We start from the raw sequence: 267,830 nt of genomic DNA on the forward strand, positions 1-267,830 counted from the left end.
CTATCCTTGATGCGTATTGCTGGGTCACGATGAATACAAAACAGTTCAATATGCTTTCATCCTGTAGGGGTCAGGGCTGTTCTTTACGGTCTGAACTGGGCAGTTTTGGTAGCTGTGGTTGTGGTCATCACCATAGAGTTATCATTGTTTCTCTCTGTAAACATGTAACCGTCAAAGTATTACTAAGTGGTTGTTTTTTTTGTTTTTTTTGTTTGTTTGTTTGTTTTAATGCTGAAAGAAGGCATAATTTGGCAAAGAAGGCCAGGGAATGAATTTTAGCCCAAACTCACTTGCTTAGAGACCATACCATAGTGTCTTTTCCTTGTTAAAAGAGTGACCATAATGTCTGCCTCAGCTCTGCTTGACGCAATGGTGTGTGAATGGATGGGAGACTCTACCAAGGGCTGTGTGTGTTTGACTCAAGGGACGGTGCTAGGAACCATGAGGCCCTGAAGTCCTTGCTGTTGCTATTCAAATTGCCCACAAATGTCCCCAGAGACAGGGATGGCTATCAAATAAAGGACAGTGAAATTGACCTGGAGGAAAATGAAATGGCTGTTTTACTTAGATGACCAGATTGGGTCTCTTGGGAAAGGGAACCCAGCTTATATAATGAAGACATGCTGTCATAGTACTTCATCTGTCTGGTTTCCCGAGGGTTAAAATAGGCCAAGCCGTCAATCAATACTGCCTTTCCATCTTTTCTAATTGCCATAGGCTAGAGATCATCAGTCCCTTGGCTCTGTTAATGTAATGTATTGATTTCAGGTAAGTGAGATTGAACATAGATGAAGTAAGAAATCTGCCTTAATGGTAATGAAGTCTCTCTGTTGTTTATCATCTGCCACCAGGTGGCGCCAGCAAGCTCAAATCTCCCCACAGTATTAGGTAATAGGCCAGTTTTCTCAAAAGTAACAGGCCTACCTGCAAGTGGGAATCTTTGGCCTGGGTTTAGCATTCTAAAACTGTGGACATGACCGATATGGCTTGTGCAGAATTAGACCCGGCACAAGGGCAGGGTGATATTACCATTCAATGCTACCAACTATTATGGCAGAATTCTGTGTAAGATGTGAGCTGTGTCTGATGTCACTCCAGGTACGTGTTAGAGAGGGTCCAAAATTGTACCCAGTGAGATTATTAGCAGCTGGTGGAACCAAGGCACCTACATCTGCAGGGGAGTAGAGGACAGTGAGGGAGAGGAGAGAGGACTTTGAAGCAACATGGCATGGCCTTCCAGCCGCTTAGCTGGTAGAAACCAAGAAGGGAGAAGACCAGCAAGAACCCTGAGGTTGGCTGGTCCTGGTGGCATACGCCTTTAATCCCAGCACTCAAGCAGAGACAAGCAAATCTGCGTTCAAGGCCAGCCTGGTCTGTGTTGTGAGTTCAATGCCTGCTAAAGATGCACATCGAGACCCTGTTTAAAAGCAAATGAAACATCCACACTGAAGTTATGAAGGACCCTGGAACCAGTTCCCTCACTGGACATATAACAGTGTTCAGAATCATCTTTCCTGTACTGCCTCCCAGATGCGTGCATGTTCTAGTAAAAGTGGTGTGTTTAATGCCATGCTGCCAATCATAGGTTCCAGTGGTGCGCTGAAGCTGGCTCTCAAGGACTCGTCATGTGCTGCTTTGCTTGGAAATCATTCCTGGGGGTGCACTTCCATCCTTAGGATCTGCAACTGTGGTTGCTAATCAGTGGCCAGAGTACTGCCCGTGAGGTTTCAGCCTGAGGTTATGGCCAAGGATCCCAGGTGTTGAAAACAGAAACATTGATACCATCTGTAAGATGGGTAGAGAGATACATCAAGTATCTTACTAGCCTAGAAGTTAGCAGAAACAGGTTCAAAGCCAGTTTGGGGTACATGAAACAAACTACACAAATACCCAGCCATGGTGGCACATGACTTTAATCCCATCACTCACAAGGCAGCAGCAGATGAATCTCTGAGATCGAGGCCAGCCTGGTCTATAGAGAGAGTTCCAGGACGGCCAGGGCTACACAGAGAAACCTTCTCTCAAAAAACCAAAACAAACAAAAAACCCACAAATGAAACAGAATAACAAGAGAATGGACCTGGTGCACGCCTTTATTACCAGAACTCAGGAGGGCAGAGGCTGGTAGATTTCTGTAAATTCAAGGTCAGCCTGCTTTATATAGTGAGTTCCAGGCCAACCAAGGTTGCACAGGGAGACCCTTTCTCCAAGAACACAACGTAGAACAAGAAAAAAAAAAAAACACAACCGGAGCCCACAGTGACCAGGCTCCTAGATTTAACTGTTCCCATTCTGCCCATTGAGAAGGCTAGAAAGCTCCAGAGGGCAGCCACATGAGTTATGTCGATGAAACAGGATTAAGCCAGTTAACTAGCCAATCCTGTTCCCATAGCCCATACCTGTAAAGTACACCAAGTTTAAAAAAAAAAAAAAAACCATAAAGAGGGAAGTTTTATTGTGAGGCGCCTGGTCGGACTAATGGCGACATAAAATGATGAGGGCCTCATCAGTCTGGAGAAATCAGTTAATTAGCAGCACAAGGTAGGACTCGTCCTCTATGACAAGGGAACATTTTCAGGTACATTTTCTGGGCTGGGGGTGTAGTTCAGTTGCTAGCATAGGAGACCAAGCATGAGGATTAAGAAGGATGCAGTGGTGGTGGTGGCGGCGGTGGCGGCGGCGGCGGCGGCGGCGGCGGCGGCGGCGGCGGCGGCGGCGGCGGCGGCGGCGGCGGCGGCGGCGGCGGCGGCGGCGGCGCACACCTTTAGTCCCAGCACTCGGGAGGGAGAGGCCAGCCTGGTCTACAGAGCACGTTTCAGGATAGCCAGGGCTACACTTTCAAAACAAAACAAAAAAGGACTGTATTAGACCTTTTCTCAAAACACAGAAATAGCTGAAGCGCAGGAACTTGCTGCAAAGAGCTGTTGGCATTTCTTATTTCTGATCCCAGGCTGTGCTCCCATCTAACTTTCAGTGTCACAGTAAGCAACCCTAAGTCTGTCGTGCAAAGGCAGCAATACTTTCCCCTTCCTCTCTCCACAGCCAAAGGAACACGCTCTTGACTGGCTGATTGTCGAAGGAAAACACTAAGCATAACTATCCGGCTTACTGCTTGTTACCAAGTAGCGAAGGGATTGTATCAGAGCTTACTACCAACCTCTGTGACTGTGGCCGGGTGACCAGCACAAATGGTTAAGATTAGTGATGAGCTAGGATAGTGACCGCCTCCCAGACTCCTGCAGCCTCTAGACACAGGATGGGGATGTCAGTCTTTTTCCTTTTTTGTTTGTTTTTTCGAGATAGGGTCTTACTATGTAGCTCTGGCTGCCCTGGAACTCTGTAGACCAAGCTGGCTTCACTCCAGGAAGCTGTTAGCCTCTGCTTCCCGAGTACTGGGATTAAAAGTGTGTGCCACCACTGCCTGACGAGCTAATCTTTTTTCAAGATTTACTTTTAGGAGTGTTTCACATGCGTGACTGGTACCCGTGGAGTTCAGAAGAGGGTGCTGGGAACAGAACCCTGATCCTCTGCAAGATCAAATGGTCTTAACCACTGAAGGACTAGTCCCTCGGGCACCACGAATCTGTTTTAACTCCCTTTTCTTCCAAGAAAGTATATCCCTACTGGGAAGTATATCCAACCTGGCCCCCAGGTACTTAGGACACTGTTCCACCGAGGAGCCTCTCTGCAAAGGTTTGCCAGGTGCTCTTAAAAATGGTCTCCATGTTCTGACTAGGGCTTCCACGCCATAGGAGCCAGAGGTATCCAAGGTGCCCAGCTGACTCCATGTGGAATACATTTCCTCTTCAAAGCTCTGAACCAAATGGGCTGTAATCCCAGCTCCTTGGGAGATGGGGGAGTGGGGTTTTAAATTCAAGGCGAGCTTGGGCAATTTAGATCTTAACCTCAAAATTAAAAAAAGGAAAAGGGCGAGGGATACAGTCCAGTGATAGAGTACTTGCCTAGAAACCATGGGGCCCACAGCTCCCTCCCCCACACTGCCCCCGCCAAGAGCACACAAACAGGAAGCCATTCCGAAACAACACGGGAGTGGGCTTTATGTAGAGTTTAGCTGGACAACTCAATGATACAGCAGAAACAGACTGCAATTAAGCTTCTCTAAGTGGCCTGAACATGGTGTCACCGCTCGAGTCTCTGCAGTGGTCACGAGACCTCCAAGGACTTAATGACTGATCCTTTATCTCAAGCCAGCCAGTCTTAGCTAGCATTCCTTCATGGATGTCACTGCTGAGGGGACAGTGACTGGAGAGAGTGAGCTCCATCTTCAAGGGGTCCTTAGGCTCCTTTGGAATTCGCCTTGCTGTTCTGGGAGGTCTTCTGGGATTTGGCCTGGAGGATCTAGGTACAAAGCAAGACTTTAACCAGTGTAAATTCTTCAGGCATCCCATCCCCTTTGACCTTCTTAGCCAAACGAATGGCCAGAAGCCAGGCTCAATGTGTGTAGCCTGAGTGTAATCCCTGCCCCCAGGGGGGTGAGGTAGGAGAACGGGCTTCAATTCCAGGAAAACCTGGACTAGCGTGAGCTTCCTCCACCTGCTCCCTCCCCCAAGGAAAAGCAACTAGACAGTAGCCATGACGTCATTGTGTCCATTGCTCTGGTCATAAAGGTGAAGGCACAAACAAGCACGGGCCTTGGGACCAGTAGCCATGACGTCATTGTGTCCTTTGCTCTGGTCATAAAGGTGAAGACACAAACAAGCATGGGCCTTGGGACCATTTCCTGAATGCCTACCCAGCTACAAGGTTCACAGACTGTCCCATCCCACAGTGGAACTGCCACACAGAGTCAGTTCATCTGCCCCCCAACCAACCCCCTCCACCGAGTGACCTTCCTAACTGTTCACTTGGGTCGTGCTTTCTGCCGGTCCCCACATTCCTTCACCCGAATGGGAGAAGTGGGCACGGAAATTTCTTATTTACGTGCATTTTCCTAAAAACTTTAATTGCTTTCCTGCTAGTATTTCCTGACATCAGAAGCCTGTGGAAACTGTATAACATATGGAAACTATTTTGCATTTAGCACATAAAAAAATAAGGTTCTGCCTATAGTGTAATTAGCTCCTAGACTTTACCTGCTTAGGTCCTGCTCCACCATTGCATTGGTGGGGGTTGGTTGCTTTTTTTTTTTTTTTTCTCTACTTTTGGATAACTGAGGTAAAAAACAACTAGGACATGGCTGGAGTCCAGCCTACAGCTTCCTGTTTGGATGACGGGAAGACTGTGCAGTGTTTTGTGGTACCATGCATGGTTCTGGAGTCTCTGTGCCCTTACAGATGACTAGGGGAGAGTACTTTCTCCGTAGATTACTTACTGCTTCTTTGGAAACAGTTGCTGATGGTGTGATGAGTGGGGATGGTCCTGGGGACAGTTGTATAAATTCTTCATCCTTGAACATCAGAACTGAGAGGTTAGTGATGTAATACAACATGAGGATCCACCATGAATACCAGGGACTCTTAACTACTGTCTATCCTGTAGGTTTTGACAGGCAAACAAATCTGAAAATTACATGTAATTAAAATGTTGATTTAAAGCCGGGCAGTGGTGGCGCACGCCTTTAGTCCCAGCACTCGGGAGGCAGAGCCAGGCGGATCTCTGTGAGTTCGAGGCCAGCCTGGTCTACAGAGTGAGATCCAGGACAGGCACCAAAACTACACAGAGAAACCCTGTCTTGGAAAAAAAAAAATTATTTTTGGCACAGCCAGGGGTGGAAGCCATGGTTTCACATTTTCCCACAAGCCCTTTACCAATGAGCTACATGTTGAATTTTTTAAAGAAAGATTAAACAGCATAATAGAGGTTCTCTATTACCAAGTAGTAATGTATTGAATACACTGAATCTGTTTTGTTGGGAGGATTAAAAATGCGGAGAATTGGCTGGGTGTGCACGCCTGTCATCTCAGCACTTGGGAGGCTGAGGCAAAGAACCAGGAGTTTGACTCCAGCTTGAGCTACACAGTCAGATCTTGTTTGGAGGAAAAGAAAATTAACAGAGAAAAATTTTTCCAGCTTAATCAAGTAGAAAGAAAGTAGCTAACCTTAGTTCCCTTTAGCTGAGGTGCAGGATCGACAACATCTTCTTTTGGCTCACGGGGTGTAGACGACGCTATGACAGGGCTTGTCTTTGGAACCTGGGGAAAACATTACGTCAGTGTAGACTGCTCCAGTAAAGGAATCCGTGCCTTGAAGTGAAGTCATTTGCCTTCCTCTGACTCTGTGTGTGTGTGTGTGTGTGTGTGTGTGTGTGTGTGTGTGTGTGTGTGTGTCAGGGACACAGACAGAGATAAGAGACAGACAGGGTCTCACTATGTAGATCTAGCTGACTTAGAACTCACCTCTGCTGGGATTAAAGGCATATGCCTGACTACATCTTTCTCTATTTTGTTGTTTCGAGATGCACCTTACTGTGAAGGTTAACTTGAAACTCACTGTATAGACCAGGCTGGTCTTGAATTCACAGAGTCCTCTGCCTTTGCCTCTTGAGTGCTGGGATTAAAGGTGTGCACTACCATGCCTGGTAGACTAAGTCAAACTCATTTCTCTTTATCAGACTAAGCCCTTCTTGAGTTTCATGGAATATGCACCTACAATAGCAAGTTAGCATTTGAATTTTGAGCACCCTATATATAAAGTTCCACATTATTTAGAATCTGGGATTTAAAATACTTGGTTCTAGGCCAGCCAGGGCTACACAGAGAAACCCTGTCTCAAAAAACAAAAACAGAAAGACCAGCCTGGTATACATAGTGACCTCCAGGCTAATCAAGGCTTCACAGTAAGATGCCTCCCAAAACACACAAACAAAACCCTCAAAACACAAAACAATTTGGCAATTATGGTCTTGCTCCCAGTCTTAAAAAAAGTAAATAAAAGCAGGGCAGTGGTGATGCACGCCTTAAATCCCAGCACTCAGGAGGCAGGCAGAGGCAGGTAGATATCTGAGTTAGAGGCCAGCCTGGTCTACAGAGGGAATTCAAGGACAGACAGGGCTACACAGAGAAACCCTGTCTTGAAAAACAGAAACAATTTAAAAACTACAAGTGAAAAAACAAATGATTAATGAGTTGACGGATGGGAGACAAAACGTTAACATTCTAAGTTAGTCCTTATTGGCTTGAAAATGTATAGACATCTGGACAAATGAAACAAGAGAGAAAAGGAGCCATGGTTTAAAGGAGGCGGGTATAGGGGTTGCTAATGAAGACCACATGATGGCCGCCCAGGATCGGCGCCCCCACTGACCTCTATACTCGGTGGCAGCTCGATAGGCTTGGGCTTCACGTCTATCAGGTAGAAGGTTCGAGACAGGAGCAGAAGAGAAGGGGGCACATTCTCCTTCAGGTGGAGGTCCAGCCACTGGAGTGGAATGCAATAAGACATGAGTCAGAGGCTGCTGCAGCCAGGAAGGAGGTCTGCTCATCTACTGCTTCCCGAGCACACTGAGAACCTGTGGCACAAGGATGGAAGAACCAGCCTCCTAGCCTCTGCCCCTGGGCAAGTACCTGGCAACCACTCCCACTGGTCACTTAAACTCTCCAGCCAGTTCCGGATCCTCTCTAAGCAAAAAGTAGACGGTGTGACGGAATACACCAGAAGCCAGGGCTTCCTGGAATCTAGACTTGGGAGGCTGAGGCCAGCCTGAGCTATATAGTAAGAGCCTGTTTCAAAATAATAACCAACCTTATTAACCAAAGAAATCATCGTTAGAACAAAGGTTTAAAGCATCAAAAGGACCACGTTTTTATTTGTTGTTATTTTATTTTTGCTATGCAGCCTGGCCTCTCACTTGTGATCCTCTTGTCCCAAGACTCCTAAGTGCTGGGATTATAGGCATGGGCCACTACGTCACATTGTTTTGTAAAATCTCTACAGAACGAGTGACACACACTGTTTTGTTTGTGTGTGTGCGTGCGTGCGTGTGCGTGTGCGTGTGCGTGTGTGTGTGTATAAAATGCATAAGTGTGGGCCCGAGTGTGAAGGTCAGAGGACTACTTTTCGAAGGGATTCTGTCTTTCTGCCACTGGTTCTGGAAACTGAACTCAGGTGTCAGGCTTTACCAGATGAGCCTTCTTGCTAGCCTTTTTTGCCCTCTGCTTTTTATCCCCACTGAAACACCTTGAAGTTGATTCATGTCAGTTGATGCAGTAACGCCCCCTTAAATATTTGGACAGGTTTCCATTGTATGGAAGTGCTGTGTTTTATCTGATAATCCTGCTAATGACCTCTGGGGTAATTCTAGGAGTTAAAAACGGTGCTGCAAAGATGCGCGCGGCAGGAAGCACCTGTAATCCCAGCACTCGGAAGTAGAGGCAGGGAGATCTCTGAGCCCAAGGGCAACCAGGTCTACATAGTTCTGGGCTAGCCAGGGCTCCATAGTGAGGCCCTGTCTCTAAACACACCAAACGTCTTGCAGAGGACCTCCGTTTGGGTCCCACACCCACACCAGACAGCTCACAGCTGACTCTGCCTGCAACTTCAGCTGACCATCAGATGCTTCTGGCCTCCAGGTTTTCTGTTGTTTTTCAGGACAGGGTTTCATGCCCTCTACCACCCAGGCTGGCCTGGAACTCTTGATGATCCTCTGTCCAGCTTCCTAAATGCTAGGATTACAGGTACCAGCTACCAAAGCCAGGCAGGGTATGTGAAGGTTTTTACATTTTGAAAGATGATGTGGTTTGTCTTCCTGGTGTTTCCATTTTCAACTAGCAATGCATAAGTGCCCTTCTATCCAAGATCTGAGCAAGTCTGAACTTGGCTGATATGTGGATGTGACATGTCTTTGTTAAAAGATAGCTCACGTTTATCATTTTAACTATCTTTTATTTTCTTGAGACAAGGTCTCCCTCTGAAGCCCATGCTGTCATGAAACTTACCACAGAGTCCAAGTTTGTCTCATGGCACTCCTCCTGCCTCAGCCTCCCTCCCATGCGCTGGGATTACTCTCTATAAATGTTCATCTTCCAATTATAGCTAGTGTGCTGTGTATGAGGAGAACAGCCACCTAACGTGGTTTCCAAGCGACAACCCTGGCTCCTGTCCCCAAATAACCTTTACATGTTATAGTAGCTTTCACACTGCTAACACTGAGGACTCAACAGGAGCTGTTCCTTGGTTTTCAAATTCACTGCTGCTGTTAGAACCCAAGTGTGCTCTCTGATGGGAGCTACAGACATCTACTCCCAAAGCCAACACTGTATACTGATTTGGAGCACAAGAGGAAAAGCAGCCCAAGTGGGCTCCGGACACAGTCTGGACCCTGCACAGACTGACAGTGAGAGTCCTTTTATGAGATTTTGCAGATGGAGGAGGGGCCCCTTGGAGCTGAGAGTAGGTGGGCTGGCAGTGAGGAAGTGAGAACTTCCTCCTCCCTACAGCTGCAGGGCACACGGTTGAGCCAACCATCTGAAGGAGTTTGGAGTGGGTTATTCCCCAGACTCCAGGAGGGAACACAGCCTGCACTTGTGACCTCTGGGCTGCCGTTGTGATCATTTTAACTGTGGTAGTTTATGGTACCACTATAACTACACGGTTCCCTGTCCCTATCCGAGGGGGAAACAGAGGGACCTCCTGAGGGTATGCTTAATGGTTCCATGAAATAAAGCCAATGAGGCATGGTGGCTTAGCTGTTTGAACCTTCAATGTTCCTCCAAGTTCTGTGTTGAAAGCTTGTTCACCAGACTATGGCACTACTAGGGAGCGTGGAACTTTTACAGGGTGAGGGGCCTCATGGGAAGTACTTAGACCACTGAAGGGAACTGTGGGACCTTGTCTCCTTTTTCTTTGCCTTTTTTAAAAACAAAACAACAACAAAACAGGATCTCATTTCCTAGCCCTGGCCGTCCTAGAACTCACTCTGTGGGCCAGGGTGGCCTCAAACTCACAGAGATCTGCCTGCCACTGTCTCCCAAGTGCTGGGATTAAAGCCGTGCATGTCTTTCTTTGCTTCTGGACCACCATAAAATGAACAAGACTTCTCTGCTGTGGAGTTTTGTAAGATAAACTGTGCTGGCAGAGAACCAGAGAAATGGGACCAAGCAACTGCCAACTGCCGGCTGAAGGCTTGGAAGCCATGAGCCAAAATAAATCTCCCTTCCACCAGATGCCTGTTGCCAAGGCAACAGAGAGCTGACTACTGCAACTCGCGAAGGGGGCTGGAGTGCGGCTTGCCTCTGTGAGTTGCTGCCTCAGTTGCTCCTCTGTGAGGCCCAGCGATCTCATCCCTCGGGCCCGGCAGGCAGCCTGTAGTTCTGACACACTCAAAGCCTTCACCCCTTCATTGGCAATTATCTGCAAGAAGTGGAAGGAACAGTGTTGGATCTTTGGTTTTCCATTTTACTCCACGCCTCCAGTCCAGCAAAACCGACAGAAACCCAAATCCGATGCTTTGGCCCTCTGCCCCTTACCCGGACTGCTGCAGACCAGCAGCTCTGGAAGGTGGTTAGTGAGATGTAAGGATGCTGCTAACGGACGGACAGCAATAAAAGGTAGTCACAGACCGCCCCCGACATTCTATCAGAGTATTTCCTGTCTTGGTTGGGATTTTGCCTGTAACCTCTCCTTTTCCTTTTCCTTTTTAGGGCTTGTTAGAAAAACAAACAAACAAACAAACAAACAAAAAACCCTGTCGTGAAAAGCTTTCCAATACCATTAGTTGTGTGTCTCAGTACTGTTTTCCTATCACTCCCTCAGAATGGCCTGACTTTTCTGGTCCACAAGACTCCTGATAAATAACAATTTCTGCGTGTGACCCAAAACTACAGCTCTGGGACCGGTATTGTTTATACCGATCCCAAAATCTAAATAGGGCAATGTGCTCATCATGTCTTCTCTGTTTGGGGAAACCTGCTCCCCAAGTAGAGTATTACAGGAGCTGATTCTGATTCAGGAAACATTCTTTCCAGGTTTTAAAGGAGCCTAATTAGTAGTTATACTCCAAAGGTGTCCTTCGCAAGATGGCTAGCCTTGTGCTCTGCTGCCCTCTTGTTTTAGTAACTCACCCAGTAGAAGATTAACTTTGACATGAGTGCCTCTGTGAAACAGAGGCAGAGGTGCGTGCGTGTGTGTGTGTGTGTGTGTGTGTGTGTGTGTGTGTGTGTGTGTGTGTGTGTGTGATGGGGAGTGCTGCCAAGAAATCCCTGAGCCAATATTTCCTTCCCAGCGGGTCCTAACTACTTTAGATTAGTCCCAGCTAATACATCCAGATTAGTGGCTGCTTACAATGGCCTTCTCAGGAAAATAGATTCTGAGACAACAAACAAATATTGAAATGGGTAGCGAAAGTTGAAGTTGTCATAGTAATGGACTTTTAAACCATTCATTTTGCCAGAATCAGTCTATGGCAGACCCAACAGAAAATAATGCACTTCACAAAGGTACCCTCACATGCCTCCCGGACCCCCTATTGCTGGGGTTTGAATCTTACTTGGTCATCTGCTTTTATGGACTTCAGCGTCATGAGGAGCTGGAAGCGGAGCAAATTGTTTGTTCCAAAGGACTGCAATTCCAGCAGCTTGCACAGGGCAACCAGCTGGGGTCGATCTAAGTGTTCCAGGGCTAACTGATCCTCGAAGAGTTTAGAGAAGCGAACTATCTCCTTAGTGCTGGGCCTGTGGCCTGTTTGGACCTAGGCAACGGGACAAAGGCCAGTTAAAAGGAGTTTCCTACTTTACATAGACCTCCTAACAGACTATTTGAGAGAGATGTCAAAGCAGTTGGAGACTGGATTGTATGGGAATGGATCCTGTGGTTCACTGGGAATAAACAACAGGTCTACTGTGGAACTGTGGCTCACTGGGAGACTGGGTATTTGTGCTGAATGCATGCCAGGTTCAATGCCTAGTCTAACATCCCCTGCCCCACCCCCCAACACAAATCTTTCTAGAATCAAACTTGGGCACTAGAAAAATTAGGAGTATTTTTTTTCTTTTCTTTTTTTCTGGTCTTTCTAGACAGGGTTTCTCTGTGTATCAGCCCTGGGTGTCCTGAAACTTGCTTTGTAGACCAGGCTGGCCTCGAACTCACAGAGATCCACCTGCCTCTGCCTCCCGAGTGCTGGGATTAAAGGTATGTGCCACCACCGCCCAGCTTTTTTTTTTTTTTTTTTTTTTGAGTATTTCTAAAGTTTGTACTGAGCTTTCTTTCCAAGATGATCACTTTAAGGTAGCTTTGTTGTGTTTTTTTGTTTGTTTTTTTCCCAAACTAAATGTTTAAAATGCTGTGTATTTATAATGTATCTATGTGGCATATCGAAGATTCTGAACACTCTGGATGATCATGATGACGTGCTTCTTCTATAACTCCAGCAGAAGTCGCTGGCCTAGCGTGAGCCCGAGACCTGTTTGACATAGGAGGAAAGCTGTGAGGAGTCGTCTCCCAGCTTGGCTCGGTTTCTCCTCGCCATTTCTGTCATTGTCTCCTGAAGGAATTTTGCTATTTCCAGTTTTGCAGCCATCTTCTTTTTCTGTTTTTCTTCCTTAATAGAAAAGGAAAAAAGTGAATCCCAGCTGCAGGTTGGTGATGATGAGAGAAATAACTACCTCCTTGCTACTGTGCATCCCCACCACACACATTATAATAACACTATTAGCAAGTTCCAACCATGGGGCTGGAGAGACAGCTCTGAGGTTAAGAGCACTGGCTGCTCTTCCAGAGGTCCTGAGTTCAATTCCCAGCAACCACATGGTGGCTCCCAACCATCTGTAATTAGATCTGGTGCCCTCTTCTGGCCTGCAGGCAGACATGCAGGCAGAACACTGTATACATAATAAATAAATCTTAAAAAACAAAAAACAAAAAACAAAACCCAACCATTGTAAAGGGACATCTACTTAACTTGTCTCCTTAATCTTGCATTTATTTCTCAACACACTGATGATAAGACCCAATGAAAAGCTCTCTTATCAGATGAGTCACTACCTCCTAACCTCATCTAGGCTGCTACTTAAGTCAAACTCTGGTAGATAGCCCCAGATTTTGCTCTACAAAGAAACTAACTCTATGCTAATCAACTTTACAGTTTAAATAGAAAATATCTAATCATAATATAGTGTGTTATGTGCTGTAATAGATTTGGGGGGGAAGCACTATGCAGAAGAGAATTAAATATACATTCTTTTTTTTTGTTGTTTGTTTTGTTTGAGACAGGGTCTCTCTATAGATCCCTGGCTGTCCTAGAACTCACTATGTAGACCAGGCTGGCCTTGAACTCGTAAAGCTCCACCTGCCTCTGCCACCTGAGTGCTGAAATTAAAGGTGTGCACCACTATGCCTGACTTAATGTACATTCTTAAGACACTGTTGACTAGTAGTTGTAAATCCTCACTCATCGTCAGAAATGCAGTGGTAGAATTTTTGAAATAACCATGCTCAAAATGCTGGGCACAGGATAGACAGAAGTGGATACAGTTAAGTCACTTATTCAAGAACATTTTCATTAGAATGCTGTGGGTTGTTTCTAGATCCTGATTATTTTAAATGTAAGTAAATTAAGGCCTGCAATTCTAGCAGCTTGCAGAGGGCATCCAGCTAGAGCTTAAGTGAATTAAACCATCTCCAGGCAGTTAAACACTATAGTTTGATTTTCCACTTTAATCTCAAATTAAGGTCTAGGGGTATAGCTCAGTGGCAGGGCTTGCCAAGCATGCACAAGGCCCTGGATTCTATTCCTCACATCACTAAAAGAAAAAAAAAAGGGGGGGGGAGCCAAATGTGCTGGCCCCCGCCTTTAATCCCAGCACTCAGAAGGCAGAGGCAGGTGGATCCCTGTGAGCTCAAGGCCAGCGTGTTCTACATAAGGAGTTCCAGGCCAGCCAGGGCTGCATAGAGAGACCCTGTCTCCAACAAAACAAAACACAAGCACAGGATGGAAAAGAAAAAAGGAACTATCTCAGACCTATCTTCAAGTCAGCCTCACGGTGTAGGTCCTGCTTATTTCCTTCTCTTGGCTCCGTCCTTCTGCCAGGAGAATTATTTTCCTAAAATAATTTTCTAATCATGTCACCCATTACTGCTTCACGTTTTAGCTTCTATTCACCATAGTCAGAGGTGAAGTTGTTCAAATTCCTGTGAGTGGCGATGCCTTCCAACCTGACATCCCTTTTGTCTGCCTCCTGCTTCCGAGTCCTTGACCAGCCTTCTCCCAGACTTACGGACTGTGGTAAAACTTCACCCATTCTCTGAACCTCAGCTCCCAAATTCCTTCCCTGAAACAGTGTGTTTTTTAAAAGGCATTTTCCAGGCTTACTGATGGACAGATTTCATTGTCCATGAGAAGAGCTTTGCTTCCACCTCTAGGACACTGTCTAGTAGAGACACGGCGGGGGTGGGGGTGGGGGGGTTGTTCTTTTCTAGCCCAACCCCTTTCTGGTCACTAAGGCACCTTCCCTGGTACACGTCACAGACACTGAGGATAAACCATACCTAATACTCATTAACCAACTAACAGTAGATGTTTTCATTATTATTTTAAATAAACCTTTTAAAAATCTTTATTTTTATGGGTATTTTGCCTGCATGTGTGTCTGTCCACAGAGGCCAGAAGGCATTGGACCCCTTGGAATTGGAGTTACGGATGGTTGTGAGCCATGATGTGGTGCTGGGAATTGAACCTGGGTCCTCTGCAAGAACAGCTCTTAAACTCTGAGCCATCACGTTAGCGCTTTTATTATTTTCTATTTTTTGGAACTTACTAGGCAAACCAGGTTGACCTTGAACTTATAGCTCCCTTCTTTCTTCCTTCCATCTCTTTCTCCTTCCTCTCTTTCAAGCAGTTAAAATAACAGTAGAGAGGCTGGGCATAATGGCACACACCTATAATCCCAGCATTTGGGAGGCGGAAGCAGACAGATCTCTGTGAATCACAGGCCAGCCTGGTCTACATAGTGAGACCTTGTCTCAAAAATACCAAAAACAGAGACGGCGGTGATGGCACACGCCTTTAATCCCAGCACTCAGGATGCAGAGCCAGGCAGATCTCTGTGAGTTCAAGGCTAGCCTGGGCTACAGGGTGAGTTCCAGGAAAGGCACCAAAACTACACAGAGAAACCCTGTCTCGAAAAACAACAAAACAAATAAATAATAAAATATAGTAGAAATAGAACATTCAATAAACAATAATAGAAAAACTAGATATTTACATATAAAAAACCCTGATACTGTTATTACAAACTTTCATAAAAATGAACCGAATTGTACATGCAAAGACAAATTATAAAACTATAAAAATTCTAGGAAAAAATATCAGAAAAATTTAACTTGGGGCTGATGAAATGGCTCAGGAGTTAAAAGCACTGACTTCCAGAGGACTCAGGTTCAGTTCCTAGCACCTACATTACCCTCTGTAACTCCAGTTCCAGGAGGTCCAATGTCCTCTTCTGGCCTCCTCAGGTACCAGGCATGCATGTGATTGATGCACAGATATACATGCAGACCAACACTCATACACATAAGATCTAAGTGACTTTGAGTTTGCTAACCAGCTTTTAGCTGTAACTCCAAAGGCATGGTCATTTAAAGTGTTTGTCCTCTGAAAAGAGAACAAGTATGGGGTGTGGCTTACTCAATCATTTGCCTATCACTGGCAAAGACCTGGGATCCATTCACAGCAATGGAAAGGAAAAAAAAAGTTAGCGCCATTTCCAGGACTGGGGGGAAATATAAGGCAAAGATTTTGAGAAAATATTTACAAAGTCTATATTTGAGAAAGGACTTGTATACAGATACACCGAGAACTCAAAACAACAGTAAGAACCAAAACACCCAATTGCAAAGTGGGCGAAAGAGGCTTTGGAGATGGTTCTGCGGGAAAGCACTTGCTCACACGGGCACAGGAACCTGAGTTCCGCCTGCCTGTGGTCCTGCTCTGTGGACACAAGAGCAAACCGGCTAGCTACACGAGCCATATCAGTGAGCTGTGGGCTTAAGTCAGAGGCCCTGACTACTCAATATACAAAGTGGAGAGCTGATTATCTATCTATCTATCTATCTATCTATCTATCTATATCAGAACTCTATATAAGGTAAACATGCTTGCATCCACACGCATGGCCATCCACACACATGTACACCATACACATATTTTCACACACACACACATCCCAATGGTGGGAAAAATAAACACACATTCCCTCAAAGAAGTTACAGAGATGCCACAGGAGCTAGCCACTCCACACCTATTGGAACGGTTACTATCCAAAGCACAGCAGCAGTGCTGGGGAAGACGGGGAGCAGCATTCTTGGGTGGAATGCGGCATGCATGGCTGCTCTGGAAAACAGTTTAGCAAATTTTTACAATGCTAGATATAGTCTTACTGTGTGCAATCACTGTTGCTCAAGTTAAAAAAAAAAACAAAAACAAAAAACCCTGAACACACATATTCATTGCATGTTTATTTATACCTGCCCAAGTTAGAAGCAGTCAAATTCCAAAAGGTGAATGGATTTAGAAAACACTTATATATTCATAAATAGAATTATGAAAATCATGTCTGTTCATAGAAGGACTTCAGTATCCATTTTTTTATGCGTTGGATCCCTGAAAATGGGAGTTACAGGTGGCTGTTAGCCGCCACATGGGTGCTGGGAACTGAAACAGGGTCCCCTGCCAAGAGCAGAGAGTGCTCTTAACCACCGAGCCATGTCTCTAGTCCCTTGTGGAAGAACGGTAAATGCATATTGCTAAGTGGAAGAATCCGGTCTGAAAAGGCCGCAGAGTGTGTGATTCAAACTGCACGGCACTCTGGAAAAGGCACAACTAGAGTGAGGATGTCTAGAGTGGCCAGACGGAAGAAGAAACACAGTGGTCCAAACAGGGAGAGGACACGTGGGTTTCGGAACAGTGAGACTGCTCCTCAGGACGCTGGGATGGTGGACAGGGCAGTGCTGTGGAGCTGCCAAAACTGCACACCACAGTGAGGCCCAATGTCACACGTGGGCTTTCGTTAATAATAGTGTATAATATGTTAACATTAGTTACTCGGTTATAACATGGACCATGCTGATGCAAGTTGTTACTAACGGGAAACGGGTGGGGGATGAGTGGCATATGGCAAGTCTGTACTTTCTGCCCAATTTGCCTGTAAACCTACAAAACTGCTCTAAAAACCAAAGCATATTAATTTTTTTTTAAAAAAAATTTTAAAATCCTGTATACCTTTTTGGATTCACTTTCAAAAGTTGATGGCAACATGTCTGGGAAGAGCTTCAGAAACACTGGTATCAGGAATTCCATAAAAGGTACAATTATGAACACCATAAATGGAACCAAGCGGAAGACATCAGCGCAAGTTCTCAACAGCTGAAGAGATAAATGCATAAGCAATATTATACATCCAGGACGTGCCTCAAACCAAGCAAGAACCACCACCAAAACAGCCTGCTTTGGTACTCAAAGTGTATAAAAAAAAAAAAAATAAGGCTTTTTTTGGTTTTTCGAGACAGGGTTTCTCTGTGTAGTTTTGCACCTTTCCTGGATCTTGCTCTGTAGACCAGGCTGGCCTCGAACTCATAAAGATCCACCTGGCTCTGCCTCCTGAGTGCTGGGATTAAAGGCGTGCACCACCACCGCCCGGCTAAAAATAAGGTTTTCTATAGCTGGAAAGGTGAAGTTTTCTCTTCAACGTAGCTCTGAAAGCAGCATTTATGGGCTATTTATTTATTCGCAAAAAAACCTATGATAATCAGTATGCATTAGTGGCATCTCTTAAGGGTCCACATTTTGATAACACAGTATTAGTTAAAACTAACTTTTCCTTTTTGAGAGGAGGAGTCTGCGATGTTGCCCAGGCTGATCCTCCTGCCTCAGTTTTCCCAGTACCTGTGATTAACAGTATGGTCCATTGCATTTGGTTCTAAAATTGGTTTTTAAAATGCACACACATATATTTAATATTAAGAGCACTTGCTGTTCTTCCAGAGGGCAAGAGTTCGGTTCCCAGCACCCACGTCAGGTGGCTTACAATAATAACTGTAACTGCAGCGCCAGGGGATCAGATGCCTGTGGCTTCTGCAGACACCTGCCCTCACATTCACGTGCCCACTAGCAGACACATACACAATTTCAAACAATAAAAATAAACCCGAAAAACTGTAGGCAGACATTCCAGCCAGTTGAAGGCATGTAAGGCTGAGAAGGGAACGGGTCCTCTGGGGCTGGCTGCGTCCTTGCTTCGCTGCTCAAGGAAGGCCCTCGCATGGCAGGAAGCTTTGCTTTCTGATCAGTAGTTAGAATTTCCCCCTCAGGGTGGGGGGCACTCTACATCAGACCCAGGGCCTCGTGTGTGATCAGGGAGTTACCTAAGGAGTTTTAAGGCGAAGTTTTACTTCGTTTTAATTTTACATTTTCCACGTCAAACACGACTCTTGCCTACCCTTCGCCTCTCTCGCCTCGTTAGCGTCTGTCCATGCAGTAGCCTCCAAACTATTCTGGCAGCGACTTTGGTGTCAATCCAAAGTAAAGAGAATCCATTGTAATAATGTTTAAATTCGTCCATGATTTTTTGTCCGAAAGATCGCTTTTCTTCTGCAATCTCTGTCTTCGCTTCTTTGGGAGGCTGAGGGATCGTTGGCTTAGGCTTCCCTGGGATTTGCTCCGGCTGAGGTTTATTGGGGACATTTTGTAGCCAGCAAGCCGATGTGTGCAGTTTTTGTGTGAGTCTGGTTCGCAAAGGATGGACCTTGTTGCCTGGCAGACTGGGATAGGAGTACTTCCTGCTTCCATAGTTTTTCACATAGGTCACACGTAAATGAGAATCTGGCAAGTGGAGAGATGCAAGTGATGGGGAGTGAGAGCAGGAAGGATAGACAAAATGGCTAGGCAATCTGGAAAAAAAGAATAACGTTCTTTCAGTGAGATGTATTAGTACAAACAAAAAAAGATACTTTATTTGGTTAAAACAAAGCAATAAGCTTGTAAGCAACTGATGTTTATTAATAAATGAAATACAATTGTGTGTGTGTGTGTGTGTGTGTGTGTGTGTGTTTGTGTGTGTGTATTTGTGTGTTGCTGGGCATCAACCCAGGACTAACACATCCTAAGAATGTGCTCTACCATTGAGCTCCAACCCCCTAGCCAGAAATACAACTTTCATATATATATATGTGTGTGTATATATATATATATATATATATATATATATATATATATATATATATATATATATAAGACAGGGTTTCCCTGTGTAGCCCTGGCTGTCCTGGAACTCTCTCTGCACACCAGGTTGGCCTGGAATTCAGAGATCCGCCTGCCTCTGCCTCCCGAGTGCTAGGATTAAAAGTGTGTGTCATTGAGAAGACAGTGCTGGGAACTGAAGGCAAAAGTAGTCCACACATGGTAGGCAAGTGTTCAATCATTGAGCTATACCTCTACCCACAAAAATATAACTTCTTAAACAGCTGAATTGCAGCCATCATTGAACATATCCTTATGAAAAGTATTAATAAGCTAATTCTGAAGGGTAATTTGCTATAGCAACATAGAAGTATGGCAGCTATTAATGTAAACATCTAGAGGCCAGTGAGATAGTTCAAGAGCGGAAAGGCGCTTGCTGTCAAACCCTGGCTAAATCCTTGGGACCCAGATGATAGAAGGACAGAACTGACTCCTACAAGTTGTCCTGTGATCTCCAAAAGCATACAAAAAACCTGAAAACATCTTATTAGTAACAAAATATCTATTTGAAAACATGTTTCTGCCAGGGGTGAGGTTTGATAGTACTGTCTCTATCTACTCTCATAAAGTAGATGAAGATTTGACTTTTGCCATTAACTACTCTAGTGATAACAAAGAATGTTTTAATGAAGCAACTTCATAGTCCCTGTGAGGACTAACTAATTATGTAATATTGCTTTGTGTCTATGGACTCCCTCAAAGTGATGAGGCATAATTTCCCTAAAATTCCTCAAGAGCATTTAAAAATAAGAATTAGAATTAAACACTCCAACCAATGATTTTTATATTCTAATACTATAAACTAGAACATAAGATCTTAAAAATAAAACACATTCAAGTAACCAGGCAGTAGAGGCACATGCCTATAATCCCAGCTCTCAGGCAGCAGAGGCAGGAAGATCACTGTGAGTTCGAGGCCAGCCTGGTCTACAAAGTGAATTCCAGGACAGCCATGGCGGTTACACAGAGAAACCTTGTCTCAAGAAACTAAAACAAACAAACAAACAAACAAAAAACAAACAAACAAAACCCTGTCCAAGCAAAGAAAGCTACAGGCCACCAGCCAGTCACAGAGTAGCACACGCCTTTAAACCCAGAACTCAGGAGACAGAAGCAGGTGGATCTCTTCGAGGCCACCCTGTTCTACACAGTGAGTTCCAGGACAGCCAGAGTTACAAAGTGAGACCCTGTCTAGCAAAACAACAACAAACAAATAAACACACCCCACCAAAAAAAAAGAAGAGAGGAGAAAAAGGAAAGAAAGCTATTGACAAGGCATTGGTTGGTTTTTGTTTTTGGCTAAAAGATATTTTTTCCCTATGCTTTAATCATATTTTTGAAACATATCAATATAAATACTCTTTAAATGGCCAAAAGGGCAAATATACAATGAATGTGGCACATGGTGAGTTTTCAGTAATATTCTGAAGACATATGTAAGTGACAAGAGATGTTAGATAGGAACATGCCCTGGACTGAGCATGTTCATGAACCATTTTACCTCTTTTTACAACTGAGGACCTCATGTATATTCAATAACAGAAAAGGCACTCTAAAACTATTTTATCTATTTTCCCTCTATCACACACCTACAAAATTACTCAGCCTGTATTCTGAAGCAGTTTAAATATGCTCTTCCTAAGGATGTATTTAAAGTTCTGCAAGGTTTTGCATACTATGACAATCCTTTTGTTTTGTTGGTATCTTTGTTTCTTTTTCTTTTTTCGAGACAGGGTCTCAGTATATAGCCCAAGCTGGCCTCAATCTCACAGAGATCAGCCTGCCTCTGCCTCCTGGGTGCTGGGACTAAAGGCAGGTGTTGCTACATCCGGCCAGAAGCCAATCCTCTTACATATTTTCCATATAGATGAACAAATTCATATACATATTCGTGGGAAATTCCAAACCTTACCTTGTCCACAAAATAGCTAAGAATGAATTATAACTGTGGAAGGCCATATTTATTTTTTGTTTCAACTAGCCAACACAGAGACCTAGGCAAAAGAAGTAAATAATTTAGTATTTTAAAAAGGCATCAATTAAATAGCAGAATTTAGTTATTTTTAAAAAACTAATGCAAGGGCAGAGTTTTGCATAGTCAAGGTGTAAAATTTCCTTCAAGTTCATTTCCAACAGTCACAGTGTTTTCTTAGCTCTGGATGTGAAAATGGTACTTTTGCGATCCCAAAACACAGAAATGGGTTCTAAGAAGGTGCTCGTGAAGACGATATGGCCTCCAAAGGCTTTTTTATTTCTGGTCAATAGTGTCTAGTAATCTGCTGCGACGGTTAAAAGGAGAAAGACATCTTTATCTGTAATCAGAAAATACAAGTAGAAAGTAAACATCCTGGATTCATTTTCAGTCCGTTTCCCATAACTGTTTGGCCAAGCTACCGTCAACCCAAAAGCCTAAAAATATTCAACTCATTTCATGTGTGTAACAGCGAAGATACAATGATACCTCTCTCATGGTTCAGATGCAGATGAAAACGGACCCCATCCCAGTGTGACTGAATCTCCGGAGCCCGAACTAAGTAAGCTCTGTACCTTTAACTAAAACCGTTCTCCACCCCGAGCCGCTCGCTTTTCAGCTAGGGGCAGCAACTCTGCTAGCTGGCAATCGCGCCGGAAGGAGGTTCCCCGTCTAGTTCCCCACCCCATCCCCTGGAAACCTCAACCACCAAGCTAACATCGCGAACGGGGCTCAGCACCTCGGAAACCAGCCCCACCGTGGTTGACGCTCCTCCGGAGGGGGGCCGGGCCTGCTTGCAGAGGCTTCCCGGCCGTCGGCCGCGGGCTACGGGCCACACTGCCCCGCGGTCGACCCGGCGTTTCGGGGGAACCCCACGCCCGGCGCTGCGGGGTCACCTCTGCACCCCGCGATCGCCGCCCCGGTGCAAAAGGCGCCCTTGGCTCTCGGCCGGCGGCCTCAGGGGATGGAGGGCGGACTGGCCTGGGTCTGGGGATTGCTGGAGTGGGGTTGGGTACACCGAAGGGGCGAATGTCGGCTGGGCGCCAAAGTTTAGGGGCCAGGTCGGGGGAGCTGCCGGGGAGACGCGGGAGGGAGTGCGCGCCGCCGGCGGGACGACGGGGCCCCAAACCCTACCTTCCCAATTCCTCCCCGCCCCCAAGCTGGAGGGGCCGGAAGCCCAGTCTCCATGGTCCCGCCTCCTGCGCCTCGCCCTGTGACGTCACTCCGAGTGACGACACTACCATCCAATGAGCTCTCAAGTTCTGGGAACCGCTCGCGTCCTTCACGGTAGCAACGCGGAAGGCAGTCAGGTCCCCCTTAGGAGCCCGCGAAGTGACTTCTAGGTGGAGTTAGTTTAGGGGGCGTCTGTACTATGGGGACCAAAGCTGCGGTTCCCCTGTCTACTAATGTCTGATAGTCGCCTTGGCAACCCATCTTGGAGTCACTAATGACATCGCTTTGATGGTCTGTCCCTCTGTCCCTTCAAACTCTGAAACTGCCTGGAGGTCTCTGGTTGGCGGAGGAGGTTGTGAAGTCGGGGTGGCAGAAGGGTCAGCATTGGGAAGGAAAACATCCCTCTTCTGCAGGGTCGAAGGCTGGAATGCGGCCGCAATCTTCATATGGAATTTGAATTTCACTAAAGAAACTGGTTTCTTAATGTTGTCGCTTGGTACTAGTTTGTGTAGAAATCTCAATATTTAAAATACATTCTAAAGTAGCTGTTATACAAGATAGGCATTGCAGGGAGACTTCAGTTCCTAGGGTAGGCAACTAAACCAGCTTTGGAAAGTGAAAGTTTTGAAAGCATTCTTGTTCCCATTCATTTATCCGGCTTTTAATTTTTTTCAAATTTTATTTCATTTATTTTTTAGAATCGTATGTAGTACAGGTTGGTCTGGAACTTAACAGGTAGCAGAAAGTGATCTTGAACCCCTGAACCTTCTGCCTGCCTTCTGAGTGCTTGGACTACAAGTGTGCACCACTACGACCGACTTGGGCTCTTTTATTTATTTTTGTTTAAATTTTTTTGAGGCAGGGTTTCACTGTGTAGCTCTGGCTGGACTGGAACACGTTATGCAGACCCACTTGCCTCTGCCACTGGACTGCTTGGATTTAAAGGTATGTACCACCATGCCCGGCTCAAATTTTTCTCAATCTTTCTCTCTCTGAGAACTCTGATGAAAAAATTATGAACTGTACAAAATAGAATAGTTTCTGAGGGCCGGGTGCGATAGCACATGCCTTTTATCCCAGTACATGAGAGGCAGACAGGCGGATCTCTCTGAGTTCGGTCAGCATGGTCTACAAAGTGAGTTCCAAGACAGCCAGGGCTACACAGTGGGATCCTGTTTCAAAAGAACCACAAAAGAGAAAAGAAAAAAGAAATGCAGGCTGCTTTGAATCCACAAAAGTGTATTTCAACTAAACCTCCGACGACTTAAAATAAGCAAAACTTCTCGGTTTGGCCGCTAGGGGTCCCTTTGTGCATGCCCGACAACTTTCCACATTGGGGTTTCGTTTCAAAATCGCTCTTCAAGAAGAATTAAAATTTACGAAACTTACGTCCTTTTCCCGCCTTCAGACAGGGTCTCACTGTGCAGCCCTGGCTGGCCTGGAACTCACTATGTAAACCCGGCTAGCCTTGAACTCACTGAGATCCTCTTGCCTCCTGATCACCACCACACCAAGCTAAAGCTTTCTTTCTTTTCTCTCCCTGAAAATTCTGATGGTAAAATTATAAGGTCTACAATAATAATTTTAATATTGATTTCATAAGTGAATCATTGCATTATTATCATAAACTTTTCTGGAAAAGATTAGTAAAGGATGCAAAAGCATTTCTCTCATTTCATAATGAGATATTTTATACTGGAAAAATTCTTATCCGTGTATTATATTCACTTACAAACAGGCACAGTAAAATTTATTCAGTATGTATAAGCAGATGAACTATCCCATACACAATATTTGAAATGTAGATTTTTCTAGCATGGTCACAAGTCAGCAATCTAATTCTTTAAAAAAAAAAAGGGGTGGGGGTGGGGAGATAAGAACCCTTCTTATGAAACATTTAAAGCAATGAATACTTTCTCCAGGCTTGTATATTTTATCAGACTTGACATTTGGTTTTTAGGATAAATGTAAATTATATCTATGTATCTAAACTTTTTTTCAGAAGAGAAGCCCCCAAAAGTTTTTACTGCCATAACTCTGACAAACCTATTCTGTTTCTGTCTTGATGAGTTGTTTGCTCATTTGCTATGAAGAGTTAGCATGTTTTGAACCTCCGAATATGTTAGATGATGAAAACATAAAGTGTTATGTGTGCCTGTTTCCCAAAATGAAATCTTTAAGGACATTTATGAGATCCTTAAATGGGAAATCCAAATGCCTGATCAAAAAAGCAAGAGCGGGCTGGAGAGATGGCTCAGCCGTTAAAGGCTAGGCTCACAACCAAAAATATAAAAGTTCGGTTCCCAGCACCCACGGCTGTCTCTCCAGCCATTAAAAAAAAAAAAAAAAAAAAAAGCAAGAGCATTATAGGAGTTGGAAAGTGGAAAGGACTGGGAGAGGATCAAGCTAGGTTCATATCACTCACCTTGTTCACCTTTTTTATTTTATTTCTCTCCCCCCGACACACACAGGGTTTCTCTGTAGCTTTTGGAGCCTGTCCTGGAACTTGCTCTATAGACCAGGCTGGCCTCGAACTCACAGAGATCCACCTGGCTCTGCATCCCGAGTGCTGGGATTAAAGGCATGCGCCACCACCGCCCAGCACCTTTTTTATTTTATAAATCTGCCTATTTATAAATGAAATTTTGATTTTTTTTTTTTTTCGAGACAGGGTTTCTCTGTGTAGCTTTGCGCCTTTCCTGAAACTCACTTGGTAGCCCAGGCTGGCCTCGAACTCACAGAGATCCGCCGGCCTCTGCCTCCCGAGTGCTGGGATTAAAGGCGTGCGCCACCACCGCCCGGCGAAATTTTGATTTCTTAAGTGGTAGTAATACACAAAGGATAGGTTTAAAACAGTGAAACGCCTGGCCCCGTAGTCCTAGCCTGTAATCTCAGTTGCTGGGTAGGTTGGGGAAGGAGGAATGCTTCAGTCCAGTTGGACACTAGCCTGGGCAACACAGCAAGCCCTATCTCAAAATAAATGAATCCGATTAAACAGAAAATGGTTACAGATTAACTGAGAATGGTGGTTTGTGTTTATAATCCCAGTACTCTGGAGGCTGAGGCTGGAAGATTGCCATGAGTTCAAGGCCAGTTTGGGTTAAACAAAATTTTACAGATTAACTGTAAAGTAGGCTAGGGAGCTGGTTCAGTACAAAAGGTGCTTGCCACTATGTCTATAACTTACATGGTGAAAGTCTGGAACCAACTCCCACAAGTGTCCTCTGATACTAACACACAAAAAATAATTTATATATATATATATATATATATATATATATATAAATTTTTTTTTTTGAGACAAGGTTTCTCTGTGTAACAGCTTTGGCTGTCCTGGAACTTGCTCTGTAGACCAGACTGGCCTCTATATCCACCTGCCTCTGCCTCCCGAGTGCTGGGATTAAAGGCGTGCGCCACAATGCCTGGCATAATTAATAATATTAATTTTAATAATAAATAATTAAAATAGCAAAAACAATAGTAATGCCCCCCTCAATGGTGGCACACACCTTAATTCCAGCACCTGGCACTTAGGAAGCGGAGGCAGGAGAACTATATCAGTTCGAGGCCATCCTAGCCTCCATAGAGAGTTCCAGGACAGCCAGGGACCCTGTCTCAAAAATCTAAATAAATAAATAAAATCAATTGAATTGTTTTCAGTATTACCCTTAGTATTAATAGTCATGTTAACAAACATATATTTAGTACCCATTAAAATCACTGAACTGGCCGGGCGGTGGTGGCACACACCTTTAATTTCAGCACTCAGGAGGCAGAGGCAGGTGGATCTCTGTGAGTCTGAGTCCAGCATGGTCTACAGAGCGAGTTTTAGGACAGCCAAGGCTACACAGAAAAACCCTGTCTCAACAAAACAAAACAAACCTCAAAAATTAAAAAATGGAAAAAAAAATCACTGAAATGTAGAAATTTTATAAAATTCTGAGGTGGTGGGCTGGAGAGAGATGGCTCAGTAGTTAAAAGCACTTGTTCTTTCAGATGGCTCAGCAGTAAAGAGCACTTGTTAATTCAGAGGATCAGGGTTCGGTTCCCAGCACCCACGTGGTTGCTCACAACCATCCATAAAGACAGTTCCAGCAGGCCTGACACCCCTTCTGATCTCCTCCGGGGACCTGGCACGCACAAGATGTACATATATACATGTGAGCAAAACACTCCTAAATATAATTATAAAATCTCTAAAATTAATTCTGAGGTGGTATTTGAAAAGAGAAACACATCAGAAATCTCTCGAAATGGTGACAAATAGTTCGAGCACTGGTCGTGTCCACGGAGAGTATGACTCTTCGTAGTGATCGGGTTCTGCAATTCTCAGAACAGACAGCAAGAGTGGGTATCGGTTTCCTCATCTGATCGCTACGTATGTTTCTTCGGTAAGCTCAGGTCCCTGGGTTGAATGTTCTAAGTAATTACCACCAGGCCCCAGGAAAACTCCCATCTGCACGCCCCGCTTCGAGACTGTTTCCCGGGCCCTGTCGTTGTTTTTACTCGTATTTCCTAGAATGGGGAGGGCTGGAGGTTTGCAGAGCACTGCCTCCTTCCCCTCACTCTCGGGTGATCGCTCTGGGACAAATACCCCCACGTCACTCGGTGCGGAGGTCTGGCCCCGAGCAGCAGCGCAGGGCTGGGGCACGTGACCCGCCCGCAGTCCTCGCTGTGGCCCGCGGCCTGGGATGCAGTCGCGCTGACGTCCTCCTGGTTACCCACAAGCCTCTGTGCCCTGGTGCGGGCAGGAAGAGGGCAGCCGGGTCCAGTGCCTGCCCGGGAGGTCGGGGGTGCCTTTCCGAGCCGAACGCGGACGCAGCCCGGCATCCCCCCCGGCAGTGCTTGCAAACTGGCAGCCTTCCGTCTCTCCCCGGGGCGGAAAGGGAGACAGCCCAGGTTCAGGCTCTGGTCCTTTAAAGTGCAGCCCCGGGTCGGGACGCCGGGGGAGCCAGGGCGCTCTGCTGACAGCTGTCAAGAGTGACAGCGACTCCCCGAACCTGAGCACTGGCCCCGGTCTGCGTAATCGCGCACGGGTCATTAGGTTCTTCCTAACATCTAGGAATCGTAGAGCAGGGCCGCTCGAGTACCATATGGCGTCTAGTACGTGCTGCCGTTTAGTAAGTATTAGCCTCGCAGGCCCGACCCGGCCGCCCCTCCGCACCAGCCCTTCCTGTCCCTCTGCCTCATCGCCTGCGGTCTCGCGTCCGCTCCAGACTCTCGCGCGCCCCTCCTCTCCGCAGCCGACGAGCCCTCTTCCTCCTTCGCTCCCGGCGCCCCGGCCCCAGGACTGCATTTCCCGGCAGGCACCGCGGCCTGTGGCCAATGGGAGGCCTAGGATTTGGCGGCGGCGGCGCCGAACGGGGCGGGGGGGCTTTGTGCGCGGAGGCGGCGGCAGCGGCGGCGGTGGCGGCGGCGGCGGCGGCGGCGGCGACGGCGGCGGGAGCTGGCGGCGCGGAGATCCGGACGGAGGCCGAGGCCGGGGCTGTGTGCCGGGCGCCTAGGAGAGGTGTGCAGTTTTCGATCGAAGCCCCGGGACCCCGCTGCCCTTCGGGGCCGCCAGCCTCCGGCTCCTCTCCGGCACCAGCAGCTACTCGGCGACCCCCGTCCGGCCGCCTCCCCTTCGCTCCGCGTCGCCCGCAGCCTTCCGTCTGCCCGCAAACGAGCCCGGCCGGCCGGGCCGTGGCCCTCCTCAGTGCCGGCCGCCATGGCAGGGGCGCTCGGCGCGAGGGAAATCTAGTCCGAGGATTTCATGCGGCCTAGCTCGGTTCCGTCTCTTGCGCCCGCGGTCCCGGCAGCTGCCGGCAACCCAGCCCCACTTCGGGCCTCCGTGTCTCTCCTGTGATCGTACTGACACGGCCGGGGGGGTTAGAATGGAACAAACTGAAGGTAAAGTGCTTGTGCGTGCGTGTGTGTGTGTGTGTGTGTGTGTGTGTGTGTGTGTGTGTGTGTGTGTGGTGTGTTGCGCGTCAGGGGCTGAGGAGGCTCCTTGGGGTGGGGGCGACCTAAGACCTAGACACCGGTAAGGAGTGAGACCCTGGAAGGGGAGTTGCCGCGGGTGGTCTGAAAAGGGTTCGAGGAAATAAGAGCAGATGGTAAGGTGGGTGTGGAAGGAACTGGGAGGTGGGGCAGGTAGGCTTGGGATGTGATGTAGTGGTGCTGAGCTGGGAATTGGGAGTAGAGGTGGGATGGGGGCGGGGACAAGGATGCAAACGGGGGAGGGGGAGGGAAGAGAAGAGTTAGATTTGGACGTTAGAGACCTCGGTAGACTGCAAATGAGGGAGGTCTGGAATGGAGTGTGGAAACTAGAAGAGTTGGGGAAAAGGGATAGGAGAGGATTGATGGAGAACGAGGCATCTTCTGGGAATCCAGGGAGAAACTAGTGAATCAAAGTGGAGGAAAAGATAAGATTAGGAAATGGGGATGAAAAATGATGGTGTCAGGATGCAATAGCAGGGTAGGAAATAGACGCAGGAAACTGAAAGACATACGATTAGGCTAGGGAAGGACATTAGCTGAGTGTTGGAAGGGATGAGAATTATCGACCAGGCGTCACAGAGTGTGAGGAAAAGAGGGATGGGGATTATTGAAGTGGTTAGAAAGGAAAGCCTTTTGTTCCTATATTTGTGTGTATTCTGTCTTGTATTTCAAGGCTAGAGAAATAGAGAAGCTAGTGGTTATGGGTTGTGATTGTTGTGAAATGAGGGAGGTGTGGGTGTTACTGTTCTGAGAGAAGAGGAGATGTGTTTGTGTTATGGTAGGGAGACAGGGAGAGACATGGCCATAATTTGATGGTTTTGGTGAGGGAGTGAAGACTATTCAGATTTAAAGGGGGCAGGGGCAGCCATGTTTGCTACCAGGCACTGCAGTGTAAATAAATTCCTTTTCCTCTCCGACATCTGCGTGAATCTGGAACGGACCAGTTCACATTGTTACACCCTCCCCCCCCCTGCTATTCATGAACTTCTCTTACCTCTTGGGTCATTTACAATTACTCATAACCACCAAAGGAGGTAGCGATGTTTTCCGTCTTGTGTGTTTTGCTGCTGCTTCTCCCTTTCTTTCCCCTCTTCCTTCTGGTTGAAAAAAAAAAAAGCATACTGATAAATTGCAGTGTAAAATTCAGCCCTTTTTATAAATTTAAAATTAGATTTCTTTTTACTAACTGAAGAAATCATTACTGTCGTATTTCAAACATGACTGTGAAAAGTCTTAAATATTGATCGGTTTCAGACACCTCAGAAGCAAGTCAACATTTTTTTTTTCAATTCTTTAAGTAAACAAGGAAATTGCCTCGGTTATTTTACTTGGGGCACTCTTAGTAAGGGGTGGGGAAGATCAGCCTGTGGTAGATGATCCGCTTGCCTAATTTTGAATATTGGAAAATTAGAAACGTTCCTGGTGATAGGTGATATGCATGTTATGAGTGATGTTTTTTTTAATTAGCTTTCTATCAGCTCTTCGCTTTGCTTTCATGTAGCTGGCTCAGTGCAGTCTGGAAATGCCAGTTCAGCACAGCACTGTGATCTGTGAAGTGGGCATGTAAGCGTTAGGTCCTCATGGAGTCGCCAGCCTTTAGGGGTGGGTGGATGGGAAGTTCTGTCACTCTCAGGAAAGCTACATGTTCTTTCATGTATTCTGATATAACTGCTTGTATGATTCTGAATAGTTCCTAAGGGTCTAAATCTTGGTAAAGTAGATAAATTGGTACTGGGTGAAATCTGTTTTCTTTTCATATTGAAAAGGATTCAATATGCGCCTTACTTAAAAAAATGATTGTAATTGTGGTAATCCAAACTTTAGCCCATGTGTTAGTATTGAAACTGTTTTCTAATACCAGCAAGCCCTGTTAACTATATAATGGGTGTAATCCATTTGTACCACAGACTGATTCAACAAATCTTAGTAGTAATGTTCTCTCAGTTTTTGTGGGGTTTGGTGGAAAACTTAAATTTAATATTGTTGGAGTAGGACTTTCTGAGATTAGACTTGGCATAAATGTTGGATTTATAACGGGGTATTTTGATTTGACAATATATAGCCTGAACTTTTTTTTTTTTCCCTGGGGACAAATTCTGTTCAAAAAAGCCATTCAGCATGTACTTGGAATTTATTTTGATACAGGTATTTTATTTGTATTTCTTTCTTGATTGACATATTATTTGTAATTAGTAAACTTATGTGCATGAACTATTAGTGCCACTATTTTTAGGAAAATGAGCAATTGTATATTACAATAGAAAACATCTATTTGGAAGCTTGAATGAACCGTCTTAGAATGTTCTGTTCTGGGTTCCTTGGAAGAAAGCTACTGTAGTTATTAAACACCCAAAATCTAAATCTGCGCTGACCACTGCTCTGCTCATCATTAGCCTAGTTGGTACTTACAATTTTTTTTTTTTCTCGAAACCGAGTTTCTCTGTGTAAAAGCTCTAGCTGTTCTGGAACTTGCTTTGTAGCCCAGGCTGGCCTCGAACTCACAGAGATCCACTTGCCTCTGCCTCCCAAGTGCTGGAATTAAAGGCGTTCGCCACCATGCCTGGCTACAATTTTTTTAAATTATTTTTTTGTGTATGAATGTTTTGCCTGTATGTATGTCTGGGTCCATGGAGGCCAGAAGAGGTTGCTTGAAATTGGAACTATGGATGGTTGTGAGCTGCTTTGTGGGTGCTGGGAATTGAACCTGGGTCTTCTGGAAGAACAGCTAGTGCTTTTAACCACTGAGCATCTCTCTGACTCTAATTTTTTTTTTTTTTTTTTTTTTTTTTTTTTTTTTTTGGTTTTTTGTGACAGGGTTTTTCTGTAGCTTTCTAGCCTGTCCTGTCCTGGAACTCACTCTGTAGAGCAGGCTGGCCTGGAATCCACAGAGTGAATGCTGGGGTTACAGGCATGCGCCACCACTGCCCGACAACCCTAATACCTTTTCACTTGTTTATTGAGACAGAGTCTCATATGTTCCAGGCTGGCCTCAAGCTTTCAATATAGCTGAGACTGACCTTGAACTTCTGATCTTCTTCCATCTGACATGATAGCATGCCTGGTTTGTGGAGTGCTGGGGGTCCCACCTAGGGCTTTAAAAGCACTTTGCCAACTAAACTACATCCCTCTTCCCTTTTGTTCTGAGTGGCACATTCACAGATGGTCTTATAATGATTAAAGGAATCTTGAATGAAGGAAGCTAATTGCCCACAAAACTTTTTTTTTTTTTTTTTTTTTTTTTTTTTGGCCCAACTGTCCGGAGTCACTCTAAAGACAGTAGTTTCTGGAATTTTAAAGTAATAGTCTATATAATATACAGTAATAGCTATAGTAATAGTGTCCTCTTGCAGTGTGCTATGCTGTGTCCTTAGGAATGGTTTCCTTTATCTTCCCTGTGGTTTTCTGAGACTCGACTTCTAACTGCTTTTTGCACATGGAGAAACAGGTTAGATAACAACATTACAAGTGTTAGTGAATATTTAAATCACCAGGCTGGTATTTGAGTATAGGTCTTTTGGATTATAGAACCCAGAGCAGCAAACTGTTTCTGTTAGTTTCTTCTTTAAAGTCATAAGAACAACACATGCTTGTTATTTACAATATTTCAAAAGAATAGTGCCCCAAGTTCTCACTGTAACTACTTGGAAGTGTTTTGAGTGCCTGGACAGTTTCTGTGGATTTACTTAACATACATACAAAGGGCTCACACTCTAATTCTAGAACCCAGGCCTCTGAGCTACCCCTTGGCCTTTTCTTCTTTTACTTTGAGTTGCTCAGGCTGACCTCAAACTCTGTCTTCCTGCTTCAGTCTTCCATGTAGCTGAGATCCTGTGCAGCACAGTGCTGGCTGCTGTTTTCCTTAACTCGGTTAGCAGGCATGTGGACCTGCAACTTTCGTTAGAGTCCGGTAGTGGTCCACTATTTGGAATACTACCACTTAAGTTAACCCGTTCGTTTGTTTGTTTTCATTTTCTTTTTTTGAGGCAGGGTCTCACTATGTAGCTCTGGCTGTCCTGGAACTCCCTATGTAGACCATGCTAGCCTCAAACTCCTAGAGATCTGCCTCTACCTCTGCCTCCTGAGTGCTGGGATTAAAGGCATTCCCCATTAGGTCCAGCTAAGTTAATCATTCTCTTGTTATTATAAGAGTATAGTTGATTTTGACTACATTTGTGACAGTCTGTTTGAATGGAAGATAAATGGTACAACCTAACTTATTTTATAGGAGAAAAAAATTGAGGCCTGTAGAAAAGTCCAAGGCTTTGGTGACAAACCGGTGACTTGGATCTCAAGACCACATTACTTTGCTTCCTTACTATGAAAGTCTTTGAGCTGTTCTTTAAAGCTCAAGCTGAGAGCTGAGGTCAGGCAGTGTCAGTCAGTATGAGTTCCAGGGAATTGCAGTGAGGCATGGGTTCATGCTTACGTTTTTTTCACACTTCGACAGGTAGCATATGGACAAAATGTTTTTATGTGTAAATTCATTTTATCCAGGCTATCTTGAAGTTTGTGTTTTGTGTAATGAAATAGGTTTTGACAGAATTTTCCTTGTTGTAATAAAATTGTCAATGAAATAGTTAGCAATGAAGGAAAAAAAATCAGAAGCCTAGTCTTGGTCCTAAAGTAAAATTGAGATGCTGGTCAAGTTTTCTTTTCTTTCTTTTTTTTTTTTTTTTTTTTTTTTTTTTTTTTAATGAGCTGAAAATACTTAATTAAAAACAATAGTTTTAAAAACATCACAGGTCTGACATGGTGGTGCATGGTTTTATTCCCAGCACTTGGGAGGCAGAGGTGGGTGGATCTCTGAGTTCGAGGCCAGCCTGGTCTACATAGTGAGTTCCAGGATAGCCAGAGCAACATAGTGAGACCCTGTCTCAATTAAAAAAAAAAAAATCTTAGGAGATTTATTTATTTATTTATTTATTTATTTATTTGGTTTTTTCGAGACAGGGTTTCTCTGTGTAGCTTTGCGCCTTTCCTGGAACTCGCTTTGGAGACCAGGCTGGCCTCGAACTCACAGAGATCCGCCTGGCTCTGCCTCCCAAGTGCTGGGATTAAAGGCGTGCGCCACCACCGCCCGGCCAGGAGATTTATTTTTTAAATTACTTTTTCCTATCACAAAAATAGGTTCCCATGAATTCATATTAAATGAATTCACTCAAACTTACTGTGTATAGCTCAGGCCAGCATACCTAATTCATGCCTTTTTCTACCTTGTCTCTCAACTGCTAGAATTATAGTTTTGTGCCACTGTGCCCCACTTACTGAATCTCTTAAAGCAAAAATTCTTACCTGTTGTGGATATTAAAGACTGGAGTTACAGACAGTTGTTAGTTGCCATGTGGTTGCTGGGAACTGAACCTGGGTCCTCTGGATGAGCAGCCAGTGCTCTTAACCACTGAGCCATCTCTCCAGCCCAGACTTACGCTACCCTTTGCTACCCTTTTTCAAGGTTTATAAAGCCAGAGATTGTGTTTTATTGGCATAAAGATAGATGAGTGGACTAGAGTCCAGAAATACATAATTATCAAAAATAGTTGTCAAAGCTGGGTGGTGGTGATGCATGTCTTTAATCCCAGCACTTGGGAGACAGAGGCAAGCGGATCTCTGTGAGTTCGAGGCCAGCCTCGTCTGCAGAATGAGTTCCAGGACAGCCAGGGCTACAAAGAGAAATTCTGTGTCAAAAAACCACACACACACACACACACACACACACACACACACACACACACACACACAGAGTTAAATTGTGTTACATACATCTTTACTGATCATTTATAAAAAGGAATAAATGATAAACACAGCATGGATGAAGCTTGAGTTAATTCTGTTAAGCTGGACCAAAAAAGAAAATATATTCTGATTCCAAACAAAAGTCATACGCATACTGTTCCACAGTGACAAGCAGATCAGTCCCAAGAAATTAAAACTGTTAAAGCTGTAAAAAGATTTAGAACTTGGTATTCATAAAAATCTGTTTTTCAATGCAATGCTGTTTTTAGTTTTACTTCAGAGGGGAAAAAAAAACAGTATTAGCTTTTGAAGAAGCAATTCAAATGATTTTTTTGTTAATAAACAACACATCTATCACTTGTGTTTTTAAATAAGTAATGAGCTTTATTTCTTTAGACTAATCTTTTCGTAAATATTAACAAGAAGGGGCCTCTGGGTGAGACGGCTCAGCAGGTGAAGGACTCGCCACCACACCTGACGGCCTGAGGTGGACCCCAGGGCCTTCCTGGTGGAGAACGAGAGCCGACTCCTGCGGATCACCCTGACCCACAGACACTCACACAGTGTATTTCATCTTCCAGAATTAAAGAGTGACTTAGGAACTAGATACATAAAGTGACCTCACTTCAAAGTCTATCTTATTTCACTGTGTGTGTCTAGATGGGTGAGTGCGGGCGTATGTCCTTCCACTCTGAGGTCCAGGGATCAAACTCAGGAAGTCAGGCTGTCCAGGCAAGTCTGTGACCCCCTCAACAGCCTGCCTGTCCTATCTTGTATTCTGTAAAAGCGTCCAGTTTCATTTTCATTTTTACTGCTAATCTTAGGAAGTATATAGTTCTTTGAACACTACTGGCGCGTGCATAGCACCTCTATAGTGGGACATGAAAAGGTAAAAGACGTAGTTTGAGTTTTGTGAGTTAGGAAACGCTGGAATTTTGGATGAATGTGTGTTGTTTCTCCTGTAGCACATCTGCCATTAACAAGATTTCAAATTTGAGAAGCATCCCCGAAGGAGGATTCTTAGTGTATTTAAAATTATAGGCGTGGCGTTTGTTTGTTTTGTTTTAAGATGGGGGGGTGTCTCCAGTAGCACGGGCTGGCTACCCACCACTGAACCCCCCATGTAACTGGAGGCCTTGAACAGTATGGGCATGTGCTACTACATGAACCAGATAGGAATCCTTTTTTTTTTTTCCTCTTTGAGATGGACTGGCTTCAACCTGTTATGTGGAGGAGGCTAGCCTTGAACTCCTGTTTGTACTGCCTACATCTTCCAAGTGCTGGGGTTTACAGGCATGTATCACCAAGCTGGGGTAGATAGGGGTCTCAATCAAGACTAATATTGAGGAGAAAACAAATGGGAAAACGAAAAAGAATTATATACATTATAGTTTTCATGTAAGCTATATAATAACATTTTATGTGGTGCCCTCTTAGGTTGTTTTATAAATACCCATACAATAACTCCAGTTTTTTAAAAATGAATTTGAAAACACAATACTTATTTAACTCAGGAACGGGAGAATTTGAAATTTTCTAGACACCTCAGACCAAAAAGAGTGCCATCTAATATAGAATAAGTTTTCAGATTTCAGTATACTTCAAAATTACTACTTTTTCAAAATTTATTTATCTTATGTGCATTGATGTTTTGCCTGCATATATGTCTGTGTGAGTGATACAGTTGCGAGGTGCCATATGGATACTGGGAATTGAACCCCAGTCCTCTGGAAGAGCAACTGAGCCATCTTTCCAGTCCCCCAAAATTATTTTTTAATAAGCCAATTTTTATTTATTCATGTCTTGCGTTTAGAATGTTCTTTGCCTTAATTGGCTTGCTGTAGCCCTTCAAAGAAAATGACATTGGATTTACTTTTTCAAGATGAAGTTCTTAGAACTAGTGAACTTTTAATTTGAAGTCTTAACAGCTTTTCAACATTGCAGTGTTGAGGACCTTAAAGACTTGCCCTTAAGACTGGTAACGTGGTATCAGCACTGGCAGCTTTTTCTAAATGTCCATAGAAACGAATTCGGATAAGTCGATCAGTTGGCTGGCTCTTATTTATTTATCTATTTAGTTAGTTAGTTAGTTAGTTTTCACAACAGGGTTTCTCTGTGTAGGCCTGGCTGTCCTGGAACTTGTTCTATAGACCAGGCTGGCCTCAAATTCAGAGATCCACCTGCCTCTGCCTCCTGAGTGCTGGGACTAAAGGTGTGAGCAGCCACCACCTAGCTTTTATTGATTGGTTGGTTGGTTGGTTGATTGATTAATTGATTGTTGATTGAGACAGGATTTCTTTGTGTAACCCTGGCTGCCTTGGAACTCTCTCTGCTCTCAAGTGCATGTGAGGTAGTGCCTGCCAGAGTTCTAGATACTTTGAAGTCAAAGACAGGAGGATCCCTTGACTACTGGAGTGTGAGACCAGCTTGAGCATCCTGGGAAGAGCACATCTTAAAAACAAACAAATGCAATGCTGGCAGGGCAGAGTGGTGCACACTTAATCCCAGCACTTGGGAGGCAGAGGCCAGCAGATCTCTGTGAGTTGGTGGCCAGCAGTTTGGTCTACACTATGAACTCAAGCCAGCAAGGACTAGACAGTGAGACCCGGTCTCAAGGGGAAAGAAGCCTGAGTAGGTGGCTCATCTGGTAAAGGTATTTTCCACCAAGCTTGACAAATTGAGTTTAATGGCTGGAATCCACATGGTGAAAAGGCGAGAACTGGTTTTCCTGAGTTGTCCTGTGACTTCTACATAAGCACTGTGGTCCATGCATGTTTCTGCCTCTGTCACACACATAAATACATGTAACTAAATGAACAAAGTAAAACATTCTGATTCCAATTTGATTTATAAATACCATCTTTAAAAATGTACACTGGCTCGGGGGAGGTGGTACACACCTTCAATCCCAGCACTCCAGAGGCAGAGGCAGGCGGATCTCTGTGAGTTCGAGGTCAGCCTGGTCTACAGAGCTGTTCCAGGAGACAGCAAAGGCTACACAGAGAAACCCTGTCGGGGGCTAGGGGGAGTACATGGACAGTGTGTTCTACCCATCCATTTCACTGTAAGAGATTTGCTTTGATCTAACTGACCTTTATCCCAGTAGTTGTTCTCCACTTGTGTTTGCTTTAAGCCAGTTAGCAGAACTGTGTGTGTGTTGGGGGCATGGTATACGAACACGTTTATATGCACCTGTGTGCATAAGCACAGAGTTGTTGCGCTTCCTTCCCCCTCCCTCCCTGCCTGTTTCCTCTGAAGCAGGGTCTCTCCCTGTACCTGGACTTGTATTCTTTTTCCTGCTAGGCTGTTAGCCAGCAAGCCTCCAGACCTTCTGTTTCTGCCCCCACAGTACTGGGGTTACAAACGTGCATTTGTGAGATCATGCCTAGCTTGTTATGTGGGTGCTGTGATCTAAACTCAGATCCTCATGGCTATGCAGCAAGTGCTCTCAACCACAGAGCCATCTCTCCGACTCCCTCCCCTCTTGGCTCGGCAGTGGAGTTGAAGGGCCCAAGTTGAGATGTGAGTTCCTACCCCACTTCACCTTTTCACCAAGGATTAATATTCTTGTCGTTGAATAGAGATGACTACTTCTTAGTTGTAGAGCTGCAGATTGAAAGTGCTAAGTACCTAGACTGGAGCAGGCATGTAGTTGGTAATACGTACTTAAAAACAGAAGTAACGTATTGGAGGCTGAGAGTGTGGCTCAGCAGTAGAGTGTTTCTCTGTGCATCAGGAGGCCCTGGGTTTGATTTCTGGCATTAAAAAGGAAAGAAGGAAGAAAGGAAACGCTGTTTGCAGAGGAGGTTGTCTGTAATTATGTGTCTAGTGGATGAAGAAATGAACTCACTTGGTTGCCTTAGTAGATGTTAAAATATGTTGGAGTGGCATCTTTGCATAGGTTGTGTGGGTGTTCTCAGAAAGAGAGTTCGTGCTGGTACAAGTATGAACAAGAAGTTAACTTTCCAGTCCAAATTGACTTCCACTGTTGTTATTGTGACACGATTCGTCTGTAACTGAACCAATGCTTAGTGTTCTGATGAGACCAGTAAGTGGTGTAAAGTCTGAATATAATTGAGCCTAAAATCCTGAAGTGATAAAACTAGTAAAACAAAACAGGAAACACCAGACATTGTTATAAGAATTAAAACTTAGGCTTTTTAGTTTTATGTATTGCTTAGTACTTTAAAACATGGATTACTTTTGTCTTTTTTTTTTTGGCAGAGTTTCTCTGTGTAACAACCTGGCTGACCTGGATTCACTCTGTAGACCAAGCTGGCCTCAGACTCATAGAGATCCATCTTCCTCTGTCTCCTGAGTGCTGGGTTTAAAGGCACGTGCCACCACCACCCAGCTTTATATATATTTGACTTTAGGATAGTAGAGAATCCAAGGTATGAAAAAGTAAAATGAACATTTGTAAAACTCTAAGAGCCAACTGGCTGTGGTGACTCACGCCTTTAATTCCCAGCACTCAGGAGGAAGAGGCAGGCGGATCTCTGTGAGTTTAAGGCCAGCCTGGTCTACAAAGTGAGTTCCAGGATAGCCGGGGCTGTTGCACTAAAAAACCCTGTCTTGAAAAAAAAAAAAGAGTGCTTACTGCTCTTACAGAGGACCTAGGTTTGTTTTTAACTCCCATGTGGCTCACAACTGCTTGTAACTCAGTTCTAGGGGACCCTGTGCCCCCTTCTGACCTCCATGGTCTCCTGTACCCATGTGTTACACATACAGTATATATACATACGCTCAGGCACATGCACATACACATAAAATAAATACTTTCTAAAAAAGAAGTTGCCTAGTTTGTAGTAACTTTCAGTACTCTGGGGTAAGAACCTGGACAAAACTTTAAAGCATACATTCAGTGGTAACCATGTTTGTTGTGTGGTGTGGTCGAGACCAAAGTGAGACTGTGGAGGTGGAACTGAACGTAGATCAAGGAGACAGTTCTACAGTAAGCTTTGTGTTGCCATAAGGTCATTAAGTAGTAATGTGCTTTAGTCCGAAAAAACTGATCTATGATCTGAAATGTGGAATAATTCAATGGAATCATATCAAGTGAAAACGGATTGAATTTAATAACAGGGTTTATGGTTAAGTGAAATAAGATGTAGGTTTAAATTTTTTCTCATTAAGTAATTATGTTCCACGTCATGCAGGTCACTTCCTGATACAGGATATTTTACTTTCTTTGAAAATTAGTTTTCTTCTAACACTTTGGTTTGTTTGAGATGTGTGTGTGTGTGTGTGTGTGTGTGTGTGGGGGGGGGGGTGTCACCATGTAGTCCAGGCTAGCCTCTAAATCCTGAGCTACATTACAGGACTGTAGCACACTGTAAGTGGGGAATTTCAAGTGAAAGTTTCAGGAAATATTTAAGGTGATAGCAACAACTAACCAGATTGTGGGTGGAGTAGCATAGTTATACTTAAATTTTTTTTTTTGTTCTGTCAAAATTTTTTTAAATGTAAAGAGAAAAATTAGAGGAAAATGTATAGCTTTGGACATGTTTCGATTACTTAGAAAATGTTATGAAGACAGTATGATAGTCATGCTGATTTTTGTACCTCTAAAATCTTACTTATGTAGCTAAGCATTGGAGGCAAATTTCATTTAATGTTTGATATTGCAAATAAAAGTCATTAAATAATTGAGACTTAAAGTTAATTTAAAAGCCATATATGTCCATGTCCAAATAAAAACCCAAGCTATACATTTATCTGTGGATATCTAGGAGGAATGGCATCTCTTCCCATTGTTTGGAGTCATTTCAGATACTTCATCATGTGGTTTAACGTCCACTTACATTGTTTGTGAGAGCCCAGAGGGGTTAGATCTCCAGATTGACACACTGAGTTAGAAGTTTCTTTCTTCCCCTCCCTCCCTCCCTCCCTCCCTCCCTCCCTCCCTCCCTCCTTCCCTCTCTCCTTTCTTTCTTCCTACAGTCTCACTATGTAGCTCTGGCTCTCTTTGAACTCTCTATGTCGACAAGGCTGGCCTTGAACTCACAGAGACTCTTCTGCCTCTGTCTCCTAAATTATAGGACTAAAGGGGTGAGCCACTATGCCCGGCTCTTAGAAGTTTCATGACAAAGCTGGAGAGATAGCTGCTCCATGGTTAAGAGCACTGGTGCTTTTCCAGAGGACCTGGGTTTAATCCCCAGCACCAACATAGTAGCCCAGCTGCCTGTAACTCTAGCTCCAGGGAATCCAACACCTTCTTCTGGGCTCTGAGGGCTCCAGGCATAGACATGATGCAAGACATCCATGCAGGCAAATCACCCATACGAGTAAAATAAAATTTTTTTTTTCAAAAGTTTCCTGACTACGATTCAAGTCACATGACTTTTAAGACCAGTATTAATAGTACATGCTTTTTTACTCTGTGAACATTCTGCTTGTCCCTGGGTTTATCTGACATTTTATTCTAGCATGAAGTATGATTGCTTAAATGTCTGTGTATGTGATCTCTCTTTTTATTTCTTTTTTCCTTTTTTTTGAGACAGGGTGTCTCTATGTAGATCATGTTGGCCTTGAGCTCACAGAGATTTACCTGCCTCTGCCTCTGAGTCTTGAGTGCTAGGATTAAAGGTTTGTGCCATCATGCCAGGCTGATTTCTTTCTTGCATCACAATATTTGCCCATTTCTTCAGAGTGTTCATGACTAACTTTATTTCTGTCAGCTTGGAAGAATGTTTTCCTGAGGTTGTTTGAAGGATGGTGTTTTACTAGATCATCGATGTGAGATCAGTGCTGTGCGATCAGCGCTGTGTGGTAGAGCTTTGAGATGGTGGAGAGAACTGAATTTCCTTTTAAGATATGTTCTCCAGCCCAAGCAGCCTCAAACTTGCTATGTATGACCTTGAACTTCTGAATGTAGGCGTGTACCACCAGCAGCAGCAGCTAGGGATGGACCCCCCCCCCCCTTTTTTTTTAGAAACTTAAAAAATTTATATTATGTGTATTGTGTCTGTGTCTGTGTGTGAATATATATATGTATGAAGATGCCTGAATTGGCCGGAGAGGGCATCTGGAGGTAGAGTTACAGGCAGTTGTAAGACACCTGACATGGGTATTGGAATCTGAACTCTGCTCTTCTACAAGAGCAATGAGCTCTTAACCACTGAGCCATCTCCAGTTCAGCATTGGATATTTAAATGTCTTCCCCCAAGAATGTTTGCTATAAATGTCCCCCCCCCACAATGTTTACTATTTTTGAAGTTAATAAACCCATTCACCTAAAATAGCTTATTAATAATAATTGTTTGAAACCCAGAATACAGGCTGGTGAGATGTCTCAATGGGTAAAGGAGCTTGCTGCCAAGCCTGTGGAGACCTGAATTTGATTCCCTGGAACCTGGAACCCATATGGTGGAGGGAGAGAACTAATTCCTACAAGTAACTCTCCAATCTCCATGTGCACAACTTGGTATTCATGTATGCCCACCCCCAATTTAAAAAAAAAAAAGTTAGGGGCAAAAAGTTGAAAAGGACAGTTTTGAAGTTCTTTATTTTTGTTTTTTGGTGTGAGATGGGACCTGGAATTTGGCTTCTGCTGCTCAGGTACAGTCTCCTAAAATTTCTTTTTTTATTTTTAGATTTATGTTTGGGTGTTTTGCCTACATGTATGTTTGTGTACCACATGCATCCCTGGTGCTTGCAGAGGTCAGCAGAGGGCTGGAACTAGAGTTACAGGTGGTTGTGAGCCACCATGTGGGTGCTGGGTACTGAACCTTGGTCCTCTGCAAGAGCAATCAGTACTTTTAATCACTGAGCCAGCTCTTCAGTTTCCCTAAAATCTTTTTAGTCAATGGAATTAACAACAGCATATAGAAAATGGTTTTTGTTTTGTTTTTGGTTTTGGTTTTGGTTTTTCGAGAGAGGGTTTCTCTGTGTAGCTTTGCGCCTTTCCTGGAACTCACTTGGTAGCCCACGCTGGCCTCCTGCCTCTGCCTCCCGAGTGCTGGGATTAAAGGCATGCGCCACCACCACCCGGCTTGTTTTTTTTTTTTTTTTTTTTTGGTTTTTTTGGTTTTTCAAGACAGGGATTCTCTGTGTAGTCCTGGCTGTGCTGGAACTCATTCTGAAGACCAGGCTGGCTTCAGACTCAGAGATATTGCAATAAAATGTTTTAAATGTAGAGTTTATGTTTGTATCATTTGGACTAGTGCATGCTTATAATCCCTGTACTTGGGAAGTGGAGGCAGGAGCATCTGAAGTTTGAGTTCTTCGGTTATACAGTGTTGGGAGACAGCTCAGGTTTCTTCCTTCCTTCTTCCCTCCTTTCCTTTTTTTTTTTTTTTTTTTTTTTTGGTTTTTCGAGACAGGGTTTCCCTGTATAGTTTTAGAGCCTGTCCTGGATCTCGCTCTGTAGACCAGGCTGGCCTCGAACTCACAGAGATTCGCCTGCCTCTGCCTTCTTTCCTTTCCCTTTCCCTTTCCCTTTCTTCCTTTCCCTTTCCCTTTCTTCCTGTCCCTTCCCCTTTCCCTTTCCCTTTCTTCCTGTCCCTTTCCCTTTCCTTTTCCCTTTCTTCCTTTCCCTTTCCCTTTCTTCCTGTCCCTTCCCCTTTCCCTTTCCCTTTCTTCCTGTCCCTTTCCCTTTCCTTTTCCCTTTCCCCTTTCCCTTTCCCTTTCTTCCTTTCCCTTTCCCTTTCCCTTTCTTCCTGTCCCTTCCCCTTTCCCTTTCTTCCTTTCCCTTTCCTTTTCCCTTTCTTCCGTTCCCTTTTCCTTTCCCTTTCTTTCTTTCTTTTTTTTTTTTTTTTTTTTTTGGTTTTTCGAGATAGGGTTTCTCTGTGTAGCCCTAATCATCCTGGAACTTGCCCTTGTAGACCAGGCTGGCCTCAAACTCACAGAGATCCACCTGCCTCTGCCTCCTGAGTGCTGGGATTAAAGTTGTGCACCACAAGGCCAGGCTTCCATACAAATTTAAAAATATATTATTGTATACGTATGAGTGTTTTGCCTGCATATATATACATATATGTGTGTGTATATATGTCTGTATCTATATGCACATACACACACACACACACACACACACACACACACACACACACACACACACACACCATGTGCTTGCTCCTGGAGGTCAGGAAAGGGTGTCAGCCCCAGTTACAGATGGTTGTGAGTCTCCATGTGGGTACTAGGAATTGGACCCAGATCTTCTACAAAAGTTACAGTACTCTTAGCCACTGAGTAAATTCATTAGCCCCTGCATATTCTTAAATGATGAAACAATTATCTAAAATGTAAATGAAAGCCTTTATTTAGGGGACTTGTTCATAATTATGTGTGTCTATTTTGGTATGTGTTCATGTATGTTGGTTACTCTTTACCTGTGTGGGTGCATGTAGAGGCCAGAGACTCATGCTACGGTGTCTTTTCATTATTTCTTTACCCTAAGTTTTTTTAGGATTTCTTTTATGCATGTAAATGTTTTGCCTGCTGTGTGTCTGCACCACATTCGTGCAGCTGGAGGAGGTAAGAAGAGCATGTCTGGTCCATGGGACTGGAGATACATATGGTTCTGAGCTCCATGTAGAGACTGGGAATTAAACCCAGGTCCTCTTCAAAAGCAGCAAGTGATTTTAAGCTATCCTTCCAGCCCCAACTTTTTCCAACAAGGTTTTTCAGTAAACTTGGAGCTCATCATTTTAGCTGGACTGACCAGCGAGCCCCTGGTACCCACTGTTTTCATACCTCCAGCACTGGGGTTATGGATGTGTACTGCCATACTTGGCTTACGTGGGTACTGGGGACCGAAATTCAGGTCCTCATACTTCTGTAGCAAGAACTTTGCTCACTGAGTTATCCTCTGATTCTGTCATTTATTTTTACAAAATAAATTTCTACTTAAAGTTACTCATTAGAAAAATGCTTGCTTGATACAGTTTTTTTGTTGTTGTATAGAATAAGCTTTTAAAAAATTAATGATTTATTATCTTAAACATATTTTTGGTTACTTATTTTTATTTCATATATGAGTGTTTTGCTTGCATGTATGTATGTATTCATATACATGCCTCGTGCTTTGGAGTTCAGAAGTGGGTGCTGGATCCCCTGGAACTGGAGTTACAGATAGTGGTGAGCACCATGAGGATGCTGGGAACTAAACCAGCATCCTGTACAAGAGCAGCAAGCAACCTCTGAGCTGTCTCCAGGTTTCCCTCCACAACTTTGTTTTTCTGAGACAAGGTCTCATTGTATAGCCCTCACTGACCTGCAATTTATAGAGATCAACCTGCCTCTGTCTCCCTCTGCTGGGATTGAAAGTGTGTACCACCCGCTCCTTCCACCATTTTGAATGCCTTCAGTGTTCTTTCTAACCCTCTTCAATGAGTTACATATAGGATCCTTGTAGTTATTTTACACCCAGTGGAATACTACAGGCGAGATTGTCTTCTGCTGTCTGTGCATCATTCAGCGGCCTCTGTATTCATCCATTGTACTAGGGATGGGGTTGCAGAAGGAGTGCAACGTGAGGGCGTGGTGGATTCTGTCGCTCGGCCGGTCGGCTTCGGTGCTGTTTCTGTTTCTGTTTCTGCTTTTTTCAAGACAGGCTTTCTCTGGGTAGCCCTGGCTGTCCTGGAACTTACTCTGTAGATCAGGCTGGCCTCCAGTGCAGAGATATCATTCCTTTGCCTCCTGAGTGCTGGGATTAAAGGTGTGTGTCACTTTCAAGCTCATTTTGTTTTTTAAGATAGGGTTTCACTCTGCAGCTCTGGCTTGCCTTGAACTAACAGAGGTCCTCTTGCCTCTTCCTCCCCTTCCTGAGTGCTGGGATTAAAAGTGTATTCCACCTTGTGCAGCTGTTCCCAAGAATGGCTGTTGAGAGTTGCTCTCGTCTATGACACAAGATGGTACTGCCGCACTTCGCTTTGGATTTTAAAAGCATCTACATTTGCTGGTTATGGTGTCATACACCTTTAACCATAGTTCTTGGGAGGGGGAAGTAGAGGCAGGCAGGCAGATCTCTGAGATACTGTCTCAAAAAACCAACATGAATTTTTTTTTTGTTTTTTTGTTTTTGTTTTTTTCGAGACAGGGTTTCTCTGTGTAGCTTTGCGCCTTTTCCTGGAACTCACTTGGTAGCCCAGGCTGGCCTCGAACTCACAGAGATCTGCCTGCCTCTGCCTCCCGAGTGCTGGGACTAAAGGCGTGCGCCACCACCGCCCGGCTATCAACATGAATTTTAAATGTCTGAACTGGCCAGTCTGTCAGTCGTGAAGCTGTGAAAAAAAGACACTTCAAATATGTTTGATTTTGTTGTTTAGGACAGGTTTGGAATTAATCTATAATCAATATCAAAAAGTCATTTTTCTTTTTCTTGTAGTTGTCTTTACTAGAGGTCAAGATTCTAATATTTTCATCAGTGTAACATTATGCCAGTTTCTTATAATCCCATTAACAGTGACTCCAATTTTTATATACTGATACAAAAGACAGTATTTCATAATGTACCTAATATGAATTGGAGCACACTGTCAGTAGTTTATATATGCTTGTAGAGTTATTAGACTTACGGTAGAGAATATCACCTTATATAAGGTTACATAAATAATATCTCTGAAAAGGTATTTTTAGCCAGTGACCCTTAAGTGATATGTTGTTTATAGTGTGTGTTTTCAGCGTGTTTTTTTTTAACATTGTTTTTTTTCAAACATGTATTTATTTGTGTGTGCACAGCGTGGTGCATGAGTAGAGGTTAGAAGACAACTGTGGTGGTTGGTTCTGTCTTGGGGGTTGTGAGGATTTAACTCAGGTCTCAGGATTGGTGGCAAACACCTTTACTCATTGAATCATCTCACTGGCCTTATTTTTGGCATTTAATAAAATGCTTTCCAATTTTATGTTTTAGTGAAAGTATTACCAGCTAAAATAAAATTGCATATTATAACTATTAAAAGGGTTTCAAAGTAATTGGGGTAAATTTTATTTTGTTGTTGTTCTCACAGTGAGCTGATTGCTTGCTGGCAGGCTTTGTGCTGGGCATACAAGTGATGCTGCAGATACTTCCTGAGCTTTCTTCACCAGTTCTTCAGGAAGAAAGAGCCAACCTCCCGGGCATGGTGGCGCACACCTTCTATTCCACACTTAGGAGGCAGAGGCAGGTGGATCTCTTGAGTATGAGGCCAGCCTGGTCTACAGAGTGAGTTCCGGGACAGCCAGAGCTACCCAGAGAGACCCTGCCTCAGACAAACAGCAGATAGCAGATCTGGTGCTGGCTCAGTTGTTAAAGTGCTCACCACACGAGTGTGAAACCTTGAGTGTGGATCCCCAGTACCGCCCCCCACCCCGACACACAAAACAGGTGTAGCAGTTCACAACCCTGTGACCCTGAAACTGGGGAGTAGACAGGTAGGATTCCTGGGAGCTCATTGGCCAGCTGTCTCAAAAGAGAAAATGGAGAGTGATATAGGAAAACCTCTAGGCTAAGGCATGTACATGCACACATGTGTACCACCCCCCAGGAGCACGCAGCCGGTGTGGAGTCAGCTCTAATCATGTTAACCGCTGGTGACATCTCAGTAACACTTTCAAGTTAATGGTAATAAACATTTTGATGGTTAACCCAGTCCTGTGCTCCCTGATAATTTTTCCTATGAGAATTGATTTATTGATAATGTGCCAGATACTGCAGTTAGTTGTGGGTGTAAAATGAGGATTTATTCCAGTGTTCTTATACACACTTCATTCTTCCCTTAGTTTCTAGTATCTGCTCCTCCACTCTCACTTATGTGGTGTGTTTTCATTAAATGCCTCCGATTTCACAGCACATCAAGAAAAACATTTCAAGAATCTAACTCACTCGGCACTTACGTGCTGAGGAACCCAGAAAGTTCTTACCTGGAGCTCTCTGAGGTGCTGTCTGCTGTCAGTCCAGAGAAGAGTCCAGCTTTTCTCGGCCTGGAAAAGACTGATACCCCGAATTTCACCTTCTCGGCCCTGGATATTTTCTGCCAGGAGGGATTGGCTCCGCCTCATGTATCTTTTATCTCTGGTGCTCAGGACTTGATGGAATGCAGGCACTCCGTATGAAGTGAACGAACGTTCTTATCAGGAGTAGACTCGGGGCGGCACCCCAGCATTTCCCTTTATTGCTTCTCTCTCTGATGATACTATAAGCTGCAGGATTATAGGGACCTTGTCTGAGTCTTCAGCCCTGGAACTTCAGATCTTAGCACAGTGTCTACCCATAATGTTTGTTTTGTTAGAGAAGTCTGGGTAAGTTGGGGCGAGGGGGTGGGGGGTAACTGGGCTGTAACATTTGGTTTCTTTCCCATTACAGCAGCAGCAGCGGCAGCAGAATGGGAAGGAAGGAGCTGGCATGAGCCTTCACTGACCCTTGTCTCAGCCTGCAGAGTGTAGGGGACAGCAGCTGGTGTCCAGAATTGACGTAGTGGAGTATTTTACTCTTCTTTCTTATATGAATGTTGTGAGGTCATGCTTCCTTCACACACAGACACCCCTTTCCTTTATGACACGATAGCCCTAAACCAGGTATTTAATGTGGTGGTGGAATGTAAGTAGAATGCTATGTTAGTGGAGGAGACACTTGACCTGGCTTTAGAGCCTGGAACTCCCAGGATCCTCCTGCTTCTGCCTCCTGAGTGCTGGAACTAACGGTGTTCTCCACCATGCCCAGCTCGTCGATACCTTTTATTTTAATCTGTGTGATCTGTGTGGTCAGCAGTTGTTTCTGAGCCGTTTTTAAATGCTGCATCCCTGCTGTGTGCTTCTGCTGTGTCGCTTGTGTGCAGGCGTGGGTCTGTGACTGGTGTCACTCCATTTTCTGTCTGTCCTTCCACCTTCACCTTCTAATACTATACCTCAGTGATAAGTGATAAGCATTTTATTGTGAAGCATGATTACCATGTACATTGAAATCAGTAATTTTTTAAATGGCTAATATAAATTTTATTGTTGTGAAATGTACATCCTTTCATTTTTTTTAAGAAAAAAATAGTCTGCTCACCGGTGGTGGCACATATCTTTAATTCCAGCACTTGGGAAGCAGAGGCAGGCGGATCTCCGTGAGTTCAAGGCCAGCCTGGTCTACAGAGCGAGTTCCAGGACAGCCAAGGCCGCACATGTCTCGAACAAAACCAAAAAAAGAAAAAGAAAGGAATGGTCTATTTGTGGGAGATTTTGTTTTTTGAGACATAATTCATGCTTATTAAAGCTCACTTTTTAAAGATTTAATTTTATTTTAGACAGGGTCTCACTATGTATCTCTAGTTAGCCTGGAACTTGCTATGTAGACCAGGCTGGCTTTGAACTTCCGATCTCTGCCTCCCCAGTGATGGGATCTAATGCATGCACCATCATACCTGGCTAAGGCTCACTCTTCAAAGTCTACAGTGGTGTGACTTTAGTGTATTTATTTACAGGTTGTACAGCCGTCATTTCTATATCCAGAGCATCACCCAGCAAGAGGCCCCAATTCCCGTTACACATAAAATAAACACTTAAAAAAATCTCTTTCAAAATCTGAGGCTTAGTGCAGTGTGTTGTCCAGCTCCCTGAGGCTGAGCTGGGAGAACACCCTGAAAACTACAGTAACTAGATAAAATTTGCTGCTTCCTTTGTGGAAAATGAGTGAGGGCACATGAAAATATAAAGTGAATGTAGTCTCTCCTTAGTATTTATCTTTATTTAAGAATCCAAGTCCGTGTGTGTGTGTGTGTGTGTGTGTGTGTGTGTGTGTGTGTGTGTGTGTGTGTGTGTGTGTCATACGAACACAGGTGGTGGTCGGGGGTAACTTGGAGGAATTGGTTCTCTCCCCAACCTGGATTGAGCTCACGTGGTCAGGGTTGGAAGCAGGCACCTTTCCCAGCTGAGCCATCTCTCAAACCAAGCTGTTATTTTAATTATTTTTCAATTGTTTATTTTTTTAAGCAAGTAGGTTTTCCACTTAAACTCAGCAATTAGTCATCAGGTTCGATTTCTTGTTGAAAGGCTACCTTGGAAAGTACCTTTAGTGAAGACCCACAGCACAGTTAAAGTTACCAAAACAGAATGTTCATTCTCATAGGAAAAGGCCAAGCTGCCTTAATGGGATAATAATGTTTTATTAGTGCGATGCTGAAAAGTCACTGAAGGGAAGGCTCCCCTATAAATCATAGCCTTAAACTTTCAGAGCTAGCCTCAGCTAAATTGATGGCAGTTAGTTCTTTCTTTCTTTTTCTTCTTTTTTTTATTTTATTTTATTGAGACAGGATCTCACTATGTAGCTCTGGCTGTTCTGAAACTTACTATGTAGACCAGGCTGGCCTGGAACTCACCTGCTTTCCAAGTGCTGGGATTAAAGGCATGCACCACTACTCCCAGCTTGGTTAGAAGTTCTTTCAAACCTTAACATTTTGATACCATCAAATTGTCTTTTAAAAAGTCACAGGAAAACTGAAAACAATGGTAAAGAACCTGTAGAGATAATGCCATTCTCTAGTGGCCTGAAAATCTGTGTTTGCGTTACCGTGAGTCTTACAAACCGAGAGAAAATGCCCAAATTTTAGTCAGAAATTAGATATTTCTGCCCAGAGTTTTGTATAAGTATTTATAAAATGTCATTGAGAGCAGTTCATTTTGTTTGTTGCAAAATAGTAAGTCTTGTAATCTGGTGTGTGTTCTCTCGGAGGGTAGGATAATCTAAAGACAAACGGGCAACCACTTCCACTTGAAAGTTTGTAGTGCCGCACAGAAAAATTTCAAGCAGGATCCATTTTGTCTGAAAGATTGGCCTTCTATTGAGGTTACTGTGCCAAATTCCGGTATTGCCTTTCATCTCTGGGAAATGGATGAGATGCTTATCAATTCTAGCTACTTTTTGTGAAGGTAAACATTGTTATTCATTTCCTTTTTGGTGCTGCGGAGGTGTGGTCAGGTTCTTAGAACCCTGTGGGCTTTTGTTATTTTTTTCCAAAAGCTCTACCAACGTTTGTAACTTAATGGTAACATTAAATTTTGAGTAGAAACAACCCATGAGAGCCTTGTACTGGGGAGGTTGAGGCAGGTGGATCTCAGTGTTTGAGGCCAGCCAGGACTATACAGTGAGACCCTGTCTCAAGATGAAACAAAACTCAAAAACCAAAAACCCCTGTGTGAGTTAGAGAGGAAGAATGTTAGTTTTAAGTGTAATTTGGACCCTATGTAGAGTACAGAACTTGACTTTTCCTTCTGTTCTAATAGCTGCTGAGTGTCTTACAGTTTTAAAATAGGTATAAAGCAAAATAACACACTTCCATTATTCTAAATGCATACTTGTTTGTTACATTACTAAAAGTTAATTTTAAATTATGAAATCAAAATGGGCAATACAAAAATTATAGATTATTTTTATTGTTACTACTACTGCTGCTGCTGCTACTACTACTACTATTATTATTGGTTTTTCAAGACAGGATTTCCCTGTGTAGCCCTGACTGCCCTGGAACTCATTCTGTAGACCCGGCTGGCCTTGGACTCAGAGATCTGCCTCTCCTTCCCCCCCAGTGCTGGGATTAAAGGTGCACACCACCACTGCCTAGGATGATGATGATGATGATTTTTTTCTTTCTTTCCTTTTTTTTTTTTTTTTTTGAGGCAGGATGTGTTAGGGTTTCTATTGCTATGAAGAGACACCATGACCATGGTAACTCTTTTTTTTTAAGTATTTTATTTATTTATTATGTATACAGTGTTCTGTCTGCATGCCAGAAGAGGTCACCAGATCTCATTACAGATGGTTGTGAGACACCATATGGGTGCTGGGAATTGAACTCAGGACCTCTGGAAGAGCAGCCAGTACTCTTAACCTCTGAGTCATCTCTCCAGCCCCCGACCATGGTAACTCTTATAAAGGAAAATATTTACTTGGGGCTGGTTTACAGTTTCAGAGGTTTAGTCTGTTATCATCATAGTGGGACATGACAGTGTGCAGGAGAAGGAGCTGAGAGTTCTATGTCTGGATCCAAAGACAGCAGGAAGAGACAGTGTGCCATACTAGGTCTAGCTTGAGTTTCTGAGACCTCAAAGCCTGCCCCCAGGGTCGCACTTCCTCCTACAAGGCTACACCTCCTAATAGTGCCACTCTCTTTGGGCCTATGAAGGCCACTTTTATTCAAACCACCACATAGGATTATGGCTTGTAACTCTGGCTGTCCTGGAACTCAAAGAAGTTTGCCTGCCTCTCCCTCTAGAGTGGTAGGATCAAAGGTGTGCACCACCACACTTAGCTTCAAAATTTGTAACGTAGAGTCCAAGATTCACATTGATCATGCCTATACAGATATTAAATATAATTGAACACAGAACCAAAGTAGTATGGCACCTCTGTATATGTCAAAGACTGCACACTGTTTTGTTTTTTTTAAAAGGTGACTCTCCACTCTCTCAAGGTTATATGTCTTAGCTGTTTTTTATTTTTGCCATAGTAGTGGCCAAACAGTGAATTTGCCTGGTTTTTGAGGATCAGGTTAGTAGCTTCATTTCCATAGACTGCTTGCATTCCACTCTTGTTGCTATGGAAACAGGTTGTGACTACATTTATCATAAACGTAGAGAAATGCTCCATGTAACAGTTCACATGAAGAAACATCTTGATTCCTTGTTTTTCCTGGTAAAATAAAGGATCTGTTGTGGACATTATAGAGACTGTTATGGTCAGCTGCTTTTCTCTAGTTGTTAAAATGTGATTATTTCAAATAGACTCGGCCTTTTAGTGTATAGTGGATTCTATTTACTGGAGGAGCTTTGGATGTTCATGCTATTCCATTGACTGACTATGTAGAAACTGTGTTTTTAGTTTCAGATATGCAGGACTATAACAGGGTTTTAAGTAGATGTGTTTATGTAATGATTTTAAAGATATATTTGGTTATATTAACATGTCCCCTGGAAGTTTTTTATTTATGCCATTTCTGGGACTTAAAATCTAGGGAAGTTTGGTTGGAACTAAAAGGAATCTCGATGGTGGCAAGGTAAGCAGTTAGTTGTCAATCAAATGTTGCCAAGGATATTCCCCGAGATTATGTTCTCTTGGAGTCTTCATGGGAAGACCTCAACAACTCTTTTTTTATTTCTTTTTAGGTTTATTTATTTTACTCTATGTGTATGAATGTTTTGCCTTCATATATGTATGTGCACATTGTCTGTGCACTGGCTGCTCTTCTAAAGGATCTGGGTTCAATTCCCAGCACCCACATGGCAGCACACATCTGTCTGTAACTCTGTTCCAGGGGATCCAACACCCTCACACAGACATACATGCAGGTTAAATGCTAATGAACATAAAATAAATTATAAAAAAAATAGCGTTCATCAAGTTTATCTTTAGTGCGAGTGTGTGTGTGTGTGTTTAGTGTATATGCATGTGGAAGCCAAAGGTCAACATCAGTGTCATCCTCAATTGCTCTAAAAAAAAACAAACAAAAAAACCTGAGACAAGTCTTAGTGAACTTGGAGCTTATCAGTTTGCTAGGTCTGCAGGCCAGCAAGCCCTTGGGGCCCAGCCGTCTCCTCCCGAGTACACCACTGTGTTCTGCTTTTAAAGGGTCTTGGGACGCAAACTCAGGTCCTCCTGTTTGCTCAGCAAGCCCTTGGGGCCCAGCCGTCTCCTCCCGAGTACACCACTGTGTTCTGCTTTTTAAAGGGTCTTGGGACGCAAACTCAGGTCCTCCTGTTTGCTCAGCAAGCCCTCTCCTGACTGAGCTGCTTTACTAGCACTCCGCCTTCAAAAGAACGTTGTGTTTATTTATTTAGCACGTGTATGGGCATGAGTGTGTCATGATGTACGTGTGCAGTCTGGGGCCAAAGGACAACTTGGAGCTATCAGGTTTCTTCATCCACTCTGTTCCAGGGATCGAAACTGGTGTCATCGAGCTTGGTAGAAAGGCCTTTACCATTTTACCAGCTCCCTCCCCCACCTTTTTTAAAACTTTGATAAAAGCAAGAGTTTATCAGAAGTTATGTAGCAATTTTATTTACTTAAAAGTACAGTAAAAGTACAGATTACAGGGCTGGAGAGATGGCTCAGCAGTTAAGAGTTCTGGCTGCTCTTCCAGAGGTCCTGAGTTCATTTCCCAGCAACCACATGGTGGCTCACAACCGTCTGTAATGAGATCTGGTGCCCTCTTCTGGCCTGCAGGGATACATGCAGGCAGAATGCTGTATATTTAAAAAAAAAGTACAGATTACAGGGTTAGGGTTATAGATCACTTAGTAGAGTACTTGCTTAGCATACACAGAGCACGAGGTTTGATCCCCAGCTCAGTATAAAATCAGATATGGTGGCCCATGTGTAATACTGCCACCGAGGAGGTGGAGGCAGGAGGATTGGAAGTGTAAGGTCCCTGTCTCCAAAGGAAGTATAGATTACAATGGCTGGAAGAGCGGTGCGGTTGTTTAGTCTGCCACCAAAGGGTCAGCTCTGGGAAGGAGAGTGGGAAATGTGCAGTAGGGAATATCGCTTTTGTCTTACTTCACATATTGAAGAACTGGGGGAAATTACTCTTTAAGAGCTGATGTTACTGACCAAAGTGTGTATTTGAAACCTATTTTCACTCTATGTGGGACTATGGTCTTGGCTTTTCATTTGAATAGTGTGGATAATAATAGTATTTTTACAGAGAAGTATTTGGGGAGTACTTAAGTCATGTAACAAATATAAAACATTTAGGGTCCAGGCAGTGGTGGCACACACCTTTAATTTCAGTACTCGGGAGGCAGAGGCAGGCAGATCTCTCTGAGTTCGAGGCCAGCCTGGTCTACAGAGCAAGTTCCAGGACAGCCAGGGCTACATAGAGAAACCCTGTCTCAAAAAACCAAGAAACAAACAAACAAACAACAACAACAACAACCCAAGAACATTTAGGAGAGTGTTGATACATAGTAAACTGCTAAGGGTTAATTATTGGTGATATTTACAACAATGTAAGAACATTTGCTTTCTGTGTATGAATGTTTTGTTTACGTGTATGCATGCAGAATATCTGTGTATCTGGTGAGAAGAGAGCATCAGATCTGATAGAACTAGAGTTGCAGATGGTCGAAAGTCACCACATGGGTCCTGGAGCCAAAGTGGGGTCCTCTGCAGGAGCAGCAAGTGCTCTGAACCACCGACCCATCTCTCTAGCCCTGCTCTTATTTCTATTTATACTAGTACATTATCCCTATTATGTTTACTGTAAGAAGTAGGATCCGTTGTGTGTTTATATATTATTTATTTATAGTGCTGGGACCAAACCCATGGCTTTATACGCACCAGGCAGGCACTCTGCCACCAGGGTTCACCCCCACCTGAGGTCTGCTGTCCTTGCCGGGTTCATGTAGGACACAAAGATGTCAGAACGTTCAATTATTTGTACAGAGTGGTTTTAATGCAGTGGGTGAAAAACTCCCTAAGTTCCCCAGCCTGCCGTTGGTGGCCTCAGTGCTTCCTTGCTTCACATTCGTTTTCTTCCTCAGATGTCTTTTTAACAACAGTGGCAATGCAGTTTGATTCCTGGGCACCGCTGGTTTCACACTGCTTACTGCTAGTTTATGAGCCTTACACATGGAATCTTACTAAAGACAGTGTATGGGCTCTCTTGTTCCCAGCACCCATGTGGGGGCTCCCAGCAGTTTGTAACCCTAGTTCTCAGGGATCTGACACCCTCTTTTGACCTCCATGGTCATCAGGCATGCATATGATGCACATACATACCTGCAGGCAAATACTCATGCACATACAGTTAAAAATAAAAACACATTGTAGATGCTTTAGGTCAGCTCTCTTTTTTTCTTTTGACTAGTTCTTTTATATCCAATATTGTGTCAAATAATAGGGAAGAGGCACTGAGGGCGAACCACAACAGGCACTGTCCTAAGTGGGTTTTGTGGACTAACTGTTCATTCTCCCAACAGCCCTGTACAAGGGAGACACGGGCTCTAGAAAAGGATCTAAGGAAGGTGGAGGGATCCAGAAAACGCTGCCTGAAATCATAGGTCCACATGTCTTAGAGCTGGGCATTGAGCCAACAGTGTGTCCGTAGGCACAGAATGGTCCTCTTGTGAGGTTCTAATCCTGGCGTCAGTCCATGTGTCTGCTGTTTGCAGGTTGTTGCCTGGCTCTCCTGTGTATAAAAGCCACTATAGAATAATGACACGTGTATTTCCAAAGTATCTTGAAAAGAATCATTATCAAAAAACTGACTTTTTGCTGGGTGTAGGTGACATGTGCTTTTATTCCCAACACTAGGGAGGCAGAGGCAGGTGGATTTTGTGAGGTTTAGGCCAGCCAGAGCTAGTGATACCCTGTCTAAACAAAACAGAACAAAAAGTGGACTAGCCAGAGGGCTCATCAGGTGAAGGCACTTGTTACCAAACATAAGTGGAAGGAAGGAGGGAGCCAACTCCTGAGAGGTATCCTCTGACACATGCCCACATGTGCATACGAGCACACAAAATAACAATGTGACAATCAAACTGTTTTCTCAACTTCTACTTTAGAAAGGAGTGCTGTGTATAATGGCATCAGCCTTTAATCCCAGCACTGGAGTCAGAAGCAAGTGGATCTCTGAATCTACCTGATCTACACTGTGAGTTACAGGCCAGCCAGGAGTACATAATGGGATCCTGCCCCAAATTAAGAAGAAAGAGAAGAAGGGAGGGAGGGAGGAAAGGAAGGAAGGAAGGCAGGAGGGAGGGAGGGAAGGAAGGAAGGAGTCTACAGAATCTACAGCCAGTTAAGCTGACCAGGTCCCTTTCTAGATGGAGGCCTGGTATGCAGGGGCTGCGAACAGCAGCGTCCTTGGTGGTACATGCTGCCTGTTGCCTGTACAGGCTGCCCTAAGGGACCTTGGAGACAGTTTCCTGGTAGTTTCATGTGCATCTGATCTCAGTGCTGTCCTTAAACTTAGCTCCAGACAGGTATGTGCGGTGCCTTTGGAGAGCCCAAGGCCACAGTGGCCAGGTCGTCATGTCCATCCATACCAAACTGCAGAATAAGGAACATGTGATTGAGGCCCTGGGTAGAGCCAAGTGCAAGTTAGTTCCCTGGTTGAGGGGTCAAGTATAAACCCACTCACGGTGCCCTTGACAAGTGACAGACCTACATTCCTCAGGCTTCTACTGTGCTGTCCTGTACCCCACCAAATCATGTTTAGTAATAAATCTCACATTTAGTCTGCCTGAAAAGAAAAAGAAAAAGAAAGACATGGGTTTTCTAAGAATAAGGAGTTCTCTTATAAGTCAGATTAGCATTATTATACTCCTGAAAATTATTAGCTACAGCTGTGGATGTAGACAGAGTAGTCGTATAGCACGTGTGAGGAGGCCCTGTGTTCAACCCCAGCACCACAAACGAGATTATAAACAAAAAGGATTGTGTCTCCTAGAGATGACAAGGAAGCGGCTCCCACGACAACACAACAATATGGCAGCAGCCTGACCGGTGACAATGCTAATAGACATGCTAATAAGGGAGGGTCCTGTTCTTAGACACTGTCCACGGCAAGTAATGACTGCTATGAGAGGGGGGATTGTTCTCTCCAGAGATGAGCCCCAGTTCGGTTATCAATACAAAACAACCTTAACATTATGTACATGCGAACAACACAGTGGACTCGCAGATTATATCTCTACCTACTTCTATCTGTCTGTCTGTCTGTCTATGTTTGTCTGTATATATATCTATAGATGTTACACATATGTACACATACATGCACAAGTATGTGTGTGTGTGTGTGTGTGTGTGTGTGTTTACAGGTTTAGAGAGAGAAGAAAACTTGGTGGAGTGAGTTTCCTCCCTCACCTTATGTGGCTCTGGGAATCAGACTCGGCTGTCAAGCTTACACAGCCAGCACCTTTAAGCTGAGCCGTCTTGCAGGTCCCAGGTTTTATTTCTTCGATTTGTCTTAACCTTGGAAAGACTACTTCCAGGACCATGCTGTGCTGGCATGTCACAGTCAGAGCCATGTAATCATAATGTCTCACTGCGGTGAATATTTGCTAGTAACTTGTTAAAGTGGCAGCTGTTATATGTCGCTGTGGCGGTTTGATTAAGACATAAGTCTTGGGCGTTTAGATGCTTGGTCCTTAGTTGGTGGAACTGTTTAGGAATGATAAGGTGTGGTCTTGCTGAAGGAGGCTTGTCTCTCTGCCTCCTGCTGTGGATCTCTGTGTTAGCTCTCAATTGCTCTCATCTCCATGCCTTTGCTCCACCATCATGGACTCCAACCCTGTGAAACCAGAAGCCCAATTGAATGCTTTTGTTGTTAAATAAGCTTTTCTGGTTGTCATGCTTTGTCAAATAATAGAAAAGTACAACAATTTCCATATATATATATATATTCTGTTTTTAATTAATAAGTAATCTAGGGTGGCATATCTAAACTGTTGTTTCAGTTAGTCTTTTTTGTTGAAAAACTTTTAGTGAGCCCTCATGTCCTGGGGTAATATGAGTTGTTCATAGTCATGGAGGCACAGGCGCTCGGGAGGCTGAGGGTTGCATGCACCTACCAATTGGAGACAGACCTGTGAGCAGTGGGGAGTTCACGTCTCTCAAACTTATAGTCTCCCCCAAAACTTAAAACTCGTCTCTGAGATAAAGCCCGTTGTCAGCCATGCTTTGAAAATACACTCTTCTTGCCTGTCATTTACCTCTTCTTAATGGTTTTGAAGTTCATTTTATCTGTCTTTTTCTTTCCTGGGCCACGATGCTTCTGTCTTTTGCCCAACATTTTCTCATGTATTTTTTTGGGAAGTTTTACAGTTTTAACTTTGGTGTTTTGGCTTGTATAATTTTAGTTACTTCTGTTTATCATAAACCCCAAAGACTGAGGTTCCCAACTCACCAGGGCATCGAGTCAGCCCTGCCTGTTGGAGTTGGTGTCCTTCCTCATTGAATCACCTGGTACTTGGTGCGAGAGCAGGTGTGCCATCATGCCCACAGGTGTCAGGTGTTGTGATGGTTTTCCTCTTACAGTGAGCAGGCACATCACATTCTATCACACAGTTAGCTTCCGGGTGAGGGAAGGCTAGTCTGCTCAGGAAAGTGGCAATGGAGGGATAACAGTTAAGGCTTTTGAGACGGGGTTCTTTCAATCACTGATTTTTTTTTTTTAAAGATTTATTTGTTTATTATGTATACAGTGTTCTGTCTGCACATATCCCTGCAGGCCAGAAGAGGGCACCAGATCTCATTACAGATGGTTGTGAGCCACTATGTGGTTGCTGGGAATTGAACTCAGGACCTCTGGAAAAATAGCCAGTGCTCTTAACCACAGAGCCATCTCTCCAGCCCCAATCACTGATTTTTTTAAACCTTTTTTTTAAAATTTATTACTCTATTGTCTGTGCATGAGTGTTTTGTCTGCATGTATGTCTGTGTACCACATGTGTTTCTGGTGTGCTCGAAGGACAGACAAAGGTGTTAGACCCCTGAAACTGGAGTTATGGGTGGTTGCAAACCACTCTGTGGGTGCTGGGAACCAAACCTGGGTCCTCTGCAAGACTCTCCACCCCTGAGCCATTTCTCCAGCCCTTTTCATTCATTTATTTATTCAACATTCAGAACAATGTCGAATGTCCCTTCTAGAGTATACAGCTCAGTAAGTGGGGGCGATAATTATTAGAAGACTTCTTAGAGAACATCCTCATCCTTGTATAATATATATCATGGTAAGGGCCAAAAAGGAGAAAAAGTAGGCTTCTTGAGGAGAATGTTTGGTGGACCTTAGAAAGTCCCACTGAGGGGATGATGAGTGGTCCAGACGGGCAAAGCAGCACACTTAAAACAGTTGTCGTTACAGGTTGGGGAGATGGTCCAGCCAGTAAAGTGCTTGTGGCATACACATGATAGCCTCAGTTTAGATCTCCAGCACCCACGTGAAAAGCCAGGCACAGCAGCACATGTCTGTAATCCTGGTGCTGAGGTGGCAGAGACGAGGATTCTGTCGCTTACTGTCTCACTAGTCATGAGCTCTGTGGTGAATGAGAAACTGTCTCAGAAAATAAGGTGGCAAGTAATTGAGGAACACACATCAGATGTTGACTGTTCATCTCCACATGTATGCTTGCACACGTGCGCTCACACAGGTACCTGCATACAAACAAACATGTTCACACAAATAAAAACTTTTAAGAATCTGATCATAAGTCTGGTATAGCACTGTCTTCCTATATCTCAGCTCCCAGGAGGCCGAGCCAGGAGGACCAGTTTCAAGCCCACTCTGGTGTGTATAGTGAGTCATGGTGCTGAAGAGGTAGCTGAGAGTTCTACATCCAGATCTGAAGGCAGCAGGAAGACAGTGAGACACTGAGCCTGGTTAGAGCATTTGAAAACTCAATGCTCACCCCCCAGTGAGACACTTCCTCCAGCAAGGCCACACCTTTAATGATGCCACCCCCCCCCCCCCCATGGCCTTATAGGGGCCATTTTCCTCGAGACCACCACACTAGGCAAATGCTGTACTAACTAATGGAGCAACACCCACAGCCTTCAGAATGACATTTGTGAGAGTCATCATTGTTGAGTGTAGTAATGGTTGGTTTTCTTTGTTGTGTTAAAGGATTTTGAGGGAATAAGTTGTGTGATTGGATTTGCTTTTAAGAGGTGAGTGGAGTCGGGCGGTGGTGGCGCACGCCTTTAGTCCCAGCACTCGGGAGGCAGAGCCAGGCGGATCTCTGTGAGTTCGAGGCCAGCCTGGGCTACCAAGTGAGTTCCAGGAAAGGCGCAAAGCTACACAGAGAAACCCTGTCTCGAAAAACCAAAAAAAAAAGAGGTGAGTGGATGTTATAAGGGAAAATAGACTACGAAGAAGCAGAAGTAGGAGGCTGGGAAGGTATCTCTGTTAAGTTACTTTTCTTGTTGCTATGACCAAATGCCTGACATGCAGCAGTTTAAGGGAAGGAAGGTTAATTTTAGCTCATGGTTTGAAAGGGTGCATTCATCATGGTGGAGAAGGCATTGGTGTTGCAGCCCCTCTTCATGGCGGGGAGAACATGTAGCAGCTAGCTCTTCACTACATGCTGTGTGTGCATTAGGGAGTGGAAGGAGACGGAAGTTGGAGGATGGGGGAGGGAAGGGCTAGTTCAAGGAGGAAGAGAGAGACTCATCCTCCCTGGAATGACTTTCTCCATTAGACTGCACCCTCTAAAAATCACACACCTTACCAAAACAAGGCCGCCTGGAGAGAAGCAAGGATTTAAAGACATGAGCATTTTGGGGGCAGTTTCACATTGAACCAACCGGTAATGCGAGCTGTGGAGTCAGAAAGCTGAGAGTTCATCAAGAGATGAGAGGGCATAGACGGTGGGAGTTACACACGTAGAGAATAAGGCTCAGTGATGTCCTGTGACTCCGAGGCTTCCTGCTTGGACAGCTGACAGATGCAGCTTCTTTGGGAAGGAAGATTGGAAGGACACATTTAGATCGAGCGAGAAGTGAGAGTTGAGATATGGAGTGCCTTCCCGCAGGCATTTGGATTACAAGTGGAGTGTGGGGGGAAGTGAGAAATTTCCATAGGAGGAACATTGGAGGCACTTGCAGAGAGCGTACCGTGTGAGATCTCAGCTCCACCATTTCAGCCAGCTTCTGTTGGCTGCGCTGACTGAGAGCAAATCCTTTGATTCCTTTTTAAATCTTTCCTCATGTGAAATGGAAATATTATTTGCTTTATAGAGTTAAGTAAGTGTAATGTGACAGTGAGTCCACACTGTAAAGATATTTGGCTCCGTGGATGCTCAGAAAAGTTGGTTCGTGCACCTGCTGTTTGGATTGATGGGGGAAAGGTTACAGAAACCTTGAAAAGCACAGAGGAGATTTGCTAAATTATGAAGCTAGAGTGTTTTTAAGTTTGGAATTAGACTTATAGAAGTCTGATTTCAAGAACTGTTTTCTAACTGCTGTGAAGAAAAGTTAGAGGCAAGACATATCTAGGTAGCCAGGTGTGGTGACTGTTGCCTTTAACCTCAGCATTTGGGAGGCTGGACTTGCCTAGAGTTCAGTCCAGGTCATCCTGGGCTACATTAAAAATAAGACAAGAAATATCTAGAAGTGTCAATGATTATAGTCTAGGATAAGGTGCTGAGGGCTGGTTGTGTTTTGAAATTAGAAGTCAAAGAATAAATCAGATTTTAAAAGAAGAAACTGCCAGGTGTGATGATGCATACCTTTAATTTTAGCACTCAGGAGGCAGAGGTAGGTATATATCTGAGTTCAAGGCCAGCCTGAGCTACATAGCAAGTTCCAGGCTATCCAGGGCAACATAGGGAGATACTGTCTCAGAAAACAAAACATAAAGAAGAAACTATAGGATTTGTTCAAATTAGTTTTGTGATTTAACAGGGAAGGAAGACAAAGTCACTTATGATCCTACAATTTGTAGTATAGGAGGCTAATAAAAAGGGCAGAAGCCGTGACTAATTGGTCGGGAAGGCAAGTTGAGTAGGGAAAGGCCTGCTTTCAGTCCTGAGTGTGGGACTCCTGAGGTTTAAGTTTGTTCCTATGTCATCAGTTTCTCTCCGCAGAGATACTGTGAAAAAGAACACAAGATTAGAAAGCAGGAGATTTAGTCTTCAAGCCAAATCACTAATTAGCTTAGTGGCCCTGGGAAAATCTACATCTCTGGTACTTCGTGTAGTTGTCTAGCAAGTGAGGCGAAAGCACATCTGCCTTGGCAGCCTTCCAGAGGTATTTGCAGATGAAATAAGAATGCACATTGGGGGCTGGAGAGATGGCTGCTCTTGAGGAGGATCCAAGTTTGGTTCCCAGCACCCATCATGGGCAGCTCACAGCCCCCTATAATTTCAACTCCAGGGAATCTGGAAGCCTCTATGGGCACTTGAATCACATGTATGCACACGAGGTGCGCGTGCACACACACAATTTAAAACTATTTCCTTTAGTACTAGGAATGTAGCTCAGTAGTAGAGCGAATGCTAGGGTACACAAGGCCTCAGGTACAATCCCTAGCACCCTCAGTACTTATAAAAAAATACTCTTGTCATTGTAGTTAGGACCAGAGAAGGGAAAATAAGAAAAATGTCACAATTCGTGGTAGCTTTTGTTTGGTATTAATGAAAAGTAGAGAAGCTTGAGTCTGAATACGTGTATCTGAAAACGTAGACTGATTTGGGAGACTCGTTTGGAAGCTTATGTCATCTACAACAGTGATCACAACTAAAAATACAGGTTGCATCTTATTGGGTGTGAATATTTAACATGCCTTTAAGTTGAGTATCAATCGAAAGTTTTTATTTCCATCTGTGTGGTGCTCTGTGTGGTAGAATTAGAATTAGAAGTCACCCTTTCTGCTGTGGGATGGTCTTTCTGTAAGCTGTGAATATGTGTTGCTACTGTTGGTTAATAAAGAAGCTGTTTTGCCCTATGGTAAGGCAGGATAAGAGCCAGGCGGGAAATCCAAGAGAGATACAGGAAGAAGAGGGTGGAATCAGAGCAGACGTCAGCCCGCCACCCAAGGAGCAACATGTCAGCAGAACCTGGTAATGCCACGGCTATGTGGCAAAACATAGATGAACAGAAATGGGTTAATTGAAGATGAAAGAGCTAGCTAGCAAGAAGCCTGAGCCATAGACCAAACAGTTTGTAATTAATATTAAGCCTCTGACTGGTTATTTGGGTACCTGCTGGTGGGAAAGATTTATCCTACACCTTTCTACATTGCTCTTCTATTACTGTGATAAAAACCATGACCAAAAGCAACTTGGATCTGGATGGGGAGGGTTTGTTTCGTCTTATACTTCCAGGTCACCATCCATCTTTGAGGGGAGTTGGGCAGGAACCATGAAGCCCACAGACATGTCCATAGGCTAGTCTAATGGAGGCAGTCCCCCAATGAGACTCTCAGATAACTCCGGGCTGTGTCCAAGTTGACAGCTGCAGCCAGCTAGGAGAATCTTCTTATGTCTGTTGCTGTGAACTCTATGTTTTTGTCAAGGATCTAATTGCAGAAATGTCTCTATCACTGCTCTGTATCCTAAGACATTATTCCTAACACTTCTCAGCACTGTCAGTGAATGGAGTGTATTAGCTGGAGCACAGATCTGGAGCCAGCTGAGTTGACGCTGAACTGTCAGTTGACGGAGTTGTGTGTACTTGTCTCAATTCTCTCTGCCTCTATTTCCCCATCTGTCATAAGATAATATCTGGGGAAAGGTTACTGGGAGGGTTTCATGTTGAACTCCCTATGAGGCACTGTTTAAACATCAGAAATAGTCATTAGAATAGTTGCTATTTTGACAGTTGTCCAAGAATAAAGCACATGATCAAAAAGAACGAATTCTCTAGAAGCTGATAGCTTGGAGGAGGAAATGGTATAGTGCTGAAGACCATGGGCTTTAGAGGCACATGAGCCTGTATGCAGTCCAGTGCTACCCTTTGCTTTGTGGTTCAGGCAGGCCACTTAACCCCTCACTCACATTCTTTTATGGGAATCACACCACCTCGCTACCCAGCAGGTTGTTGAGAAGGGTAAATGAAGTACTGTATGAAATACCTGCCCAGAGGAGCTGCTGAGAAAGTGAGAATGCTGCCGCTTGCTCTCTGCCGTCTGTTGCCTCAGTGGAGAGCGGTTCTAGGAGTTGGGTTCAGTAGTCCTACCCATTTCTTTGTTTTTTTGTTGTTCTGCTCCCCACCTCCCAACACACAGAGAGACTTCATTAAGCTGGACTCTTCAAGAGTAGGGCACTAGCATGTGCATTTTATAATGAATGTCCTGTATACCTCACTTTTAAAAACAACTAGATCATGGCCAAGAGTATAAAGAATTAGACATCTTTACACACTGTTAATATAATTATAAATTGACATAGTATGGTCAATAGAACAATTTTGCAGTTAGATATAAAGTTTTTAAATCTGTTCTGTATGAATAGATACATACACAGATTTATAATTTGAAGTTTTCTGTTTTCTTTTCCCTTCTGTGAGACATGGTCTCCTTATATATAACTCAGTTTGGCCTCCAACTCAAGATCCTTCTATCTCCACCTCCTCAGTCTTGGGATGACAGACATATGATAGATAGTGTACCCTGCTGAAGGAAACATTCAAGAGCTGTTTGTGGTAGTGCATGCCTATAATCCCAGTCCTCAGAGGCAGAAGTAGGAGGACCAGGAGTTTGAGGACACTTTAGGCCACATAGTGAGACTTTGCCTTCAAACCTTTTCTGTAGACGTGTTTATATACTAAAAACTTGTAAGCAGCTAGTTGATTTGTAGTGCATACATAGTTGAATCTATTAAAGTGATGCTACAGTTTACTATGCAACCATTTAAAGAGTGAAGTATAATGCTGGGTGGTGTTGGCAAAGCCTTTCATCCCAGCACTAGGGAGGCTGAGATCTCTGAGGTCAAGGCCAGCCTGGCCTACAGAGCAAGTTCCAGGACAGCCAGGGATACACAGAGAAACCCTGTCTCAAACAAACAAACAAAAGGTATGAAGTATGTATGTATGACAATTTCTTTTTTTTTTTTTTTTTTTTTTTTTGGTTTTTCGAGACAGGGTTTCTCTGTGTAGCTTTGCGCCTTTCCTGGAACTCGCTTTGGAGACCAGGCTGGCCTCGAACTCACAGAGATCCGCCTGCCTCTGCCTCCCGAGTGCTGGGATTAAAGGCGTGCGCCACTACCGCCCGGCGACAATTTCTTATACACGCTAAAGTTGTGAACGTGAGCAGGATTTTTGCTGGGTGTGTCCTGTAATCCTAGTACTGGGAGGGATGAGTGAAGAGGCTCCCCAGTGTTTAAGGACAGCCTGGGCTCCTTAGTAGATCTGATTTGTCTTATGTCAGAATTAATGTAGGTTTAATATCTGCATATCTGAATGTCAAAATTAGGGTTAAAACACTTGTGCAATTCTTATCAATTGATTGGCTTCTTGCCTATTAGAATTTTAATACTTTTTAATCTTCCTCTTCTAATTTTAGGCTCGATGAGAGAAAGGGAAAGTTAAGGATGCTGGAGCAGAACAATGGATTTCTCTTTCTCTTTCATGCAAGGGATCATGGGAAACACAATTCAGCAACCACCTCAACTCATTGACTCCGCCAACATCCGCCAGGAGGATGCCTTTGATAACAGCAGTGACATTGCTGAAGATGGTGGCCAGACACCCTTCGAAGCTACTTTGCAACAAGGTTTTCAGTATCCACCCACAACAGAAGACCTTCCTCCACTCACAAATGGCTACCCACCATCGATCGGCTTGTATGAAACTCAGACCAAATACCCGCCATATAACCAGTATCCCAATGGGTCAGCCAACGGTTTTGGTGCAGTTAGAAACTTTAGCCCCACTGACTATTACCATTCAGAAATTCCAAACACAAGACCACATGAAATTCTGGAAAAACCTTCTCCTCCACAGCCACCACCTCCTCCTCCTTCGGTACCACAAACTGTAATTCCAAAGAAGACGGGCTCACCTGAGATTAAACTAAAAATAACCAAAACTATCCAGAATGGCAGGGAGTTGTTCGAGTCCTCCCTTTGTGGGGACCTTTTAAATGAAGTCCAGGCGAGTGAGCACACGAAGTCAAAGCACGGGAGCAGGAAGGAGAAGAGGAAAAAGAGCAGCAGGCACGAGGCGTCCGGACCCGAAGAGCGCCGGCCACACAAGACCCCCAAGTTAGAGCCAGAGGCACAGAGTGTGAGTGAGGCACCTTTCCTGTTTACTGGGGATTGGATATCTTTTTCTTTGTCTGTCTCTTCAAGTATATTTCTGGTGAGTTCTTTCCTGTGATCCTTAGCAAGGTGCTTCTGGCTGACCTGGAACCCTCTCTGTAGACCAGGCTAGCCTCGGACTCAGACCCGTCTACTCGGCCTCCGGCTTGTTTATTTTCTTATCTTGAGGGGCTCAAATATCTTTACTTGCTTCTATCGAACTCTTGGTTTTGGGAGATGGAAAAAAGGCAGAGAGAGCTGGGATTTTGTTTATCTGGGGCCAGATTTGCAGGTAGTTCAACACTTGTTTCCACATTTGCTGCTGACTAAGCAGAAGTGGGAGAGCTCTTTACAAGCAGGGCCTTCCCCCGGGGTTGTGGCTGGAAAGTGCAGACAGACGCAGAACAGGTGCATCTCTGAATTTGAGGCTAGCCTGGTCTACATAGCCAGTTCCCGGCCAGCCAGGACGACATAGTGAGACCCTGTCTCAAAAATAAAAAAGTAAAGTCAGATTATCTAAACACACTGATTAGGACTTTAGGTGGAGTTTTTATAAAAGCCCATGTGTACTGGTGGATTGTTGTTGTTGTTGTTGTTGATTTGTTTATTTATTTATTTGGTTTTTAATCCAAAGGCATGAGACACCATGCCCAGCTCTGGTAGATTATTTTACTGTCTGAGATTTGATTGTGAAGTTTCATGGCAATAAGGTAATAGTAAGTGTGTAATAGATCAGTTCTAACTTGAATGAAGAGTCTGTGGTGTAAACTACAGATGTTTTCTAGATATGCATTTAGGAAGAAACTAATAAATGCTTATTTTGTGACAGTTATTTGCTTTCATATTTTATATATCTGAATAAGTTAATTTATTCTTTGGTTTAAAGAAAGATTACTTCTTGTTAATTGAACATTTCTTGGGCAGCTGGATCCTATTATTTCATATGATTCAAATGTGATTGATATCCCCATCCCCCCCCCCCCCTATAAAGTAGGTATTTCACATCTTTTCCTATTTTTCTGTCATTTTCTTACTCATTTAACACATGTTGATTGAATATCATGTTTCTGGCACTGTTCTAAGAATTGAAGGTGTGAATGAGTGCAGAGCAAAGGATGTCTGCTCACAGTGCTTATCTTCCAGTTCATTTGTGTGCACATATATATGTATATATATGTATATTTGTACACACCCCACACACAAAGGTTTGAAGGATGTCACATGCTATGAAAGAAATAGAATTGAGTCTGGTGTCATAGTCTACATCTGTAAGAATGAAGGTTTTAGGATTAAATGCTTTCTTTAAAAAATTTTTTTAAGTGTCTGGGTGTTTTGCCTGCATGTATGTCTGTGTACCACATGAATGCAGTACCTGTGGAGACAGACAGGACATTGGATTCCCTGGACCCGAAGTTACAGTAATGAGCCACCATGTGGGTGCTGGGAATCAAGCCCAGGCCCCCTGGAAGAGCAGCCAGTGCTTTTAACTGCTTTACTCTCTCCACCCACTGCCCCTCTTTCTTCCTCTTTGATTGTTTTTGAAGATTAGCATGCACTGCAGTGCTCTCTAAAATGCTGTTTGTAAGGCATCTGTTGTGTGTGTGTGTGCATGCACATGTACACATGCATGCCACAGTGCATGTGTGGAGGTCAGGGTAACTTGGGAGAGTAGGTTTCACCATGTTGCTCCTCCCAAGAGTTGAACTCGGCTTGTCAGGTGTGGCAGCGAGTGCCTTTGTCTTCTGAGCTGTCTCCCCAGTCATCATGTGTTCTTGTGTGTATGCATGTGCAGACAGGAACCCATGGAGGCTGGAAGAGGCCTGGGGGCTCCTGGAGTTAAGGGTTGCAGGCTGGTGGGAGCCACTTGCTCTGGTTGTTGGGAATCGAGCTTGGGTTCTCTGGAAGAGCAGCAAATGTTCTTAACATTTTTAAAGATTTATTTATTTATTATGTATACAGCATGTATGTCTGCAGGCCAGAAGAGGGCACCAGATCTCATTACCAATGGTTGTGAGCTACCATATGGGTGCTGGGAATTGAACTCAGGACCTCTGGAAGAGCAGTACAGTCAGTGCTCTTAACCTCTGAGCCATCTCTCCAGCCCCGCAGCAAATGTTCTTAACCACTGAGCCATCCCTCCACCCCCCTCATGAGTTGTTGATGTCGTTTAACAAATACCCTCCACAGAACTACCTTCCATATGTCTCATTTTGACTTTGTGTTGAGTAGATGAATAAATGGGGGACCCCAGACAGGCTCACTGTAGCATTTCTTTTCAGTCTAGCTTTGCACAGGGTAGGCACGTGCCGTATCACTGAGCAGCATTCCCACCCCCATTGTAGCATGTCTTGTCTAGACCTATAGTGAAGAGAGATGGCTACACATTGGCTTGGGAGAATCACAAAAACTGAGGAAATCTGGATTGGGATTTTAGCTTATTAGTTTCTGAGAACTGCTGTGCTGGCCTGTCTTACTTTGGCTGTAAAGAATCTGGCGCTGGGCAGTGGTGGCGCATGCCTTTAGTCCCAGCACTCGGGAGACAGAACCAGGCAGATCTCGGTGAGTTCAAGGCCAGCCTGGGCTACAGAGCAAGATCCAGGACAAGCAGCAAAACTACACAGAGAAACCCTGTCTCGAAAAAACAAAAAAAATAAGAATCTGGCAAGTAGGGTAATATTAATTGTATTTATTAGGCTACACTTTTTGATAAAGTTTGTTAAAAACATATCCTAATGGTGCGAGCTTATAATCCCAGCACTTAGGAAGTAGAAGCAGGAGGATCACAAATTCAGAGTTATCCTTGGCTATATAGTGAGTTTGAGGTTAACCTGGGCTACATGAAACCCTGTCTTAAAAAACTAACAGAACAACAAAAACCCAACACAAACAAAAAGTAAATGAAAACCCCTCCCATATAAAGAAGCCAGGTTAAACAGTCCGTTTAGTTCCTGGGCTTGCATTCTGCTCTATTAGTCTAGGAGCTTTGTATGGTGGAGCTGGTCTAAGATCACAGCACTTACCTTCAGGCAGGAACATTTACAGAGTTCCAGACAGGCTGGGGAATCCCCGTGATGACGGAAGAAGAGTGGGGTGTGAGTCATTAGTACATGCCCTTTTGCTCTTGAAAAATGTTCACATGCAAAATGTTCTTCTTTTACACACTTAAAAAACAATAAACTTGGTTACTCAGACAGTAAAAGAAAAAGGCACACTTTATCCCCTGTAAATTTTTTCCTTTGTTCGTGTGTGTGTGTGTGTGTGTGTGTGTGTGTGTGTGTGTGTGTGTATGTAGTATATGTACATGTGTATGTGCAAATGCATGTGCCTGTTTGATGCATGTAGGGGCAGTAGGAGGCTCAAGGAGAATGCTGGGTCTCCCTCTCTATCACGTTCTACCTCACCCTTGGGGTAGGGTCTCTTTGTGCCTGGAACTGTGCTGGCAGCAAGCCCCAGCAATTCCCCTGTCTCCACTTCTCACAGTGTTGAGGTTGCAGGTATAAATGCTGGGATCTGAACTGAGGTTCTTACATTTGCATAGCAAGTTATCTTGTCCACTCAGCCATCTATCTATCCAGCTTCCTTTTTTCTCATCATCACTGTGAACAGTAGTTTTTTTTTGTTCTTTGGGGGAATATGGTTTTGCTCATATCTTTGAAATTTATTTAGCTAATGTTATTAGAGCTTAAATTCTACCAGAATTTACATATTTTGTGTGTGTCAAACCCGTGTCTTAGCTGTTTGGAGTGGCACTGATACCAGCGCAGCTGCAGACACAGCTCTCCGAGACTCTGCTTGCTATCTGAGGACACAACTAGAAGTGGAGTCATTAGATCAGGGAGGAATTCTGGGGGTTTTCTTTTTGTTTGTTCGAGACAGGGTTTCTCTGTGTAACAGCCCTGGCTGTCCTACAACTTGCTTTGTAGACCAGGCTGGCCTTGAACTCACAGAGATCCATGGCGTCTGCCTGCCGAGTGCTGGGATTAAAGGTGTGTGCCCCATCCTCTTTTTACTCCTCGTGTGTGCTCAGGAGCACCGCAGAAGCGTCTAACAGAGCTTGTGCCTGTCCGAGGTCACCACCGCCTTGTCCTGGATGACTGCACGGTCCTAGTCAAGCATTCTGCTCCCCTCCTGCTTCCTTTCGAAACACTGTCTACATGGCAGCCAATGGCATCTTTTAAACAAAAATGACTTAGTACATGTCTGCCTAAGCCTCTTCAGTGGCTTTTCCTTGCACTTAAGATGAAATGTAAACACGTCGTCCTGGTTCACAAGGCTCTTGCAATCTAGCCTACTCTTCCATTCTCATCTTTTAGCTTCTCTCTTCCTTGGTCAGTGGGTCAGTAGGTGTGCCTTTAATTAATTATGTTACTGTGCATAGGTGTTTTGCCTACATGTATGTCTGCACTGTGTATGTGTCTGGTGCCTGCAGAGATCAGAAAATGGTGTCGGATCCCCTGGAATTGGAGTTACAGACATTTATGAACTGCCATGTTGGTGCTACACATCAAATCCTAGAAGAGCATTCAGTGCTCTTACTGCTGAGCCATCTCTCCAGCCCTAATAAGGCATATTAAAACAGGTGCCTTTCAGAGCCAGGAAAGTGGCACACGCCATTAATCCCAGTGCTCAGGAGGCAGAGGCAGGCAGATCTCTGAGTCTGAGGTCAGCCTGGTCTACAAAGCAAGTTCCAGGACAACCAGGGCTGTTAACACAGAGAAAAACCCTGTCTCGTTACCACTCCCCCTGCCCCATCGCCATCGAAAAGAAAATCTGCCTTTTAACCTTGGGTACCTTATACATGCCGTCTTAGTTACTGTTCTATTGCTGTGAAGAGACACCAGGACCAAGGAACTCATAAAAGAAAGCATTTAATTTGGGGCTTGCTTATGGTTTTAGAGGGTTAGTCCATGATTATCGTGGTGGGAACCAGACAGGATGGTGCTGGGAAGTAGCTGAGAGCTTTGCATCCTGATCAGCAGGTAGAGAGAGAGACACTGGGCTCAGTGTGGGCTTTGGGAACCTCAAAGCCCACCTCTAGTGACTCACTTCCTCCAACAAGGCCACTTCCCCTAATCCTTCTCAAAAAGTTCACCAACTGGAAATCAAGTGTTCATCATGAGCCTTTGGGAGCTGCTCCTGTTCTAACCACTGTACTCACTTGCTTCTTCCTGGTGTTTTTTTTTCTCCACTTCCTCCTAAGCCAGCTCCTCTTCCTTTGAGTCTCAGATTATAACCTTCTTTCTCAGAGAAGCCTTGAGGTCAGAGCCACATCTGTTTATAAGCATATGACCTTATTTAAGCCATCTGAATTGTATCCTCTGAAAAGAAATTAAACAAAAAGAAAGAAAGAAAGAAAGAAAGAAAGAAAGAAAGAAAGAAAGAAAGAAAGAAAGAAAGAAAGAAAGAAAGAAAGAAAGAAAAAGAAAATCTTTACCAGGCATGGTAGTGCACACCTTTAATTCTCTCTAGCACTTGGGACCTGGCAGTTGGTTCTCTGTGAGTTTGAGGCTAGCCTGATCTACATTAGTGAGTGAGTCCCAGGACAGCCAGGACTACATAGAGAGACAAAAAACAGACGAACAAATAAAAACAAACCTTTTACTTCATAGAATTATCTATCATCTATCTATCTATCTATCTATCTATCTATCTATCTATCTATCTATCTATCTATCTATCTATCATCTATCTATCTATTTATTTATTTATTTTTAAGGCATAGTCTCATTAGCCCTGGGTGGTCTGCCTCTGTCTCCTGAGAAAATTTGCTTTTTACAGAAAATGCAAACAATACAAAAGTAGACTTTCTTTTAGTATTTCCCTAATCTCATTGTCAGAACAGATAATTACTGTTAATACATTTGTCTTTATGTTGTGTCAGATCTTTTTCAGGTACACATTGATTATTTTTTTTTTTTAGTAAAATGTTTGAAGATAGTGATAGATGTGTGGATTAATGCCATGAATTAATACTATAATTATCATCCCTCTGGTTAAATTTTTTCTTTTTTGTGTTTCTGTAGGATTCACTCCTGAAATGTAACTTCTGAATTGAAGAGTAAATATATTTTAGACTTTGGTAGCTAGTTCCAAATTGCCTTCTAGAAACTCTTTGTTTTCTTATAGCCTGTAGGAAATGAACCCAGTGCCTCATATATGTTCTGGCAAGCACTCCACTATAGGACTCCATCATCTAACCTGCCTGTAGAATTTTTTATTTATCAGTATTAATATGTGTGTATATGTAGGGGGTAAGAGTCCAGCTTAGGGTAGTCAGTTCTATACTACCTCCCCGCCCCTTTTTTAAAGACAAAAGTTCTGTCACTCTGCTGTCCTCAGCTCCAGCTGTCCTCCTGCCTCAGCTCCCAAGTATCTGGTGTTACAAGTGCACAACACTAGACCCAACTTAGACACTTACTTTGAAGTTACCCGTCTGTGGTGTTGGGTGTATGGATCTGCCATGGTGTACAAATGGAGCTCGGTGAACAGTCGGAAGGAATCAAGGCTGTCCTCACCTTATGGGTTCCAGCTATTGAACTCAGCTTACCAGGTGTGGTGGCAAGTGCCGTTACCATCCTGCTAGCCAAAAGTTCACTATTTCAAAAACTTTCGATTGTTTATGTTGACCAGTGTTTTGCCTGCATGTAGGTCTGTGTACCATGTGTATGCTTTGGTGCTTCTAGAGGTCAGAAAAAGGCATTGGATTCCCTGGACCTGGAGTTGTGGATGCCATGAGCCTCCACGTGGGTTCTGGGAACCGAGCCCAGGTCCTCTACAAGAGCAGCCAGTGCTTTTAACCAAAGAGCCATGTCTCCAGTTTTCCAAAGTTCACTTTAAAAAGAATGATATTTCTGGGACTCATGATTTAAAAAGTAATATAATAGTTTATACATTGAACTTTTAGATTCCTTTACTGTAAATTAATATTTTAGTTACTGTACAAAATAGTAGGTTGCATCATGACGTTTTCCTACGTCATTCCTCATTCATGCTTGCATAAGTACCCCGCCCTTCCCTGATACCTCACCCCTGTCTTGATGGTCCCCTTTCTTCCAACAAATACCCATCTCCTGCTTTCACATCACATGCATATTTGTGCATATATATGTATATAATATATATATATATATATATAGGTAGGTAGATAATGTAGATGTTGCCTTTATACCATAATTTAACCAATTTTATTTTATTTTATTTGTTTGGTTTTTTGAGACAGGGTTTCTCTGTGTAACAGCCCTGGCTGTCGCAGAACTCACTCTGTAGACCAGGCTGTCCTCGAACTCACAGAAATCCACCAGCCTCTGCCTCCCAAGTGCTGGAATTAAAGGTGTGCACCATCATTACCCGGCTTCCAATTTTATTTTTATATAAGTACATTTTAAAAACAACTTATTCATGTATTGAATTATGCTTGTGTGTGTGTCTATACAGGCATGTGCACATGAGTGCCTTCAGAGGTCAGAGGCCTTGGCTTCCCTGGAGCTGGAGTTCCAGGCAGTTGTGAGCCTCCAGATGTGGGTGCTGGGAACTGCAGGTGCTCCTAACTGCTGAACTGTCTCCAGCCCCATCTACATTGTCTCACCATGTTGTTTTTATAAGCAGGATGCTTTGCAGATCTTCACACTTAACAGTTTTTCTCCTCAGTGCCTTTTCAGCAACAATTCTAGAAAATATACTGGACAGGAGCCTGAAAATGTGAGGCTCTCCATATACATTACCAACGCAGGTTCCAGAAAGATTCCAGGGTACACCTTATGAGCAGTTTCAGTGCCCCGTTTTTCCTTTAGTCTGTTAAATTTAAAAACGAAAACTGGTCGGGCTGGTGAGCTCTCATTGGGTAAAGATGCTTTCTGAGTAAGCCTGGTGACCTGTGTCCAGATCCTGGCACCCTATAAAGGTGGAAGGAGAGAGTGGATGCCCAGGTTGTCTTCTGACCTCCCCACACATCAGACAGAGTACCCAGGGTGGGAGCGGGTGGGAGAAGGAATTTTAAAGAGGAAAAAGTCAGTTTGCTTAGAACAGTGCTGTTAGGTGATGAAGTCAGAGGGGAGTCCTGACTGCTTTAGAGTGGAAAGTGTTAGCACCAGCGTCCGTCCGTCCGTCCGTCATGGACTGCACAAATAACCTCACTCCTCACGTCAGTGGTGTTTCCCTCGTGCTCCATACCGTTCAGTTTTCTCTGATTCTGTTCATACACCACAGTTGCTAGTTTCCTGCCGCTTTATTCTGTCCCTACATTTTTCTGCCTAGAGACCAAATGAGAGGGTGGACACCGCACCAGAAAAACCAAGAGAAGAGCCAGTGCTCAAAGAAGCCGTCCCGGTGAGTGGCTTGTTGAATACAGTGAGCAGGTACGATGTCAGGAAGAGATGGCGGGGCTGGAGAGATGGCTTAGCAGTTAGGAGCTCTGGTTGCTCTTCCCCAGGACCCAGGTTCAATTCCCAGCACCCACATGGTGGCTCCAGTTCCAGAGGATCTAACACTCTCTTCTGACCTCCAGAGGCATTAAGCATACATGTTACATATATGCATATGTTGCTCATATGCAGGCAAAATACTCATCCACATGAAGTAAAATAAATAAATCTTAAAACAGCAACAAACGAGGTAACAGCTCAGTGAAGGTTCTTTGCAGTACACCATCACAGCGCCATGGCTGTCTCTATGTCAGAAATCTCACTGGAATAGATATTTTCCAAATTTCTATGAATTATTCTCCTTATAAAAACCATGATCATTTTGTTTTCATTGAACTCTCAAAATGCTTCATCATTAATTTGGCAACAGAAACCAGTAGTCTTGTTTTCAGTATTTGGGACGGGCTTATTACTTTTTCTTTCTTTCTTTTTTTTTTTTTTGCTAGTTATAGATAGCAGAGAAGAATATGATGGAAGATAATTTTTACATTGGAGGCACCGTGTGTGTGCTCATGTGTGTGAGTATGGTTGTGTGCGTGCCACAGTTTCCAGCTCGGAGGTCAGAGGACAGTGTCCTTCCACCTTGTTGCAGATGGGGTTTCTGTGTTGTTTGCCCTGTGTTTGCCAGGCAGCTGGCCCGTGAACTTGTGGAGAGTGTTCTTTCTCCACCGTTCATCTCCTTAGGAACACTGGGACTCTGCATACACACTAGCACACCTCCTTTATATGGGTCCTGGGGATTCTGACTCAGCTCCGCATGCTGGAGGGACAAGCACTGTACCCATGGAGCCATCTCCCCAGCCCCTGTAAGCTGTGGGTGTGCTTTACTCAGAGTTTGCACCCTCCTCCCTCCTTCCCTCCCTCCCTCCCTCCCTCCCTCCCTCCCTCCCTCCCTCCCTCCCTCCCTCCCTCCCTTTCCTCTCCTTTTCATTCCCCTCCCCCTCTTTCTTTCTCTTCTGATGGAGATTTGTGACCTTTTCCTGTAGGTTCAGCCAATACTGTCTTCTGTTCCAACAACAGAAGCGTCCACTGGTGTTAAGTTCCAGGTTGGTGATCTTGTTTGGTCCAAGGTGGGAACCTATCCTTGGTGGCCTTGTATGGTTTCAAGTGATCCCCAGCTTGAGGTCCATACCAAAATTAACACAAGAGGTAAGAAAAGTAATAAATAGATACTAAGTAACAAGTTTGCAATAAAAAAAAGTGAACATTCAGCGTTGTATGTGAATGTGAGAATATGCATATATATTATCTGACATAAAAATATGAATCTTTTTCAAATTTTTGTTTATTATTGTTATGTGTTTTTGATACAGGGTCTTATGTCTCCAACCATCCAACAATCTTCTTGCCTCTCTGCTCCTCAGGGGTTTCTCATTTTTTAATGATAAATGAAATAATTATGGTTGTTTTATACTGGCAGAGAACTTCTGTAACTAATGTCTTTATTTTCTTGCTATGTAGCCCTGGCTAGTCTGGAACTGGCTGTGTAGTTCAGGCTGGCCTGGAACTCAGAGAGAGATGCCTACCTCTACCTTCTAAGTGCCAGGAAAGGTGTGTGTCATCACACCCAGCCCTTATAATAACTTTAACAAATTTTTTTTACGTGTGTGTGTGTGTGTGTGTGTGTGTGTGTGTGTGTGTGTGTGTGTGTGTGTTGGTGCCACAGAGGCCAGAGGAGGCATCAGATCCCAGGACTAGGAATTGAAATGGGGGCTTTGCACACGCTAGGTGAGCACTGTACTACCGAGTTTTAGTAGCCCCCCCCCCTGTTTTTTCTTGGTGGTTTTAGATTTCCTTTTATTTTCAGTTATGTGTGTGTGTTGGGATATGTGCACCATGTTACCCCCAGAGGCCAGAAGAGGATATTAGACCCCTCAGAGCTGGAGTTACAGCAGTTGAGAGCTGCCTGATGGAGGTGCAGGGAACCAAACCTGGGTCCTCTATAAGAGCATCATGTACTCTTAACCACTGAGCCATCTCTCCAGCCTCCTCATCCACAGACCTTTTAATTAATTTATTTAAAAGGTTTTTTTGGTCAACAGAGAGGTGAACCTCTGAAAATATCTGAGGAATTATCTTAATTACATTAGCTGATGTGAGAAGAGATGTGTGTAGTGTCAGTCCCTGGGCATGGTATCCATGATTATATGAAAAAAAAAACGAAAAAACAAAACGTCGAAAGCCAGCCAGTGATGTGCCTCAGTGGGCAAGAGTGTTAACTTACCAAGTTAAGTTACTGCCAAGCCTGCTGACCTGAGTTAGATCCTCAGAACTTATACAATAGAAGGAGAGAACCAACTCTTTGGAAAGATGTCCTCTGACCTCTGTGCAACCACTACCCCAGTGAATGAATAAATGAGTGGATGTTTTGTTTAGTTTCTTAAAAAAAAAAGTCAAAGTGGGCCGTGGTGTGGTAACACTGTGGAAGTAGATGTAGGCAGATCTTTCTAGTAAATTCCAGGCTACAGAGCTACATAGCAAGACTCTGCCTCCAAAATAAATTAAGTAAATAAATAAACAAACCCAAAACAGAACTGGAGAATGTGACCCCGGCACCACATGCAGTAATTAGTTCACTGTTTTCTGTTCTCGACTGTGGTTGTGATGGGACAGTTCTCCAAAGCTGCTGCTCTGACTTCCCTGCTGTGGTGGACCATACCCTGGAATGTGAACCCCAATAGGGCCTCACTAAATGGCCCGGACCAGCCTGGGACTCGCTGTGTAGTCCAGGCAGGCTTGTGAGCTTGCGGGCTTTTCACTCGGCCTTCTGAGTAGCCAGGATCACAGGTCTGAGGCCCCGTACTGTCTCCGGGTTTGCTTGGCATTTCTTTCGTGCTTCCTTGTTTTGAAGACTAATCGTACTGGCTTTCAGATTGCATTTAAAAATAAAAGCGTATTAGTAAGTGATTGGATATTTTATGTGAGTTTAATGTATAAGCTAAGCCTCTTTTGGAACTATGCTGTGTTTTGTTTTAATACAGGGACTCATTCTGTATAGTCCAGGCTGTTCCCAAGCTCCTTCTAATCTTCATAATTCTGAGTTCAGGGATTACAGTCTTATCTCACCATGTCTAACTGGATTGGTCATTAGTTTACTATGGGTTCCCCTGGGAATCACTATCACCCAAACAAGTACTTTTCATCATATTAAATTTCACTCGGTGCTTCATCCTCTTCTGTTTCATTCATGACTCTAACTATACTGGGAAAGCCTTGTGGATTTGATAGAACATGGAAGGATAGCTTGGATCTAGTTATAATAGGTAATCTTAGCTTAGGAATGTTCAAATCAAGAAAAGTTACATTCTGTGTGTACTTTGTCCAAACATGATGTTTGGTTTTGACCAAAACATGTGTAGTGGCTTCCTAAGATTCTCCCACCTGGAAGTGACTTCCTTAGTTCAAAGACATTTGGGCTGTAACTTAATTTCAGGGTACTTGCTCTGTGAACTCACCTTTGTCATATGTTGAGTTCTTTGTTATCTGTGACAATTTTGCATCTTATTCTTTTACATCAGACTTCCTTCTTGAAGAAAAACGTATCTGTTTAAATCTAGCAAATAAGATTTGGGGGTTTCACCCTATTGGTGACACTTAGCAAGAGCCTGCCTATGTGTAGTAGGTGGTGTGGCGTCCCATCTTCCATTTTGACAGTGTGTGCCCATCCAAAGCTGGGAGAATAGAATTGGGCAGGAATGAAAAAAATGAACACTGCTGTTTGCCTGGTTTTGTGCAAGGTACTATATTAGGTGATTCTGCTATGTATTTTCTTCAGGTTTTTTATTTCTTTGTTTCTTTTGGAGGCATGGTCTCGTGTGGCCTAGGCTGGCCTCAGACTTGCTATGTAGCTTGAGGATGACATAAAACTTTCGATTCTCCTGCCTCTGCTTTCTGCTGGGATTACAGTCATTTGCCCCCACACCTGCTTTAATGGGTACTGGGAAGGGACCCAGGGCCTTTGCGTGCTAGGCAAACACTTGACTAACTGAGCTACATCTGTTACTTACCGACTGAGCATTTTCTTCTGTGATGCTCACAGCAGATACAATGAGGTGTATCCTATGTCTCAGAGAAGTCATCTCAAAACCATCTTATTATAACCCTTGCTCTACAACTCTCAGCAGTTGAATCCAGGCAGTCTTAACTCAGAGGCGGTTATAGGGAAAAGTGTTAGGTCAGAGTATGTGAAGTACCTTGGAACTCTTATAACTCTGAATGGAGAAGAACAGGGCAGGATTACTCAAGAGACTAAATCTTCTGAAATAAAACAATCCCTGTCCATATCTAGACCCTGAGAGCTTTCAAAATGGGACCCTGAGAGTCACGGCTCTTCAGTTCTCTCCTTTCAAGAAAGCAACCTTGAGATCATAGAAGGAGCTTTTACATTTTTCTTTTTAAGATTTATTTTTTTCAATTTTGAATTCTTGTGTGTGTGAGTGGGGGCGGGGTATGTGCACATGCATGCCGTTGCCCTCGAGTGCTCGTATCCCCTGGAGCTAAAGCTCCAGGCAGTTGTGAGCATCCTGAAGAGTCTTGGGAACTGAACTTGGGCCTTCTGGGAAAGCAGTGCATTCTTCACTAGAGCCATGTCTGCAGCCTCAGGAGTGGTCACATTTAATTCATTAATTCATCTGCTAGTCAGATGCTCCTAGGCAGTTTTCTACTTTAGTGCCAGAAACTGTGTTTATATTACTCTTAGTGATTTGAGAATCTGGAATTTAAAAATCATTCATGTTTTCATTAAAACCATAAATGTTCTTTTGTCCTTAATCTTTTAAAACGTAATCGCAGCTGGGCGGTGGTGGCGCACGCCTTTAATCCCAGCACTCGGGAGGCAGAGCCAGGCAGATCTAAGTGAGTTCGAGGCCAGCCTGGGCTACCAAGTGAGTTCCAGGAAAGGCGCAAAGCTACACAGAGAAACCCTGTCTCGAAAAACCAAAAAAAAAAAAAAAAAACGTAATCGCTTTATTGAAATATTCTTGTAGTATAAAACTTAATCATTTATTTACTTATTTTTGTTTATTTATTTGAGGCAGGATCTCACTATGTAGCTCTGTCTGGCCTGGAACTCCCTGTATAAACCAGGCTGGCTTAGAACTGCCTGCCTGTGTCTCCCAAGTGCTGGGATTAAAGGTGTGTACCACCAAGCCTGACTCAATTTTACCCTTTTATTTAACTGTCAGAATTTAGTGATTTGTTTTGTTTGTTTTCGTTTTGCAGACAGGGTTTCTCTGTGTAGCCCTGGCTGTCCTGGAACTCACTCTGTAGACCAGGCTGGCCTCGAACTCACAGAGATCCACCTGCCTCTGCTTCCCAATTGCTGGGCTTAAAGGCTTATGCCACCACCACCCTCCAGTCTAGAATTTAGTAATTTTAAAAGTCCATTTTGAGTTGTGCTACTATCACCACAATCTAATTTAAGAATTTTATCACTCCATCCCCCAAAAAGAGAAATCTTACATCCAATAGCTATCACTAGAATTCCCTCCTGCCCCCTGGAGGCTAAGCTGTCAGCAAGAATCTTCTGCCTCTGTCCGTGCCAGTCTAGTGGCTTCTTTCACTTAGCATGGTTTAGGAGTTTATCCATGTTCTGGCATGTTTCAGTACTTTATCACTGTTTATTGCCAAATAGTATCCTGTTCCAGCCATGCAGTTCAGTTTTAAATAAAGTAGATTTCTCACAGTTTCTCTGAAAACCAAGACTAATTTTGTTGTGTACATTGTTCCTGTGAGCACTCTGTGCTGCTCTGTATCTAAGCTCCTTTGTACAGTTATTCTTGATTGTAGTAGCCACTGGTCTACAGTTGTTATTATTCACATTGTTAGCACTGGGCAACGTGTTTTTACACTTTAGTAATAATAACTCCTTGCACAGTGGTGGCGCACGCCTTTAATCCCAGCACTCGTGAAGCAGAGACAGGTGGATCTCTGTGAATTCGAGGCCAGCCTGGGCTACAAAACAAGTTTAAGACAGCCAGGACTGTTTCACAGAGAAATCCTGTCTCGAAAAACTAATAACAAACAAACAAATAAATAAATAGATGATAACTCCTTGTGAGGGTGTGTTGAAAGAATTTTAGGCCACATTTCTATTTTAAATTGTATCTTCATTTAGTTCTCATTTTAAGTTGAAATTAAATGCTTTTAATATTTTTAAAATACTGTATATTAATTGGGGAAGAGCAAAACTCTGAGTATGATGTCAGAAACCAACAGGTGTCCATAATCTCTTCTTACATCTGTGTAAATACTATTAAAATTTGAGGGAGGCTGGAGAGAAGGTTCAGCAGTTAAGAGCACTGGCTGCTCTTCTGAAGGACCCAGGTCAATTCCGAGCACCCACATACCATCTTTAATCCAGTTCCAAGGTTCTCATGTCCTCTTCAGGCCTCCTTGAACACCAGGCACTCGTGTACAGACATACATGCAGGCCAAACACCCACACACACTGTATTTGTAAAATAAAAGGAAATTTTGAAAAATTTGAGGTAATTCTTTTTCTCTGCACATATTTATAATTAACAAACATGTAAATGAAGGTCTTTGATAGAAGGTTTTTCCTGGGGAGGAAGTTGATTTTGTTTTTGAAGTACCTCACTGTGTCACCTAGGCTGACCTGGAACCTGAGGTCCTCATGCTTCCGGAGTACTGCCTCATAGAACACCTGCACTTGTCCTCTGTGTGAGTGCGTGTAGGTGTGTTTACCTGCGCACACACTAAGCTGGAGGAGGACGTGGGGTGCCCTACTGTCAGTCACTCTCCACCTTATTCCTTTTGAGTCAGGATCTCTCCCTGAAGCTGGAGCTGATCTGATGGCCACAGAGCCCCATCAATCCTGTCTCCATTTCCTCCAGCCCTGAGCTCCAGGCACAGGAGGCCTTGCCTGGATTTCTTCCAGGGGCTGAGGATGTGACTCAGCTCCTCATGCTTGTGCAGCAAGCGTGTTTGTCTGCCGAGCTGTGTTCTCTTTTCTCAGCCTCTTTCCTCATGCATGCTTTCTCTTCCCTTCCATCCTGCATCCTCTTCCTCCCCTCCCTCCCTCCCTCTCTTCTTGTGACAGGCTCTCATTATACAGCCTTTACTGGCCTGGAATTTGTTATGTAGACCAGGCTAGCCTGGAACTCACAGAGACTTGTCAGCCTCTGCTTCCTGAGTGCTGGGATTAAAGGCACGCACCTCTTAGCAGCCTTCCCATGCTTACTTTAACACCAGCAATATTTTTATTATCTGTTTATTTATTACTAGTTTTTAAATTTGTCTGTTTTGTAGACAGGGTTTCTCTGTGTAGGCTGGCTATCCTGGAACTCACTATGTAGACCAGGCTGGCCTCGAACTCACAGAGATCCACCTGCCTGAGCCTCCTGAGTGCTGGAATCAAAGGTGTGCACCAAAGGTGTGTACCTGGCTTAGCAATATTTTTAAAGTTATAAAAGTACATAGTTTTAACTTTACATCATTTTGCTTAAAAATATTTATGTGTATGAGTGTTTTGCCTGCATGTATGTATATGCACCATATGTGTGCCTGGTGCTTGAGGGTGCCAGAAAAAGAGTATTGCATCTATGGAGTTACATACAGATGGTTGTGAGCTGCCACGTGGTGCTGAAAACAGAGCCCTAATCCTCTGCTAGAGCAACATACTCTTAACTGCTTTGCCGTCTTTCCAACCTCTACTTTGAAATAGATTTTTTAAAATTATTTCAAAATTTGGGGTGTGGGTGTGCACACCTAAGTACAGGTGGCCACCCTGGTTAGAGGTACAAGATTCCCCTTGGAGCTGGAGTTACAGGTAGTTATGAGCCAACTGATGTGGGTGCTGGGGACAGACTCCAGAGCATGGTGTACTCTTCATGTGGCCATCTCTCAGCCTTGTGTTATTTCTCATATATAAAAACATTCCTTCTATGATGCACCTTTGACAGGAAGTGTAGAAAATTTAGTCAGTTGTTCAGAGACACGGCTTTGCTTCTTGAGTTTTCATGTCTTCAGGATTTATTTTATTTTTGCTCTTGCTTTTTAGATTTGTGGGTGAGAAAAGCTGGGGATTGATCCCAAGGTCCCCTATACGTGCTCTGACATTGAGCTACATCCCTAGTCTTTTTGTTTGGTTGGTTGGTTTATTTTTGTTTTTGTTTTTTGAGACAGGGTTTCTCTGTGTGGTTTTGGAGCCTGTCCTGGATCTCACTCTGTAGACCAGACTGCCCTCAAACTCACAGATCCACCTGCCTCTTCCTCCCGAGTACTGGGATTAAAGGTATGTGCCACCACCACCTGGCAAAGAATCATTTTTAAAAAACAAATAAACATTAAAAAAAAAAAAAAAGATGCCGGGCGGTGGTGGCTCACGCCTTTAATCCCAGTACTCGGGAGGCAGAGGCAGGTGGATCTCTGTGAGTTGGAGGCCAGCCTGGTCTACAGAGTGAGTTCCAGGACAACCAGAGCTACACAGAGAAACCTTGCCTCAATAAATGAATTAATGAATGAATGAACAAATAAATGAATAAATAAATAAATTTCTTGTTTTAGTGAGTCATGTAGATCTCTCATAAGTTGACATATTAGTTTGTAACTTTCCTTCTCCTCTTCCTTCTTCCTTCCTTTCTCCTTTCTCCTTTCTTACTCCTTCTCCTCCTCCTCCTTTCTTTTTGAGACAGGCTCTCTCTATGTAACCTTGGCTGTCCTGGAACTCTATGTAGACCATGCTGGCCTTAGAGTAAAAGAGATCCACCTGTTGCCTAGCTAGATATTCTTCTAAATCACCACTTACTTTTTCAGGAGTTCATTGATTTGGGGAAGTAAGCGAACTCAAAGAGGCAAAGGCAGTTTTCCTAGAATTCTAATAATGATCTGAAAGGTCAAACTATATTATTGATAACAAATAATGCTGTTTTCCTCGAAGTAGAGGTTCATTCTTGAGAGACACCTGCCACCTGCTCATGTCTGAATAGCAGCAGAAAGGCACATTTTCTAGTGACTGTGATATTCCATCTTGCCACCAAATGACCATAATTAATGCTCCCCTCAAGGCAGCAGCCTTCACTGTCCAGGATGCAGAAGTGTCTCATTCATTTCTCTTGTTTTCTTATCGCACGGAGTATTAAGAGGCATGGATTCAAGGCTGAAATGTAGGAAAATTAATCGTTTTTGCTGATTTATTAAGGATATCACATGAAACTATCCTTTTAAAAAAGTGCCAGTGTATGTATCCTTTTAAAAAAGTATGGTGGTAAAGCACCCAGCAGCTGGGTGGAGTTCCATGCAGTATTTGTGTCGTGATGCCAGACATTTTATCTGCTGTTGCTTTTGTGTCTGAAGCATAAAGGAGAAATCAGCAATATTATTATGACAGTACTATAGAGGTCACAGTTCCCCTAAAACAATCTTATGTTTATATAGCTAGAAAAATGATCTGGTCAGTACTTGGCTCTTAAAAGTCCAAGGAAACATGTACAGTTTGGGAAGGAAACATTGTGTACTTATATTCCAGTTTGTAAAAATATTAGAGACAAGTAAAAAATAAATTATGTAATCAAAGTAATAAATGGGGTGATTAACAGAATTTCACATTTCTTTCTCTTAAAACTTGCTACCCTGATTTTAATCATGTGGAATGATTTTATAGTAGCCATTAAAGTTATGAGGTTACTGAGTGTTTGGGCTATTTTAAATGTCCAAGTTTTAATGGAAAAAAATGCTGAGAAAACTGTATTTCAAGATCCCTTTGGCAAATTATATGTGGATTTTTATGTCCTAACATAATTAATATGAATTTTTACTTACAGGTGCCCGGGAATATCATGTCCAATTTTTTAGCAACCAGCCAGAGAGGGCATGGGTTCATGAGAAACGGGTACGGGAGTATAAAGGTCACGAACAGTATGAAGAGTTACTAGCCGAGGCAACCAAACAAGCCAGCAATCACTCTGAAAAACAAAAGGTAACTGACAGCCCATATGTGGGCTTTGTTTTGTTTGTTCCGTTGGAGATGGAAGCCAGGGTCTTTCCCATGACAGACAAGCAGTCTGCTGCTCAACTCTACCGCCACTGTGCATTAACACATTAACACATTTACAACTGGTCAGAGTGGTGTGTGCCCATCATCCAAGCACTCATTAGTGAGGCAGCACTTCAAAGTTTGAGGCCAGCCTGGTCTATATAGCAAGTTCCAAGCCATTCAGAGCTTCATAGTGAGGCCCTGTCTCAAAAAAAAAAAAAAATAAATAAATAGTTGTATGTCATGTAACATTATAGTACTATTAAAAGCTGTCAGAACTGAGGCTGTAACTCATTTGGTAGAGTTCTGCCAGCATGCATAAAGCCCTGGGTTAGGTCACTGGTACCACAGAAACTGGGCGTGGCTGCATATCCAGTAGAGGGAGGAGGATCAGAACTTCAAGTTTTGCTACATAGAGTTTAGGGCTAGCCTGGGATACATGGGATCCTGTCTCAGAAAACAAGACCAACTTTATAATCTGTTGTGAAGTGACCTGCACAAATCCAGTAGGCATTAGTGATGTTTATTTTGCTAAGACTTTAAAGTAATTTTTCTGTATTACCGTCTTCCCTTAATTCTTCCTTATTCTGTTAACAAAGTTATTTTATTGAAGATTTAAAAATACTTGACTAGAGTCAGGAGCATGTGGATCTGTAATGGCAGCATTTGAGAGGCTAACGAAGGAGGGTCCAGATTAAATAAAGTCAGCTTCGTCTACACAATGAAACTATCTCAAAAACCAAAACCAAACCAGATGACAAGTTTATCTCGTACGTTCTGTGAAGGAAGTCGTGTTGAAAGTGTTGATGTACTTATTTAATCTTCATAAAACTCCCAGTAAGGTCTCTTTTTCTTTTCTTCAGATCAGGAAACTGAAGCACAGAATGCTTCAGTTACTGGTCGGTCTGTCTCAGGCCGCAAGAGTTAGAGACCCAGGGACCAGAGCAGGAGTTAGGAGTTAGGGAACTTCAGTACATTTGAAGTGGTGGCGAATATTAGACTTTGAAAATGAATTCTCAGTATGTCTTGTTGGTTCTTTTATTTATCTTTTTAACTTGGTTATGTTTTAATTACGTTATTTTCATGTATTCATTGGATCTAGTGCTGGGTTTCATACAGATGATTTTTTTCAAGTATATCATGAAATTAAAGTAGGCCTCTTATAATTCAGAAATTTCTAATTTTTGTACTTTTTTTTTTTTTTAGTTTTTTTTTGAGACAGGGTTTCTCTGTGTAGCTTTGCGCCTTTCCTGGGACTCACTTGGTAGCCCAGACTGGCCTTGAACTCACAGAGATCCTCCTGGCTCTGCCTCCCGAGTGCTGGGATTAAAGGTGTGCGCCAACGCTGCCCGGCCTAATTTTTTTTTTTTTTTTTTTTTTTTTTTTTTTTTTTTTTTTTTTTTTTTTGGTTTTTCGAGACAGGGTTTCTCTGTGTAGCTTTGCGCCTTTCCTGGATCTCGCTTTGGAGACCAGGCTGGCCTCGAACTCACAGAGATCCGCCTGGCTCTGCCTCCCGAGTGCTGGGATTAAAGGCGTGCGCCACCACCGCCCGGCAATTTTTATACTTTTAAAAGCTACATTTTGGCTAGGAGTGATGCCACGTGCCTTTAATCCCAGCATTTAGGAGGCAAGAACAGGCAAGTTTCTGGGTTCAAATCCAGAGTTTTAACCACCACCAACAAAACCACCAACTTTTATCACAGACTTTTAAAAAATTCTTCTCATTTTCTTCCTTCTCCTCTTCCTTCTCCTCCTCCTTCTCCTTCTTCTTTATATTAAAACAAAAAACAGAGTCCAGAAGCATCGGATCCTTTGGACTTGGACTAGTGGGCAGTTGTACGCTGCCTGCCTGCTGTGGGAATTGGGAATCAAACTCTGGTCTTCTGGTCTTTGGGGGGAGGGAGTGGCTTTTCCAGGCAGGGTCTCCCTTTGTATCCTTGGCTGTCCTGAAACTCATTATGTCCTGAAACTACCAGGCTGGCCTCACACTCACGGAAATCTGCCTCTGCCTCTGCCTCCCAAGTACTGGGCCTAAGCAAATTTCAATGCATAAAGAGGATTTTAATTGATTTTTATCAGGCTTGTATTTTAAAGATTTAGTCATCGACATTTAGTGTATATTATAGCGTCTTATAGTCTGACTCCTAAAAAAATTTTTTTATTATTACTGAATTTATTGTTGTTGTTTGAGATAGGGTCTCACTAATTAACTCTGCCTGGCCTAGAATTTGCTTCGTAGACCAGGCTGGCCTTAAACTCCCACAGACCTGCGTTTCTGTGTTTCCTGAGTCCTGGGATTGACAGTGTGTGCCACCGTGCCCGGCCCTATTGTTACATTTCTTTTGGGTACACATGTATAGTTGACATGATGTGTCTGTGGAGGTCAGAGGGGAACTTGGGGAAGTTGTTTCCCTCCACCTGCCTTGTGGTCCCAGGGATGTTAGTGAGGCCGGGAGACAAGTGCCTCTACCTGCCGAGCCACCTCAGGCCGGTCTCAACAGCTCTTAGATGCTTTGCTCATCACTTTCCATTAACTTCCCGGGTCACCTCACACACTTTTGTTCAAAGCTTTCTTCCCCTCCTGCCCACCCGACTCTTCTGTTCAACCACTGTGGAAAGGGATTCAGGGTTTGATCATCACCGCCCCATCCCCCAACACACGCTTTTCTTGGTTTTGTTGCTTCCTTGGGTTTTCTCCTTTCTCTCAGTCCATCCATGTTTGCTTATTGGCATAGACTGGCCACATCTCCAAACGTGGGCCGGCCACATCTCCAAACATGGGCCGGCCACATCTCCAAACGTGCCTGACTTCCTTGCCTACCTATGGAGGAAATAGCAACTTGGGAGTGGCATGTTTAATGTTAGTGTTTATAGTCACTTCTATAGTCTTTCTTCTTTTCCATCATTACTATTAAGTAAATATGATGTGGAAGGACAACTCCTCTTTGGGGTGTTCTTCAGCAGAGTGATCAACAAAAGAAATGTAGATAAAAGAACACACCTTCATGACATTTAATAGAGTGATACTAGCTTGAATGCTTATTTATTTGTTTGTTTGTTTGTTTGTTTTGGTGTTTTTTTTTTTCCACTTTTTAAGACAGGGTTTCTCTGTGTAGCCTTGGCTGTCCTGGAACTCACTCTGTAGACTAGGCTGGCCTCGAACTCACAGAGATCCACCTGTCTCTGCCTCCTGAGTGCTGGATTAAAGGAGTGCGCCGCCGCCGCCGCCGCCGCCGCCGCCGCCGCCGCCACCACCACCACCACCACCACCACCCAGCAGTAATAATAGTTTATTAATGGTGAGGGATCAGCACATTCCATTTATTTATCTGGAGAATCTAAAAGTATTTATGTATACTTGAAAAAAATGGCAGAGTGCCTGGAAAATACATGTCGGTTTTAATGTGCCTGTTGGACTAAAAAAGATCTCTAAAATTTCATCTAATACCTGTATCTTTTTTATAAAGATTCGGAAACCCCGGCCTCAGAGAGAACGTGCCCAGTGGGACATTGGCATTGCGCATGCGGAGAAGGCTTTGAAGATGACTCGGGAAGAGAGAGTGGAACAGTACACTTTCATCTACATTGACAAGCAGCCAGAAGAGGCTTCATCCCAAGCAAAGAAGAACGTTACCTCCAAGACCGAAGTTAAGAAACCTCGAAGACCAAGATCTGTACTCAATAGTCAGCCAGAACAGACCAATGCTGGGGGGGTGGCCTCCTCACAGTCAAGTACTGACCTTCGGAGACAGAGCCAGAGGCGGCACACAAGTGTGGAAGAGGAAGAGCCCCCTCCTGTTAAAATAGCCTGGAAAACAGCGGCCGCGAGGAAATCCTTACCAGCCTCCATCACAATGCACAAAGGGAGCCTAGATTTGCAGAAGTGTAATATGTCTCCAGTTGTGAAAATTGAACAAGTGTTTGCTCTTCAGAACGCGACAGGAGATGGGAAGTTCATTGATCAGTTTGTTTATTCAACGAAGGTACCTCTTGTTCTCTAGGGGCTTGGGGAAATGGTACTAAAACCACTTAAGAATGTGATTTAAGTGCCCTTGGATCCACTGCATTTGAAGCACACAGTCTCGTTTACTCTGGGCAAAAAGCTGTGTTCTCCCGTTTCCCTGTTGTAAGACTCCCATCTGTAGTTGATTAGTCTTGAGCAATGCAGCCAGGATGGAGCTTAGCTCCTGAAAGTCATGGAAAACCGGGCAGCTTGCCTGTTTCTCATTCGTAGAGTTAGTTTTTCTTTGTTGTAAAGTATGATTTTTATTAAAATTTTTCTTTTATCTGAATTGTTTTATATATATATATGTATATATAAAATCTACTGGAACAATTGTGCCTGCTGATCTGTTTGGTTGTACCGGCAGTGGCTCTTTTGTTTTGTTTTGTTTACATTTTAACTACACAGTTCATTTAACTCAATGTACCTAAACATTATTTCAATATGTGTCAGTACAAGGTGGTTGATGAGCTGTTTCCTACTTTTTTTCTCTCATCTAAGTCTTTGGAATTCAATGTCTATCCTCCTCCACCCACCTCTCTAGTGTCTTATATAGCCCAGGCTAGCCTTAAACTATGTAGTTGAGTATGACCCTGCACCTCTTATTCTCTTCCCTCTGCCTCCCAAGTGCTGGGATTGTAGACATGCCACATGCAGCTGGTTCTAGGAATCCTGCACATTAGACAAGCTCTGGACCAACCAAGCTGTATCCACCAGCCATGGCTTACATATTAACTGAGACTCACCACGTTTCAGGTCAGCCACATGTGGCTACTGTGTTGGACTGTGCAGATTTAGTGAGGATTTCTTGCATGTCCTTAACTCTTCAGATTGTGGGTTCTTATTAGATAATGTACTCCTCTGACTGGGCTTGGTAGTATGTGCCTATTGTTCTAGCACTCAGAAGGCAGAGGCTCAAGGCCAGCCTGGGCTACATAGCAAAACCTTGTCTCAAAAAATAAAAATATGGGCTGATTGTGCCTCCTGGCCAGGACTTCTCCTAACAGTTGTGCCTATACCTTGCTCAGTCCTTCTCCTAATCTAGCTTGAAGCTGCTTGAGTCAAGGCCACACTCAGTTTGGCATTGCTGAGCCAGAAGTTTTGTTGGCTTCCTCTTAGCTTAGGTTATCTCAATGAGTTTTAGAGACATTTCATTGCTATGTTGATCCTATAATGACCTGTGGTGAGGAAAAGGTGATTCATTGATATAGATCAGCTACTAAAAACCTCTACCAGTCTGCCCTGGATTTCCACTGAAGGCAGTTAGTCTTTGGCTTGAAGGTGTCAGAGTTTTTTGTAACACCGGAATATGTGCATACCTCACAACCTGCTCCTTAGTCTGGGGTTTGTGATTTTGATTTAGTTGCATCTTATGCATGTGTATATTAAGGAATTCTGTGCTTTTTTTTCCCTCCATTACTGTATGCACATTAAAATAGTTGATTAAATGTAGGGGATGCTTCATACTTAGAACGTTCTTAGAAATGTTAAGGGCCCTCCACTCATCTGTTTCTGCTGGTTGGCTTAATTGATTTCAGTAGGGCTCAGCTCCCCAGAAATGCTTGAAGTATACTTTCCACTTGACTTCTCCGTTTTCCTTTTCCTTTACTTTCTCCTCTCCCCTCCTTCCTCCCTTTCCCCTTTCTCATTTCCTTTCCTTGCCAGAGAGAGTTTCAGATCCCTTGGGGCTGGAGCTACAGGCAATTGTGAGCCCCAAAACATTGGTGTTGGGACCGGAACTCAGTTCCCTGGGAGAGCAGCAAGTACTGCTAACCACTGAGCCATCTCTCCAGCCCTATTGTGACTCTTTTGATAGCAACATTTGCATATTGTTTGAATGCAAATTGCCTTTATTCTTAGAGATAGTTTTATTTGCTTCTGTATGAAAAAATACCCCCTTACCCTAAAACTATTAAAGGAAATTCAAGATAAAACTGATCTTTGGGGGCTGGAGAGATGACTCAGCCCTTAGGAGCATTCACTGCTTTTGTAGATCTGGGTTTGGTTCCCAGCACCCACATGGTGACTCACAGCCATCGTTCCAGTTCCAGAGATCCAAGGCCACATTCTGGTCTCGGCAGGCATGCATGTGGTTGGTGCACATACATGCGAGCAAAGTACTCATACACATAAAATGAAAATAAATCTTTAAAAACAAATAGATCTTTTGAAAAATAAATAGAACACTTAAAATGGCTCTTATTTCAATACATTAAAATTACCTAAATTAGGGGCTGGAGAGATGGCTCAGAGGTTAAGAGCACTGGCTGCTCTTCCTGAGGTCCTGAGTTTGTTTAATTCCCAGCAACCATATGGTGTCTCACAACCATCTGTAATGAGATCTGGTGCCCTCTTCTGGCCTGCAGACAGAACACTGTATGCATAATAAATAAATCTTAAAAAAATACTTAAATTATTATCTAAGTTAACTGAACCTGCCTTCTGCTCCATGTGACCTATTTGATCACATTTTATAAACATAAATGGCATATATCTTTATTTAAAGATATTCTCATCTCAAGGCACATTGGCCTTTCTACCTTTGTGACAGATGACTAGGGACTGTTTTGTTTTTGACAGAAAATGGGGTGGTGCAGGTTCATTTATTAAGGGTATTTATCACCTGGACTTAAGGCAAATAGTTTTCATTTTTCCTTCAAGTGATCTCATTGTATATTTTAAAATACATCCTGGTGACTTAATAAAATTTTTCTGATAATGACTAGTCCTAATTGACAAGTTTGAGCATATTATGATGATGTTAAACCATCTTTATAAGCTCACGATACTATGTGCCTGCTAATCACTTGTTTTTTATTCTGCCTCATTTTAAAGGGAATTGGTAACAAAACAGAAATAAGTGTCAGGGGGCAAGACAGGCTTATAATCTCCTCGCCGAGTCAGAGAAATGAGAAACCAACTCAGAACACGTCATCTCCCGAGGCAACATCTGGCTCTGCAGGTGGGTATGACCGACGGGGTGCCTGGGTCCATCCCGAGAGGTTCCAAAGCGGCTTTCATTGTTGAAGGGAAACTGTCATGAATGAAAACAGATCGCAGTGGCACACATACATAAGTGTTTCATAGTGAGAAGCCTTCCTTTGTCTGCTACCTCTGTAACTCCAGTCCCAGGGGATCTAACTCCCTCTCCCGGCCTCTACAGGCATCGGGTACACACATGGTGCACAGACAGACAGACATGTAGGCACAATACTCATTCACATAAAATTAAATTTAAAGATTTTTATTTTAAAAGCAATTATTTTAATAGGAAAAGAATGAAGCAGAACTAGAGAACTTTATTCGCCGTTCTTTTCCCTGCAGGAATTGAAATACTAGGATGGTTCCATAACTAGGAATATAGCTATAAGTTCTATGCTGAGTATGGTAGTATGCATGTAATCCCAGCCAAAAGAAACCGGCAACTCCCCAGCTCTAAATAAATAAACAAACAAACGAGATGGGGGCGAGTGTAGCTATGAACTGTAAACGTGTCTTAAGTCCTTTCTCTTTGCATAGGACAGCAGCTTACTCTTCCAGCAGCAGTAGACATCTTCCTCCTCCTCACCATTTGCTCCTTTGTCCTCGATTGGAAACACAGTTGTTGGTAGATGTTGCAGTGTCTGTAGCTCTGGACCCAGGACCTAGGTACTCTAATGTGATTGTTCTCTGATTAAGAGACACCCTGAACTGAAAACTAAGCACTGTTACTCTTCCTTAAAAGAGAAATGCCTGAAGCAGGGAGTGGGAGGCAGAGGCAGGTGGATCTCTGTGAGTTTGAGGCCAGTCTGGTCTACACAGCAAGTTCCCCAGGCCTGCCAGGGCCACATAAAACAAAATGAAAGGGAACAACAAAACGCAGGAAGAAAAATCCCTGTATTTAGTAAGGGTGTGCCTTTGGAAGGTTGAAGGCTCTGTTTTGATTTAAAATTTTAATTACGTTATTTATTTGTGTGTGAGTGTGTGTGCACGTGCACACATGCCATGGCATGCATGTGGATCTCGGAGGACTACCTGTGAGAGTCAGTCTCTTAGTGTGGGTCCTGGGGATCGAGCTCAGATTAGACTTGGCAGCAAGTGCCTGTATCCACTGAGCTGTCTTATCAATCTAGAGCTATTTTTCAAAGAAACGTACAATGGATCTTAGTGTAAACTGGTTGTCTGGTAGTTTTGTGTCATAGCAACAGAACTGCATGAGTGCAGTTATAATAGTAATAGTGACTATTATTTCTGTAGTAGTGCTTAGCATGACCAATAAAAATGGAACCTTAATCTCAGGTGAAGAGGCTGCTGTGAGCCTCACAACTCCAAGGCCAGTGTGGGTAACTTAGACCTTGTGCCCAAATCAAACACTGCAGTGGGGTGGGAGCCAGGTGGTGGTTCCACCTGTTACCCAACGCTCAGAAGGCTTAGGCAAGAGCACCACTGTGGGCCAAGGTTAGCTTGAGCTATATACTAAGTTCCAGGACAGCCTGGGCTACAGAGCGAGAACCTGTCTCAACAGCTCTTCCCCACCCTATAGGCTTTTTATATGTAGGTCAGTGCTTGCCTGGTATGCAAGTTGGCGTAAGTGAGAAGAAAATGTTAATTAGCTTGGGTATTTAGAATCTTTATTGTGTTTTTTGAATTCTAAGAAATGATTTTGTAATATAGGAAAATAAATGTTTCTGTTCTGCGATACATTGGCCATTTTGCACTCTCCTGTAACCCAGATGAGTGGATTATTTTTTCCCACACTGACCAGTTCTTAAACACCTGCTGAGCGACCTTTTTGTTTGTGAGACAAGGTCTTATTGTGTGTCTGGAACTCACTTTGTAGACTAGGCTGGCCCTGAGCTCAGATGTCTCCTGCCTCTACCTCCTTAGTATGAGATTAAAGCATGTGTCAGCTCATCTTTGGTTCAGTCCTCACACTGTCAGACCCTTCAGGATTAAACTTACCTGCTTCTGGGTTCTTGGAGGTAGAGTATTGCTGTGAAGCCCAGCACTCACCACCTGGCCCTGAACTCACCACCCCTTGCTCCCACCTCCCAATTGCTGTCCTGACCAGCATCAGCTCCCACACCTTTGGGCTCAGTGTAGACTCCAGAAGGCTCCAGGACTTGGGTTTTTTTTTTTTTTTTAAAGATTTCTTTTTTTTTTTTTTAAGATTTATTTATTTATTATGTATACAGTATTCTGCCTACATGCATGCTTGCAGGCCAGAAGAGGGCGCCAAATCTCATTTCAGATGGTTGTGAGCCACCATGTGGTTGCTGGGAATTGAACTCAGGACCTCTGGAAGAACAGCCAGTGCTCTTAACCTCTGAGCCATCTCTCCAGCCCCGGACTTGGGTTTTTTAAGGACAGGATTCTCCCTATGTAGCCCAGGCTGGCATTGGATTCCAGATCTGGCCTCACCCACCATGCCTGACCCTATCTCCAGAGTTTCTGGTTACAGCCTGTACATTGGGGGTGATCTGGTTGAGGGAGTCATTTGCTAGAGCGGCTCACAGAAGTCAGGCAAACACTTCATTGAAGCGTACCAATTTGTTATTAAAGATGCCACAGAGGGTACAGACATGCAGGCAGCTGAAGAGACTCCCTGACAGCAGATACAGAGAGCTGTACCTCTCGTGTCCTCATCGGAAAGTTCTAAGGCCATAGTTCAGAGGATTTCAGGAGGCTTCATCACGCAGGTACAACCTGTTGTTAATTTGGCTGCAGCCTGTCTTCCCCTCTCGGGCAGGAATTCGGGCTTGGAACTAAAAACTTAGTGTGGCTCTGTCCTTCTAGTGACTAGCCTCTGCTCAGCAGCCCATCAGGAGTTGTCTCACTTCAGTAAAAGACAGATCCTCTGTCATCTACTTAGAACCAGAGCAAAGACTAAACAGGACAGATATGCGTTCGTACCACTCAGAGAATTAGAAAGAATTTGGGAATGAAGAGCAGAGACCAAATACATACTTCTCCTTTTTAAAAAATGACATACTGTTTATTTGTATGTGTGCCACTGTGGATATACACAGAGGTCAGGAAGAGCCTGCAGAACTGGGGTCTGTTCTTCCACAGTGGGGTCCCAGGATGGAGCTCAGTCGTGGTGGCACGTGCCTTTACCCACCCAGCCATCTCACTGACCCAGTGTCCTTCTTAATGTACTGTAATAATGTACTGAGCATATTATCTTCTGGAAGAATCGGGGTCTGGAAAAGCAGACATAGAGCTCTTGAATCAGTAGTAATCCAGGCAAATCTGTGATGGAGGATACAGAGTTTGAATTATTACAATAACTGTATAATAACCACCATTCAGAAAAAGACTGTGGGAGGGATGCAGGGCAGAGCAAGATCATTCAGGAGGGCACTGGGCACAGTTAAGGAGGCACAGTAAGCAGAGTCTTTATCCAGTGTCAAGTCGGGAAAGGAAGCCGAGCTAAAGAACCAAGGGGTAGCAGGTGCAGCGGGTCTGCTGCTTGCATCATGTCAGATGCCATCAGTAAAGTGAAGCTGAAGATGAGCAAGTGACTGAGGCCAGGATGTGATATGTGCTTGCTGTGACCATTCAAAACAAAACCCTTCGGCCTCGGCTGCTCAAGTAGGCATGTTAGTTTTTATAGCAGCTTTGTTAATTTGTCTTACTTTAAGTGAGATGTCTAGATCTTTATTTACACACCTCTAGTCTCCCAAGAAGGGGGAAAATAAATTCTTAATTTCATGCTGGACACTTACGTTTTTTCTGTTTTTCGAGACAGAGTTTCTCTGTGTAGCCCTGGCTGTCCCGGGACTCACTATGTAGACCAGGCTGTCCTCGAACTCAGAGATCCACCTGCCTCTGCCTCCTGAGTGCTGGGATTAAAGGCGTGCATCACCAGCGCCCGGCGGCTTCACTGGACACTTAAGTGTCACTCACAGCTTTTATGAATGGGTCATATTTCTCGTCCCTTCCCTCAGCTGTTGAACATGTATTTGTGTGATCTGTTCATTGTGAAATTCAAGTTCCTCTGTGAACTTGCATCTTTGTTTTCTTTGTTAAGTAGAATGTTCTCATTCTTTGTGCCTAGAAAAGGCAACCCGCTTTCTTCCTTAGACACATAGAGGTTAGGCTCTAAGTTTTGACTAGAACCTCTCTTCAGGGATAGGTGCTACAGCTTTGATTTTGGTTTTAGTTTAATTTAACCTTCATGGTTGATAAGCATACTTTTGTCTTTTTTTTAAATATCATCTCACTTTTTTGTAAAAATCACTTAGTAGTCCAAAGGTCAGAAGAGAAGCTTATTTCCCCTTAGAAGCCATTGTAGCATCTCAGCTGCAAGTGGAGCGTTCTTGATACATTAACTGCCGCTGGCATATTTCTGTGGTTTGAAGAATGATATTTACATTCATACTAGGTTACTACATTCTTTTCCAAGTCTCCCCTCCCCCCCCAGAAAATAAGTATAAAAATTGTTAGTGGTTTTAAATGTGTCTGTTCTTTGGGTAGCTTTCAGAATCATCCTAAGAAGTCATGCTGCTTCCCCCTCTGTAAGACAGTAGGTCGGGGTTGGAGAAGTGGTTTAGGGGGTGGAGTGTCTGCCTGCCATGCACAATGCCCTGGCTGCAAACCCCGGTGCCACCTCAAGTGGCATGTTGACTCCTGCCTGTAATCCCAGCTCTAGAGAAGGAAGCAGGGAGAGTAGGATTTCATGATCACCCTTGAGTAGATGGTGTGTTCATGGATAGTCCGGTCTACATGAGAGCCCATTCCAAAGAAGCCAAAAGTTAGATGTGGTCAACACATCATAGGATGGTAAGGAAGTCCGGTAACTGCAGTCCGGACTGTTTGCCAAGTCCACACTTCACTCTAGAAACAGGCAGGTTTAGTTTGCTTGCTTGCTTGCTTGCTATTGCTTCCAAGCTGTTTGCATTTTTGTTTTCCTAGGTAGTACTTGAGTCCTGATGATTGTACTAGAGCATGAGATCTCTGAAATCCTCAGCTGGTCTATGAGGGCAGGCTCTCTTGTTTTATTAAACATTTTTATCAGTTTAAGGAGAAAAGTTGAGAGTAAAGGATAGTTCCAGAACCGCCATTGACTTCTGTGACTAGACTGTGACTTTGGTGCTAGAAGCAGATTAATGATAGTTCTGGAATATACTGCTGCTGCACCGTGGGCATAGCCTTGCCGCTAAAGCACTTGCCAGTGAGCAAGAGGACAGGGGCTTGGATTCCTTGGACCCACACAAGTGCCAGATGAGCATGGTAACCCGCCTCTAATTCCAGCCTCAGAAGGTGCCTGTGGACTGTCCATTTCAGTGAGCCCTGGGTTTGACTGATTGCTGAACGTGCCTTCACCTGCATGTGCACAGACTTGCACACACACCTGTACACATACAAACCTTTGTGAACATGCATGCACACAGGTATACCCCATACATACATACATGAAAGGGAAAATGGCTGGTGAGATATCCAGTGGGTACCTGAAGACCTGAGTTTGATTACCAGGACCCACAGGGTGGAAGGAGAGAACACACTCCCACAAGTTGTCCTCTCATCTCCACACTGGCACTGTGGCTTGTGTGCCCATATACACACACACACACACACAGGTACACACACACACACACACAAAATACTATAGTGTTACCAAACTACTGACTCTACCAAAAACAAAATAGTGAGATTGCTCGTTGTTCTGGATGTGACCCAAGAGAAGGAAACATTTCCCTGTAACCCAGAGCAGTGAAATGCATAACTTTGAAGGTTACCTTCATTGCTGCATGGGAGAAGTTTCTATCTGATTGCAAAGGAAGCACGTGACAGGAGGTCAGAGGACAATGTGGAGTTGGTTCTCTTTATCTACCATGTGGGTCTGGGGCTGAAGCTCAGCTCATCAGGCTTGGTGTTAGGCACCTTTACCTGCTGAGCCATCCCACCGGCTCAGGAAGTGAGTCTTCTAAGGAAGGGCCTTCGGTCAGTTGTACTGCAGACCTGACAAATAGTCGCAGTGAAGGTGTTGCTGGTCGTGGTGTCACAGAGATACTCATTCCTGGCTCGGTGTTCTTCCAAGCTGCCACGTCAGTTTTATTTTTCACATGAGGTCCGTGTAAGTTTTTATCAGTTTATTTTTAAGCAATTGTACTGTTTAAAAATCTTAAGGCAGGCATGGTGGCTCATGCCTTTAATCCCAGCACTTAGGCAGAGACAGTTGGATGGATGTCTCTGAGTTGCAAGTCAGCCAAGGCTGCTAGAGTGAGACCACCATCTCAACACACCACACACACACACACACACACACACACACACACACACACACACACACACACACCCTTAAGTTTATTTTACTATTTAGCATAGAAAAATACCAATAATATGTCCTAATTAGTTTCCCATGGTTAGTTTTTTGTTTGTTTGTCTTTATTTCACTTTTTTCTTTTTGAGGTTAGTCTCAGGTAACCTCTTAAGAATGACCTTGGCCGGGCGGTGGTGGCGCACACCTTTAATCCCAGCACTCAGGAGGCAGAGCCAGGCAGATCTTTGTGAGTTCGAGGCCAGCCTGGTCTACAAAGCGAGATCCAGGAACGGCGCAAAGCTACACAGAGAAACCCTGTCTCGAAAAAACAAAAAAAAAAAGAATGACCTTGAACTTCCGACCTTCATGCCTCACCCTACCAAGTGCCCTGGTTTGTGTGGTGCAGGGGATCTTGTGCAGGGCTTTGTGACATAAAGCAAGCACCCGTGTGACAGTCAGGGTAACAGTTGTGTTTGGTCTCATGTTTGTGCCTGTCCTGCCTTTTCCTCTGACTCGGTTGGTGTGGCAGTACTGTAAGTTACACAATGTGCCCACTGCATTGCTCTTCATAGATAAAATGTGTTCAGCTTACTTAAGGTGCAAAATGTGTACTGGCGATTGGATTTTGAACCAATGGGTGTGTGTGTGTGTGTGTGTGTGTGTGTGTGTGTGTGTGTGTGTGTGGACACACACAGGTATGTGGAGGCAGCTGGGGGTGTATTTCTCAGTTGATTTTCACCTTTGATATAGGGTCTCTGGCTAGACCCCCCTCTGCCTCCTCAGCAGTGGGATTGCAGGCGTGTGCTGCATGCACCCCTTTTTGTTGGTTTTGTTTTAAAGTGGTTGCTGGGGATCTGAACTCAGCCCTTCTGTGTGCATGGGATAGCAAAGCCTTTGGTGCTGATCCGTCCATTCGGTCCCTTCATCCCCTGAGTTACCCTTCCTTAAGTGTGTTGACCAGCCTGAAGGAGTAAACTATGCCTCTGCCGTTTTAAAACTAAACTAAATTAATATCTCCCTTATGTGTAACTGGGTCTTTTATAGAGCCCATTCTCCGTTTATTTGAGCTATTAAATGATTTTGTGTTCCCAAGTGTTTAAAAGCTTTTCAGTGACTTTCAATTAACACTCTGTCAGTAATAGATAAAAAAGTCAAGACTCTGGTCAGCTCTTAACCAGAGGAGTCATGCCCCTTAGTGAGTTTTCTCTGTTTGTGTGCTTCCATCCTCCCGCAGGCCCAGGAGAGAAGAAGCAGCAGAGGAGATCTGTCAGGACTCGATCTGAGTCAGAGAAATCCGCCGAGGTTGTGCCAAAGAAGAAGACCAAGAAGGAGCAGGTTGGCTTCCTACATGTAGCGAGTTAGAGTGTCTGGGATGTGGTGGCTTATCTCTTGTCACCAGAGAGATCCTCCCGCCTTGGCCTCCTTCCTCAGCTCTCCTTCCATCTGTCCTGCTCGGTTGCAGTGGCGACTTCTCACAGCTGTCCTGGGATGGTGCTTCAGCATTGTCCCAGGACACAGGGTTGGGGGATGGGAAGCAGCGGGGCAGGACCCTTACATTCATTTTGAAATTCTGTTAGAAGCACAATGAGTTCATGTTTTCATGAGTTTTACTTGGAACCATCCTGGAGTTCCCTTTTTAAAATTTTGATTTTGGGTTTAAGCTGCTGGTATATATTGTTTTTATTTTTTAAAGAAATCAAATTAATTTAATTTATATTCTTATATTTAAGAAGCAGGTAATCATAGATGATCTGGTTTGTTTTCTTCTGTTGGTATCGCAGATCTTTTGAAATGTTATTTTTCCAGTGGAATGGCACTCATCTGGAATCAGACTGTTAGATAAACAATATTCAAGGAAAAAGTGTGTGGGGAGGGGATTACATTTTGATTGAATGTGTTCAACTGGTGTAATCAATGTAGTAATATACATGTTAAATTACCTTTTCAAATAACTCTTAGAAATGATTCTCCTATAAATTATAAACTCACAGAATTTTTTTAATTTTTAAAAAGTGAATGAATATCCATTTTTAGATAAGCACTTTGCCACTGAGCTGTGTCCCCAGAATATTCTTTCCTTTTCTTTCTTCATTTTTTTTGAGATGGTCTCACTGTATAACCCTGGCTGGCCTGGAACTCGGTGTACTGATCAGATTGGCCGGGCATTCCTAGATACCTGCCTCGGCCTCCCCAGTGCTGGGGTTAAAGGTGTCTGACGCCACAACCAGCTTTAGAATATTTATTTTTTATAGCCCAACCACCTACTATTAAAACAATTCCAGAATTAGTTCCAGTAAGTTTAATATTTTAAAGCCATTTACCATGGAAGAGTATGTACTTTTTTATTTAAAAATCTTCATAATTTTAAATTTCCAAATTTAAAAGCTAACTTTGTGGGTGCTCTATGGTATCACAAGCATATAAAACATTTTTTGAGAATATTTAGCTAAAATTTTAGTAATATTTGTCATTTATCATAATTTCCATATCTAGGAAATTCCAAAAAATTCCAAGTCTGACAAAACTATAGTATTTGTTACTAAAATGAAATTGTGACTTTTCCACCTGGTTCCCAGATTCAGTCTGTGACCAGTCAGTTTCAAATTTATAAACAGAATGAGTAAAAATAATGGGACAAATGTTACTGCCACTGTGTTATATATAGTTAGTAGTAGAATAATACCAGTGATTGTTTAGAAGATTTTATATTTGTACAACTAATTGTATCGTACAAAAAGCATTCCTGTTGTATGTTTTTTTACCTGTTGTAAAAAAAATAAAAAAATTTTTAAAAAGCTTAGAACAATCCTTAAATATTTACAAAATGTGTTTCAACATGCATACTTCACACCTTAAAGAAACATACAGTTCACTCCTAGCCTAAACAGGAACCTCTCCAAACAGCATCTGTTCCCTCTTCCGATGGTTCAGTCTCCCGTACCACGTGTTTGACATAGACATTGGCAGAATAACTTCTGATCTCGCTCTCCTGATGTAGGATCAAGACCTTGTTCATAAGGCACTCCAGAAAGTGCTGTTGCAGTGCCACAGACTTTCTAAGCTTGTTGTAGCAGCACAAGTGTTGAGCTGCCAGCTGTATGGAGCCAGATAGCACTCCACACAGAGAGGGTCCCGGTTCTCAGCAACTTAGCTGTGAGTGCAGGCGCGGAAGGGTCTTAAAGTGGCGTGAGTTACATTAACCTGAGTATCATAGTAAGTAACAATTTATCCTAATGTCTTTGGGGTGGGAGGGGTTCATAGCAAAGCTGGGGCTGGCCGAAGAAACAGCCCCCCTCCTGCCTCCCAGACGCTGAGGAAAATACTCTCGTTTTCTTCCTGTACCAAGGGAGTGGTGGGAAGCCTTCTCGGAAGAGCATGTGGCTGTGTGTTGGCACTTGGTATTCAGCACAGGCAGATAGGACTTAACCCTCCCTGACCCCACAGATGGGGTCGAATTCAGACTCTCGGTAACCATTGGTCACTCGTCACTACCTAGATCAATGAAAATGTGATTTTTCCCTCTATTTTTTAAAAGTGAAAAACCTTCCTGTTAATGCTGTGGTTTTCTGTCCAAACAGGTTGAAACAGCTCCCCAGGCTTCCCTGAAGACTGGATTACAGAAAGGTGAGTCAGTATTATGATGCTGCTTGGCATTTCTTTGATTAAACCAGTTTTTAAGAATAACTTATTTGTACTTCATGTATTTTTTTTTGTCTGTCTCTGTCAATCATTGTTGCTCTTCAGTGTGAACTTTCATCCCCCTCTTGGTGTGCATGTGTGTGCACATATGTGTGTTCATGTGTGTGTGCATATGTGTGTGAGTTCGTGTGTGTGTGTGTGTGTGTGTGTGTGTGTGTGTGTGTGTGTGTGAGAGAGAGAGAGAGAGAGAGACTGACTGACTTTTAGAGTTGATCCTACTCTGTACCTCCACATGAAAAGTCTTTCTTGTTTTGGTAAATTGGAGAACACCATGTAGACTTGATATTGTTTCCAACTTTTCTCCGTAAGATTTGGGATTTCATTGGCTTATAAACTAGGGATGTGACGAATCCACTTTTTTGGTATTCGACTGAATACCGAATAGTAGCTATTAATGTTTGTCAAAAATGGACTATGGCAAACAGACAGGACAGCTTGACTGGGAACAGTGTTGCCACACTTTACAGTGCTGTACAATCTTTTTGTAAATTGACCCATAGCATAACTATGGCCACTATTAGATGACCATACGTGAATCTCTTTGAGATGTGCACAAAGTTTAAGAAGCCTTAAACTTATATATGTGTTTTCTGTGTGCAATCTGAGTATAGTACAGACTCCATAGCATGACTCATGCGATTTGGGTGAGCTCAAACTGTATCTAATACCTGTAGTTTACTCTGGGCAAATTGCATTATTTAAAAATAAATAAAATAAAACACCAGCCTCTCTGCATTCTCGGGGAGAAGTCTGCAGCGATGGTCTCCGTGGAGATCCTCAGCAGAACTGAACGCCTCTCGGAGGGAACACTGCTTGGCGGAGCTCCAAGAACAGACATCGCGCTCGATCGCTCGCTGCGAGATTAGGAGGCCTGATTGCGTTGTGTTTCCACCATTCCACAGGGTCGGCGGCGGACCGAGGAGTGCAGGGCTCTGTCAGATTCAGTGACAGCTCCGTCTCCGCAGCGAATGAGGAAACTGTGGACTGAGATTCCTGTACAATTTCATCCCAGAAACTCCAGACTTGGAGTCTCCGTGCAAGATTTCTTTGTCGGCGGCTCGATAAAGTTTCTTTCGTTTTGATTTTGATTTTGCCAATCATCATTATTGGCGTTCTCTGGCCTGGTTTCTTCAAGACTCTGAACAATTGCTTTAACATTCAGATGATTCCTCTCTCTTTTTATTTTTTTGTCTGAGCTGGATGGGTACAGCTTAAATCATGGGTCCAGCCTAAAAACCACCATTAACTTACCCTGATCAATTCCAACATGGACTGTTTTGTTTTTAAATAAAGCATCATTAATACACATCTGCAGGGTCTTGCTAAATGGCCCAAACTGTATACATTACAATCATTAAAAGCTCTTATTATTTTTTTTAATATTAGTGCCGTTGTCCTGGAGGACAGCATGACAGCTGTCTTCAGCGGTCTGTCATTTTTCTAGCATTTTCAGAAACTCATCGGAATTGGCGGTACCTGTGTTTCCCTTCGAAAGCCTCTCAGTACAGCACTCCTGTTCCTCTGTTAAAACTCCTTGTTAATTCAGTGATCTTTTAGGCCAAGGAAATATTTTGTGGTGGTGTTCTGGTTCCACACACCAGCAATGAAAGAGATAGATTTGTGTACTTGTGTTTTTTAATCAGCGTTAACCTGGGCAGGCACCCTCATTTGTAGCTGTCAGGAAGCATTCAGTGCAAACTTGTAGGATGGGATGTGATAACGAGGTTCCAGTAACCCGAGCAGTCTCCCGAGGCCCACATCTTCCACCACAGAACATGGCTGTCCACCAAGCGCTGCTCCCATCCAGCCTGTTGCGGATCCTCATGGCCTCAGGAGACTTCTTGCTCCATAGTCTCTTCTGGACTGCACTTCCACCATAGCTTGCTGGGCTGGTCTGGATGTGTTTGTTGTATGGAAAGTTTGGGGGGAAAATGGAAAACACACACTGTGGGTGGCAGTATTAACCGTCTCCTTGGTTCCTTGGTATTCAGCGTGCCTCTGCACATTCCATCGCGGCTGTCTCTGTATAGCCTACTGCATTAGCCCGAGAGATTGTTGCTTTGTAACTTTTTGCACTATTGTTTTGGCTGGATTTGTATTACACGCAGTTTTAAAAAAATTTCCACACTATTCTGTGCCTTTTTTTTTTTCCAAATACATATTTATTCCTTCCCTCCCAAAGTCCGGAGGCCTCTACTCTGGTTCTTGGTGATTTCCTGGTCTGGAACACTGCTTGTCCATCACAGCCCTCAGTGATGTGCCTCCCACATGGCATGACAGTGTAGGCATGCTGCAGCACTTGCTAACGGTCACAATAAATGCCACGTTACCAGGAAAGAACAATTAGGAACGTCCAAATTGATTTGGGGGATGAAAATCAACTGAATTGCAAAATTGGGGGGTTGAAATGGCACTATCCGTGTACGAATCGAATACAAATCAAAGATTTGTCACATCCCTAATAAAACAAGATGGAGATGTCTCTGCAACCATATCTGTAAAGCGCACTGTGTTGGGTTCCATGTCTTCCCGTACAAAATCGAAAGGCTCTCTGAACTGCTCCAGATCAATGGGCTGGCCTTCAGTTCTGATAAAGTGGATGTCTAGATTGGAACTTGGGCTCTGTTGGTGAAAACAGCGGTAGAGCAGAACTGAATTTAACGTGCTATAGAGCAGTTGTAAATGAACCACCTCTACCAGGAAGGCCGGAAGCTTCTGAAGCTTTCACTTGCAACTGCAGTGCTCCAGAGAGCTGTGAATTCCCCTCAACACACTTAAGATGAGTTTGGGGAAAGAAAATACTCTCCTACAAAAAAATGAAAGCAGTAACCCTAAGTCCTATTTTAGGATTAATTTCAGTGTGTTGTGTTAAGGTGCCAGCGAGATTTCAGATTCCTGTAAGCCTCTAAAGAAAAGGAGTCGCGCCTCAACTGATATGGACACGGCTAATTCTGCGTACAGAGACACGTCTGACTCCGATTCTCGAGGACTGAGTGATCTGCAGGTAAGTGTGTGCAGGGGTCTGGCCAGACTGCTCTTTTTTGCCTTGCCAGCCACCGTAGCATGCTACCGTGGGAGAAACCAGGGAACCGTAAATGCTCGTGGCAGGGTGCTGAACTCTTGGTTACCGCGATAATTCAGTTTACCTGTCTGGTAGGTCCGGGTGGGTCGATGCCCCTTCCTCCTCGCTCCATATGCAACTCTGAAAATGGAAGGGAGTGGCCTTTCCCAAGGGAAGATCTGCATTCTCCTGCTTGAACCTCCAGACAGACTTTCAGGGTCCATTGTAAGAGAATGTAGGGTAATCGGGGTCTGAGAACTACACCCATCCAAGTCAGGTGCTTTATGTGGTGGTCATCAGCCTTGTTTGAAAAAAAAAAAAAAATTAAGGTCCTGGCATGGTGGAGCATGCCTTTAATCCTGGTGCTCAGAAGACAGCTCTTTGAGTTACAGGCCAGCCTGGTCTACAGAGCCAGTTCCAGGACAGCAGAGCTACATTGTGAGACCTTGAGTAGTAATAACAACAACAACAATAACAAAATAAAAACTTCTAAAAATATGTTTTTGAGACAGGGCCTCGTGATATAATCCTGGATGACCTGGGACTTTCCATATACACCAGACTGGCCTGAAATCACAGACACCTACCTACCTCAGCTTCCCCAGGGCTGAGGTTAAAGACGTAGCTTGGCTAGGAAAAAAAAAATTCCTTTGGTTATTTGTAACTTACTTTGTAGATTTCTTACATAACAGAACCAGAGGAGTTTTGTCATTGTCGTTTTTTAAATATTACGGGCAGTTTCTCCCAGATGACAGATACGTAGCATCCCTGGGTTGAAAGAAGGGAGGGAGGGAGGGAGGGAAGGAGTCAGGGAAGAGAAGGGAAGATAGGAAGGAAGATAGGTGGAAGATAGGCAGACAAGCAGGAAGGAAGGAAGGCAGCCAGGCAGGCAGGAAGGTAGGCAGGCAGCCAGGCAGGAAGGTAGGCAGGCAGGCTGGCAGAAAGGCAGGCAGCCAGGCTGGCAGGAAGACAGGCAGGCTGGCAGGTAGGAAGGAAGGCAGGAACACAGGCAGGCTGGCAGGCAGGAAGGAAGGAAGGCAGGAACACAGGCAGGCTGGCAGGTAGGAAGGAAGGCAGGAACACAGGCAGGCTGGCAGGCAGGTAGGAAGGAAGGCGGGAACACAGGCAGGCTGGCAGGTAGGAAGGAAGGCAGGAACACAGGCAGGCTGGCAGGCAGGTAGGAAGGAAGGCGGGAACACAGGCAGGCTGGCAGGTAGGAAGGAAGGCAGGAACACAGGCAGGAAGGAAGGAAGGCAGGAACACAGGCAGGCTGGCAGGCAGGAAGGAAGGAAGGCAGGAACACAGGCAGGCAGGCAGGCAGGCTGGCTGTGCTGAGATAGATTTGAGCCAGTTGCACTAGGCTTTGCATTGTGTCTGCAGGATTGTTTTTTCTTTATCCTGTGCCGTTTTCCAAATAGGTAGGCTTTGGGAAAGAAGGAGATAGCCCTTCAGCGGCTGCAGATGCAGATGCTTCTGACTCACAGTCGGTGGACTCCAGTTTGTCTCGGAGAGGCGTTGGCCTGAGTAAGAAGGACACCGTGTGTCAGGTAGGCAGGTGGCTACCTGTAAACGTGATCCCATTCTACCAGCAGTGTCCTGAGTGCCTGGGTTTTTATTTCCTTCTGTTTTTATTACATTGCTTTAAAGCTGTAGGTCCTAAGGCTGTTGATGGCTCTCCCTGTCCCGAACTGGAATATTTGCCATTCATTGGGTTTTTGTCGTTTGGTTTTTGAGGGTCTTACTTTGTAGCCTGGTCTGGTCTGAAATTTGCTGTATAAACCAGACTGGTTTTGGACTAGTGTGCCACCATGCCCAGCTACCTATTCCTTTTTAATTTTCTTTTGAGTTATTTAATGTTACATTTTACCTGCATGAGGGTATGTGCACCACATGTTTGCCTGGTACCTGAAGAGGTCAGAAGCGGGAACTGGAGTTAACATATAGCTGTGTGAGCTCCATGGAGGTGCTGGGAACCAAACCTTCATAGAGAAACCCTGTCTCAAAAAAAAAACAAAAGAGAAATTTGAATTCTTGGGTCCCATTTTTAGACCTTCTAACTCAGAATATTAGGAGAGGGGCTAGAGAGATGGCTCAGAGGTTAAGAGCACTGACTGCTCTTCCAGAGGTCCTGAGTTCAATTCCCAGCAACCACATGGTGGCTCACAACCATCTGTAATGAGATCTGGTGCCCTCTTCTGGCCTGCAGTCATACATGCTGTATACATGCATAATAAATAAATAAATCTTAAAAAAAAAAAAAAGACTATTAGGAGAAAAACCCAGTGGCCTGCACTTCAGCAAGTGCCCTGGTCAGTTCTGATGCTCTAGTTTGAGAATTGCTGTTTTCTCCCTCTTACAGATCTGTGAAACCGCTGGTGATTGTCTGGTTTCTTGTGAGGGGGAGTGCTGCAGACACTTTCACTTGGAGTGCCTGGGGCTGACTGCAGTCCCTGAGGGAAGGTTCATCTGCGAGGAGTGTGAAACTGGTGAGCTGTGCTGTGGAGGGCTGAGTCGGGAGGATGTGCTGGGTGGTATCTCCCTTGACTCTGTCTCTCTCTTGTTAAGCTGTTCTCCTCCCCTCCCATAGGTATTTCAGCAAGTTAAGATATCATACATTATTGAGCTTCCCAAGGTCAAAAAAGCAGTTCAGATTTCCACTCACAAGGTGCCCGTGACCCCCCCCCCAAAAAAAAATAGATAAATTTATTTTGTTTGTTGAGTATGTGAATCAGGCTGTTTTGCAGCTGGGTCTAAGATTTGAGTGTGTATGCGTGCTTAATAAACAGGTTTAAAGTCCTTTAGTACACCTCAACAAGTACTGATCGAAACTAACTATAGTTATAGTAAATACTTAAATATAATATACTAAATATAAATGTGGTTATAATAAAACTATGTAAATATGATTACATATTTAGTGGAAAAAACAATGCTATTAATTTTTGTTTGTTTGTTTGTTTGTTTGTTTTGTTTTTTGAGACAGGGTTTCTCTGTGTAGTTTTAGTTCCTGTCCTGGAACTCACTCTGTAGCCCAGGCTGGCCTCGAACTCAGAGATCTGCCTGGCTCTGCCTCCCGAGTGCTGGGATTAAAGGTGTGCGCCACCACTGCCCAGCTTATTAGTTTTTTTTTTTTAAAGAGAGGGTCTCACTATGTAGACCTGGCTGGCCTGTCCTAGAGCTCACTATGTAGACCAGGCTGGCCTTGAACTCACAGAAATCTACCTGCCTCAGCCTTCCCAGTGCAAGGATTAAAGGCCTGCACCACCATGCTAGGACTACTATTAATTTTTTAAAACTTGATATTTATTATGTTTTTCTTCTTCAACTGTGTATGCTGCAACACCTATCATAACAGCGTACAAAGAAATATGCTGCTTTATGGTTCTATGTATCCATGATTCTGTTTAAATGCAGGGAAAGCAGTCTGAAACAACGTAGCTAGTTGTCTTAGTTACTTTTCTGTTGCTGTTTAGAGACACCATGACCAAGGTAACTTGCAGAAGAAAGCTTATTGGGGCTTACAGTTTCAGAGGGTGAGTCCATGGCCAGCATGGTAAGGAGCCTGGCAGCAGGCAGGCAGGCACGGCACTAGAGCAGTATGAGAGCTTACATGGTGAGACAACAGCCTTGAGGTCGAGAGAGCTAACTGGGAATGGCATGGGCTTTTGAAACTTCAAAGCCCATCCCTCCTTCAACAAGGCCACACCTCCTAATCCCTCCCAAATGGTTCCACCTACTGAGGACCAAGTCAAACATATTTCTGTTTATTTTTGTTCCGGTGTTGGTAAGTTGTTTTTTCATTGATTTGAATTTTCACATTAGCAAAAGTACAGTGATATCCTTGTAATCTTTTTAATGTTTGTAGTGTTTATTGGGGTGTCTCGTGTTTCGTTTCTGATACTAATAATATTGATACTTTTTCTTCTTTCATTTGTATTACTCAAACCAGGGATATTAAATTTGTTAATTTTCTCAAAGAACCAGGTTTGGTTAGTCCTCTCAGCAAATACTGATTTCACTTCATTTTTCTTTTCTTTTTTTTTTTCAAGACAGGGTTTCTCTGTGTAGCCTTGGCTGTCCTGGAACTCACTCTGTAGCCCAGGCTGACCTCAAACTCACATAGATTTCGCCTGCCTCTGCCACCCAAGTGCTGGGGTTAAAGGTGTGCGCCACCACTGCCTGTAGATTTCACTTCATTTTAAAGGAATATTTCTACAAGGGAGAGGTCTGAAGAGATGACTCAGTCACTAAAATAGTTTGTGTGTAATCGTGAGGACATGAATTTGATCCCTAGTGTCCATGTAAAAGTTAGTTGTGGCTGAATGCCTGTAAGCCCAGTAGCAGGTAGGCAGAGACAGGAAGATTGCTGAGGCTTTGCTGGAATCATTGAGCTCCAGCTTCAGCAAGAGACCTTGCCTCAGAAAATAAGGGAGAGCTATTGAGGAAGACCAGATGTCAGTCTCCACATAAATGAGTATGTGTGTGCACGTGCGCGCGCGCGCACACACACACACACACACACACACACACACACACAGCAGCAGCAGCAGCAGGTGGGGTGTGAAGGGCCTTTTTTTTTTTTTATGAGTTATAGAAGTCTGGTATAGGTTGAGTAGGGCTAAGACAAGCTCTTGTGTAAGCCAGGCTGGCCTTAAATTCTTGAGACCCCCTTCCTTCACCTTTGAAGTGCTGAGAATTCTAGTTTTATGATCTCAATTTAGCTGTGTTCTTGCATTTTTAAAATTTTATTTTGTGTATGGCTGTTTTATCTGTATGTTTGTGAGCGTGCCTGGTGCCCAAGGATGCCAGAAGAGGGTGTTGGGTGCCCTGGCCTGGAATTATAGATGGTTATGAGCTGCCACATGGGTGCTGTGAATCAAACCCAGGTCCTCTGGAAAACCAGCAAGTGCTTGTGACCACTGAGCCATCTCTCCAGCCTCGGGTTTCTTTTTGTATGCTGAATTCGAAAGTGTAACAGCAGAACTTCTTTCAGAGCTACTCTTTGATATCTATAGCTGCTTCTGTGTAAAAGGACTAGTTAGCTTATGTGGAGGTATGCACCTGTAATCTGAACACTAAGGAGACTGAAGCAGGAGGCTGGCAATTTTGAGGCTGGTCTAAGGTACATAAAAAAAGTCCTTATCTCAAAAAACCCAAGTGCTGGGATGTAGCTCATTGTCAAGAGTAATTGCCTGCATGCCCAAGTACCTGGACTTAACTCCCAGCACTTGGAAAGGTTAAATGAAATGGACTATGCTTTAATCAGATCTTATTTAACCTATGTGTGTCATCAATTTTCTAGGCCAGCACCCATGTTTCTCATGTAAAGTGTCTGGTAAGGATGTGAAGCGTTGTTCCGTCAGTGTCTGTGGGAAATTTTATCATGAAGCCTGTGTCCGCAAATTCCCCACTGCCATCTTTGAGTCGAAGGGGTTCCGCTGTCCCCAGCACTGCTGCTCCTCCTGCTCTGTGGAGAAGGACATCTACAAAGCAAGTAAAGGTAGGCAGAGCTAGAGAAGGGACATGTCCAAAGTGCAGTGCGCACGTATGTTCAGCACAGCCTCGTCAACAGTGTCGGGCCTTCTCTCTGTTTATCTCCAAGTTGAAAAGCTGAGCCACAGCAGCTGACTTGTCAGGAGTTCAAACTACACTCAAGAATTCCTCAAGTATAGATAGAGTATTTGATTCCTTTGGAGGATCCCTACATGATTATCAGCTTGCATTTGGGGACTGGGACGTATAGGAATGACAGTCAACCTAGAAAAGATCATTTCGTAATGACTGTGACCAGTGTCACCTGGCGGGGAGCCCTGCTCGCAGAGCATCATAGCAGCATGCTGTAGACCGCTCTTGACCTGTCTTCACACAGGGCGGATGATGAGATGCTTGAGGTGTCCAGTCGCCTATCACTTTGGAGATGCCTGTGTTGCTGCTGGAAGCGTCTCTGTGTCCTCCCACGTTCTCATCTGTAGTAACCATTCCAAACGGAGTAGTCAGTCTGCTGCCGCCGTAAACGTAGGCTTTTGTTTCGTTTGTGCCAGAGGTGAGTGTCGACCCGTTTTATCTTTTGTTCTGACTTCATTGGCATATTTCTCCATTTAAACGTGTCTCTGCATCGGAGAGAGCCCCAGATGTTGCGTAGCACTATGTCCTAGGAGTGCTGAACCCATCCTGTTATTACTAAAAGAGAACATGTCAGGTAGACATCCAAATGGTGAGAAAGTTAATTTTTCCATAAGCTAACATCTGCTTTTAAAAAATACCTGAAGCTGGGTGTGATGGCCCACACCTTTAATCCCAGCACTGGAGAGGCAGAGGCAGGAGGATCTCTGTGAGTTTAGGCAAGGCTGGTCTATATATAACAAGTTCTAGACCAGCTAACGCTATATATAGAGAGAGAACCTGTCTCAAAAAGAAAAAAAAGGCAAATTATATACTTCCTACATACATTGGCCCAAAATATACATTTCAATTCCAAAATGGGGAAAGGGAGTTTAATGAGAACATATGGACCAAAGCAGTACCAAAGCCCAGCAGGGCAAACTCCAAATTCTGCACGTTCATGTCTGATGTCCAAGAGCTCCTGAGATCCCCTCCTTCCAGCCTGCCTTGTTGTCTGCAGCCCACCCCACACTTCTTCCTCTTGGACTGGTGCCACACTCCATTTGCAGTTCTCTTTGGCAGACACCCAGGACCTGGCATCTCCAACAGCCTGGGGTCTCCATTGCAATCCAGGCTTCACTCCACAGCCTCCCTCACACAGTGGCCTCTCAGGGTCTCCGTGCAGGGACTCCTCTGGCACACACCTGGCCTCAGCATCTGTCCTTCACTGTGGAGGAAGATTCCACAGCCCCTCTACTTACGTATCCCTCTTGCCTCTAAAGCCAGAGCCGTGTAGGGGTGCTACCAAGTTCTGCTCCTCTGCTTTGGATGGGGCCTACCCTTCCTTGGATTACATTTGCATAGCCTTTGATTTGTTGCCACTGTCCTTGTTGAGTAGGTTTTCTTTGCTTTAGAAGCAAAAGATTGCTTAGACATTTCTTTTTTTACAAGATAGAGGCTTAGCTGAGTGGGGTCTTGCCACTTTGAATCAGGTCTTTAAACTTCTCATCTCTTTGAGTACAAGACTTGGCTGTAACATTAAATCTCCTCATACTCTTTTTCTCCTCAAATTGTACATTTTGTATTTCTTTTTTTCCCTATTTGTTCTTTTTCATTGTAGATCTGCATAAGAGTGATCACTAATAACCACATGGCACAGTCAATACTAGGTTGTCTTGAAATTTCTGCCAACAACATTAATCCAAAACTCTTCAATTTAGCCTTTAGCAGATTCTAAAGACAAGGGCAAAAACCAGCCACATTTTTTTGCCAAAAATATCACAAGAATAGTCTCTAAGCCACATGCTTAATATTCTTCCCCTTTGAAACATTGAGCTGAAACTTTCATAGTCCACACTGTTTTTACCTCTGCCGTCTTCCAGACTCCTACTAGGGTGGCCCATTAAGTCCCACTTACTGCTTTCAACCTTGCTTTCCTCCTCCAAAGTCTTCTGCATTTCTCCAAAACCCAGCATGATCAAGCTTGCCACAGCAATATGCCACTCCCTGTTACCAAATTCCATCTTAGTAATACTGTTCTACTGCTGTGAGGAAACACTATGACCAAGGCAGCTTAGAAGAAGGCATTTAGTTGGGGGCTTGCTTGCAGTTTCAGATGCTCCCTCATCATGTCAGGGAGCATGGCAGCAGGCAGACATGGTGCTGGAGCAGTATGGAAAGCTTACATGCTGAGTCAGTCACCAGGAGCAGAGAGAAAACAAACTGGAAATGGCGTGGGCCCTTGAAACATCAAAGCCCACCCCAGTGACACACCTCCTCCAACAAGGCCACACCTCCTCCAACAAGGCTGCACCTCCAAACCTTTCCCAAACAGTTCCACCAACTGAGGACCAAACACATGAGCCTATGGGGGCCGTTCTTTTTTTTTTTTTTTTTTTTTAAGATTCATTTATTATGTATACAATGTTCTGCCTGCAGGCCAGAAGAGGGCACCAGATCTCATTACAGATGGTTGTGAGCCACCATGTGGTTGCTGGGAATTGAACTCAGGACCTCTGGAAGAGCAGCCAGTGCTCTTAACCTCTGAGCCATCTCTCCAGCCCTGGGGGCCGTTCTTATTCAAAGCACCACACTGTGATACACACTGTCCATCTTTTTCTTGTTTTTTGAGACAGGGTTCCTCTGTGCAGCACTGGCTGTCCTGGAACTCACTATGTAGACCAGACTGGCCTCGAACTCACAAGAGACCTGCCTGCCTCTGCCTCCTGAGTGCTGGCTTAAAGGCGTGTGCCACCACTGCCTGGCTCACACTGTCCATCTTTATCTTGGCTGTATTATAATTAAATTCTTTTTTTTCCTTTTTATTTAATTTTAATTAAATAAAATAATTTAACTTTTTTAAAATAAATTTTTTATTTTTTCTTTTGCATTTCCCTCTATGTAGTATTTAAAGGAACTACTAGATGTATCAAGTCTGTTATGCTATATTTAGACCTTACTGAAGATCAAAACTTTTTGTTGTTTGTTTTTGCTTTAGGAACCAGTTAGTTTGTTAGGAGTACTAGACATCTTTTTTTTTTTTTTTTTTTTTTTTTTTTTAAGGTTTCCTTTCTGTTTTCTCTTTTAAGATGAGCTCTGTCTGGAGGTTGGTCTTAAACTTGTCACCTCAAGCGATCCTTCTGCCTCAGCTTCCCAAGTAGCTGGAACTGTAGGCGTTTTATTTACCATGCCAATTTGTAAGATATAATAGCCTTTAAGTAGGACGAAAGATTATTTTGGGTGGTTTTGCTTTTGAATCTCTCATTTAAAAAAAAAAAAAAAAAAAAGAACAAACCTGAAAGGAGGTAGGCAGTTAACAACTAAGTAAACATCTGTCTTAGCAGCTTATACAGCCCCTTGTACAGCCAACTGGATTCCTTACACTGAGGCTTTCTACCTATAGCCTCAGTTTCGTAAGCATGTATGTTATCTGCCATCAGAGTAGGGGACACTGTTACTTTGGCTTTGGTTTGCTGGTTTGCTTGTGGTCTGGGGATTGAACCCAAGCTAGACCAGTTACCTACCACCCATCCTTATCCCAGCCTGAAGCCAGAGTTGTTACAGTTCCCCACTTTGAAGCAGGTAGGAGTTCAACCAAAATACTCATTGTTAAGTTGTCAAATAGGCAAATAAGAAATAAGAAATTATCCCCATCTTCTGTTTCTGTTAGTGATCAGAAAGGACTATTTGTTTGTACCTGAATGTATGTATATGAGCCATGTGTGTGTGCAGTGCCCAAAAGACCGTAAGAGGTCATCACATCCCCTGGGGCTGGAATTCAAAGTGGTTGTGAGCCACCATGTTGGTGCTGGGCATCAGACCTGGGTCCTCTGCAGGAAAAGCCCGTGCTCTTAGTCCATGGGCCGTCTCTTCAAGCCCACACTAGTGAATTAGAAATTGATGCATAGCGTTGGAAACTTGAGTGATGGTGATGAATCTTCCAGCCCCTTCATAATAGTCTACAAAAAAACGTTGGTTTATAGTTAGTATGATAGCTTACTTTGGAGTATATTCGAAGTCCAGTTCAGTCAGTATTTTAACCAGTATTTTTTGTGCTGTGTTTCATTTAATAATTGATTACTTTGTTTTATTTTGTTTAGTTGATTTTCGTTTTCTGAGACTGGGTCTTACTATGTAGCTCTGGCTGTCTTAGAACTCACTCTGTAGACCAGGCTGGCCTCTGTCTCCCAAGTGCTGGAATTTAAGGCTTGAACCATTACAGCAGGCTACTTTTTTATTCTTTTAAATTGATTGCTCTTTAAAGCTATTTTAATTTAGGACAGGTAGGAAATGGTATACTTACAGAGACTCTTGCCACTTCATGAAATTAGACTGATACCCATTAACCAAAAGCTTGATGATAACGTGCATGGGGCAAAGCCCGGTGATTCAGAATCAGAACCAGAACCTGTGTTTATATCTGTTTATACTTTATTTAAAAGCCCATAAAATGAATGCCCACATATTTTAATTGTATAGTAAATTAACTTCATTTTCTCTCACAGCTTTTTGCAAAAAAATTATTCTAAACATATCAGATATTTGAGATTTAAGAAGGTTTAAATCAAAGTCTTTTCAAGTATAAATATGTAAACCAGTTATGGTGGCGCATGCCTTTAATCCCAGTACTCAGGAAGCAGAGGCAGGCAGATCTCTGTGAGTTTGAGGCCAGCCTGACCTGCATAGTGAATTACAGGACAGCCAGAGCTACATGAGACCCTCTCTCAAAAAAGCCAAAAAGAAAAAAAAATATGTAATATTTTAAACTTTCAGGACACCTATTTTTAAGGAGACTAGCTATAGTAAATCCATATGCCAAAGAAAATACTTCAATAATTTGTTTTAGTATTAGAAAATGGAACTTATTTTCTATCTTTCTAGCCTTATTAAGACTTTTCCATCCTCATAAAGTCTTTTTTCTTAGTCCTTAGTTACTGGATGTTTAAATCATTAAGCTGGGGCCGTTGAGATGGCTCAGTGGGTAAAGGCTTGCCGCCAAGCCTGACGCCGCCTGGTGTTTGATCCCAGGAATGCATTCAGTGGAAGGAGAGCTGACTCGTGCGGGCTGTCCTCGGGCCTCCACTTACATGCATGTATACACATGCTTGCAAGCACACACAAAGTAATTAATTAGTTAGTTAAAAAATAAAGTCATGAAACTAATTCTTAAGGATGGAAAGGTCTAGAACTATGTTTAGAGCTTTCACACACATCCCCAGCCAACTTGAAACACCATAGGAAATACTGAGATATCTTTCAGTGCAGTTTATATTATTCACATTTTTGTGCATCTTGAGTACTCTATCAAATAAAGATTTCTTAACATTCTATGCCTTTGTTTGTAATAGAGCTGATAGGTTAGGGTTTTCTTATTATTTTAATAGTAATAATAGCAGTTTATTTTGCATATGTAAATCACACTCTAATAGACACAATTTGAAACAATTGCCACAGTTACCTTAGGAAGCATTTCCTGTTTCTGTGGGTGAGAACACTGAAGCCTAGGATGAGTGATTTCCCTGAGGCTCAGCTGTGAGTGGAGGGACTCTGCTTGACCTTCCTCAGTTAAAAGTCTCTTTTCTCTTCCTTCCTTCCTTCCTTCCTTCCTTCCTTCCTTCCTTCCTTCCTTCCTCCTTCCTTCCCTCCCTCCTTCCTTCCTTCCTTCCTCCTTTCCTCCTTCCTTCCTTCCTTCCTTCCTCCTTTCCTCCTTCCTTCCTTCCTCCTTCCTCCTTCCTCCTTCCTTCCTTCCTTCCTTCCTCCTTCCTCCCTTCCTTCCTTCCTTCCTCCTTCCTCCTTCCTTCCTTCCTTCCTTCCTTCCTCCTTCCTTCCCTCCCTCCTTCCTTCCTTCCTTCCTTCCTCCTTCCTTCCTTCCTTCCTTCCTTCCTTCCTTCCTTCCTTCCTTCCTTCCTTCCTTCCTTCCTTCCTTCCTTCCTCCTCCTCCTTCCTCCTTCCTTCCTTCCTTCCTCCTTCCTTCCTTCCTTCCTCCTTCCTTCCTTCCTCCTTCCTTCCTTCCTTCCTTCCTTCCTTCCTTCCTTCCTTCCTCCTTCCTCCTTCCTTCCTTCCTTCCTTCCTTCCTCCTTCCTCCTTCCTTCTTCCTTCCTTCCTTCCTTCCTTCCTTCCTTCCTTCCTTCCTTCCTTCCTTCCTTCCTTCCTTCCTTCCTTCCTTCCTTCCTCCTTCCTTCCTTCCTCCTTCCTTCCTTCCTTCCTTCCTCCTTCCTTCCTTCCTTCCTTCCTCCTTCCTTCCTTCCTCCTTCCTCCTTCCTTCCTTCCTCCTTCCTCCTTCCTCCTCCTTCCTTCCTTCCTTCCTTCCTTCCTCCTTCCTTCCTCCTTCCTTCCTTCCTCCTTCCTTCCTCCTTCCTTCCTTCCTTCCTTCCTTCCTTCCTCCTTCCTCCTTCCTTCCTCCTCCTCCTTCCTTCCTTCCTTCCTTCCTTCCTTCCTTCCTCCTCCTTCCTTCCTCCTTCCTTCCTTCCTCCTTCCTTCCTTCCTCCTTCCTCCTTCCTTCCTTCCTTCCTTCCTTCCTCCTTCCTTCCTTCCTCCTTCCTTCCTTCCTTCCTTCCTTCCTCCTTCCTTCCTTCCTCCTTCCTTCCTTCCTTCCTTCCTCCTTCCTTCCTTCCTCCTTCCTTCCTTCCTCCTTCCTTCCTTCCTCCTTCCTCCTTCCTCCTTCCTTCCTTCCTTCCTTCCTTCCTCCTTCCTTCCTTCCTCCTTCCTTCCTTCCTTCCTTCCTCCTTCCTTCCTTCCTTCCTTCCTTCCTTCCTCCTTCCTTCCTCCTTCCTCCTTCCTTCCTTCCTTCCTTCCTTCCTTCCTTCCTTCCTTCCTTCCTTCCTTCCTCCTTCTCCTTCCTTCCTTCCTTCCTTCCTCCTTCGTTCCCTCCTTCCTTCCTTCCTCCTTCCTCCTTCCTTCCTTCCTTCCTTCCTTCCTCCTTCCTTCCTTCCTTCCTTCCTTCCTTCCTTCCTCCTTCTTCCTTCCTTCCTTCCTTCCTTCCTCCTTCTTCCTTCCTTCCTTCCTTCCTCCTTCGTTCCCTCCTTCCTTCCTTCCTCCTTCCTTCCTTCCTTCCTTCCTCCTTCCTTCCTTCCTTCCTTCCTTCCTTCCTTCCTTCCTTCCTTCCTTCCTCCTTCTTCCTTCCTTCCTTCCTTCCTCCTTCCTTCCTTCCTTCCTTCCTTCCTCCTTCCTTCTTCCTTTCTCCTTCCTTCCTTCCTTCCTCCTTCCTTCCTTCCTTCCTTCTTCCTTCCTTCCTTCCTTCCTCCTTTCCTCCTTCCTTCCTTCCTTCCTCCTTCCTTTCTTTCTTTTTTTCCTTTCTTTCTTTCTTCCCACATCTTTGCTCTAAATGGATAAAAAAAAGATCAACATCACATAACTTCTTAGAAAATTACTGTTTTAGTGGCAGTGTCAAGTTCTGTTCTTTCACCTGGTTCAGACATGTCTTGGACCCGTCTCAGTGGAGGGCACCATCATGAAGAGTACACCATAGGAAAGAGTCGGCAGTGACCCTTCCAAAACAGACCTCTTCTCAGATGGTCCCTAAGTGACACTGTCCTGATGTGTTCTCTCAAGTCCTAGGTCATTAGAAACTAATAACTGCAGAGTAATTATCATTAGAATCACAGTGCCCGCGTAGGAAATGGCATAGAGCTGCATTATAAATTTAACGGGAGGTGTTGGGAGCCGGTGTGTTACAGCAGACCTTCTGTTTTCTTCCGATAGGATAGGTCTCTCTCCATAGATCAGAGGAACTTTCTATAGCTGTTTAAGGTGGTGGTTGCTTTCTATGGCAGAGAAGAGACCAAATGCAATCTGAAATGATTTGCACTCCTTTGGTAAGGTCTAGGGAAGTAGGGCTGCATTTCATACACTCCCATCCCTCACTGTAAGGCGTGGGCCATAATAGGTGCTGATTTTTTTCCCCTCATGGAATCATGGGTAGTTTCATCGCAGCTCATCTCTTTCTGTTTGTTTCATATAGGGCTGATAGTTCAGGACCATTCAGACCCCATGTTCAGTTCCTATGCCTATAAATCCCACTACCTACTGAATGAATCAACCCGTGCTGAGTTGATGAGATTACCTATGATTCCTTCTTCGTCAGCTTCCCAAAAGAAATGTGAGAAAGGTAATAATTAAAATAGTTTATTTTTGCCTTTGCCTTTTCCTCTCTCTCTCTCTCTCTCTCTCTCTCTCTCTCTCTCTCTCTCTCTCTCTCTCTCTCTCTCTCTCAAATAAAGGGGGGATGGATGTATGCCTGTCAAGCACTGCCTGTTGCTTTTGGTAGATTCTGCCTTGGTGGTTCTGACTGTGTCTTCATATGGCTATAAAATTATCAAAAAAAAGCTTAAAATAATTCTGTCATCACAAATTTTTACTTTTCTCCCTGAGTCAATTTTCACACATTCCAAAGATGTAAGTTATTAAACGCTAAAGACTAGAATTTTACTTAACATAAAGGACTATTTGAAAGGCTGTTTCTTATTTGCTTGACCTCGAACTAACATTCATGTTATATTAGGGTAGTCATGGTATAGTTTGTCGTTACCTATAAGCTAACTAGCAAGAAAGGCTATTTAGAAAAAAAAAAGCCAGTACTGGAGGGATAGCTCAGCCGTTAAAGGCTAGGTTCACAACCAAAATATAGGAAAAAAAGCCAGAGTAACAGATACTAGAAAAGATTGTTTCTAGAACATAGTCTGTTGTTTTATTTCTTAAATATTTAGTTAAGATGCTATGAAAACAAGTGCCCTTCCCTTAGGAGGGAAGCTGGGGTTGAGGACAAGGTAGCCGAATCAAATTGCCGATGGGCAGTTTATTCCAAAAGAACCATGAGCTACATGTATGTTCGTATTCTCTCAATCAGTCTCATTCATGCAGGAAAACTTTATTTGTGCTTAACTTGCCATAGCCTGCTTATGATAGAGGGGAAAGTGACTTCATGTTTATTTGGGGGTTTGTTACCCCAGAGGAAACATCTGAGTTTGGAAGGTATGGATAGGGCTTTTGCTTAATTTATTTTCATTATGACCTAAGGTCCAAGTTCAGAATCGATAAAGAAAAATTCATTATTTATACCTACTATACCATGTATGCACATTAAACATAGGTTTTCATTAGTATTTGCTACTCATGCTGCTGATTTGATGTATCCTTGCTCCTTTGTTGGCCCAAGTGGCAACTAATAACTGGAAGACTGATATCTGAGCGAGGTGATTGGAGCCCACTAGGGGTATTGGAGAGAGGACTGGCCTGTGGCCGGTTGTTCGCTGCCTGCTGAGGTCAGACTGCATCATCGCCTTACTGGTGATGCTTGTGCATCTGAAGGAGGTGGGCGGGGCCTGCGGTCCTCCTCAGCCAAGTGGAACTAGCCTGTCAGTGCGTTTGTAAAATGAGATTAACTCAGTTGTTGTTTGGTTTCCAGCATTCAGGATTAACCTTGACATAACTGAAGTGGTTTTGAGCCCTCTGCTTAGTCTGAGTGATAGATTTCCTCTCTTGTGTGTGGAAAGCAGGTTTTTGTTGTCCCCATGGTTTTGTTTTTATGCATAGCATCAAGGTAGACCATTCATATTTTCATTTTTTCTGTATTCTTACATACTTTGAACATCTCTATCATGGTAATTTTAAGATTCTGTTTTTCCTCTGAAATAAGGCTGAAACTTACATTGGCAGTAAACATGGCCAGCCCAACTTCCACGGCGCTGCTAATCATCACATATCCTCCTCTAAGGCTGTCTGCGAGGCAGGCAGGTCTCCTTCTTGATGGTCCCTTCCACTTACTTAAAACATCCAAGCAGCTAATCTCAAGGCTGGAAAACTGAGCCAATTAATCCCTATTGACACCTGCAGTCAGAGGGGGAAGCGCCCGGGACTGAAGTCCAAGATGGCAGAGGAAATACAGTGCTTGTCCATCGCTGGTTGTATGTAGGTTCTCTCTTTGTTTTCATGTAACAGTCAGAGGTCTGAAAGTGCAGGAAGGCAAGATTTCTAAACTCTGTAAAAGGCAGGAGCAGGTAATCTGATCAAGTTATATGGAAGGCTCTGGGTCTTGTCTGTGAGACTCTCAATCTCTGCCAACTTGTAGGTTGTAGAACTGACTTGTCAGTGGAACGTCCCTCGTCTTCAGTGGTCCACCTTTCCGGTTACTTGTTGATATTCATGCTGGAAACACCTCATCCTCTCCGCCCCCCGTTTTTCTTGGTTTGCATTAAAAGGATTATTCTGTTTGTCACACCTGTTTTGGTGTCAGCCAGGGAACATTTTAGTCTAAAAAGAGAGGGCTCAGTAGGAACCTGAAAAGAGGGTTTGCATGTAGTACTTCATTTTGCTCTGAGAATTACCTAGTTTTGTGCTATAAAGCAGTGGTTCTCAAACTTAAGTCAGAAAAATAGATATACAAAGAGAACTTTTGAATATTTTGGGAAAATTTAAGAGAATTACACATTTATACAATATAGTTACATGAGATTTATTTGGCTATGACTTCAACCATTCAACATGATGATACTATAATACTTGCATTGCTTTTGGTTCAGAGTTATGCATATCTTTGGTCAATAGAAATAGGAGAGCGGGCATGGTGGTACATGCCTCCAGTCCCTGCACTTGGGAGACAGGCAGGCAGGAGGACCCCAGTGGGAAGTGTGAACTACACAGTGAGACGATCCCCCAATAAAGGGGAGGAAGTCGCTAATATTGAAGTGCAAGTTGATTTGGGGTTGGTATGATTTTGAAAATATGGGTCATAATTAGGAGAAGGGGAATCCTTGGTGATGGAATGGTTACAGGTCACTGCTGTATAGCCTGTTTGTCTGTCTGCCTCACTGAAAAGGTAACGGTGCTATGACTACTGTTTTCAGAATCTGTGTTCCACTTTGGTATTTGAAGAAGAAAAGAAGTACTGGTCAACTTATTGTTTTCATTCTTGGCTGATTTTATTATAAAGGGATTTAGTGCATTTTGACAGTGGGTTAAAATACAAGCATGGTTATTGCTTTTTTTTCTTCACTCAGAAGAACAAAAGAAAGCTATTTGTTTGAAACCCTACTTTCAAATCTCCCTGGGTTAAAGAGTTTCTGTCTCTTTTGTGATGTGTTTAGCTAGCTGACATCTGACTCCCCAGTTGCTCGTGTTCTAAGGGGCACCGAGTGGTTTGGGCCTACTCAGAGCTCCGAGTTTCTAGCTCCTGGAGTCTTAAAAACGGGCTATTTCATGTGTTTCCTGTTTTAGTCCATCACTCTGGATATGACTCAACCATCCCTTTGTTTTTCCCACTTGAATAAAATCTAATGTTGTAAAGGATGACTTTCTCCTTCTTTTCTCAGTCCCTAAGACTGTGTGTCTGTTTCCAGGTGGAAAATTGCTCTGCTGTGAGACGTGCCCGGCTTCCTTCCACCCGGAGTGCCTGAACATAGACATGCCAGAAGGCTGCTGGAACTGCAATGACTGTAAAGCTGGCAAGAAACTGCATTACAAGCAGATTGTTTGGGTCAAACTGGGAAATTACAGGCAAGTTTTCCAAGGACAAGTGGGAAGTAACACTGTTCGAGCGGGTTGGTAATCTGTATTAGTGCCGTTAGCATGCGGGCAGAGAGACAGACTCGGCTCCCTCAACAGAGGAGGCCAAAGAAAATGGGGTTTGGTGTATTTTTAGGGGTTGGAGGAGTTCTGCTGCTCTTCATGGTTCTTTGTTTTTGTTTGTTTGCCTTTTTCTTTAAGAGTCGGTTTCTTACTTTGTTGTTAGGTTCTGAGAATTATTTTATACTAATAAATTATGTACTACTAAATTTTGGAATGAAAGGATTTACATGAAGAGTAGAGACTGTGTTTTCTTTGTATCTTAGTTTGTTTTTTTGTTTGTTTGTTTTTTGTTTTTTGTTTTTCGAGACAGGGTTTCTCTGTGTAGCTTTGCGCCTTTCCTGGAACTCGCTTTGGAGACCAGGCTGGCCTCGAACTCACAGAGATCCGCCTGGCTCTGCCTCCCGAGTGCTGGGATTAAAGGCGTGCGCCACCACCGCCCGGCACTTTGTATCTTAGTTTTATATTTATTTTTAAATTAATTCTTTTTCTAACCATTATTTATTGAATTTATGTGTATGGATGGTTGATTGGCTGTATGTCTACATATTGTGTATGTGCTTGCCTATGCAGGCCACAGAGGGTGTCAGATCCCCTGAGACCGAGTTACAGACGGTTGTGAGCTGCCCTGTGAGTGCAGAAATTGAACACAGGTCTTCTGGAAGAGCCGAAAGTGCTCTTAATCACTGAGCCATCTCGCCAGTCCCATAATTTCTAGTTTCTAATAAGATCAAGAGTTTCTAACCTTGTCAAGATAGATCTATTTGATTCTTTTTTTTTCTTTTTTTAAATGTTTTTTCAAGACAGGGTTTCTCTATGTAACAGCTCTGACTGTCCTGGAACTTGCTCTGTAGACCAGGCTGGCATCTTACTCACAGAGATCTGCCTGCCTCTGCCTCCTGAATGCTGGGATCAAAGGTGTGCACCACCACCACCCAGCTAGGTTAGTTGAATTCTAAACCAGGCCAATTGTGTTCAAGTAGCCCTAAGCTATGTGTAAAGAGTGCTTTTAAAAAAAAAAAACAAAAAAAACCATATAATCTAAAGAGTGAAATTATTCCAGTAAGAGCCATTTGTAATTATTTATTAAATGGGGGCATGCCTCTGTCACACAGTAGAATTATAGAGGTAAAAACAGCTTTCAGGAATCGGGTCTCTCCTTCTACCGTATGTTCCCAAGATAAACTCAGGAGGTCAGTTTGTCTACCTGCTGAGCTACCTCGACAACCCAAGCCGTAGTTCTGAACAGGACAAGAACGGGGGCTGCAGAGGCAGTCAAGAGCATGTGCTGCTCTTCAGAAAACCCGAGTTCAGTTCCCAGCACATGTCAGGTGCGCACAGCCTCCTGTAACCCCGGCTCCAGGGGTTCAGATATTCTCTTCTGGTCTCACACATGTGTGTGCACATAAAAATAAAAACATAAGCCAGGCAGTGATGGAGCACGCTTTCAACCCCAGCACTGGGGAGGCAGAGGCAGGCAGATCTCTGAGTTGGAGGCCAGCCTGGTCTGCATAGCAAGTTCCAGGACAGCCAAAGCTACACAGAGAAACCCTGTCTCAGACAACAACAACGAAAAAGTTTTAAATTATGTGTGTGATTAACATTATTTAAAAACATTCTCCTTTAAGGTTTTAATTTTAATTTTTTTATTATTTTATTTGTATGGGTGCTTTCTCTGCATGTATACCTGTGTTCTGGGTACCCAGGGAAGTCTCCAAAGACACCTGGCAAAACATCCATGCACATAAAAGTAAATCTTAGAAGAAAACTCTTCCGTGTGTGCGAATGGGAGCGGTGCAGTACATGTGGCAGCCGCAGTGGGCATGGGCAGGTCAGAGGACAATCTGCAGGAGTCAGTCTCCTTCCCCGTGTGGGTCCCAGGATTAGACCGAGGTGGTCAGGCCTGGCGGTGTCTTCACTCCTGAATCATGGTGCGCGTGCGCGCGTGCGTGCGTGCGTGCGTGCGTGCGTGCGTGCGTGTGTGTGTGTGTGTGTGTGTGTGTGTGTGTGTGTGTGTGTTTAAGGGTGGATCTGGATACGATGTAGCTCTTTTTTTTTTTTTCCAGTTTGGTTTTATGGGGACAGATTCTCTGTATATGTTAGCCTGTAACTCACGATGCTTGTATCTCAGCTTTCAAAGTACTGAGATTACATGTGTGGCCCACCCTACCCTGCCCTGTAATGTGTTCTTAATATTTGGAGAAACGTACATCTAACGTTAATAGTCTTCATGACAATATCATAAGGGGGGATATTTTCTCTACCCCCACCCTGTGCTTATTAAGACAGATTGATTCAGAAATACCAACTGGCATAAAACCTAGTACATTAGATCGTGGGGTGTTTTCCCTGCTTGGTTAGAATCAGGAAATGCTGATTTGCATGTCATACTCTCTCTTTACTATGGCAGTGGTTTATTCTCAGGAGGATTCTTTTGACTGCTAGAAACAATCCTTCATTCCTTGAAAGATAATCTTCTCTACCTGGGAAAATCTTAAATCAGGTTTGGGAAAGTGAATTCTCTACAGTTAAAATGGGCTACGATTGTATTAGTTAACGTACCAGTTCCAGAGCTGGAAAATGAGTCCATCGTCCTTTTCTTGTTAGATGTTACAACTGATGTTTGCGATATACATTTTTAAATTTTAAATGTTCATCTTTTAAGGAAAGAAACCAAATAAGGCATCTAGGGCCTACTTTGTCTAGCCTGTGTGCACTAGTTTGTTAATTCATTAGTAGTTTTGTGTGTGGTGTTTTTTTGGGGGGTTCTTTGTTTTGCCTGCATATCTGTCTGTATGAGGGCATTGGATCCCCTAAAACAGGAGTACAGACAGTTGTGAACTGCCATGTGGATACTGGGAATTGAACCCAGGCCTTCTGGAAGAGCAGCCAGTGCTCTCAACCACTGAGCAATCTTTCCAGCCTATTTTTTTGGGTTTTTTTGTTTTTGTTTTTTTTTTTTTTTGGTTTTTCGAGGCAGGGTTTCTCTGTGTAGCTTTGCGCCTTTCCTGGAACTTGCTCTGTAGTCCAGGCTGGCCTCAAACTCACAGAGATCCGCCTGCCTCTGCCTCCCAAGTGCTGGGATTAAAGGCGTGGGCCACCACCACCCGACTTTTTGGGGTTCTTGGAAACAGGGTCTCCAGGTGGTGGCAGCGCAAGCTTTTAATCCCAGCACTCGGGAGATAAAGACAGGCGGATCTCTGTGAGGCCAGCTGGGTTTACAAAGCGAGTTCCAGCCGGGCGGTGGTGGCGCACGCCTTTAATCCCAGCACTCGGGAGGCAGAGCCAGGCGGATCTCTGTGAGTTCGAGGCCAGCCTGGGCTACCAAGTGAGTCCCAGGAAAGGCGCAAAGCTACACAGAGAAACCCTGTCTCGAAAAACCAAAAAAAAAAAAAAAAAAAAAAAAAAAAAAAAAAAAAAAAAAAAAAAACAAAGCGAGTTCCAGGAGAGCCGGAGCTACACAGAGAAACCCTGTCTAGAAAAACAACAACAACACAAAGTAGTGTGTGTGTGTTTAGAGTCTGAATCTGAATGAATCTTGAACTATGAACCGTTCTCTCTTCCCCTGTGAGTTTTTTTTTTTTTTTTACTTTCTCACTCTTGTCTTCAGATGGTGGCCTGCAGAGATCTGCAGCCCCAGGTCTGTGCCTCTGAACATCCAGGGCCTGAGGCACGACTTGGGGGACTTCCCTGTGTTCTTCTTTGGGTCTCATGACTACTACTGGGTACACCAAGGCAGAGTGTTCCCTTATGTGGAAGGAGACAAAAGCTTTGCCGAGGGACAGACCAGCATTAACAGGACCTTCAAAAAAGGTAAGTTGGCCTGTGCTTAGAGTGACTCAGAACTACCACTCCAGTGCATGTTTCTTAGAATCCCCTTATTTGCACGTGAAGTTTCTTCCGTCGCTTGAGAATCTTCTCCAGGCACTTTGATTTTGTACCCATAAACTTCTTGTGACATCAGACTCGGGTTTGAGATGCATAAGCGCATGAACACTAGGCTGTGTTTGAAGTGTCTTTTAACCAGGTGAAGCCCCTTTGCCACGAAGGGGTAGAAAAGGCTTCCTCCCAGGAAGAGCTTGGGGCCTGCACAACAGGCCTGAAAGTCTACCTTTCTGAGGAAGGGTGGATGTCATTTAAATCCAGGACAGGGTACTCAGGTACTCGAGTAGAGTCACTTAGAGGCCTTTGTCGTTGATGTCGGACCTCTGCTCTGAGGATGCACAAGGATAGTGTTTGATGGGTTGTATACTAACTTCGTATTAACTCTATAATGGTGGTGACTGGTGATTTCCAGGATATCTAAAATGTAAGCCCCGGACCAGGTGGGGAAGGAGCATCTCTGAGGTGGTGGAATTTAGCTTCCCACCCTCTGGTGTGTATTTACATTTCAATAATGGCCTGCCTGCTCTTCCCGTCAGCACTGGAGGAAGCTGCAAAGCGCTTCCAGGAGTTGAAAGCACAGCGGGAGAGTAAGGAGGCTCTGGAGATTGAGAAAACCTCAAGAAAACCACCGCCCTACAAGCACATCAAGGTGAGCACACGCTCCCCGTGTGACCTGCAGACATGTTCCCTCACGGCCAGCGTCTCCTTGTTAGGCTGCTAGTTTCTGTGGCTGCATCAGTGGGATCTCCCTGTGGTGCTGAGGGTGGAATCTCCCTGTGCTGCTGAGGGTGGGATCTCCCTGTGGTGCTGAGGGTGAGATCTCCCTGTGCTGCTGAGGGTGAGATCTCCCCGTGCTGCTGAGGGTGGGATCTCCCTGTGCTGCTGAGGGTGAGATCTCCCCGTGCTGCTGAGGGTGGGATCTCCCTGTGCTGCTGAGGGTGAGATCTCCCCGTGGTGCTGAGGGTGGGATCTACCCGCGGTGCTGAGGAGTGGGTCTTTGGCAAGCTATTCCATACCCAGGAGCCATGACTTATATGAAATTCTGTTCTGTTTCTATCAGATTATCCTGCAACCAAATGAGGATGTAGATCTTTAGCCCTTCTTTTCCAGAGATGCACAGATAGCTTATTTTCTCTTAACTTTGGGTATTAAATTTCTGTCAGTCTGTGGCAAGCAATGTAAACAAATGAGAATTAACATCAAATTGAACACTTTTGTGTAGTAAATAGACATAGTTCTTATTCCTAGTTTATTCAGGAGAAGTTAAGCTAAAGAGCTCCTCAGGGTCCTGTCACAATGCTTTGGTGTTGTAGTTCCAGTTGCTCTCAGATCCTCACCTTGTCCCCTCTCACTTGGGGTCCTGTCTCCTAGGCTAACAAAGTGATAGGGAAGGTACCAGTCCAGGTGGCTGACCTGTCAGAGATCCCCCGCTGTAACTGCAAGCCTGCTGATGAAAACCCTTGTGGCTTGGAGTCGGAGTGTCTGAACAGAATGTCACAGTACGAGTGTCACCCGCAAGTGTGCCCTGCTGGGGACCGCTGTCAGAACCAATGCTTCACAAAGAGGCTCTACCCCGATGCAGAGATCATCAAAACGGAGCGGAGAGGCTGGGGCCTCAGAACCAAAAGAAGCATTAAGAAGGTAATCTGGTGGAGGCACAGCTCAGTAGGATGGGCCAGCGCCTCTGTCTTTTAGGATGCTTCCGTAGGTCCTGATTCTGGGACGGGAAGCAGCTCAGAGTAGGATGGGCCAGCGCCTCTGTCTTTTAGGATGCTTCCGTAGGTCTTGCCTCTGGGACGGGAAACACAGCTATTTATGACAGGAACTGAGGGTTCTCACAGAGTTTGGACTTGCTGAGCAAAGAAAGAGTGGGAAAAGTATAATAAAGTGTATGTAAACTGTGAGTATTGTTTGATGAGCTTAAATAGAAGGGCATTGATGTTTTTGTACTTGAATTTTTTTTAATTACTAGGTGAAATGATTCAAACATACTTTCTTCTTGTTGCTTTTCATGGTGGATGGACATGCCAGAGAAGTGAGATAATAAATTGTGTTGATTATACACCAGGGCAGAGACTAGCAAACCCAGAACTTCACTCCAGCCTCCTAACATTAACCATAGTGTGACCGAGTCACCATGTCACTAACGTAGACTGTAATAATAATAGTCCATTGGCCTAGTCCGCACCACCAGAGCTTGTTAGAGGCCTCAGGTTATGTTCGAGAGCAGTAGAAGGAGCTGAGGGCTTTAACATACGTAACTTACTTTTGTTTTCACACCATGAAACAATTTTTTATCACAATATTGGAAAAATATCTTAAAGCCAAATAGCTTACAAGAAAAACAAAAATCTCCAATAAAGCCTACTGTTGAAATGGTGGGTCTCAGATGTTAGAATGCCTGATACACGGACAACATGCAGACAGAACACACAGAGGAGTAAATGTGGTGCATGTTTTATTATCACAGTTGATATGGGTCAGGGGTCCAGGCAGTGCTCAGCTGGGTTTATTTAGGATTGCAAGCCATCAACCAAACTTGGATCTGCAGCTCACCCAGGGAAGGACCCACTTCCCAGCTTCCTTGAGGCTTTAGAACTCATCCATTCTTTGTCACTGTGGACTGAGTGCTTTTGCTCTGAGATCACCCCTCCTGCTGTTCTCCTGCTGAGAACGAGTTAACCTTCAATGGCTGCCTAGTTCCTTGCTACCTGAGGTATGAGAGTTTCCGTCTCCTTAGCCCATGCATGTTGTCACCACAGCCACATCCTTGGGGGAGGGATCATGATGGATGGCATGGATCGCAAGTGGGATCGGGGGCAACCTTGGCAATCTGCCACATTTGGACTTTAAGAGAATAACTTTAGCTGGAGTGTGAAGGGTTAATGAGGGAGGAGAAAGAGTGATGCGGAGCCAAGGGCGCAGTCCTGGGCACAAGGCTGAAGGTCTGCATTACTGATGCCTGCTCTCAGCTGTCCTGTGAGAACTGAGGAGAATCTGTTTGTGGAGTGCAAAGGTGTTAAGACGGTAAGCACACACATACTTCTTTCTCAAGACGCCTATTCTCCTCTGAGTTTGAAATGCTGGTGAGTCCCACAGATGATGTGTTGCTCTAGACGGAGTCGGCATGGCTTTGGAGATAAAAAGGTCAGCAATTAGATAAACACAGAGGTTCACTACCTTGTAGCCACTCCGAGTTTACCAGTTCAAAGGACAGCCAACAGTAGCAAATTCTTCAGGATTTAAAAGTCCTGCATCTCTGTCTTGGGGGTGGAGATGTGAGTAGAACAGGCACTTTCAGCAGTAGTTTGGAGGCAGTTTTCTTTAAACATGCTGTATAATACATACATTTACTGTATTATACAACAAATCTCCCCCCTGGCTATTTAAGCCAGGAGAATGAAAATCTGTAATCACATGGAAACTCTTCCCAAATGTGCAGAGCAACTGTATGTAGCTAGAGTTTTCCTGCCTGGCCCACAGTCAGGACAAATCTCTCTCACCTGCCAGTCCCACAGCCACTCAGACCCGACCAAGTAAACACAGAGACTTATATTGGTTACAAACTGTATGGCCGTGGCAGGCTTCTTGCTAACTGTTCTTACAGCTTAAATTAATCCATTTCTATTAATCTATACCTTGCCATGTGGCTCGTGGCTTACCGGCATCTTCACATGCTGTTTCTCATCATGGCGGCTGGCAGTGTCTCTCTGACTCAGCCTTCCACTTCCCAGCTTTATTCTCCTCCTTGTCCCGCCTACACTTCCTGCCTAGCCAATGGCCAATCAGTATTTTATTTATTGACTAATCAGCAACACATTTGCCATACAGAACATCCCACAGCAACTGTATTTTTATAATAGCAAAAATCTGGAAAGATGGGCCAGTCTTCTCCAGTGAGTAAATGGTTAAAGAAATGGTGGTACAGCCACGCTGAAGGGTCCTACCAAGGCGTTAAAGACAACCAGAACAGAACTTGAGATCTCTGGAGAATTAGCTTGAATTGTTAGGATTTTTTATTTTTAAAATAAAAATATAGTCCCATGGCTCTAGAGATGGTTTAGTGGTTAGGAGCACTTGCTGCTCTTATAAAGAACCCAGGTTTGAATCCCAGCACTCACACAGAACTATCTGAGCTCCAGTTCCTGGGCGTGTAATACCTTCTTACAGCCTCTTCAGATACTGCAGAGACATAGTGAACTCACATGGTGCACGTGCATGCACACACACTCACACACCTCTTCAGGCAAAACATTCATATACATGAAATAAAAAAAGTCTTTGTTTTATGTGTGAGTGTTTTGCATGTATTTGTGTTGTGTGTCTTCTTGGTGCCTGCAGAGGTCAAAAGAGGGCATCAGATCTCCTGGAATAAAAACACGTCTTTAGGAGCTGGAGAGATGGCTTGGCGGTTGAGAGCACTGACTGATCTTCCAGAGGACCATGGTTGGATTCTCAGCAGCTCACAACCATCTGTAACTCCAGATCCAGGGCATCTGCTGCCTCTTCTGGCCTCAGAGGGCACCAGGCATGCGAGCGGAGCACAGACATGCATGCAAGCAAAACATCCACATACTTCAATAATTTTAAACAGCAAGTCTTAAGAAAACAGTCTCAAAAGATCACATATTATATAAATTCATATAGAATACTCTTGAGTGACAGAATGATACCGATGGACTAGTGTTTGACAAGAGCTAGGAAACCAGGGTGCTGGAGTGATGAGGATGGGTGTGGCCATTGAAGAAAACTCAAGACATCCTGGGGTGCAGGTACAGTCTCGACCGTGATTGTGTGGTGGCAGGATTCCACGACTGAGTGGGGTGTGTGCACCAACACCATTAGTGCTGTGTTATAGTTCTGTAAGATGTTACCATTGGAGGAAGCTGAGTGAACGGTACAGAGTTTGTAGTTTTTCAGCTCTCTGTAAATATACTTATTCACAATAGAAGGTTTAAAGAGCAAATGCATATCCGCTCTGCTTCAGATTTGGACTTCTTCTGTTTCTCCCCCTAGTGGCCACCACCTCCTCAGCTACAAACTCTTAAAACTTTGTGATTATAGTGATGGTAATGACCTCAAAGTTGGGGGTAGCTTTATTCCAAGATCTAGTGATGTACCACAGGTGCCACTTGGGACTATAGAATAAATAACACTCTCAGCAAGAAAAGACAAGCACGTCGGTACCTTTTGAAGCACTTGTACAGAAACAGTGCCACCCCAATGCCCATGAATAAATAAAAACCATTTATTTCCAGGGTTGAAGTAGTATTTTCAGTATTTTTTTTTTTTTGCTTTGTTTTTGTGTAGGTGTAAAAACAGGTGTGCTCATGCATGTAAATGTCCAATGACAGCCCGGGTGTTGTTTCTAAGGTGCTTTCATGCCTTTAACATGTCTTCCAACTTGGGGAGGAAAAGGCTAATTTTAGCTTACAGTTTGTAGCCCATCATGAAAGGAGGTCAGGGCAGAACTCAAGGTAGGAACCGAACAGAGGCCATGAAGGAACCCTGCTCACAGCTGCTTCTGCTGCTCCCCAGGACTCAGCTAGCTTGCGTTCCTTTTTTTTTTTTTTAAAGCTCTGGTTGTCCTGAAACTCACTATGTAGACTAGGCTGCCTCTGCCTCCCGAGTGCTAGTATTAATGGTGTGTGCCCCCACAGCCTCGCCAGCCTGCTTCCTTAGACCACCCAGGACCACCTGCCCAGGGTAGAACCACTCAGAGCGAGCTGGGCCGGCCCTCCCACATGAATCATTAACCAGGAGGACACCCTACAGACTTACCAACAGGCAATGCGATGGAGGCATTTCCTCATTTGGGGTTCCTCTTCCCAGATAACTCACGCTCTTGTCAGATTGACAGGAGGCCAGCAGGTCACACCTGCTGTTTAGAGAGGTTTCTCATTGGCCTCGAACATCTCCAAATAGTGCAGCTGGCCCTAGCGATTCATCTGGTCCTCACCTTCACCGTCACCAGATTTCAGGCATCTGCCATCATGGTGGCCTCTTAGTTAGGGGACCTGAGCTCGGGTCTTCACAGTTGTGAGGGGAGTACTTCACCAGCTAAACCAACTCACAGCTCATGGCTCTGTTTTTGGTCTTTTACATTTTTAAAAAGCGTGTCTGAGATAAAAAGGACAGACACACACTTGCACACTGTAGTGCTGGATAGGAGTTGGAACATCTCTGTCCATCATGAGGGTTCATAGCATCAAACTTAGGTTACACACTAAGCCACTTCTGACCCCCCCAGCTTAGGGTTTTGGTGTTAAGGCAAGCTCTCACGTGCTGCAGGCCAGCCTAGAAATCAACATGTCCTGTCTGTACCTTCCAAGTGCTAGGATTATGGGCATGTGCCACCACACCAGTTTATGTGCTGTTGGGTATTGAACCCGTGGCCTTGTACAAGCTAGGCATGGGTTGTACTAGTTGTATTACATTCCCAGCCCCCAGTCCTCTTTTTTCTTTTTTGAGACAGACACACATACACTTGCACACTGTGGAAGCCCTGTAAGAGTACATGCTACTCTTTTCTCTTTTAGTTAATTTTCTTGTTTCGTACATGTGGTGTTAAGAATGCATTACAGGCCGGGCGGTGGTGGCGCACGCCTTTAATCCCAGCACTCGGGAGGCAGAGCCAGGCGGATCTCTGTGAGTTCGAGGCCAGCCTGGTCTCCAAAGCGAGTTCCAGGAAAGGCGCAAAGCTACACAGAGAAACCCTGTCTCGAAAAACCAAAAAAAAAAAGAATGCATTACAGTCCAGTGCACGGATTTTACAATCACATGTTAAATGCTTCTCTGCAGGGTGAATTTGTAAATGAATATGTTGGTGAATTAATTGATGAAGAAGAATGCAGACTCCGAATCAAGCGGGCGCACGAGAACAGTGTAACTAATTTTTATATGTTAACTGTTACCAAGGTAAAATTGCTTTTATTTTTTGGTAAGAAAAAGGGACATTTATGTTTTGTTCTTAATTTTATGTTGAACTCAGTTTCTCTAAATTTCATTTTCTCTAAGTATAATATGATTCTCGGTAGTCAGTGCTGTGATTATCTCAGGAGTACAGAAGGAGTCCTCCATAGTCAGGGGTCTCGCGAGAGAGGGAAATGCTAGCCAGAAATAAAGTGGTCATGTCTAGGCTAGAGTTGTTGGGTCCTTGTCCTCCATCTGAGTCAGTGAGAGACCTGATTATAAATACCTTGAGATTTCTGATTAACCAAAATCTCAGAACTTTTCTGTGTATTTATTAAGCTTTGAAAAAGGAAATGCCGGGAGGGGTGGGGGCAGCAGCGCTTGGAGAAATGACTTACTCGGTGGTGGAGAGCATTTGTTGTTGTCACAGAGGACCTGGGTTCAGTTCCCGACACCCACATGCGGTCTGAAACGGCAGTTCCGGGGGTCTGGTGTTCTCTCCTATCTCCAGAGGCACCAGGAACACAGTGTGACACACACGTACATGCAGGCAGCACACTCGTACACAGAAACCATGAGTGTTGTCACGGGAAAATGGCAGTAGACTGCTAACTTAGATCAAAGTTCAGCCAGGCATTGTGGCACACAAACCTGTACTCCAGCATTGGGGGGCTAAGGCATGAGGAGCAGAAATTTAAGGTAGAGGCCAGCCTGGGCTACATGAGGTCCTGTCTAAAACAAACACACAAAAAGACAAAAAGGAAGAAAAAGGCAAAGACTGTATGTAAGCATTAGACTGATATGTATCTGCCCATGCATTGCAGCCATGATCTCTATTATAGTAGTCCTTACAGAGGGCAGGAAGCCCAGGCCGAGGTACAGTTCAGTCGTGGATTTAGTATACCATCACACTTTAAGGACCAAGACTAGTACCCTGTGTTCTGGGATGTTTCTAAAAGATTCAGAATATCATTCAGGTTGAGGGCATGGCTCCATGGTAAAGCATCTACTGAGCATATGTGAGGCTGTGGGTTTGAGCCTCATCACAAGTGAAAACGTCACAGAAAAACAACAAAAAACAGCAAAAGAGATCGCTGGGCATGATGGCGCATGCCTTTAATCCCAGCACTTGGGAGGTAGAGGCAGGCGGATCTCTGTGAGTTCGAGGACAGCCTGGTCTGCAGAGTGAGTTCCGCAGCAGCCAGAGCTACGTTGTGAGACCCTGTCTCAAAAAAGAAAAAAAGGATTATTTGAAAGTATTTTAATTATACGTAGTTATGTCATTATTTGAAAATGGTGTAGCTTTCGTGTTTCATGAGCATGACTTCAACTGCCAGTTTATGCTGTAGTCTGCCTCTTTGAGCCTAGTCTCACTGACTCGGGTCAGCCAGCGTGACATCCGAGGGCTTCAGGCCTAGAGCTTATCCACATTGTTAGGGCCCAACTGTCTAGTGTTCCCTGTGTGTTGAACTGCGCTGTAAGTGAAAACAAAGTGTAACTTCTGGACAGTGTGGAGCAGAGACGGGTGTTCTCCACATCCTCACTAGGGGAGTCCCGTTTCCCTTCTCCATCTGCATGGTGTAAACTGGTCTGTGCACGACAGTCTCCCTTCCGGCTTAGAGCGGACGGAAAAGCTGAGAACAAGCTAATTGAGTAGTTGGTTATCTGAATGGTACGGCTCTTACCAAAACCACCTGAACACATGGCCTGCTGACCTGTTTACTAGACCAGCTCCGTCATCACCACTCTGTGCAGATCTGAGGCCATCCAGTAGGGCAGCTACATCGGGTGGCTGTGGTATCTGCAGAGTTGCCAGTTGCCACACTCCAGCTGTTACATGATGCGGTCTTGTGTCCCCCTAACTGTGTGTTTCTGAATGGACTTGTGTTTAGTTTATGTCAAAAGCGTCCTCCCCCTTTATCCCTTCTGAAGGACCGAATCATTGATGCTGGCCCCAAAGGAAATTACTCTCGGTTCATGAACCACAGTTGCAATCCAAACTGTGAGACGCAGAAGTGGACAGTCAATGGAGATGTTCGAGTAGGACTCTTTGCTCTTTGCGATATCCCTGCAGGTAAAGGGTGCTGTCCTGGGTCCCTCGGGGGCGGGGGGGGGGGGTCTGTCTCGTTGGGGAGGACGTTATCCTTTCAGGCCTGGTGTTGATTCGGATAAGACAGCATGCTCTTTTCGGAGCTGGCTGTTATTTGCCAGTGCAGTAAAACTACATCTGAAGAGGAAGCTTGCTGGCCTTTGTGCAAAAGAGGACCTGGAGAGTGCGTGTGTGTCTGTGTGCGTGAGTGTGTTACTGCTTCCGGTGCAGATAGATGCGTGACTTTCCCAGAAGACTGCGGCTGTATACTGTAACCCGACGGCCTGGTTCTGTGAACACACAAGTAACTAGCTGTGGCGGCTGGAGAGATGGCTCAGCGGTTAAGAGTGTAGACTTCTTTTGTAGAGGACCCGAGTTCGATTCCCAGCATCTGCGTGGGTGGCTCACAGCCACTTGTACTCCAGCTACAGGGGGTCAGACATACCTCTAGCTTCCACAGGCATCTACCCACACTCACACATACCCATAATTAAAAATAGTGGAAGTAAGTCTTTTTTAAAAAGTCAACATCAGCTGGTTTCCTTTCTTTCTTTTGTTTGCGGCTCTGACAGCTGTCTGTTTGGTAGACAGAGCCTCAGATGTCTCACGGCTTTCACTCTCCTCCTACTCCGCGTCTCAGCACTGCCCTTTAGCTCCTCCTTAGTTTAGGGAATTGGTAAGAGCAGTTCCGCAATGAGGACAAACTGAAGCTCTTTGTAGACTCTGGGCTGGTCACACCCGGCTGAAAAAGTGTGCACGAACTTTAGTTTGGACCCCTGGAGCTTTCAAGCGTGTAGTGAACTTGGTTCATAGTGGAAGGCGTTCCAAACACTGTCACGATGCCATCTCATGATGTTCATGTAGAAACTAGAGTTTAGCCCGGGCGGTGGTGGCTCACGCCTTTGATCCATCCCAGCACTCAGGAGGCAGAGCCAGGCGGATCTCTGTGAGTTCGAGGCCAGCCTGGTCTGCAGAGCGAGTTCCAGGACAACAAGGACTACACAGAGAAACTCTGTCTCGAAAAACAGAACGAAACAAAACAGGAAACAAGAGTTTAGCTTTGAAAAGAGGGCTAGGCTCGATGCCCTTCTTCTTGACCAGAGATCACATGGTCATTGTTTTTAGCCACTTTTGTAAAAGGGTGTGTCGTCTTTTTAGAATGTCAGCTTTGCCATGCTCCTTGGTGGGCAGGGATTTTAACCCAATGTCCCCACTTTCCGATCCTTGTTTTTAGTGAGATGGGACGTGGAAGGAGGAAGTCTTTAAAGTTGTACTGCGTTTGGTGTGTATATACCATGTGTTCATGAGGACAGGCGACAACTTGTAGGGTTAGGCTGTTCTCCCACCGTGGGGTCTGAGTCAAACGCATGTTGTCAGGCTCCCATGGCAAGCCCTCTCAGCCCCGAGCCATCCTGCCAGGCTGGGACAAGTCTCTGTGTTAGAACCGTGTGTCGGCGTGACAGTGTCCGGCAGAAGCTCTTCCTCCTGACGTCACTGTGAATGATCATTTCTCCTGTGTTTCAGGGATGGAGTTAACGTTTAATTATAACCTGGACTGCCTGGGCAATGGCAGGACAGTGTGCCACTGTGGGGCAGACAACTGCAGCGGCTTTCTAGGAGTACGACCAAAGGTCAGTCGGGCAGGGCGCCCCAGCCAAGGGGGGGGGGGGGGGGCTAAGGACCTGCTTGGCTTTGCAGGTCACTGTCATCTGCAGGGCTCCAGAACCCCGCCACTCTGTTGGGGCTCTTTACTGCTTCTCTGTGGTGGAGCTGGTGGTGGTGGTTTTGACACAGATCTCATGGAGCGCAGGCTGGCCTTGAACTCTTGGTTTATTGAGGATGACCTTGAACTCCTGATTTTTCCACCCTCACCTCCCAGATGTTGGGCTCACAGGCTTCCGCCACCATGGCCAGCTTGCTGTTCTCACTCTTTAATAAAGCTCGTTTTAGTAAGCTCTGATAGGTTCTGAAGTGCACTGAAACCCCCTGAATTATATACTTCTAAATTGGTGAATGTTACCTGGTTGTGGTGACTCAAGCATATAATCCTAGCACTTGGGAGCCAGAGGCAGGAGGATTGCTGTTAATTCCAGGCTAGCCTAAAAAGGGGGAAAAAACAAACAAACAACAACAACAAAAAACCCTACATAAATACAAAGGTGCGTGTTGTAGCATGTAAGCTATAGGTCATTGGGGGAAAGGCTGTCTGCAGTCTGAACAGTAATAAAGTGAAGCAGCTTGCAGTTAAAACCACCCTACGATGAGGAGAAAACCAGTAGCTCAGCAGTGGGGCCTCTACTAACGTGGCCTTGTCTTTAAACACGACCCAGCAATCACTGACCAGTCATGCCCAGGGAAGCTGCTCAGCCTGGAAGTCCAGCTACTTTGTTAGGATCGTCTCATTTGGGCTGGAGAGATGGTTCAGTACGTAAGAACACTTGCTCTTCTAGAGGACCCGAGTTCAGTTCCCAGCATCTGCATCAGGGAGCTCACAGCCCTCTGTTAACTCCAGCTCCAGGGGGTCTGGTGCCTCCTGCCTCTGTATACACCTGTACTCATGTGCACATACCCACGTGCAGACATGCATACCTACACATAATAAAGATCAAATCTCTAGAGATTATTGAACTTTTAGATGATTATCCAAAATGCTTCATCGTGGGAGCAGACAGTGTAGGTTCCAAGCAGATGCACATGTCCCTCCAAGGGACAACTATGGTGCTGATGGGCAAGAGCATCCTGAGGCAAAGCCATTTGGGGGGGGTCTCTGGTAAAACAAACGGTTGCCTTGCGTCTGGGGTGGGGTTGTGGTTTTTGTGTTCACCAAGGAGGATCTCACTGAGGTCAGGGACTTGCTGATGCCCATGCTGATGCCATAGCCCCATGTGAGGTCACTGCACATCCCAGGACACTGGTTCTAGAAGACCACTTTCTTCTAAGCCTTAGATGTCACCACTGACATCTCCAGGGGCGATTTCACCACTGAAATGCCGAGTGATGTGCAGCTGAAGACTAGAGACAGGGCGGGAGCCAGCGAAGCCACACTGCTGAACCTGTGGGTAGCTCCCCTTTTCCCTGCTGATCACCAGCAGGTGTTTGACCCTGGCAGACATCTGAAGTTCCGAACGGAAGTGCATGACGTCACAGAGGAAACTCAGCTGGCGGTGTGGCCAATGTTTGTCTGGATTGGGTGTCTAACTGTTGCCTTAGCACCATACATACTGGGGACATACCGGTTCTGGCTTTGTCTGTGGGGACTGAGCACACCTTCCCACTTGCTGAAATGTCAAGGCCTTCCTGGCTGCTGCTCCTGCTCGTGCTGAAGCCCCACTCAAGACTGAAGAGTCAGAGGAGGATATGGAGTTTGGTTTCTAGACTCATTTCTCCAAAGCACCCACCAACTCAGCCAGCTTAATTTGAGAAACATGGAGATAAAGGCCTACCTCCCTCTCCCCCTCTCTTTAAAGCAGCCTGTTTTTAAAAATTAAGGAAATAGAGGCTGGAGAGATGGCTCAGTGGTTAAGCGCACTGGCTTCTCTTCCAAAGGACCCAGGTTCAATTCCCAGCACCCACTTGGCGGCTCACAACTGTCTGTAACTCCAGTTCCAGGAGATAGGACACCCTTACACAGATAGGCATGCAGGAAAACACCAATGCACATAAAATAAAAAGAAATCAACCCCAAGGGAGAACGGCAGGCCTTGCTTTAGTGCAGTGTTGTGAGATAGCCCCTTCTGGCGTTCGTAGGACACGTGCAGGGGTGCAGTTAAGGCCGTGTGGTGTGTACTTACACTCTCGTGTGTAAAGCTTCATCGTTATCTGATAGTGAAACTGTGGTCTGTCCTTCTTACCAGTCTGCGTGTGCATCCGCTGCTGACGAGAAGTCGAGAAATGCTAAGTTAAAGAAAAGACGGAAAGTGAAAACAGAACCAAAGCAGATACACGAGGACTACTGTTTCCAGTGTGGGGATGGGGGAGAGCTGGTCATGTGTGACAAAAAGGACTGTCCCAAAGCCTACCACCTCCTATGCCTTAACCTGACCCAGCCGCCGTACGGTAAGCTAGGCTTCAGACTCGGGATGCATCTGCTCTCTCTAGTGGACCTGTGAAATAAGAAACATTTAACAGAACAAACAGATCACTCCAGTCAGAAGTCTGTTCTGTGCGCATTGGGTATATCTCATATGGCAGCAAGGACAGGTTTCTTCTTATGATTACCGTGGGCGGGTAGTTGGCACCTATGACATTGGGTTTGGGCCAGTGGCGCATATCTGTATGAAATAACACAACTAGATGTTTGTTTGGCTGGAGTCTGAAGGTGGATTCAGTTGGAATTAGTCTCTAAGCAAAGAGGTAGGGTATGAGCCAGGTACAGTGAGGCATGTCTTTAATCCCAGCATTTGGGAGGCATAAGCAGGTGGATCTCTGGGGGTTCGAGGCCAGCCTGAACTTTATAGACAGACATTGTTTTGAAAAGAAAAGAAAAGGTCGGGCGTGGTGGCATATGCCTTTAACCCTGGCACGCAGGAAGCAGAGGTAGGCCAGGCCAGCCCGGCTACACAGTGAGACCCTGTCTCCAGGGGAGGGGGGGCTCTTGGGCTCTTTCTGGGTAATCAGGGCTAACAGGTGGTTTCCCTGTCCCACCCCGCCTTAGGAAAGTGGGAGTGTCCATGGCATCAGTGTGACAAGTGTGACAACTCAGCCGTCTCCTTCTGTGAATTCTGTCCACACTCATTTTGTAAGGATCATGGAAAGGGGGCTCTGGTGCCCTCTGCACTAGAAGGTCGTCTCTGCTGCTCTGACCACAATCCCGAATCTCCTGTGTCACCAGAATATTGGAACAAGATCAGATGTAAACGGGAACCCCAAGATCCTGGAGAAGACGTAAAAGAGTGAACGGTGGTTCTTTCCTGCCCTGCTGTTCGGAATGGAAGAAGACAACAGATGATGCATTTAAACCAGGGCGGTTGCTGAGGCGGCCGTACAAGGGAGACAGGAACCAGTTCACAGGCTGAGCAGGCTGTGTGGGGCTCTAGTTTGTTCTGTTGCTTTGGGGAGAGTTTGGTGGACAGGGAAATTCCCTTGGTCTTTTCTTGCCTTTTATTGTGTGTGCTCCAGTGTCTTTGCCACTAGCAAAAGAGGTGTCCTTGTTTTTAAAGTGTGTGTGTGTGTGTGTGTGTGTGTGTGTGTGTGTGTGTGTGTGTGAGAGAGAGAGAGAGAGAGAGAGAGAGAGAGAGAGAGAGAGAGAGAGAGAGAGATACCTGTTAACAAGATCATTGTCAAGCCTAAGATGCAACCCTTGGTTGTATAAAGCAAAATTAGCCATTCCTTTATTTATTTTCATTTTTAGGAATTGTGAGAGGTGTAGCTCAAACAATCTAACCTCCGTGTGTGTGTGTGTGTGTGTGTGTGTGTGTGTGTGTGTGTGTGTGTGTGTGTACGTACCTTTATATACCTCTTTACTGAGCCATAGATAGGCTAACTTCTCTTTCCTTTTTCCTATGCCTTTTCTAGTCTCAGAGAAGGCTCTCATCAAGTATTCAGTTTGGCCTCTTGGAAACAAATGCCTTGACAGCTTTTACCTCCGTGGTCTTAGACTAGGTGGGCTTCATGGTGCAGTCACTCCACCTGGAAATGTGGATGGAGGGAAATGTCTAGAGGGAATGTGTGCACTCACTGGCTCTGAGTGCCATCCATCTACAGTTTCCTGATACAGCGCATGTGTGGGGCTGTGAATGCATGGGAGAATGCTCACTGCTGTCATCCTGACGTACGGCAAGGAGCTAAAGACAGAGTAAGGCACAGACCGGAAGTTGGATCAGATCCGCACCATTTTCTGAGCACTTAGTGTAGACTCCAGTCTTACTGGAATTTAAGAGCATTTGCTTGTTTGTCTTTCGCTCTGCCAATCAATGGCCAGCTGATCACTCAACCGTGTTTCCTAGTAGAGCTGTGTAATTGAATCTGAATTATATTTTAAGAGATTTTTTTTTCAGTTGATTTCCTAACTTGGGGGTGGTGAAAATAGACAGAGTCAATCCCCAAGTTATATGTGAACAGTTTCTTCTTAGTATTATGCAATGCTTCACATTGTCCCCATTGAGTAAGGGGAGGAAGTTTTCCAGGGTCTGTAAGAGCCACAGAGAGCGCTTCCTCTTAGAGGGCACTTGAGAACACTCCCCAGAAAGTCAGTGTTCGCAAACATTATGTTCCGTTTGAATGGCAGACCGGAGCCCACCACGGTGTGTGCCCACAGAATCCCTTGCATCTAGCACTTAGCAATAGAGCTACTCCAGTATTGCATGAAATCACGTGAGACACTGGAACACTGGACTGAGGAGAAGTCTAGTGTTACTGTGAAACAAGCATGAACTTTCTCAGTGACTTTTAACTGCTTACCAGTGGGCGGTACACAGTAGGGTTTATCCTCCTCAAGAACCTAGTAAGTCATTAACGTGGGGCGGGAGATGCTCTACAACATCCTGGAGTTGTGTCCAGTGTGTTGGGTCCTTTTTTAATTTTTTACAAATCAATTCAGACCTCTTTCTCTGGAAGAAAGAGCAATTTTGTGCCTCCCTTTTTTTTTAAATATATATATATAAATGTGCAATTTATAGACAACAGACAGACACTACAGTTTCCCTCTCTAAGCTCCTAAACTGCCACTTAGCTGGATGTAGCATTTCTAGTAATCTGTTAGATTAGACAGGCTCCGATGAGCAGAAAGACAGGATGCTGCAGGCCCCCAGTGCAGTCACTATGACGGAAGCACAGCCCATGCAAACACTACACTTGGCTCGTTAGCAATTATGAAGTTTGATCTCCTTTAAAAAAGTAAAGTAGGATATCTGGGTTTTACCATACTGAAATATTATTTTATACAGACATGATAAACATTTTTTAAACTCACTGATAAGGGATTTCTTTTGATATTCCAAATATAACTCTTATGAGAACAGTATCCAATATGAAATTGCATCTTGTTTCCTTTTTGACTTTATGCTTTTTTAGTATCAGATAACTTTTATATAGTAAGCCCCAGAGTACATCATGTATTTATAAATACCTTAGGCTGACCTATCTCTATTCAGCTTCTTTGGTATGGCCTATTTGTTTCTCTATCTATAAAAGAGCTTTGCAAAGACTTCTCAAATCTTTTCTTTCTTTTTTTTTTTTTTTTTTTTTTTTTGATGACTAATAGGATTGTTCTGCTATTTCACAAGCCAAGGGATGGTTCAAAATAGTTCGGCATGGCCCAGAAGCTTTCGGGGCTCCAAACTTGGCTTTGCTGTGCCAGTTCAGGGGCATCTTCCTGTGCCGTTGTGGCCTAGGTCTGTCTTAGAGTTGAGGGCGTCTAAGTATACATACGCTGTGCTTGCCTGTCCTGCATCAGAGCATATTCCAGAAGGCACCAGGCTTACCCATGGTCTGAAGCTGGTATTCATTAGCTTTTAAATCAGATGTGGTATGCGTATTTGTGGTTGGTGTATCCAGCCCGGAAATGAAAGCACTTGAAGCAGCATGGGCTAACGGTGGTATTTTTAACCTCATTTGGATTCCTAGGAAGACGAGCTTTCTGATTAGCAGTGTAAAGCTTTAGAAACTGGGTTGGTAAGAGCTAGCAATGATGTCATGAAGCTGTCCCGGACCCTGTACTTTGGAGGCCACGCTGGGCTACCAGAATAGCTGCCTGTGCCCGGCTGGGGCGGAAGGGCCGGTGCCCTCACTGCCCGTGCTGAAGCGGCCGTTCACGTCTTCAGTCTCATCAGTGGTGGAGATCTGAGTGGAGTGGGTTTTATCTTCTCCTTTGCTCTGCAAGCCCGCCTCCATTTCCATTCTCAAAAATTATCTTCCCCAAGCTGTACAATAGACTGGGTTTGGGAACCATGGGAACTTGGAGATTTCTGTGTGTTGTATAAATAACATATACCGATGAGTTAGGAACATATTTGGAACTAAAAAGAGAATTGTGGAAGGGGGCAGCAGCCAGCTGCTCCACTCTGCCCGCCGCCACCACCGCCGCCGCCGCAGTATTTGCAAGGGTGTCTAAGTGATGCGCAGCGGAGACACCGAGTCTCTGTGGTCATGGGAAACACTCAGATGGCTGGGCTGGTGGACAGCTTCCATGAAGTAGGTTTTCCTGAGTACTTTCTTACCTGCTAAGTTCGGTTAGAGATCCTAGAGGTGGAAATCATGGCATCTGTTCGGAATGTCGAACCCGGCCCCCAGGACCTGCTGTTATCTGTCATTTTCTGTTTCAGTCCCACACTCCTCCTGCCGCATCCACTCACCACAGAGCTGAGACGCTTCCAGCCACATATCATGTCCTAATGAGAGAGAAAAACAAATCGCCTCTGAGTCTCACGGCTTGGAAAACTTGTCGTTTTTATGTTTCTCATGAGTACAAGGGCATCGGGAAGTTGCTTTATTCCTAGACTTGAATTATTCTTCACGTGGCTGTTGCATCCAGCCACTCCCTGCTCTGCTGAGGCGCTGTGGAGAGCACAGGAAGTGAGCAAGTGGAAAGTTCCTCCACGAAGGACCACCCTGCCTAGGTCTCTGGTTATCTGTAGACAAAAGTAGACCTCGGTCCATTTTCAGATGGACTAGAGGAATAAATGTAGACAGCTTTTCAATGGATTACCAAATATTGAAAAGCTCGACATTTGTGTGTACTGAAATATCACCAAATTTTACCCTGGGTAGGGTCCTGGGGATCCTGGGAGAAAGGGCATAATAGAGCAAGGGAGGGAAGTGGTGAGTGGTCATCACAGGTACAGTGTAGTCGCCTATACACTGAGACCTCTGCGTCATTCATTCAGCTTCTTCAAGTACTTGAGACTGTGATTGTCATTCCGGTTCCTTTGTAAAATTAAGAAGTGGGAAGCGCCAGGCGGTGGTGGCTCACGCCTTTAATCCCAGCACTCGGGAGGCAGAGCCAGGCGGATCTCTGTGAGTTCGAGGCCAGCCTGGGCTACCAAGTGAGTTCCAGAAAAGGCGCAAAGCTACACAGAGAAACCCTGTCTCGAAAAACCAAAAAAAAAAAAAAAAAAAAAAAAAAAGAAGTGGGAAGCATCACTGTGTAGACTGTCCAAAGGAAAGTCCTTCCAGTGGGAGCGGAGATATCTTAGATTGTTGGTACCTTTGAGGAAGAGACGCCCGCATGAGATATCAGCAACATTTCTAGAAATTGTTTCCTATGGTTTTGTTTTGTCTTTTTTATTTGTTTGCCTCATCCCCAAGTGTCTCTTGTCTTTCCTTTTAATATAAGCCTGGGCGTGTGTGGGGTGTGTGGGTGTGTTGTGTGTGGAGGGGTGGTAGTGTTTGCATTTATGTTACACTCCTGAAATGCTGTGTGTAACCCTTGTTTCAAAGAGCCATGTCTGCCAGTCATGGTTCGGCACGCCCTTAATCCCGGCACTCCAAAAGCAGAGGCAGGCGCATGTCTGTGAGTTCAAGGCCTACGTAATGAGTTCCAGGACAGCTAGGGCTATGTAGAGACCCTGTCTCAAAAGGAGAAAAAAGAAAAAAAGAAAAAAAATGACATTGTTTGGCTTTTGTCAAGCCGTTGGACAAATGACCAATGTGAGCACTTGTTCCTGTGTCGGGGGAGGGGAGAAAAGTATTGCTTGTCCTTTAGTAGGCTCTAAAAGTCATTCCTGTGTACGTTAAAGGGAAAATAGAAGTTGCCAGAGTCAGTATTCAGTCCTTGGTTTTCTGTGACTTTGCTCATCCGCTAAGGGATGAGAAGCACCCCAGCTTCACTGTCTTCTTCCCTACCTGCCGGCAGCGCCGTGGTGTGTGCCCATGGCCTTCAAGTACCCCCGGTTTGCCTGGATCGGGGCTCCTGTCGGTTCAAAGGAATGGGGAAGTTTACATTTATTTTTGTTGTCAGCTAACATCTCATTTTTTGTTATGTAACCTATGGTAACTGTACTGCCAATAATAACCAAGATGCTAACTGATTACAACTGGCTCAAAAGACCTTTTTATATACAAAGATTTGTGTATATTTTGAATCGATATGGCAAATTTCATTTGTGTCCATTTGATTATTACAAATAAACAAATACCTGCAGATTCAGTCTTAATTCTCTGTGTTCTTTGAATAATGTTCTTTATAGATGTTTACATCTGTGTTTACCTGTAATGAACTTTGTAGATCCTGTGAAATATTATTTTGCTTAAACCACTTGAGTCCTTAATATCAAAGTGTCAACCTTCACTGGGCAGTCTCTTTAGTTTCTGTGACTTGGCCAGGAACTCCTAACACTAAGGAATTAGTGCTGATTTTCCCCAGGGGTATCCTTCTAGGGCATTACTGTATAATGACTTTGAAACATAGTTTAAGGATTTCGTTGACTGACCAATGTCTTATTGCAAAGTATGAGCCTACCAATCATGGTTAACCTGTATATAGATAGATTACTGTGGACTAGTAGTGTATGTGGGATTGCCTGTGATATTTACGTTTCTTACTGACGTGTGCTGGTGGGACAGTTTTTGTACATTGTATTTACTGAAATTTTGCCTTTTTAATTTTACAGATACTTTAGAATTCAGATGTGTTTCTGCTTATGTAAGAATGTGGAAAAGTTTTTAATGGCATCCGATTGGTTTCAGGTCTTGCTTGAGGTTGACTTTAATAAATTGTCCTGTATGTTCTAATTAAGTATATGGGCTTGTTCTTTGCCTGTAATTTCATGGTACAATTTAACGAGAAATGAGTCACACCAAAAAAAAAAAAAAAAATCCACCCAATCTCAGCCCGGTTTTTCCCTTTAAAATGCTGCTAAGAAATGGTTTCTTTAAAGTGAGTTTTCTGTTTTGCTTTTGTAGAGGAAGGGTCTCTGGAGGATGGCATTCCTTTCAGGGTGCTGTAAGGTGATCTGGGCACCAGGTAGTTGGTGAAGGGCACTCTCATCCCCTTGCTTTGAGACCCAAAGGTGGCGACAACAGCCAGGTCCTCCCGATCAGCCCGAGGGCAGTGAGTGCTTCTGTGCTGTCGCTAGGTGGTACTCAGAGCGAGCGGAGGAGCTTCCCGGAAGCTCGGGGAGGTCCCCTGGGAGTGTCCCCTCGGTGCTCGCCAGGCGGCGCTGGGCCCCGGGCCGAGCCACGTCAGCAGCGGGTGGCGGGCCGGCCGGCCGGCGTGTGGCGGGATGGGGACGGCGGCCCTGGGAGCGGAGCTGGGCGTGCGGGTCCTGCTCTTTGTGGCCTTCCTGTAAGGACTTGTCGGAGCACTCCCAGGCGCGCCGGGGTGCTCGCTCTTCGGCAGCTGCTCCGGGCGGCAGGTCCTTCCGCCGCCGAGAGCCTGTCAATCTTCGCCCTTTTCCTCCCCAGGGTGACCGAGCTGCTCCCTCCCTTCCAGCGCCAGATCCAGCCCGAGGAGCTGTGGCTCTACCGGAACCCGTACACGGAGGCCGAATACTTCCCCACCGGCCCCATGTTTGTGCGTGAGCTGCCGCCCTCCTCCCGCCCTGCAGGGACTCCTCCTCCCGCCCGGCCGGGTGCTCTCGGACCCAGAGCCGAGTCCTGGAGATCCAGGTCTAGAGCATGGCGTCTGGGTGGGCTCTCTGCAGCCGGCCTCAGTGCGAGGCAGCTGCCATGTGTTCTCTTCCAGGTCATTGCATTTCTCACTCCGCTGTCCCTCATCCTCCTAGCCAAGTTTCTGAAGAAAGCGGACACCACCGACAGCAAGCAAGCCTGCCTCGGTAAGTACTCTTCCAGCTGCTCACCTAGTGCTGGCCAGTAGTTGTGGGGTGCAGCCACTGGAGCCTCGTCTGGCCGGCAGGAAACTGGGTACCCCGAAAGTATGTCCTCTTGCTCCACTTGTTACCCCGTGAGGCAGGAAAACAGCAGCCCTGTAAGAGCTGGGTTAACCCAGATGTGCCTAAATCCCCTGGTTTCTCGGCCCCGGGCCGTTTACACAAGTTTTTCGGGGTCTAAGGGCCACAGCTGCTTTTGTGCTGGGTACTGGTTGGATTCATCCTCGAGCATGGAGGGCTTCTAGGGTGGCGGCAGCTGCTCTTCCCCGAGCAGACAGCACTAACCGTGTCTGTCTTTCTCTTCCAGCTGCTAGCCTTGCCCTGGCTCTGAATGGTGTCGTTACCAACACAGTAAAGCTGATAGTGGGCCGGTAAGGGAGAAACCCCGGACAGCAAACCTCCCGCAGCCTCCAAGCATTTTCCCCTTTATTCTCGGACTAATCTTTCTCAGCCAGAACTCTCTCCCCGTGCCCTCTCTGTCTGTCCTAAACATGCCCGCCACCTGCTCTGTGTCCTGTACTGACCGAATTTCCCACCACAGCCTCGAGCTGCTCTTGTGCGAGATGCAATCATATGCTAGAAGAGACTTTCCCCTTAAACATTGGCCATGTGACTAAAGCTTTTTTCTCAGTGTGGTGACTAGCCTAATCCAGTTCCATTATTTTGCCTAGGACATTACATGAGCAGTAGTCAACAGGATTATTGACATCCAACTGAAGAAGGATTTCTGGAAGAGTAGATTGGAGTGCTCACACTATGCTTATTTCTTCCAGGCCACGGCCAGATTTCTTCTACCGGTGCTTCCCGGATGGACTGGCCCATTCCGATCTGACCTGCACAGGGGATAAGGATGTGGTGAACGAGGGCCGGAAGAGCTTCCCTAGTGGACACTCTTCCTGTATGAACCTCAGATGAACTATTGCAATCCTTTTTATTATTTTATGTAGATACGTGTTTTGCTTGTATGTGTGTGCGCATACTATAGAGACCAGAAGACATTAGATCCCCTGGAACTGGAGTTAGGGTTGCCATGTGAATGCTGGGAACCAAACCTAGATCCTCTCAAAAGCAGCCAAGTGCTCTTAATTGCTGCTGGGGCAACTCTCCAGTTCCGATACATATTTCTAAAAATTACTGAATTTAACCTGTGAAGCTTTGCTGGAATGAGTCGCCTCTTACTTGTCAGTCATAAAACATCTTTATTCAGGCCAGGCAGTGATGGTGCACACTTTTAATCTCAGCACTTAGCGGGCAGAGGAAGGTGGATCTCTCTGAGTTTGAGGCCAGCCTGGTCTACAGAGCGAGTTCCAGGACAACCAGGGCTACACAGAGAAACCCGGTCTCAAAAGACAAAACGCCTCATCTTTATCCAAGGGTTACTATGTGTTGGGGGCCACTTTAGGTTCTTACCTGTGTAGCTCCCGAGAACCAGTAAGGTCTATTAGTTTTTGGATTCCCACTTACAGACAAGGAAGGCGTCTACAGCACTGTGCACAGTAATAACTTGTATTCCAGAAACTATTCTTTTTTTTTGAGCTGAGGATCGAACCCAGGGCCTTGTGCTTGCTAGAGCTAAATCCCCAACCCCAGAAACTATTCTTACTTAAAATACTGGGACAGAAAATAAAGTCCTCATTTCCCATCCCTGTACTCAAGGCGGGTAAAGCCTGCTCCTGCTCCCCGCCCTCCCGTCTGGACAGGAGTGTCGGGGCTCCCACCGACAGACACACACGACTCACAGGTCTTCCCTGTTCTAGTTGCGTTTGCTGGTCTGGCCTTTGCTTCCTTCTACCTGGCAGGGAAGTTACACTGCTTCACCCCACAAGGCCGAGGGGAATCCTGGAGGCTCTGTGCCTTCCTAGCGCCTCTGCTCCTGGCCGCTGTGATTGCGCTGTCCCGCACATGTGACTACAAGCACCACTGGCAAGGTGAGCAACGGTTATGTGTGCCCCGGGAGTTTCCGCCCCGCCTGTTTGAACCCTAGACACTGGCACCAAGTGGCGGCTTCCTACGTGTCTGCTGAATGAACGAGCAAATGAGTGAGTGTGGACAGCCTGGGTTCCCTTGTGTCACGGAGAACCAAAGTTAACCTTTGGGCCAGCGAGATGGCTCGGGGAGTGAGGTAAAGATGCTTGCCGCACACGCCTGACGACCTGTGCGTGATCCCTGGAACACATGTAAAGGTGGAAGGAAGGGGTGGATGCCAGAGTTATCCTCTCACCTCCACGTGTCCCCACACACATGCACACGCACACACAACATTCTTTGCAATTAACCTGTGTATGGGATATCTGCACGTGGATGTGCAGGTGCGTGTACTGCAGTCGTGTGGGGAGCCGATGACCAGCTGGCACCAGTAATCCTGTCTGCCCTCCACAGCACAGAGGTTACAAGTGCATGAACGGAGACTCAGCTTTTTACGTGGGTACTGGGGATTGAACTCAAGTCCTCTTGTTTATGCGAGAAAGCGCTCTTAACTGCTGAACCAGCTCCCAAACCCAACTCCTGTGAAATAAGATTTCACTAAGTAGCCCTGGATGACCCTGAAACTAGGTAGGCCAGGTTGGCCTCAAACTCAGAGATACAACTGCCTCTGTCTGCTGGGTTAAAAGGTGTGTCTCACCATGCCTGGCCCCCTTATTTTTTAAGACAGGGTCTCCCCCTGTGGCCCAAGCCTCACCTTAAACAAACTATCCTTCTCCTCAGTCTCCCACGTGTTGGAATCCTAATCATGTGAGGCCATTCCTGGCCAGAATTCTTAAATAATGAAAGCCAGCGAATGATTAGAATCACATGAACATTTGTTATTCTGTGTTAAAAAAATTCTAACTCGCCAAGTGGTTAATCCCAGCACTCAGAGGCAGGCGGATCTCTAGGAGTTCAAAGCCAGTTTGGTCTACAAGTTCCAGGACAGCCCAAGCAGTTACACAGAGAAACCCTGTCTCGGGGGTGGGGTGGGGGATTTGAACTCAGTCCATGCTGATGTAACTTAGGGTATGTTCTGATTTGGTGTTTTGAGAACAATGTGGCTAATAATCTTATAACTGTATGATAAAATTAAGACCCTCTAAAGAAACTATAACATGGGTTGAGGTCTTTCTTGGCCCCTCCCTGCAAGCAGAGTAACCTGGAGGGCCAAGTCTTCTATAACTGTGTAGTGTCTAAATTTTTTTTAAAAAAAAGACCTATTTCTCTCTCCTCAGATGTCCTAGTGGGGTCCATGATTGGAATGGCATTTGCTTACGTCTGCTACAGGCAGTACTATCCTCCTCTGACTGATATGGAATGCCACAAACCATTTCAGGACAAGCACAAACTCCCCTCCTCACAGAAGAAGCCCAGTGAGTCTCACCACTTGGATATTTAGCTGAACCTACCTCAGTGGAGAACAAGCGAGTCAGCCTCCTAACCGGACACCATGCACAAGCCAAGAACTTCTGGCTATCACCTCTCCCGAGGTGAAGGTGTGGACATCGCCATACTGTAGTCCCACCTCCGCCAAGAATCTATCTACACTTCACCCTACTTCCAAGGCTAGACCCTGAGCAATCCCTGCCTGGGGCCTGTTCTGGAAAGTGGCTCTTTAGGGAGTTCTCTCTCTAGGTTAATAAAGCTGGGCCATAAGATTGGTGTTCTAAGATCTAGGGTCTTTACATATATGTAGATGTCCCTCAAGAGACCTTTTCACAACGGAGACTCTCATGGCCCCGTTCTATCCTGAAGACTTTATTACCAATCTTAATCTCTATCCCTTATAAAGAAGGGTAATGCCAGCTGAAGTTTACTTTTTGTGGCCATATTCCATTAAGCCTTAAATAATAAAACCACCAATTTGGGCCAATTTTTTATTTCATCAGAAAAGAAAACTTACAGATATTATCTGGAAGATAAATGTATCTCTTTCTGCCTTCTATTCACAAAAAAAATATATGGAACAATTATAAGCTATCATCAGAACATGACACTTTGAGGACCAACTAATAGCTACCTCTGTTATACTTTAAATAAAATTTTGTCTTATGTATATCTTCCTATAACATACTCTTTGTTTGTTTTTGAGACAGGGTTTCTCTGTGTAGTTTTGGGAGCCTGTCCTAGAACTTGCTCTGTAGACCAGGCTGGCCTCGAACTCACAGAGATCCACCTGCCTCTGCCTCCCGAGTGCTGGGATTAAAGGTGTGCACGAACTCAGCTATAACATACTCTTAAGTATATTTTCAGTGTATTCCCTCCCCCCTCTGCCCCCCTTCCCCCAGTAAATTTGACAGTGAAAAAGTGTTTGCTTGAGTTTTTGGACTTTAAGATCAACACTGGATCCTCATCTGAATAGATGTGACTAAGTGTGATATCTGATGTACAAGCTAATATTTATAGGTATTAAAGGACAGGCTCTGTTTTCTGTATTTACAGACACACTTATCATTGCCATACTTTAAATTCTGAAATGTATCTCTTCATGACAATGAAAACATTAATCAAGGAAAATAACTTATATATTAGTTATTTGCCTAAAATTTTTGTTTTGAATTTAGCATAAAAGAGAAAATAGCTATGTTGATTTTTCTTGATGATAAGGCCACACGAAAGTAACTGGTCAATAGTTTTATTTCAGCATTTACTAAACTCTTAAATATAATCACATATAAAACAAGCATTTCAAAAGTGCAAAATATCAGCAAGGTGATCAGTGCTATTCATCTTCCCTTGAAACAATCTCTCACTGAGTCTGCAGCCAGGAATCTGGACAAATGCTGCTAGGCTAGAGTTTACACACCAGCCTCGGTCAAGAGACTGTACATGATAGGAATGATGCGGGTAAACAGCGCACAGTGAACACAGGCTCCTCGCCACCCTCCTCGCTTGCATAACACAGCACAGTAACACCACAAGTGGATGGCGGGGTTGGAGCTCTTTCTAATCACTGTATGCCGGACTGCCGGGAAGAAGCGTGTCGGAGGAGAGCGGTTTAGCTAGCGCTCTGGGGCCAAGCTGCCCATCTTTGGTTACAAGAACTCATTCTTGGTTGTACTTTGGTTTACTCTGAGTAGTAACGATTCTGCTAACAAGAGTAAACAAATTTGAAGACAGCAACTTGACAAAAACCCTTCAGTATTTAATGAATGCTACTTCATTCTCAGTAATTCCTACTCAAGAGAGAGTGTGAAGAAAAAGCATTCCATACACCTGGGACTTCTCAGTAGCTTGTTTATCCTCACTGTCAAAAGCAGAGAAAGAAAGGCCAGGCTTGCCTCTGTAACCCCCAGGGCTCAGTGATTAACCTCTTTTCTTTTCTGTACCAACAAGGGTAAAGACCGCTGCTGTCTGAGGGGTGGCTTCAGTGAGGATTACATGCAGAGCTTCTGGATACCATGATAGGTTTACAAAAAAAAAAAGACAGAAATCCCAACATAGCTTCCTCCTCTGCCACTCTGAAGAGCTGTGGGACTCTGGGGGTTGGTCTGAGGAGCACGCAGCACCGTCCTAAAGAGAACGAAGATGCCGGCACATGCTGAAGGGAAGGAAAGACGAAAGCAGACGCCTTGGGAAAAACTTAGTTCCCCGAGAGAACTCTACTCCATTTCTCCAGATCCAGCTACAGTGCACACAGCTGCTCCTCAGACCCCGTGAAGAGGGTTTTCTTTCAGAATATGGGCTCTCCCCGGCTAGCCTGTGTGCTCAACTAACACTGACTGCCAACTCTTAAGTAAACATTGTGACGACACCTCAGCAACATCAGAAGTGACGTTTACATCACAATACTTCCTTCACTTGGCTGGAAGTAGCAGGAAACTTCGGTCGGTGCTACCAAAAGATCTCATTACAACATGAACAGTCGGGAAAGGCCATGTAATGGACCGACTCTTACAACATCACCTCCAAGATGAGTATTATCCAGTAATTCCTCACATCTCACCCAGTTTGGAATACGCTATAAAAGGGCAGGCATACAGTTCATACAACCTTCACACTTACAGGAGCTGCAGCAGTTGTGAAAACAGCAAACAGCACCAGTGGTTCTAGGAGAGCCCAGCTGACAGTGTCCAGAGCAAACGATTTAGTAAGCTAGTCCTATCTTCAGAGACTACACACAGGAAAGGAAGGCTGGCTTAAAATTAACAGTACTTCCATGGCCACTTACACTTAGCCTTCCAGTGCAGAGCACACAGAGAATGACTGGACCCGAAGGACCTCTGAATCTTAAGACTACACTCCCAAGCTGGTCCACTTTCTAAAGGTAAGGAGTAAACCTCTCTCAAAGTTGTCTAGGCCCCCCTAAACAGACTGTATTCCTTTCCATGTATTAAATAAGGAAGGTCTGCTGTTAAAGCATTAAAAGATGTAAACTCCTTAGCTACAAAAACTAGTGAGTGTTTTTACAAAGCAATGAGTCTTCCTTTTGCTTTCCACTAATTTCCAAATGGATTTTCTTCTCAAGATCCCGTGGAGTGAGGCAGGCAACATGCAGGACATGACGTGGCCGCAGCAACAGGCACAGACTTTCAGGAAGGATCCTCGGTGTCCATCTACAGGAGAGAACAGGAGAAGAGGTCACCGTGCAGTTCAGTCTGAGGAACCAGCAAGCACAGGAAACGCCACTGTCGAATACAGACTTTCCAGGATCCTATCTAGACGGCTGAGCAGGGTAACTCAGGATCTCAAGCACACGATAAAATAGACACTGATCCCTAAGTGGGCCCTGGATACTTCCTTAAGTTTTAACCAGTCTTCGGAGTGAGTATTAACCCTAGATCGTGGGGACAAATACAGATCTGTATAAGGGCTTGAGGTGCCAATGTTCCTCGTAACATGTTCACATGGAAACACTACACTGCATTGAAAACTTACATTAAGCAGCCACAGACGAGCCATTTTTACTGTAAAGGCTGATCAAGGAAGATACCCTGGGTTTGGTAGATCTCTTTGAGAACCAGCAATACTGTATCTTCGGATTCCCTGTGTAGAAAAAAAGATTGAGAAAAGATGGAACAGTCTGGTGCCATATGCTTTTCATTTATCTATATAAATACCTTGAATTTATTTTTAACTATTGCAAAACTATGCACCTTAGAGATGTACTGTCGGGCAGTAGTGAGGAGGTGATCCGGCAAAGCATTGTGTCTGGAAGCAGGAAAAGGTACGGGTCCTGGCACCTTCCCCCATTAAGGTAGTAAATGACAAGGGTGTCCCAGAGCCTTGCTTGTTTGCTTGAGGCGGGGTCTCACTCGAGCCCACAGTGTCCCTGGAACTCACTCTATAGCTAAGGCTGGTCCAGAAGTCACAGAAATCCTCCTACCTCCGAGGCCTCTTGACGGCTAGGATTACAAGCGTAAAGCACCATGCTCAGTTCCAGAGAGGCACTCTTGAGACAATGGTGAGTTGTCTTCTAGTTGGTCACCTTCATTTTAAAACTTTTATTTGCTTTTTGGAAAAGGCAACAAAAGTTTGGACTCAGAATTCCAAACATATCAAACGGGGCTTCGAGAGACGGCTCAGTGGCTAACGGCTGGCTGGGCAAGAATGGGAAGCTGAGTTTGGAACCCAACACTCACATAAATAGCCAGGCTGTTTAACCCCAGCACAGTAAAGGTGCTGAGACAGGAGGTTTGCTGGGACTTCCTGGCCACTAGACAGCTCCAGATGCATTGAGACTGTCTCAGAGGAATAAAGTAGAAAATGACAGAGAAGGACACTCAGTGTCCTCTGGCCACCTCACATGGGTACACAGGTATCCACCCACATACACATATACAATCCCCATAGGACAAAAAAGACTATATATATATATATACACACACACACACACACATATATCTATAAAATGAACTCTGCCATTCTTCAGCTCTCAGTCCCCATCATCTTCAGACAAATCTGTCAATCTTCATGGCGAAGCCTGCCCACTTTCCGCGTTCCAAAGTCAGAACTTTTCACTGCATTCTGTCTCTCTCCTGGACACTAGCCTAGGTCTGGATACTTCTCACCTTCTCACTATTTCTGACCGACACCCCCCACCCCCCCACCCCCCGTGACTTGCAGACTTCCATTGCTGAGCCTTGTGCACTGTTCAGACTGTTCCCATTTTTTGAGACAGTGTTTTGTTATGTAACCCTGGCTGGCCTTGAACTTTCAGAAACCCTTCTGCTCCAGCCTCCCAAAGGCTAAACTTGTAGACATATGCCACCATGCTCCAGCCAGTGTTCCTGACTCCGAGCGTAGAAAGCAGAACTCTCTTTCTTGTCCACCTCCTCCTGAAGCAGCCTGCTTTTCTGTCTCCTCTCCTGAAGGCCAATCCAACTGCCCTTGAGTTTCCTTCCATTCTTTTATCAAGACCCTACAAATGGGCCAAACCATCAAACTCAGTGAAGAAGAAATCATCTCGCTGACATTAATCCCAGCACTCAGGAGGCAGAGGCAGGTGGATCTCTGTGGATCTGAGACCAGCCTGGGCTACAGAGTGAGTTCTAGAACAGCCAGAGCTACACAGTGAAACTGTCTTTAAAAAAAAAAAAAAAAAAAAAACTAATAAAGTTAGACTCTCACATTCTAGTATTGAGACAATTAAATAACCACATTAAAAACAAACAAAAAAAACAAAACAAAACATGACCTAGATCATTCCCCCACCTTGCAGGCTAGTGATTTCTCACCTCAACCCAAGCTGGAGTCATCTGAGAAGAGGGACCCTCAACTGAGAAACTGCCCCCACCAGGCTGGCCTGTGGGCAAGCCTGTGATACATTTTCTTGACTGATGATTGATGTGAGAGGGCCCAACTTACTATGGGCGGTGTTACCCCATGGCAGGTAGCTCTGGGAAGTATAAGAAAGCTGATAGCACGCAGAGGCAGAGGCAGGTGGATCTCTGAGTTTGAGACCAGCCTGGTCTACAAAGCAAGTTCCAGGACAGCCAGGACTACACAGAGAAACCCTGTCTCGAAAAACAAAATAAATAAGCAGGCTGAGCAAGCCATGGAGAGCAAGTCATTAAGCAGCATCCTCCGTGACCTCTGCTTCAGTTCCTGCCTCCAGGTTCCTGCCCTGACTTCCTTCAGTCAGGGAAGAAGTGTGGTCAGAGTTGTAAGCTGAAATAAACCTTAAGCTCTTCAAGTTGGTTGTAGTCTTGAGTTTTATCACAGAAACTGTAAGACACCCATTTTATATACGACTAAAGTTTGAAATGAATCCAGATTTACATGTAAAACTGAGAATATAAAATATCAGAAGGGACTGTATACTTCAGGGATGAGGGACAAGAAAGATCTAAATATGACACAAGCTAAGTGTGGTGACACATGCCTTTATCCCCAGCACTGGGAGGCACAACAGGTGTATCTCTGTCTTTGTGGCCCCCCTGGTTTATAGATGGAATTCCAGGCCAGCCAAGGCCGAACAGTGAGACCAAAAAAAAGAAATCAAAAACCAAAGGTCAAGGAGTTTGACAATGTAAACATCAAAGTTTCCACTTATCAGTCACCAACGCAGGGCTGGAGAGACGGCTCGGCAGGGAAGGGCACATGACATCCTTTTCCTGAGGACCAGAGCTCAGCTGCCAGCACCCACACTGGGCAGGCACCCACAACCGCCTATCTCTAACTTCAGAGGATCTGATGCCCTCTTCTGAGCTCTGAGGGCACGTGGACATACACACACAAAATTAAGAATAAGACAATATAGGCAATATCAAATACAAACTGGGGAAATGCATGTGCAGCTTCCATAATAAACACCAATCAATGCAAATGAAGAAACAAAGGCTGTGGTTTGATTGAGAATGGCCCCCATAGGCTCTGTTTGAATGTTTGGCCCCCAATTAGTGGAAGTGTTTAGGAAGAATTAGGAGGTGTGGCCTTGGAAGAGGTGTGTCACTGGGGGTGGACCAGTGTTTCTCTCTGCCTGCATCTTCTGGATTGAATGTGATCTCTTAGCTATTCCCCCAACACCATGTCTGCCTGCCCACCACCATGCTCCCGCCATGATGGTAATGGACTAACAACCCTCTGAAACTTTAAGCAAGCCCCCATTAAATGCTCCCTTTTATAAGCTGCCGTGGTCATGGTGTCATCACAGCAATAGAACAGTAATTAAGGCACAAGTGAAAATGAAGGGCATAGGTAGGTAATTCCCAGAGAAGGAAGGAAAACTGGCCTTTATGTGTATAGTAAGAGGCTCAACCATCTTCAGAATAGGAACAAGTAGCTGGGTGGTGATGGCACATGCCTTTAATCCCAGCAATCAGGGTCTCACTATACAGCTTTGGCTCTCTAGAATTCTTTGTAGACTAGGCCATCGTCAAACTCACAAAGATCCACTTGCCTCTGCCTCCCAAATGGTGGGATTATAGGTGTGCACCACTATGCCTAGCTAAAAATTTATAAAGTATTGGCTAATGGATGCTTCTAAAAACCAGGAAATTTGGCTTTTGAATAGCTGTCTTCCCAGTTCAGTAGCCCATTTCCATTCCTGGGTGTCTGCCTATCTGTGGTTTTCTTTGGAAACAGTCTCTCCAGGATGTAAAAATGGACAATGTGGGCTAGCGAGCTGACTCAGTGAGTAAAGCTTGGCTGCCAAGCTGATGACCAGCCAGAAACACACACCTTTAATCCCAGCACTCGAGGCAAAGGCAGGTGGATCTCTGTGAGTTCAAGGCCAGTCTGGTCTACAAAAAAAGTTCCAGGATAGCCAGGGCTACATGAAGAAATACTGACTCAAAAAAACCACACCATTAAAAAAAAAAAGAGTTTTCAAATACGAAGCCAAGAGTGGTAAACACTGAGGATCCCAGCACTCAGGAGGTTCTCAAGTTAGAGGCCAGTCTGGTCTGAACAGTGAGACTTTTATCTCAAAAAACAACACACACATGTAAAGAGACAAATGAGTTACATACATTCAGTAGAAATACTGATCATTTACTAAAAGGGAATAAATTATATACACAACACAAATGGATCTTGAAATAATTCCCTTCAGTGAAACTAAACCAAAAAGGAAAATATATTCTGGTTCTGTGGTTTTAGTGAGAATGGCCTGCACAGGTCCCTTTGTTTGAATACTTGTTCCCCAGCTAGTGGAACTGTTTAGGAAGGATTAGGAGGAGGTGTGCCACGGGGGTGGCCCCTGAGGTTTTCAAAGTCTGGCCATTCTCAGGTGGCTTTCTCCCACTGCCCCACGCTGGCTGCTGTCTTGAGATACAAGCTCTCAGCCACTGCTCCAGAGCCAGGCCCACTGCCATGCTCTCGCCATGGTAGTCATGGACTGATCTCTGAACCTCTAAGTCCCAGTGAGCTGTTTCCTTTCTAAGCTGCTTTGGTTGTGGTGCTTTGTCACAGCAGCTGAAAAGTAACTAAGAAGGACTGCAAACAGATGTCACGTGCACACTACAGTAACAAGCAGGTCAGTCCCTGGAAATACAGGAGGACTACAATGGAACACAAACTTTTGCGTGATGAGTACTGTCACTTAATGATTGTGGCAATGGTTTCACAGATCACGAAACTTTGAAGGCAGGCCAGTTTGTGAAGGCTTGCTGCACTAGCCTGAGGACTGGTTTGGATGTCCAGCAGCCACATAAAAGCCAGGTTAGGAGGCATGCATCCACGAACTCAGTTCTTGGGGAGGGAGGACCTGAGAAAGGCCTTATCCCTAGAGCTCATCGACCAGCCAGTCTAGCCTAATTAATGAGCTCCAGGTGAGAGACCCTGTCTCAAAAATAAGGTAAAGACATTAGAGAAAGACACTGACATTGACCTCTGGTCTCCATATACAACTGTGCATTATATCCATGTGTCTGCATGCACATGTGTACATAAACATGTAAATACATCACATACAAATGCACACAAAACCTATGTACAAAAAGCTATAGGGAAACATTCTACTATGTACATGATGAGGATGTAAAAATGGACAATGTGGGCTAGCGAGCTGACTCAGTGAGTAAAGCTTGGCTGCCAAGCTGATGACCGGAGTCAGGTCACTAGAATCCACATGCACACAGTCACACCAAGAAATATGTGGTAATTTTTGTAAAGGATGACTTCTGTTTGGCAGCATTTATCAATATTACAGATCATAGCCTTTCCGCCAGCAATTCTGTGTGTAAGTGTGTACTTACGGACGCTCTCGTGAGCGGATGGACTGACATGGACAGGAGGGAGAAGTAAAAGGACAGAAACCAAAGGGTTATCAGCAAAGGACTGGCTGAACAATTGTGAATGATTAAATGGAACACTGTAGCTAAAAGAATGAAGACGCTCAGAAATACTAGTAGATAAGACAAAAGGCGTCTACCATATCTACATTTTAAAAGACATCTTTCATTTTCTTTGTTAGAAGAAACATGATAGGTACGTGGGGGGAAAGTCCGCAGGGCATGAAATGAAAGAAGCTCTTTTAAAAATTATTCATCTTCCTTTGATTTTCAAACCACTTGGAAATTTTTTTTAAGGTTTATTTTATGTATGAAGGAGTGCTCTATCTGCATGTACAACTTTATGCCAGAAGAAGGCATCAGACCCCACTAGAGATGGTTGTGAGCCTCCATGTGGTTGCTGGGAACTGAACTCAGGACCTCTAGAAGAGGAGCCAATGCTCTCAACTGCTGAGCCATCTCTCCAGCTCCCGACTCAGACAATTTTTAATCCAGATTAAGAGGGGCTGTTCTTTCTGGTCTAGCTTTTTGAGCTTTAAGACAGGACCTCACGTAGCCCAGGCTGACCTCAAACTCAAAAGCAGCAGCATATGGCCTTGAGCTCCTGACCCTCCTTCATCTCTCAAGTTCCAGGATACAGGCAAACAAGCAGGGCCAGTAAGATGGCTCAGCTGTAAAGGCACATACATGCCACCAAGACTTATGACCTGAGAGAGAGAACCAATAGAATTCAATGTTTTTAAGGTAAACAAGCAAAACATTTTAAAGAGAACACATTGAAAGAGCATTATTTTAGCTCCCTATAATGACCGATTTTGTTGAGTTTTAGTTTGATTCTATTTACCATATAGGGAAGACAGTGATTTATGCCAGATAATTATTCCTTTATCAGTGTTCCACAGAGAAATTCCTCAGAACATTAAAAACAAAACCAAGGTCACAGCAATCCTCCTGCCCCAGCCTCTACAATACTGGGATTACAGGTGAGCATCTTTTAAAAACATTTCTCTGTGCCCCATCTTATTTTTCTGTTTTCTGTTTTAGCTTTATTTCTGTTTCATTGGTGCTGAAGCTGTATTGTTATACTATACAAAATCTAGTAATCACCACTACTCTGATCTACATTCCATCAGGCAATTAATTATATTTAGTAATGTGCATGTACCTTAGCTATTGTAAATGCTTTTAAATGTTTTTTTTTTCTTTTTTTTTTTTCTTGGTTGGGTAGGGGAGCAGGATTTCAGTGGGTAGTTCAGGCTGCCTACACTCAAAACCCTCCAGACTCAGTGTCACAGATGCTGGAGTTAGAGGCATGAGCAGTCACACTCGGCTTCAAAAGATACATCTTAAAGACGGGAGCCCCACCAGCTGGGGTGAGGCTGGCTGCCAGTACTTCTGAGACCCTGCACTCAACTCCGGGGAGCTGAAAGGAAGACTAGGTAAGGACACAACACAAAACCAAAACCACCACCACCCAGGAACACTCACCAGTAGCACAGATGGCTCTGTAGAGCAAATAAATACTCATTGAAACTCTCAATGGGCTTCTCCTGCAGCACATAGTCGATGCGCTGGCCACCATTCAGCATTCCCACGTTGATCGGAAGCTCTTCTTTAACTTCCACGGGCGTCTCTTCTGGGTTAACTTCTGGACAAGAAAAGCCATCCTAAGAACCTACGCAGAGGACCTGGGAAAATGACTCAGTGGAGCTGGCTAAGGGCCTCCCTGCAAGATGGAGGAACACCCAGACACCCACATCAACAGCTGGCCAAGGCAGCACACATCTGTAATCCCAACACTGGGGAGGCAGAAACAGGAGGATCCCGGGGCTTCCTAGCCAACTAGAGAGCGCTAGGTTCAGTGAGAGACCCTGTCTACATAAACTAAGGTGGAGAAAGATGGAGGAAGACACTGTCCTCCACATGATTGTGTACCCACACACATACACAAGATGTATACACGTACACCTAAAGATTCAGCACTCCCTCGGATTCCACGGTTACCTTATGAGGTGGTACTCTGCTCAAAGACTCAAAGGGCTCTCTTCTGTCTTCTTCCTCTCAATTTTTTTTTTTTTTGGTTTTTCAAGACAGTTTCTCTGTGTAGTTTTGGTGCCTGTCCTGGATCTCACTCTGTAGACCAGGCTGGCCTTGAACTCACAGAGATCCTCTTGGCTCTGCCTCCCAAGTGCTGGATTTAAAGGCATATGCCGCCGCCACTACCACCCGGCTCCTCTCAATTTCTTTATAGCTCCTCAAGTCACACTAATTTTGTTCAATTTCTTCATTTGATCCACACATCTCATCACCTGTACACTTGTAAGTCATGTGTCGTGAATTTTATAAACTAAATGCATGCAGGGATAGGGGATAGACTCTATAAGGAACTGAGTATCCAAGCTAGTCCTCAGCAATGGAAACAGAACTGATACACAAACACACACTCATCTTATAAAGCTAGCTACCGAGGCTGGAGAGATGGCTCAGCAATTAAGAGCACTTGCTGCTCTCGCCAACAACCCGCGTTTAATTCCCATCACCTGTATCAGGTAGGTTTCAACCCCTCTAACAATACTACCAGGGGATCCAATGACTCTGGCCTCTGAAGGCATCAGCACACATTCAGTGCACATATATACACACTCAACACACACGCATACACAGGAGAAAAAACGTCTTTAAAAAAATAGGAACAGGAGGGCTGGCTGGGCAGTTAAGTGCACTAGGAAGTGCATCTTCCAGAGGATCTAATACCTTCTTCTGGTCTCAACAGGCAGCTTATACACACATGCCATACAGTCACACACTCACACACACACAGACACACACACACACACACACAAATTATGTTTTTTAAGTAGGTACTTCACAGAGGTTTGCGGCCCTGGCTGTCCTGAAACTCACGCTGTAGACCAGGCTGGCCTTGAACTCAGAGATCACCTGCCTCTGCCACCCGAGTGCTGGCACTAAAGGTGTGTGTTACCATGCCCAGCACACAGTAGGCACTTATCATCCCCAAATCCAAAGAGGGAAATGTTTTCAAGGGTAGTTAATAGTTTCTCTTGACATTTTCCCTCACGTAGTATTTCCCCCTAAATTTTAGCTATTGAAATGTCAGGAAAGGTTAGCATAGTTCACAGACAGCCATGACTCCTAGAATAGATCCTATATAATTGAAAGGGAAAAGGAAAGAAGACCCTGGGCAAGAACTCCACAGCATGGTGTCCCTCAGGTCATCTCTATACAGTGCCACTGACCACTGGACTTTTCTGAACTTGATTCAGGTTCTGCCTCAGTTTCTTCTGCCGTTTCTGAAGCTTGTAAGGCAGGGTATGGAGCTCTGGTGAAAGACTTCCAGGCCATCCGCAGTGAACCCAGCAAGTTGTTCTTGAGGTCCATACTCATCCTGGTCAAGCCTTCTCTTAGTTCTGAAACACAGTGAATAAAGGATGCTGTCGAGTTTAAGGCGAGCAAAGAAAAGAATGAATTCCATTTAGTTTATACTCATTAAATATCCCGAATCGAGTTCTACACACAGACTCACCTAAGTGCATCCGCTTCCTGCCTTTATGATGTGGGATCAGCATTGGCTCAAATTCTACTTCCGGGACCACCATTGGTTCAATCCTATACGCTACAGGATCAAACTACATAGGGAAATAATAGCTAAATATTTATCCATAATAAAGAAGACAGTTTGAGGAACTACATATCTTAGGCAAAAATAATTATGTTTATTTTGTAAAAAGGTACAGTAATAGGCTGGGAGATAGCTCAGTCAACACAGTGCTTGACCTGCAAACCAAGGGACCTGAGTCTGAGTCCTAGAACCCATATTTAAAAACCAGAACAACAAAAAACTGGGCATAATGACAACTACTTGTAAATCGCAGCACTGGGGAGGCTGAGACAGGCACATCCCTGTTTCATTTAAAAAAAAAAAAAAAGTGGACAGCAGCTGACAAGCAGTATCCAAAGCTATCCTCTGGCCTCATACTCATGAATATGCAGTTCTTCTATCTACTTACTTCCTTGCTTTGAATTTCGGTTCTTCGAGACAGGGTTCCTCTGTGTAGCCCTGGCTGTCCTGGAACTTGCTCTGTAGACCAGGCTAACCTTGAACTCAAGAGATCCACCTGCCTCTGCCTCCTGAGTGCTGGGATTAATGGTGTGCGCCACTGCCAGCTCCTAATTACTTCTTCCTAATCAATACTACCAACTGTCTAGTTGATAAAGAATAATAGAGAAAAGGCAAATCAGGTGGGTGGTGGTGGTGCACACCTTTAATGCCAGCAGCACTCAGGAGGCAGAGCTAGGCGGGTCTCTGTGAGTTCGAGACCAGCCTGGTCTACAGAGCAAGTTCCAGGACAGGCTCCAAAGCTACAAAGAAAAACCCTGTCTCAAAAAAAAAAAAAAAAAAAAAAGAAAAAAGAAAAAGAAAAAGAAAAAACAACACAAAATTACATGCTGCTTGCTAAGAAATTCTAGTATTTAGGTAAAACCATATAGCAGCTATTCAATGCTTACAGGATGGTAAATATTGAAGAAACCTTTGCATGTGGGAAATTTATAATTAGGATCAATTCTTCTTAATCCTCGGACAGTAAGAAACATTCCAATGGGAGATCCAAAGGCAAAGAATATTTCTGGTTTGTAGTTGAGCCGGGGGTATTTTACAGACACCTGGACGGAAGAAAAAAGGTATTTCTCATCAATAATGAGTCTTATCTGCTCCTACCACGTGACTAATAGTAGTTAAAACAGAAAACAGAGTATTTTTACCTGCCCAATGCCAACATCTAGACAGTCACCATTTTCCTTGGGGACGTTTACCTCTGAAGCTGCTGTGGCTGGTCTATCAACACCCTAAAAAGAGTAAAAACAATAGCTACGTGGAGACAGTGTCCACCGGAACCAGCGCCTAATGTCAAAGGAAAAGCTTCCAAATGGCAACCAGTAAGTCTAAGTCCCTCACAAAATAAGATAAGCTACTGAAACTCTAATAGTTGCCTTACATGAACTGACATCCCTACGTGCTTTAACACAACACAAGTGGGGCTGGAGAGATGGCTCAATGGTTAAGCAGACTGGCTGCTCTTCCAGAGGACTGGGGTTCAATTCCTAGCACCCACATGGCAGCTCACAACTATCTGTAACTCCAGTCTCAGAGAATCCAATGTCCTCTTCTGATCCTCATGGGCACCAGACAAACACATCAAATAAAAACAAAAAAAATAAAATAAATCTTCAAAAATAAGTTCTAGGCATGACGGAGGACATCTTTAATCCCAGCACTTGGGAGGAGTTAGAAGCAGGCCTATCTTTCTGAGTTTAAGGCCAGAGTAATAGAGGTATCGCTCAGTTTTAAAGTACCTGCCTAGCATGTGTGAGGCCTAGGCTTAACCCCCAGTGTGGCAAACAAACCCAAGCATCTGTCTGGTTAGCAGAGTACTGTCTCACAAAGCATCTGTCTGGTTAGCAGAGTACTGTCTCACAAAGCATCTGTCTGGTTAGCAGAGTACTGTCTCACAAAGCATCTGTCTGGTTAGCAGAGTACTGTCTCACAAAGCCTAAGAATTTATCGCCACTGTCAAGGAACTGTCTCACCCACTAGGCTAGGTTAGAAACACACCATTGAGTTTTTTCTGGTCCTGAAATGGTTTAATATCTTCTTTCTTGGTCCTAAGGGAATTCCCATTTCCTGAAGATCTCTTTCTGTACATAAAGCCTAGGCATAGAACACAAAACAGGTTTTTGTTTTTGTTTTTTAATTTCTAGGCAAAATAAAATCAAGTAAATGTTGTAGACTCTGAAAGGATCACTCTTGTCCTTGGTTCTATACTGATTTGGTTCCCTAAAGGCATAACACACAAGTAACTTTGAGAAAGAAAGTCTTGTCTTATTCGTAAAATAATCTAAGAAGAATAGAAGTATTAGTAAAAACGACACTGTCGCCGGGCAGTGGTGGCGTACACCTTTAGTCCTAGCATTCAGGAGGCAGAGGTAGGCAGATCTCTCTGAGTTTGAGGCTAACATGGTCTACAAAGTGAGTACCAAGACAAACGGGGCTGTTACACAAAGAAACCCTGTCTCAAAAATACAAAAACAAAAACAAACAAAAAATTCACTATCAATATGACAGTAATAGAATACTGTATAATAAAGAACTAGGCAAGCTATTTAATGACTTCACTTAGCTGTCAGTTTCTCAGGATTATACTCCTCCTGACGGACACAAGCTGTGAGAACATGTGGCCAACAAAGAAGTATACATACCAGATTCACATCAAAATGTCAATGTGTCACTCCTTTTAGTGGGAGAGACTCCCTTCTCCTTTGCATTCCTGCACCACTGTGTCGTCTCCTTGTCAGTTCTTAACGTAACTGTGATGAAATAACTGCACTTTAACTAATGTGCCTTCCTAAGAAACAACTGACACTGGAGTCAGTGAGCAGGCCCATCTTACTGGCACCCTGCTGCCCATGCCTGATCACAGCAGGCAGCCATTAAGCATCAGCTACGTGAACAAATATATCATAAACCAGAAAACGCACAAGAAAAGTGAGGACGAGAAACCCCGACGGTACAGACCGTCACCTGTAACAGAGAATAAGAGTTTGGGCAGTTACTGTACATGCCAGGGTTAGCTCTTGACCCACACCTTCTCCAAGCTTAGCCTGCTTTAGATTACACTCTATTACACATCTGATCTGAACCTTGAACTGCCACAAAGCAAAGATCACTTTATATGATAAAAAGCAGATAAACAATGCTAAAGATTATCATTAGTGGTGAAATATTTACAAGTAAAAAGCTTCCAAAGGGCATGTTCTTGGGAAACATGATGAAGATAGAAACACTGAAAATGGCTTGGTATCCAATTTAAAGCCTCTTCTCACCAGAGCTTCCTTATCGACTTTCTCTTTCTCAAAGACAGTGAAGAACTCAGAGAGCTGAAGCTTCTTCAGATCTTCTTCTAATGTTGGTACATCTCCTTGATCCTCAACAGTTCTTAACGAACCCTAAAAATTACATCATAAAGCTTATTATTCAAATTCATTTGATTTTATTAATACAATTTTATAATTTGAAATGTATTATGTAAGCTATTCAAAATAATGAATCTTAACATTAAGTACTTTGCTCTGTTTTTGAGACAAGGTCTCATAATGTCCAGGCTGATCTCAAACTCACTATGTACGTAAGAGTGACCTTGAATTCTTTTTTTCTTTTTTTTTGAACAGGATTTCTCTGTGTAGCCCTGGCTGTCCCAGAACTCACTATGTAGACCAGGCTGGCCACAAACTCAGAGATCCACCTGCCTCTGCCTCCCAGGTGCTGGGATTAAAGGCTTGTACCATGATGCTAAGCAAAAATGTATTTTTAAATTAATATTAAAATATTCAACTTATATAACCACTGAGGAAATCAGTATGGCGGTTTCTCAGAAAATTGGGAATTGATCTACCTCAAGACCCAGCCATACCACTCTTGGGCATATACCCAAGGAATGCTCAATCATATCACAAAAATACATGCTCAACTATGTTCATAGCAGCACTATTCGTAATAGCCAGAACCTGGAAACAACTTAGATGCCCGTCAACTGAAGAATGGATTAAGAAAATGTGGTACATATACACAATGGAGTACTACTCAGCAGAGAAAAACAATGACAGCATGAAATTTGCAGGCAAATGGATGGAACTAGAAAATATCATCCTGAGTGAGGTAGCCAAACCCAGAAGAACAAACATGGTATGTACTCACTCATAAGTGGATTCTAGATATAAAGCAAAGAACAATCAGACTGCAACCCACAGAACCAGGGAGGCTATATAACAGGGGGGACCCTAGGATGACTGTGGCTTATAATAAGTTTTGGTTTCACTCAATTACTGGGCAAGCCTCAATGAAACATTTCACTATTAGGATAAGAATTTATATTGTATCAGGCTGATAATGGAAAAACAAATAAAAATGAAAATAAAAATATTCTTCATCATCATTACTGAGCTCTTATTAAGGAAACACAATTTAAGAAATAAGAAAAAAAAAAAAAACAGGAGGGTTGGGGATTTAGCTCAGTGGTAGAGTGCTTTCCTGGCAAGCACAAGGCCCTGGGTTCGATCCTCAGCTCAAAAAAAAAAAAAAAAAAGAAAGAAAGAAAACAGGCCAGGCAGTGTTGGCACATGCCTCTAATCCCAGCACTCAGGAGGCAGAGGCAGACAGATCTCTGTGAATTCAAGGCCAGCCTGGTCTACAGAGCTAGTTCCAGGATAGCCAGGGCTACACAAAGAAACTCTATCTTGAAAAACCAAAAAAAGAAAAAGAAACAAAACAGTGAGGGCTAGAGAGAAGGCTCAGTGGTTAGGAGCACTTGCTGCTCTTCTAGAGGACCTGGGTTCAATGGCAGATCACAACCATCTGTAGCTCCAGTTCCAGGGGATCTCATGCCCTCTCTGGCCTCGGAGGGCACCATGCACAAGTGTGGTGTACAGATGTATTTGTAGGCCAAACACTCATACACATATACTTTTAAAACAGGGATGGGGAGGCCGGAGAGATGACGTAGCAGGTAACACTTGTTCTCCTACAGAGGACCTGGGTTTGGTTCCTAGCACACACATGGCAGCTTACAACCATCTGCAACTTCAGTTCCATGGAATCTGATGCCCTCTTTTGACTTTCAGGGGCAATAGGCTCATAACATGATGTAAATACATAAATGCAGGCAAAACAACTATCTAGGGGCTGGAGAGATGGCTCAGTGGTTAAAAGCACTTGTTCTTCCAAAGCACCTGAGCTCAGTTCCTAGCACCCACATGGTAGCTCACAGCCATCAGTTCCAGGGGACCTTGTACCTTCTGATGCACATACAAATATGCAGGCAAAATACTCATATATAGATAAATATAAAAAAACAGCCATACATATAAAAAATAAATCTAAAAGACAAAAAAGATATAAAATAGTCTAAGACAGAGCCCAAGTCCCGGAAGAATTCCTAACCCAAGGGTTCACAGAACACTTAAATAAAAAGAAAAGTAGAAGACAGTTTCTATCAACTATCAAATCACTACTACCAATGATAAAATAAATGTTCATGGGACTGTGTCTGATGAAGAGATAGGTTTCACCATCATGTTTCCCCTTGGCTTCCAAACATGACTTCTATAAATCATCCAAGTCACTCTTGACATCCTCACAGGCAATCAACAATTAACTCAGTAACTACAACTCTATCATGCACCAGTAGTGCATATTTACAAAGAGAAGAAAAACACCATACTTATTTTACAATATGGCAGTGATTTATAGAAGCAAAATACTGTCTTGCTTCTATCACAAAAGAATGACAAGAGATAATTACCAAGCTGTTAAAATAAATATACATTTAACATTATGGCATAAGACTAAACTCAGCTAAACACAAAGGTTGAAAATCTAAAAATCCTTAGTAAGGAATACTACAAGAGAACCTATCTAAACTTCTAAATTACCTTTTCACTGTCAATATCCCCAAAAGAATCTTTCTGATTTGTTAGGATATCAAACAATATAAGCGAACCTATAAGTAAAATAGAAGAAGGGACAATTTCTAAGACATTGGCTGTCTTTTATACAAAAAAGTTATAAGCCAATTATAAATGTAGAAAATCAACAGAATCGTTCCAATTTACCACCACCCTTCCAACCCCTTCCAAATTCTTCATCACAGATTACTTGTAGTTCTCTTAATCTGTTACTGATTAAAGACACTGTATTTCAAAATGTGATAGTCCTCTCTGGCTACAGGGAATTCATTTGTTACCTAAACTATGACCAGCAATGGATACACCCCCTTTGAAATCAGGGTTCCTCTGCAGAAAAAGTGTATATATTCGGTTCATTTCAGAAGCTACTGTGTCCACGATAGTCTGACAGTAGGTGGGGCTATTGTAAAAGAAGACATCCAGAATTGTATCATTAGTGAAGTGTCTGAGGCGATTAATGCTGGGCAGGGTTATCCGCTGCAGATCTCTGAGGGAGAAAAAAAAAAAAAAGATTATTTTGAGCAAAAAAATCTAAATCCAGTCCATTGTTATTTCTAAGTTATTATTTAGCTTATTCTTAAAGCTTAGAGTCAAAGATTCAATGTCACAAGAGGTACCTAGCAAGATGGAGAAACACAGGCTGGAAAAAGCGTGTTTAGTGAAGCAAAAAGAGGCAATCAGATAGACAACCCAGTTTCCATACAGAAATCGGAAAAAAGAAAAAGAAAAGAAATACAGAGGTAAGGCAAAGATACATGCCATTGAGGCTGGTGGATCTCTGCGAGTTCGAGGCCAGCCCTGTCTATAGAGCAAATTCCAGGACAGCCAAGGCTACCCAGAAAAATTCTGTCTTGAAAAAAACCAAAACACAAACAGAACAAAACAAGAGAGAGAGAAAGAGTGAGAGAGAGAGAGAGAGATGCCATTTCATTTCAGTGCACTGACTTTGTTTGAATCTCAGTTTAGAAAAAAAAAAAATCGACAACACGCCACTTTGTAGCCCAGGCTGCCTTTGAACTTATGATTCTCCTGTTTCAGCCTCTCCAGTAATGGGATTCCAGGTGTACACCGACATCCTCAGCTCGGATTTTAGTTTTAAATATGTGTGTACATCTGTGTTTGTATAGGTAGACACTGGAAATTGGAATTTTTTTTCTCTATGAGATGGCCATTTACTCCTGAAGTTGCCAAAATCATCACCAAGGATTCACCAAAGGGTACCTAGGGGGCAAGGAGGCTCAAACACTGATTGGGGGTTGCCAGGAGTTTGGAGGGAGGTGGAATGGGTGGGGGAACCCCAGCTGTCCCTCCCCCATCTAAAGCCACAGAAAAGGGTCCTCTGGTCGCCCCCACCCCTGCCCCCATGTCCACTTTTCTCAGGGGGAGGTGGGTTAGGGACTGGGGAAGAGGTGTGGGCCCCAGGATGAGAAGGGCACTGAGGGAAAGGTCTCATTTCACAAGCACTCACAACACTGATCTCCCAGGGAGCAGAAACTGGGAAAGTTGGCTGAACCAGCTTCCCTCTTGCCCTGGATGTGGCAATCGGAATGTTAACTAGAAATGATACTCTTTTTAGAGACAGAGTCTCTCTATGCAGCCATGGTCATCCTGGAACTTGCTGTGCAGACCAGGCTGGCCTCAAACTCACACAGATTCTCCTGCCTCTGCCTCCTGAGTGTTCAGATTAAAGGTGTGTGCCACCACAGCCAGAAGAGGGTGCTGAGGTCCCTAGAACTGGAGTTACAGGAAGTTGTGAGCTAACATGTAGGTGCTTGGACCTGAACTTGAGACCTCTGCAAGAGCAGTGTGTGTCCTTAACCACCGATCCATATGTTCAGATACTTTCCCCCAGAGCTGAGGACTATGGTCTTGAACTAAATCCCCAACCCCACTAGATACTATTTTTTATCATAATACAATTTACTTATGGTTATTACAGATTTAAAATTGAGTTCCCTTTTCAAAGATCAGCTAATGTACCAGTTAACTGACTAAATTGTCATCTCTGAATAAGAAACCAAAAATAAAAAGTAACATTTTAAAAAGGAAAATTATAGACTGGGCGGTGGTGGCACATGCCTTTAATCCCAGTACTCGGGAGGCAGAGGCAGGTGGATCTCTGTGAGTTTGAGGCCAGCCTGGTCTGCAGACAGGGCTGATACACAGAGAAACCCTGACTCAAAACAAAAACACAACAAACAAAAAACTATGGTGGAAAAAAAAAACTCCTTAATTATATACAGATCTCAGATGAATCCAACCAGATTTTGACAGCTAAACATGAAAGTAGTTTAGAGATACATGCATTATTAATAGGAGCTTTAAGCCTTCCTTTTGTTAATTTTATTTCCTAGTTCAACAAAAATCATAGAACACTTCTATGATACACTACATATAGAAAAAGATCAATAATTTCTCTGAGTACAAGAAACTGAAGGAAAATCCTCCAAACAATTAAGTGTGATCACAGCGTTCTCAGAGCAGAAATGTGTACCTTAAATTTCCAACTAGGAGACAGTTTCACAACTCCAGATGGAAAGGGAAAAATGGACGACAGACAGTGAGAGGTGGCACTGACAGACTAATCAGAGATGCTCCATCCGGGCTTGGTCTGTCTTGACCTCACCATGGATAACGGTGAAGAGGGGCTGCTCACTACCAACGCAGGGCCAACAGAAAAAAGTTACCATTATGTTCCACCATTATTTTTTACCTAAAAACCTAAAAAAGAAAAGCCCCAAACAAACAAACAACAACAACAACAAAAAAAAAAAACGTGAGAGAAGGTAGGTTACAGGACAGTGGAAGGGAGTGTTGGAGTAAATACCAAGGTACACTGAATACATATATAAAATCGTCAAAGAATAGATAAAAGATTTTTTAAATGTGTGATGGACAAGGACACAGCTCAGGATGCTTGCCAAGCAGCATGCGCCAAGCACCGCATAAACCAGGGTGGCGTGCTGCAATCCCAGCGCTGTGGAAGTTTGGGCAGTCAGGAAGTCAAGGGTTTTTGAGATAGGATCTCACGTAGACCAGACTGACCTTAAAACTGTTATGTGCTCAGGATGACTCTGAACTCTTGGTCCTCCTGCCTCCACTTCCCACATGCTAGGATTATAGGCATTTGCTACCAAACTAGGCCTCAGGAACATTTGCTTAGTAATTCCTTTTTTTTATTTTTCGAGAATTTTGTGTATAAATGTAGTATTATGTCAGTACATTTTGAATGGTATTGATTTATTAAATAAATTACACATACTTAAAAATAAGGGTTTCCTAAACTTGTGATCGCTTTTTGTCCAAAACATGTTTAAGTGACCCCAGGTATGTAGGTATATAAAATAAGTAAATATCATACATTTAGAGACCCCAGGTATGCAGGAATATAAGTATATATCAAACATTTACTGATAGTAAATAATAAAAAATTGTTTTAAAATAATTCTGATTAGATTAGATAGCATCTAATTTTATCATTTATTAAAGATGAAAGTAAATTTGTGATAGATGTGCTTATTTATTTACTTATCTGTTTGTTTGTTTCTTTGAGACAGAGTTTCTCTGTGTAGTTTTGGTGCCTGTCCTGGAACTCAATCTGCAGTCCAGGCTAGTCTCAAACTCACAGAGATGGCCTGCCTCTGCCTCCCAAATGCTGGGATTAAAGGCGTGTGTCACCGCTGCCCGGCTAATGTACTTATTTATTTTTACATGTAAAATATTAGGCTGGTGAGATGGCTTAGTAGTTAAAAGTGTTGATTATAAAACCCACAGTGGAAGGAGAAAACTGACTTCCAACATGTGCCCTCCTCTGACTACCACAAGTACCCACAGCAAATGCAGCTGCATGTGAGCACACGCACACACCAGTAATTACAAATAAAGGGTTTTATGGGGGGGAGGGTTTTTTTTTTTTAAAAAAACAAGGTCTCTCTACAAGGTCCTGGATGTCCTGAAATTCACTATATACTCCATGCTGGTCTTATACTCATAGAGATCCACTAGGCATGTGGTTTTGTTTGTTTGTTTTTGGTTTTGTTTTGTTTTTGTCGAGGCAGGGTTTCTCTGTGTAGCTTTGCACCTTTCCTGGAACTCGCTTTGTAGACCAGGCTGGCCTTGAACTCACAGAGATCCGCCTGGCTCTGCCTCCCAAGTGCTGGGATTAAAGGCGTGCGCCACCACCGCCCGCATTAAGGCATGTGTTAATCACATCAGGGACAAGTCTTTACTTTTAACCAGAGATATCTAAAGACAAAGGACTGACCATCACTTAATGATACATCTCCAAGAAATTATATAGTGGTTGCTTCTGCAGCACATATACTAAAATTAGAATGATACAGAGATTAGCATGCCCCCCGTGTGAAGATGACATGCAAATTCAGGAAGCATTTAGTACTTTTTAACCACAAATTTAATCTGATATATGCCAAGCATGCCTTTATACACTGGTAAGTGGGTGACGACATGCAGGCAGAACACCCGTATACATAAAACATTAAAAACATAAGAACTCCACACTGAAGCTGTACACAGAAGAACAGCACACATCTGTACTGCCAATACTGGGACAAAGGCATGAAGAGCAAGACTTCGAAGTCAGCATGGGCTACAGTAAGACCCTGACCCACAGAAAGGCTGTGAGCTGGGAATAGGAGCTAATCCTGCATCATCCACGAATCAATAACCGCAATGCTGGTGGGCTGGGAATGTGGCTTTGTAATGGAATGCTAGTCTGGCATGGGCAGTCCCTGCGGGCTGATTCTCGGCCCTGCAGAACAGAAAGCACACACGAGAAGAAGACACCCCACTTCTGAGGCCCTGAGGACGTGGCTGTCTTAGAGGACTATGCGGAGGTTGGTGTGGATTCTGCTGGAGGAAAGGGCAAGAAGAAAGAGAAGAAGAATACTAAGCCCAAGTGTCAAAGATGCTGCTCTCGTGGGAAGCTTATTATTTTATTATTATTATTATTATTATTATTATTATTATTGGTGTTTTGAGACAGGGTCTCTCTATGTAGTCCTGACCATCCTGCAACTCACTATGTATACTAGGCTGGCCTCGAACTCACAGAGATCCATCTACCTCCACCTGCCTCTGGTCTCCTGAGTGCTGGGATTAAAGGGGTACACCACCATACCTTGATAAAAACTGTAATGCATAATCAGTATAGCAGAAATGTCCTTAAGCATAATGATGATCACAGAATATTACAATCACAGCTAACAATTTAAGGGTATAAGGGACTACTCACATATCCACCCCAGTAGAATGCAAAGGACTGTGCCAATTGACTGGAAGAAATTCTACTCTTCCAATCTGCTGATTTTCTTGGGCTTTCTTAAAATGTGTCTGTAGCAGGTTCAAGGAAACACTTCGGAAATCATTAACTAGAAAAGAAAAATAACTTATGCATCAACAGCGAAGCAATTAATACACAGACTCGGGTTGCAACAAAACATGCAATTGCATCCTGCCTAACGACATCTGCTTAGAACACACACTGACTGGAGAGTAAGTAGTTTAGGAAAAATAAAATAATAAAAACTTGTTTTAAAATAATTCTGATTAGATTAGATAGCATCTAATTTTACCATTTATTAAAGGTGAAAGCAAATTTGCATGCTAATGTGATAGATGTGTTTATTTATTTATTTATTTTTTGAGACAGAGTTTCTCTGTGTAGCTTTGGAGTCTGTCCTGGAACTTGATTTGTAGACCAGGCTGGCCTTGAACTCACAGAGATCCGCCTGCCTTCACTGCTGGGATTAAAGATTATTTTTACTTGACTCCTATGTGTGCTTTGCCTGCATGTGTCTGTACCACATTCATTCACTGCCTACTGAGGCCAGAAGTGGGCATCAGACCCCCTGGAACTGGTGTTTAGAGAGTTTGTGAGCCACCTCATGGGTGCTAGAATCGAGGCTTGATCATCAGGAAAAGCAGCTGGTGAGTATTCTTAACTGCTGAGCCATCTTCCCAGCCCCTAATACTTTAGATTAAAAAAAATACAATGCTGTTCAACATTCTTATCACATCAACCTTAGCCCTGCAGACCATAATTCTAGTTTACTCAGAACCACTGCCAAGGAGAAGCGAACTCCCCAGTGGAGCAGACTTTGAACAGCATCCAGATTTGAAGAGATTACCTTTCAAAATTAAGTTCTATTCATGACTTAAAGCTTGAGGTTTGTCCAGAGGTTTGTCATGGTATGAATTAACGTAGTTAAGTTTCTATTATTTACTTCAAGTCCCATCTTTACTGTTCTAAGTTTGGTTATAAACAGGCTGGGTAAAACAATTCACAGGGATTATAGGCATGTTCACTCATGGATTACTAGCTAAGAGTTAAGTCTCTGGAAATCCCTAGCACTTAGGTCTCAGCTGGGAAGCTTCACTCCCTTGTACTCCATCTTTAGCTCTACAAATCTTCTTACGTAGCTAAGACAACAGACCAAAAGACAATGCTTGATCCTGGCTCCCAGGAGATAATTCCTCTTAAGCGATCTATCTTACATGCTCTGCAAACCTACCACATTGAACAATGCTTCGAAAACGGAGATCGCAAGCTGGTCCAATCCCATGTACCACAAAAACTAAGTGGTCTATTTGTAAAGGTTCACCTAGAAGTAAAATTGAAAAGAAAAATTAGAAACAGGTTATAAATATAACAAAATTTAAAATAAAAAAGATAATTTTAAAGCCACAAAATAGTCACATACTTAACTTCTTACTTAGTAAAAGTACATTAATTTTACTTTTTTAATTTTTTTCTTTATTTTTTGGTGACAGAGTCTTACTATGTAGCTCTGGCTGGCTGGAAACTCAGTATGTAGAACAGGCTAGCCTTGAACTCATAGCAATCCACCTATCTATGCCTCATGAATGCTGGTATTATAAATATTCTTATATAAGTCCTTGAAAATTTTCTTCAGGTTTTAAAACTATTTTGAAATAACTGTAAGCTCTAGAAAAACTACTAAAGAAACCCCCATGCACTCTTTAAAAATGCAACTTGCTTTGTTTTAATGTTTTGTTTTGACAGAGGAACTTGATATGGAGTTGAGACTAACCTTGATCCTCCTGCCCCACCCTGCAAATTCTAGGATTACAGCCATGGCCACCAAATACTAAATACTGTTACAGTCTTTAACAGCCGAGGATGAGGGTGCACGCCTGTGATTCCAGCACTTGGAAACGTACCCTGGAGTAGGCCAGCCTGAACACTACACTGTGAGACCACACCTCAAAAAAGTAGCACACATGCTGAAACTGGAACACCACGGAGAAGATTAGCATGGCCCCTTTGTAAGGATAAGCCACAAATTCATGAAGCATTCTCTATCTCTGAGAAATAAATGGTTCAGAGACCAAGAGGAAAAAAAAAAAGAAACAAAAACCAGAGCTGAGGAGGTGGCTTAGTTGGGAAGAGTGCGAAAGCATGAAGAGCTGAGTTTGACTCTCCAGCACCGACATAAACATCTGTACACGGTTGCACATGCTTCCAACCCCAGCACAGGAGAGTGGAGACAATTCTCCAGAGCTCACTGGTCAGCCAGGTTAGCCCACACAGTGAACTCCTGGCTCAGTGAAAGCCTGTCTCAGGGAATAAGGTGGAGACTGATAGAGGACACACCTATTAGTCTCCCCATTCTTGCTTCTGGACACAAGCATTGCACACTCACATGCCTGCACTGAATACACACACACACACACACACACACACACACACACACACACACACACTCACCCAGATGTAGCTCAATTGGCAGAATGCTTGCCTGGCATACACAAAACCCTAGGTTTTTTGTCTGTTTGTTTTGAGACAAAGTCTCACTATGTAGCATGGGCTGTCCTGGAGCTCACTACGCATACCAGGCAGGTCTCAAACTCCCAGAGATCCACTAGCCTCTGCTGGAGCTGGGATTGAAGATGTGCACTACTATGTCCAGAGAAGCCCTAGGTTTGATCCCCAGCACCACATAAAATAGGCATAGTTGAGGCACACCTGTACTCTTAGCACAAGAGCTATGGATGCAGGAGTATCAAAACTTTAAAGTTATCCTTATGTAAGATGAGTTTGAGACCAGCCTAACCTACATGAGACCCTTTGTCAAAAACAACAACAAAAAACCCCAAACAACTTAGATGAAGTGATGTTGATCTTAATTTAGAATAAGCCTATATAATTAAAGATCATTTTTAAATCTTAAAGTAATATAAATCAAAAGAATAAAGGGCCACAATTTAAAGAATAAACCAACATATCAGAACATAAGAGAAAATAAATGGTTAACATTACCACAGTGAATATCAACAGGGATGTTTTCAACTCCTCTTTTTACTGATCTTGGTCGCCCTTGCTCTGTGGAGGTTGAACCCCATTCATCAGACCCTGCAATTGGCTGGTAATGCACCATGAGCTTAAATAGAAAAGACCAGAGCAATATATTCTACATTAACTTGTGATTTAATACATTTTGAATGATAGAAACACATCTTTCATATAACCAAACCTCAACTGGAGCTCTGAGATGCAACTCCTATAACCTAAAATGAGAACTATGAAATTCATTATTAGACTAACAGGTATTTCAATAACACAGAGGCCAGGTGTAGTGGTGTATGCTTTTAATTCCAGCACTAGGGAGGCAGAGGCAAGAATTTCTATGAGTTTGAGTCTGCTTGGTCTACATAGCTAGTATGATCTACACAGTGAGTTCAAGGCCAACCAAGGCTCCACAGTGAGACATTGTCTTAAAAAAAAATCCTATACATGAAAGACATGCTTACATAATGTAGAGATGATTTTCTTAATCTATAGTGGCACAATTTTCCCTAAGAAAATTCCTATTTAGGGTTGGGGAAATGGCTCAGTGCATAAAGCACTCACTGCTATCACAGAGTAGGACCTGAGTGAAAATTCCCAGAACCCATGTAATGGTGGACACAATAACACATGCATCCCAGTGCTCTTATGCTAAGATGGAAGGCAGAGCACAGGATTCTGGGAGGTAGAGACAAGGGAAGCCTTAAAAGTTTGTGGACTAGCTAACAATGAAGAACTCTGTCTCCAGATAGAACAGGACTGACATTCAAATCTGTCCTCTGACTTCAAAAGCACATTGTTGTATGTGCACACCCACATTCACACATACACATATATTATATATATACACACATCATACACATATAGAAGAAAATCCTTACATAAAAGCTAAATGGAGTGAATAATGACTGTAAGCATTAATAACTTTGTAATAGTGAATTTAATATAAACTATGCCAAAGGTTATCCTATGTAGCGTCCATAGAACAAAAGATCAATGGATTTCCTTAGTAATACATTAACCTTTGATCTAAATCTCAGTGACATGCTTTACTTCACTTTACCTTTGGGTTGTGTAATACAATAATTTCTCTGTTTGGAGATTCTAATTTCTTTTTCCATTCATCCAGAGTTACAGCAAGCATGTACGTTTCCTTAAAATAAAATATATTTTATATTAGACTTTCCAAGAGCTTTTTGTTAAACTTGAATTTATTAATGAATTCCAGGAAGAAAATCATTCTCCAACTTAACAAATGCATTTTAAAATTCTTGGTAGTGTAGTGCTGGAGAATGAATCCTGGGCCTTGCATATATTAGACAAGTACTCTACCACTGAACTAGATTCCCAGATCATTAACATTCTTTTCCAATGACCAGCAGCCAAGTGTGGTGGCCTATACCTGTAATCCCAGCAGGTGGAAGGCTAATACATGAGGATTACTATGAATCTGAGGCCCACCTGGGCCACACAGTGAGTTTCAGGACAGCCAGAGATACACAGCAACACCTTGTCTCAAAAAGATGAAGTTTAACTGATAGAGTGCTCCCCTAGCATGCAGAAAGTCCGATATTCTATCCCCAGCAAAGCATAAAACCAAGTACAGTGATGAATTCCCAGAATTCAAGGGGGTAGAGGCAGGAATATCAGAAGCTGAAGCCATCTTCAGCTACTTGTCAAGTTTGAGGCCAGTCTAGGGTATGTGAGACTCTGTCTCAAGAAACAAAACAAAACAAACACCCGTCTCAAACAAAAAACAAATAGAGATTTTAAAAATACTACTTTGAATTCTATCACTATTCATACACACACACACACACACACACACACACACACACACACACACGTCAATAACATTCTATTTCAATTTCGAGAAAGCCAATATTATTTCTCAGAGCAAGAACATTACAAATTGGAGCTAAAGAGATGGCTCAGTGTTTAGAGCACTTGCTACTCTTGTAGAGGACCGGGGTTCAATTCCCAGCACCCACATGGCAGCTCACAACCATGTATAACTCCAGTTCCAGAGGATTCAACTCCTTCTTCTGGCCTCCTTGAGCACTGCACACATATGGTACACTTACACACAGGCAAAATACTCACTCATTAAAATAAAAAAATTTAAAAAAAGGCTAGGTGTTATGGCGCATACCTTTCGTTATGGCGCATACCTTTCGTCCTGGCACTGGGAGGCAAAGGAAGACAGATCTCTGAGTCAGAGGCCAGCCTGGGCTACAGAGCAAGCTCTAGAACAGTCAGGACTACACAGAGAAGCATGTCTCAAAAAATAAAAAAAAATGAAGTCAAAAGATTGGCTTCTGGTCACATTTTAAATGTTAACAATAATTACCATTAAGGAAACATTTACATTTCATTTAAAAGGCATAATACAGTTGCTATAAAATTTAAATATAAATTTAAAATCTAAAATTAAAACTTTGCCTTGAAACTAACTTGCAAAGAGAAATTACATAAAGTGTGATACAAAGGCAGGTAAACTTTTCCTGGAAGTTACACAAAATATGTTACAAGAATTAAAACATCACAAAACAAAAAATAAATGACCGAAGGGAAAAAAATGAAGACAATGGTAGGTAAACAGAAGTAGAGGGATACCTCCAAAACTTGGCTGAAACTCTCTGAGTAGGGAACGTATTTATTATCTTTGTCTCCCTTGTAAAACCACGTGCACCGTCTCACTTCTGAAGGCGGTTCGTCCCAATACACAGCATACCGCATCCTCTCCCCTAGGTGGACATCGTATCTGCCCCCATCGGTGGGAACAACTCTCTCATTACAATCCTTTCCTATTAAGAATTGCAAAAGAGAAATGAAGTGCAGTATGTCACAGTAACTCTCCCAAAGTACAACTGCAAGTTACACTCCAAATAATCACGTGAAACGTAAACAGTTTCTACCTGGCTACATATTAAAGTAAATGGAATTAGTTGATATCTTTCTCATGAACTACTTTTCATACGTCAAAACCAATCATATTTTAAAGAAAAAAATACTACCTGAACAGTTTTTCCTTCTCTAAGACAATTAATGTCTCTTACACATACACACACACTCTCTCTCACACTCATACAGATACATACATACACATGAAGATTTTTCTTAAGTTTTTGTTTGAAGGATCAAAAGGTAAATTAATGACAACCATGATGATAAATTATAAATAACACTATTTTTGTTTCATGAGGAAAAAAAAAACAAATGACATGTTAGTTCATTCTGCAATGTGACACCTTACTCTATACACATACTTTCTAAGTACAAACTAAAACACAAGCTAGAATACAGAAAATATTAGATAATTACTCAGAAATTTAGTACAGTTTTAAAAAGGATGAAAATGGAAAGCTTCTAAAATTTAACTGTAGTATCGATCACAGTAAGGGTGATTACTTTTTAGTTTGAGAGTTTAGAATCTTTGTGACAAGTCACCATTTATTTCCTTCTCACCAGAGCCATGTGCCTCTTCCAGCTGTTGTGAATCGTCTGAGTTGAAAGGAATCCACATCTCCTTAGAATCTATTATCTTACAATAAAACCAATGGGAAGAAACCGGTTCGTAGGAGCTGCCGACATCCATGTCTATCAGCTCAAAAGAACTACAGGAGTTTGGTGATGGGGATGGATCTGACTGAGACAGCTGCTCCTGGTGAGACTCCACTGATGACATTTCGCTCTAGAACACAAAATAAAACTATCAGAATTATTTTGCCTCTATGAACACTGTAAATGTTCACGTGGCCCCCTCCCCCCGACACACACACACACACACACACACACACACACACACACACACACACAACAAAATGATTGCTTTTTGGAAGCCATTCTTGAAAACAAACAGTAAATTTTAAAAGTTACATAATTTAAAACAAAAATATAAAATTATTCGGGGGGGGGGGGGACAATGTTCAGCTCCACCATTCTGCACTGAGCAGGATCCCAAGTCTCCTCAGAAAACTAAAATGTGTGATCAGACAAAAAGGTCTTTAACAAACTCAGAAACTTCAAGAAACATGTGGTCAAAACTGATTGCAACAAGATATATCACAATTATCAACCTAAACGTAGCAAAGGCTGAATATTAATGCCTCCAAGTGTGGCATACAGTAGGACATAGTCGGAACAGGTAGGTTAAGACCATCCCCCCCCACACCCCATCCCCGCCCCAGGTCCAGGGCTGGAGAGATGGCTCGGCAGCTAAGAACACTGACTGCTTTTCCAGAGGACCGGGGTTCAATTCCCAGCACCCCCCACTTGACACAGCTCACAACAGTCATGTATTCTGTCGGTTCCAGGGGATCCGGCACGCTCACACAGACATACATGCAGGCAATGCACATAAAATAGAAATAAACAGTTATACATAAACATTACCGTCACACATTGATACAACTATTAGACTCTAAAAATACGGGAAACACAACTAGTCACTTAAGAACCATTTTGGCTGATCCTCCAAGCTGTGCCTCACGAGGGGCTGCGGTACATTTCCCGCCGCCCCCCCCCCCCCCCCGGGAGAACTTCGCCTGCGGCCACAGTTGCGCACCAACCAGCCCCGGGGAGCCTCGGGCGCCCAAGTGGCGGGTGCAAAGTTAACAGGTGACCTCCACGGCCCCCTCCACCAAGACGGACATAGACGAGTTTCCAGCGAGCCGAACGCTCCAGCGCCGCAGACCCAGAAGCAGAACCCAAAGCTCTGCGTGGGAGGATGGATGAGCAGCATCCCTGCAGTCGGGCCGCCAAGCTGAGCCCGGGAACAAACGCTCCCGGGGCCTCCCCGTTATCCGCCCGAGAGAGCCCTCGGCCTGCCCTCCGCGGCCGACCCACTCCTGCCCCCCAGCTCCGGGCCTCGCGCCGGGGGAAAGGAGCAGCCGAGCCCTCGCCCACGGATGCCGGGGGAGGGGGGGGTCCAGTGGACACCGGAGCCCAGCCACCCACCCATTCCTCGGCCCGGGGGCCCCCCCGCGCGCACCGGGACTCGCCTGGCAGCGCCGCCGCCGCTCGCGCTCTGGGCCCTCGCGGGGAGGGCGGGGCGGAGCCTGCGGCCGCGCCCCGATCCCCCGCACGGCGGGCTCCACCGCGTTCCCCGCGACGACGCCGCCGGCGGCGGTGAGCGGCGCGCCGGGACCGAGGCCGCTCCGCCGGGTTAGGACCCGAGGCGCAGGAGGACCCGCCGCCCAAGTGTCGCGAGAGGTGCGGGGACTCGCGCGAGACGTAGTTCCTCCTGCTGCGGCGGCGGCGGCGGCGGCGGCTGCTGCTGTTGCTGCGGGCAGGCGTCGGGCGCCCGGGCACGCGCCGGGCACGCGCTGGCGGAGTGGGCGGGGCGGGCCCGGGAGCCGAGGCTTTTGAGGGAGGAGGAGCCACGGAGGTGACCACTGCAGGACCCACCCGAGCCGCTCGGCGCTTCCCAGAAAGGGGATCGGGGCATCGTGAGCCCTGGTGGGTCCTGATTGACACCTAGGGGGCCCGACTGGGTGGGTGGAGGAGGATGCAGGGATGAAGGATGGGTTGGAGGGAGGCTGGAGAGCAGCAGGGCTGGAGAGCAGCAGGGTGTTGCCCTGCAGCCGTGTCCTGGGGGCCTTGGCTCCTCCCTCTCTCTCTCGCTTTTTTTTTTAATCTGGATTGAGAGGTTGCCCAAAAAGGTATCCCTGAAAGCCCAAGAGGTGATTCTGACGGGATGTGGCAGCTGCAATAGCAGCTAAGGAGGTGTTTGGGTCCTAGATGATGTCACCTGGCGGAGGCGGCGGCTCTGCCCCGTATTCCCTGCACTCCTGAGACTGGCGGGGGGCTACAGGAAGGAAAAACAAGATGCTCTCGTGTTTTCTGACTTGATCATCAGGCGAAGGTTGGAAGCATTTTCAGAAACCGAGAAGGAACTTTAAGTGTGGACGTTTTTTTTTTTTTAATCTCATATTGTCCACACATCAACAGCTACACACAAATATCCACACGTTTACTTTTTTATTGGTTTTTCTTGTTTGGCTAGTTGGTTGGTTTTTGGTTTTTCGAGACAGGGTTTCTCTGTGTAGCCCTGGCTGTCCTGGAACTCGCTCTGTAGACCAGGCTGGCCTTGTACTCTGAGATCCACCTGCCTCTGCCTCCTGAGTGATGGGATTAAAGGTGGGCACCACCACCGGGCTCCACATGTTTACTTAACACGCCTTTTTCTGTGTTTTTTGCTTTGCTTTGTTTGAGATGGTCTTGCTACATGTAGCCCCATAGTGGTTTCCAACCTTTAAATATCATTATATTCTTACTCTTACTCCGTGGCTTGCTTTGTGGCTGTGTGGCTGGCCCCTGGGTTCTCCTCCTTCTCTGGCTACTTCTTTTTTTTTTTCTCCCAGATTTCTTCTATTTCTTCTCTCTGCCTGCCAGCCCCACCTATTTCTCTCTCCTGCCTCACTATTGGCCGTTCAGCTCTTTATTAGACCATCAGGTGTTTTAGACCGGCACAGTAACACAGCTTCACAGAGATAAACAAAAGTAACATACCTTAAAATAATATTCTCCAACACTCAGAGCCACTAACCACGTGTTGGTGTCATATTAAAGACAGATATTAAAGCACTTCCGGTGTCATCTAACCCAGAGCAAGCCAGATTTGAATTCTCTCCTTCGCTCTCCTTGTCTTGTTATTCTATCTGTGCATGAATCTGAATTTGTGCCTGCCTGAATATTGTCTTGTGACTCTCTTTCCCTGGTGCGTGTATAACAAAGGGTTTGTTCTCTCTCATTGAACAACACGGAAAGCATCACATAGGGAAGGAATGAAAGATACTTTATAGAAACAGAGTAACAAGGGATGAAATCACTGACTCCCAGTGGACCTAGCTAACCCAGATAACACACAGTTTATCTCAATGCTGCTTCCAGCACTTAGGGTAGATATTCATTGTATAAAACTACGTTCAGCCTATTTGCTATTTCCAGCAAATGATGGTCCTAACACACCTACAAACAAACACACACACGCATTACTGTGTGGGCCAGGGGCATGGAAGAGTACCTAACTTAAAGTTACAAAAGCCATGCATTTGCTTAGGTTACATGAGAACCCACGGCAAGTAAGGCTGGTTGTTGCATCATCCTCTTATAGGAAGATTAAACAAAGAGGTTGAGTACACAGTAGAATAGCAGTTTTAAGTAAACTCGAGGTATATTAAATCTGGCTGTGAGGGTCATCAAAAGTTCCAGTCTTAGAGTTTAAGAACTATCTTCATAATAACGCATCACCACAGACCTGGGAAAAGCTGCTGCTGACAGCTTGTGCCATTGTTGCTATCAAAAACCCCGCTGAAGCCCAACAGGGTGGCGTACACCCTTAATCTCAGCATGTGGGAGGTAGAGGAAGGTGGATCTCTGAGTTCGAGGCCAGCCTGGTTTCCAGAGCGAGTTTCAGGACAGACTTCAAAGCTACACAGAGAAACCCTGTCCCAAACAAGACAAAACAAAAATCTTAGGTGCATCTGGAAATAAAAACTGGGTCTCGTTGGGCTGAGGGTATAGCTCAACTGGTGGAATGCTTGACCTGAATGCATGAGGCACTGGGGTTGTTCCTCAGCACTGTGTTAAAAACGAAACACAGGAATAGTCACATAAACCTAGAGCCCTAGCACTTGAGACGTAGAGGTGGGAAAACTAAGTTCAAGGCTATCACTGGCCACATACGGAGTTTGAAGTTAGCCTAGGCTACATTCAAAGCTGCCCTCTCAGAAAATGAGTCTTATACAGATGGCCACAGTGGTATGAGTATACACTTCTCAAAAGCAATCCTAGAAACTAAACTCTGGAAACTGAGACAACAGAACAATTTATAGTTCTTTTTTGTCTGTATGTTTTTCAAGACAGGGTTTTTCTGTGTAGCTCTAACTATCCTGGAACTTACTCGGTAGGCTAGGCTGGCCTCAAACTCAGAGCTCTGCCTGCCTCTGCCTCCTGGTGCCAGGACTAAAGGTGTGCACCACCTCCACCAGGCTGTAGTTCTTAAAATAATCATTTCCTACTATTTATATTCACCTAATAAACTCTGAGTCTAATGTGTGGTAGAACTGACATTTTAAATTATGCAAGATCTAAAGTCTAACATTTTCCATGTACTCTTTCCCAGGAAGCTACTGAAAATATATCTCCTGAAGTAAGCTAAGAAAGAAAGATTAAAAAAAAAAATACAGGAAAACAAGAGGCAAAGGGAATTCTCCATGTATGTAAGGAAGGCTCCAGCAGACTCCTCAGGAGTCTAAAATTAATGACATACTGTACAGATCTCGAAAAGGGACTTTAGAGGTCAAGCAGATAACACTGAGGACATAAGCAGCCAAGTAAACCAGGTAAACGATTCCAGGGAAAACAAGGAATTCAGGAAACCACCATTCACCACAGGGCTGAGCTCTGTTAGTATTCACGAAGAAGTAACTACGCAACCATATTCAGACGTGGGGAGAAACAGACCGAGACGTGAAGAAGCAGAAAAAGAACTGATTATCATCATTGCCTGAAGGAAAAACAGGAGGGCTGAGGCAGGGAGAGTCCATTCCAAAGCTACAGAGCAAGTTCAAAGCCCATCTATACTACACGGTGACTGACTCACAGAACAACAGGACTCCAGAGATTTGACATGCGCGGTGTTGTACGCCTTTAATCCCAGCACTCGGGAGACAGAGGTAGGCGGGTCTCTGTGAGTTCGAGGCCAGTCTGGTCTACAGAGTGAGTTCCAGGACAGCCAGGGCTACACAGAGAAACCCTGTCTCAAAAAGCAAATTAACAAAATCAGAGATATGTTAAAAGTATATTTTATATTGGAAAGAGGTTGCTTTGGGCTATAGAGTTGGCTAAGCACGTTTTTGTTCTTACAGAGGACCTGGGTTCAATTCCCAGCATTCACATGATGGCTCCTAACTGTAACTCTAGTTCCATAGGATCTGATGCCCTCTTCTGGCCTCTAAAAGCAACAGACACACACATAGAACACACACACACACATGCAGGTAAAACACTCAAACACATAAAATAATAAATCTAACAAAATTAAGTGGTTGCCTGTGGAGAATAGGGTGGGACCTGGAGAATGCTGTTTTTCAAAGATTTGACTCAGAACTTAATTTTTTAAAGATACTTATTTTTGAAGGTGGTGGTGGGGGGAATGCTATGGTATGCATGTGGCAAGTACCTTTACCTGCTGAGCCATTTCACTAGCCCTAAACTCACAACTATTAAAGAGAGAGAAAAAATTCAAAGATGAGGTGGATCTCAGTGAGTTCGAGGCCAGCCTGATCTACAGAGAGTTCCAGGACAGCCAGGGCTACACAGAGAAACCCTGTCTCTGAAAACAAACAAACAAACAAACAAAAAGATGAAAAAGAAAACAAAGCTCTATCAACTATCTACCTTTAAGGCTTTTCTTGATGGACAATTTAATCTATACCCTTCAACCTAAAAAAAAAAAAAATCTGGTTAACTTAAAAGTTATTATTTATGTCAACTAACTAAAGCACGGTTTTCAAACCCCATTCCTTTTACTGTTGGTTGTGTTTGTTTTTACAAACCTCATTCTTTAGAAGCACTTAAAATAAGCACACACTGATGGGCAGAGACAAACAGAACCTGGCTCCAGACACTTCACTGGGGCTGGATGGTTAAATGTTTACACTGGGATTTTTACCTGAACAAAGGTGTTAGAAAACAGCTGTTTATCATGCCAGGTGTAGGTAACTTTATTCAAGATTGGACAAAAATGATCCCCAAAGTAATATAAATTTAGACACTTTAAAAAAGTCTAGATGTAAAATTTCAAAAGAAAATTGTTTCAGTTTCAAATCAATTTTAAGTCAAAAGCCAGACAAATTTTACAAATCACAAATACTATTTTCATTCTTAAATTCATTATATTTTCAAAGACAGGTCACCAACATTGCTTTGTTCTTTGATACTGGCCATTTGGAATCAATTAACATGATTTATGTCTTTTAAGTTCTGAGTTCGTACCTATCCTGAATATCCTGATATAATTAAAAATATAAATCCAGAAACCACAGTTCTTCCTTCCAGAAGAATTCCAATTATTAAATATAGAGGAAATGAAAGAAATAGAAAAATCACCATTTGAACACCACAGTAGTAAATGCCACAAGCAAGACCTGCCAGGAGATAGGAGAGGCAAACTCTAAGCAGAAACAGGACATTTGCATAGTCTCAAAGTATCTCTAGCAAATACTCAGTCATTACAAAGGAAAGCGGGGTAAGCTCACAGTAGAGAATCCTAGGAGACACCACCTCAGCAGAGTGCTCAGTGAACCACATCGGCAATACACGACAAGACCGGCTATCCTTATGATACAGCGTCACAGAGTGACAGACTACCGAGACGGGACAACTAAATGCAAAATGGGATCTGGAGCAGTTGTAATAAAAAGATTAATAAGATATCGACTTTTAGCTTGCTACTTTAGCTAATATTAAGAGCACATAAAAGATTAACTCTCAATTTTGACAACTGTTTTAGTTAGGGAAGATGTCAAAACAAGGGGGTGGATTGAGGGTACACAGGAACCCTACTGTTTTTACAACTCTTCTGTAACTTTAAAACCATGTTAATAGTTCAAAAAATAACTTAAGATATATATATATATATATACACATATATGTACATGTGTGCATAACGTGTACAGTATGTAAAATTGAAGAATGTGCAGAAACTGGCATCTTGGGCAGCATAGTTAAGCAAAAATGTGTTCTTCTGAATCTGTCACTGTCTTGCTGGCAACACAGTTTCTCCTCTTAAACTTTTAAGTATAATTGTCATATTTTATAGAAAACTTCTTTGAAGGGTGGTTAGGTCTCACTCCTGGCTAGTCTGGCACTCACTATGTAGACCAAGGTGGCCTCAAAATCAGAGAGCCATCGCCTGCTTCTGAATGCTGGGGTTACAGGTGCATGTCACCGTGCCCACCTTAAAAACATTTCTATATTAGGCCAAAAATAAGAGAATCAGGGCTACAGCTGTAGCTCAGCACAGTGCTTGCCAGTATACACAGCCCTGAGTCTGATCCTCAGCACCACAGAAACCAGGCACACACCTGTAACAGAAGGTGAGACAGGAGCATCAGAACTTCCAGGTTGTCCTGGGCTACATACAAAGTTTAAGGCCAACCTGAGATGAAATTCTCTTTCAAAAATAAAACTTGTACATATAAAACACACACATCCCATAGGTAGGTAGGTAGGTAGGTAGGTAGGTAGGTAGGTAGGTAGATAGATAGATAGATAGATAGATAGATAGATAGATAGTGTGTGTCTCACTATGTACCCCTGGCTGGTCAGGAACTCTCTGTAGACCAGGTTGATCTTGCACTCAAGAGATCTACCTGCCTCTGCCTAGATTAAAAGTGTATACCACCAAACCCAGCCAAATAAAATCTTTTAAAAACAAGACTCCTGGATAAAATCATGAAATCTTGAATCACTTATCCTTTTAGTTTTTTGAGACAGGATCTCATGTGGCTCAGGGTGGCCTTAAATTCATTATATAGCTGAAGATGACCTTAAACTTGCAATCTTCCTGCCTCAACCTCCCAAGTGCTGGGACACTATGCTTGGTTTATGCAACATTGAGGACTTAACCCAGGACTTCATGGATGCGAGGCAAACACTCTACTAACTCTGCCACATGCCCAGCCTCCATGTAATATTTTTACTACATTTCTACTCATTATATGTTGGCATTGGTTTGGCTCTATGTGAGTAGAAGGGATGGCTGTAGGTTTACTATTACTAATATACAGGCCCGCTAGTCTAGAAAACAAGTATCACTTTGATATTTTACTAAGAAACTGCTTTTGTTGCAAAAGCAGATACTGTATGCTAGACCTCACTTTAGATTTAAAAGGTAAATTATTTACCTGTCTCTGTATAATAACATATATGGATAACCAAGAAAGGCCCCTTTCTTAAACTTGGTTTAACAAATCAACTGTTACTAATAATAAATAACATCTTTCTTATGAAACAGGCAATTCTATGTAATTTAGTCTATGAAGTAAAGACCAAATTTAAATCTAAAAACCATGAATTTCCTACTTTAGCTATGGCTGATGCATTCCCTGAGCGTAAATCTCCTTTTCCTTTATCAGCTCTACACTGAGCTCAAACCTGCCCCACAGAAACTATTAAATGGAGAATGGTATTGTGAAATCATTGTATTTGTTGCTTTTTGCAGTCGCTATTTATACTAACTGTGGCATTTAGGTTTCATATTTCTATCATAAGGCTCTCTAGAAGTAGCAATAGCCAAAGATATTTTTCTTAAAAAAGCAATTGTAAAAGTGGATCTTTATCCAAATACAACAAAAAAAGCAAGGAAGTCAAATGTCCACAAACATTGTCATTCTTAGGTTAATGTAATTTCCAAACTCACCTTCCCGGTGACTATGAAAAGCAGAAGTGGGAAGAACTCTAACATAACATGCTACACAAAAAGGAGATGATGACTGACTTCAGGAGCCCACTACACACTGCAGGCTATCCCAGTGGGGAAAGGGTGTGACTGTTCAGAACTGCCCATCTAGCTGGCTGCCGGTATTTGATTATATTAAACATAGTACTACAAAATGTACCAAGAAGTAGAGTAGTATTACATTTGTGAACGAAACCGAGGTCCAAGAGTCTAAGCTATAATTTACACAGGAAGCATGTGCAGTCACAATGCACAAAAATGTGACAGTCTGGATGCTTACAAAACAGCCTGTTTGTCTCAGATTATGCTTTGAGAACCTGTCACAGAAAGTCTATTTCCCTCCTGCTGATAAGCAGCAGCCTAGAGACGCCCATGGATTTCTTAAGCAGTGGGTCTACTTGGCAGTACTGGTAACTCCAGTTTCCTGTTCTGTTCAGTCATCTGAAACCCGACAGAACCCAGTAACGCGCTCTTCCAGTCCTCTGCCAGCTTTCCATGTTTTTTCCTTTCAGGTTTTAAGTCAGAAGTTGGAATGTGTTGTTCTTGTCATAACAGGCATTTCAAAAGATGGTAACTAACCAAATCCAAGAGTTCTTTGGCCACATGAGTAGCAGGCTTACCCTTCATTCCAAATTATTTCATAATCCCTTTTTCTCTAATTTCTCCAGTATGGCCTGGATCTTACAGACGGCCTCTTTCCTGGCCTGACGGACAGAGTCCTGGCCCCCAGTTTCAATAGAATCCAGTTCTAACAGTTCCTTCGTCAGCATTTCTTCCAGAAGCCAGTATGCTTTGTCTGTCTTTTTTCCTACAAACTCTTCGACTTCTTGCTCAAGATACTGGACCTTCTCCAGCACATGTATGATTTTTTTAATACTTGGAGGCGTGCCTTCATCTGAAGTGAAACACTCTTCAGGGAGATTATTACTCTGAACTGGATTGCTGGGATGGTCACTGGTGGCATTACCATACAGCTGAGGCTCAGCACTGTATTGGACTTGAGAATCCAGAAGGTCTGAATTCTCATTGTTCGTTGCTCCCGAAGACTCATACTGATGGACACTGCAAGGAAAGCCGTGCCGGCTCAGGCCTTGACCCGACTGGTTATAGGAGTAGGAGGAGTCCTGGGAATGGGAAGACAGGAAGGAGAAAAGCTGCGTCAATGGAGGCCGTCAACATCAGAGAGGTTAGTACACATCTTTCCCCAAACAGGAAAGTACTTGAAAAGATTCCCACCACTAAAACTGCCTCCCACTTTAATCACGAAGAAAAACACTGTTAAGATAAAAAGGGGCCTGGCAGTGGTGGCACACGCCATTAATCCCAGCACTCGGGAGGCAGAGCCAGGCATCCGGATCTCTATGAGTTCGAGGCCAGCCTGGGCTACAGAGCGAGATCCAGGAAAGGCGCAAAGCTACACAGAGAAACCCTGCCTCAAAAAAACATAAATAAATAAATAAAACAAAAAGATAAAAAGGGGAAGCCCTTTCAAGTAAAAGGCACCAAACTCCTAAATATGATGGCTGGAATCTACCTCAATGCAAGTCACTTTTGTGAACACTTCACAATCAATCTTACTACCTCACAATTCATCCAATGACTGAATAATTAGTTTTCCTCCTTAAATAGTAAAAGCCTCAGGAACTCATCCCAAAGCAGACACTGTTCTGTCTGTGGCTTCTGTAAACGACACCACAGATAGTGCTGTGCTACTTTACAGTTTTTCACCTTCTGTCCACATACCATTTGAGGATGTAAAATACATTGCTTGATTCTGTTTAACATTCAGATAGTATCACAGTAAAAAAATAAGCATTTTTCTGTCTTTTTAAAAAAGATGGAGCTGGAGAGATGGCTAGCAGTTAAGAGCACTGGCTGTTCCTCCAGAGGACCCAAATTTGATTATCAGTAGCCACAAGGCAGCTCATAACTGTAACTCTAGTTCCAGGGAATCTGCCTCTAAAGGAACCAGGCACACTCATGGTGCATAAACATATATGTAGCCAGTACATCTATACATAAGAAAAAAAAAGTACAAAAAAGAATCTTTTTTCTAAATACTTTTTTTTTAAGATTTATTTATTTATTATGTACACAGAAGAGGGCACCAGATCTCATTACAGATGGTTGTGAGTCACCATGTGGGTGCTGGGAATTGAACTCAGGACCTCTGGAAGAGCAGTCGGTGCTCTTAACCTCTGAGCCATCTCTCCAGCCCAAGATAAGAATCTTAAAAAAAAAATCCCCGGGGCTGGAGAGATGGCTCAGTGGTTAAGAGCACTGGCTGTTCTTCCTGAGGTCCTGAGTTCAATTCCCAGCAACCACATAGTGGCTCACAACCATCTGTAATGAGATCTGGCGCCCTCTTCTGGCCTGCAGGGACACATGCAGGCAGAGCAAAGTATGCATAATAAATAAATACATCTTTAAAAAAAAAAAAAAATCCCCAAGCAATAGCATCTATAAGAAAAAAACAAAAACATGAATTAAGCTGCACTAATGCTGTAGGGTAGTAATCAACTTTGCAGTTAGTCTCCCTTCACCAATGGCAAATACAGAGACGTGTCATCTTATACTCTCTTAATCACCTAGAGATCAAAAGAACAGCATGTGGAAGGTGTCCTACCTTAGGTTGTTGGGGTGGCGGTGAAGGAGGTGGCTGAGGAGAACTGTTGCCAGGCCAGGCGGAAGCACTTTCTGACATGTAGAGATTCCCAGGTGCGACTGAGGGCGCAGCTGAAGGCCAGGGGTAACGGGCCCCCATCCCATAAGCACCAGAAGCCCAGGCATCATCTTGTGGTCGGACAGTCGATCCTGACTGTGGCACAGTGCGGTTACCATCTCCATAGGGATAATGGGGCAAGGTCATTGCAGGATTCTAGATTGGGAAAAATAAGTATGCAAGTATGCTAGTTGGTCATTGCTTCAAAAAACAAAACAACAAAAAACCTTAAAAGTAATAAAAAATAGCATGGACAGGTCCTGACCTGCTAGTAACTCATTAATCAATTATCTAAAATTCTCCACACCTGAGAAACCTGGACTCCAAAAATACAAAGAACAGAGTTGGTCAAAGACTCAGGAGTAAGACCTAAAATCCACTGGATGAAAGCATTATGTATTTCCCAAAAACACTACAGCTAAATGAAAGAATCCATACACTATAAACGCAAAGACAGTAGAATTCTTCTCAAAACAAACAGAAATAAACATGGCATATTCTTTTTTTTTTTTTTTAAAGTGTTTTGAGACAGGGTTTCTCTCTGCAGCCCTGGCTGTCCTGGAACTCACTCTGTAACTCAGGCTGGCCTCATACTCACAAAGATTCTGTCTCTGCCTACCAAGTGCTGGGATTAAAGGCGTGTACCACCACCGCCTGGTCCAACATGGCATATTCTTACCATATTAATATAAACCTAACGGCACTGGAAAAGCTTAAGTTAGGAAAAGTTCTGAACAACAACTAGAGATTTAGTGTTACATAAGTTAATTGGGGGCTGTAGAAATGTGCCAGAGGTGAAGAGCACACACTGCACTTCTAGAGGACCCTGAGTTCAAGTCCTAGACACCATGTCAGGGGGCTCCCAAACCTGTCACTCCTGTTCCAGGGGCTCTCACATCTCTGGCCTTCGTGAGAACCTGCATTCACGTACACGTGTACAAACACAATCACATGTGCATGTACACACACACACACACACACACATTATTAAAAATAATGAAAAGAAGGGGGCGGACAAAAGAGGAGCCAGGTATGGTGGCATATGTCTTTAGTCCCAGCACTCAGGAAGTAGAGGCAAGCAGACTGCTGTGAGTTTGTGGCCAGTTTGGTCTGTACAGGAAGTTCCAGACACCCAGGGCTACATACTGAGACCTGGTCTTAAAAAGAAAGGAAAAAATTGTAATTGAGGGCTGGTGAGATGGCTCAGTGGGTAGAGGCACTGCTGGGCAAGTCTGGTGACCTGAGTTTGATCCCTGGAACCTACAGAAGGTAAAAAGAGAGAACACACTCCACACAGTTGTCCTCTGACTTCCACACATAGGCTGTGTGCGTGTATCATCCCCAACTCCCATTATGCACACAAACAATAAATATAACTTAGAATTTAAAAGAACTATAATTAAGGTACCTTTGGCCAAAATCCTTCATAGAAAAATCTCTAAACATCCAGTGTTTTCTTTTTTGTTTTGTTTTTGAGGTAAGGCCGCACTATGTAGCCTTGGATCCTCTCAAACTCCAAGGGATTTGCTTGCCTCTGCCACATGATTATTGGGATTAAAGATGTCACCATGCCTGGCTCTAGTTTTCTTAAACTCTTACTTGTATAGATAACTATCTTTGCACTGTTGACGTTTTTCCCTGACGGAAGACTGCTTACCTGTGAAGCAGGATATCCTGGGACCTGACCCCGGAGAGGAGGTGCTTCTGTCTGACAGTCCTGCTGGGAATATATCCAACGAGAGACTGGGGTTGGGCTGTTACCAGGTGAACGGTAAGTGCTTGGAACTTCCGTGGAGTAATTGCTTTGAGTGTAGCCAGGTACATAATAAGCCCCAGAGTATGAGGCAGTATTTGGTCCAGGACCAGGAGGGTATGGTGGACCATATGCTCCATTTGTATAAGAATTCAAACTCTGAAAAAAATGAAAACCAGAGGGAAAGAAAGACAATGAGTTAAAGAGCTGAGATGCACTTACTGTCCAACCTTGGGAACCTTAGGAAGAAAAGGTACCGGTAACTGATGAAAATCTCAGCACCTCGGCAGTCCAGGAAGCGCTCATTCTCTTCCCTATTGTAACCACAGCCATGCACTCAGGCTGTGACTTTAAGTTACATTGCATCAATGGAAGAATCTACTGTGATGATGAAGTGACAAAGTAATGGCCTTCTCAAAGGCGTTCACAAATATAATTCACAAGTACAAATCTAGTAGCAGAGAACTCGGATCCAGAAGGTGACCCTAGGAAACCTGGGGGACTAGCTAGAGGAAAAAAAGTACCTCTATGAGAAAAAAAGTGCCACTATATAAAAGAAAGGATAAAGAGAGAAATCCTAGCCCTCACCCTGTAATTACTCTTAGCTTCAGTTTCTCTAACAGAAACATCAAGAGCCTAAACTTACCTTGCAGGATTACTGAGAAAATTAAGGGAGATAACAACATGCTCAACAGATGGTGATTACATTGCTGTAAGTATTATGACGAGTTCAGGAAATGAACCCAAGTCTGATTCTACAGTCCATATTGAACAATGAAACCACCCTGCTTCCCAGATAACACCAACAACAGACAACAAACTCCTCAGTATACTGTTTACTAGTGTGGTTGTTGCTTTAAACAACACTGTGGACTAAACCCATGGCCTTGTATATGCCAGACAAGTGTTACCAAGATACAGTGCCAGTTCCTTTTCCGTGGTTTTAAATCATCTCCCCAGACTATTACATTGCTAATACCCAGAATCCTGCTTAGTGCTCCAAATAAGATTAAAGCGAAGCCCTAAACTTAAACTACTACTTTAATGTTTTCTGTTCTTTTCTGTGTGCGTGCATGTGTGTGTGTGTGTGTGTGTGTGTGTGATGTGGAGGAGACATGCATGTGCCACAGCATCCTTTTGGAGGTCAAAAGACAATCTAGAATGTAAGTCCTTTCTTTCACTTGTCTGTGAACTTGTTTGACAGTCTCTTAGTCCCTGTTTTATACCCCTGGCTAGGGGTTACAGACATGGCTGCTGCATTTAGCCTCTGTGTGGCTCTGGGAATCCAAATCCAGGCCATCATGGTTGCATGGCAGACACTCTGTCCACTGAGCCATCTCCCCAGCCCCAGTTAGCTTTTACAATTGTAAAATCATGTTTTCTTGTAACCACTGCTGTCTCTGACCCTTTTCAGGACTAAGGAGGATGAGGCAGAAGACAGACAGCCTGGCCAGTATTAGTAGGACCTGTTTCAAAAGACAAATTAACAAGAGAAACAAAATAAAACTGCTCAAAGGATTGCATGTGTCAGGGACAAGAAGAGATTAAAGAGCCAAGTAATATTTCCCCAGAAGCCCTTGAGGTGTTCAGGCTGAAAAAGGTACAGATTTGATAAGACATCATGTGACTTTTTGGTGTGTAACTTGGCTTCCCAAGGAAATCATTCAACTGGAAAAAAGTCACAGGTATGAAGTAGCTCATGTACATTATTTGTAATTACACAAAAAAGACAGGGTAGGAGAGAAGGCTCAGTGGTTAAGGCACTGGCTGTTCTTCCAGAGGACCCAGGTTCAGTTTTCAGCACCCACATGGTGCTGTGTAACTCCAGTTCCAGGGGATCTGATGGCTTCTTCCAGCCTCTATGGGCACTGTATACATGTGGTGGACATACATACAAGCAGGTAAAGCATCCATAGCTATAAAATAAAAATAAGGAACTTTTTTTTTTTTTTGGTTTTTCGAGACAGGGTTTCTCTATGTAGCTTTGCGCCTTTCCTGGAACTCACTTGGTGCGCCACCACCACCCAGCAAAATAAGGAACTCTTTAAAAAATTAGTTACACAAAATATAGAATCTAAAGCTGGGCAGTGGTGGTGCACACCTTCAATCCCAGCACCATGGAGGCAGAGGCAGGCGGACCTCTGTGAGTTCAAAGCCAGCCTGGGCTACAGAGTGAGTTCTAGGACAGCCAGAGCTACAGAGACCTTGTCTTAAAAAAACCGGAAAAAAAAATTATATACATAACATGTTTCGTGTGTCCTGTATAATGAAATGACTAAATAGATAAAAACTATTCTTATTTTTTTGTTTTTGTTTTTTTTTTTTTTAAGGAAGTTTCAGAAATTTTATTTACTTTTACTTCATGCACATTGGTGTTTTGCCTATAGCCGTGTGAGGGTGTCAGACCCCCTGGAAGTGGAGTTACAGACAGCTGTGAGCTGCCACATGGGTGCTGGGAATTGAACCTGGGTCCTCTACAAGAACAGCCAGTGCTCTTAACCACTGAGCCATCTCTCCAGTCCCAAGGACTATTCTTTGAAGGAATTTTATTCAATCTGTTGTTGGAAACAAAGTAAGTTTAATTTTAGAATCGTTTCCTTGTAAGAATTCTTTCTTTTTTTTTTTTGAAACAGGTCTCATTATGTGGCTTAACTGTCCTGGAACTTGCTACATAGTCAGGGATGGCCTTGAACTCAAGAGATCCTTCTGCCTCTGCCTCTTGTGTATTGGGATTAAAGGTGTGTGCCATCCCCTCAGCCAGGTTGCAGAAGCTGCTCAGTGTCTGTGTCCTGCTCTTGTTCTCCTGGCTTAGTGGAGACAAGCCTCTGCGGCAAACATACTCCACTAGATCATTGGGCAAGCCAAGAAGCATCCCAGCTTGATCCCTCTCTCCGTAGTTACTGAAGCAGGAGGTGTTGGAGCAGCACTGTATGTACTGTACAGCCCAGATGTCGGCTGTGACAGGAAGAATAAACCAGAACCTTGGAACAAACTGGGTCCCAAAAACAATACAAAGTCTACTCAGTGAAACAATTACAGCAAACTGAAGAAAGAAGGCCCCGACTTCTGAACTATGAAGTCCATTATAAAGCTAATAAAAATGAAGGTCTTTCAGAAGCCATCTGCACTTAACCAGGAATATTTCTCCTCTGAATGCATGAAATCATGTTGATTTTTTTGAAGTTTATTACACTGATAAAAAAAATCTCTGAAACTTGATACATGCCATTATTTTTTTAATTTGTTTGTTTGTTTTTGAGACAGGGTTTCTCTGTGTAGCTTTGGAGCCTGTCTGGATCCTGCTCTGTACACCAGGCTGGCCTCGAACTCACAGAGATCTGCCTGCCTCTGCCTCCTGAGTGCTGGGATTAAAGGCGTGCCTACCACCACCCGGCAATACATGTCACTATTTAGCACTGAAAATCCATATGGGACTTTATAGAAATTTAAAGGAAAAAAAAGTGTGTGTCCCCATGCCTGGTGATATCTACTTCTTTACTTCTTTACTGTGTGTGCAACAGTGGTGAGGTCATATGTGCACATATACTGCAGCACACAATGAGTCCAGAGGACACCTGGTGAGAGCTGTCTCCTCCAGCACGTGGACTCCAGGACCTGAACTGGGTGATAAGCCTTGATGACAAGTACCTTTACCCACTGAGGTATCTGGCTGGCACTCCCTTGTGAAGTTTAGTCATGCTATGTATATCAGTCACTTTTCTATTGCCATGATAAAACACTCTGACCAAGGCAACTGAAGAGGAGAGTTCATGTGGGCTTTTGGTTCCAGAGGGTGAGTCCATTGTGGTGGATCGGAGGCACAGAAGCTGGAGCAGTAAGCTGAGAGCCATAATCTTAAACTATAAGCACAAAGCAGAAAGAGTGAGCTCGGAGTGACTCAAGTCTTTAAACCCTCAAAGTCCTCCCCAGTGAGATACCACTTAAATCTCGAAAACAGTACCACCAATTGGGGACCAAGTATTCAAGTGCCAGAGCCTATGGGGACAGTCTCATTTAAACCACCACAATATGGTAGTTAAGTTTACTTACAAGCAGTAAAATATGCTATTTGATATTTGCTTCAAAATATTCTAAGAAAATACCCCAAAGATAAAGACAATATGGTCAAGTGCTGAGACTTGTGGATGCTGAGAGAACATTTATTTCTACTTTTGTTTAATATGGAAGGGAGGAGGGAGAAGCTGGGTGTGGTGATCAGAGGCCCATACACAATTCCTGCACTCAAGAGGCTGAGGGGAAGTTCTGTCAGGGAGTCTGTATGCTGCACAGGACAGGCAAGCACACAAGTGTGCAACAGGGCAGCAGAGAGGGCTCACGGGGTAAAAGGGCCTGTTTTGCAAGCCTAATGACGTGAGTTTAACCCCTAGAGCCCAGGGAAAAGGCTCCTGAGAGCTGTCTCTGACTTCCACAAGTGCACTGTGCACACTCCCACCCACACCCAGCACACATCACACACACCCAGAATGCTAAAATACGGATGAAAACATTTAGGAAACGTACTGTTTCAGGTGTGTACAGATGACACAGGGAAGGCTGAAGATGCACTCCCCACATATAACCATGTTAGAGCGGCACAAGCAGTTACTTAGGCTCTCTCCCTACTTCTCAGTTTCGCGTACACGTCTGTCTGCGACGGGCCTTACTCTGCAATCACTGTGAAGCCTGTGCTGGTGCTGAACTTGGGGTTCTCCTTATCTCTGCTTCTGCATCCTTTCCTCCCCCTCCTTTTTTTTGTTTTGAGACAGGGTTTCTCTGTAGCTCTGCCTGTCCTAGAATTTACTCTGTAGACCAGACCTTGAACTTTTGAGTTCAAGGCCAGCCTGCCTCTGCCTCCTGAGTGCTGGGATTAAAGGCGTGGACCACCACCTCTTGGACAGTTTTCTTAAGGCATGATCATGACTAATTTTTCCTTCAGTATCTCAGCCATCTCAGGAACCATCTTAAGTAAATCGGCCAGGCAGTGATGGCACACGCCTTTAATTCCAGCACTGGGAGGCAGAGGCATGCGGATCTCTGTGAGTTCAAGGCCAGCCTGGGCTACAGAGTTCCAGGAAAGGTGCCCAAAAAAACTACAGAGAAACCCTATCTCGAAAAACAAACAAAAAAAACAAGGTAAATCCGCCACTTCCATATCTGCCATTTGCAAAATCGGCGCTTCTGGGTCTTTGTTAATAGCTACAATTACCTGTTGTCCTTCATCCCAGCTAAATACTAGATGGCTCTAGACATCCCGACAGCAATATAAAGTTCTGGTGCTACTACTTGTCCTGTCTGACCAGCCTGCATGCCGTTAGGAACAAAGCCAGCATCGAGAGCAGCATGGAAGCACCGACTGCACCGTGTAGTTGACTTACGAGTCATCTGACAACTTCAAACTCAGACCCCAGACGCTACCACTTTGGCACCAGTTCTAGTCAATCCATGTCTAGTTTAGCCATGCTCCTACTCCTGCTGGCACAGAACGTGGTGCCTTTCCTGAACTGGAACTACCCCCACTTGTTGCTGCAGCCTCCAAAGTTGTTCCCTGAGAGCCAGGCAGTGGTGGCACATGCCTTTAATCCCAACAGGCAGAGGCAGGCGGATTTCTGAGTTCAAGGCCAGCCTGGTTTACAGAGTGAGTTCCAGGACAACCAGGGCTACACAGAGAAACCCTGTCTTGGAAAAACATAAAATAAATAAATAAAAAAGCTTTAAAATTTTTTTTTAAAGTTCCCTGAAAAGGAAACATCTTCATTTTTCTGTCATCACACTTCACTGTTTATAAAGTATTTCCTGCATAGATAGTGTCATAAATGTGTCATGTGACTTGATCTCAATGATGTCAGAAATTGGGGAATATCAAGTTTGGGTGCTACTCTGGGCCAAAGGTTCTTTCACAAGGCAGACACTCCAGCACAGATGTTGTGTAACTGAACTGCTTCTGAGTTTCCAAAGTCAATGGTGTTCGTTCCTCTGGAAGAAGGCCTTTATATGCATCATGCTAAGCCACCAGGACTTTTGCCACACCAGCTACTTTACCATTTTGTCACATTTGGTTCCAGCCACCAAGTGAGACACTTCACCTCCAAGATGCTTGGCTGCAGTGATGGTATTTAACAAAACAGGTGTTACAGAATCACTTGCATATTCAGCTATTACCAAGGTACCGTGAAATCAGAGCAACCCAGAGCTGCAGAACTTCACACCAGACAAAATCCCCACAGAGAAAAGGGCAAGTGGACACAAACTCTCATCCTTTACCAAGAAGCTATCTGCAGTTAGTACCTGCAGAGAAAGGGAAAATCAGTATTCTCCAACGGAGCAACACTGGGTGTATCAACTACACTCCAGGGCAGGTCCCATGTCCAGGGGTGTTGGCCCACACAAAGTTCTGGTTTTTTGTGTGTCTCTTTTTTCTCTGTGTAGCTTTGCGCCTTTCCTGGATCTCTCTCTGTAGACCAGGCTGTCCTGGACTCACAGAGATGCGTCTGCCTCTGCCTCCCAAGTGCTGGGATTAAAGGCGTGTGCCACCACTGCCGAGCTTGTGTGTTCTTTTTGGGTTTTTTTGCTTTGTTTTGTTTTGGTCTTATTGGTATCTGTTTTTATTTTCTTTTTTGGGTACATAGGGAGGTGGGGAGAGCTGGGAAGAACTGGGTAACAGAAAAGAATATGATCAAACTATATTGAGTGAAAAAATTTAATAAAATAAAAAATGAAAGTGTTAAAACGAAACCCATTATTATATATACTTAATACATGCTAATAATTTTTCAAGTTGAAGCTTGCTAGAGTGCTTACCTAGTATTCATGAAGCTCTGGGTTTGATCCCTAACAATGAATAAACCTGGGTATGGTAACAGGGGCCTGTAATCCTAGTACTTAGGAGATGGAGCCATAAGAATCAAGAAGTTCAAGGTGATCCTCAACTACATACAATTTCAGGCCATCCTATGCTACATAAAACTGTCTTTAAAAAAAAAAAAGGAAGAAAAGACAGAAAAAAAATCTCAATTTTCAACCATACCTGGCCTTGTAACTCTGGTCTCACAGGATATGCACTTGGGTATGGGGCCCTCGGTCGCACAGAATTCCAGTAGTTAGAATTATAGCCAGGATATGGTGGCTGTTCCTAAGGAAAACGGGAAAACAAGTTAATTTCAGAAGCATCCTTTCTGTTGTCGATGCCTTCTTTTGAACCAGTTTCCCTCTGTCCGCCAGGCCAGCCTGAGACTGGCTATGGCACCAGGGCTGGCATCAAACTTGCAATCTTTCTGCCTCTACCTTCCCAGCTAGAATCACAGGTGTGCATTACCATGCCCAAGTCACTCTTTTTTTTGTGTTTTGTTTTGTTTTGTTTTTCAAGACAGGGTTTCTCTGTGTAACAGCCCTGGCTTTCCTGGAACTCTTCTGTAGACCAGGCTGGCCTTGAACTCAGAGATCCTCCTGCCTCTGCTTCCTGAATGCTGGGAATAAAGGCGTGCACCACCACTGCCTGGCCCAATTCACTCTCAATAATGGTTAGATAGCAAAGTAGATACTTCTAACAAGAGGCAAGATAATGGAGATCAAAAAGAGCAGACATAAAAAGGAGCCCTAATATAAAGCCACTATAAAAGGAGAAAAATAAAATAAAATAAAGCCACTATCACCATTATTAAACTTAAAAAGATAAAGTACACCGTATATCACAAGCCCCAGAACAAAACAACTGTTGGAGAGCTGGTAAAGGCTGGTCTCGTGCATTACACACCACACCGAAATGATAATAGAAGAATTCTATGTCAAGATGACCAGCAAACCACAGGCAGTGGTTTGCCTTTTCCCAATTCCAGTCACTACCTCTGTCAGCACATGTTGAGTATACCCAACTGAAAACCTGAAATCCAAACTGCTCTAATTTTGGATATTTTGAGCTTTGATATGACATCCCAAGAGGAAAAAGTCACACTTGACCTCATGTGATGAGCTGCAGTCAAAAGGCATGTAATGGACAGGGAGAGTGGCTCAGTGGCAGAGCACTTACCAAGCTCATTCAAGGCTCTGGGTTCTATTCCCAGCACAGCAAAACAAACAAAATGCAGAGGCATTAACATGGTGTATAGTTACCTTCAAAGCCTTGTGTAAAAGTTGTACATAATGAATTTCATGTTTAGATTCAGGTCCTGCCTTCAAAATAACTCATTATGTTTATGAGGTATCTTTTAAAAATCTGAAACCTGAAATACTTCTGGTGCCAAACATTTCAGATAGGAGATATTTAGCCTGTTCAACCAGTACAACATAAAATTATTTGTCACTCTTTAGAATACTGACTCAACAACATTGGAACATGGAACTATTACTGCTCAAGTTAACTACAAGGACGTACATCTGTTTCTTTGTATTCTAGTACTTTCTCCTATGGCTAAGCTTTCTGCTTATGACCTAGAACTTTAGTGCCATCAATTCTATAGAACAGTCACCATTTGAAAGAGTAAGTCTAGCTGTGATAACATCATCTTTTCAGGCTCTTCTTCAAATAAACTGCAGTAAGCCACTATACTCTTGTAAGAATCTTCCAAACCAATTCTTACACCTTTCTAAAGTACTGACTGCTAGCTTAAGACATGACATGTTTATTATTCAGTAAGGTGAGTTACTTTGCTTTGAACTTACAGCTCAAGTGTACTTTGGCTCATAACAAACCATTTTTATTTCCTTTAAAGAAGAGGGTTTTTGTGTTAGTTTTTGTGGTTTGTTGGTTTTGCTGGATTAAACCTGGAGTTATAGTTTATCTACACTCTCTTCCATGACTTTAACTCATGAGTAAAGACATGAGAAGACATGGGCTGAAGCCGACTGCCCCAGAGGTGGTGAAGCTAAGCCTATAAATCTTCAAAATTCCACCAAGGGTCTGGCCTTCCAGCTGACTTTATAAGGTTCACTTTTACCAGTATCCCCCACACTACTTATTTCCTCTCTTCCCAACTGAATTTCCTGACACCACAGTCCCTTGCTTTCCTTTCTTCAGATAGACTCACCTCACAAAACCCAAACCCTGTGGAAATGCAGTTATCCACTGTGCAGAGAAAACACAACCAGCTCTCCAGTTTGTTTTTCGTTTAGTTTCTTTTTTTCTTCCCACACTGGGGATTAAACCCAGAATTTTGTGATGCTAGGCAAGTATTCTACCAGCATGGTACATCCCTAGCTATTTGTTATTTTTGTTTTGAGACAGGGTTCTACAGAGTTGCCAGGCTGGTCTGGAAACTTCTACCCTTTCAGCTTAAGCTTCCTCAAGAGATGGGTTGCCTGCCTGGACCACACACTCTTCTCCTGTTTTCGCTTTGCACTGTTAGCCTAAGTCTCAAGAAGGCACCCAGCGCTGCTGAGAATCACAGAGACTCCTCAGTAGCCTTGCTCTCACTCTCCACAGGGTTTCTCTGTGTAGTTTTGGTGCCTGTCCTGTTCTTGCTCTGTAAACCAGGCTGGCCTTGAACTCAGAGATCAGCCTGCCTCTGCCTCCTGGAGTGCTGGGATTAAAGGTGTGTACCACGGGGCGGTGGTGGGGCACGCCTTTAATCCCAGCACTCAGAGTTCAAGGCCAGCCTGGTCTACAAAGTGAGTTTCAGGAAAAGGGTCAAAAAGCTACACAGAGAAACCCTGTCTGGAGAAACCAAAAAAAAAACAAAAACAAACAAACAAACAAACAAAACAACAACAACAAAAACAAATGCCCATTATACATTATACATTTCCAGTTTTATCTCAGATTACTATGTGCACAGCTTGACTCCAACCAAACTTTACAACTCACCACACGACACCAAACTTTAGCTTTTGCAAGTCTTTCCCTAACTTTTTATCTCTACCCCCAGAAAACAGACTTTTAGTTTGATAATAAAGCAAACTCAATAGAAGCCAGTTGGCAGGGCTGGAGAGATGACTCAGAGGTTAAGAGCAATGACTGCTCTTCCAGAGGTCCTGAGTTCAATTCCCAGCACCCACATGGTGGCTCACAACCATCTGCAATGAGATCTGGCACTCTCCTCTGTGTACATAATAAATAAATAAATCTAAAAAAAAAAAAAAAAAAGAAGCCAGTCGGCAGTTTAAAGATCAACTCCTTTTCCTCATCAACTGATCTGTAATTTGGGTACTTAAAAAGGTTGAATACTTCATCACTAGATCATGTGATTGAAGTCCAACGGCCTATTCCATTCTGCTTACTCAATCAGCACAGAAAACATGGATTCTTCTTTACGTTAACCTCTTAAGACTGCATGTTTTTATTCTTACACAATTTTTAGAGAAATACTTAGCCCACCTTTAAAAGTATACAATTCAGTGGTCTTTAGGGTACTCAAAATCGTGAAGCCATTATCACTAACTTCAGAACACTGTATTGCTTCGGAGCCCAGTTTTTCAACACGTCTTTCCCGTCCCCAACCCCAGGGTCTCTAGGAACTGCTTACTCTGGCACTATATATACATGGAGTCACACAATATGAAACCAAAATCCTTGTGACTAGCTTCACCCACCATGTATGATGTATTCAAGGTTCATCCATGTTGAAACAAACATGTATAGGAACTTCATAACTTTCTGGATGTTATGTTCTAAAACATATGCCATGTTTGCTAATCCAGCCATCAGTTGATAACTATATGTTACTTCCAATTTTGGCCATTGTGAGTAATGATGCTATAAAGATGTGTTAAAATTTTTTATGTGCACGTTTTCCGTTTCTTTTTTGTTTTTGTGTTATTTGTTTATTTGAAACAAGGTCTTACCATGTAGCTCCGACCGTCCTGGAACACACTATGCAGACCAGGCTGGCCTGACTCTGCCTCCTGAGTGCTAGGAATAAAGGCATGCACCACCAACTGATTTCCACTTTTTTTTTTTTTTTTTTTTTTTTTTTTTGGTTTTTCGAGACAGGGTTTCTCTGTGTAGCTTTGGAGCCTGTCCTGGAACTCTGCAGACTAGGCTGGCCTCGATCTCACAGAAATCCGCCTGCCTCTGCCTCCCAGTGCTGGGATTAAAGGTGTGGGCCACTTTTTTAGTATACTTAATAAGTGGATCTGCTGGATCATAAGCTAATACTATGCCACAAATTTTAGGAACTACCCAGCTATTTCCCACGAACTGTACTATTTTGTAATCCCGTCATTAATATGTGAGAATTCTGTAATTCATTTTCAGCAAATAAAGATGTTATGAAGGCCAAAAGATGTGTGCCACCGTCCTATAATAGCTCCATACAAGGAGAAACTAGAAATACATTTTTGGCACGTATACATGTAATAAAATGTTACAGGTCCAAACATATTAAGCAAGTTAATCTCTCAGAGCCTTCTTCATTCAAAGATAGGGAAGCATGAACAACATCTGTCTTTCCGTCTTGTGGTGATTAAATAGAACATAAAGGTAGTACTTTGCAACATTGATTATTCGTGATTCAATCCCAGGCAAAGCTTTAGCGATAAGGGATTAAATGGCCAGTACCCCCAGCCCACCCCCGGCCCGTTCAACCCCACCCCGCGGGAGGGGCTGCTGAGTAACCACTAGGGCTGCCGCTGCCCTAGCCCTAGCCACGCAGGATAAATTGTTACAGCCCGATCCCTCTAAACCTACGCTCTCGGGAGAGCGATCCTGCAGCCTGCTACTTAAAAGCCTAGGAAGTCAGCGCAGAATCATTTTTGCTTTCTTGATGTGAACAAGCACCCCGATGATGGCTGAAGTAAACACGAAGGGACGCACGGAACAGAACACAAGCAAACATGTATGTCCCCCCCCCCCTTCACGTCTCCAATCCCTGTCTCGGCACCCTCCTCGGAAGAACAAATAATCACAAACCTGAATCGTAGCAAACCCTAAGTCTAAAAACCCCCCCAATGGTCCTCACCTCCGCCCAAGACTTCCCTACTGGATCCCCGGGAAGGACTGCGAAGCTTACCTGGTGTCCGCCTCCGGCTCTGCTCGGCTCTGCCCAGGCGCCTCCAGAGGGGTAGTAGGCATCGCCACCTGCGCCTTCTCCGGGCCAGGTGGTCTCGGCCGGGGCGCCCCCGCGCCCTCGCCAGGAAACGGGAGGCTGGGGAGGCTCGGGGCGAAGAGGAGGGTATAAGGGCGGAGGGACGTGCACCGGGACATCGCCTCCGCCGGGCCCATAGTAGCGGCCGTACGAAGAAGGGCCGTCACTGGGGCCGTAGCCCGAGCGCCTCAGGGCCGACATGGGCTCCGCTGCCGCGAAGCGCTTCCCGCCCCCCACGGCCGGCCCATCGCGCAGGCGCATGCGGAGGACAAGCACTGGCTGGCGGAGAAAGGGGTCGGACGACGGCAGCCAATCCGGAGCCGGCCCTACCCCTAGCACGCCGAGCGCCGGGAGGAGATGGACCGTAGCCGTCACTCCGGGAAAGCCAAGCGCGGCGCCGCGCTCGTCACGCAGGGCAAAACGCATGCTCTCCGCCCTCGGTCCCCTGAGCCTGCACTCCACTCCACTGCCCAGAGAGCAAGAGAGAGAGAGGTGCCTGCGATCGCACGCCCGGCACGCCTTTTTATGTAGACGGACGCGCGATACCGGAAGTGGGTGGAGTAACCGGCAAGCGCTTCCGGCGGCTAGCGGCAATTGAGTTGCAGGTGAGCGGGCGGCGGGTTCCCGTCCGCGTCCCGCCGACGGGCGACTGGACGCCCCTCGCCCCACCACGGCTGTGCAGTGCAGCCTTGCCTGAGCTCAAAATGAACTATATGCCCGGCACCGCCAGCCTCATCGAGGACATCGACAGTGAGTACCTCTCCCCGGGGGAAGCCTGCTGTGGGACCCTTTCTCGAGTGGGGTCCTCTGGAGCTTGGAGAGGGAGCCCTGGGCCCCGGCGGGGTGGCCTGTCTTCACAGCCTCGGGGCCCACCCCTAACCTGCCTCCCTCTGTCCCTGGAGTGCTGACCACCCCCCAAGCTGTGGAACTCCTGCCGAGGGGTGCAGCATCCGACGTGCGAACTGTGAAGTGGTCCAGGCGACTTCCCTCGTGTGCCCTGCCTTTCACTGTAGTATTTCCAAGTTATATTTGACGGTGGATGGATGAGAGTGCTTACGGGAGGACCCACCCAAACCCCCCCAAAAATCTTAAGACAACAGCAGTTGAATTTAATTAGCAGTCAACGCGGGCCTTCTGTTGTGAAACCACTTGCAATCTGGTTTCTCTCTGAGGGTCCTTAGCACTTTCAGATTAAAGCTGTAGAGACAGGTGTCGGACGTAATAACTGACTTTGCAAGAAAGGTTAACTCACTTCAAACCTAACTTTTGTCTCTTCGACAGTTTTGCTTTTCCTGAAAATGGGTCAGTCCTGTACAAACCACGAGGAGACAGTTTTATCTTTTAAGGATAATTTTTATTTTTTCGTCTATGCATGTCTTGCCTGCATGTACATGCACCACCATGTGTGTGCCTGATAGCCACGAAGTCAGATGTAGTTTGGGTGCTGGGAACCAAACTCGTCCTCTGAAAGAGCAACAAGTGCCTTTCCTGGAACTCACTCTGTAGACCAGGCTGGCCTTGAACTCACAGAGATCCTCCTGGCTCTGCCTCCCGAGTGCTGGGATTAAAGGCGTGCCCCACCACCGCCCGGCGCCTCTAGCCTCACTTTAAATTACCCGCCACTCCCAAATTCTTTTCTTGGTATGATTCCTCAACTGTATGATTCCTCAAACGTCGGTTTGTTTTTTTGTTTGTTTTGGTTTTTTGAGACAGGATTTCTCAGTGTAACAACCCTGGCTATCCTGGACCTCTCTTTGTAGACCAGGCTGGCTTCCAACTCACAGAAATCCACCTGCCTCTGCCTCCCAAGTGCTGGGATTAAAGGTGTGCACAACCACTGTCCGGCTTTTCAAACAGCATTTCTAAAATAAAAAAAAAATAAAAAAAACAGCATTAAAAAAAAAAAGTGTGTGAGCATGTATGTCTGTGCACTGTGTGCTTGCCTGGTGCTGGGAAGACCAGAAGACATAGCATCCCTTGGAACTAGAGTTACAGACCGTTGTGAGCCACTATGTGGGTGCTGGGAATGGAACCTGGGTCCTCTGGAAGAGCAGCCAGTGCTCTTAAGTGCTGAGCCATCGCTCCAGCCCATTAGCAGCATTTTTAAATCATTTTAATCCTGTGACTTTCAAACGCCAAATGATTTATACAGCTTCAAACAAGTAAAAGTTTAAAAAAAATTAATTTACTGTGAGCTTGCAAATTAGCATCTAAGATTGCATTCTCAGTTATCAGTGAGTTTTATTTATTATGTATACAATGTTCTGTCTGCGTGTTTGCCTGCAGGCCAGAAGAGGGCATTAGATCTCACTATAGGTGGTTGTGAGCCACAATGTGGTTGCTGGGAATTGAACTCAGGACCTCTTGAAGAACAGTCAATGCTCTTAACCGCTGAGCCATCTCTCCAGTCCCAAGTGATCTTTTTTTTTTTTTTCAAGCCAAATTATTTTGCTGTCCAATGGAAAAGTATAGACCCGCCCAAATATATTGGACTTTAGGCTCATATATCTGTATTTCTATATATTTATAGATATATTTCTGTGTGTAGATAAATATAGAAATATCAGTATATATTTATAGATGTATATATAGATGTATAAATATATTTTATATATTGTATATTACATATATTTATAAATATTTATATAGATTTATATGTATTATAGCTACATACACATATATACACATACACACACACCACTTTATAAGCCTATCTGTGAAGTGTAATGGAATATTCTTTTAGTGGGGCCTTTGTTTATATATAGATATACACATACACACCCCACCATATAAGCCTATCTGAAGTGTAATGGAATATTCTTTTAGTGGAGCCTTTTACGTTCACCTTTCTTTATATGTCTGAATTACCTGAAGCCTCTAACAGCAAATCCTGCCATTTACTAAAATTGCTTGTGTTTTCAAGCCTTCCCATAATTCTCTGTGGATCCCAGGCCTTCTCCATTACTGAAAAATTTCAAACCATTTATCTACCCCTCACTCCCCTATGACAGCACACACACTGTTCTCTCCCGATCCTGGGTTTTTTGTTTTGAGACTGGGTCTCTACATAGTACTGGAACTCACCTGCCTCTGCCTCTCGAGCGCTCTAATTTAGGGTGTGTGCCACCATGCCTGGCTCAGCTATGTTTTTATCTGTCTGGCTCCGATATTTGTTTAGTTATGTGTCACCATCAGGCTTGTGTCCCTTTATGCATATCTTGGCTCATTGAAGCTTTGACTCTTCTGGCCACCTTTGCTGTCAGAAGCTTCGGTTTTTGTTCATTTGATTTTTATTTGGTTTGATTTCATCTTTGAGGCAGGCCCCTTCAGTCACAGCATTCCTTCTGTCTTAGTCTCTAAAATTCTGGGATTACAGACATGGGCCACCATGCCTGGCTTGAAGCTATAGTGTTTTTAAGGATTTATTTAGCAGAGTGGTGGTGGCTCACGCCTTTAATCCCAGCACTCGGGAGGCAGAGCCAGGCAGATCTCTGAGTTCGAGGACAGCCTGGTCTACAGAGCGAGATCCAGGACAGGCTGCAAAACTACACGGAGAAACCCTGTCTCGAAAAAGCAAGACTTGTTGTAGATGTAACCGTCTTGTTAAATAAGAAACACAGAGCCAATGCAGAGATGAAAGTCCAAGAGGTCAGAGTAATAGCTAAGCACTAAAAACCTTACCCTTCACTGCCGCTGCTGTCCTTCCCTCCACCAGAGACCTCCTTCCTGTGTCTCTGTCTTTTTATAGACTTTCTGTTCTGCCTTCTCATTGGTTGTAAACCCAACCACATGACCTCCTCGTCACTGCCCATCTATACAGACCTCCAGGTCTTCTATGGTTGGTATTGAGATTAAAGGCGTGTGTCTCCATGCTGGCAGTATCCTTGAACACACAGAAATCGCCTGGCTCTGCCTCCCAAGTGCTGGGATTAAAAGCTTGTGCCACCATGCCCAGTGAGCATTGGTGTCTTGTGGATACTGTTCTCCTGTACTCTGACACAGGCAGGAACGCCCAACAGGGTTTGGTCTTCCTGTTTAGAAGTGCGGCCTTTGTTGCTCTATTGTCAGAGACAGGATTCCCAGCTTTGTGGTCCTGAGAAGTCTATTTGCCTTTCCCATTTCCTCCCTTTTGGGCCTAAGATCGCCTCTTTCTTTCTTTCTTTTGGTTTTTCGAGACAGGGTTTCTCTGTGTAGCTTTGGACCTTTCCTGGAACTCACTCTGTAGACCAGGCTGGCCTTGAACTCACAGAGATCCACCTGCCTCTGCCTCCCAGTGCTGGGATTAAAGGCGTGTGCCACCACCGCCCAGCTTCTGCTATGGCTTGCTATTAGCTCTGACCCCCAAGGCAACTTTATTTATTAACATACAAATAAAATCACATTTCAATACAAATAAAATATCACCATAACTTGTTTTTGTCCTACAATAAATTTAGATTCATAAGATTGATGACTTTCAGACCTCAAAATAGTTTAGACCAGTGGTTCTCAACCTTCTAAGGCTTCAACCCTTTAATACGATTCCTCATGTTGTGGTGACCCCCCCAACCATAAAATTATTTTTGTTACTACTAACTGCAATTATGCTACTGTTATAGGTTGTACTGCAAATATCTGATATGTGACCCCCACAAAAAGGCCATTCAACTCCAGGGGGTCAAGACCCACAAGTTGAGTACCCCTGGTTTAGAGAAATGGGTCAGTGATTATGTGCATACTTCTCTTTCGGAGGGCCAGAGTAATTGCTGGCACCCACATCAGCAGTTCATTGAGCGCTGCCCATAACTCCAGTGCCAAGAGTCTGATGCTGCCTCCTGGGCTCTGCAAGCATGTACACAGACACAAACGCAACACATACATTGTGTTTAAAGCTTTTAACTGAATTCCTGCTCTAGGTCACCATCAAGTCTTACCTGTCTGAGGCGTTTTAGATTTATTTTGGAGGCTTTGCTTCTTGACTGTACACAGCCACTCTGAAGCATTGTTTTCACTTCAGATTTCCTTAATTGAAAGCAAAACGTGAAGCGGGGCGGTGGTGGTGGTGGTGGTGGTGGTGGTGGTGGTGGTGGTGGTGGTGGTGGTGGTGGTGGTGGTGCACACCTTTAATCCCAGCACTCGGGAGGCAGAGGAGGTGCATCTCGAGGCCAGCCTGGTCTACAGAGTGAGATCCAGGACATCCAGGGCTGCTACACAGAGAAACCCTGTCTTAAAAAATCAAAAACGGAGGGAGGAAAATGTGAGGAAGACTAGTTGAAATAATTCTAGGAGTGAGGTCATAGAAACCTAGCCGATGATGAAGGTAAATAAACTTCTGCAATTCCAGCACTTAGATGAAGGCAGGTCATCCTTAGCTGTATAGTAAATTTGAGCCCAACTAGGTTATGTAAAATCCTCTCAGAAAAATAAAAACTGTCTAGACTAAGTTTCTCTGTGTAAGATGGAGAAATTGTATGACACTAAGAGGGTTAAATGTGACTTCAGAGCCTGGAGCCAGCTGCCCTTCCTGGCTGCCCAGTGTCCTTCTCTAACTCTGCAGTACTATTCTGAGTCCTTCCAATACTGACATCATCTAAATCCCAGGCTGCCATAGTTTTCCACACACATGTTTTACAATGAACTCCACCTTAAATACATTAGAAGAGGGTCTGGTACAGCTTAAAACAGCTACAAACTGAATGTTTATTGTTACCATGTACACTCACTGAAACGGATAGCTTTTATTTAAAGATCTTTTCTCCTTTCCCCAGAAAAGCACTTGGTCCTACTTCGAGATGGAAGGACACTTATAGGTTTTTTAAGAAGCATTGATCAGTTTGGTATGTATTGTTGTGATCTTACTCTTTAATCCCATTGAATTTTTTTGGCGTTACTTCACATTCAGATTTACTTATTTCTAACTTTTCCCATGTGTCAGCAAAATGGAACTGTTTGGGGTGAGTAAATTGTTTTCAAATTATGGTTAGGTGTTTTAAAAGCTTGTATATTTACAAGTGTGTATTCTGAAACTGATTCTCACTAGTGATTTTATTTTCCCCATTAGAGGGAGCCAAATGATAGAAATAAAGTTAGTCTTCAAATCATTTCCTGGAGGCCGTCCCTCCCTGTCAATAGAGTAGAAGCCATTTCCTGAAACTTTTCTTGAGGGAGGGGGAACAATAAACGGAATAGTTTCCATATAGAAATAAACCAGATTTAGGGGGCGGTCTTCGTTTTGCAATCTGCATTTTCTGAAGTAAGATTTATGTTTCCCTTTGGTATAAAAAGCTTCTCAGTCATACTGAATGTTTGTAGGTCATCTGCTAGGTTGCTGGATTTGAGTGTAAGGATAAACACAGCTGAAACACCAGAATTTACAAGGTATGAACAGCCAGCCATATGCCTATAGTCTCAAATACTTGTTAGGCTGAGGCAAAAGGATCCTGTTGGAAACAGATCAAGAACCATCTCATACCAAAACAATACCAACATCAATTTCTGTTTTACTTCAAGTGAGACGAGTAGTACCAATTGAAAGAAGAAAAATAATTCCTACAGGTTAGTGTTCTAAATCTTAAGTTAGATTCATCAAAGTGCTTTGAAGGGGTGATTTTTTTAAGTATTTATTGTGTATAGTGTTCTGCCTGCATGTATGCCTACATGCCACAAGAGGGCACCAGATCTCATTATAGATGGTTGGGAGCCACCATGTGGTTGCTGGGAATTGAACTCAAGACGTCTGGAAGAGTAGCCAGTGCTCTTAACCTCTGAGCCATGGCTCCAGCCCTGAAAAGATTCTTGCTGTGTCATAGTCCATAAAAATTACATTGGGTTGCATGAATTATAAGAACCAAACAACAAATTAAACCTCAGTGAAGTTACATACACATATTCTCACAGCGTACATATATTCACACAGCAAAGGAAAACTCCTTCCAAAAGAACAGAGCTGTAATCTTGGCAGTTGTCTAGGTTCAAGTTTCCAGATTTCCGTTTGTTTATATTTTATAGGGACCATGCTGATACTAGCAGTTAAATAATACCAAAGTAACTTATTCCTACCATCATTCATTCATTAGCCCAACATAATGGGAAATACTCTTTCCTTATTTGAATGCCTCCTAAAAGTGAACGTATGCTGGCTCCTGCCTGCAATTGCAGCATGTATAAGAGGTTGAGGCAGGAGAATCATCACAAAATCTGGGACAGCCTGGATTACATCATGATTTCCAGACCAGGTGAGGCTGGAGTGAGACCCTACCCCACACACTCCCACCCCACCCCCCCCCCCCCACAAAAACCCAACCGAAAATGCCAAATTCTCCTAATGGTTTGTTATAATCAGTGAAATTAAAAAATAACTAAATAATTGAATCTGTTTCTTCTCTATGTGCTTGTAGCTAACTTAGTCCTGCATCAGACTGTGGAGCGCATTCATGTGGGCAAAAAGTACGGTGATATTCCTCGAGGGATTTTTGTGGTCAGAGGAGAAAATGTGGTCCTGCTAGGAGAAATAGTAAGTGAAAACTGCTAAGCTGCTATGGATCTGGGCCCTGATGCTAGCTGCCTTCTCCCCGACTGCAGCAAGCTTCTCACAAGAACCCACTAGTCAGGGAAGCTGTAGTTACCACAGCAACGCTGCCAAGGGTAATTAACATCATTCCATTGCCTTTTTGCATTTTAAAGATTTGCTCTCACTAGCAAAATAGCGTGGCTTATCTGATAGAAAACAATATTGCTGGTGCTCGCTTCGGTAGCCCATATACTAAGATTGGAATAATACAAAGATTAGCGTGGCCTCTGTGCAAGCATGGCACACAGATCCGTTAAGTGTTCCATGTTTGTTCATCTGGAAAGAAAGAAACAATATTGCTGGGTGTGGTGACTCCTGTCTATAATCCCAGCAGTTGGGAAGCGATGGTAGGTGGATCTCCTCTAGTTTGAAGCTAAGCGTGTGTTCCAGGCCAGCCAGGGCTCAAATGTAATACCCTCTTCAAAAGAATAAAACAAGAACGAATACGTTGATCCTTATGTGGTTTTTAAATAATCTCTGATAGCAAAAAGTTACAGAACTTGTTATATGTCCTGATTTATAAAGGTATAATTTAGAGCTGGGAGTATTTCACAATGGTAAAATCTTGCTTAGCACAGAAAACAAGATTTACTTGTTGGAATATTTTAATCATTTAAATACTTGGTTAGGAGCTGGAGAGATGGCTCAGTGATTAAGAGCACGTACTATTCTCACTGAGGGCCTCAGTTTGGTTCCTAGCTCACAACCGTCTATAACTCAAGCTCCAGTGGATCGCAGGACACCTGTGTTCATATGCACATACCATAGATAACGTAATTTAAAAAATAATGAAATTAAATGGTTGGTTGCACTTAATTTTTCGTGTCATGAAGTTAATCAGCAGCATTTGAGGAAAGTGTTGTAGATATTTTTAAAAAGGAAAACAACAGGTGTAGGGAAAGCCACTGTGAGGTTTCAGAGTGGAACTCAGGACTAGGGAGGAGGAGGAGGAGGAGGAGGAACCTGAGTATTTGTGCCAGAAAGAGCAGCCAGTGAAATGTTAAATTACATCTGAAGTATTACTGCTTGCTCTGTATATGTGTGTGTATGCACATCAGAAGATGATTGTGTGTGTGTGTGTGTGTGTGTGTGTGTATAGACATATATGTTTGAAGTATTCAGATTTTCTTTTAAGTACTCTATTTAAGCCTTGGATCCTATTGTGTTTGCTAGGAAAATCAAGTCCCTGTGAGACTGGTTGACATTTGGAGTGGGGTGGGGGCTGGGGCTCGGAAGTGCTGTGCTCTGGTAGTGTGTATAGTGCCACGAAAGAAGAGGGGGAAGAGAGGGAAGAGAGGAAGACGTTAAAGAATGAAAACAACCAGTTTGCCAGAAACATCCTGCATTTGATGTGTTCTCACTTGGTTTTTAGAGTCTCTCAGTGGTCAGCAATGTCCTTATTTAGTGTTCAGAAGTCTTTTGAGTAGAGCAGTTTCGTGTGTAGTTATTTTTCTTTTAACACTCTTTCAAGAAAATGAGAAAATTCTGTTGGGGATAGTTTGATGGAGAGGCCCTCCTGTTGGAAACCGCCTAACCCACTTGTGAGTGAGTCTGAGGTCAGCATGAGACCGTCCCAACATCCTGGGCTGGGGAGATGGCTCACAGGGGAAATGTTTGCCACACAAGCGTGAGGGCACCTACGTAAAAGCCAGGCATGGTGGGGCAAAGCTGTCACTCCAGCACTGACAGGGAGCTCAGAGGCCAGCCAGTCTAGCTGAAACCAAGAGTTCCAGGTTCCTTGAGAGACTATCTCAAAAAATCAGGGAGTGATAAAGCACCAACGTGAGCCTCTGGCCTTCACATGTACATAGACATACGTCTGCTTCCCAAGCACTGCTGTGAAATGTATTAATACCTCATCATTTTAAAATATTTTTTTTGTGGTGGGGCTAGAAAGATGGCTCAGCAGTGAAGAGCACTTGCTGCTCCTGCGGAGAACTGGGTTCAGTTCCCAGCACCACATGGTGACTTGCAACCACTTGTAACTTAACTTCCAAGGACTCGGATGCCTTCTGTGGGCACTAGGCATGCACATAGTGCACATACATACATAGGTGTAAAGCATTCGTAACATTTTTTAGCCTTTTTAAAAAAATGGTTATGTATGGCCTTTAATCCCAGCTCTCAGGAGGCAGAGCCAGGCAGATCTCTGTGATTTCAGGGCCAGCCTGGTCTACAGAGGGAGATCCAGGACAGGCACCAAAACTACACCGAGAAACCCTGTCTCAAAAAACCAAATAAAAAGATTTATGTAAGTCAGCAGTCAGTCTGAAGAAATCACGTATAAAGCCCAAGAGAACTCATAAGCAGCATATCTTTAGAGAAGCATTGCATTGCTGAAGACGTCTCTGATGGTACCCCATGGTGGCACATGCCTGTGATATCAGAAGTGTGGAGACTGAAGCAGAAGATTTCAAGTTTATGGCCAGTCTGCACAAGACCTTATTCCAAAAAGAAAACAAAGTGCCTGGATTCTGCTTGATGATGAAGGATCCCAGTTCTAAGAAAGTTTTCTTTAAGAGACTATCCCATCATGGTCATTATTAGTAGTTCCGTGGGTGAAATACCGTGAAAAACCCCGGAAAGCAGAGCTAAGAACTTTGTCTTTTCTTCACTCCATGGTTACGAGGGAAGGGGTTAGGTGATCCTATGTAGTTTTTAGTAGATAACCTTTGACCCAGGTAACTTATGCAACTTGTGTGGCTTCTAACCTCCCTCTGATATCACAACAGCTGAGCTCTGAGACCTTGGAGGCATGTGTCAGTTATTATCCAGACTGAAACATCTGCAGATTTTTTCTGGTTGGTGTCTTTCCAAACCACCTCATCAAAAGTCATAAAAGGGACTGGAAAGATGGCTATCAATAATTGAGTGCTTACTGCTCTCCTAGCTCTTCTGGAGAACCTGAGTTCAGTTCCCAGCACCTATATACGGTAGCTCATACCTGACTAACTCCAGCTCCAGAAGGTATGACACCCTTGTCTGGTCTCTGCCCACACCCCTCGATAGTCACAAATTAAAAAAAAAAAGTCACAGAGGGTAAGCAGCACATCTGTAACCCCAGCATTCACTAGAGGAGATCAATGAGTAGAGGCCAGCCTGGACTATATAGTGAGTTCTAGGACAGACACTTTTTGCTGTATAACGAAGATCCTGTCTGGGAAGAGTTGGGGGGAGAGGGCAGAAATATATTGCTACTTTATCTATGTAGGCTTTCCATGTTACAGATAATACCTATACATTTTAAGAATGATAAAATCTGTGTTTAGTGAGACTCGTTTATAGTTCTGCATTACAAAATTGGTTATTAAATGTTTATGACAAATATTAAGTATATTATGCTGTGTTAAATGAAAATAAAATTGACAGTCACTATTTGCGTTATGGGTTTGTTCTTGTTTTAAATCCTGTATACACCTGGTCTGATGACGTAGCTAAGCAGTAGAGGGCTTGCCAGCATACACGGCTCTGGTTGATCCCCGGCACCATGGAACAAAATGGCTCCTAGGCCAGTGAGATGGCTCAGTGGTTTAAAGCACTGTGCAAGCCTGACAATCCGAGTTCAGTTCCCAGACGCCAATGAGTGTGGGAGGAGAGGACCGACTCCACAGCTGTCCTTAGACCCTCCGTCCCACATGCACTGAGACCCACACACAGTTTAAAGACGCAGTTCCAAACAACAAACAGACTCAGTGCCTCTGATCACAGATAGATTGACGGGCCTACACCTGAAAATTGATAACATTCAACAAGTATTGGTGTTCCATACTAGAATCATGAATAATTTTTAAAGTTTCAGATTGTCTGCTAATATCATACATTTCCTACAGTGTGTATGTATTTTTGAAGTAAGGAAAGGGAAGTAATATTTTTATTAAAATTTATCTGGGCATGGTGGTTCACGCCTTTAATCCCAGCACTCGGGAGATACAGGCAGGTTGAGCTCTGAGTTCAAGGCCAGCCTGGTCTACAGAGAGTTCCAGGACAGCCGGGGCTGCACAGAGAAACTCTGTCTCAAAAAACCAAAAGAAAAAAGAAAAAAGAAAAGAAAAAAGGAAGAAAAATGTAAAATACAAGACTTATCTGTAGCTTTTGTGACCTGAATACTTTTTTGGATCCTGTATAGTTAAGATACCTTTCTGTAAACAGCCTTAGAGATGTGTGAGTGCAGGTGCACACTTATAAGTGTGCATGGAGGACTCAGAGGATAACTTTGGGTATCAGTGCTCATCTTGCACCTTGTTTGAGACAGGGTCTCTTTCCACTGTGTACCCCAGTTGAACTGGCCCTCAGTTTCCAGAGATGCTCCTGTCTGTCCTCCTATCTCGCCGCAGGAGCACTGGGATCATAGGTGTGCTGCGGTGTCCAGCTCCATGTGGGCTGTAGGGCGTCAAACTCGGTCTCCACGAGTGTACAGTCAGCGCTTTCCCCTCTGAGTTACCGCCTAAGCTGAGGTTTTGTGTGGAGGAAAAGCTGTTCGTTCACTTGTAGTACAAAGTTCCCCCTGACTAACATGGGTCTTTACCGGAACCTCTGCTGTGCACGCTGATACCGCCCCCTGTGTGCACACTCTAAGTGGGATATGTTGTGTACTGTCACCGCTTGTCTCTGTCTGTAGAAGGGTATCTCAGCCTTAGCACAGCTAGGAAGAGCCGCCCAAGCGCCATACGGGATCTGTTGGTAAGATTTTCTGTTCTGGACTTCATGGGAAGTTGTTCAAACCTGCCTGTTTTGCAGGACTTGGAAAAGGAGAGCGACACGCCCCTGCAGCAGGTGTCTATTGAAGAGATTCTAGAGGAACAGCGGGTAGAACAGCAGACCAGACTGGAGGCAGAGAAGCTGAAGGTTCAGGCCCTTAAAGACCGGGGCCTCTCCATCCCTCGAGCCGACACTCTGGATGAGTACTGAGGCCTTTGCTCTAGAGAGCAAGGGCTGTCACCTGGTCACCTCACACATTGACCAAAGACTGTCTAGTGAAAGGTGGCCTTATTCTTTCACATAGGCCCCCGTGAAGATATCATGCAATTTTGTTTTTGTTTTTAACAAAATCACTGTATGTTTTGTTTTGCTTTTCTGTTTCAAACAGTCTTGTTATATAGCTCTGGCTAACCTGAATCTCACTATGTAGACCAGGCTGACCTCTAACTTGTGGGATTACAGGCGTGTTCCACCAGGCCCAGCTTTATTGTTTAAAGAAACAGTGACATGACCCACCCTCACACAAGTCACTGTGGAGCCAAGAATCACGTCTTTATATTGCTTTTCTTATCTCAGAGTTTACATTTCTTTTTAAAAGATATTTCTTCATTTACTTGTAAATAAAGAATGAATCCCATAATGTCATATTATTTCACAAAATGGAGTTACTGCTGGTGGAAAGAGAAAATTCACCACTGCAGAAGGGGTGGTGTTCGGATGCTCGGATCCCCTGCCATCACAATCCACGTGGCTGTCTGCTCGTCAAGACATGGATCTTGGGTCCCCGTCCCCGTTTTCATGTTTGTAAATCTGACCAAGTTTTAAGATTGAGAAGGGAGTTTTCAAGGAACCAGTTACAACAGAAGCCTCTTGTTTAAGAAACTTGAACCCTGCCTTACCCACAGCTATTCCAAACTATTTCTCAGAAGAAAGAATGTCTTCATAATGTGCTTCGTTCTCAGTCTTCTGTTACTCTGGCTAAGTTTCCAAGTCCTCTACACTTAAGTTTTGGTCACCTTTTGCTTAGGTCATCACACACACACACACACACACACACAAATCCACAAATGGTGTTTAGTAACTACTGATTCATCGTGACACCGCTGCGTTGACTTGATTTCTGGAGGGTCAGGGCTGCGTAGTACGTGTAGCAGATGACGTTTTCAAATCAGTGTGCTTTAGTAGACAACAGGCAGGAAGGAAGCAACAGCGTGAAAATTGGCTTATAAGCACATTGAAATGATTCTCAGTAATGTAATTATCCCACATACTTCCTTTGTATAATCTTTTGGGCAGTGGTGTGGACTGTTTTATACTGTGATATGAAATATACTTAGTTTATGTTTTCAAGTATTTAAAAAAAAAAAAAACCTGCCCCAGATGCCCATAAACCATTTGGCATGTTAATTCTTCATTATTGGGTTAGTTCTACAGTAGATACTTTTTGAAGAAATTATTGTCCTTGGATTGAGGATGTAGCTCAATTGAGGATAGTGCTTAGAATGTGCAAGGTCCACGCCAGGCAGTAGTGGCACATGCCTTTAATCCTGGCACTTAGGAGGCAAAGAGAGAGGCACTGAGTGGGAGGCCATCGTGGTCTACAGAGTGAATTCCAGGACAACCAAGGCTACACAGAGAAACCCTGTCTCAAAGAGCAAGCAAAAAAAAAAAAAAAATGCAAGGTTCACATCACACATCTAAGTAGAGGGACAGCAGAGGGACTTTAATTGTGCTCTGCTGTTTCAGAACATTTGGCACCTTCAAGAGCTGTACATCACTTATCTCAACATCAAACAACCCCAATGCAGTAACAGACATGAGTTATAAAAGGGGAAGGGACCGTCGTGCCCCTTGAATCTGTTCTTTGCAAGGTCCAGTCAGGCGTGATGTTTCTGATCTATGTCATGCAGCAGCCTGGAATTGAATCTAAAAGTTAAACTGTTTAGACTGCTTCCTTCCTGTTAGTTCCCAGATTGCTTGGCCTAGGGGCTTGCTTCAACTGTCCTCCCTGTGTGTACACTGAAATCTGGTGCCATGATCACTGACCACTGTAGATACGCTCCTATGAGACTGCAGGAGCAATTCCAGTTCATAGTAAAAGTTCCTACCAGTTGGGGCAGTTGATTTCAGAGGGGAAAATGAGAACACCCTGCTTGTAGCCATCTTGATTCTGAAATAACTGAGCTTACCTGTTTCAGGCCTTTTTTTCTTTAAACTTCCTCCTAGGCCCTTCATATATTTGATTTCATGCTCTCTGCTTTTTAAACCTACAACATCTCTACTCTGAATAGACTACAAAGTAGAGCGCAAAAACAGAAGAAATAGAGTACATCCTGTATAATGAAGTTAGGTTGTGTGTAACCCTTGCGTGTATGTTGACACTGGTAATATAAAGTATATGTTTCTGAGAATGACTCCAGCATTTGAAAAGCATTATATATAGTCTGGTTTTCTCTGTCCATTATAACTAGGAAAGGGAAAAGTACATCCTCACTGTCCTATCTTTGATTTCAACTGCTGAAGATTACCTTTGCTACCTTTAGATCTCTGCTCAAGTGTCACCATCCATCCCTGACTCCCTCTTCCAAACGGCATGTCTAGGATGGAAAGGTAGCTCAGTGGTAGAAAGCTTGCTTAGCATGTTCTGGGTTCTAGCCCCAGCGTTGGGGTAGGGGGAGAAAATCCCCTCAAAAATTCTACCTCCCCGTTTCCCTTCCAGGTTTATTTTTTACCCTGACAACCATCAACAGCTGACAGAAGCCATTATTTACTATTTCAGCCCCCAAAGTAAATGCCTAAGACTGGGATTTCTGAGTGTGTGGACACATGTCTATAATTCCAGCACTTGGGAGGCTGAGAGGCTGGAAGGTCCAGTATTTAAAGCCAACCTCTGCTACAGTGTGAATTGGAGGCCAGCCTGAGCTACACGAGTCCCTGTCTTGAAAAAAAGAAAAAAAGTAAAAACCATGTGTGGTGGTGCACACCTTTAGTCCCAGCACTTGCCAGGCAGGGACAGGAGGGTCTCTGTGACTTTGGGGCCTGCCTGGTCACAGTGAGTTTCAGGACAACACAGACCCTGTCTCAACCAAACCAAACCAGTCGAAGAGTGGGATTTTTCTGTCCGCTCCGTCTTGTAGCCCCAACATCTGAGTGATGTCTGAAATACTAGGTTTCACTGTAAAGCTGTTGAAGGCTGGATTGATAGAAGACAGATAAATGAGCCGGGTGGTGGTGGCAACGCACGCCTTTAATCCCAGCACTCGGAAGCTAGAGGCAGCCGGTGGATCTCTGTGAGTTGGAGGCCAGCCTGGGCTACAATGCGAGTTCCAGGACAGCCAGGGCTGTTACACAGAGAAACCCTGTCTTCAAAACAGATAAATGGGTGAAAACACAGGTGTCAGTTCAGGTTGACTCAGACACTTCAGAGAGCAAAAGGTGAGGACAGCCAGGCGCCCTGAGCAATCAGGAAGTGAGTGAATGACACAGAGATGTTCCCCCGAGGCTGCCGTAGCTGTAGGCCACAGATGTCAGGTGTTAAGAATGTGTGTCAAAGGATCCGAGAAAACATCTCAAGAGCTCCATGGGTCAGAGCGGGGCCTTGTTGCCTGTTGTCCGCTGTCTTCCAGGGAACTGAACTGCAGTGTCCACCTTGCATGTCCCCACTCCGGAGAGGCCTTTTCTGTTGGAAAAAAAAAAAATGGTAGTTTTGTGGGTGCTTGCTTTTCTCTGTTCAGTAGGTCTTTACATTTACCAAGTAAATTTCGGGCTACATGGGTCCTAGCTACCAGGGAAGCAGAGACAGGACCAGCCTCCACAACATAATGAACTCCCCAATTTTAAAAAAAAATTTTAGCTTGGCGGTGGTGGCACACACCTTTAATCCCAGCACTCAGGAGGAAGAGCCAGGCGGATCTCTGTGAGTTCGAGACCAGCCTGGACTACAGAGTGAGTTCCAGGAAAGGCGCAAAGCTACACAGAGAAAAAAAAAAAAAGAAAATAAATTTTTTATTAAGAATTTTTTTATTCATTTCACATACCAATCACAGATCCCCCTCTTCCCTCCTCCCACCGCTTCAGCCTCCCACCCCCCATTTCCTCCTACAAGAAGGTAAGGCTTCCCATGGCAGCAGAGCCTGGTACACTCAGTAGAGGCAGGTCCAAGTCCCTCCCTCCGCCTCAAAGCTGTACGAGGTGTCCCACCATAGGTAGTGGGCTCCAAAAAGCCTGCTCACACACCAGGAATGGATCCTGATCCTACTGCCAGGGGGCCCTTAAGCAGATCAAGCTACACAACTGTCTCGCGGATGCAGAGGGCCTAGTCCATTCCTGTGGAGCTCCACAGCAGTTGGTCTAAAGTTCATGAGTTCTCACTAGTTGGGTTTGGTTGTCTCTGTAGGTTTCCCCATCATGATCTTGAAGCCCCTAGCTCATAGAATTTCTCTTCCCTCTCTTTGACTGGACTCCTAGAGCTCGGCCTGGTGTTTGGTTGTGGATCTCTGCATCTGCTTCCATCAGTCACTGGATGAAGGCTCTATGATGACAGTTAGGGTAGTCGCTGATCTGATCACCAGGGTAGGCCAGTTCAGGCACCCTCTCCACTATTGCTAGTAGTCTAAACTGGAACTCGCCAGTTTTAAAGGGGGCCTAGAGGGATGGTTTAGGTTCAGTGGTTAAGAACACTGGCTGCTTTTTTCTGGTTTGGTTCCTAGCACCCACATGGCAGTTCACAACTGTTAACTCCAATTCCAGGGGACCTGATGCCCTCTTTGGGCCTCCATGAGACCCTGGCACACAAATGGTGTTGGACCCCAAAGTTTAGGGTCTCAAGTGGGCGCTCCAAGAACCCAGACTCCAGTCCAGTTGATGCAACAGCACGAGGATTTATTAAGCTTCTATATAGAAGGGCAAACTCTGCTCCTAAGAGCAAGAGCCGCATCTTACTGTAGACATATGGGTACTTTTAAAGGAAAAACCCACAAAAGCCCTAAGATTACAATTCCCATACAATTTCGTTTTACAAGAACGTGGTCTGATCACAGAGGGGGTACAGTTACGTAAACCTCAAGGGGGGTATCAGGGCGGGAGTGGAACTTACACACAGGTCACGGTGGTCCTTCCTGGAACACCTGCAACTATCCCAGTCACAGTTGAGCACATCTCTTAGCAGAAATCTTTTTACATTGTTATATTGTTACAGGGGTGATTGAGTAGTGGCTGAGTCAGGTTGCCCTGGGAACTAGATTTTTAGTTTCTCATTTCCTGGTGCTTGAAGTTCCTCTCTTTCTGAGGCTTGGGGGTGTAAGCCTGAAGGGCTAGGGTCTTTCAATGGTACACAGAAATGCATTGAGGACAAATAGGAAGTAAAATTATAAAGAAATGGCTCCCCCTACCCCCTCAAAACAAAACAAAACAAAACAAAGTCAGGCATGGTGGCACGAGCCTTTAACCACAGACCTCAAGGGGTCGGCAGGGAGAGAGAAATGGAAGTACTGAGCTGGGGTGACCCACCCCTTTAATGTCAGCACTTAGGGAGGCAGAGGTAGGAGGATTTCTGTGTGGCGCTTCTTCTTCCTCAGCTTTGAGTCCCTGTGAGTCATGGTCATACTCCCAGGGTCATAATTGAATATTCGTAGGGGACATTCAGTATAGGCTGGTTGAGGAGTTAATGGTGTTCCCTTTTCTGCTCGGAAGCCTTGCCCCTCTCCCTGCCTGCTCTGTACGTCTGGTCTATTTTCATGTAGGGTGCGCTCTAATCAAAAGGGAGAGCCAGAATTAGATGCCCAGAATCAGAGGACATTCCAGACTTTTCTTGACCTTTTTCCTCAGAGGATCTGCAAGAGTTAAGTAGTCATTCGGCCTGGAAAGGACAGAGAAGGCAAGCCTTGGCACTGGGGGAGGTCATTCAACACCCCCTCCCTGAGTCAATGGCCCTCTCTGACATCAGCAACAGCTGTACGCCTCAGTGCTCCAGTCTGCCCACACTACCCCCTCCTTCCTCTGAAAGCCATAATTCTCCACAGAATGGCAATAGCAGGACCTTGAACATTATCTGAATGGCCTGTCCCCCTCAGCCCCCTCCCAACTGCCTAGCACCTCCACTGAAGGAAGGCCCACGTGTATCTGAGGCGACACGTGTACCAAGCAATGGGTAGGGAGGAGCCTGGGCAGCCAAGCCTGCCAGCACACCCTCTGCCTAGGCACAAGCTGCAGTTTGGAGAGGGAAGCAGTACCTGTGTCTGAGATGTAGCAGCGCATGCCTGGAATCCCAGGACTTGGGAGATAGAGGCAGGAGAATTGGGATTTCAAGGCTCATCTCAGCTACATAGCAAGTTTGAGGACAGCCTGGGTTTAGACATCCGTCTTAAAAAACGACCCCACAAAGAGACAGGTCATGGGGTTACACCTTTCCAGTGGCACTGAGTGGGAGAGTGTGCATCAGGGACAAGTTACAAGACAGCAGGATGGACAAAAATGAACACCGAAGAAGTGGAGTAGTCATAGTGGGTGTGAGGGACTAGATCTTGGGACCTTGGGTGCCTCAAGGCAGTAACCCTCACAGGACCTCTCACACAACTTTATCAGGCCAGAAATGCAGGCTGTAGGACTCAGCGGTCCTGTATGGTTGCATAGTCGTCCTTTTATCCAATTGCCTTGAGGGGGGTGGGTCTTGTCTTGCCTCGGGACGGTAGTCACAGGATCCAGGAGTCAAATGTTGGCAGGGTTGGGGCAGGCCAAGGCTCATGAGACTGTTGGCAACATTCTTGCCATAGGAATTTATTGGGCTTAGAAGCAGCCTCAAGGCACCTTTGAAAGGAAGAGATCTTGGCAGTCCTGGGACCTAGAGCTTTTTTCCTGCCTGGCTTGTCTGGGACCAACCAAGGCACTTCAAAGGCTCCATGGATCTTTGCCCAGGACCACAGGATCCCCTACCTGCGAAGACTGATGGGAGTAGATATCTAAGTACTTTGTCTTTCCCACCTTTCTCCACAGGCCAAGTCCTGTAGCAGGGCTGGCCCAGCCTCAGCTGCTTGAGGAAAGGGTGAGGAAGGAGCAGGGTGTAGCCTAGGCCCAAGTTACTCTCTGCTAGGGAGCTTACAGAGTGGGCCAACATATCCGGACAGTCCCCTAAAATGAGAACGTAGAACGGGGCTTTGGGAGTGGTGATTTGTATCAATGAGTGACCAAATAAATGAACAGTCGAACACACAGGGTGCTCAGGACTCTGGTAGAAGGACCCAAGGCCAGCCTGAGGACTTAGGCTATTGCTCTACCCATGGCACTGACATCCTGTTTGTTTTTGAGCCGGTCACCGGCACCCTCCCATCCTGACTGATGGTCTTGCAGCTTTTTTTTTTTTTTTTTTTTTGAGATAGGGTATTTCTATGTAGCCCTAGCTGTCCTGAAACTTACTATGTAGACCAGGCTGGCCTCGAACTCACAGAGATCCACTTGCCTCTGCCCCGGAGTGCTGGGATTAAAGGTGTGCGCCACCACCACGCCTGGCTCTGGTCTTGCAGTGTTGTTACCTACCCAGGCTCACTCTCTTGGCCAGTATTTCTGTGTAGAGGTGATCCACCTCAGTTAGTGGGCATTTAAGTGAATGCTGAATCTGGGGCTTCAGGACTTAAACGTTTGCATTTAAAACTTTTGAGAAGCAATATGCCCTCTGTCAAACTGCCCCATCTTAGTGGCCTGTCCGTCATCTCCTCCCCTCCCCCCCCACCCCCATCTACTGAGTCTGGCCCTCTCTACTCCCTTCTACGCACTCTGCCCCCTCCCACCTTGGCCAACACTGCAGTGTGAGGCAATCACTCCATCCTTGACCCTCCACACGGTGACTGATGGCTTTTTTATCTCCAAGCGATGATGCACAGCCTTCCGCTGGAAGCATTTAAGGCAGAGCGCTTGATTCAAGCCACAGCTGCAGGACTCAAGACCTTGAGCGGCTCAGGAAGAACAAGTCCTTGATTGCAGCCACAATTACAGGGCTGCCACATCTGCCAGGAAAGCATGTTACTCGCCACATTTAAGCTGTGTGCCGGGAGCTCCTACCGACATGTGCGGAACATGAAAGGTGAGTGTTTGGGGGGGCGTGAGAGCTTGCCAAGAGCCTCCAGGCAATATGGTTTTATCGGAAAGCTCGTGGATAGGGGACAGGCCACCTAGGCTTTGGTCCCAGTTGTGCCTCTTACTGGATGAGCCTGGGTAAGTCCTTTCCCTTCTGGACCTCGGGTTTTTCACCCCCAAAATTAGGCTGGATAGTAAGATACTATATCTCACCGAAGTCCTGTCATTTCTGGCCTCCGCTCTAGGACCCCAGTTCTTCTGGAGCTAGTTCTGATGTTGCCCCTCCTTCAGGACTGGACCAGGTCTGAACCAAGGGTCCCAGGCAGGTCTTTGCCACGGTGGTAGAGAAAGGCAGAAGCCAGCCTTGACTCATAAGAAGCAGTGCCTGGCAAGCCCAAGAAAGACACTGTCTGGGAAGAGGAGCATAAGAAAGGCAGGAGAGCCGGGCGGTGGTGGCGCACGCCTTTAATCCCAGCACTCGGGAGGCAGAGCCAGGCGGATCTCTGTGAGTTCGAGGCCAGCCTGGTCTACAGAGTAAGATCCAGGATAGGCACCAAAACGACACAGAGAAACCCTGTCTCAAAAAAAAAAAAAAAGGCAGGAGAGTTGGGCAGCATATCTACAAGGCAAAGGTGGCATCGCGGTGGGGGTGGGGTGTTGTCACTCAAGAGGCATATCTTGGTAGTAGAGTAACCCTCAGGAGACGGATGTATCCTGCTCCATACCCAGTGACTCACTGAGCAGTCTTTTTCTAGTTTACGACAGGCCCAGGTAAACTTCTGTGTCCAGGCAGGGCCAGGTTTGACCAGTCCATCCTTATTTCCCAAGATGGAAAAGCGATTTCTAGGCCCTGGAAGTGCTGGGGGATGTTTAACCCTGCACTTGGATGTAAAGACACGGCTCCAGTTCAGGTCCCTGCTGGAATCTGTTCCTGAGCCAATTTGCTCCTCTGTGCTGAGTGGACTGTATGGCCCCTCAGTTAGGGACTTTCTAACTCCTTGGCAAAAATTTCCTTCCCTCTCTGCAGGACTGAGGCACCAAGCCATGCTGGCCATTGGCCAGGAGCTGAACCGGACACTGGGGGACCCCAGCCCTGGATGGATCAGTCAGGTTCGGCGTCGGAGCTCACTGCTTGGTAAATGTTGGGGCTTCTGGGCTTCTGGCAGTGATGGGGCTTAGGGTACAAATGTTGCTCACAAGGCCTGCCTTTTCCCTGCCTTGGCTCCCTAACTACTCTATCTACCTTGACCTTCTTTGACCTTCAGATAGGCCCCTATGCCTTTGATCTTGTCTCTTCTGAGGACTGAGCACATTCAGAAGGCAAAGAGATGAGAACTGAGATCTTTCTTTTTGCGGCTGTGTATACAGGTTCTCAGCTGGAAGCCACACTCTACAGTGAGCAGGAGCTGTCCTACATCCAGCAGGGAGAGGTGGCCATGCAGAAGGCCTTAGGCATCCTCAGCAACCAGGAAGGCTGGAAGAAGGAGAACCAGCAGGTGAGTGGGGGTGGCTATAAGGAACCTGTATGGTCTCACTGCCGTGTTCAACGCTCGCTGGGATTCCTACCTCATTCACAGTTGATAAGCAGCCAAGTAGTTTTATTTTGAGAACTCTCCTAAGAATTTGTTCTCAGGTTGGGTTGAGGGTGCACACCTTAAATCTCGGTGGCACTCAGGAGGCAGAAGCATGGGGATCTATGGGTGTTTGAGGCCAGCCTGATCTCTGTAGCAAGTTCCAGGCCAGCCAGGGATAGTGAGACCGTCTCAAAACAAACAAACAAACAAACAAACAAAGAATATGTTCTCAGATAACCCTCCTCTATAAGACCTGATTGAGAAATATTGTTCCTATTTCTTAACTACCCTCCAAATGCTGTACACTCATCCAACAGAAACCGTGCACTCTGGAGACTCCATGTGCATTGGAGGACATATTACCCAGTATTTACAATGCTAGTGTATACTCTGTACTGTTCAGCCCACCCTGTAGATGAACTTGCAGTGGTAACATGGGCTTATGCTGCCACAGAGCTAGAGTATACAAAAGTGGCCCAGTATCGTCTGAAGCCCTGCCCTGAATGTTGTATCCCTTGCTGGGGGCCAGTAACAAGACTTAGGTTAAAATCAGTAGCTCTACTATCAGATCTACTTGGTGACCTTATCTCCAGCAAAAGTTTACACGCTATTCATCACCTAGAGTTCAGAGGAAACATCTTGTTGCTCAAGTTCTTATAGTAATGGAAATAATAGACTAATAGTTTAGGAGTCAAAAAATCTGGGATCCAGGCTCAGCACTGCTCGTTGCTAAGGGTCCCTGGGCAAATCATTGAAACTTTCTGGCCCCACATTCTTCTGAAATAAAATGATATATATATTAACAAACAAACAAAAAACACCAGTGTTCCCTTTCTATAATTGGCTAGTTGTAGAGCAAACATTTTACACTCCAGGTCTGTCTTTTGGACTCCTTGAGCTTTGAAGTATGGGTCATTTCAGTTGGACCTGCCCATGGTACCAACATTCATCACTAAGCCAAGGCAGTCTTGAGTGGATATACAAGGCTTGGGGGCAGCGGTGCTTACCTACTGCATCCTCATCAGGTAGAGATCCAGGTCCCCAATGCTCAGCTTAGACTTGCTGGTCCCTTGCCCAGTATTGTCTAAGACCTAGGCCAGGAGTGATTTTCTCTCGCCTTAACCCTGTGGCTCTCTTTTGTCCCTAACAGGAAAATGGGGATGAAGTGCTAAGTAAAGTAATCCCAGATGTAGGCAAGGTGTTTCGGTTGGAGGTGGTGGTAGACCAGCCCATGGACAGACTCTACGAAGAACTGGTGGACCGCATGGAGGCAATGGCAGAGTGGAACCCAAATGTCAAGGAGATCAAGGTGAGGAGAAGGAAGCCCAGGTGTGGCTGGCAGGGACCCAGGAGAGTACAGTCTAACAGGTAGGCCAAAGGCATCCCAAACTATGGGTGCTTAGCCCACCACTGGCTGAGTCCTGACTCTGATTCCCTTGTATTAGGTCCTGCAAAAGATTGGCAAAGACACAGTCATCACCCATGAGCTGGCTGCGGCAGCAGCGGGCAACCTGGTGGGGCCCCGTGACTTCGTGAGCGTGCGCTGTGTCAAGCGCAGAGGCTCCACCTGTGTGTTGGCAGGCATGGCCACACTCTGTGGGGAGATGCCCGAACAAAGCGGTGTCATCAGGTAAGGCCGGCAGCCGACTCAAAATCGCACCTCATAATCCAGAGCCCCACCTCCAAGAAACCAATCCCTAACCTCACTCTAGGCTCAACAATGAAGGCCCAGAGCGGCCCCACTTCGGCAGCCAATTGGTTTGTTCTGACCCACCCGGGAACTTCTAGGAATCTTAATTTTCTAAAGCAAGGGGGAGGCTACTGTGTTCTGACAAACGGGGGGCACAGCATGAGGCGTCGGCTCTAACCGGCAGGTTCTGGTGAGCTGGCATGGCTGCCAGCTGTTAATCAGTACTTTGGGTAAAGTACTTCCTGATGAAATGGAAAACACAAGGGACTCTGGAAATCTGCGAGTGTCCTTGATCAGCAGACCTCTCACCCATCTTCCTGCCTTGACTGTTCATTTCCCAGAGCTGAACAGGGTCCCACCTGCATGGTGCTTCACCCACTGGCTGGAAGTCCCTCAAAGACTAAATTCACTTGGCTGCTCAGTATTGACCTCAAGGTGAGGGGCATGGGAAGTGGCCTGGGAGTGGGGAGTAGTGACGAAAACATGCTCTTGTCCCCCAACCTAGAGGAGAAAGTGTCCTCTTGCATTTTTTTCTTGACTTTTAAGACACTTTATTATTGTTGTGTGTGCGTGATGTGTATGTGTGAGTGCAGGCGCTCACATGTCAACAGCAGTGTGGAGGTCAGGGGCACTGTTGCCTTGGGGTTCTCCTTCCTCCTGTACGTGGGTTCCAGTAATTGAACTCATATGTCACACCTGTGAGGCAAGCGCTGTGGCCCACCGAGCCATCCTGCCTGTCTTCCTCTTGCATTTTGATAGAATCCCGGGCTGTTGGATAGGCAATGGACTTAAATATGGCCTGCTAATCTACCATTGTAGAAGCCTGCAAAGGCTTCCTCTCACCTCATCTAAAAAGCTGGGTGCAGTATCTAAAATTTCAGTACTTAGAGGCAGAAGTAGGAGGATCACACGTTCAAGATTCCAGGACCTACTGAAATGGTTAAAAAAGAAAATCAATTTCATATATAAATATGGCCATTTAGAAAGAGGTGATCTAGGCCCAGTGGGGGTGGCACACGCCTTTAATCCCAGCCCTGGGAGGCAGAGCAAGGCGGATCTCTGTGAGTTCAAGGCCAGCCTGGTCTACAGAGTGAGTTCCAGGAAAGGTCCAAAGCTACACAGAGAAACCCTGTCTCGAAAAACCAAAAAAAAAAAAAAACAAAAAAAAGAAAGAAAGAGGCGATCTTAGGCCCAAAAGCGAGGTAATGGGAAAGGCAAACAGACTTCTCAGGACCACACAGCTGGGAATCCTGTCTCTGACAATAGAGCAACAAAGGCTGCACTTCTAAACAGGAAGACCAAACCCTGTTGGGCGTTCCTGCCTGTGTCAGAGTACAGGAGAACAGTACCCACAAGACACCAATGCTCACTGGGCATGGTGGCGCACGCCTTTGATCCCAGCACTCAAGAGGCAGAGGCAGGCAGATCTCTGTGAATTCAAGACCAGCCTGGTCTACAGAGTGAGTTCCAGGACAGCCTGGTCTACAGAGTGAGTTCCAGGACAGCCAGTGCTATTACACAGAGAAACCCTGTCTCGAACCCCCCGCCACCACCCAAACAAAAACAAAAAGACACCAACGCTCTTGTCTCTGCTCTAGGGGTGGCTGCCAAAGACCATCATCAACCAGGTCTTATCGCAAACCCAGATGGAGTTTGCCAACCACCTGCGCAAGCGCCTGGAGTCCAGCCCTGCCTCTGAGGCCCGGTGTTAAGGACCGTACCCACGACATCAACCTGCATGCCACCAGCAGACCCCCGCAGGAAGCCTGCAAGTCTCTTTCAAATCTTCAGTGGATGACAACAGGGGTGTCAGTGTCATCGGACACTAGGACTGGCTGGTAAAAACGTGACCATCAGGAAAACAGTGATGAAGCCCAGAGGACAAGACCTCTGGCCTCCCCACCCATTAGCTGTGAAGCAGAGGCTAAGGGATAAACATCTGGTAAACCTTTCTTCCAGGCTCGTATATGCTCACTTAAAAAATCCTGCTCAAAATGCCAGTAGCTGATGTGGCAAGGCGGGGTGCTAAGGATCAGGAACTGTTGTCTTATGAGCTCAAAATGCCACTGCCTGAAGCAGTGTGTGCACAATGCAAGGTTTTACCCAGGGAACTCCAGTGACCTTTTGCTCCTCCATAAAAGGCCCAGAACATCAAGCTACCCACAAATGGACCCTTCCAGAGTATGTATTCTGTTTTCTCTAAGGAGAAACGAAACTATTATGCTGGCTTCTCTACTTATTCCATCACAATAAAGCACCATACATGCAAATTTCAGCTTGTACTTGTCAAGTCCTACTCTACAGAATCTGTGCTGGGAGTCACAGCTTCATTAGAGTTCTGGACCAAGACTGTGGGTTTGAATTTCCTAGTTCATCAAAGGGAACAACACTTCTGGAGATTTATCATTGGATTGTTTAGACTCTTTCCTAAAAATGTAATTTTCTAACAAACACAGCTCTAAATTAGTTCTTAAAGAACTCTAGCCTAAAGCCAGTATGATGGCACATGCCTTTGATCCCAGCACTCGGGTGGCAGAAATAGGTGGGTCCCTGTAATACTGAGGTCAGCCTGGTCTACATCGGATAGCCAGAGCTACACGGTGAGACCCTGTCTCAAAAATACAAAAACGGGTTGGAGAGATGTCTCAACAGTTAGGAGCACTGGCTGCTCACTAGGGGATACAGGTTCAATTCCCAGCAACACACTGCAGCTCACAACTGTAATTCCAGACCCAGGGAACCTCTTCTGTGGGCACCAGGAACACACATGGTACACAGACATACATACAAATATGCAGGCTGAACACCATAATCATTTAAAAAAGAAACTCTAGTCAGGTATCATGGCTCAACAGCTGTAATCTCAACACTCCAAATGACAACACAGGTGAATTGCCCTAAGTTCCAGGCAAGCTTGAAGCACTGTGAGACCAGCTCACAACAAACAAACAGAAACTCTTTAGAGCTGTCAGTTAAGATTCATAGCCCTAAAAGAGGAAGATGATAACAGGGCTTTCATTTATCTAATTAAAAGGGTAATACCAAATAAGAAATACTGACCAATAATGCTAAGATAAAGTAACTATGTGTATTATTTATGAGGTTAGTTACAAATACAGATTAGATAGATGGCAGCTTGGCTAAGAGCTAGCAACTTTATTTGAAGAGCTTAAAATATTACCATTTGGGAAGAGAAGATATCTAGAAGGCAATATGGTGATAACAAATTTCTGTTCCAGGAGCCAGAGAAATTATGCTTTAAAGATTTAAGTTGGGGGCCAGCAAAATGACTCAGTGTGTAAATGTTTGCCACCAAGCCTGATGACTGGAGGGTGACTCCTGGACCCCACATAAAGGTGGAAGGAGGGAACTGAAAAACTGATTCCACAGAACTTCCTGACCTCCACGCATTTACATTCACACCCATACTAAAAATCTTGCACATAGGGGCTGGAGAGATGGCTCAGAGGTTAAGAGCACTGACTGCTCTTCCAGAGGTCCTGAGTTCAATTCCCAGCAACCACATGGTGGCTCACAACCATCTACAATGAGAGATCTGGCACCCTCTTCTGGCCTGCAGTCATACATGCTGTATACATAATAAATAAATAAATCTTTAAAAAAAAAAAAAAATCTTGCACATAAATACATATATACTGGAATTCCTTTGTTGAATGTGTTAAGGATGGGAAAAAAACCCAACTATTACGACTAAAGCTTTTTACTGGGTAGGCAGCAAGCACTTTTATCTGAAGTGCCGTCTCGCCAGCCCATTTTCCATCTTTAGCAAAGAATTTTAGCTTATTTAAGAGTAAAGCAGAAGCAGTGTGAACACTTATTTATTGAAGTTTTAAGATTTAACAACTGGTATTTATTATAACTCATTCTGATTGCTTCCAGTCTACTTTGGACACAGGTAAGACTGTTGCTCATCCAGGAGCTTCAGGGTGAGGAAGGGCAGTTGTAGGGCTTTTCTGACAGAACCGTCATGATCAGCTAAGGGAACGCAGTCACTTGCTGAGTCAGTCCAACACCAAGTATGCTGGCTTCGAGAGAAAAGGCCAATGGTGAAGAAAAGGCCCTTTAGCAAACACTCAACTATCATTTGCTCCTTCACACTCTGTAACTGTATCTTTGTGCTGTCTGAGATGTTTTACCCCTTTGTTTAATTTTACATTTGAATAAAACTAATTGTCAATGGTAATCTCATTATAGGCAACTATAGATGGGTAGTTATTTTTTGAATCTTTCAAATGAAACTTATTAACACATGCAAGTTCACAACTGTACATACGCTTTTCATTGTTTTTTCAATATTGTTCATTTGAGACGACAGGGTCTCACTCACTCTGTAGCCTAGGATGGCTTGGAACTCCTATGAATGCTCCTGCCTCAGCATCTTGAGTACTGGGATTAATAGTATGACCCACCACCATTTGGCCTTTTCCTTTCAGACACTAAGTATTGTTAAGTAAAGCACTACTTTGGTAACCTTCAACATATGAAAGCCAAATACACAAACATCTAGTTTTATATTGAGGTAGAACAGAAGACTTATACATGGCTATTTACATGCTAATACTTCACCTCTAGTTTCTACTCATAACTTCATGGTCTCACTTTGTAAGTGGCTTGTCTTTCTCCGACCAATCCTTGCATTAGTAGGTGTCTAGAAACTGATAGGCTGTGACCCCAGCTTACAATACCGACTCCAATAGTTTTCTTGTTAAGATAGTAAAAGGATGAGCCAATTGTGGTGATCCATCTTTAATCCTAGCCCATAAAGGAGGCAGATCTCTGTCAGTCTGCAGCCAGCCAGGCTACATAGTCCCTGCTTCAAAAAACAAAACCAAACAAAGATACTGAATGGATGAGTGATTCAGCAGGAGACAGGTGTAATAGTATTGCCATTTGTGTTAAGACGATATTCACCTGAACCTTGGGGAAATTCTTAAATAGCAAAACAAAGTAATTAGAAGAACAATAGGAATGCTCTGATAATTCTGCCTCCCACCTAGCTCCTGGTGAATCACTTTACCTAGCACTTAGGTAAAAAAAACAACTAGAGAGGGCAGCCTTTAGGTAATTCTAGGGGTTTGCATTTGCCACAGACCGATGTATTTTAAAAGGGAGGCCACTAAGGAGTCCTCCTAAAGGAAGGATCATTGTCATTCTTGTATCTTAACCATTGGCTGGCCAGTAGAAAGGAAGGCAGGCAAGAAAACCTGCACACATCAACACCCAACAACATCAAAGAGAAGAGAGAGCTAGAGGAGGCCCTCCACTCCTGCTCTCTTGGAGATTGCAGTTTCCACAGGACAGTGGAAAAGCCTGGCTGCCCAGGGGGGAGGAGAGCAAAGGAAGAGGGTGAGGTCTAAGTCAGAAGCCTGTCCAGCCTTCCAGTGCTCCTGTTCACACTGCTAACACTCACCAGAAGAGAGCAAAGGAAGAGGGTGAAGTCTAAGTCGGAAGCCTGTCCAGCCTTCCAGTGCTCCTGTTCACACTGCTGACACTCACCAGAAGAGAGCAAAGGAAGAGGGTGAGGTCTAAGTCGGAAGCCTGTCCAGCCTTCCAGTGCTCCTGTTCACACTGCTGACACTCACCAGAAGAGAGCAAAGGAAGAGGGTGAGGTCTAAGTCGGAAGCCTGTCCAGCCTTCCAGTGCTCCTGTTCACACTGCTGACACTCACCAGGAGGAATTCAACTTCAAGTGAAGACAAGGACCACACAAGCTTGAGAACAAGTTTTATTGGAGAAAAGATCTAAGTGTTAAACCTGCAGGCAAATTCCTTTCACAATTACAGTTCGTAGAAACCCACTAGCTTCACAGATCCCCAAACTCCACACCAATAAAAGGTAACTTTTAGACTGCTCTGGAATGTACTGCCACTGATTTCAGCCCCTCTCAGAAACCAGGAGGGATGCCAACATCTTTAAATACACTATCTGCATGGGCATGATTATTCACTTCTTAGAAAATACAGGAAGGTAACAAGTCCTGCTGGCAGGCACGTTGCACAGCACCAGTTTCACAGGGAGTCTGTGGGCTCTTCAGAATCAGCAGCTGTTGGTGTATGGCACTCACAAAGTAAGAGTGGGAGCTGGAAGAGGGGAGGGAATGCTGAAGGGTGGGGAAACAGCTGCAGTCCACCTAGCCAGTCTCTATTACATCGACAAAAAGTGTATTGCAGCATCTTTGGGAAAACATTTGACACTTTATAAACAAAAGCAACACCCCAATATTATTCCAGAGAAAGCTTTCCAAAGCAAGGATTGGTTAGGGTTCCCAGGGTGGACTGCGCCTTCCATCCACTTCTGTCTCCACATGATACAAAACATCAGCCAGTGTGTGTTCTACCACAGCACCCCAGCCCATGTCACTCATCTGTAGGAGGAATTCAAACAAACAGGGAAACGAGTGATTACAAAAGCCATAGCAAGAAACAAAGATGCTGAGGATGCATTGTAGACATTTTAATGGTACTCACAGGGTGGTAAGTGAGGTCCTTTGGAGGGTATTTGAAGGATGGTCCAAAGTTAATGGAAACCTGGGATAAGTTCAATTCAAGTAGACACGGGAAAAAATGGAAAAAGAAAACAAACGTTTCATTTGGCAGGGGATATTTAAAGGAAAACTACAGGAAGTAGGAACTGTGGTGCATGCCTGTAACCTCAACACTAGAGAGGCTGAAGCAGGAGGATCCTGAGTTTGAAGCTAGCCTGAACTACATAGCAGACCCTGTTTCAAAATAAAAACAATGTCGCTGAGATAATTAGGTTAAAATGGAACAAGAGATACATTAACATTGTTAAAAGTGGTCAACACCCTAATGTCTATCAAGCGCTAGGTAGAAGTAGATTTCTCACTGATTTCTGTTTGCAGCCTATAGGTCTCCTAATCTTCTTCTGATAGAGAGGTAATGACACTACTACATGGAAATCATCATGTGCTATGTTTTCCTCTGTGAACAAGCAATAACCTTCCTTCATGCAGGGCTTTTTGTTTTTTGTTTTTATTTTTGAGACAGGGTCTCAATGCATAGGCCTGGCTGTCCTGGAACTCACTGTGGAGACCAGGTTGGCCTTGAACTCAAAGAGATCAGCCTTCCTCTGCCTCCCAAATGCTGGGATTAAAGGCATGAACCACCACTCCTGGGTATATATATTTTTTAAGTATAATCAATAGTTACCAATGGCAGTACACATATGATATCATCAAACATACGACACCAATGACTCACGAGTGCATATGCTTTGTATCTTTCATATTAAACAATGACACGTGCAAAGCACAGTGCATACTAACATCTGCAAATACTTGAGACATCCAGATGTGTGTACATTTCCAGGCCTCCCAGAGGCTGTTCGGACTTCTTTCTAGAAATCACTTTCCTCCCAAATCAATGGCTCTTTCATCACAACCCATCCACACACTTCCTTTAAGTCATATGACAGACCAAACGCAGGGTACATACCGTGCAGCTCTTGTACAGCGAGATAGCCGGAAAGTAAACCCCCTCAAAAATATCTTTATAGGCCACACCCTGACTGACGCCATTTTTATAAAATATTATCTGAAACAAAGATGAAGGTTTTTCTTCAGAATTTTTAAAAGAACAAAATAATAATAAAAAAAAAACCTCAATTGTGGAATACTTAATACTCCCTGCAGAATGACAATAATGTACTCATTCTAAGAATAACATACATTTTATATCGTATCTTAAATTTATATGCTACTTTAGACTTTTCAAGTAAATTAATATATAAACATAAATTATTTTGGTTGATTTTAAGCTTGTTTTTGAATTTCCATGCTACATATACCCTTATGTATATAATGAATATTCCATTATTCATTATACTTTACTTGGAGGAGGGACTGAGACAGTCTCATGTAGTCCAGGCTGGCCTCCAGCTCACTCTCAGCTGAGAGTAACTCTAAACTCCTGCTTTACACCTCATAAGCACTGTGCTCACAGGCATGTGCACACACCAGCTTTCATTACACTGTATTTGTAAGAAGTATCAGAGTTTCTGGCAAGGGCTTTTGTTTGCCTGTTTTAGCTTTTAATTGATAGACTTTCTCCCCCTAAAACATTGAGAGCTCTAGTTTCTTTATCCCACACTTCTACCACTGACCCATGTGGCTTCTCAGAACTTAACTTCTCCTCACTCCCCTTTCTGTTTTGATCTTTGGCTCTTGAGGTTGACTCAGATGCTCCTGGGAAGGGAAGGCAGGGAGAGTTCTAGAGGACAGAGTGAGCCATCCAGCCCCTGCTATCTCCAAGTGACACAGCAGGGTCTCCTCCTCTAGTTCCGGTCTCCCTCTGTCCTTGGCATCTCCTTCAAGAAGAGTGTCTATCTCACTGGCTTCTTTAATCTCCTGCATGGTTCCTTATCAGGTCACTGTCCTTCCAGCCCTTTCTTTAGCGTCCCAGAAAGAACATTCTCATGCTACACAAGACACAGGTGATGGGCTGAAGTGAGCTCTAGGCTGCAGGCAGCCAAGTTTTTCAGTTTCCCTCAGTACCCTTTGGCCTCAGCTGCCTCAGTCAAGACAGTCCTAGAACTCACAGAGATCCACCTGCCTCTGCCTCCCTAGTGCTGGGATTGAAGGCGTGCGCCACCGCCACTGCCTCTTTTATCCTCCAGGAGTCTGGCTCTTCAAAGCATTATTATCCTGACTTGTCTATGACTGTGACTCACCTCACTATGGGGCGTCTGTTTTAGGCTCTTCTCTGCTTTGTCCACAAAGTCTTTTTCTTCAAAATACAAGTAACTCTTGAACTTTATCAAAGCCTTGAAAATCAAGAAAGAAAAAAAATAGATATTGAAGAATCAGCTACATCACCATGGAGAAAACAAAGTCAGACTCACACAAACAGTGCCACGTCCTTGTAAAGTCTTTGCCACTGAGTTTTGTGAATTTTTCAATTCCTAAGTATTTTTTGTTTTGCTTTGTTTTGTCAAGACAGGGTCTCACTGTGTAGCTCTGGCTGTCCTGGAACTCACTCTGCAGACCAGGCTGGCCTCGAACTCACAGAGAAAAGCCTGCTTCTGCCTCCCGAGTGCTGGGATCAAAGGTGTGAGCCACTATGCTTGGCTCCTAAGTGCTCATTTTTTTTTTTCTCCTTCAAGACAGGGTTTTTTGCGTGACAGTCTTGGATGTCCTGGGACTCAAAGAGATCCTCCTGCCTCTACCCTGAGTGCTAGGATTGAAGGTCATGTGCTACCAGCACCTGGCTCCTAAGTGCTTTTTGAAAGAGACTAGCTGGCCATGTTTGTTAAACATTTCCCAAAAGAGCCTTTAGTAAGAGAACTATACATATACACTTAAAAAAAAATACACAAAATACCTATTAAAGAAGGCAAATTAATTGAAAAATTATGGGGAAAATTTTCCACAGAGCCTCAAACTTCTTATTCTATAACAACATTTTTGGGATCACTGGAAGAGTTACTTGTATGACTGTTTGAATTTTCACTAAACACACCAAAGAAATTCAGTGGAGAATGCAGTTAAACAGACAAAGCTGGAACAATTTGCTATTCCTAAGGGGAAAAATATGTTCAAGCTCACTACCCTATACAAAAAGTAAGCCATCCGTGACCTAATTCGAGGCCAAAGGTAAACATGGGAGGACAGTTTCATGACTCGTGGGCACATCAATACTTACTAAGTCACCGAAAGACACACCGAAGGAAAACCCAAGAAAATAGGCTTCTTTAACATTTTGGTTCATCAGAAGACACCATCAGGGCTGGAGAGATGGCTCTGTGGTTAGGAGCAGCTACTGTTCTTGCAGAAGACCTGAGTTTGGTTCCCAGCCCCCTGGGAGGTGGCTCACAACCACCTGTAACTACAACTCTAGTGGGATCACACTCACACATCTGACCTCTTGAGTGGTACATCAGGTGTATACACACACACATACACACACACACACTTAAAAATAGTTTTAAAAGAAATCTCCTTTTAAAAAAGGCACCATTAAAACTGAATAGTGGGTTGGGGTTGGAGAGATGGCTTGGTGGTTCAAAGCACTGGTTGCTATTCTAGAGGTCCTGAGTTAGAGGTCCTGAGTTCAATTCCCAGCACTCACATGGAGGCTCTATAATGGGATCTGATGCCCTCTTCTGGTGTGTAGATGTACACGCAAAGTACATAAATAAATCTTTAAACAATAAAAATAATAAATCTTAAACAACAACAACAACATTGAATAGAGGGGCTAGAGAGATGGCTCAGTAGTTAAGAGTACTTGGCTGCTTTTCCAGAGGACTTGGCACCCACATGGGAGCTCAGAACAATCTGTAAAGTCCAGTCCTAGGGGATCCACTGTCCTATTCTGGACTCTGGGCACAGGTACCCACATAGTGCACATACATACAAAAAACAAAATACTCATAAAATAAAAGTAAATAAATTTAAAATTGTTTTGTTGTTTTGTTTTTTTTCCAAGACAGGGTTTCTCTGTGTAGCCCTGGCTGTCCTTGAACTCACTCTGTAGACCAGGCTGTCCTGGAACTCAAGAGATCTGTCTACCTCTACCTCCCGAGTGTTGGGATTAACGGCATGTGCCACCACCTCTTGGCAATTTAAAAATTGTTTAAAGGGGGCTGGAAATGGCTCAGCAGTTGAGAACAACTGTTCCTCTTGTAGAGAGGACCCAGTCTGATTCATGGTATTTACATGACAACTCACAACCACCTAGATCTCTGCTTCTAGGGAATCCAATTCCTTCTTCAGGCACCACGCACACACATGGTGCATACATATACACACACGCAGGCAAAACACTCACATACGTAACAACTTAAAAAAAGACGGGGCTCAGTGGCAAGGTGGTGGCTGAGCATGTAGAAGCCCTGGGCTTGACTTAAATCCTAAAATCCTTTAAGAAAAGAAAAAAAAAAAACAAAACAAAAAAAACAAAACAAACAAAAAAAAAACTTGGAAAGAATTCTGTACCTGAAAAAACTTAAAATTTGCATATTTCCTTAAAAAATATATACATATATATAAAAAAACAAAGTTGAACAATGACTAATAATACATTTCCAGACGTACCTATAAGGGGAATTACAATGATGCCTATCAATTTTCCAGCGGTACATACATAATAAAAAAGGATAAATTGGCTGGGCGGTGGTGGCGCACGCCTTTAACCCCAGCACTCGGGAGGCAGAGCCAGGCGGATCTCTGTGAGTTCGAGGCCAGCCTGGATTACCAAGTGAGTTCCAGGAAAGGCGCAAAGCTACACAGAGAAACCCTGTCTCGAAAAACAAAAACAAAAAAAAACAAAAAAAAAGGATAAATTGATAACATGTTAATGGTAGAATTTAGGGGACTACTCAGGTAGTAAACCCTTAATTCTTTGCATTGTATTGCTATTTCTGAAAGCACTCATATAACAGGATATGAAAACACACACACCATGGGGTACCATCACAACAGACCTCAAGCAACAGTTACAGGCTCTGACTGCCACGGGTCGTCAAGGCCAGGATGCTGTTGAAGGAGGGCAATCTCACCTTATCTTTGTAAGTATCCGGCAGTGACTTGGCTGTCTCTGTATCTTCGGGAAGATTGATATAAAACCCTAGGACGTCTCCTTGTCCATAGCCAGATGAGTAGTGTTTGCCAATAGACTGGTGGAACTTGGTTCCCTTTTTGCTCCGCCAAGAATAGCTGAATTTATCATAACCTAAGGGAGCCTGAAGGTTACCTGTCCCAATGAAAAGACACATGGAAATCAGACAGGTACAGTTAACTCTGATTCTACTGTTCTCTCCACACCTCTTCAGTCAACTTTGTAAACCGCTTACCAACCATCTCTACAGTTTTCTAGGAATACCAAACTGGCTACTACTTCAGGAATTTAATTCTAAGACCATAATCTAGTAAAACCAGTAATCATAAACCATGAGCCAGATTACCCCTTCTGTGAGGCTCACACAGTGCCCCCTGCTTACCCAAGGGCTGGGACCAGCCCAGCCTGGCAGCAGTATCTGGTGGCATCTCATCCACAGTAATTTCAAAGTACCAGGCACCTTTCCGTACCCCGTGAGAGGCCCGTACCATGGAGTAGCCCTTCTCTCCAATCACAGTCAGCCGGTCATCAGAGATCTTTAACTGGGGAGCTGCAGTGAAAGAGAGTCAAAGATCTGAGATATTCAGAGACCCGAGTCCCTTAGACTACACAAAGATTTTTAAAAAGGGCCGAAGAAAAAGAGCCAGGTGTGGTTACGCACACCTTTGATCCTAGCGCTTGGGAGGGAGAGGCAGGCTGGTCTCTGTGGGTTAGAGGTCAGCCTGGTCTACAGAGTGAGTTCTAGGACAGGCAGGGTAAGAGTGAGACCCTGACTCAAACACCAACAAAAAGACTGTAAAAAGAAGAGAACGGCAGGAATTATCAGGTCACGTGTTTGCAGTCCAGCATAGCTGGGAGCCCCTTCTGTCCGCGTCTCTAAAAGGTATCATCTGTAACCGCAACACCACCGAAACCAGAAAACTGTTACTCAGGCAGCTACAGTGGGATCCCTGCAGGCTACAAGTTTGAGGCCAGCTTAGGCAAACCAGTCAAAACAACAACAGAACAACCAGAGAAAAATAACAGTGACGTAAGGTAGGCAGGCAGATGTGAGAAGGCTTGTGGAGAGGGGGCTTTCCCCCTAACCAGTGAAACAAAGAACCAGTACCGTGGCATTGACTACTGCAGAAGAACAGAGCCCAAGCCTTATCGATCTGGGAAGAGATACGACACCCAACAACTTATCCTGGTTCCAGAAGCCAGAGCATCTTCAAAGAAGCCAATGATCCAATCACACTTCTCCTCTGGTCCAACCCTAACTCAACACAACATACTGTTGAACTAGAAATGTTACAGGGTAGTAAAGAACATACCTCCTTGTAAAACTATGACAGTAGGTAAGTGTTGTAGAATATTACATTTGTTTATGATGAATTTGTTTAATTATGAAAAGATGTGTTACTGTTTCCCCTTGCCTGCCTAAGGCACCTGACTGGTCTAATAAAGAGCTGAATAGTCAATAGCTAGACAGAAGGAGGACAGGCGGGGCTGGCAGGCAGAGAGTAAATAGGAGACCAAATCTAGGCTCTAGAAGAAGGAAAGAAAGAGAAGGAAAAGAGAATGAGGCAGAAAAAGAGGGTCATGCAGGGGCCAGAAGCCAGACAGCCAGGAGACAGCAGGAAAGACATACAGAAGAAAGGTAAGAAGTCCCGAGGCAAAATGTAGATGAAGAGAAACAGGTTAAGTTCTAAGCGCTAGCTATGTATAAGATAAGGATGAGCATTATTAACTAACTAGAAGTCTCCCTGTCATGATTTGGGAGCTGGTTGGTGGCCCAAGAGAAAGCTTGCTACAGATAAGCCTAGAAGACACCATCTTAGTCTAGTAATCAGTAATGGATGGAAGAGATGCACTATGAGAACAAAGCTTACCTCCATGACATCACTGTCATAACTAGAATCATGAAGTAAACCTAAGGAGGGCTTGTGGTGATCTGAATGAGAATGACCCCTACAGGCTCATATACTCGCACGTTTAGTCCAAAGCAGATGAACTGTTGGGAATAATCAGTAGGTGTGTGCTTGTTGGAGGAGGTGTGTTGCTGCATGTGAGCTTTGATACATGCTGGGATTAAAGGCATGTACTACCACTGCCCACCGGACTGCTTTCTTATGTATCCCAGAACCACCTTCCTGGGATAGCATCTCCTACAATAGGCTGAGCCCTCCCAAATCAATCATCAATCAAGAAAATGCCCTACAGATTGCCCACAGGCCAGTCTGGTAGAGGCATTTTCTCAGTTAGGGTTCCCTCTTCCCAGATTACAAAAAAACTAACCAGCACCATTTTCAAATCATCATTTAAACGTACACACCTCGATCATGTAGAGCTAACAAAACTCGTTCATACAGGCAGGCTCTGTAGAGGTCTCCAGGAATCGGTTTTCCTGCCCAGCAGTCAAGTTCAAGCTTCTCCGGGTCAGGGGCATGAGGGTCAGGCTCAGCTAGAATATACCGATAGCCATCTTTGTTAAATGGGTGTTCCAAAGGGTAGCCATGAGGGGGGAGACGCTGAGCAGAAAACAAAGGGTCACTGAAAAAAAGAAAGATTCAATGAAGAAACTGAAGCACTCTAGTGCACCTGTGTTCTATCCTGAAGAAAGGCTTCTAAACCAGGCGGTGTGGTGCACACCTTTAATCCCAGCCCTTGGGATGCAGAGGCAGGCATCTCTGAGTTCAAGGCCAGCCTGGTCTACAGAGTGAGTTTCAGGATAGCCCGGGTAAAACAGAGAAACTGTCTCAGTTTTAAAGAAAAAAGGCCTCTGATCTGTTGTTTCTGGTGGAACACATTCAACTTTACAACAAATGCTTTCTTTAACTCCATTAAATCACCTTACCCACAACAAAAATGTCATCAAATCACGTGTAGCTTGTAGGGACTGACAACTAAGGCCTGAGGAATCTTTACACACGCACTCCCTGTCGTCTTACAAACTGAGCAGCCATACTAAAGGAGGAGGAGGAGGAGAAACAGGGTGAATGAGGGTGGCTTCTTTTAACACATTTATTTCATTTTCAAAAGACTTATTTTTATTTTATGTGTACGAATGTTTTGCCTGCATGTACATCTCCCTGGCGTCCACGGAGGCCAGAAAGAGGCATCAGATTCCCCTGGAACTGTAGTTACAGACGGCTGTGAGTCACCATGTAAGTGTTGGAACCAATCCAGATACCCTGCAAGACCAACAAGTGCTCGACCACAGCTGTCTCTCTGGGCCCACTTTAGTTCTTGAGACAAAGAGTTCTGTATCCCATGCTGGCCTCAGATCCACTATGTAGCTGAGGATGCCCTGCCAACCTGATCCTCCTACTTCTACCTTCCCAGTGAAGGACTACAGGCCTATGCCACCATTCCTGGGGTATCCAGTTCTGGGATCAAACCCAGGGCTTTGTATATGTTAGGAAGAACTCTACCAACTGAGCTATACACATCCCCAGTCCTCCGTAGTTTATTCGGTATATAAACTGACTACACACATCTCCGGCCCTCTGTAGTTCATTCGGTATATGAACTGACTACACACATCTCCGGCCTTCTGTAGTTATTCGATATATAAATCAAGGGATAGAAACCTGGAGACAGTAGATTTACTCTCGGCTGCCAGTCTAAATCAGAAGTGACCTGGAGTTCATCACCTCAGCTTTGGACAAAGGGAAGGGAAGAGACATGAGAAAGGAGAGGCAGAAGTTGAGGAGCTAACAGTTAGTAAGCCTTATTTCCTCTTCCCCATGTAGCCTTCTTTCTAGGGCTCTCCTAAGGGAACTTTATTCCCCAGAACAGAAGACACTACTATTGGGCCTTTTGTCGTTTCAACGCTAGGAATTCAACCTGGAGCCTCACCCTCACACATGCAGGAAAGCCCTCTACTACTGAACTGTCTCCAGTGCAAGGGTCTGTTTTTATAGTCATGAGTTCATAGAGAAGACCTCACTGGAACTTATTCTGTCTTACCAGGTGCTCAGAACTCAACAGTAACAAACAACCCCCATATTCTCAGCCTTAACATGACGGTTCTTTCCCTTTCGGTGGATTTGCCTGCAGCAAATAAACAGGGTGGAGGTAGGTGGGGTGGGGTAGGTGGGATGAGGGTAGGTGGGGTGGGGTAGGTAGGATGAGGGTAGGTGGGGTGGGGTAGGTGGGGTGGGGTAGGTGGGATGAGGGTAGGTGGGGTGGGGAGCTCCCACCTTCGGGCCTTCTTGGTGGTCCCTGTTGTCCCTCCGTCCTGCTGTTTACGCTTGGCTCCTCTTCCTTTCCCACTGCTTCCTGCTGCGATTCCCCCTTTGAAGAGAAGGCACATGTTTTCACAGAGCCACTGTGGAGGCACAAGGGCCTCAAAGTCCATGGCGACTACCATTCACCAATGTGCATTTGTGTAACATCACAGAGATTTATTTTTCTTGATGCAGACTGGATTTTAGCCTGGTTCTGAAAGGATCCACTGTATCTCACAGCCAACGTCCTGGGCCAGTTCTGACAGTAAGGTCACACAAATCTAATATGCCTGGTATCTGTGTTATATCTTCAACCTTCCTTTCTTCTTTAAAAAAAAAAAAAAGAAAAAGATTAAATAACCAATCCACCAATCAATGAATGTATGCGGAGGTCAGAGGATAACTCTGTAGAGTTGTATCTGTACTTTACATGGGTTCCAGGGACCTACTAAAGCCACCAGGCTTAGCAGCAAGTGCCTTCACTGGCCAAGTCCCCTCTCCAGCCCTTTCTAATGGACTGTAACCAATGGTACTTCATGGGGCTGTGACACAAATGCATTTGTACTCAGATTCAAGCACCCACAGCTAAAAAAGAATGAAAACAATTGCATGGATTGTTTTTCACCACTCAATACAAACATCGATGAGAATGTCCTGATTGTAGGTCAGTGTCCACTCGCTTGAACTGCTTATTTCATAAACATAAGAAGGCGGTATCTACTTAAAGCACTACCCAACAAGACAAAAGTACACCAAACAGAGAACAAAAACAGAATACTAAAAAGGTGTTTCTCTCCAGTGTTTGAAAATTCATCAGTTACATGACTCGAGAATGGAGGCTTGAAATTTAGTAGGCAGTTTTTAGTTCCACATCTTACACTGAAGACTGAGCCAATGAATTCAGTACATTATATGAACCTGGTTTGTGGAATTTAGGGCAAATAAAACAATTATTTATTTTATGTTAGAACACTTAGCTATATCAGGTCACAAGAAGTATTACCTTCTGTATTTTGTTGTAATTTTTGTCCATTTCTATCATGTCTCTCAGTTTGTTTTTCTCTTTCCAGAAAATGTCCCTGAACTGCAGAAAAACACCTTTATGTAAACAACTGCAGAGTACTATATGTAAATCTGGGACAAGCTTGGAAATTATCAGCATTTCTGTTGCAATAAAAAGAATAAAGACATGAAGGGCAGGTCATATTCTGCACACACAGTACCAGATTAATGCAGAATGTCCTTTTATGAACCTGGCTGTTATTCATAGAGCTCATAAAAGGTTTAATGTTAAACAGTTGTGATGACATAACTATCAATCAAAACCTGCCAAATCCTCTGCTGCCATGTAGGGCTGTTTGCACAGAGCAAGCAGCACCGCAGAGGACTCTGGCTGGCTACGTTAGAATGCAGAATATGACAACATCAAGCTTTCATTCCCACCACTGAACTGACTACAGCTCCATAGTAAGTGCCGCCACACCACTTCACAACGCTGTAAATTACGTAGTTTAGCTTCTACAAAGCTCAGCAAAAAGCACTTCAAACCACAAGATACTTAAGTCTGAGGCTGAGAGAAGACAGAGAGGATTCACCTCCCAAAGTGGCTCCACCTGTAAGAACAGAAGCGGCACTATGTATTGTCAAACATCAACAGTTAGAAAGGGAAAGCATGGTGTAAGATAATAAATACACTTGTATTTCCGACACACCTTAGAGTGTTAACTGGATAGGATTTATAGAGCTAAGATGCTCCAATTCTAACAGACAGTTAATGAGTGATGCCATGTGTGGATGGCCATCCACTAAGCTACCTCTCAGCCCCACCCCCGGTTCTCAGTAGATTAGCAGCGAAGATTACTCCCTCTATTAATTAGAGGGAATGGGGGGGGGTGCCACAGTGGGTGATCCATACAGAAATTTGTCATATGAATATGCTGAAATTCAGGGCAAGAAAATGAGATGGACATAGACAGCTTACCAAGTGACAGCTGAGCTATGGAAAAGGGTGGGGAACAAATGATTCCCCAAATTAAGAGTTTATTATGATACAGATGTGAAATCTAACAACACAGAAAGTCTACAGAAACAGTACATGAAATCTGTGTCATTTCAGACATTATTAATGCTCACATAATCAGAGCTTCAGAGTACATCCCATAAATGTGTATAACTAACATATTAAAAGTACTCCTCCTGAGACCGACCTGCTGTAAAGTGGCCAGAGGGCTCTCCCACGTCATCTCCCAAGTGTCTGGCCAGCTGCTGAAATCTCAGTTTGAATGCACATGCAGCTTAGCAATCACTCAAGTCTGGGTCATCCTACAGAACCCCCAGTTCTAGGCAAGGGTTTCATAACTCACAAATCTTTCGACAGGATATTTAAGCACATACCATTTAGGTTCCCACTAGCAGACACAGCACTGCTTTGTTTTTGGTTGTCATAAGCAGGACCAATGTTACTAAGATCCTAGAAGAAGAAATAGCCTAGTAAAAAAAAAGGTCACATGAACAAATTAATCTGGCAATTGCTCAAAAAACAGACAAAATTAGAGCAAAGAAAATGAAAGCCATAATCCTAAAAAGCAAGCCAGCAAGGTCCCCAAGTTGGATGCTTCATAAATTCATGAAGGACCGTGTGTGTGTGCGTGTGCGTGTGCGTGTGCGTGTGTAGCAGGTCAGGATGGATCCAGAATAGACTCAACAACCAAGCAGGTGGAGGAGGGCGAGCCTCGAAGGCCAATGTGCTTAGATCCCCTCGTTCTGCTCTCCAGGAATTCGGGCTCACACAGCTGTGTGTTTCCATTGATGAGGCAGAAATCTGAATTTCCACTGGCCATTCCACAAAAATGCCACTGAGACACACCCCCAGCTCTTCAAATCTATACAGGCAGTGGTCGGCTTCCACTACAGTGGCTAGGAAGAGGGGGCCGAGAACAGAGAGTTCTTGAGTCTATGCCACACTGACAGACCTCATCTCAAAAAGAGGTAGCAAATCAAGCATTTTATGGCAAATCGAAAAGCCTTCTTAGTTGCCAATGTGTCCTTTGCCATGCAACAAAAAATGGAAATTAATTTTTACCATAAGTTTTTAGCAACACATATTCTCCAAAATTTCTTCACCACAAAGAATGTTTTTAGGAGAAAAATTCCAGGTAACAGAAAGATTAGAAAAAACTTACAAAAAATAAGCCCTAACAATGAGGAACAACCAGAATCAAAACTGGTTCCTGAGCTAGGCATGGTGGCTCACACACGTAACCCTAGCAAGTGTAAGGCTGAGGCAGGAACAACTATCGTGAGTTTAAGCTAACCTGGCTACAGTGAGATCTGTCACACAAAGTTAAAACACTTGTCACTGGTTAAGGTGAGTGTTTCCTCCAGGTATCAATAACCACTCAACTGGAGTCCAACATGCTCTGGGCCTATTTTTTGTGTTTTTGACAGACAGATGCAAACAATTCTGTGTGCATGTGTAGATACATGTGTGTGTTGCGTGAGGGGCTTGCACATAACCAAGCATCCTCTATCAAGCTGCCTCTTGGTATGTGGGTGAGTGCAAGTGCAAATGCAGGGGTTAAGGGACAACTTTCCAGGGTGGCAGTGGCGCACACTTTTAATCCCAGCACTCGGGAGGCAGAGGCAGGTGATTCTCTGAGTTCAAGGCCAGCCTGGTCTACACACTGAGTTCCAGAACAGGCAGAGATACACAGAGAAACCCTGTCTTGAAAAACCAAAATAGAAAAGACAAGACCAGGGGACAACTTTGCAAACTGGCTCTCTCCTTCTACCACGGCCCCCAGAGATCACTTGGGTCATCAGGCCTGAGCGGCAAGCACTGGCGCTACCTTATTTTTTGAGACTGTCTCTCACTGAACCCGAGCTTGGCATTTTGGCTGACTGGCCAGGAAGCTCCTGGATCTGCCTGTCTGCCTGTCTCTGCCCCACACTGCTGGGTTTATGGATGCATGCTGCTAACTTCCGGCTTGTATGTGGGTACTGGGGAACTGGGGATATGAACTCAAGTTCTCATGCTTGCACAACAAGAAATGAAGCAGGAGCCATCTCCTCAGCCTCTTGTTTTTGGAGAGAAGGCCTCACGTAGCCCAGGATGGCCTCACGTAGCCCAGGATGGCCTCAAGCCCATGACTCTCCTGTTTGCACCTCCCCAGTGCTCTACCACGAGCACACCATGACCCCAGGTTATGCAGTGCTGCTAGGCAGGCACTCTATCAACTCAGCACATCTCCAGCCCAGTGTGAACCAAACTTGCTTCACTATGGGGAGGGGGGAAAGGAGGGAGGGAAGGAAGGAGAGGGAGAGAGAGAGAGGGAGAATGAAAGAAGGAAGATTAATGTACCTGATCCAAAAGTCCAAATTTGGGGTAATCTTCTTCTGGGTCTTTGCTTCCTGGGTCAGGGTGTTCCTTTACCAAGAAGACATCTCTTTCCTTACTCTATGAGGAAACAGTATCTTAGTAATAATGAACATTTTTTACTTAGAGGTGCAGATGTTTAGTCATCAACTTCAAATGTCAATTCTTAATTGTACTCTAAAAAAACCCTAAGGATCATCTTATTAGAAAGTTACGCCAGGAGGTGGTGGCTCACACCTCTAATCCCAGCACTCAGGGAGACAGAGGCAGGAGGATCTCTGTGAGTTCAAGGCCAGCCTAATCTACAAAGTGAGTTCCAGGATAGTCAGGATTACATAGAGACCCCCTGTCTCAAAAAACAAAAAAAACCAAACAAACATACAGAGAGAGAGAGAGAGAGAGAGAGAGAGAGAGAGGGAGAGAGAGAGAGAGAGAGAAGGAAAATGAATCATGACCACAAAAATGAAAGAGGCACTTAGAGAGAGCCCACATTAGGCAGTAGCTCTGTTGATGAGTTCTTGCCCAGAACGCATGAAGACAGGTTGGACCCGAGTACAGCACAGACACTAGGTAAGGGGGACACGACCGTGACTAGCACTCTGGAGGGAGAGGAAGGTACAGGAAGGTAGAGGAAGGTAGAGGAAGGTCAGAAGTCCAGTCCCCTGTGTCTACTGCTGAGGTCAAGGCCTGGGCTACAAGAGACCCGACACAGGACAAACAGACAGAAAAGTGAGAGCCAGTGCTTCCTAACTCTCCTCTGTCCTCTCACAGAGTGGGCAGCTACTGCTGAATTCTCCCCAAGTGCTCTCCTTACTTCTAAAATTAATGTTCAGAACAAGACTTTTTTTACTTAATCAAAACCCAAAAATGGTCTCCAAGTTTAGTATAAAATTAAATTGCGGTTAAGAGCACCTGCTGCTTTTCCAGGGGACCCATGCTTAGTTCCTAGCATCAGTATTAGGTGACTCAAACCATCTGTCATTTTAATTTCAGGGGATCCCTGTGGTCCTTTCTGGCTTTCATGGGCATTGGAAACACGTGGTATACACACACACTCAAGCACATACACATACATATACATAAAAAATAAATAAATTCTAAAGAAAACAAAACAAACAAACCAAAAAGTTGCAGACAGGGTTTCAGAGCATAAGAGCAGTTTTGGACAATGACATTCACATAAAACACTGTTACTAACTGAATTTGTGTGAAAAAATATTAAAATTTATAACTACCTGTATCTCATTCAATTATTAATATCAAATTATTTGCATTTTCTCAACTGTCACATTATTTCAAACTAAATATAATTTAACTGTCAGAAATAATACTGGCATTTTGAAACTGATCACCTCTATTCAATTTTCATTTACTTACCATTGTTTTGACAATGTTATTGGGCCAAGTCATTTTTCCAGGTCTCTGTCTGGTTGTCATACACTCCCAGTATTTATCAATAAATGGTATAATATCCTATTTTTAAGAAATAAAAGTCTATTAAGAATTAAAACTGCTTTCAAAGTTACACACACAAAGTAGCCTTTTTTAAAGACTTCATTACAATAAAAACAAAGATCCTCCTGTAGCTCTAAGTACTGGACAAATAGTCAATTGTTCAAAAACAATCCACAGCCTGCAGGGTGGCTCAGTTTCAGTCTCAGCACCTGGCGTAGGTAGGAGGTGGCTGTGAGGTTCAGGCCAGGGCAACAGAGTGGAAGTGTAAAAGTCTGTCTCAAGCAACCACAAACCACCAACCAAATACAGACATTATGGAGATCTCAAGTAAGTACACACGGATTGTTGGTACTCAGGCTTATAGTCCACTTGGGGATAAGTTATACTCCCTGCCCTGGCTGTCAACTGGAAGGCAACTTCCAAGTTCACTCTCCTGAGCTTCTGTATCTGTGTCCTGAGGATGTTTTAGTCTTCTCTGTAATTAAGAGGGAGTTCTGCACCTTCTAAACTTGCTTTGTGGAGTTCTATTCTCGCTCTTAATATTTAGAATTGCTGATCACTCAAAATCATAAACTAGATACCCTTAACTCATGCATCTCTTTACTTACAACCTCTGTAACCAGAGTCATAATATGAATTTAAAAATTCCACAAACTTCTCTTGTAAGGCTCCTTTCCATCTACTCTGATGGTGACCCAGCTTGCCAACTCTTGCTTACAAGATAAAAACAACGTCTGCCCTTGATTTTCTGGCATTACAACACCACCATTTTAGATCACCTTCCAGAACCAGCACAGCCAATCCTTTGGAAACTAAGTATTTACTCCATAGAAAAGGAAATCGGGGAAAATATAAGGACAGTTTGGACTACTCTGTCATTCCGAAATCAAGGAGTTCAGAAACACATGGGGACGTGTTAAAGGTTTTGGTTGTCAAGGTGACAAAGCTATCCTGGTCAGATGAGAGACAATCAAATGTCAGAAATTCAGTGGACAATAATGCAGTTATGTATTATCGATTCTAGGGTCACAATGAAAGAATTGTGAGATTAACTCAAGCACAAGAGAAAACAATAATAAAGACATGGTAAGCACAAGCTGTATGAGCCTATTGACCTGTAACACAATGGTGTGTTACACGTACTGTTTCTTCACAAGACTACATTCTAAAGTAATGATAGAAATTACAGGACAGCAGTGTATCTTGGTGGCCCCCATCCTGTCCATCTTTGCCTGCTGCCCATAATGGCCCTCATCTGGCCAGTTAGCAATTTTTCACTGCAGGGACAAGGATGAGGTCAGAAACCAGGCAGTCAGTTCTGTGTTCTTTCTAGGGAAAGAAGCAGGGAGGCTGAAGCAAGAAGACTCAGTTTGAAGACGCCAAGTTCCAGGCCAGCCAAGGCTATATAGAGACTGGTTTACACCAGACTTGATTATGTGATAGATGACTTGGTTACTTCCAAAAAGCCAACCAAGTTTATTTAAGGATTCATAATACTAACAGCTAAGTCAAATGACACCTACTAAGAAACTGTTAAATTATCATTTCCCCATATGGAAAAAATAGGGTAAGTACTAGATGATTTACCATAAAATGGAAGAGACTAGAGTGGTTAAAGAGGATATCTAGAAGTTTCACTTGATTCTTTAGCATACAGCAATTACACTAATTCTCACTATACCTTATCTTTGGAGAACATGGTTTTCGGATGCTCATCCTGTGTCCGAGACTGCCATGTTAGATTTGCCAAAGCACTAAGGCACATTTCTTTTAAATCTATCAAAAAACAAAAGGAAAAGATGTGTCTGTGATACTGGATTTCTATCAACAGGAGCACATTCAACACAGTAGAAGTGATGTTTCAACTTGACGCAATCTAGACCACCCGAGTCTCAGGGAGGGATTATCCATATCTGGCTGGACCACCCGAGTCTCTGGGAGGGATTATCCACACCTGGCTGGCCTATGGCCAGTCTGTGGGGGATTATCTCGATTCTGTGGCGTTCAGAAGGCCTGCCCACTGCAGGTAGTGCTATTTCCTGGGTAGGGGACCCTGAACTGTACAGGAGAAAAGCAAGCAGAGCTTAAACACACTGCTCTGTTTCTAATTATGAAGTCAATGAGGCCAGCTCCCTCAAAGGCCGGCTGCTGCAACTTTACAGTCATGATGCACTGTGACCCTTAACTGTGAGCCCCCAAAACCTTTTCCCTTACCTTGCTTTTGTCAGAGTATTTTTATCGCATCAACAGGTACAGAAACCAAGACAGTGGTCTACAAAATAGTAACGGGGGCAGCCAAAAGCAGTAACTTTGAATAAATTTGAAATGGGCAACTGTCATTATTCAGAGGGAGATAGCAAGTTAATTCCAACCAGTTCTTAAACAAAGGTATCCTAAGTGTGCTAACCTGGATCCCTTTTGTTTTCCAAGGGACAATCTTTTAAAATACTCCAGAGTTATTCTTACTTGCTTGCTTCCGGAGAAAGTAGGTATTCCCACTGTGATGGCACACATTGCAATGGAAACTGTAGTTGGTCATAAAAGGTAGACATGATCTGTGGGTGAGCCAGATTACACAGAATTAGTGAACCACTGAACACGTTTCTATGACTTCACTTGTTCTTCCTTTAAAAAGTTTATTTATTATCATTATTGTCGTGCGTATACATGATACATGTATGGGCACACTTGCCAAGGTGCGTGTGTGGGAGGCCAACCCTGTGGCTCAGTTCTCTCCTGCCATCTTCATAAGGGTTCCAGGGATCAAACTCAGGTTGCCTGGCTTGCTTGGGAAGTGTGTATCCACTGAGCTATCTCGCCAGTCCACTCTTTGGCTTTTTCTGAGATAGGGTCCTAGTCTAGAAGCAGCTACAGTCCATACTGATTGAATGTGATCCTCCTCCCTTAGCCTCCTAAGTACCTGAATTATAGGTATGCACCACCAGCTCCACTCAATATACATTTTTTTCCTTCTAAGGTCTGGTGGTATCACCCTAGCTAGCCTGATATTCAATATGCAGCCCTGCCTGGCCTCAAAATTTAACCACAAAGACTTACTCAAAGGCAGGAGGATTTCTGCGATTTTTTTAATGTGAAACTTTTTTTTAATGCTTTATTTTTATTTTGTGTACAATGGTGTTTTGCTGCATGTATGTGTAATGGTGTCCAATCCCCTGCAACTGGAGTTACAGACAGTTGTGAACTGCCATATGGGAATGGAACCCGGATCCTAGGGAAGAGCAGTCAGTACTCTTAACCACGGAGCTATCTCTCCAGTCCCAGTTTTCTGCAATTTTAAGGCCAACCCAATCTACAAAGGGTGTTCCAGGCCAGCCAGGGCTACAATTAGAGAGCCATCTACTTAATATTTATTCAGACCGAGTCAAAAAGGCTCACCTATTAGCTATTGAGCTACTCCACAGAAAAGGAGACCTTTCTCTCTGGATCATGTGATTTTCTGAATTCTCTGAATCGTATCATATTCTCCAGAATAGGCACATGTCTAGACATAATTTTTTTTGTCTGAGAAAAATATAAGATACCTATGGGATAGATTGTAAGCAATCAGGAAGGAAACAAAGTATGCTTTAGGCAAAGCAATCACTGATTATCTCAATGTTCTTGAGAAATCAAAAGTTTCTTTCTGATGATGGTGATCATCCAGGGTTCTGCACACAGCAGGCAAGAACACTCACTACCACTGAACTATATGCCACACCTTCACATTTCTGCAACAACAAGCTTTGCCCACTGCAAACACCAAACCCAAACTACACAAGATTTAAAATATATAGTCTCAAATCTAATTATATAATGTCTTCTAAATGTATAGTCTTATTTCCCAATCGTTGTATGTTTAAAAGCAAGGACAACACCCACAGTCTACCTAATAGGCCTCTGCTTTCAATACTTAAAATACACTAACTGATAACAATTCTCCAGTTAGCATACCGGTCACTAAATAGGGGTGAGGGTGAGCACAAAATACTGCCCACTCATTTTGTCTACAAACTGAATCAACTGCTGAATATGTTGAAGAAAAAATTTTCCGTTGGTGTTGTTTTTAAAATGCTTTTCATTTTTTTGAGATTATAATATGATTACATAATTTCCCTTTTTTTCACTCCCATGCACCCTTCTCTTCAAATTTTTACAATTATAGGTTTTTTTGCCTGCTTGTACATCTGAGCAAAAGCCAGAAGGTAGTGGATCCCGGGGTACTGAAGTTCCCTGACCCCTGTGAGCTGCCATGTGGATGCTGGGAATCAAACCTCATCCTTTGGAAGAGCAGCCAGCCAGTGCTCTTAACTGCTGAGCTGCCTCTCCAGCCCCGTGTTGAAATTTTACACAGCGCTCTCTATAAGACTACAAAGTGTACTCACGAGGTGTCTATTCCGAAAGTGTCAGCTGTAAACCATTTTGTACATATTCCACATTGCAACTCCACCTCTCCCAACTGTCGACCATTCTCCTCATCCACAGAGCCCGCCTGGGTATCCATCACTTCTGAAGTATCGCCAGCACCTTCCTGGAGGCACAGGGCAGAAAGAGAATCAAATGGGCTGACTGACTACACTTTTAAAATTAGATTAAAAAAATTTTAAACAAAATCTTAGTTTGTCTTTCAAAGGCCTAAGAAGATAATACTTACTAGAGTATCTTTCCCATTAGAAGATTCTGTCTCCAGACCACTTACATCAACCAAATTTGCATCCCTATAAAGAAAGTAAGAAGTTTCAAGAGAAATGAACTTCAAAATACCTACTCCGAAACAAAACCCGTTGAACCAAACATTGATGGAGTTCCCAGTCTAAGTCTGTCCTGGACAGGATGCCCAGGCAAACAGTCCGAATTAGAAGGGATGTACTCAAGACTGTGAAGCTCAATTGGTCATTACAGACAATGTGTACATGGCATAAAGTTGGTCCTGGGGGAAGAGTCACAGAGATCTGGGTTTCCTAGTGCTTTCAGAAGGACTGTGACTTCTCCCATACCGGTAACGACCGGAGGTTTCCTTCCTGGGCTATTTCAGGAACTAGTATTAGAAGAGGGACCAGCTAGGTCCTAAGGGGTGCAAAGGCGGGAGACAGGAAAACATGTTTGGCTCCCACTGGTACCGATGGAAATGAGGTCTGAGGTGTAGTTCAGAGCCAACCTGCCAAGCAGCCTGCAGGGTTGCAGAGGGTCCCGGGTAGACCGAGCCGTTGGCCGCAGGGCCTGGGTCCGGGGGCCCCCCCCCGCACCGGAGCGGCGCGAGCCGCGGGAGTCCACGAGGGGCGGGCCCTCCCGCGCTCGCTCTCGTGGGCTGCGGATGTCTTACCCACTCTCAGCCTCTCCGGAGCTGGGCTCCGCTCCCGGGGCAGCAGACGGCCCTTCTCCGGCCCCGGCGGCCACCGGCTCCGCCTCTCCTTCTTCTGCCGTTGTGGCACTTGCAGCCGCTCCTGCACCGGGACCGGAGCCCGCTCCAGGGCCAGGTCCCGCTCCCGTCGCCGCCATGGCTGCCACTGCGCCGGCTCTCGCGAGAATAGCTTCTGCTCCGTGAGTTGCCGCCTCGCGCTGCTTCTTAAAGTGGTAACGACTTTTCGCCGGTCCCACCGCTTGCTTGTGAATCACGCTCTCTGAGCAGCCCGCTTTAAGGCCATAAAAAGCAGAGCGGGACACGGAGAGCCAATATTTGGGGCGGCACGAGGTCTCTCCCTTGCTTTCCTCTAGGATGTACGTTATTGCTTTAAAAAAAAAAAAAAAGCCCGCTCATTTTCGTGGCTAAGAGTGGGAGCCACCGCGCATATGAGGATTAGAGAGAGCGTTGCCTTTACGCCGTTTTGTGCAGAGCGAACGTTCCTAATGAAACGTCTGAAACTTCCAAAAAAAAAAAAAACCCAGCACTCGCTAGCTCACACCTGTTGTAAGCTGCTGTCCTCCTCGTGGTTCGCCACGCAGAGCCCGTTTCCAGATGGCTTTTGGAGAGACTATAGATTCCGGAGCCCGAGGCAGGAGAGGGTGTTGAGGATGCGAGTGAACATCTGGCCCGAGGAGGCTGGAAGAACCGTGCGCGCTCGCCACGAGCTGCAGGCGGCTTGTTCCAGAAGGAGAAGGAAGGAAGCCCCGGGGCAGAGTCGGCTACCGGAGAACTGAGTTTAGACAGGTTTGGTGCCTAGCAAAACAAGAGCGGAAACGGAAGACTGAGAAGGTAGATGTTAGCTGGTAGTTGAAACCCTGGAGTGAGTGGAAGGAAGGTATGGTCTCCAAACTCTAGGAGGTAAACCGTAACAGTCTCTCTCTCTCTCCTCTGCCCTCCCCTCCCCTCCCCTCCTTTCTTCTTCTTCTTCTTCTTCTTCTTCTTCTTCTTCTTCTTCTTCTTCTTCTTCTTCTTCTTCTTCTTCTTCTTCTTCTCCTCCTCCTCCTCCTCCTCCTCCTCCTCCTCCTCCTCCTCCTCTCCTCTCCGTCCCTCCCTCCCTCCCCTCTCTTCTCTCTCCTCTCTCCTTTCTCCTCTTTTTCCTCCTCCTCTTCCTCCTCCTCCTCCTCCTCCTCCTCCTCCTCCTCTTCTTTTTCTTCTCTCTCTCTCTCTCTCTCTCTCTCTCTCTCTCTCTCTCTCTCTCTCTCTCTCTGGTGTGAGGACAACTCGCGGGAAAATATGCTTTCCTTCCTTCCACCTTGTGGGTTCTAGGGGATCCAACTCAGGCTTAGCAACAACACTGAGCCATCTCACTGACCCTACATTAGCTTTTTTAAAAAGAGTGAATTGCAGTAGAACATAGATTTAAAAAAAATTTTTTAGGGATTAGATTACTGATAGTTACTTTTCTGTTGCTATGAGAAAATTCTGTGACCAAAGGTAACTTAAGCAAGAAAGTGAGTTTATTTTGGCGGAGGGTTTCACAGGGATAAGACATGCTAGAGGAGAGAAATGACCCCAGGCAGCAGAGAAATGACCCCAGGCAGCAGCAGGCACGGTGACTTGAGAGCTCACATTCTTTTTTTTTTTTGTTAAGAACAATATTATAATTGTTATAACAATATAATAGTTGTAATAAAAGTTAGATAGGCCAGGCAGTGGTAGTGCACACGTGTAATCCCAGTGCTTGGGATGCAGAGGCAGGTGGATCTCCGAGTTCAAGGCCAGCCTGGTCTACAGAGCAAGTTCCAGGTCGGCCAAGGAGAGCTCACATTCTTTGCCAGAATCGCCAAGCACAGAGAGAGGGAACTCCAAGAAAACAGCTTTACTTTTTACTCATAAAGCCTGCCCCCAGTGACATACTTGATCCTGCAAGGCTGCACCTCCTAAGCCTCCCCAAATATCACACCAACTGGGGACCAAGTGTTCAGATCCCCAAGACGGTGGAGGACATGTCTCATTCAAACCATCACAGATCATATTCCTTCCAAAGTAAACTTTCTCCAAAAGTAGTTAGTATGGGCTGGAAATGTAACCTAGCATGCAGAAGCCCTGAGAGTAAGTCACCAATATCACATGAACTGAGCATGGTAGCATATGTCTGTGATCTACTGTGGTAGTAGAGGCAAGGAAAATACAAATTCAAGATCATCTTTGGCCGCATAAGGAGTTTGAGGCCAGCCTAGGATACATGAGATTTCTGTATCAGAAAACCAAGAAAGTAGTTGTCACAATATCATTTCTATTGATGAAAACTAAAGAGAAGGTAACTTAAATGTAAAAAGAGTGGAGCCATAATGGATCTGGAAATGTGGCTCAGTGGTACACCTCTTGCCTGGTATGCATGAGAGGCCCAGGGTTCCATCCCCACCACTGAAAACCACATAAATAGTGGTAAGGTGAAGAGCCACTAAATAGTTCCATATACACATCTTGAGACACTGATTCATTTTTAAGTGGCATTCCCAAAGTGATAGTCCAGTCCATCAACAAAGAGATGCTTACCCAAGAAACAGCATGTGTGAAGAACTTTCAACTAAAATATAGTTACATTCTTTTCCCCCTTTTCCTTTCCTTCCTCCAACCCCTCCTATGCCCTACCTTACCCTCTCAAATTCATGATTTCATTTTATTATTGTTATATGTATATATATATGATTACATACACATATGCATAAAATATATAAATATAGTATGTTGAGTCCATTTAATGTTCTGTATATGTAGTGATTTCAAGGCTGACCACTCAGTACTATATAACCATTAGGGGTCCTATCCCTGGGGAAGACTGATTTTCTTTCTCTCACTAGTTATTTGTCTGTCGTTGTCTAGAGGTAGGACCCCTTCCATGTTAGCATGGCTATTAGCATCGTCATTGTTCTGGTCTTGTTTAGGCAGCCATATTGTTGTGGTGTCATAGGTCGTTCCTAGTAGACACAGTCTCACAGCAGACTTCCCAGTCCTCTGGCTTTTTCAGTCTTTCTGACCCCCTCTCCCTCAGTGTTATCTGAGCCTTAGGTATAGGAGCTGTGTTATAGATGCATCTGTTAGGACTGGCCACCCCACAATTAATCAATCTCTTCATTTTGACGAGTTCAAAACCCTCAGTAAAATATTTGAAAACTGAATGAATACATTCATTAAAAAAAGATCATCTGCCACAACCAAAGTTGGCTTTATTCAAGAGATGCTAGGATGGGGCAACATATGAAGTGAATAAATGTGATAAAAACACATGAATGGACTTCAAGACTGAAATCACATGACCATCTCAATAGATGGCGAAAAATCCTTTGACAAAGTTCGACATGCCTTCATGATAAATGTCTGAGAGAGAGAAGCACACCTCAACGTAACAGGGTATGTTTGACACACCCATAACCAAGAGTTCCGGGGGAAGCATAGGGTGCCTCTGGCATCAAGTGGGTGATGATCATGGAGGCTGACAACCATCTCGAAATGCACAGAATAGCCCCCAACAGTGTTAGTTTATTCAAAGTGCCAATAGGACCTAGTTTGAGGGACCCCAATCAACAAAAAGGACTGTGTTCTTACCAGTAACTACATCACTGGAAAATAAAAAATTATGTCCCTTACCATAGCCCCCATTAATTGTCAATACTCCTCAAGGTAGGGTAGGGCCTCATGAGCTCTTCCCCTATCCTCGATGAAGTGCTGAAAGGGCCCCATCTTGTGCAAGTAATCACAGCTACTGTGAGTTTATGAGTGCATTGGTCATTCCATGAGCAGAAGACTGGGGGTGGGGGATTATATAGATGTCTCACTTAGGCCTGGATACTCAACAGTCACTTTTTTTTTAGCACTGGCCTGTGAATTTCTGCATTAATCACTGCAAAAAGAAAGCTTCTCTGACACAGACTGAGAGCAGCATCAATCTACTGCTCCAAACAAACACTTAGAAGGCAGTTTGACCATGTGTTAAGGGAGTAGTGCGATCTCTCTTAGTGTTGTGCAATTCGGATCAGAAAACCTCAAAAAACTGAGGTTTCTTCAGGAAAATAGCTTTGAATTATGCTAGCAAACTCAGCCAAACATCTGTTCAAAAGAACCAAAAACCCTGGAGACCCTTGCTGGAAGCCCCCTACCCACACCTCTATCATATGTTGAGCAATGGAGGGTTTCTCAGGGAATGTAGCAAGGTCACACATAAGCATTTTGGCAGGGACTAAACCACAGCGTGGTTTCTTCTTTCCCAAGGCCTCCAGGAAGGTTTAGTAAGTAAAGAGCTGTGTGGGAGGGATGTGGGGAAGCTGACATTCATTCAAGGACATTGCTTGGCCTGCTTCTCTGTTTTTGTTTCCCAGCGTTCTCAAGGGACCCTACCTATTGTTGTTTTTGCTCTTTTGGGGAGCCTGCCACCCGGCTCCCAAATAAATCACACATGGAGGCTTATTCTTAATTATAAATGTCCGGCCTTAGCTTGGCTTGTTTCTAACCATCTTTACTTAAATTATCCCATCTATCCTTTGCCTTCTCTATTTCTGAGCACCTTTCATTATTTCTTACTCTGTGGCTTGCTGTGTAGCTGGTTGGCTGGCCCCTGGAGTCCTCCACCCTCTCTGGCTACATTTTTTTTTTTTTAACAGATTTCTCCTTCTATTAATTCTCTCTGCCTGCCAGCTCTGCCCATCCTTTCTCCTGCCTCACTGTTGGCTATTCAGCTCTTTATTAGACCATCAGGTGTTTTAGTCAGTCACAGTAACACAGCTTCACGGAGTTGAACAAATACAACATAAATAAATGTAACACACCTTAAAATAATATTCCCCAACACCTACCATACTAGGGCCTATCACCTCTGGGGCCATGAGTGTTTGACTAGGTTTACCAGGCATGAATTCCTTCTTGTGGAGCAGACCTCTGATCTAAGCAGAAAGTGTTTGATTATTAACTCCAAAACAGTAGTCGTAATACTGTCGCATTAGGGCACATCTTGCCTGCAGGTTGGTATCGTAGCTCACAGGGGTACACATCTGAGTAAGACTCTCTACGTCATTTCTCCTCCAGTAATCTACATAGCTCCTTTTGGCACTATGGATGCTAGTCAACAAGAAGGAGGTTTTTAGATCAATTCCAGATTGATTGCTCTGTGTCCTGTAACATCTTCAGCAATATGGTCTTGCCTTCTACTTCTGTTGGCAGCCAAGAGGAATGGCAAGAGCTTGTATTGTTTGGAGAGGCCACTGGGGCCTCCCTGACCAACATCTCAAAGGAGATCCCTCACACCTGGCATTGGGATTTTTCTTTAATAACCTATGGCTTCTGGGAGCAGCATTAGCCCCCCATGCAAGGTACTTCCATTAATCTTTTTCGTGCGTTTTTTAAAGAACAGCCTACAGAACAGTACGTTTCCACATGTAGTTTTCATACATCTTTAGTTTTGGTTAACCCCTCCGCACTCCTCTTTCCCCATCCCCCACCCCAACCCCACCCAAACCTTCCCACCCCTGGTAGTCTCCTCCTCTACTATCATGTGACCGTGTTTCAGCACCCCACTTCTCTCCCTTGGTCTTGAAGCGCCTTAAAATACCTTCTCTGGTTCGAGGGTAAAGCAGTTGCCTGTGTATTTTTAAAAGTTTGTTTACTTTCTAAGTCTTAAAAGGCAGGGGGTGGGGGGTGCAGGCCTTTAACTCCGGCACTTGGGAGGCTGAGGCAGGTGGATCTCTGTGAGTTTGAGGCCAGCCTGGTCTACTGAGCAAATTTCAGGACAGGCTCCAAAGCTACACAGAGAAACTCTTGTCTTCAAAAACCAAAAAAAAAAAAAAAAAAAAGGACGTATCTGCATATGTGTCCCACAACATTTGACATTCTGGCTTATAGTAGATATTCAAAAGAATATCTACTGCCTTTCATTCTTACTAGCTTTTAAGGAATAAGCAAAGTACTTTCTTAGTAATTGTAGAGGGTCATATTGCTGCGGAGTTATCCACTTCCCGATCTCCAAACATAGATTACCTACCATGACAAAATAACTCAGAAGTGCCATGAAGTTATCGGATTTGAAGCTAGCAGCATGAATAATTATACCTTGAATAGCACTTGGTTGCAACAACAATGTGTACACACACATGCACACACACACACACACCACTGTGGTACACATCCATGAGTGGAAGGTATTACCCTCCCAATAGTTTGCAGTGAGAAGTGGGGAATGTGGAATAGAGAAGTATGGACAACTTGGGTTAAGGTCTATGTAGCTTTACATTTCATCCCGCTAACAAATATTTTTAAGGATCCGTAATTTACACACTCAATGATGAAATTCATACAGTTTGCCAGGTGTGTGTCAGGTGCAACATTAGATGCAGGGCGCTTAGTGCTGAGTAAAACAAGCAGGACACACTGTGTGTGTGGAGTGCACAGTCTTAGGGGAGAAAACAGGCCAGTCAAATAATTACGAGTACTATGGAGTAGGACAAAGAAAGGGCCTGAGCCGGGTGCGGTGGCCCACACCTATAATTCCCACAATTCTGAGGTGAAGGCAGGAGGATCAGAAGGTTAAGGCCAGCCTGGCTATATGAGGCCTGTCTAAAAGAAAACACCACCATCACCACTCTACCATGAAAACCAACAAGAAAGGGTCTGAACACCGTAAGAGAGATCAGCGGAGCAGCTAGTGGGGTTAGCTTCCTTAGGGCAGTCAGGAGGAGGTGCTGAGACCTGAGGAAGTGGAGACCTGAAGGATGGCAGGTCCTAGAATCATGAGGGCACCGGGTAGAGAGCAGAGACAGCACACCACAAAGAACTGCAGAAGGAAGGGCATTGTATGTTCCCACTAAGAGGGCGTCATGTGGCTGGAACACACAAATGGTGTCATGTGGGTGACCAGTGATCTCAATTTGCCCAAGACTGAGAAGTTTCCCAGGGCATACAACTTCATATTGAGCAAGGGGCAAATTTAATTTTGAGACATGGTCTCATTGTGAAGCTTGCTGTGTAGAGTACATTGGCTTTGAACTCACAGAGCCCCATCTGCCTCTGCCTCCAAAGTGCTGGGCTTAAAGATATGCATCACTGTGCTTAGCCAGTTCTTGGTAATTGGGAATTGTTGCTCACCCTAGAGAACATGTGTTTGAAGCCTTCCCCCAAAATTAGGAACAAGACAAGGATGTCCCATTTTTTCACGCTCCTGTTCAACATAGTACTTGGAGTCCTGTCTAGAATAATAAGATAAATAAAGAGGATAAAGGAGATAAATACAGACAAGGGAAAAGCCAAAGTAGCAACATATGTTTCTTTACATAAAAGATTCTAAAGACTCCACCAGAAAACTATACAGCTGATAAGCACGTTCAGCAAAGGAGCAGGATATAAGAGTCAGTAGCCTTCCTCTATACAAACAACAAGCATTCCAAGACAACATGGTAGCAATACAATTCGATGTTGTCTCAAAAAATCTTGGAATAAATCTAACCAAGGAAGTGAAAGACTTACACTATTAAAACTTCACAACACTGCAAAGAGAATTGATAAAGATACCAGAAGAGAGGAAGACTCTCCATGCTTGTGGATTGGTAGGATCAATATTGTGTAAATGGCCAGCTTACCAAAAGCAGTCCACAGATTCAACACAGTCTCCATCAAAGTTTTAATGGTTCTTTACAGAAATTGAAAAAATATTCTTAAATTTCATATGGAAACACCAAAGACCCAGGATAGGCAAAGCAGTCCTTAACAATATATGGCTAGTGTGTGTGTGTGTGTGTGTGTGTGTGTGTGTGTGTGTGTGTGAAAAGTAACATCCCCCATGGATGGGTCGCTTTCTATTTCTTGGCATCTGGCTCCATTTTCCCATTTAGATGAAGCATATATAAAAATGAGAAGTTAAGAGGATAGTGAGGTGGCCAGTGGGTAAAGGTACTTGCAGCCAAGCCTGATGACCTGTTAGATTCCTGGGAGCCACATAATGGAAGGAGAGAAGCCAACTCCTGCAAGTTGTCCTCTTACTTGTATATATGTGCCTCGGTGTGCGTGTCTCCACATGCATACACACGCACACAAAATAAATGATGTAAAACAAAACAAAAAACCTAGAAGCTAAGATCTGCATTCGTGTGAGAGTATATGGTGTTTGTCTTTCTGAGACGCATTACTTCACTTAATAGAATATTTTCCAGTCCATACGTTCCCCTGCTAACTGCATCATTTCATTTTTCTGGATGGGTGATTACAATTCCATTGCGCATGTGTACCACGTTTTCATTTTCATTCAGCTGTTGTTGGCATCTAGGCTGACTCCATTTCCCTGTTACTGTGAATAGAGCAGCAATGCCCATGGATACGCGAGTATGTCTGCTGTAGGACATAGAGTCCTTTCAGGTGTGCGCCCAGGAGTGATATCGCTGGGTTGGGTGGTAGCTCTCTGTCTTTAGGTTTTGAGAGTCCTCCACACTGACTTCCATAATGGCTGCCCCAATTTACACTCATACCCACCATGAATTAATGTTTTTTCTTTCCCATGCCCTCTTCAGCACTGGTTGTCATTTGTTTTCTTGAGGATGGCTGTTTTGACTGGAGATGGAATCTCAGAGTAGTTTGAGTAGTATCATTTCGTTCATGGCTAAGGATGTTGCAGTCTTTAAACATCTTTATTATACATTTGCATTTCTTCTTTAGAGAACTCTGTTCTATCTCCTTAGTCTATTTTTTGTATTGTTTTCCTTTTTATTTGTTTAGACAAGGTCTCATTGTGTAGCTCTGGTTGGCCCAGAACTCATCATGTAGACCAGGCTGGCCTGGAATGCACAGAGATCTGCCTTCCTCTGTCTCTTAAGGGCTGGGAGGAAAAGTGGGCACCACCATGCCAGGCTTGCTTTTTTTTTTCCACCCCCAACAAGGTCTGCCCCGAGTCTGCCCCCGGGATGACTTTGAACGTCCCTCTCCCAAGTGTCAGCGTTACAAGCATGTGCCACCATGCCAGGTTTGGTGTGGTGCTGGGGTTCAAACCAGGGTCTTGTGAGTGTTAGGCAAGCACTCGACCAGTGAAGCCATATCCCTAGCCCCACTTGCACACTTCTTTAGTGTGCCACAGTACACACTTGGAAGTCAGAGGACATGTTTTGGGAGTCGGTTCTCTCCTTCCACCATGTAGGTCTGGGGATATTAAGGAGAAAAATAGCTTAGTTGCCTAAAAGAGAATGGGAAAGGGTGCCGTATTGTTGTAAATATTAAATGGTGAAAGTTAAGAAAGTGAAAATAGCCGGGCGGTGGTGGCGCACACCTTTAATCCCAGCACTCGGGAGGCAGAGGCAGGCAGATCTCTGTGAGTTCGAGGCCAGCCTAGTCAACAGAGCTAGTCCAGGACAGGCTCCAAAGCTACACAGAAACCCTGTCTCGAAAAACCAAAAAAAAAAAAAAAAAAAAAAAAAAAAAAAAAAAAAAAAGTGAAAATAATATAATTACAATAACTGAAGCAGAAGTAGTCTGAATAAATGTGTATAGATATCTGACTTTATTTTCCAGATAGCTGTAAGCCTCCCTGTGGATACGTATGTTCGTACGTGGGCACATGCTTGATCATGGAAGCACAATGCATGTGTCTATAACAAACAAATGAATCGGAGGCCAAAGGTGTTGAATACCCTGACGCTGGAGTTACAGGTGGTTGTGAGCTACCTGATGGGGGTGCTGGGAACCAAGCTCAGGTCCTCTCAAAGAGCAGCAAGTGTTCTTAACCAGTGAGCCATCCCTCCAGCTCTGCAGACGATTCTTCACGAACTTTTCTCCTTCCCTCTTTCTTCATTCGGAAAAGGACTGCAATGGTTACTGGCATCTTTTTCTGTTTTTAATTAAATTACATTTTAAATGCTGTGTGTGTGTGTGTGTGTGTGTGTGTGTGTGTGTGTGTGTGTGTGCGCGCGCACGTGCGCGCGCACGCGTGCGAAAATTCCATGGTAAAATGCAGAGGTCAGAGAACAATGTTTAGGAATTGGTCTTCTCCCAACATGGGTCCTTGGGTATTGAACTCAGGTCCTCAGGCTTTCTGGCAGGCCCTTTACCTATTCAGCCATTTCATTTCACCAGCCCTCTTTATTCTTTTCTTAAATCAAAATTACTACATTTTATTTATTTCTTGCGTGTGCAAGTGTGGATGTCGGGACAGTCTGCAGTACCTTTCTCTTTCCACTGTTTGGGTCCAGGGGTTGAATTCAGGTTGTCGGCCTTAGTGTCGCCCTCCCCACCAGCCATCTCACTGGCTCTTTTTGTTTTCCTTCCTTCCTTCCTTCCTTCCTTCCTTCCTTCTTTCTTTTCTTTTTTTAAAGATTTATTTATTATGTATACAGTGTTCTATCTGCACATATCCCTGCAGGCCAGAAGAGGGCACCGGATCTCATTACAAGTAGTTGTGAGCCACCATGTGGGTGCTGGGAATTGAAGTCAGGACCTCTGGAAAAGCAGTTGGTGTTCTTAACCTCTGAGCCATCTCTCCAACCCTCTTTCTTTCTTTCTTTCTTTTTTTTTTTTTTTGAGAGAAGGATTTCTCTGTGTAGTTTTGGTAGCCCAGGCTGGCCTCGAACTCACAGAGATCCGCCTGGCTCTGCCTCCCGAGTGCTAGGATTAAAGGTGTGTGCCACTACTGCCTGGCTCTGTTTTTGTTTTCTATACTCATTTATTCCCTCCTCTCCTCTCCTCTCCTTTCCTATGCCCCTGCTTCTTTTTTTTTTTTTTTTTTTTTTTTTGAAACAGGCCTCACTATGTAGCTCAGGTTGGCCTCAAACTCACAATCCTCTTACTTCAGTGTCTGGAATCCTGAACCACACAGTGCCACCGTGCTTAGCATAACATTTTTTCTTGTATTTAGTTTTAAGTATTCTCTTTAAAACATAGAATGCCAGCCAGGTGGTGGTGGTACATGCCTTTAATCCCAGCACTTGGGAGGCAGAGGCAGGTATATCTTGGAGTTTGAGGCTAGCTTGGTCTACAGAGTGAGTTCCTGGACAGCCAGGGATACACCGAGAGACCCTCTCTCAAAAACCAACTAACCAACCAAATAAACAAACAAACCAACCCCCATAGAATGCCATTAATAATTCTATCAAGTAATCATCATGTTTGACATAGATCTTGCACAGTGACTCAACGGAAGGGCCAGGGCTGGCGCTCAGATGTGCTGATACATTGTGTACCCTAATAAAATTTGCCTGAAGATCAGAGAACAGAACAAGCCACTAGATTAAACATAGAGGCCAGACAGTGGTGGCACATGCCTTTAAACCTAGCATTCAGGAGGCAGAGATCCGTCTGGATCTCTGTGAGTTCAAAGCCACCCTGGACTACATGAGATTGACTCAGTAGGAGAGAAAACAGCCTGGGGTGGTGGCACATGCTTTTAATCGCAGTATTTGGGAAGCACACACGCCATTAATCCCAGCACTAGGAAGGAAGTGATGGCTGGGTGGAGAAAGGTATATAAGGCACAAGGAGACAGGAACTAAAGTTTTTTTCAGGCTGAGGAGTCCTAGAGGTAAGAGGTGGCTTGTTCCTTTGTCTCTCTGTTCTTCAGGTAAATTTTATTAGGGTACACAATGTATCACCACACTCAGACCTTCTGACATGTAGACCAGGGAGGGTCATGTTGCTGCCACAGCCCAATGTTGGGGTGTAGTAGAAAGGACAGAAAAGCTTAGAGGAAGGACATAGAACTGTGATAGCAGTCCAAGAAATGCCTCTGCTGTCTCCCGGAGACAGCGTGCTACACAGAGTGATCAGGATGGGCTGCTGAGGAGCACACTGTTTCCTGTTTCCCATCACCTCATGTCATATCATCTAGGATGAGACGAGACAGGCTCGCCACTGGAAATTAAAATTCCACTTACCACTCGTGTATAAACGATGAGGCATGACATAAAAGGGATTCATCTCCTTCTGAACTTTGTTGGACCAGAGGTTTTACTGACAGGACAGAGATAAAAACAAGAAAGAGGAGGATTTGACAAAGAATAGATGCGGGGGGGCAGTTTGATGATCTTGCATCAAGCAACCAATGACATTACTAGTGGAAATACTTTATATAATATATATAACCATTATATTTATATAATATATACCTATATAATCATAAGCCGTTCTTATTTAAATGAAAAACAAAATTATATCTACATATATATAATAGTTTTAAAATGATTTTTTGAAATAGATATGTTTTTGGTGTTCTTAACTATTTATACATATTGAAATGGTTAATTATCATCAAACACACTATTTCATAGTTACTGTGTGTGTATGGATGTGCATATGACAATGTATGTGTGTCCAGAACACCCAGAATCTACTCTTCCACTCTCTCAGCAAAAATATACAAATTTCAACATTAATA

The 267,830-nt window shown here is 44.2% G+C and overlaps 8 protein-coding genes, 2 non-coding genes and 4 pseudogenes across 26 annotated transcripts; 10 read left to right on the forward strand and 4 right to left on the reverse strand.

Moving 5' to 3' along the window:
- Positions 1–4,032: 4,032 nt before the first annotated feature.
- On the reverse strand, positions 4,033–22,334 carry Letm2 (leucine zipper and EF-hand containing transmembrane protein 2). 4 transcript variants are annotated; one of them, XM_052751877.1, is made up of 11 exons: positions 21,916–22,325; positions 21,099–21,498; positions 18,387–18,837; positions 17,171–17,314; positions 12,356–12,493; positions 11,444–11,644; positions 10,189–10,308; positions 7,264–7,377; positions 6,060–6,152; positions 5,333–5,407; positions 4,033–4,359 (listed from the first exon to the last, which is right to left on the reverse strand). In XM_052751877.1, exons 2-11 carry the CDS (start codon positions 21,143–21,145, stop codon positions 4,297–4,299), a joined length of 1,446 nt encoding a protein of 481 aa, XP_052607837.1. In that variant the 5' UTR covers positions 21,146–21,498; positions 21,916–22,325; the 3' UTR covers positions 4,033–4,296. The 4 variants fall into 4 exon arrangements, 3 of the variants coding, with proteins under 3 accessions (XP_052607837.1, XP_052607838.1, XP_052607839.1); XM_052751878.1 differs by having other exon boundaries at positions 21,898–22,325; XM_052751879.1 differs by lacking the exons at positions 21,099–21,498; positions 21,916–22,325 and having other exon boundaries at positions 18,313–18,426.
- A 4,224-nt stretch (positions 22,335–26,558) lies between these two features.
- Positions 26,559–144,820, forward strand: Nsd3 (nuclear receptor binding SET domain protein 3). Of its 7 annotated transcripts, none has more exons than XM_052751883.1 (25): positions 28,106–28,220; positions 47,329–47,444; positions 64,943–65,664; positions 73,932–74,003; positions 75,085–75,247; positions 83,881–84,035; positions 87,560–88,075; positions 90,931–91,057; positions 98,577–98,677; positions 100,921–100,966; positions 103,915–104,045; positions 105,521–105,649; positions 106,462–106,588; positions 109,405–109,602; positions 109,972–110,145; positions 117,664–117,810; positions 121,037–121,193; positions 124,873–125,075; positions 125,684–125,796; positions 126,519–126,788; positions 131,949–132,065; positions 133,992–134,133; positions 135,673–135,779; positions 138,003–138,204; positions 138,803–144,820. In XM_052751883.1, the coding sequence occupies exons 3-25, from the start codon at positions 64,987–64,989 to the stop codon at positions 139,042–139,044; spliced, it is 4,317 nt and encodes a 1,438-aa protein (XP_052607843.1). In that variant the 5' UTR covers positions 28,106–28,220; positions 47,329–47,444; positions 64,943–64,986; the 3' UTR covers positions 139,045–144,820. The 7 variants fall into 7 exon arrangements, with proteins under 7 accessions (XP_052607841.1, XP_052607847.1, XP_052607840.1 ...); XM_052751884.1 differs by having other exon boundaries at positions 47,329–47,436; XM_052751881.1 differs by lacking the exons at positions 28,106–28,220; positions 47,329–47,444 and adding an exon at positions 26,559–27,451.
- LOC128119527 (small nucleolar RNA SNORA70) lies at positions 55,732–55,866 on the forward strand. Its single transcript, XR_008221557.1, has one exon. It is a non-coding gene; the product is annotated as a small nucleolar RNA SNORA70 (small nucleolar RNA).
- On the forward strand, positions 135,840–137,989 carry LOC128118979 (60S acidic ribosomal protein P0-like; annotated as a pseudogene).
- A 398-nt stretch (positions 144,821–145,218) lies between the features above and the next one.
- Plpp5 (phospholipid phosphatase 5) lies at positions 145,219–151,074 on the forward strand. Its single transcript, XM_052751901.1, has 7 exons — positions 145,219–145,369; positions 145,489–145,597; positions 145,769–145,859; positions 146,221–146,284; positions 146,687–146,811; positions 147,671–147,841; positions 149,117–151,074. Exons 1-7 carry the CDS (start codon positions 145,308–145,310, stop codon positions 149,278–149,280), a joined length of 786 nt encoding a protein of 261 aa, XP_052607861.1. The 5' UTR covers positions 145,219–145,307; the 3' UTR covers positions 149,281–151,074.
- Ddhd2 (DDHD domain containing 2) lies at positions 150,501–181,038 on the reverse strand. 6 transcript variants are annotated; one of them, XM_052751890.1, is made up of 18 exons: positions 180,926–181,038; positions 179,391–179,616; positions 178,539–178,729; positions 176,986–177,075; positions 175,896–176,016; positions 174,127–174,216; positions 172,848–172,983; positions 167,872–168,080; positions 167,561–167,628; positions 164,957–165,079; positions 163,689–163,784; positions 162,839–162,922; positions 162,584–162,739; positions 161,601–161,703; positions 161,314–161,484; positions 159,545–159,704; positions 152,760–152,867; positions 150,501–152,437 (listed from the first exon to the last, which is right to left on the reverse strand). In XM_052751890.1, the coding sequence occupies exons 2-17, from the start codon at positions 179,608–179,610 to the stop codon at positions 152,786–152,788; spliced, it is 2,100 nt and encodes a 699-aa protein (XP_052607850.1). In that variant the 5' UTR covers positions 179,611–179,616; positions 180,926–181,038; the 3' UTR covers positions 150,501–152,437; positions 152,760–152,785. The 6 variants fall into 6 exon arrangements, 5 of the variants coding, with proteins under 5 accessions (XP_052607850.1, XP_052607851.1, XP_052607849.1 ...); XM_052751891.1 differs by having other exon boundaries at positions 180,916–181,031; XM_052751889.1 differs by lacking the exon at positions 180,926–181,038 and adding an exon at positions 180,490–180,824 and having other exon boundaries at positions 159,545–159,701.
- LOC128119518 (uncharacterized) lies at positions 171,897–171,996 on the forward strand (annotated as a pseudogene).
- On the forward strand, positions 174,848–174,942 carry LOC128119522 (uncharacterized; annotated as a pseudogene).
- A 4,590-nt stretch (positions 181,039–185,628) lies between the features above and the next one.
- Positions 185,629–205,318, reverse strand: Bag4 (BAG cochaperone 4). Of its 2 annotated transcripts, XM_052751897.1 has the most exons (5): positions 204,806–205,318; positions 199,891–199,995; positions 192,771–193,025; positions 191,018–191,269; positions 185,629–189,515 (listed from the first exon to the last, which is right to left on the reverse strand). In XM_052751897.1, exons 1-5 carry the CDS (start codon positions 205,304–205,306, stop codon positions 189,030–189,032), a joined length of 1,599 nt encoding a protein of 532 aa, XP_052607857.1. In that variant the 5' UTR covers positions 205,307–205,318; the 3' UTR covers positions 185,629–189,029. The 2 variants fall into 2 exon arrangements, with proteins under 2 accessions (XP_052607857.1, XP_052607858.1); XM_052751898.1 differs by lacking the exon at positions 199,891–199,995.
- LOC128119438 (cytochrome c oxidase subunit NDUFA4-like) lies at positions 194,389–199,399 on the forward strand (annotated as a pseudogene).
- Positions 205,319–205,522: 204 nt separating the features above from the next.
- Lsm1 (LSM1 homolog, mRNA degradation associated) lies at positions 205,523–217,772 on the forward strand. Its single transcript, XM_052751902.1, has 4 exons — positions 205,523–205,630; positions 210,628–210,696; positions 212,257–212,372; positions 217,167–217,772. The coding sequence occupies exons 1-4, from the start codon at positions 205,585–205,587 to the stop codon at positions 217,335–217,337; spliced, it is 402 nt and encodes a 133-aa protein (XP_052607862.1). The 5' UTR covers positions 205,523–205,584; the 3' UTR covers positions 217,338–217,772.
- LOC128119521 (U6 spliceosomal RNA) lies at positions 212,598–212,701 on the forward strand. The gene has a single exon (XR_008221553.1). It is a non-coding gene; the product is annotated as a U6 spliceosomal RNA (small nuclear RNA).
- Positions 217,773–224,491: 6,719 nt separating the features above from the next.
- Star (steroidogenic acute regulatory protein) lies at positions 224,492–232,747 on the forward strand. Its single transcript, XM_052751900.1, has 7 exons — positions 224,492–225,201; positions 226,222–226,329; positions 226,563–226,690; positions 227,919–228,077; positions 228,214–228,398; positions 228,800–228,893; positions 230,057–232,747. The coding sequence occupies exons 1-7, from the start codon at positions 225,138–225,140 to the stop codon at positions 230,168–230,170; spliced, it is 852 nt and encodes a 283-aa protein (XP_052607860.1). The 5' UTR covers positions 224,492–225,137; the 3' UTR covers positions 230,171–232,747.
- A 1,443-nt stretch (positions 232,748–234,190) lies between these two features.
- On the reverse strand, positions 234,191–255,613 carry Ash2l (ASH2 like, histone lysine methyltransferase complex subunit). 2 transcript variants are annotated; one of them, XM_052751894.1, is made up of 17 exons: positions 255,416–255,613; positions 254,747–254,810; positions 254,478–254,623; positions 252,562–252,650; positions 251,777–251,871; positions 250,018–250,113; positions 248,626–248,721; positions 246,660–246,735; positions 245,861–245,878; positions 244,239–244,332; positions 242,369–242,586; positions 240,437–240,604; positions 239,996–240,189; positions 237,167–237,259; positions 235,933–236,031; positions 234,946–235,005; positions 234,191–234,842 (listed from the first exon to the last, which is right to left on the reverse strand). In XM_052751894.1, exons 1-17 carry the CDS (start codon positions 255,589–255,591, stop codon positions 234,735–234,737), a joined length of 1,890 nt encoding a protein of 629 aa, XP_052607854.1. In that variant the 5' UTR covers positions 255,592–255,613; the 3' UTR covers positions 234,191–234,734. The 2 variants fall into 2 exon arrangements, with proteins under 2 accessions (XP_052607854.1, XP_052607855.1); XM_052751895.1 differs by lacking the exon at positions 245,861–245,878.
- Between the last annotated feature and the right edge of the window lie 12,217 nt (positions 255,614–267,830).

This window comes from Peromyscus californicus, unplaced genomic scaffold, assembly GCF_007827085.1.
Source record: "Peromyscus californicus insignis strain IS unplaced genomic scaffold, ASM782708v3 Scaffold_23__1_contigs__length_62951481, whole genome shotgun sequence".
In the NCBI taxonomy this organism is placed as follows: Eukaryota; Metazoa; Chordata; class Mammalia; order Rodentia; family Cricetidae; genus Peromyscus; species Peromyscus californicus.

What these genes read in the sequence shown, in the direction of transcription:
- Ash2l (XM_052751894.1), bottom strand. Translation starts at nt 255,591, where the DNA reads ATGGCGGCGACGGGAGCGGGACCTGGCCCTGGAGCGGGCTCCGGTCCC. An exon ending in ACTTTCGGAATAGACACCTC is followed by an intron (nt 252,651 to 254,477) that starts GTGAGTACACTT and finishes GCTCACCCACAG; the next exon opens with ATCATGTCTACCTTTTATGA. An exon ending in ATAACATTGTCAAAACAATG is followed by an intron (nt 248,722 to 250,017) that starts GTAAGTAAATGA and finishes GTTTCCTCATAG; the next exon opens with AGTAAGGAAAGAGATGTCTT.
- Bag4 (XM_052751897.1), bottom strand. Translation starts at nt 205,306, where the DNA reads ATGCGTTTTGCCCTGCGTGACGAGCGCGGCGCCGCGCTTGGCTTTCCC. An exon ending in GAGCCGGAGGCGGACACCAG is followed by an intron (nt 199,996 to 204,805) that starts GTAAGCTTCGCA and finishes CGTTTTCCTTAG; the next exon opens with GAACAGCCACCATATCCTGG. An exon ending in GACCAGAGTTACAAGGCCAG is followed by an intron (nt 193,026 to 199,890) that starts GTATGGTTGAAA and finishes CATTTTTTTCAG; the next exon opens with AGTTTGAATTCTTATACAAA.
- Star (XM_052751900.1), top strand. Translation starts at nt 225,138, where the DNA reads ATGTTACTCGCCACATTTAAGCTGTGTGCCGGGAGCTCCTACCGACAT. An exon ending in ACATGTGCGGAACATGAAAG is followed by an intron (nt 225,202 to 226,221) that starts GTGAGTGTTTGG and finishes CCCTCTCTGCAG; the next exon opens with GACTGAGGCACCAAGCCATG. An exon ending in GCGTCGGAGCTCACTGCTTG is followed by an intron (nt 226,330 to 226,562) that starts GTAAATGTTGGG and finishes CTGTGTATACAG; the next exon opens with GTTCTCAGCTGGAAGCCACA.
- Nsd3 (XM_052751881.1), top strand. Translation starts at nt 64,987, where the DNA reads ATGGATTTCTCTTTCTCTTTCATGCAAGGGATCATGGGAAACACAATT. An exon ending in CGCCCTACAAGCACATCAAG is followed by an intron (nt 125,797 to 126,518) that starts GTGAGCACACGC and finishes CCTGTCTCCTAG; the next exon opens with GCTAACAAAGTGATAGGGAA. An exon ending in CCAAAAGAAGCATTAAGAAG is followed by an intron (nt 126,789 to 131,948) that starts GTAATCTGGTGG and finishes GCTTCTCTGCAG; the next exon opens with GGTGAATTTGTAAATGAATA.
- Ddhd2 (XM_052751888.1), bottom strand. Translation starts at nt 180,666, where the DNA reads ATGCTGCTCATCCATCCTCCCACGCAGAGCTTTGGGTTCTGCTTCTGG. An exon ending in CATTGCTGGTCATAGTTTAG is followed by an intron (nt 167,629 to 167,871) that starts GTAACAAATGAA and finishes TTTTACTTATAG; the next exon opens with GTTCGCTTATATTGTTTGAT. An exon ending in TCTTCAATATTTACCATCCT is followed by an intron (nt 161,704 to 162,583) that starts GTAAGCATTGAA and finishes TTCCCTATGTAG; the next exon opens with TTTGATCCTGTAGCGTATAG.
- Lsm1 (XM_052751902.1), top strand. Translation starts at nt 205,585, where the DNA reads ATGAACTATATGCCCGGCACCGCCAGCCTCATCGAGGACATCGACA. An exon ending in CCTCATCGAGGACATCGACA is followed by an intron (nt 205,631 to 210,627) that starts GTGAGTACCTCT and finishes TCCTTTCCCCAG; the next exon opens with AAAAGCACTTGGTCCTACTT. An exon ending in TGGTCCTGCTAGGAGAAATA is followed by an intron (nt 212,373 to 217,166) that starts GTAAGTGAAAAC and finishes CCTGTTTTGCAG; the next exon opens with GACTTGGAAAAGGAGAGCGA.
- Plpp5 (XM_052751901.1), top strand. Translation starts at nt 145,308, where the DNA reads ATGGGGACGGCGGCCCTGGGAGCGGAGCTGGGCGTGCGGGTCCTGCTC. An exon ending in CAGCAAGCAAGCCTGCCTCG is followed by an intron (nt 145,860 to 146,220) that starts GTAAGTACTCTT and finishes TTTCTCTTCCAG; the next exon opens with CTGCTAGCCTTGCCCTGGCT. An exon ending in CTACAAGCACCACTGGCAAG is followed by an intron (nt 147,842 to 149,116) that starts GTGAGCAACGGT and finishes CTCTCTCCTCAG; the next exon opens with ATGTCCTAGTGGGGTCCATG.
- Letm2 (XM_052751877.1), bottom strand. Translation starts at nt 21,145, where the DNA reads ATGGCCTTCCACAGTTATAATTCATTCTTAGCTATTTTGTGGACAAG. An exon ending in CCATAAAAGCAGATGACCAA is followed by an intron (nt 10,309 to 11,443) that starts GTAAGATTCAAA and finishes CACTTCTTGCAG; the next exon opens with ATAATTGCCAATGAAGGGGT. An exon ending in TGAGGCAGCAACTCACAGAG is followed by an intron (nt 7,378 to 10,188) that starts GCAAGCCGCACT and finishes ATTCCACTCCAG; the next exon opens with TGGCTGGACCTCCACCTGAA.